The sequence below is a fragment of the Ictalurus punctatus genome, chromosome 2, assembly GCF_001660625.3.
Source record: "Ictalurus punctatus breed USDA103 chromosome 2, Coco_2.0, whole genome shotgun sequence".
In the NCBI taxonomy this organism is placed as follows: domain Eukaryota; kingdom Metazoa; phylum Chordata; class Actinopteri; order Siluriformes; family Ictaluridae; genus Ictalurus; species Ictalurus punctatus.
Window position 1 is genome coordinate 8719334 of NC_030417.2, and position 288358 is coordinate 9007691.

The 288358-nt window shown below is 38.4% G+C and overlaps 12 protein-coding genes and 1 long non-coding RNA gene across 38 annotated transcripts in view; 5 read left to right on the top strand and 8 right to left on the bottom strand.

Moving 5' to 3' along the window:
- Nucleotides 1-5942, top strand: part of ncoa1 (nuclear receptor coactivator 1) — a 49189-nt gene extending 43247 nt beyond the window's left edge. For all 3 annotated transcript variants that reach the window (XM_017454514.3, XM_017454521.3, XM_017454531.3), the window contains 2 exons: nucleotides 294-480; nucleotides 641-5942. In XM_017454514.3, coding sequence (XP_017310003.1) covers nucleotides 294-480; nucleotides 641-808 — 355 coding nt within the window. In that variant the 3' untranslated portion in view covers nucleotides 809-5942. The remainder of the gene's footprint in view (nucleotides 1-293; nucleotides 481-640) is intronic.
- A 57-nt stretch (nucleotides 5943-5999) lies between these two features.
- ptrhd1 (peptidyl-tRNA hydrolase domain containing 1) lies at nucleotides 6000-8588 on the bottom strand. Its single transcript, XM_017493828.3, has 2 exons — nucleotides 8341-8588; nucleotides 6000-6394 (listed from the first exon to the last, which is right to left on the bottom strand). The coding sequence occupies exons 1-2, from the start codon at nucleotides 8551-8553 to the stop codon at nucleotides 6224-6226; spliced, it is 384 nt and encodes a 127-aa protein (XP_017349317.1). The 5' UTR covers nucleotides 8554-8588; the 3' UTR covers nucleotides 6000-6223.
- A 3981-nt stretch (nucleotides 8589-12569) lies between these two features.
- Nucleotides 12570-17450, top strand: abracl (ABRA C-terminal like). The gene is made up of 3 exons (XM_017493838.3): nucleotides 12570-12701; nucleotides 13286-13358; nucleotides 16579-17450. The coding sequence occupies exons 2-3, from the start codon at nucleotides 13298-13300 to the stop codon at nucleotides 16761-16763; spliced, it is 246 nt and encodes an 81-aa protein (XP_017349327.1). The 5' UTR covers nucleotides 12570-12701; nucleotides 13286-13297; the 3' UTR covers nucleotides 16764-17450.
- An 11196-nt stretch (nucleotides 17451-28646) lies between these two features.
- On the top strand, nucleotides 28647-38760 carry heca (hdc homolog, cell cycle regulator). Of its 2 annotated transcripts, XM_017493812.3 has the most exons (4): nucleotides 28657-29088; nucleotides 29786-30871; nucleotides 31435-31589; nucleotides 38293-38760. In XM_017493812.3, the coding sequence occupies exons 1-4, from the start codon at nucleotides 28857-28859 to the stop codon at nucleotides 38455-38457; spliced, it is 1638 nt and encodes a 545-aa protein (XP_017349301.1). In that variant the 5' UTR covers nucleotides 28657-28856; the 3' UTR covers nucleotides 38458-38760. The 2 variants fall into 2 exon arrangements, with proteins under 2 accessions (XP_017349305.2, XP_017349301.1); XM_017493816.3 differs by lacking the exons at nucleotides 31435-31589; nucleotides 38293-38760 and having other exon boundaries at nucleotides 28647-29079; nucleotides 29786-31060.
- Nucleotides 38761-41815: 3055 nt separating this feature from the next.
- On the bottom strand, nucleotides 41816-66477 carry txlnba (taxilin beta a). Of its 2 annotated transcripts, none has more exons than XM_017493806.3 (10): nucleotides 66325-66477; nucleotides 65419-65683; nucleotides 63556-63647; nucleotides 62454-62618; nucleotides 53056-53250; nucleotides 49831-49950; nucleotides 49372-49446; nucleotides 43782-43874; nucleotides 43473-43568; nucleotides 41816-43392 (listed from the first exon to the last, which is right to left on the bottom strand). In XM_017493806.3, exons 2-10 carry the CDS (start codon nucleotides 65678-65680, stop codon nucleotides 42010-42012), a joined length of 2481 nt encoding a protein of 826 aa, XP_017349295.2. In that variant the 5' UTR covers nucleotides 65681-65683; nucleotides 66325-66477; the 3' UTR covers nucleotides 41816-42009. The 2 variants fall into 2 exon arrangements, with proteins under 2 accessions (XP_017349295.2, XP_017349287.2); XM_017493798.3 differs by lacking the exon at nucleotides 49372-49446 and adding an exon at nucleotides 49524-49598.
- Nucleotides 66478-72790: 6313 nt separating this feature from the next.
- Nucleotides 72791-94874, top strand: vta1 (vesicle (multivesicular body) trafficking 1). Its single transcript, NM_001200480.1, is given in 8 exon segments — nucleotides 72791-72953; nucleotides 82502-82596; nucleotides 86248-86375; nucleotides 87692-87767; nucleotides 90001-90112; nucleotides 92428-92622; nucleotides 93155-93232; nucleotides 94600-94874. Coding segments are annotated over 8 exon segments (921 nt in total). The 5' UTR covers nucleotides 72791-72862; the 3' UTR covers nucleotides 94746-94874.
- A 2194-nt stretch (nucleotides 94875-97068) lies between these two features.
- Nucleotides 97069-97309, bottom strand: LOC128635291 (uncharacterized). Its single transcript, XR_008398234.1, has 2 exons — nucleotides 97207-97309; nucleotides 97069-97172 (listed from the first exon to the last, which is right to left on the bottom strand). It is a non-coding gene; the product is annotated as an uncharacterized LOC128635291 (long non-coding RNA).
- Nucleotides 97310-98559: 1250 nt separating this feature from the next.
- On the top strand, nucleotides 98560-142909 carry adgrg6 (adhesion G protein-coupled receptor G6). Of its 18 annotated transcripts, XM_047159662.2 has the most exons (31): nucleotides 98560-99044; nucleotides 101746-101834; nucleotides 108338-108685; nucleotides 110640-111239; nucleotides 112296-112343; nucleotides 114281-114346; nucleotides 115169-115237; nucleotides 117295-117354; nucleotides 117461-117517; nucleotides 119059-119097; nucleotides 126384-126457; nucleotides 126602-126654; nucleotides 127916-127957; nucleotides 128743-128876; nucleotides 129186-129300; nucleotides 129455-129543; nucleotides 129660-129861; nucleotides 130710-130875; nucleotides 132869-133009; nucleotides 133180-133197; nucleotides 134913-135032; nucleotides 135293-135338; nucleotides 135446-135552; nucleotides 135815-135942; nucleotides 136341-136609; nucleotides 137840-137933; nucleotides 138049-138332; nucleotides 138707-138808; nucleotides 139423-139578; nucleotides 140304-140322; nucleotides 142100-142236. In XM_047159662.2, coding segments are annotated over exons 1-31 (3741 nt in total). In that variant the 5' UTR covers nucleotides 98560-99042; the 3' UTR covers nucleotides 142104-142236. The 18 variants fall into 18 exon arrangements, with proteins under 18 accessions (XP_047015618.1, XP_017312978.1, XP_017312970.1 ...); XM_017457489.3 differs by lacking the exon at nucleotides 140304-140322 and having other exon boundaries at nucleotides 98566-99044; nucleotides 108341-108685; nucleotides 142100-142909; XM_017457481.3 differs by lacking the exon at nucleotides 140304-140322 and having other exon boundaries at nucleotides 98568-99044; nucleotides 142100-142909.
- A 4993-nt stretch (nucleotides 142910-147902) lies between these two features.
- On the bottom strand, nucleotides 147903-160867 carry si:ch211-202p1.5 (uncharacterized protein LOC103909337 homolog). 2 transcript variants are annotated; one of them, XM_017483980.3, is made up of 5 exons: nucleotides 160624-160867; nucleotides 159949-160085; nucleotides 149287-149455; nucleotides 148328-148441; nucleotides 147903-148187 (listed from the first exon to the last, which is right to left on the bottom strand). In XM_017483980.3, the coding sequence occupies exons 2-5, from the start codon at nucleotides 159974-159976 to the stop codon at nucleotides 148100-148102; spliced, it is 399 nt and encodes a 132-aa protein (XP_017339469.1). In that variant the 5' UTR covers nucleotides 159977-160085; nucleotides 160624-160867; the 3' UTR covers nucleotides 147903-148099. The 2 variants fall into 2 exon arrangements, with proteins under 2 accessions (XP_017339469.1, XP_017339461.1); XM_017483972.3 differs by lacking the exons at nucleotides 159949-160085; nucleotides 160624-160867 and adding an exon at nucleotides 153684-155763.
- A 14924-nt stretch (nucleotides 160868-175791) lies between these two features.
- ehd3 (EH-domain containing 3) lies at nucleotides 175792-193829 on the bottom strand. Its single transcript, XM_017457748.3, has 7 exons — nucleotides 193639-193829; nucleotides 193063-193344; nucleotides 189828-190004; nucleotides 185892-185989; nucleotides 181526-181938; nucleotides 179257-179421; nucleotides 175792-177443 (listed from the first exon to the last, which is right to left on the bottom strand). Exons 2-7 carry the CDS (start codon nucleotides 193287-193289, stop codon nucleotides 176916-176918), a joined length of 1608 nt encoding a protein of 535 aa, XP_017313237.1. The 5' UTR covers nucleotides 193290-193344; nucleotides 193639-193829; the 3' UTR covers nucleotides 175792-176915.
- A 4006-nt stretch (nucleotides 193830-197835) lies between these two features.
- On the bottom strand, nucleotides 197836-205745 carry angel2 (angel homolog 2 (Drosophila)). Of its 4 annotated transcripts, none has more exons than XM_017458169.3 (9): nucleotides 205551-205745; nucleotides 204766-205178; nucleotides 204481-204689; nucleotides 203961-204030; nucleotides 201685-202106; nucleotides 200644-200752; nucleotides 200149-200191; nucleotides 199776-199942; nucleotides 197836-198639 (listed from the first exon to the last, which is right to left on the bottom strand). In XM_017458169.3, exons 2-9 carry the CDS (start codon nucleotides 205169-205171, stop codon nucleotides 198488-198490), a joined length of 1578 nt encoding a protein of 525 aa, XP_017313658.1. In that variant the 5' UTR covers nucleotides 205172-205178; nucleotides 205551-205745; the 3' UTR covers nucleotides 197836-198487. The 4 variants fall into 4 exon arrangements, with proteins under 4 accessions (XP_017313658.1, XP_017313647.1, XP_017313632.1 ...); XM_017458158.3 differs by having other exon boundaries at nucleotides 204766-205181; XM_017458143.3 differs by having other exon boundaries at nucleotides 205406-205745.
- Nucleotides 205746-210150: 4405 nt separating this feature from the next.
- galnt14 (UDP-N-acetyl-alpha-D-galactosamine:polypeptide N-acetylgalactosaminyltransferase 14 (GalNAc-T14)) lies at nucleotides 210151-238802 on the bottom strand. The gene is made up of 16 exons (XM_017485297.3): nucleotides 238291-238802; nucleotides 234430-234599; nucleotides 231121-231219; nucleotides 230248-230315; nucleotides 229232-229297; nucleotides 227058-227179; nucleotides 220762-220849; nucleotides 220486-220570; nucleotides 218695-218798; nucleotides 217487-217613; nucleotides 216189-216281; nucleotides 215534-215617; nucleotides 215249-215384; nucleotides 213179-213298; nucleotides 212190-212453; nucleotides 210151-211290 (listed from the first exon to the last, which is right to left on the bottom strand). Exons 1-15 carry the CDS (start codon nucleotides 238456-238458, stop codon nucleotides 212295-212297), a joined length of 1689 nt encoding a protein of 562 aa, XP_017340786.1. The 5' UTR covers nucleotides 238459-238802; the 3' UTR covers nucleotides 210151-211290; nucleotides 212190-212294.
- A 920-nt stretch (nucleotides 238803-239722) lies between these two features.
- Nucleotides 239723-259334, bottom strand: flvcr1 (FLVCR heme transporter 1). The gene is made up of 10 exons (XM_017454709.3): nucleotides 258453-259334; nucleotides 253545-253692; nucleotides 253053-253193; nucleotides 252604-252671; nucleotides 251889-251992; nucleotides 250043-250153; nucleotides 247015-247120; nucleotides 246594-246705; nucleotides 243976-244037; nucleotides 239723-242995 (listed from the first exon to the last, which is right to left on the bottom strand). The coding sequence occupies exons 1-10, from the start codon at nucleotides 259092-259094 to the stop codon at nucleotides 242921-242923; spliced, it is 1569 nt and encodes a 522-aa protein (XP_017310198.1). The 5' UTR covers nucleotides 259095-259334; the 3' UTR covers nucleotides 239723-242920.
- Nucleotides 259335-288358: the final 29024 nt, after the last annotated feature.

Below are 288358 nucleotides of genomic sequence, written 5' to 3' on the forward strand. Positions count from 1 at the left end.
GCTGACCAAGTCCATACACCTTATGGCTTGGTCTGCAGGATTCGTTTTAGTGGAGAATCCGATCAATAATACGAAGAAAAATCCTAACAAAAACTATAGCGTTTAAGAATTATGTGCTTGGACACCTAATTATGTGATTATGGCAAGGAATTGCAGAACAACCTGTGACATTCGTGCACACTGGATTGTTTTTTCCTCATCTATTATTCAAATAAAATGTGTGTTTTTGTTATGCAAACATGCCCAAAGATGTTTTTTGTGCCACATTTGAAGTGTTTGTTTTGGTTTGGCAGTCTGTTTAACCAAACTGGCCAGACTAGCTCGCAGAATTTTGGCCAGCAGGGTGTGTACAACAACATGAGCATCACTGTCTCCATGGCCGGGGGCTCAGGAGCTGCGGGTTCACTACCTCCGATTGGACCACCAGTTGGCATTGGCAACAGCAACCTTGGCAACGTCAGCTCTTTGTGTAATGATCAGGTGAGAAGCTCAGGTCATGTCCGTGTAGTGTTAAACCTCTACTCTGCTATAGTGACAGGAAAGGTGTTTTCACATGTAACAGATCTCTTTAGAATGCTGTATTTGTATGTGGATTTATGCCAAATTCATCTATTCTTTTTTTCTTCTTCTTTCAAACCAGGTACAGCAAGTTCAAGTGTTTGCCGATGTCCAGTGCACGGTAAACCTAGTGGGGAGTGACTCCTACCTGAACCAGCCAGGACAAGTAGGGCACCAGAAGCCCCAGGGCAGCACCAGCACTTCCCAGTCGCAGCAGAAGAGCCTCTTACAGCAGCTCCTGACTGAGTGACCCTAACACACACACACCCACACAACCACACACCTGTGTTGACGTCCCCAACAACGCCTGAGTTTCTATTCGTCACCTTCCGGTTTCTGTCTGGGGAATATCTGCTGGGCTCAGGATCTGTGGGCCCAGGCTAATGGCATTTTGCAGCCTGTTGGACCGCTGAAGCAGTGCTCATTCCTGGTCACCTACTTTTCAGTCTGCTTCCTCAATAGGGGTCAAAACAAGTGAATACAAAGATTCCAGAAATTTGCCAAGTTTCTGTAAAAGGACCTGCTGCTTTCTCGCCAGCTGACATCAATAACTGGGCCATCGTCACAGTGCTTCATGGAAACTGGGGTAGGAATATGCCATGGTTTTGCTGCAGCGATCCACGTGAGCCTCGGTGAACAGGACAACACATGGGAATGTTAAGGTTCTTGCCGCACTGGACAGCTCAGTTTCAGCTGGACCTGTGACTGAGAAGCTCTCCTCAGATGATGGGGAGAGTTTCCCAACATTTTGTTTTCTCTCTCTCTCGCACTCTCTCTCTCGCTCTCTCTCTCTGTTTCCTGATCAGTTTTATTAATTTCTTTCATCACCTGCTTTGTCAGAACAAGCATTGCCAGGTTGGGAGAAGAGAAACATCTCACATCTGCTACAAGCTTTCCTGGGAGAACTCGTTTTAAAACGGCAGACATTTTTCAAATAAATAAACGTCCTACACGTCCCCACCGCTCAGCAGCTGTGAATACGAGCCACTTAGGGTCGCATCAGCCTATCAGTGTTGTTTGCCATGTGTATTGTGCAGGTTGGTATTATTGTACAGCACAAAAGCGGACAAAGGTCAGGACAAGCTCACACGTTCTAATTTTGTTCTGAAAAAAAAAAAAAAAAACATTGTCGAATCACTCTACAACCAACATTCGAATACGTCGACATGGGTTTCAAAACTGGCTCTCTTTTTTTATTATAGCTTTGAATTTTTTTTTTAATTATTTTATTTTAAGAAGAATAATGTTTCAAATCAAGAAATTGTATGTACTAAAGTAACACAGCTGAATATTACCTGGGGAGGATTAGGTGTCTAGCTCTGGAGTTGTTCATGAAGGAAAGGGAAAGGCGAGGTCTTTCTTAAATTAAATATATATAAATATATAAATAATTATTTTCTGATTGATATTGGTATGCTTTTTGTTTTCTGGCACCCGTGTGTGTGTGTGTGTGTGTGTGTGTGTGTGTGTGTGTGTGTGTGTGTGTTTTATAGTATGTTAAAATCCCCAAATTCTATTGTATAGATGTATGCATGATGATAACGTAATGAAGCTTAAATGATCTAAACTGATTTGGATAACTCCTCATTCAGTGGAGTTGTTCACTATTTGCTTTGTGTTCATAGACAGTTTAGAAATCCCAAGTTGTTTATTTCTGGCTCTGTAAAACACAAGGATGAGGCGTTGTGTCTTTGTCTCTGTCTCTCTCATGCATACACACACACACACACACACACACACACACACACACACACACACACACACACACACACACACACACACACACACACACACACCCCTCCAGCATCCTCCTTTGACTGCTCATGTGACTACTGTTTGCCCAGTCAAACACTGTTCTTCATCAGCATTGTCCTCATCTCGTTCCTCATTCGCTTCCTCCTCTTGTCCTCCCTGATGTTTTTTAGACTCCTTATTAATTTCACTGACAGCATTCTGTGATCGCAAGCATGCAATAGTGATCAATTCAATTATCAGATGAATCAGGCAGCGATAAAAAGGGTTTATCTCACACACACACACACACACACACATATATATATATATATATATATATATATATATATATATATATATCACACACACATCAGATATGGTCCAAATTTGTCTTGCCATATACATACATAAAAAGGTATTTCTCTCTCTCACACACAAAAAAAGTGCATGACCATCTCTACCACCGCAACTTCCTGACTCCTCATCCTACACAAAATAATGTTCTATGATTTGTGTTTTTGTGTGTGCTGTGTATTTCAAAGAAAGGCTCTTATTATTATTATTATTATTATTATTATTATTATTATTATTATTATCTCAATCCCACACCAAGATGGACCGCAGAAACAGCGAGGCCTTTCCTGAGCCACTTTTTTGATATAAATGTACATACACATTACAAACGGATTAAACAGGTTTACTGTACATTTGAACATTAGTGCTTTAGATTTAAAGTCCCAAGAGGATAAAAAAAAAATTGGTTGAACGTACAGAATGAACGTGAAAAGGTGATTAGGATCAACCTGTACTCTGATAGTAGTTCCTGATTCAGACAGCTATTCCTTTCCTGTATAATGAAGTCTTTAGATCACTTACGTGCCAGTTAACCAGGTACTTTTATATTTATTTATTATTTGTTTTACCCTTTTAACAAATCCCTGTTCACACCGTTTCACCTGAGATGCCAAATCTACCACATTAGAAAGCAGTGCCTATTAACCACGGCTTACTCTTCTGTAATAAATGACTCTTGGTCAGTTCCACTCCAAGGTACAATGGTTTATCGTGTAAATAGACAAACAGACAAATGTGAATATGTATCTGTTCTATCTTGAGTCGACAATATTGTAGTGCTCCAAGTTTGTGGTAATAACTACTTTCTTCCATTTATTTTCTTGTTTTATTTGGGGATGTGTATGACTGTCTGAAAGTGTGGTTAATACTGTATATCAGATGTTTTAAAATGCAATGGAAACGTCCTGATCCCCCCCCCCCCCCCCCCATTTTCTGAGTTGTTTTATTTTTTATTTTTTTAACACATATACCTGCATCTTTCCTTTGGGTGTTCAGATCTTTTATGTGAGAATGGTTTTTTAGCGACTGCTGAATGTGACTTTACTGAGAGAGAAGCAGCATGGTCTGGCTTTTGTACGGGTTAATTTAAAAAGAAAAAAAAGCAAAAAAAAGTTTTTTAAAAAAAAGGCCATATTATTTAATTTTTCTTTCCATCAAAAACGTTTAAACAGCTCTGAGGAAGTGGAACCTTGGTTTGAGATGAACGGTGCTCAGATTTCTTTTGCCATGAGTTTCTTGTTAATGATTTTTTTTTTCCCCAAGGAATAATGACCAAAGCTTTGAGTATCAAGAAAATAATCTTATATGCAAAGGATCATGCAATTGGATAGAATTCATGTAGCATTGTTTCTCTTCACTAGATGTCACATCACATACTTTAGCAGGGTTTATTAGTAACACTACCATTCTGTTTTCTGTTTTGTTTTTCTTAGTAGAGTTATATCCATATAGAAGTTTTCCAACCCTGTCGTACTCGCACGTCACAGAAACACTTTTTTCATTTCGAGGACGATGCTTAAACACTGTTTTCAGGAATAGAAACTATGTACTACAGCTAGCTATGCACCTTAAATGAGACCCAATTCTCATTTCTGATCATGTTTCAAATTATGGGTTTTTTTTGTTTTTGTTTTTTTTGTTTGTTTGTTTGTTTTTGTTTTCAGCTCACGGAAATACCTGATCGGATTTATGGTTTAAAATGTAAAAAAAAAAAAAAAAAACCCAAAAAAATTATAATCCACACTGATGCAAGTATTCTTAAATCTCAGACTTTATTTAACTAAATTCTTTATACCAAAACAGAGGTGCCTGTTGTATATATTTTCTGCATCGAGGGACTGCTCCTCTTGTTTGTGGATTTTTTCTTGTTGTTGATGAAGATTTTCTTATATCGACCTTTGTAATAACAATTATAAGAAGACGATGACGTGTTTGCTGTACTTTACATGTTTTTTTTTTTACTCTGGGGGAAAAAACAAAAACAAAACGTTCCAGGAATTTGCAAGGAATACAATCTAGTTTTTGCACTTTATAATCCAACTTAAAGGAAAAGAGGCCATCGTTAAGAAACAAACAAAGAAAAAAAAAAACCCCCAAGTCACAGAGCTTTGACGTTAGTAACTACGAATGTCCCCTGAATGTACTGGAGTTCAGCGTCCTTTTGCTTTTTTGATGTCAAACTTGGAACTTTCTCAGGTTCTTCAGAGAGAACTTGGCAGTAGCGCTTCATCCTTACCCCATCTTCATCATGAGCGAGCGAGCAGGGTCACTTGCTACGTTTACACCTCGCAATTGCTGCACGTTTATTCAAACTATGCCAGTGTTCTTCAGGTGCTCCGCTTCTCCCTTTCCCCTCTCACATGCTTACATTTATACCTTTCACTTCTGAAGACATTCCTCAGACATCTATGCTTTTAACATCTCACCATACTGAGATGTGATCCAGACCCGTACCGTGCCAAGCTGTTATAACCCGTCGTCGCGGTCATCGTGTAAAACCTCTTTCATCCAGTGCGCATCTCCTCCGCCTTGTTTCTCTGCTCTACTGTATCACTTTGTCGGCGCTGCTGTTTGCGAGATCTTTTTGCTGCCTTATTAACGTGGAAGTTGGTTGCAGTGGCGCATAAACTCTGCTGAAACTCGGCACCCGAGAGCTCGAGGCAAGGTTCCACTTTTCAGCTGTATAAATTAATATAAATAAGTATAAATCTATATAACTATATACATTTTATTCATTTTGTCCAGTTTGTATAATACTTGTGAAATCTTTTTCCCCTCAAGAGGCATCACTGCAGCTGTGTTGGGACATTACGAATGAGCATGTGTCCGGGAGAATTCTGCATGTTAGCATGATTTTATTTTTTTTTTCCCTGGTTTTTTGTTTTAGTTTTTTCTTTCCTTCTGGAAAAAAATATATATACCTTTCTTAGAACGTTGTAGACAATCAGTCACATGCTGGGTCCAGCAGCTGCAGGTTTGTTCTGTGGGCTGCAAAACTGTCGTCATTGTTGTTTTTGTTGTTTATTTCCTCATCTACTTCAGTCTTATTTCTCTTGTCCATTTCATGGAAAATATGTGGCTGCTCAAACTGAAATAGTTCAAGTTTACACATGTATGCATGCATACACACATACATAAACACACACACACACCTCTTGTGCATATGGTCCCTTCTGTTGCTTGTCTAAGGTGATGATGCAGACCTTGAAGGAAGTGATGCTTTGACTAACAAATCTCTGTAACATCCATGAATGTGAGAATGCAACACATTGCAATAAAAGCACCATGTAAAAGTGTCTCATTCTGATCCTGTCCTGCTTCATATCATTCAGTATGTTTATTTTTCTTTAAAAAAAAAAAAAAAAAAAAAAAAACCTGTCTCCTCTAGGAACACACAGGAAACACAAGCTTGGACAGGAAGTCTAAAACGTTTTCCTCGTTCATTCATAAGTCTGGACCTGGTGTTTTTGTTATTGTGCTACACATGTCTGCAGTATGTATTCAAACCAACATACAGTGAGAATTTTTTTTTAATGTTCTGTACATCTGTAAAGAAATGAAACCATGTCCCTTCCACTCATTTAAAAAGCTTGAACTTTTTCAGAAAGTGCTGTACGGTTTCCTTCGGGTAAGGCTTCAGGGCCAAGCAGGTGGGAAAGTTCTCCGGCTGCTCCGTCCACAGCTTGTGCGCGACACCATTTTCACTGAGCGTTGTGGATAAATGGGTCAGACTCGCTTCATCGGCTGCCTAAACCACCAAACAGGGCTTGTGAATGAAATGTTACAGAATGTTGTTTACTGATGTTGATTAACATCAGCACTGCTGTGCTGTTTGCTCATTTTATTATCAGCATGCAACAATGCAGAGTAGATCTGCCTTCAGTGTCTCACGAAATTACACACTTCGTGTGTTGGTGCAGAAATATAAATAAGAAAGAAAAATAGAGGATTTTGAGAATAAAGTCATAATCCTACGACACAACCGTGCACATCTCATTTTAATCACAGTAATGTGTAAGTAGCGATTCTAAGGTCTATATAACTGAAATATACTGATAAACAGCAGCAACATTTACACTCAACATCCACTTTATTAGAAACACGGGTAAATTTATGCAGTTATGTAATCAGCGAATCACATGGCAGCAGCACAGTGCATAAAAATAATTCAAATACCGGTCAAGAGCTTCATGTTCACATCAAACATCAGAATGAAGAAAAAAGTGCATTCTCTGTGACTAGATGGTACCACATGGGCTAGTTTGAACATTTCAGAAACTGCTGATCTCCTGGGATTTTCACACACAACAGTCACTAAAAATTACACAGAATGGTGCAGGGGAAAAAATAACCTGTGAGCATCCTGAAGGGTCTCTAGGCTGAAACACCTTGCTGATGAGAGAAATATGAGGACAATGATCAGACTGGTCTGAGCCGACAGGAAGTCTATAAGAAATACATATGATCACTTTTTACAACCGTGGTGAGCAGAAAACATCTCACCATACACAAAACTGCGAACCTTGAGGTGGATGAGCTACAACAGCAGAAGGGCACATGAGGTTTCACTCCTGTCATCCAAGAAAATGAATCTGAGCTTATCATGGGCACAGACTCACTGAAGACTAAAAAGACCAAGTGGTTTTTGTTTTCTAATCTTCAGCTGTCCAGTTTGGGTGAGTCTGTGCCCATGATGACCGGCGTGGAACCTGATGTGGTCTTCTGCTGTTGTAGCTCATCCACCAACAACCATGCCACAGAGATCAGACTTTTTCTTCATTCTGATCAACATCATGTGACTTGATGTGAAAATTAACTGAAGCTTTTGACATGTATCTGTATGATTTAAAATAAATAATTATACATTGCATTGCAGCCACATGATTGGCTGATTAGATAACTGCATGAGTGTACAGGTGTTCCTAATAAAGTGGATGGTGAGTGTATATTCAGAGGGAATAAAATCACTGCTCTCCATGATGATCATCTGGCTCTGATACCTGAAGTAAGCTCCTTATCTGAATGGAGATTATTTAAAAAGGAGAGACTGTCTAATCTTACCAAACTACTTCCAGTGTTAGCTAAGGTTATACAGTAGTAAATTATTATGAAATTTGGCTAGTGTTAGCTGCTTTGGTTAATGCCATCACTTTGTTTACTCATGCTGGTTTGCTATTTATAATATCAGTATAATGAGCTAGTTCAGACATCAAAAGGTCCAAAACTGTCAAATCACCTCATCAACCACACCCTTTTATTTACCACCAAAAAACTATATAAATGTATTTATCGCTATATATATATATATATATATATATATATATATATATATATATATATATATATATATATATATATATATATATATATATATATATATATATATGAGGAGATATCAGGGTGAACTGAGCTTGTTAAAATGACGGAAGACTATGTAGTTAAGATGTAACTTTGGCCCCTTTCATTTTCACTAGCGTGGGAGTGGGCGGGGTTAAAAGCTGTACTGCAGGCAGCCACAAGGGGGCGTCAGAAACATTTTAGCTTCACTTTTATTATACCCCGTTTTGTTATTGTATTATGACATTATTTTCCCTCGAAATCTTGTATTTTTCAAACAGTAGCCCTAAAACGTCATTTACATAATAATAATAATAATAATAATAATAATAATAATAATAATAGCGGCTCACACACCTGCAGCACCACTTTGTGCATGTTGTCCAGGTCAGACAGGTATTCCTGCGTGTCCGGGTCGCTGTAGTTCAAGTGAATGGCGGCGGTAGCTGCGTGACAGGCCTGCGTGATAACCGCTCCTAAAGGCCACGACAAGGCACGTATCAAATCCGACCGAACTACAACATACTGCACCAGGCGCTTAGAGGTACTGCCGCTACTCGGAGCCGCCATTTTCGTACAGTACCGGAAATGACGCGCTGGCCGTGCAGTTTAGCTTCCGAGTTACACTTCAACATGATACAAAAATGTACAGATTTATACACAGAACCAGCAGAGTCTACAGAACATCCATCCATTAATAAAAAAAAAAAAAAAAGAGTCGTCTTTGCTTTTTTTTTATTGACAATGTTCTCCAAAACAGGTGCTGTAGTCCTGCTCTTCTGGAAGAAATGAGTGAAATTTGGCTTGGACCCTGACTATTTATTACTTCTTTGAAGTATGTTTTGTTTTTCTAATTAGATGATTAGTAGAATATTTATAGCATGTTAAAGTGCCTATATTCACCTTCCCCATGACCATTTTAATGCTACAATGTGTGGGTTTTACATTCATAATTAATTTTTACATGACCATTTCCCAATTTCTCTCTATCCCTGAGAATTAAACAGATTACTTTTTAGACTGATATACAATACGATAGATTTGTTGAGGCTGTGTTAGACTTTTAACATGCAATGCGCTTATTATTTTAAAATAAAAAAAAACATTTCAATGTTTTATCAAATGTTTGTTTATGAACTTTCACACCAGATTTATTGTGTATTCACTTTTTTAAACCATAAACAGGGTCCTCATCATTTGGTGTGATCACCCATCATGCGGCATAACCAATAAATGCAGTAATAAAATTTTAAATAGAAACATCTTAACTCTGGGGCTCAAATATTAACCAAGTACATTCAAGTTGAAACACCTTACACAGTTTTTAATCAAGTCTGTAAAGTGTAAGAACAGGGAAGCAGTACACACAAAGTACATAAATATAAGTTAATGACTTCAAAATTTTATAAATAATCCATGCATGTTTTTCTACAGATGTTGCTGTACTTCTAATACTTTGCCAAAATCTTAAGCATATTAAGGAAACATTTGTAGGGAAAAACACGGTCGCACAACATGATCATTTCTAAAACCATGGCTGATTAATGTTGATGAAAAAGTGCTAAACTGACATACGTAGTTGCATGTTTTTATATAAATATGTAATATTTCATTAAGCATGAGGAGACTACAGTTAATAAAGCATGTGAAAAAGGAGAAGTGTGTTTCAAGTTAACTGGGACAGAGTTAACATGCAATAAGTGGAGACAGGAAAAATGAAGGAATATAATGGTTACATGAATAGATGCATGAAACAGCCCACAACTCTGTTTAAATGATTTATTGATGGATTTTATGTACATATATTTTTTTTTAATTAAATATCTAAATAAGCTTGGGAATAAGGTAGAGATATGGAATGTTATTTATGCCTCCTACTGAATATGACATTTTTACTCTGTGTGTTGTGTTCACATCATTTAAGAGATTGATGTTGATGTTTATTTTTTTAAATTCTGGGTTATGTTGTTACTGCAAGAAATAAATAATAAAAATGTTACTCACTTTTTAGTGACATTTACGTAATCTGTTCATATTGAATTTTAGAAAAGATTGGATATTCATTTGCAAAAATATGTTCTAATACATAATTCTAATAATTTTGTAAATCTAATATATGGAATATTTTCTAAATTCTGTAGTTGTTGTTATTGCTGTAAAAATTAATTATAGAATGTTACTCAGGTTTAATGTCCTAAAGTATGTATTAATTTTTACAGAGTCTGCTGTATTCATACAATATTAGAATATGCTGATGCTGAAATAAATTGGGAAGTTTTTCTTGAAATACATGTTATGGAAACTTACAGTAGCTTATTTCATAAGTATACACACCCTTTTATAATGGGTCATGTGACTGTGTTCAGAATTTACCAATCACATTCAAACTAATATTCAGTAATTATCATACAGCTGTCATCAACGACGTGATTCTGATTAACCCCAAATAAAGAATATTAATTCTTCTTAGTTTTATCCAACTTTTATCTTAGTTTTATCCAACAGCCATGGTCCACAAAGAGCTTACAAAGCATATATAGGATCTCACTGTTGAAACATACTAATTAGGAGAATAGTACAGAATTCTTTATAAAACATTAGATGTAGCATGGAGTACTGTGAAGGCCATCATCAACAAGTGGAGAAAATGAGATGCCACAGTGACATCACCCGGATCCTTTGATGTGCTGCCACTGATCTTGCAGGCCAATGGGAAAGATCCTGAACTATTTGAAATTCCCCCGGAGTTGATACTGGAGGATGAAATGGAGCACCCACAGTAAGTGATGTGTACTCTGTGTCTTTGGTAAAGGATATGTATACGTATGTGTTAATATGGTAGATACAAATGAACATACAGTAGTTTAGGCTCTGATCTTACAGCCACATATTAAAACTGGTTGGTTATTCTACAGGCATAAGTGGTTCAAAGATCTGAACCTCAGATGGTGTGCACTGCCTGCAGTGGCCAATATGTTGCTGGAGATTGGTGGACTTGAGTTCACAGCATGTCCTTTCAATGGTTGGTACATGGACACTGAGATTGGTGTGAGGGACTTCTGTGATACTCAGCGCTACAACATTCTTGAGGTAAACCTAGTTCACTCAGTGTAGGATAGTCCATAAGTTTAGGTTTGGATAGTTTAAAACAAATTTCTATTTGTAATGCCTTACCTTTTACAGAAAGTTGGATGTTGTATGGGGTTGGATACACACAACCTGTCATCACTGTGGAAAAACAGGACGTCTCTCCAAAACTGGCACCAGCAACATTAAAGTGCCGCAGGAACATCTACCAAGTACTGGTCAATCCCTGCATATGACAACAATCTCTCATATTCTTCACATATCTGGGCTATGGGGTAGGGTGCCTAGAAAGAAACCCTTTCTCATAAGAAAAATTTAAACCAGGTGGCAAAATGTCTTATGGTCTGAGGAGGCCAAGGTAGAACTTTGTAGGCATAATTCTAAAAGATATGTTTGCCATGAAAACAAGACAGCTTATCAGCCAAAGAACACCACAGCCATGACGAAGCATGGTAGTGGCAGCATCATACTATAGATCTGCTTCTCTTCAGCTGGGACTAAAACAATGAGGAAATAATTTTAACAATATCAACTCTCTATAGAAGGAGAGGAGAAGTTTAAGGCACTCAACATAAATTTTGGCATTTAATTTGCAAGACAGCGTTTAAAAAATGTACAGTATGGAAATACACAGGACTGACTATCAAACAGTCATGTGGCTTCTGAGACAAAAAGGTGATTTGGCCAATATTGTTTTTCAGCGAGTCAAACATGCTCTCTTTTAGATAAAAAGTAAATAAATTACTTTTATTCAGCATAATGACCCATGAAGAAGTGAGATGTGTTACTGTGCTTGTCAAATTGATCTCACTGATGCTCTTTAGCTGAATGAACACAAATGTCAAAAGAGACATTTGCTTGTAGCCCACACAGATTGTGGCATCTAGTGGCCAAAGTCATCCACTGCACGTGGGGGAAGCTACTGACATAATCTAAAATAAATGTACAATACTTATGATTATTATTATTATTATTATTATTATTATTATTATTATTATTACTACTACTAGTACTCCTACTACTACTACTATAGCAGCTGTATGATTCACCTTTTTCCTCTTTCATTGCATCCATCTTATCACTGCATATACAGATATTAAAATTAAACAGAGACAAACAAGAATGTGAATATCTTCAAAGATTTTATATATATATATATATATATATATATATATATATATATATATATATATATATATATATATATATATAAGAATAACAACATCAGTAATAATAATAAAATGACTTACAAAAGAACTACAACAAGGGTTACCTACAAAACAGTCATACTACTTCAATAATGACATTTTAATTAATCAATTAATCCACCTTCAGAATGTTACGTTATGAGTAATTTTGCTAAATTTATTCTTATTTGTGACATGATCCTGTATATATATATATATATATATATATATATATATATATATATATATATATATATATATATATATATATATATATATATAGTGTGTGTGTGTGTGTGTGTGTGTGTGTGTGTGTGTGTGTGTGTGTGTGACGTCACCACCAGCTCCAGAATCTATGGAGCTCCATTTATGGTGTTTTTCACTTGAACACTGAGTCACAGAGCTTCAGTAGCAGTCAGTAGTCAATCAGTGATCTCCGTCTCGGTAAGTTAGAGAGGGTTTACACTTCTCCAGTAATATCAGTTCCATAGTGTGTAAGAGTGAGAGGTAGAGAGAGAATTGTATTAATACACGTTTTATTGTATGTGTATGTGTGTACGCGCGCGTGCGCAACTACAGCCGGTATTTACCTGCTTAGAGCTGCAGATAAACAGCGCGTGCTCATGTCGTTAATACAGTTGTACGAAAGATAATGTTGTTTCTTTCTAATTTTTAATTCATTAGTTTAGTTTAGTGTTGTTTTTGTATTGTATTGTATTGTATTGTATTTAAACCGGAGTTACTTCCGGGTACAGGCTAAAGCAGCCCAGTGATCATGTGCGTGTGACCCGGCACAATGACTCCTACAGTTTACAGCTTTATAGCATTTACAGCCAAATCAAACACAGCCTGTAGACTGGATTTATGTATGTATGTATGTATGTATGTATGTATGTATGTATGTATGTATGTATGTATTTAATCAAGAATGATTAAAAATATGAGTTATTCATTTTTGCAAATGATACCTTTTAAGCACAAACAGGCCTGATTTTGGTAAATCTGCTAAAATGCATTTTCTGTTTTAGTGGGAAATAAAAATGAACGTGGATCATGAAGTTACACTCCTTGTGAATGAGATTCACAGACTTGGCAGCAAAAGTAAGTATATCCTGATGATCCTTGTTTTACAATACATGGCCAAAAGTATGTGCACCCCTGACCATCACACCCATATGCGTCCTTTCTGGAGTTACATTTATTAATTCCCAGACACTTTTATCCAAAGCGACTTACAAATGAGGAAATATAAGCAAAGCGATATATCAAGTGGGGAACAATACAAGTATTGCTACCATACAAGATCTTTTAATTGAGTTTTAGAAAAGCAAAGTGCCAGAGTAGGTTGCTCTTATAATGCGTTCCACTCTTCTGAGAAGGCTTTCACTAGATTTTGGGGTGTGGCTGTGGGGATTTGTGTTCATCCAGCTGCAAGAGCATTAGTGGGGATGAGGTCAGACACTGATGTTGGGTGAGGAGGCTCCAGTTCATCCCAAAGGTGTTCAGTGGGGTTGAGGTCAGGGCTATGTGCAGGACACTTGAGTTCTTCTACCTTCTTCCAACCTTAACACACCATGTCTTCATGGAGTTCGCTTTGTGCACTTTGCGTCATGCTGGAATAGGTTTTGGCCTCTTAGTTCCAGTGAAGGGAAACTGTAATGCTACAGCGTACAGAGCATTGTGCTACCACTCCCATATCGCTCTTCTGAACACCAGCACAAACTAGTGCTCGTGGTTAGCTGAGGCTCCTTCTGGTCTTCCTTTCACTTGTTTCTAGTCAATTGGTGGAAACTCAGTCACCGTTGTTGACAATACAAGACTAAAATGACTTTAAATCATGTTAAATAATGTATGAATAAAATATTATATAAATAGAAGTAGTCCAGGCCAAACAAGTATGATTTTAATCTGGCTTTAAAAACAATTATTGAGTTAGCATTCCTAATGTTATCTGGCAGTGTAAGTAAAATATCTTCCACCAGCTGAGCTGGAAATGATCCTCAGGATTAACAGCAGGCCTGCTTCAGGATACTGTTTCACAAGATCAGTTAGTTACGCAACGGCTAAACTGTTCCCAATTTTTTTTGGCCAAAAGACCCCAAATGGACATGATGCATTTTCTGCCATCCCAAACCTTGACCACTGTACATTTTAAAAAATTTCTGCTTTACAATATATGACAATATACAATATATACTGTAACATTTGAGCATTTTATGATGTCAGTAAATTACATATCTGTAACATTAGTGACTGAAAACCAAAGCAATATTCATCAGACTCACTCACCAGTCTAGTGGGAAGTGTTGTTGTGTTATAGGAAAGTAATCTGGCCCGATACGAAGAAGAGGAATCTGTTTTTTTTACCTGACACGTGATTTTGGGTGTGCGTACAGAAGCAGAGGCAAAAGGCGTGACATTGTTCAAACACTTGCTGTGATTCCTACGTGCACGTAAGAGCCAAAATTCCCTGTTCATCAGGTTTCCAAGTTGAACTGTACAATGTTTAGTGATTTTATGCATGCCGACGTTAAACATACTCACAATCTGTTTTTCGCTTAAAATTCTCCGCTGTTGTCATGATTGTCATGAGCTGCGTCTCAAAATAAAAACCAGTAGTAGGTTTGAAGGCGACATGAGAGGCTTTTAAAACTATTCACCATGATATTTTAAATGCAGCACTCAAATCTAATAGTATCAAAACAAACATACCCACAATCTGAGGTAAGCAGTGCATCAGTAACCAGTTTAGCCAGGACTAATTATGTTCTGTGATGCTTGTGGATTCTGCCTGAAATGAAGTTTAGGTTTTTAGGAAATAAACAGTGGGAAATATGTAGCAAAAAAAAACGGAAAAGCCACACACAGATTTACTTTTAGCAATGTTTTCTACTGTATCACTTGCTCTGAAAATCTTAGTATGTGTAGTCCCTAATTAATCTGTTTCTCTTAAATATTACAACACACGCACAGACTTAGGATATACACTTGTGCTCATAAATTTACCCCTTTCAGAATCTGCACGATGATGATAATAATAATAATAATAAAAAGAGGGATAATAAAAATAGCATTTTGTTTTTTATTTAATACTGCCCTTTTGTCTACTGTTTCCCAGAAGACAAAATAATAATTTACACCGATCATCCTGTTCAAAAGTTTACACCCCCTGGCTGTTGCCTTCTTGAGGATCAGTGAACCATTGCACTTTGTGTAATAGTTGTGTACGAGTCCCTCAGTTGTCCTCAGTATGAAAAGATGGCTCTCAAACAAGGGACTCATGAACAACTATCACAAAACATAAAAACAGTCGTGGATCATCCAGATAACAACACACAGTATCAAGAATCAAGTGTATGTAAACTTTTGACCTGGTTCATTTGTGTAAATTCAGTTATCATCATGTCTTGTGGAATATGTAAACATCTGTTATTTGAAATAGCTTATTCAGGGCAGCACTAGAAAAAATAAAAATGCAATTTTATAGATCCTTCTTATTTATGTAAAATTATTAACATTTTGCAAATTCTGAAAGGGGTAGGTAAATTTATAAACTCAGCTGTATGTAGTTTCAGCAATATGTCATATTTGTTGGTAACATGTTTCTCGGATTTAAGAGCTCCAGGTAGGGCATCTTTTGTGTCTGTGTAGAAATGCAGTGATTAATTGTCCCAGTGAGGTCAGCTTTTCCATTTAACCTTGATCTCTTTCTTAAATTGCTGTCAAAACATTGTGCACAAAATACTGTATTGACCTACCTGCATTCTTACTGCTAACACTGTATTTATCACAGTAAATACATAGTGTCATAGTATGTTATGTTTACCTTTATACCATTTTACTATTATATTGTTACATCTTTTTGCACAACCTGTTATGTGGCACTTTATCCACACTACAGCTGTGTACTGGTCAGCGCTGCACTGTCCTTTACTATGCATATTGTCCCGTTTTTAATAAATTTGTACTGTCTTGTGCTGTTGCACATGCACTTTATCTATTCCTGTGTATGTTTGTGTAGTCTCATGTAGTTCTGTGTATGTCTTATGGAGCACCATGGTCCTGGAGGAATGATGTTTCCTCTCACTGTGTACTGTACCAGCTGTATATGATCACTATAAAAGCTACTTGACTTAAAAGTTGACTGGAATAAACGTAGAAAGTATAAAGTGTAGTACAGCTGAGCTTGTTATACTCAATAAGTATAAACTCATCAAAATATTTGTGTATTATAAAGCCTATTGACTGCTACTGGTGTTTCTGATAAACACAATCAGCTCAGATTTATATTATTAATAACCACTCCTCATCTATTTTACAGATGCAGATGGTAAAATCAGCGTCAAATTTGGCGTCCTGTTCAACGATGACAAGTGTGCCAACCTCTTCGAGGCGCTCGTCGGGACACTGAAAGCAGCCAAGCGAAAGAAGGTCATCACGTTTCAGGGCGAACTCTTACTGCAAGGAGTTCATGACAATGTTGATGTTATACTACTGCAGGAGTGAACTGACCTGACAAAGTGCCCTTTAGTCAAGTAAAAACATTTCCCCTCTAAGATCTTAGTCCTACAGTGAGTAAGCAAACCCACTCATGAATTTATCTTCTTTGTATACTTTTATAATTGGGGTTTTGCTGAGGGGAGTAAGTGCTTTTTGACCAAACATTCTGCTTTAAAATGACCAATGCCACTACCATATCATAGTTACAGTATGTCTCAATCTCAACCTCCTGTGGACTAACCCTTTAATTATGGGACTGCAAAACAAAATGTATTATATTATGTTTTCTTCACATGTCAATCTTGTATAGAATTTTGTTAACAAGATTAAGCTCTTGGGAGACTTGATATCAACATAAATTCTTCTTGGATGTTGTTCTGTAATGAGTAGTTGTTAAAAGACACAGCCAAGGACGTCCCAGTGCAGTACTACTGTATTACTGTGAATCAGGTTTATTTGTGCCAAATGATTAGTAGATTATTTGTCTTTTACATGATGTAGACATTTATGAGAAATTTCTTTTTCAACATAGAAAATTGAAACTTGAACCTTTATACTTTGGGAAATGCTTTACAGCAAGATTATAGCACACATTTTTATACACATTACTGTACTGTACAAGTATCTTCTCAGGCATAAATATTATTTTTGGCTGCTAGTTTAATTCATAATAAACTGCTCTGCTTGGTCAAATAGCTTGTGTTTTTGTCTTAAGAAAAACTCTCTGTGTAAAACATAACAATTACTGCTGTTCATGGGTTAGTTATCAAGATATGTGCAGCTATAAACGAACAGTTGAACCACACTGTTGCTCCATGTGACTCTGGGGTAATGGGGTATATGAAGGATGAGGAAGGTTATCTTCAGGTGTCCTTTCACATAGTAGCTGTAAGTAAGTAGTGAAGCAAAGACGATGTGACAGGTTTGAACTAATAGCTACGCATTTTGCATGTTCCTCTGCTCCATTACATTACTATAATATCCCTATAATACTGTATGTAATGTACAAATTAGAGAAATCAGTAGATGGCATGTGCAATACATAAACACTAACACTGTAAAAAGACCTACTGTTTGGTATATTGAGGAATAAATTACACATTTCACATCTGTTACCACGATTTGCCATGGTTAAAAATAAAAAATAGTGATCCACAAATATGAAACAGAAGTTTAGTTCAGGGTTAGATCAGACTATACTTAACTAGATAAATAATAAATCTTTATTAAAAATGGCCGTCTGATGGAGTGGCAAGCATTTTAACCTGACTTTAATCCCATTTAGAATCTACAGTATGGATCATCAAAAACAATTATTTTATGCCTCTGGATGTCAGTTTTTGTAAAATTATGAAGTGTTGGATGCCATTTCAGCATCAGCCCTGAGACATTCAGAATCTAACCATGTCATTGGCTCAAAGACTCAACTACCCATTAGATATTAGATATTAGACTTCAACAATCACATTTATGAAACTATTTTGTTTTGTTTTTGTTATGTCATAGGTCAAACGATATTTTGGTAAATTGGAAAATCTAAAAAAGCCATAAAATGCCTCACATTATTCTTTTGATCACTTGGGCGGCTGTGGCTCAGGTGGTAGAGCGGGTTGTCCACTAATCGTAGTGTTGGAGGTTTGATTCCTGGCCCACATGACTCCACATACCAAAGTGTCTTTGGGCAAGACACTGAACCCCAAGTTGCTCCCGATGGCAAGTTAGCGCCTTGCATGGCAGCTCTGCTACCATGAGTGTGTGTGTGAATGAGACACAGCGTAAAACGCTTTGGATAAAAGTGCTATATTAGTGTAGACCATTTACTTATTTCTACACAAACAATGTAAGTGCTGTGCAGTTTTCACTGGTATTTAACTGACCTTGATCTCTGTCAATTGTCCAGCTATATCATACTATTGTCCTTGATAGACTAGAAAATGTTGTTGGCATTAAGGGAACTGCCCTCTCCTGGCTCAGGTTTTATTTGACCGATCGCTATCAATTCAAAGATGTAAATGGCGACTTCTCCACACATACCAAGGTTAAATTTGGTGTTCCACAAGGTTCTGTTTTAGGCCCACTACTTTTTACTTTATATATTCTAACTCTGGGTCAAATTATTCTTAAATATGGATTTAGCTTCCAATGTTATGCTGATGATACACAGACGTATGTTTCAGCGAAGCCAGATGACAGACAGCTGGATAAAGTTGAGGATTGTGTAAAGGAGATTAGACGTTGGATGCTTATTAACTTCCTTGTACTTAATTCTGACAAGACAGAAGTACTTCTACTAGGACCAGAAGTAAGCTCTCTGATTACACAGTAACTCTGGATGGCCTTTCTGTTTCATCATGTGCAGCAGTAAAAGACCTTGGTGTGATTATTGACCCCAGTTGATGCTCATGTAGATAATATTACTAGGATAGCCTTCTTTCATGTCAGAAATATTGCTAAGATAAGAAATATAATGTCACTACATGAGGCAGAAAAATTAGTTCACGCTTTCGTCACTTCTAGGCTAGATTATTGTAATGCCTTACTGTTTGGATGTTCCAGTAGGAGCATAAACAAACTCCAGTTAGTCCAGAATGCAGCTGCTAGAGTCCTTACTAGAACCAGAAGATATGACCACATCACCCCAATCTTATCCACACTGCATTGGCTCCCAGTTAAATTTTTAATTGATTATAAAATACTACTACTAAACTATAAAGCACTAAACGGTATCGTGCCACAGTTCCTAAGCAAACTTTTGGTCTTCTATGATTTGCCACACCTACTTAGATCAAAAGGTGCAGGCTATTTGTTGGTACCTCGAATAGTGAAAGCTACAGCAGGGGGAAGAGCTTTCTCTTACAAACCCCCTATGGAGCAGCCTTCCAATTAGTGTTCAGGACTCAGACACAGTCTCTGTGTTTAAGTCTAGGCTGAAAATATATATGTTTACTCAAGCCTACCATGAATAGGCTTTCTTTTACGCAAAGTACACAGTCTTATCCATCATGGGATAGTAAGCATACCTAATAATCACTCCCTCTCTTTACCTCCCTCTCTCCTTGTCAAGCCACACATGATTTTATGGAGATACCAGTGATCCTGACCCTTTCTGCTCTCCGGACCTGCCTGATCCATCCGTATGCCCTACCTCTGGATGGAGCTCTCATCAACTGGAGGCTACAGCCTAGAGACTGCTTAGGATGGTACCGCTTAAAGTACCATGGTAATGGTTTTGGTCCTCAATTCCACATGGACATTCTCGCTGTGGTTGCTGGGACTACTGTTGCTACTATGGCCTTGTGACTGCAATTACCACATACAATTTTACACTCAGGTCTCCTTTGGTGAACAGTGGACTAGTTCAACAAACAGACTTTATGTTAAAACCATAATGAACTTTCTTTTACTTCCACACTAGCCGTTTTTACCCAGATGAGAATGGGTTCCCTTCTAAGTCTGGTTCCTCTCAAGGTTTCTTCCTCATATCATCTTAGGGAGTTTTTCATGTCCACCGTCACCACCGGCTCACTCAATAGGGATAAATTCACACACTTAAAATCTGTATCCTGTGTTAATATGTTTCTGTAAAGTTGCTTTGAGACATAATTTGAGACATAATTTGACATAATTTGAGTCCATTGTTAAAAGCGCTATACAAATAAAGTTTAATTGAATTTAAATGAATGGTATCATTACTGAGACTTGTTTTTCTCGGATGTACACTCAGACTTGATGAAGAGAGAGGTTAGAGGAGAATGGACCAGACTGGTTCAAGCTGACAAGGCAAGTCAAATAAGGTAAGTCAAATAACCACTCTTTACCAATGTGATGTGCAGAAAAGCATCTCAGAACCTACAAGAAGTTGAACCTTGAGGCGGATGGGCTACAACAGCAAAGACTACATCCAGTCGGCCAAGAACAGGAGTCTGAGACTAAACTGGGCACAGACCCACTGAAAGAGCACACAGGCCAGCTGCTCTCTCAGATGGCTGTCACCGTCAAGCTTCAAACTTGCTGATGAATTTCATGGCAAAGGACAAATGCTTTTCAGTTGTGCCACTCGGGAGCTCCTTAACTATTCCTATGTTCCCATCAAAGTAGCTGGTGTGTGTATAAGCAGACCAAAAATGTCAGTTCAAAACAAAAAGTCAATGTAAGATCACATACTACTCAGGACATTTGAGTTCTTCCACTCACACATTAACACACCATGTGTTCATGGAGCTCCCTTTGTGCACTTTGTGTCATGCTGGAACAGGTTTGGGCCTCTTAGTTCCAGCGAAGGGAAATTGTAATGCCACAGCGTACAAAGACATTCTATACAATTGTATTCTATACAATTGTATTCTTCCAACTTCGAGGTTTATATAATAATCAGGTGTCGAACATTCAGACTCATTTTTGGTAGCACAAGCCATTTCAAATTCAAAACATTAGATCCAGGGAAAGCAAGGGGGCACAGCTTTGATCGTTACTGTTTCAGCCCATGAGCACTGGGAGAAGGTTCACAGCAAACAGAGGAGCTGATAGAAAGAGAGAGAGAGAGGGAGAGAATCTGATTCTTGTATTTAAGAGTAGTATAAGATTATTGAGTATACTTTATACCTGACAGTATATAACTCATTAGGTATCTAGTTCAACCAACTTAACATTTTTAAAAATGCACATCTTTGGCTAACTTAGCAAGTCAACTCATTTAGTAATGATTTCTTTTAGCCAGCTACTACTGCTAACATCTGTCCTATGAACATATAGTCAGTTTTGTTAGCTAAGTAATAGGAAACCACCAGCTATTAGCAAATTATCTATTGTTACAAATAACAGTTTATAAGTTTAACTCTTTAACACTGATTCAAAGGCATGTTTAGTAAATGGAGTTGGTTGTAATGTTTTCTTTGAGACAGTTCATGAGTCTGTTACAAATGCACTAATTGTTGAAATAACAGATATGAATTCTCTGGACTGCAGTACAAAATGTGCTATCCCCCAAAGGAACCTCTGATGCCCTTGAGCAACTGTACAGCCTGTTACAGATTAAGAAGAAGGTTCCATCTTCAGCTGCTGAGGTAAAAGTAATGGCTCCACTGAACATTTTCAAGTTACAAAAGAATAAGCTTGAATACTTGAACTTTGTTTTTCCAGCCACTGTGGCAAAAATACTTGGAGTTTTAAGAAGATTACATTGCATCATGGGTGATTATGGACAGTGTTAACTGTCTTAACTACTTTAACCTTTCCTGCATTGTTTTGTGCTTTCACTTGTGAAGTATTTGTGTGTGTGTGTGTGTGTGTGTGTATATACATATATATATATATATATATATATATATATATATATATATATATATATATATATATATATATATATACACACACACACACACACTGGTGCAGTGAAGGTATGTAGTATGAAGATGACTATGGTGATTGCACTCTGGAAATTAATCTCATGGTCATTGAGACTGGCATTTATTTCTTTTGATTGTCAGACAAAATGTTCCTGTAGACTTCTTAATTCATTTTGCTGCTACCATCATGAGTTCCATCATCAATAAAGATTAGTGAGCCTGTTCCAGTAGCAGCCATGCAAGCCCAAGCCATTACACTACCCCCACCATGTTTCACAGATGAGCTTGTATGTTTTGGATCATGAGTAGATCCTTTATTTCTCCACACTTTGACCTTTCCGTAACTTTGGTAGAGGTTAATCTTGGTTCCAGAACTTTTGTGGCTCATCTCTGTATTTCTTTGCAAATTCCAATCTGGCTTTCTGATTCTTACTGCTGATGAGTGATCTTGTGGTATGGCCCCTATATTTCTGCTCTTGAAGTCTTCTTTGAATGGCAGATTGCGATACCTTCACCCCTGTCCTGTGGAGGTTGTTGGTGATCTCACTGACTGTTGTTTTTGGGATTTTCTTCACAGCTCTCACAATGCTTCTGTCATCAGTTGCTGTGGTTTTCCTTGGCCGACCCATTCGGTGTCTGTTGCTCAGTACACCAGTGGTTTCTGTTTTTTTAGGACATTGGCAAGGAAAGGCAAGGTAGTTTTCTTTCTAAAGCACATTTACAACAGCCACTGCTGACCAAAGTGATGTACAATCTAACAAAATTAGACAATAAAACACGTAAACTGACAAGAGAATAAAATACAACTAAAATACATAAACTGACAAGAAAAACACACAAATTAATAAAATTACATTTATCCAAATACCAGAGAAAAATATATGTTTTCAATGATGTTTTAACACTATAAATATCGGAAGACAACCTAATGTGTACTTGCAAATCATTCCACAGATGTGGAGCAGCAACAGGAAAGGCACGATCACCTTTTAACTTCAAATGAGACCTTGGCACGGTCAGCATCAACATATTTGAAGACCTTAAAGGCCAGGAACATTTCCGGTGGAGAGGAAGATCTGTTATATATTGTGGAGCGTGGCAATTTCACCCCTTAAACACATACAATAAAACCTTAAACTTAACACGGTATTCGACTGGCAACCAGTGAAGTGAAGCCAGAACAGGCAAAATATGTTCCATCTTTCTAGTGCCTGTAAGAAGCCTTGCAGCAGAGTTTTGTCTTAATTGAAGGCAGGATAAAGAGGACTGAGCCACACCAAGGTACAGTGAGTTACAATAATCCCACCTAGAGGAAATAAAAGCATGAATTACTGTCTCCAAGTCTTTTACTCATAAAACCACTTTCAATTTCACAATGGATCTGAGATGATAAAAGCCACTCTTCACCACTGATTTGATTTGTTTATTGAATTTAAGGTCATTATCAAAAATCACTCCCAAATTTTATACATGAGCATGAGAATTCACAGATACAGGACCCAGATGGTTATTTATCTGTGTAATAGAAGATGGTGGTCCAAAAACTACAATTTCAGCTTTAGATTCATTCAATGTTAGAAAATGAGCTGCCAGCCATTTCTTCTCACCCGTTTCCTTCTGTGCAAAGAACAGCCTGGAACTTGACAAATATCAGATGGAAGCCGAGCTAGGAATGGAGGATTAGAAGATCCACATGCTCGTCCATCATAACCTTCGCTGCAGTAATCCACAGCCAAGGTACGAATGTTAAGAAGAAACTGGCAATCATATGTAATTAAAGATGTAACTTTATGTGCTGACAGGCACATAAAAAGCACAGTAACAGACAAAAACAGCTAAATAAATGTCACAACGACGGCCTGCTGACAAACACACTGGCCAACCATGTTGGTTCCCCAACATTGCAAATTGTTGTATAGGCTATGTCCAATGTTGCAATGCCTCTGATTGATTTTCCTTCTTTTCTCAGCTTCAAAAGGGCTTCTTTTTCTCCCATAGGCAGCTCTTTGATCTTCATGTTGGTTTATCCTTTTAAATAACAAATACAGTCTTCATAGATGAAACTTAAGGCTCAGACCAAGAGCAGACATTCAGAATTATTAATTCTTTAAACAATCAGTTTAACGGGACACACCTGGGCAACAAGAAACACCTGTCAGTCATGTGTTCCAATATTTTTGATCACTTGCGAAAATGGGTGGGTTCAAACATGGTCTAAGATGTAAATATGAGGAAATGAAAGCTGAAATTCTGATTTTGAGCTCAAACCCAAATGTCTTCCTCTTGTAATGAAAACAAAAATATAATTGGCCTTGCTCAATTCAATTCAATTCAATTTTATTTGTATAGCACTTTTTACAATAGACATTGTCTCAAAGCAGCTTTACAGAAATATCAACACGGTATACACATATTAAAGGTGCGAATTTATCCCAACTGAGCAAGCCACTGAGTGGCGACGGTGGCAAGAAAAAACTCCCTAAGATGTTTTAAGAGGAAGAAACCTTGAGAGGAACCCGACTCAGAAGGGAACCCATCCTCATCTGGGTAACAACAGATAATATGAAAAAGTTCATTATTGACTTATATGAAGTCTGTATGGCCTTAGGAGCAGCCGTAGTCCCAGCAGTCTGGAATTGTAGAAGATTTGAGCACCATCCAGAGGCAGAAAGGATCTGGATCTTTAGTATCTCCATAAAATCGTGTGTGGCTCGGCAGAAGGAGAGAGGGAGAGAAAAGATTATTAGGATTGGCAATTAGTATAATAGAAAGTCTAGTCAGGGTAGGCTTGAGTAAACAAATACGTTTTAAGCCTAGACTTAAACACTGAGACTGTGTCAGAGTCCCGAACACTAATAGGAAGACTGTTCCATAACTGTGGGGCTCTATAAGAGAAAGCTCTCCCCCCTGCTGTAGCCTTCACTATTCGAGGTGCCGTCAAATAGCTTGCATCTTTTGATCTAAGTAGGCGTGTTGGATCATAGAAAACCAAAAGGTCGCTTAGATATTGTGGCGCGAGACCGTTTAGTGCTTTATAGGCTAATAAAAGTATTTTATAGTTAATGTGGGATTCCACTGGGAGCCAATGCAGTATTGATAATATCGGTGTGATATGGTCGTATCTTCTAGTTCTAGTTAGGACTCTAGCAGCTGCATTCTGGACTAACTGGAGTTTGTTTATATTCCTACTGGAACATCCAGACAGTAAGGCATTACAATAATCTAATCTAGAGGTGACGAATGCATGAACTAGTATTTCTGCATCATGTAGTGACAATATATTTCTTATATTAGAAATATTTCTGAGATGAAAGAAAGCTATCCTAGTAATATTACCTACATGAGCATCAAATGATAGGCTGGAGTCAATAATCACTCCAAGGTCTTTAACTGCTGTACATAATGAAAGAGAAAGACCATCCAGAGTAACCATGTGATCAGAAAGATTATTTCTAGCTACACGTGATCCTAATAATAGTATTTCTGTTTTATCAGAATTAAGTAAAAGGAAGTTAGTTAACATCCAACATCTAATGTCCTTTACACAATCCTCAACTTTACTAAGCTTCTGTCTGTCCTCTGACTTCGCTGAAACATACAAATGTGTATCATCAGCATAACAGTGGAAGCTAATTCCATGCTTACGAATAATTTGTCCTAGGGGTAGCATATATAAAGTAAAAAGTAGTGGGCCTAAAACAGAACCCTGTGGAACTCCAAAGGTAACCTCAATATGCTTGGAGAAATCACCATTTACATCTACGAACTGATAACGATCGGTCAGATAAGACCTGAGCCAGGAGAGGACTGTTCCCTTAATGCCAACAACATTTTCTAATCTATAAAGGAGAATAGTATGATCTATAGTATCAAAAGCTGCACTAAGGTCGAGTAACACAAGCAGCGAGACACAACCCTGATCAGAGACCAGTAGTAGGTCATTTACTACTTTAACTAACGATGTCTCTGTGCTATGATGAAGTCTAAATCCTGACTGATACATTTCATGAATGTTATTCCTATCTAAGTACGAGTATAACTGCTTTGCTACAACCTTTTCTAAAATCTTAGAGATGAAGGGGAGATTTGATATAGGTCTATAGCTGGACAGTTGAGAGGGGTCAAGGTCAGGTTTTTTAATCAAGGGTTTAATAACTGCTAATTTAAGTGATTTAGGTACATAGCCACTGCTTAGGGAAAAATTGATTATATTTAAAAGTGGTTCAATTACTCCAGGCAAATCTGTTTAAAGAAACATGTAGATACATGATCTAGTATGCAACTTGATGAATTGGCTGAAGAGATTAATGTAGCTAGTTCGGTCTCTCTAAGCGGAGCAAAACACTCTAAACATTGATCTGATATTGCTACATTGTCATGTAATGGGTTTGTTACAGTACTGTCCGGTTTTAATTTAATGGCCTGTATTTCAGGTCTAATATTTTCAACCTTATCGATAAAAAATTTCATGAAATCTTCACTGCTATGTAACGATTGAGCGTTTCTCTCTGTAGTGGTTTTATTCCTAGTTAATTTTGCTGCCGTGTTGAATAAGAATCTAGAATTGTTTTTGTTATCTCCTATTAAGGTGGAGAAATAGATTTTTCTAGCATCGCCAAGAGATCTTCTATAGTTCAGTAGGCTCTCCTTCCATACTGTTTGGAATATCACCAGTTTGGTTTGACGCCATTTACGTTCTAATTGTCGAGTTGTCTGTTTTAAGGTTCGCGTTTGATCGTTATACCAGGGTGCTAATTTTTTCTCTCTAATTATTTTTCTTTTGAGTGGAGCCACTCTATCTAGCGTGTAGCGGAGTGTTGACTCTAAGCATTCAGTCGCCTGATCGAGTTCTATGGGATCTGACGGTGATCCAAATCTAATTGATGTTTCTGCGAGGTTATTTATGAAGCTCGGTGCAGTAGCTGATGTGTAGGTACGTTTTAGATAGTTTTAGGTACGTAGCGAGGCGAGGTGGAAATATTATGATCAATATGTATTATGAACGAGATAAGATAATGGTCTGAGACAACTTCAGACTGCGGAAAAATTTAAATATTTTCTACACTTAATCCATATGTTAGTATCAGATCAAGAGTGTGACCGCCATTATGAGTAGGCCCGATTACATTCTGATTAATCCCTACTGAGTCCAAGATGGACACAACCGCTATTCTTAGAGGGTCTTCCAGGTTATCAAAATGAATATTAAAATCTCCGATGATTAATGCTTTATCTACAGACACAACCAGGTTTGAGACAAAGTCTGCAAATTCACTAAGAAATTCAGTGTATGGCCCTGGGGGTCTGTAAATAATAATTAGAGGAATTGAATTATTTTTTGTGGCTACATAACTTATACTGGTATAAAGAGTTTCAAGAGAATTAAATTTATAACTAGGTTTTTGTGTGACGCCTATATTTTGACTATGGATGAGACCAACACCTCCTCCTCTACCAGTTGAACGAGGCTGATGTACATAACTGTATCCAGGAAGACTGACTTCATTTAATGCTATGTACTCGTTTGGTTTAATCCAAGTTTCCATTAAACACATTAAATTACATTCCCGATCAGTAATGATTTTGTTAGCAATAAGAGCCTTAAACACAAGAGATCTAATGTTTAATAGTCCTAGCTTCAGATTAAAAGTGCTGGCTGTGTATACAATATGATTTAATTTTATGTTAATTAGGTAACGAAGACAGACTTTCTGAGATTTTCTCTGTATTTTTATAGCCCGGGGAACAGACACAGTCTCTATAGTATGTATTACAGGTGCTGGACTATTAATTGAGCATTGATTATAATTAACATTGTTATTGTCAGAAGATGTACTTATATTAGGCAGTCACTTGGTGTGTAGCGCCTTGGAGATGTTGTCAGACAGCAGTTCCGAGGCTGCTGGGGTGCAGGCCATCAGGACGAAACAACCTAGGACGCTCCCAGAACAAATTCCAGTTATTGACAAACACCAGATTCTGCTCATTACACCAAGAAACTAACCAATCATTTAAAGCTAGAAGGCTACTGAACTTTTCGGCTCCACGTCTGTATGTGGAAAGAGGTCCAGAGACGATGGACCCTTGCTGTTCCAATACTTTTGGAGGGGAGTGTATGAATAGCTCTACAAGTTATAAGATTGTCTGCAGATATGTTAAGATGCACTGTTGTGCGATAGATATAAATAAAAACAGAATTAAATACTCCCAAACAAGGTTATTATTATTTTTTTTACTATTATTAATTAATAGTATATTATTATTACTATTATTAATTAATAGTACATTAATACTATTATTATTATCATTATTATTGTTGTTATTATGTTTTCGAAAGGAATATTATCTATTATTAGGAGATTTGTTGAAATTAGCCTGATTAATGGAGTTAAGGGAGTACCAAATACTCCCACCCCAATCATCCCTCCCCGTCCTCCCCTCCCCCGCGCGCTACTGTGCTCGAGACGTAGGCGGTGCCTGGTGACGTCACGTTGAGGAAACGCTCACTGTTTCGGAGCAGGAATCAAAACAACACACGAACACGCCCTCTTTTTCTTCTTCTGCTTCTGCTTCATGGTGCACCTCGGCTGTCAAAATGGCAAAGACGTCGCAGATGATCAGCGCTCCCTGATTATTTACATTGATATATCTGTCTGCGTTGGTGCGCGCGACTGACAATGCCATCTGCTAGAGGAGCGCGTGCGGACGGTTCGCGTTAACGTCGTTTCCTGTCGAGAAGAGCGCACCAACCATCATGCCGAGCCAGAAGAGCAACAAGGGGAAGAGAAGTAAGCGCACTAACAGCAGCGGAGATGAACAGGAAAATGGAGCCTCCGCAGGAGCAGCAGGAGGAGCAGCGGGAGGAGCAGCAGCAGCAGCAGGAGCAGCAGCAGCAGCAGGAGGAGGAGGAGCAGGAGCAGCAGCAGCGGGAGGAGGAAGCACTGCCTTAGTAGGAGCTACAGCCGCTCCGCCAAGCGGTAAACGAGGTGCTTGCGGTTTAAAACCATAAAGACATGCAGGGTAATGCTTTAGACAGAGGAGGAGGAGGAGGCTAGACAGCAATCATTTCTCCAAGCTAAAACATCTCCACTCCCACTCCAGGGTTTCTCCACTTGCACCAACTTGTCTTGTAGACTCCTACATTACTTAGTTGTTAGGCCACAATACTCGTCCTGCAGGATAAGGAAGTGTAGGCCTCAAGGTGTACATGAATCAGGTGTTCCTTCATTTATTACAGTCCCTACTGCAGGAGGGTGATGGCTTTCCCCCCCATGTTAGAAAAGTATCACAGGCCTACTTTCCTTCTTAATCCATGCAAATGTGTGTTGCATAATATTTTCTTTAGAGTGTCTGGGTTGTGTGGGTGGGTCACCCTCGGAGTGTGCAATAACACTGATTCACTCACTACGGCTGCTCTCGGGTCCACTGATAGATGCACGTTAATGAAGGTCAGACGCAGGAGATGCCGAGCACTTCATTGTGCCACGCATAGCTTTAAACAGCTACACACTTGAATTGCAGGCATCTGGTGAATGTTAATTTGTTGATTTGAAACTTGATTACAAGACACTCCATTATGCGTAATGAACATGCATACAGGTCTAATGATTGTTATATAACATGAAGTGAAGCAATATAAACATCTCAGTTACAGGGAAACATTGCTGATGTTGTGTCTTGCAGAGGCCCCGTGTGCCACACCGCTTGTGTGCAGTTTGGGCCGTGCTGTCGACCTTGAGAAGGACGACTACCAGCGGGTGCTGTGCAACAGCGAGCACTGTCCTTATGGCAACTGGATGCACCTACAGTGCTTCTATGAGTGGGAAAGCAGCATCCTGGTACAGTTCAACTGCATTGGCCGTGCCCGTAGCTGGAACGAGAAGCAGTGTCGGCAGAACATGTGGACCAAGAAGGGCTATGACTTGGCCTTTCGCTTCTGCTCGTGTCGCTGTGGTCAGGGCCACTTAAAGAAAGACACTGACTGGTACCAGGTCAAGCGCATGCAGGACGAGCGCAAGAAGAAGGTGGTGACGGAGAAAGGTAGTGGGAAGGCCAGTGGAGGTGTCTCGGCAGGGGGTGGAGGGGAGGCCTCGGAGGATCTCAAGAAAGGCAAGTCGTCGAATAAACTGCCTCACCGTGGCTCCAACCAAGACCTTTCACGCCGCCAATCTGTGGATCGGCAGAACTCTCAAGAGAGGAGCCACGCGGTTACCAGCATTGGGGTGAACCTGGGAGTGCGCTCGCCCACTGACTCTCCTGGCCAGTCTCCACCATTAGGCTTCTCGTTCTTCACACCTCAGTCTGTCAGTGGACCACGCAGTTCACGTCACCTGGGCGAATTCCTTAAAAATGCAGTCCACATGGAGGGCAACCGGAAACACTTGCTGGTGGGACATGTGGCCGGCCGGGGAAGTCTTCAGGCGGATCATGTGGCAGGCAGTTTGTGCCTGCCCCGCCTTACTCAGGCCGATGGCCCGGTGCAATTCTTGCGGAGGCTGGACCTCTCCGAGCTGCTGGCACACATCCCTCGGCATAAGCTCAACACCTACCACGTGCGCATGGAGGATGATGCCCAGGCCGGGCAGGGTGAGGACTTAAGAAAGTTCATCCTCTCTGCGCTTAGTGCTAGCCACCGCAATGTGGTCCACTGCGCTCTGTGCCACCGCATGCTGCCCATCTTCGAGCAGTTTCCTCTGGTGGATGGGACGCTCTTTCTCAGCCCTTCACGACACGACGAGATTGAGTATGATGTGCCGTGCCACTTACAAGGCGAGTATCTCTTGTGTGTTTTATTATATAGTTATAGCTATTATTGACTGGCTGTGCATAACTAAGAAGATTAAGGCTTTGAAGCAAGCTGTACAGCTCAAAAACTATACCATACCATAAGATGCATTGAATAATCTACTCAAATTATATGCAACCCTTATGCAACTAATGAACAGCACAGGAAACTGCACAGAACCCATCTTTCCCACTGGCTAGAGCAGTGCTTTAGGTTGGGAAGTTGCAGTTGAAGGTTCTCAGCTTTGGGCATTATTAGTTTGGGCTCCCTGAATACTTAGAAGAATTGAAGTAATGAAATCAAGGTCATTTCATAATAAAATTAACAAATGAGTCAAATCATGAGAGAAAACCACATAGAGAAAAAAACAAATCCATTCAAATGTTACGCCGTGAAGCTTTTCACATTCTTCTAGATGACCTGGTGCTGTGTTTTGACTGCATAATACTGTATAATAAGGAAGACCAAGGACCGAACGAGACACAGGGTCCAGGTATCTTCACTCAGAAGGTAATGGTTATTTGCTGTACCTTTCGCATTTCTAAAGGGAGGCTGATGCACCTGTACGCCATCTGTGTGGACTGTCTGGAGGGGGTGCACAAAATAGTGTGTATAAAGTGCAAATCCCGATGGGACGGAAGCTGGCACCAGTTGGGTACTATGTATACCTACGACATTCTGGCTGCTTCACCTTGTTGTCAGGTATGTAACAAACAGTTTACATATATTACATTTCTGATAAGAAACGTGGATGTTCTAGATGTTTATAGATTTTTTGTAGCAAGTGAATTCATTTCACTGCACACTGCTTATCAGATTTTTAAAAATGGCTTTATCTTGTTAGCTAATAAACCTGGTCATGTTCTGCACAATGGATTCGTATCAATATCAATTAAGACCAAATTACTGGCTTTCTGTGATCTGACCCCTCTAAATGTCTTCTGATTTTCTATGCACATCAGGAAAATAGTATTAACCAGTATCATGTCATATTTTACATGCTCCTTGCTCCACTCCCGCTGTAGAGCAAAAAACGAACACAGAACCACCTTCATTCTGAAGTGCATTAGAGTAGAAATATGTTATTTCTGTTTTTTTCCCCCTATTAACAGAGTTTGTAGAAATTCTGTAATATCGACAATAGGATATTGTTGTTTGTGGAATCACTACTAATGGTCCTGTTGCTCTAAAAGTCTTCCTGAGCATCTATATAACATAAGAAGGGAAATAAATTGTATTAATTGCAGGATTGTCATGAACTTTATGGAAAGCAAAAGAGACATCACCCATCCATAGGCCTGTCACGATAACTACATTTTCAGAGGATATATCGTCCCAGAAATTATTGCAATAATTAATATTATTGTCTTTTTAAGATCATTTGTTTGAGTAAATTTCTGATTAATCTCATATGTGTATAGGATTTGTGTTGGTGAGTTAATTAACCCGCTAGTAAAGCGCTTCAGTTTACCGCCGTTCGTTCACTGTTCAGCTTCAGCTCACGCAGCTTAAGCGGCTCAATGTCAATCCGCCACATTATTGACTACGACTGGATTATTACAAACACTACCTGTACCTGTTGTAGAGGAAATGGGTCTGTTTTTACCGGAAGCACCAGAAATGCAAGATACATGCCAGCCATATACGCGCTTCACTTCAATTTAATTAATCTGTCTCAAATATCAAATAACCCCTGTTTTAATATAGTAGAATTTTTAACCAAGATAAATAATAATCAGTGAATTTCTTTTTGAAGGATTAGTACTGAAAGTTCTTGAAGTATTAAAGTAATAACTACAACATGGCAATAAAATGTTTTGAAACAGTGAAAAAAACTCATTCTAAATTGAGGCTGTGTGTGTGTGTGTGTGAGTGAGCGAGAGAATAATCGAGGAGAAAATATGGCAGGGATTTCAGAGGCTCCACACGTGGTAGATGGCAGATGCAGTAAAGTTAATAGGAATAATGTTACAGAGTCAGTTTGGGATTTATTTTTCCTTGACAAAATTCACTGACTGAGAGACTGTGTTAGTAAACACAGAGAGATTGCATGAGAAGGACACAGAGAGAGAGAGAGAGCGAGAGAGAGGGGTTTGTGGTGACGCGCGGGATTCCCCATATTTAACAGAATGCTGATTTCAACAAAACAGCTTGAATGACTAAAGACATTATAAACAAACAGCCCAGATGTACAGTCTTTTTTTTTTTTTTAAATACTTTTTTGTTGTTTTTAGTTTGTAGCGAGAGTGCGAGAGGAACGCAGCTTGAGTCTGTACACTCTTTAGGAGTGCTGTCCTCGTGCATGCAGTTTGCGGTTTGACCTGAACGTATGGCAATGTAGCACATGCCGATTTGTCTTCATGTGTTCGTCTGGTTTACGGATTGATCTGTTGTGGGTACTCCTTCTGATGCAGTTCGGTTGGCTTTGTATCTCTCGGGGGTCCTGCCTCCTGTTGAAAATTGAAATCATAAGTAATCTTGCATGGAAAAAAAAAACTCAGAAGACTAAAATCCATGTTACTGTTCAGTGGAATTGGTGGATTGTTTAAATGCAGAGAGGCTCAGATTAGAGAGAGATGTGAGATTTCCTCTCTGAGGTCTATCTGTGAGAGAGTCAGAGCAGAGGGACCGAGACATAGCCTCACAAGTCCTTTTGAGTGTTTGACCTGTGTGTCATATCAGGTTTAGTGGAATAGTACAGTAAGAACAGAGAGACCCCTATCAGTGGAGGCACGCTGTTAAATCAGGATTCAGCATTAGAACATTGTCATCCATTCTTTGATTTCCTTTACACACGTCTGTTTTTAGCAGTTTGACTCACACCTGTGCTTTAAATAGGTATGGGGAGTATCATTAAGAAGTTTTGTCAGTCTCAAATAGTTATACAAATGCTGAATGTTTGATTCTGATGTTCAGCTTGCTAATGGCTGTCCTGCATGAGTCCAGTCTTACCTCGGCTTGTTTTTCCTTGCACGAGGATGATCACTATGATGCCTGTCTGTACTGCCTAGGGATAGTCCAAGCTAGGAGAGCTCTTATATATGTACATTTTGCAGCAGCTCAGACTGTCAACTCTCAAAAAGGTGGTGACGTTTTATGAAAAATCCTTGGACAAGTAACCATGGAACAGGAGGACTGTGTTCCTGCCGAGTATTCGCCGAGTATTTACCGAGCTGCCACAAAAAGCAGAGTGATTTTTATACTCCCGGGAGAATTATCTGGCTGTGCTAGGCGCTTACTGATTTCAGACTGAGATAGGCTGGAATGAAGGAGCACTGGGGGCTAGGGTTGGGCGATATCTTATCGTTTGTGATATACCAGTAGAAATTCTCCCCACTATAAGAATTATTCTTCACGCGATAATAACGATAAAGCCTAGTTGATGACGTATTTCTGTGTGCAATGGTGTGCGACCCATTCGCAGCTCACATGCAGAGCAAAAACAAGTATGGTGGAAGGCGGACGTGAAGCTGTGGAGGAGTTTATCACTAAACGTGGAGCTACTGTCCCTCTACAATCTGGAACTGGTTTGGTTACAGAAAATCAGTTTTACTTTTAGATTAATGTTTGTGTTTCTCAAGACTGCATGCAGCTGTCACTTGTAGCCAAAAACAGTGATGAATGGCACTATATTTATATAGTCAATGATATCGTTATCGCAATAAATACCAAAAAAATATCGTGATATAATTTTAAGTCCATATCTCCCATCCCTATTGGGGGCGTGTCTGTAGGATGACTGACAGGAGACCTAAACACAAACAAAGCATTACAGACCTGCAGCCATTTTTCCAAACGGCATTCCTCAGCCACGTAACACACTGAGGCCATATCGTAAAGCATCATTTTTTATCATGTTTTTATATATACATGTGTGTGTGTGTGTATGTATGTATGTATGTATATGTATGTGTGTGTGTATATATATATATATATATATATATATATATATATATATATATATATATATATATATATATATATATATATATATATGAAATGACATACATTTGATGGTGTTAAGTCTCATTTTCAGAAAAATTTAAACTTTCAGTTTGTTTTACTCTCCTGTTAACAGGTTTTATTTCAAAATGGCTTTTAAAAAAAGATTACAATTATTTATAATAACACATTTACTGTATATTATTTTGCTGTAATGTCAGTCAGCACCAGTCGGGCAAGTCAGAGATCATCATTGGTTGCTCGCACATTCAGTCTAAAGTAACATCACACCAAATAATCATCATATATCCTGTGAGCTGGAGCACAGGGAAAAGTAGAGGCTGCTAGACTACATGCCTGAGAAGATTATTTCTTCATCTTACAACTGTTATAGATAATGTGTATATCTTACAGAGTGGTTATCCACTGAGATTAGACAGAGGCTAAAAACGATTGATATCTTCATAATGAAACTAATGGTTGAGTAATGTGTAATAACCAGGTCTTATGGATAGATGGCACACATACATGCACACACCCTGCAGACAGAGACTCGCATTAGTGATTTATAATTCTTTTTCTTTTAGTGTTTTAAGTTGTAATCCTCGACTGGGTTCATGTTGTATTTCCTATGAGTAAGTTGTACTTTGATTAGACAGTGTGTGACCGTTTATATAAATTTAGTTTCTCCTCTAAACACAGATTGAATAACGAAACTCTAGATAAATCTGCTAAACTATTAACTATTAGAATAATAGTTTTTATTATTATTCTTTATTATAACTTTTATTATTATTTTTACCTATTATTATTATTATTTTTTTTATTTTTTTTCTTCTTCTGTGTACCGCTTATTTTGTGTACAGCGCTTTGAGAAGCTGCTTTTAAAGGTAAAATAAAGCTTATTATTATTATTATTATTATTATTATTATTATTATTATTATTATTATAGGGCAAATAATGCACTTCGTTCACATTCATTACACGTGACTGCTAATGACGCGACAGATGCTTCATACCCTTCTGTGTACTTTTTTTTTTATTGCGCCAGAAATAAAGCCTTCTATAGATTTTTATTTATTTTTAATCTTTGAATCAAGCGCCGCTAGAACATTTGTACCAGGCGCTCCTGTGTGAGCATTTCTAACAAATAATCAATACGGCTCAGAATAGCGTCTGCTGCTAAATCATGTCTCTGTTTGATCAGCTGAACAAAGCATCACGTGTCGGCTCACTGAGATCTTCCATGTGGTTCCATCCGCCAAGAAGCTAGCATGCTAACTACTCACATGCTAGAAATATACTGGCAAAATAATCAATAGCAAAAGATTAACCAATCACTAGATAGGCTGAGCCCCGTTTGTGTTAGTGACAGATCACAACAGAGTGAAATAAAAATGTGGTTATGAAATGAAAAAAAAAAGCCATTTTGAAATGAAAAGCTATAATTATGAGGTAAAATGGCTGAAGATATATCCCAGACTATCCATGTTATACAGAGTCAGCTGACTGAAGGGGAATGTTGGATTTTGCATAGAGGTCTAACACTGAGCTCCATGATGTCTAAATTGTTTCTGTCTAATAATTTGACCTTTACAGCATCTGGAAATCAATCTGTTTTAGTTTTGGAGTTGATCTGTCTCTAGTTTATGACTGGCACATACTTCATTATTTTATGACTGTAATGAAGAGTGTTGGCATTTTGCATTACCTTTTTTTTTATTTTTTTTTTTAAATAATCTTTATAATAAGTCTTAAACCTAATCCGGAAACACCGTAGGCTGCTAAACAAAAACGACCAATCAGCATCAGTGTAGCAAACCCCGGAAGTAAACAGTTTGTTCGCTGTGTTTATCCTGGAGAATTTCTCTGCTTATTGACACACAGGCCATCTAGTTTAGACAACTTGATATGCAAAATCATTCAAAATAAGTTTACATTAACGTTTGGTATATATTTATTTTTAAGTTGTTGTAAGATGAAGGTTTGTTGTGTATACACTGCAGGTTATTAGAAGGAGGCGTGGAGCTCTTTAGGAAGGTTTTGCTCATTTGATGAAGAACAAACACATGGATATGTTTTATTCACTGATTTCTGTGTTAAAATACCAAACCAAACTTTTGTAATAAAGTTTACAGTCAATTAAAATGTCACTGTCATTATATTAATAAACTGTCAAAGTATGAAATAGTACCAGTTCATCATAACTGTATAGTGTTTTTTCTGTCTGAAAACTCCATAAAAGGCTTACAACAGTAAAATGAGAGCTAAAAAAAAAAAAGGGAGTTTCTCAGAAGTACAAGTGAGTGTTATTCTGATTCACGTGTATGCTGATGAAAATATCTACAATTTCTTAGCGTAACAGCACCTGAAGGCCAAAACCTGGAGTCTGAATTAGCTGGGAATTAAGTGAGGTGAAAAGGAAATGCTTTGATATGAAAAACAGAGGGAAAATAATTCTATTCTGTATGCGGGTGATCATGGACATCGAGCACATCACACAGAGACGTGCTGGATCTCAAGAGAGTTCGTTTTTATCATTACAGGTGATATAAACTGTCTTCTAATGAATAAAGTTAATATTATGGATTGGGGTGGAATGCACATCATTAAGACATTATAAAATCTAAATTGTGCTTCTCTAAAATAAAGTAGCATGGCAGGACAGATTTAATGCATAGAATTACTGAATTGAACTCAATATTAGGTAAATAAATATAAATTCGATTAAATCTACATTCGGATCACATGTAAATGAATCACATGTAAATGAATCATATGAAAATGAATAAATAAATTAAAGACAAATCTACATTCGGACATGGTTAGCATTGTATTTTGGGTAAATTCAGCCCATGGTGGAGTTGTTCAGGCAGAATGTTAAATAAAAAAAGGAAGAGGATGGGAACGTGACCCCTGATGCACACTAATCACCGCTTTATTATACTCTCTGTACAGGATTTTATTTTGTGATTGAAGCCTCTTCAAAAATGCTTGATTTTGCTGGGGCTTTTTTCAAAACTTACAATGCAACTTGCTGAGTTTTTTGTAATTTTATTTTGGGGCAGAAAACTACTTGAATCGAATGAAATTGTTTTGCACGGTCTCTTGCAGTCTGTTGGTAAATGAGACCTTTCAACTATACTCAGGTTTGATGCATGCGAATCGAAGAGGGCTCTGGCTGAATGCGCGTTGTGATGATGTCACGAAATTCTGCAGTAATTTTGAAAAATTGCAAGCTCTTCGAATATTTACTTGATTTTGTGTTAATTTCTGCATTGCAGAATCCTGGCGAGACTGACTAATTCTAGCTCTAAATCTGATTTGGGAAGTGAGAGAATATTTCAGTGAGTGTCCTGTTGAAATGGTTTCACCTCTCTCTGTCTCTCTGTCTCTCTCTGTCTCTGTCTCTGTCTCTCTCTCTCTCTCTGTCTCTCTCTCTCTCTCTCTGTGTTCTCGCAGGCCAGACTGAACTGTAAGCACTGTGGGAAGCCTGTGATCGATGTACGCGTGGGCATGCAGTATTTCTCCGAATACAGCAACGTGCAGCAGTGTCCACACTGTGGCAATCTGGACTATCACTTTGTCAAACCTTTCTCCTCCTTCAAAGTCCTTGAAGCCTATTGACAAAAGTTCTACTTGCATGCTAGTTTCCTTCCCTTTTTTTTGTTCCTAGGGAATTTTATTTGTCATGATTCTTTTTTTTTTTTTGTAATTAAAATTAAATAGAGAAGAGTGAAACAATGGCAGTTAATCACAGAGGATGAAGTCAGGAAGCGCTTCACTAAATGTTCATAAGACTTTCTCATCTGGCATTTACAACCACAAAAGCAAGAATAATACTGTGACGAGTGAATGTATCTGTACAGTATATGCCAAATTCACCCTTTTGTACAAAGAACAAAAATAATAAAATGCATAAAATCTGTATTTTCTAGATTTCGTTCATACTTTCGTTCATACATTTTAGGGCCACTGTTCCCTCATTTTAACACACAAACACTGCTCAAATATTATGACTTTTTTATTGATATTTCTCAAAATTGTATGAATTTTAGAGATATGTATGAATATTACAAATTTATTCTTGATATATTATGAATTTGTTCTCAAAATATTACACATTTATTCTCAATATATTACAAATTTATTCTGAAAATATTACAAATGTATTCTCAAAATATTCTCAATATTTTACAAATTTATTCTTGAAAAGTAACTGTTATTCTCAATATATTATGAATTTATTCTAAAAATATTACAACTGTATTTTCGAAATGTTACAAATTTATTGTCGAAACCTTGTATTTTAATGTTTTAAACAGTGACCCTAATACTCTGTTGCACTCCTGAGACTGAACTCTAGTCCTGATGTCTTTAAAGTGGTGTCTCTGTATTGATTCCTTTACGTCTTATTGACAGTAGCACTTATAACACTGCAGTTGTGGCTCTGCAAAGGGGATCGCTTGTTTCTGTACCAGCGCTCATGAACGGAGATGGAAGGCTGTTCTGATGTGTGTAATGAAGGAGGAGTGGTTTAATGTAACACTGTTTATTCAGGACAGGGTTTGAAGACAGAAAGGCAGCAGAGTGAGAGAGAGAGAGAGAGAGAGAGAGAGGAAGGGAGGTACAGTTACAGTGCCCTCCACTAATATTGGCACCTTTGGTATTTATGAGCAAAGAAGGCTGAAACATTGTCTTTATTGTTTAACCTTTTGATATTTTATTTAAAAACAATTCACAAAAATACTCTGCTCGCATGGATATCAAAAAATTGCAAACAAAACAGGTTTATCTAAAAATAATCTTTGTTAAATATAGATGTGCAACAATTATTGACAGCCCTATGAATTCATATAAGAAAAAATATATTTGAAGTATATTCCCACTGATATTTTACATTTTGTTTAGTACACCTGGGTGACTAGGAACAGGAAATTGTTCAAACCTGACTTTCTGTTTCACAGGGGTATAAATATGAGGTAACACATAGGCCAAATTCCCTTAATCAATCATAACAATGGATTAGACCAAGGAATATAGCTGTGATATGCGGCAAAAGGTTGTTGAGCTTCACAAATTGGGAAGTGTCTATAAGAAAATAGCACAAGCATTGAAAATCCCCATTTCCACCACCAGGGCAATAATTAAGAAGTTCCAGTCAACTGGAAATGTTATGAATCAACCTGGAATTGGACATGTCTGTATTGTCTCAACGCACTGTGAAGAAGATGTTTCGAGTGGCCAGAAAATCTCCAGATGGAGAATTGCAGAAGTTAGTTGCGTCTTGGGGTCAGAAAGTCTCAAAAACTACAATCTGAAGTCACCTACATCACCACAAGTTGTTTGGAAGAGATTCAAGAAAAATGCCTCTACTCTCATCCAAAAACAAACTCGAGCGTCTTCAGTTTGCCAGACACTACTGGAACTTCAAATGGGATCGGGTTCTATGGTCAGATGAAACCAAAATAGAGCTTTTTGGTAATAAACACCGGAGGTGGTTTTGGTGCCATATGGAAAAGTACCTCATGCCCACAGTTAAATATGATGGTGGCTCTAATGTTTTGGGTCTGTTTTTCTGCCAGAGGACCTGCACATTTTGTTAGGATATGTGGCATCATGGATTCTATCAAATATCAACAGATATTAAATGAAAACCTGACTGCCTCTGCCAGAAATCTTAAAATGGGCCGTGGTTGGATGTTCCAGCAGGACAATGATCCAAAACATACATCAAAATCAACACAAAAATGGTTTACTGACCACAAAATCAAAGTCCAGCCATGGCCATCCGAGTCCCCTGACTTGAAACCCATAGAAAACCTGTGGGGTGAACTGATGAGGAGAGTTAACCAGCGTGAACCTCAAAATGTGAAGGATCTGGAGAGATTCTGTATGGAGGAATGGTCTCAGATCCCTTGCCATGTATTCTCCAACCTCATCAGGCATTATAGGAGAAAACTCAGAGCTGTTATCTTGGCAGAGAGGTAGCACAAAGTATTGACTAAAAGCGTGCCAATAATTGTTGCACACCTATATTTAACAAAGATTTTTTTTTTTTTATAAACCTGAGTTTTGTTTACAGTTGTTTGATATCCATGAGAGCAGAGTATTTTTGTAATTTTTTTAAACAATAGATTAAACAATAAAGACAATTTTTTACAATGTTCTTTGCTCATATTTACCAAGGGTGCCAATATTAGTGGAGGACACTGTAGTTCTTGTGTGACAAAACTTTACAATTTACTTCCTAACATGACTTTAATATTATCCGCTATATCACACTCCTCTGCTTGTGGAGACGAGGTACATCACTACTGATTCACTACACTACAGTATATAATATATAATAAAAAGATGTAATTTTCCCTCTTTCACAGCCACACTACTGAAAAACTGAAAATGATTTGAGGAATCACACAGATTTTTCTCTCTTTACACATCCTCTGTCAAATGTCATGGAAATCTGTTTTCTGTAGATTATTCTTTCCTTTCTTTTGAATATTACCACTGTAATCAACATCATGTTGTGTATGTGTGTGTGTGTGTGTGTGTGTGTGTGTGTGTGTGTGTGTGTGTGTGTGTGTGTGTGTATCATGTCCATACTTAACAATGGCCTGCAAGCTCTTTAGCAAGTTGCTATGCCAACAAATCTTTCCAGATTCTTGTCATTTGTAGATGAGCTGTTGTATTTCACCAGAAAACTGAACACACACCTGTACACACACACACACACACACACACACACACACACACAAAGGCAAGTGTGGCTTTTTTGGTTCACAGAGCTTGGAATATAGTGGCTGGCTTATGCTGCATGGCTTTTTATAAGTGGTTGCCATGGTAACTGCCGCATGGCGAGGAATCATCAGGTATACCAGAGCTATAGATTGTGATGGGTTTTGAAATGGATGTTGTTCATGTCCCCAGTATGATGTTGGACAGTGTCTCTGACAAATATTGGTACTGTATGTCACACAGATAATAACACTTATCAAGATTCTTTAATAAACTTTTTTGAAAAAAAGTATATAGATACAAAGCCTCACACAGCACTGCACTCACACACACACACACACACACACACACACACACACACACACAAATACACACCACAGCAGAGAAAATGAGGAATCAGTGAAAATGACTGGAATCATACAGTCCATTACGTTCCTTCGCTCAGCTTTTCTTAGCACCTTTAGCTGCACTTTTCTTCTTAGAGGAGCCCTGTTTCTTGGGGTGGGGTTTATTAGCACTGGGAGTGGCCTCCTGGGATTTTCCATTTAGTGGTTTTGCTGCTGCTGTTGTAGTAGATGCCTTGGGTGCAGGTGATTCCGCAATGTGAGATTCTACTTTTATAGGCTCCACTTCTGCATTTAAAGTTTCTTTAGCAGACTCAGCTTTGGGGTCTTGTTCCATATGAAGTTCAGTTTTGCTAGAAGGTACTTTAGGAGCTTCAGCTTGAACTGTTAATCTTTTTACTTCTTTGGGTTTCATTTGTTTGTGGCCTACAGAATTTGGCTTGTTAGATTTTTGCATGGGTGTCTCTTGCTTGATTGGCTGTACTTTTGCAACATTTTTAGTTGGTACTTTGTTCAGCTCTGCTTTGGGTGGTTCTTCTTTGGGTGGTGCTACTTTGGGTGGTTCTGCTTTGGGTGGTTCTTCTTTGGGTGGTTCTTCTTTGGGTGGTGCTACTTTGGCGGGTTCTGCTTTTGGTGGTTCTGCTTTTGGTGGTTCTTCTTTGGGCGGTTCTACTTTGGGCGGTTCTGCTTTAGGTGGTTCTGCTTTGGGCGGTTCTTCTTTGGGTGGTTCTGCTTTGGGTGGTTCTTCTTTGGGGGGTTCTGCTTTGGGTGGTTCTTCTTTGGGGGGTTCTGCTTTTGGTGGTTCTGCTTTTGGTGGTTCTTCTTTGGGTGGTTCTACTTTGGGTGGTTCTGCTTTAGGTGGTTCTGCTTTGGGTGGTTCTGCTTTGGGTGGTTCTGCTTTAGGTGGTTCTGCTTTGGGTGGTTCTGCTTTAGGTGCTTCTTTCTCCTGTTGATTGGACTCATGCTTGGCCTCTAATTGGATTGCCTCACTTTTCACTCCCTTAGGAGTCAGTGTAGTATCTGATTTATGTACTTCTTCAATACCTTCTTCCAGACCGTGTTCCTCTGTTAAGGAATCTAACTTAACTGTTGTTGGTTTACTTGGCACAGGAACAAGAGGAACTAGTTGTTTAGACTCAGATGATTCCTCCTCACTGTCAGAGCCCTCCATTTCATCTGCAGTTGAGGCCATCAATGAGGCTGCAAACTCCTGCAGACGTTCTTGTTCCTTCCACAACTTCTCCATCTCTGCTGTAAGCGCTGGGTTGCGCACCGGCTCTGAGACTGGCAGCTGGTCGAGTTCTGGAATCTCTTCCTCACCAAGTTCCATCACAGTTGCTGAGGCTGAAATAGCTTGTATGCGGATCTCCTTTATCTTGTCGTACAAGATTTTCCTCTCCTCCTGTAGTGCTCGGCACAAAGTCTCCAACTTATCGATCTTCACAGTAAAGAGCTCAAGTTCTTTGCCCTTCTCAGATCTCTGTTGGAAGGCAATGTCACAAGATTAGCTCAGTGCAGAATTGGTGAACAAATAAAAATACACAAAATACAGCAGGTTACCTCCTCAATCATGTCAGTAAGAGCTTTGTTACAACTTTCAAAGCGTATTTTCCACACATTTGACTCCCTCTCCAGCTTCTTCATCTTCTTGGTCATCTAAGTAGATGGGTGACATGATTAACATAATAACTATGAAAAGAATTAGTGTAAAAATATTGTTCTTGATACATGGCATGGATTGCCATCAAGAGTTTAAACACACCGGCTATACTGCATTATTGTTATTGTTATGTTTATTAGTTTACAGCACATCATATTTCAAATACAGCTGTAACCATTTAAAATATGTGACTGTGTAAAGCAGCAAACCTTTTCCATCTCTTGTTTGAAAGCAGTATAAACGTCATTGCTTTTGGCCAGTGTAGCCTGAAACTCATCAAACTTGTGAGAGTACAACACGAGCTACAAGAGAAAGGGTGGAGGAGAAGAAAAACAGCAAATGTTTAGGATTGTTTGAGCTTCTCAGAGTACATCCATTATAGACACCGTTAGAAAAGAAATAATGCTGTGCTGTGAGTGTGAGTGTGTGTGTGTGTGTGTGTGTGTGTGTGTGTGTGTGTGTGTGTGTGTGTGTGTGTGTGTGTGCGTGTGCCTTCATAGTGATTCCTGAGTCATAAAAATGTGAAATGGTCTATATCCAGTAAAGCTAAGATGTCTCTGAATATGCTTGTGCTTTTTATTGTTGTGAATATGCTTTTAAATTATATATATATATATATATATATATATATATATATATATATATATATATATATATATATGTATATATATATACGTATATATACAGTATCTCACCAAAGTGAGTACACCCCTCACATTTTTGTAAATATTTGATTATATCTTTTAATGTGACAACACTGAAGAAATGACACTTTGCTACAATGTAAAGTAATGAGTGTGCAGCTTGTGTAACAGTGTAAATTTGCAGTCCCCTCAAAATACTCAACACACAGTCATTAATGTCTAAACCGCTGGCAACAAAAGTGAATATACCCCTATGTGAAAATGTCCCAATTGGGCCCAATTAGCCATTTTCCCTCCCCGGTGTCATGTGACTTGTTAGTGTTACAAGGTCTCAGGTGTGAATGGGGAGCAGGTGTGTTAAATTTGGTCTCATCCCTCTCACACTCCCTCATACTGGTCACTGGAAGTTCAACATGGCACCTCATGGCAAAGAACTCTCTGAGGATCTGAAAAAAAGAATTGTTGCTCTACATAAAGATGGCCTAGGCTATAAGAAGATTGCCAAGGCCCTGACACTGAGCTGCAGCACGGTGGCCAAGACCATACAGCGGTTTAACAGGACAGGCTCCACTCAGAACAGGCCTCGCCATGGTCGACCAAAGAAGTCGGGTTCACGTGTTCAGTGTCATATCCAGTGGTTGTGTTTGGGAAATAGACGTATGAGTGCTGCCAGCATTGCTGCAGAGGTTGAAAGGGTGAGAGGTCAGCCTGTTAGTGCTCAGACCATACGCCGCAGACTGCATCAAATTGGTCTGCATGGCTGTCGTCCCAGAAGGAAGCCTCTTCTAAAGATGATGCACAAGAAAGCCTGCAAACAGTTTGCTGAATACAAGCAGACTAAGGACATGGATTACTGGAACCATGTCCTGTGGTCTGATGAGACCAAGATAAACTTATTTGGTTCAGATGGTGTCAAGCGTTTGTGGCGACAAGTGTGTCTTGCCTCCAGTCAAGCATGGTGGTGGGAGTGTCATGGTCTGGGGCTGCATGAGTGCTGCCGGCACTGGGGAGCTACAGTTCATTGAGGGAACCATGAATGCCAACATGTACTGTGACATACTGAAGCAGAGCATGATCCCCTCCCTTCGGAGACTGGGCCGCAGGGAAGTACTCCAGAATGATAACAACCCCAAACACATCTCCAAGATGACCACTGCCTTGCTAAAGAAGCTGAGGGTGAAGGTGATGGACTAAACCCTATTGAGCATCTGTGGGGCATCCTCAAACGGAAGCTGGAGGAGCACAAGGTCTCTAACATCCACCAGCTCCGTGATGTCGTCATGGAGGAGTGGAAGAGGACTCCAGTGGCAACCTGTGAAGCTCTGGTGAACTCCATGCCCAAGAGGGTTAAGGCAGTGCTGGAAAATAATGGTGGCCACACAAAATATTGACACTTTGGGCCCAATTTGGACATTTTCACTTAGGGGTGTACTAACTTTTGTTGCCAGCGGTTTAGACATTAATGTCTGTGTGTTGAGATATTTTGAAGGGACAGTAAATTTACACTGTTACACAAGCTGTACACTCACTACTTTACATTGTAGCAAAGTGTCATTTCTTCAGTGTTGTCACATGAAAAGATATAATCAAATATTTACAAAAATGTGAGGGGTGTACTCACTGTGAGATACTGTATATATACACAGTGAGGGAAATAAGTATTGGATGCGTCAACATTTTTTTCAGTAAATATATTTCCAATGAGGCTATTCACATGAAATTTTCACCAGACAGCAGTATTAACTGAAAAAATCTGGAAATATAAAGGATTCAGAACATTAAAGTCCATAAATAAAGTTATGTGTTATGAAGTGGAATGACACAGGAGAAAAGTATTAAACACGCTAAGAAAAAGCAGTTCTCCAAGGAAAGGTAAGGCAAAGAACTAGCTGAAATTATACTTTTTGGATATATTATATGGGCCAAAATCACACCTGAATACTGTGGCCGATTAATTTCTTCATACAGGAAGCATCTTGAAACTGTCATTACAAACATAGGCTTCTCCACTAAGTATAAAATAAATTTCAGTTAGCGTGTTCAATACTTTTTTCTGTGTCATTCCGTTTTATTACACATAACTTAATTTATGGACTTTAATCTTGTGAATTCTTTATATTTCTGGATTTCTTGATTTAATACTGATGTCTGGTGAAAATTTCATGTGGATAGCCTCATTGGAAATATATTTACTGAAAAAAATGTTAATGCATCCAATACTTATTTCCCCCACTGTATATATATATATATATATATATATATATATATATATATATATATATATATATATATATATATATATAAAAGAGTAAATGTCTGATGAAATTCAGTTGAAAAGTTACTTATTACTTATGTACAAATGTTTTTTGTTTGAAAGTAGCTATGCTGTTTTGCCTGAAAACATCACTGTCTCAGTACGTTTGCTGCTCATATGCATGACTAACACCACACAGTTCGCTAATTAATTAATCAGAAGTATAACATTATGTTAATAACTGATATTTACCATCAGCTTGAATTTTTTATAGAACAGCCAATTAAGTTAGCTACCAGAATCGATGCTAGTCTAACCTGATTTTTTGCAAATAAACCAGGTTAATTTTTTCAAATTAACTGAAGTTCATGACTGAGGTAAAGGAGGCGCCTCAGTTTATATGAGTCTTCATTAACTCCAGCGTACTGAAACATTTTAGTGAGATAGAGCCGGGGTACTCATCCTCAGCTTCCACACTGCAGGCATGTGGATTATCTATCTTCACACACGCATGGATAGCTACAGTGCGAACTACAAGTGCATCTCAAAAAATTTGAATATCGTGGAAAAATCAAAAACTGGAACTTTCATATATTCTAGATTCATTACACATAAAGTGAAATACTTCAATCCTTTTTTTTTTTTAATCTTGATGATTACAGCTTAAAGCTCATGGAAATTAAAAACATCTCAAAATATTAGAATAAACAATTTATAATACAGAAATGTCGACCTGAGAAGAACTCTAATCAGCTAATTAACTCAAAACACCTGCAAAGGTTTCCTGAGCCTTTAATCTCTCAGTCTGTTTCAGTACACACAACCACAATCATGGGGAAGATGAAAGTAAATTTTGCATTTCATTTGGAAATCAAGGTTCCAGAGTCTGGAGGAAGAGTAGAGAGGCACAGAATCCAAGTTGCTTGAAGTCCAGTGTGAAGTTTCCACAGTCAGTGATGATTTGGGGTGCCATGTCATCTGCTGGTGTTGGTCCACTGTGTTTTCTCAAGTCGAGAGTCAATGCAGCGTCTACCAGGAGATTTTAGATAACTTCATGCTTCTGTCTGCTGACAAGCTTTATGGAGATGCTGATTTCCTTTTCCAGCAGGACTTGGTACCTGCCCACAGTGACAAAACTACTAGTAACTGGTTTGCTGATCATGGTATTACTGTGCTTGATTGGCCAGCCAACTCGCCTGACCTGAACCCCATAGAGAATCTATGAGAGACAGCAGGCCCGACAATACAGACAAGCAGAAGGCCGCTATCAAAGCAACCTGGACTTCCATAACACCTCAGCAGTGCCACAGGCTTATTGCCTCCATGCCACGCCACACTGATGCAGAACTTCATGCAAAAGGAGCTCTGACCCAGCATTGAGTGCGTAAATTAACATAATTTTCAGAAGGTTGACAGTTCTGTATTATAAATTCTTTATTCTAATATTTTGAGATACTGGATTTTTGATTTCCATGAGCTCTGAGCTGTAATCATCAAGATTTAAACATAAAAAGGCTTGAAATATTTCACTTTATGTGTAATGAATCTAGAATATATGAAAGTTCTGCTTTTTGAATTAAATTACAGAAAAAAATTAACTTTTCCACGATATTCTAATTTTTTGAGATGCACATATACACTGTGTAGCCTGAGAAGGTCAACGAAGGATGAATTGATGTGATGTGATTGATGTGATGTGCTGTGTTCAGTTATTGGCTTTGAGTTTTTTAACAAGTACATTGAAGATCTAAACAAAAATGTAAGGAGTAAAAGTACAAGTATTTAATTTCAGTAAAACTCAAATATAAATATAGCAAAATAATACTTATAGTATAGCAGCACATAGTGTGTGTGTGTGTGTGTGTGTGTGTGTGTGTGTGTGTGTGTGTGTGTGTGTAGGTGTGTGTGTGTATGGCTCTGGGTTTGGCTCTGCATCCACCATGCCCCTGACCAGGATAAAGTAGCTGCTGAAGATGGATGAATAAAAATATTTTATTCATTCTTTTTTGTGAAATGATAATAAAGGTAAATTAGCCACATGTTTAACGATCTAAAGTTTAAAGTAAATGAATGTTAAAAATGGTTTAATTTGTATTTTATTGGCAAATTCACCACTTGGCTTATCTATCGCTTCAGACATACCAGCAGTAATTATCTACACACCCATTAATCAGGCACTACACTACTCTACACTACGCTACACTTTTCTATGCTACACCCCACTATGCTACACTACTCTACGCTACACCATGCTACACCACACTACACTATGCCACACTACAATATGCTACACCCCACTACGCTACACTACTGTACGCTACACCATGCTACGCTACACTACGCTATGCCACGCTACACTACACTACACCATGCTACGCTACACTACGCTATGCCACGCTACACTACACTACACCATGCTACGCTACACTACTCTATGCCACACTACACCACGCTACGCTACACCATGCTATGCTACTTTATGTTACATCACACTACGCTACACTATGCTACACCACACTAAGCTACGCTACACTGCACAACGCCACACCACACTAAGCTATGCTATACTACGCTATGCTATGCTACACTATGCTACACCCCACTATGCTACACTACTCTACGCTACACTAGACTATGCTACACTACACTACACTTCACTACACTACTCTCCTCCTGTGTCATATGTATAACTTCATAGTTTCATCATGTCAAGAACATTAGCTTGTCTTTTAAAAGAGCAATTAATAGGAAGCTTCTTATTTTCCAGTTGAACCGGGTGAAAGTTATCATGTAATAATGAATTCTTATCTCTGGGCCTTGTGTATTGACTCCCCTTCACTCACATACTCCTATGTGGGTGGTTTAAAAAGTAGATCATTAAGCACTAAATTGGATATTCACCTGAGCCTGCATCACTGTGTTCTGCTCTTTCAGCTCTTTAACCTGTAGCTTCCACTCCGCAGCGTGAGACAGTAACTGCGCTTACACACAAAAACACAAGGAGAGAGAGAGAGAGAGAGAGAGAGAGAGAATGACAAAGCACTCCACTTTACCTGCTTCTTCATCTGCAACTCTTGCTCCTTCATTGTGACGCATTTCTTTGTTTTTTCAATTGCTTCTTTAAGCAACTAGCAACAAAGACAGTGAGACATTACCATGGGTCCTCCAGACTGTCTGTGTTCTCCATGCATACACCATGCTAATTACTCATTCATTCATTCATCCATTCATTCATTATTAGCATCATAAATCAGTTAGCAATCCTAGGAAGTAAAAATAAATATAATTCCTCATCACATTTCATAGTCTCAGTGCTGTTTCTACTTAAAGAGCAGAGGCAAAGAGTGTTGCATAACTCACGTATTCCTTTTCCCTCGTATGCTTCTCCTCAGCTTCTTTAAGACGCATGTTAGCTTCTTCCAGTTTGGCATCTGACAGCTGCTGCTGAAGATTCTTCTGTTGGAATATCTTCTCTAAGCTCTGTTTTGGAGACGTAGAGAAAGTATCTATCATTAGAGCACAGTGGAGTTCTTTTAGAGATACACTATACGGCTAAAAGTTTGTGCACACCTGATCATCACACCCATACAGTATGTGCTTGTTGAACATCTCATTCCAGATTTACTCCCCCTTTTACAGTTATAATAATCTCCTCCAGTCTTCTCAGAAGGCTTTCCAATAGATTTAGGGGCGTGGCTGTGGGGATTTGTGTTCATTCAGCTACAAGAGCGTTTGTGAGGTTTTAGGTCAGGTTCTGATGTTGGGATGGTGAGGAGGCACCAGTTCCAGTTCCAGTTCATCCCAAAGGTGTTCAGTGGTGTTTGAGGTTAGGGCTCTGTGCAGGACACTCAAGTTCTTCCACTTTCTTCCAACCTTACCATGCCACATCTTCATGGATCTTGCTTTGTGCACTTTGTGTCATACAGTAACAGGTTTGGGACTTCCAGTGAAGGAAAACTGTAATGCTACAGCATACAAAGACATTCTATACAATTGTGTGGTTTAAACTTTGCGGTAACAGTTTGGGGAAGAACCATATTCAGTATGGGTGTGATGGTGCACATACTTTTGGCCACATAGTGTACATGTACAACAATCCTACATCCTCACACAACACAAATATTTTGAAGCTGGATTTTAGAATGAACTGGGATTCACTGTAAGTACTACATCTACATGAACTCATGTTAAATAAATTAAAAATCATAGTTATAACTGATTAAAATAAGCAATACGCTTTATGCATATGTCTGACTTAATGCCAACTCATAAAGCAGAATTCTTTTTCAGCATAGGTGAAGGATATACATATACAGTACTGTGCAGAAGTCTCAGGCACATGCAAAGAAATGCTGTGGAGAAAAGATGCCTTCAAAAATAATCAAATGAAATGTTTCTACATTAAAAGAAATACTATAAAGAATAGTAAACAGTAATAAATGAAACAAAGTCAATATTTGTTATAATGACCTTTTGCTTTAAAAGAAAAAAAAGTAATCCCAGGTAAAATTTGTGCAGTTTTATAGGGAAATGAGCTGTAAGTGTTGTTGAGCATCTTGCAGAACCAGCCATGGTTCTTCTGGAGGCTTTGACTGGCGCACTCGCTTCTTATTTTTGCAGTGAAAATCATCAACCTTCATTGTGTTTTTTGTCTGGAAAGTGGTCTCTTACGTAATACGCTGCTTTATTTACTGACATACACATTTCTGTCACATTTCATTTTGTGCTGGAAAATTAATGTTTGGAAATCTAGAGTGTTTTTGTACTGACTCGATAACATAGAAGTCATTAAATAAAAACAAAGTTTGTACTAAAACAAATAGGGTGCCTAAAACTTTTGCACAATACTTCACATATTTTTACTACTGAATAATAAAAGTGACAGAAAACTGTACATGTATTACATGCAATAGTCCATGCCATATTACAGCTCTATATGTCTTCGCATTTATATTCCAGAAACAGGTGGGGGCAGTAAAGATTACATTATTCAGTGCTGAGTGATCTGTACTAAATGCCGTTGCACTGTTTATTTCTACCCATAATGCACAGCAGTGTGTGAGAGCTCTCAGTGTGATAGAGTAAGACTAGCCTGTCATTAAATAAGGCATAAATTGAGACCCGGTAAGGATGTGTTTCTGTAGATAGAGAGGCAGATGCACAGTCTCTCATACAGTACAGCCCTTAACTGTACATGATCTTTTATTATGAATATTTTTGTGATGATGACTGAACATCGCCTTCCTATTATTTCGATGCCACCTGAATGTAAATGTGAATTAGGTTTTCAGTTCTTCATACACAGTATAAATATATAAATATAAAGTGGGTCTGACTGGAAAAATTCAGGTTTGAAACTGCTAAAGATTAAACATATTTCTAGAGACTATCTTTCTATCTTCTTGTTGTTCAATCATAATTCAGGTCATTAGGTGTGGTTCTTCTGTTAGTCTGGAGATAATACTGATAAAACAGTGTTGCCCAGTTGTTTGTTTGAACTAATGCTATGTAAAGAGTCTTATAAAGTGTGTCTAACAGTCAGTTGCCACCTCAGATAGATTGTAAAAGCTTACAAAGCATTCACAGGATGTAATTGTGGAAAGGTATCCATCAGGAGGGGTACAAAAGAATTTAAAAAACATGGTCCAAGATGGAATCATGAAACACTGTGAAGGCCATCATCGCCACAGGGACATTACCAAGAACAGGACCTCCAAAACTGATGAAAGGACAAGAAGTAAGTTTATCAAGGAGGTTGCCAAGAGACCTACAGCAACATTAAAGGAGCTGCAGGAATATCTGACAAGTACTGATCACCCCCTGCATGTGACAACAATCTCTTGTACTCTTCACATTTCTGAGTGATGAGGTAGGGTAGCCATTTCTTATGAAAGAACAAAACAAAAACAAAAACATCCAAGCCACCTAAATCATCCCAAATCATGTGGCAAGATGTGGTATGGTCTGATGAGACCAAGGTAGAACTTCTTAGGCATAATTCTGAAAGATAAATTTGATAAGCTTATCATCCAAGGAACACCAGAACCACGGTCAAGCATGGTGGTGGCAGCATCACGCTATGGTTCTGATTCTCTTCAGCTGAGACTGAGGCTCTAGTTAAGATAGAGGGATTCATGGATAGCTCCAAATACCAATCTACTTTACCCCAAAACCTGCAGGCCTCTGTTAGACAGCTGAAGATGAAGAAACATTTCACCTTACAGCAGGGTAACAACCCAAAGCACAACTCCAAGTCAACAAAGGAACAGATTCAGAGGAAGAAGATCAGTGTTTTGGAAGGGCCCAGTCAGAGCCCAGATCTAAATACTTTTTAGTACCTGTGGAATGACTTGAAGAGGACTATGCACAGGAGATACCTGATATCCCAATCTGATAGATTTGGAGCAGGTTTGCAAGGAACAGTGGAATAATTTATCAAATGAAGAAAATATAACAAGTGTTCCTAAATATTAATTTACACACCTGACCTCTTAAAGACCAGTTTGCCTGCTGTAAAGTTAGTTTTAAGTGTAGTTTTTAAGTGTGTGCGCGTGTGTGTGTGTGTGTGTGTGTGTGTGTGTGTACCTCCTCTCTCTTCTCATACTGCTGGATGATGGAGGTGAGCTTGTTTGTCAGCTCACTGTTCTCTTGGCACAGCTTGTTGTTGCGGTTGCTGTGATGCTCAATTTGGGCCTGGATGTCCACTACTGTGTTCTGGAAATGACTGGTGATCTCCGCTCGCTTCCTCTCATCCTCCTGGCACTTCTGCAGCATGTCTTCCTATGGTGTAACACAGATAACTGCAGTGTTTAATGTCCAAAGAAAGCACTGCTCAAGCTCAAGAAAACATAGAATATTCTATACTTTAATGGAATATTTTTTGGAATATTACTACTTTCAGATAAATGTGCCTTGACAGCCCAGATTTGGTTCATTTACATTTATGAAAATTCCAGCAATTTTTGCCTGTTGTTTCTCAGTTTCTCAGTTTTAAAAAATTAAAATCTATTTTATCTTTTAAATTGCAAAGTGACAAAATAAGCTTCAGTCTTATATAAGTCATGTGTCAGAGTTTTTCAATAACAAATAGCTATTATTGTAACGATTTCCCCTTGAGTCAGTGCTGCAATAAGCTCGGAAAACCGAAGTGCACTAGCCAGGTGTGCGAGCGCTCAGCGAATGCATGATTTTTGATTTTTAATAACAGTGACTTTGTATACTATGGACACATGCATCTGTTATGATTATGTTCTGTCTCCACCCCTGTTTAGTCATTGGTTGTTTTCCGAAGGTGTTTCAGTGTTGTTTTCCGAAGGTGTTTCAATATTGTTTTCAGCTGTCCGTGTTTACCCATGATTGGTCATTTAAACCCCTCATATCTCTGTGCACTTTGCGTAGTATTGAGTTTACCTCTTTACTAAGCGGTTGTTTCTCGTTTCTCGTTTCATGTTATTGACCTTGTTTCTCGGTTCTCATTTCATGTTATTGATCTTGTTAATCATTTCTCGTTTCATGTTATTGACCGTGTTGCTCATTTTGATTCCAGCCTAGCCCTGTTTATGCCCGTTTGCCGATCGCCTGAACTTTTGAATGTTATTAGGCCACGCTTTGATTACTGTTTGGATATGTCTGCCTGCCTCTCTCTTTAATAAACGTCTTTAACTGCATGTGCAGCTGTCCTAAACCACCATTACAAGGATTACGTGACAGAATACTGCACCACAACATGGATGCAGCAGGAAGACGGAGGAGACATCACGCTAGGAAGACCAAGCAAACCGTCCCACCTGTGGATTCGATCCAGTTCCCGCAGTGGACTGTAGTAGATCTCCTGGAGCAGTATGATGGGTTGTCAGGCGATCCTGAATATTTTCTTGTGATCTATTTTTCTAGCTTAGCGGACCCCAAACCCAGTGAGAAGCATTGGATAAGGTTCACATTGTCCCGGTTTTTTGGCTCAGCCCGCCAGTGGGCACAGTGTCTAGCAGCCATGGGATCCAACGGACTGGATAAGGTAACTCAGTTTGTGAGACTATTCATGATGATGTTCGGCAGTCCAGAATCCAGGGCAGTCCTGGAGGATCTTTTGGTGGAGCCCTGCCTCAGAGATGAACCTGACGTGCTGTTCACTACCTGTTATGAGCAGGCAAACTGGGTGACCTTCTACTCAGAGCTCCAAAATGAGACTCACAAAGTGGTCTCACCTGCAGAGCTCCAGCCAGAGGTCAACATGGTGACCTCTTCCCCAGAGCTCGAACCTGAGATCCATGAGGTAGTTTCTCCTGCCGAGCTCCAGCCGGAGGTCAACATGGCAACCTTGGCTCCGGAGCTCCAACCGGAGACCCACGAGGGGGTCTCACCCACAGAGTTCCTGCCAGAGGTCAACGTGGCGACCTCTACTCCGGAGTTCCAGCTCGAGGCCTATGAGGTGGTCTCACCTGGCGAGCTATAGGCCGGAGGTCAATGTGGTGACTTCATCTCCAGAGCTTGAACCTGAGACCCATGCGGTGGTCTCACCTGCCAAGCTCCAGCCAGAGGTCAATGTAGCGACCTCGGCTCCAGAGCTCTAGCTCAGAATCCACGAGGTAGTCTCACCTGCCTAGCTCCAGCTAGAGGTCGAAGACACAACCTCTCAAGCAAAGTGCCTGTGAGAGGTCGAAGAGGCAACCTTTCAAGCCAAGTTCCTGTCAGAGGTCGAAGAGATGACCTTTCAATCCAAGTTGCTGTCAGAGGTCAAAGAAACGACCTCTCAAGCCAAGTTCCTGTTCGAGGTCGAAAGATGACCTCTCAAGCTGAGTTCCTGTCAGAGGTTGAAGAGGCGGCCTCTCAAGCCAAGTTCCTGTCCGAGGTCAAAGAGACGGCCTCCTAAGACACGTTCCTGTTCGAGGTCGAAGAGATGGCTTCCCAAGACACGTTTCTGTACGAGGTTCGACGAGGCGAACTCCCATGCCAAGTTCCAGTCTGAGATCGACGAGGCTGTAGACATGACTAACCAAGTTCTCCTCATGCTTGAAACTGACGTTACAACCAACTAGGTTTTGTTCACACCAGAGTCTGTTGACACGACCACCCAAGTTCTCATCATGCCAGAAAACTATGTCACGACCAACCAGGTTCTGCTCATGCCTGAAGCCGACATCACAACCAACCAAACTATGCTCATGCCAGAGTCGGTCGTCATGACCAACCATGTTCCGCTCACGCCTGAATCTGCTGACACAGACAACCAAGTTTTGCTCACGCCCGAGTCTGCTGACACAGACAACCAGGTCCTGGTCACGCCTGAAGCCAACCTATGAGGTGGTCTCACCTGGCGAGCTACAGCCGGAGGTCAACATGGCGATTTCATCTCCAGAACAAGCAAGTTCTGATCACACCCGAGTCTACAGACACGGACAACCAAGTTCTGCTCGTGCCCGATTATGCTGACATGGACCACCAACTTCTGCTCATGCCCAATTCTGCTGACAAGGACGGCCAAGTTCTCCTCATGCCCGAGTCTGCTGACAAGGACGACCAAGTTCTGCTCACGCCCGAGTCTGCTGACACGGACCACCAAGTTCTGCTCACGCCCGAGTCTGCAGACACGGACCACCAATTTCTGCTCACGCCTGAGTCTGCTGATGCTCAGCGAACGCATGCTTTTCGGTGTTCAATGACAGTGATTTTGTTTACTTTGGACATGTGCGTTTGTTATGATTATGTTCTGTCTCCATCCCTGTTTAGTCATTGGTTGTTTTCCGAAGGTGTTTCAATATTGTTTTCAGCTGTCTGTGTGTAGCCATGATTACGTTGGTCATTTAAACCCCTCGTGTCTCTGTGCACTTTGCGCAATATTGAGTTTACCTCTTTACTAAGCGGCTGTTTCTCGTTTCTCATTTCATGTTATTGACCTTGTTTCTCGTTTCTTGTTTTGATTCCAGCCTAGCCCTGTTTATGCCCATTTACCGATCGCCTGACCTTTTGAATGTAATTAGACCATGCTTTGATTACTGTTTGGATTTGTCTGCCTGCCTTTCTCTTTAATAAACGTCTTTAACTGCACGTGCATCCATCCTAAACCTCCATTACAAGGATTACATAACAATTATTCTCATTCTTCTACTACGATGTAATGTAAACCCAAGAAACAATGTTAAAAAAAGACAAATATGACCACTTTCATGTGAAATAAATATCAAAATATATTACTGCATGGACAATCCTAGCTGTAATGATCACATTAATCACTGGTTTAATTTAACAAAATACAACACACTCATTATTCATCAGTGCATAGAATAGAATAGCAGTTTATCCAGCATGACCTGTTATTTTATTTATTTCAAATATCGAGCTCTGATACATACTCCTTAATGCAGCCACGAGACACTAAACACAGGTCATGAAATAGTGATGTGTGTGCTGGATGTAAGTGCTTTTTTATCATGCTTTTAATTTGCTATTTTGATTTTTTGAATGAATAAAATAATAGGAATGTGTCCTGTAAAGAAATCATGGCCAGTGACCGGGCGCTTGTACTGTGTTCATATCTGCTATAGATAAGCGATGTCTCTATGCTCCATTCAGAAAAAAGTCCTGGTGGTCAGAATCGATCAAACTCCTTCCCGTGTATGTAACTCTCATGTATGTACTGAATAGTGGTTAAATATGTATAGAATTTCAGTATTAGATACTCGCTAATTCTGAGTATGGCGGAAAACAACTAAAAATAAGGAACAACGCTGGAAGGTATTTAAATTTAATGAGAATGTAATGCAATTGTTTTATTCAAATCCAGATACAAGCTGCATGAAATGACCAGGTAAAAACAGCATCTTAGTGATGTAAAAACATCCTGGCATTTCACTTAGCTCAGTGAGAGTATGTCTTCAGAATCAACACGGGAATGTTCATCCCCATTCACCCCATTCATGGGGTGTGGTGTTGCTACATCACTAAGACCCCCAACTCCACCTGGTCCATTCAGGGATCTTAGGTCTGGATTTTACTGAGCTTTTGTTTCTCATAGGATACTCTGTTTAGAATGGAGTGTTGGATGGATCATCTAGGGTGCGTCCAGAGGTTACAGTGGGATTTCAGTTAATTCACTTAGCTAGTCTAAAATCAAGGGACATTCTCAGGAATCGGTGGCTTTTGTCCCGAACTGGTGTACTTTATACTGCATAGCTGCATTTCATATGACATGTTTTAACATTAAAAAACAAACATATTTCCTCACCTCCAGGCTGATAAACAAATTATTATTTTTGCATTAACATCTGAAAAACTGTGATTTTTTCCCCCAAACCCGTTACAGTCAGATTATATCCTGTATAACTATGATTTGAATGGATCATTAGAAATTAAACAGGATAATCCTATCACTTTCCTCTACAGTATTTTTTCCACTACAGTATTTCTTGTGTACCATATGACATGGGACTGCACAATTTCTCTAGAAATATTCAAGAATGTTATTTATTTAAGATATGATAAAGAACAAATGGGAGTTTAATGGCATTTTTTAAAATTGATGTTTAAATAATGAAGTACACGGTTGAGTGCAGGCTGGAAAATGATAACAGGTTTGAAGGGAAACTGTGACATGAGCCTTATTATACATTTTTCCTTAAATTTTCTTTAATGATGGGGTCACTTTCGCTATTTTAGCGTTACCATTTGCTAATTCATGTGTTTCTAGGCCTTAGTGTTTATTTTTAGCAGAGTTTACTGATGTTGCTCTTGGTGCTGTTATGCCAGAATTCTCTTTATAGTGAACCTTGAGGAAACCCAGATAGACACAAGGAGAACATGCCCTGAAACTTAAAGGGACATGGTTCATGTTTGTTTAGTTTTCTTTTACACGTGAATTGTTTCTAAATAGTGCAATAGTGTGTTGTTTTTCAGATTTGTTTCTCTGGCGCGTCCAGGATACTGCTTTCTACTGCTGTCTAAACAATTAAGGAGGGAATTAAGTTGGATGTTCCTCATTGTTGCTCCAATCTGCTGTGCTTGTATATGCTCAGTCTGACTGTTTGGACACTGTATTATATTGTTTTTCTTGTTTGGGGCCAGCTGGTATTCCTCATCCTTTTCATAACTGATTTCTGTTCTCTCTGTTAGTAGGAGCTGAGGGGTCTGAGGTGAGGAGGCTGGTCACTGGGTGGTTGGTATCCCTCCATGTTGGTGTGGTCATGTGGCTTAATCATGTGATTCTGGACCAGGTACCTGGATAACCTACTTCTGTGTGGTAAGCCCTGCTCCCATTTTCATTTATTTTGGATTTTGAGCCTTTCATTCTTTAATATGAATCTCCTATGTCTTAATTGAATAAACCTAACAGTATGCATTAGCTTCTATTGAGTTTCTTTTACAATATCTTTCCCCCTATAGCCATGTTTACCATTTATATTATTTAAAATAAAAATCAGCAGTGTATACCAATGTACCTACGAACCTGTGACAGGTTCGTATGTCCAATGTGACATTATGACAGGTGACATTTGTTCATTGGTATATAATAAGTTAGTTTACTCTTTGAGTTTGTAGTGAGCTACGTTCACATCAGTAAAACATTTTCAGTCCTTTCTGTCATGTCAAGGCAAACCAGCAACATTTCCCAGAATGCACAAAGAACTACAAACATGGCCGATGAATACAACTCCCACCTTCTCTTAAGAACTAATCAGACACACCTGTTCCCAATTACAATGTCAATCACACCACACTAATTAAGAAAAACTCTCACCCACACAGCCATTGCGAAGTATACGTTCAGTTACATTTTGTCTCTGCCATTACCAAGCCTTGATGCCTTGTTTGTTTATTCTGATTTTGACTTTGTTCTTGTTTTCAACCTTGTCTTTTTGCCTTGCCTTGTTTGGACTGTTTGCCTGATCGCCTGACCTCTGCCTGTCTATGTTTATTGATTTCTGCCTGATCCCTTGGACTTGTTATTTTATTAAACTGCCATAACTGAACTTGCTTCCATCTCAGCCTCCATTACGTGACAGAATACGTCACCCATAACATGGAAGCAGCAGGCAAGCGAAGGAGACATCACGCTATGGTAATAAAGAACACCATACCGAGACTCAATTCTATCAAGCTTCCTCAATGGGTTGCCAGGGATCCCCCAGAGCCTTACGATGGATGTTTTGGCTGCCCTGGGAATTTTCTGTTCGACTGCCAATTACATTTTTTGAGCCTCGTGCTCCCCATGCCTGTCCAGAGGCAGTGGTTGGGGTTCAGAGCTTGGCTCATTGGCCAAGCTTGCCAGTGGGCAGAGCATGTGGCCGGTACAGAATCCAAGGGTCTTCACAATGTAACTCAATTTGTGGGACTATTGATAAAGGAGTTTGGGAGTCCAGAGTACACCCCCAACCTGGATGAGTTTTTGGAGAGGGCCAGTCTCATGAGTGAACCTGCGAGGCCATTTACCACCTACTACAAGGTGATTGCATCCTCAGAGCTCCAGCCTGAGACCCACAAGGTGGTCTCCCCTGCAGAGCCCCAGCCAGAGACCCAAGAGGTGAACTCGCCTGCCAAGCTTCAGCCGGAGGTCAATGTGACGACCTCCTTCCCAGAGCTCCTTTTGGAGGTGAACCTCAGCTCCAGAGCCCCAGTTGGAGGTCAGCATGGTGACCTCCTCCCCAGCGCTCCAGCATGAGACTCACAAGGTGGTCTCATCTCCTTAGTTCAAGCATGAGGTCAACAAGGTGAACTCAGCTCCAGAGCCCCAGTCGGAGGTCAACATGGTGACCTTCTCCACAGAGCTCCAGCAAGAGACCCACGAGGTGGTCTCATCTCCAGAGCTCCAGTCAGAGGTCAACATGGTGACCTCCTCTTCAAAGCCACAGCCAGAGGTGAACATGACAACCTCCTCTCCAGAGCTCCAGCCAGGGACCCACAAGGTGGTCTCCCCTGCAGAGCTCCAGCTTGAGACCCACAAGGTGGTCTCCCCTGCAGAGCTCCAGCTGGAGGTCAATGTGGCAACCTCATCTTCAGAGCTCCAGTCTGAGATCCATGAGGCTATCTCACCTGTAGAGTTCTTGCCAGAGGTCAACGTGGCACCCTCATCTCCAAAGCTCCAGCTTGAGACCCATGAAGTGATCTCACCTGCCCCCGAACCATAGCCGGAGGTCAATGTGATGCCCTCATCTCTAGAGCTACAGCCTGAGATCCATGAGGTGTTCTCCACTGCAGAGCCCCTGCCAGAGATCCCAAGCCATGTTCCAGCCTGAGGTCGAGGAGATGGTCTCCCAAAGCATGTTGCAGTCTGAGGTCGAGGAGACGGCCTCCCAAAGCATGTTCGAGTCTGAGGTCGAGGAGACAGCCTCCCAAGCCATGTTCCAGTCTGAGGTCGAGGAGATGGCCTCCCAAGCCATGATCCTGTCTGAGGTCAAGGAGATGGCCTCCCAAGCCACGTTCCAGTCTGAGGTCAACATCATGGCCAACATCGACATCATGGATCTGCTTGCACTTGAGTCTGCTGACACAGCTAACCAAGTTCAGCCTCCAGAGTCAATGGTTTAAGACGCTCAGCCTCCCTGCTCGAATGAGGATGCTGCTCAGCATCCCTATACAGCTGAGGACACTGCTCAGCCTCCCTGTTCAGCTGAGGATGTTTCTCTGCCTCCTGTTGCAGCCGAGGATGTTTCTCTGCTTCCTGTTGCAGCCAAGAGCTCCACTTTGCTTCCGTACTCTGCCTCAAACGTCATTACGCCAGGCTTCTCTACGGACGTCACTCCACTTTCCCATGCTGCTGAGGACATCCCACTGCCTTCGTGTTCGACAGAAGACATTGCTCCACACTCAAGAAAGGCAGACGAGACTGCCCACCAAGTCAAGCCCCTATCTAAAGCTGACGACACAACTTCCCAAGTCTAGGTCTTGCCAAATGACCTCGGCGAACCAGCCCCAGCCTCATGTCTGCTCCTCGAGGAACTTGCTACTTGTTGGACAATGCCTGCATTGGAACCTGAGGGGCTGTGTGAACATTTTGCCCAGAGGGCTAGGACCACCGGGGTAGGGAGTGTTTATTGGTGCCCCTTGAGAGGGGGGGGGGGGGGTTTCTATCATGTCATGACAAACCAGCAACTCCATTTCCCAGAATGCATCAAGAACTACAAACATGGCCCATGACTACAGCTCCCAAAGCTACACACAGTCGCATGACCTTCTCTTGAGAACTAATCAGACACACCTGTTCCCAATTACAATCTCAATCACACCACACTACTTAAGAAACTCTCTCACTCACAAAGGCATTGCGAAGTATGCATTCAATTTTGTATCTGCCATTACCAAGCCTTTTTTGTTTATTCTGGTTTTGACTTTGTTCTTGTTTTTGACTTTGTTCTTGTTTTTGATCTTTTTTTGTTTATTCTGGTTTTGACTTTGTTCTTGTTTTTGACCTCATCTTTTTGCCTTGACTCATTTGGACTGTTTGCCTGATCGCCTGACCTCTGCCTGTCTGTTTATTGATTTCTGCCTGGTCCCTTGGGCATGTTATTTTATTAAACTGCCAAATCTGCACTTGCTTCCATCTCAGGCTTCATTACGTGACACTTTCCACCTCATGTCTCACTTATTTTCTCTCTCTCTCTCTCGCTCTCTCTCACTCTCTCAGAAAACTGACATAAAAATAATGAGAATTACTGAAACTCTTATCTGTAAATATTTCTAAAAATATAGCTGATTTATACACAGAGTATTAACTCATCTAAAGTATTTATTTATATTACTGACATCAGATCAGTGATAAAAGAACAGAGCAATGACCTCATGTTTGTTTAAATCAAACAGTTTATATTCCACATCTATTTAATCCCATTATTGGACAAAGTGTTTTTTATGTTGAAACTCAATGACAAACCCGAGAAATAAACCTGTTCCCGCAGTAACACCCACTTGTCACAAGAACATATTAAAATCACTGGAAAAGTGGTGACCTTTGATTTTAGAGGACGTTTCAGCAGAGCTGGACTGGGCTTTCTCACCTTCAGGGTCATATTGTGCTTCTGCAGCTCACGACAGAGGATCTCCAGCTTGCTTCGTGCCAGGAGACCCTGGCTGTGCTCTAACTGGAGCTGGTCCCTCTGTTTAACCAGGAGGCCTTGTCTCTTCTTAAGCAGCTCGACCTGCTCGCCCCTCTGCTCCTTCACCTACACAAACACACACAGATCACTCCAGACATTTAACCTTTAACTAACACAGGTTTTACTTAATGTGCTGCTGAAATCAAAATTGTCATTCCCCTATGTTATACTTCATATTCAGTCATAACCAATAAAATACTCTGTAGAACTCTATACGTCCCACCCCAGAGGCATGTCTTGCTCTACAGTAGTAGCTTGTTAGTTGAGGAAAAATATATCTAGAGTTTATTTGTTTAGAAGAAAGAAATCTGTATGAGATCATGGGTATGTGTTTTACCAACCTGGAGATTTTCATTTCTGGAATATATTACTTCTTCAGAGAGCATGAGAATGCAAATCTGTCTTTCTACACTGTCAATGCTTCATTGTCAGTGAAAGTAAGTAAAAGTCTCATGTTTATCTGTTTGCTCCATATTCAGGTAGCTCACTAAGCTATATACTGTATTCTATTTGTTTGTCTCCTGACTTTCACTACATTGTTCTTATTCATTACATCTCTGGATATGTTTTTTGGCTTTCTGTGTGTGTTTCTCTCTGTCCCTCCCTGTCTGGGATTTCCTGGAAGAGAACCAGATGCAGTGTGAAGTTTGGTGGATCGGGAATGATGTTATCTCTTTAGAAGAGAATGTTGGTGACAGTGGCGGCACATTCGAGCCCATAGTGTCAGACCTGACACCCACTTTTGTATATTTCAGCTTAATGCTAGCTTTGTCTATTCTTTACTCTATGCTCGTTGGAATTGTGCTACCTTTTGTACTCCATTTTCAGTGAGATGTTGAACCTTTCAATACATTCAGGCTTTATAACTCGTGTGTATGAACTGTATGTGCCCTTTGTAGCTGTATGGGAAACTGTACTGGAAAGTGCCATTTTTTTGGGAATCATGCCTTTATATCTGCTGAAAGGAAGGTGTATGCTTTGCTCCTTGGAGCTGAACACTCACCAGCTCTGCATATTTCCTCAACACTGTCTCCAGCTTCTCCTCCGGTGAGATGAGATCTTTTAGGCTTTGCAGCAGGAGTGAAGCTTCTGTACCTGTACAGACACAGCAAAGTAATGAATAAATGGTGCAGGAGAATAAGGGAAATGAACACATTTTAGCGTGTACAAGTCAGAAAGAAATAGCCATGAGTTTAATAACCATGGGCCATGTAATTCTGGGTAAATGTTGGGTCCTTGATGCCTTGAAGGTCATATTGGGTGAAATATGTTATTACATCCTGTGTAGCCTCATCTACATTTTCATTCATGAGGGTTTTCTGCTGCACTACATACAATATATTGTATGTTTTAATTGTAATGAATAACTATGTATGGTGAACATGCACATGCAATAATCATTCATTCATTCATCATCAGTAAGTGCCTGGTCACATCCTTCACACCCTCGCAGCATTCACACACTCATTCACACCTCAGGCAATTTAGCAGTTGGTCCATTTACTGGCATGTTTTTGGGGAAACAGGAGAACCTGGAGGAAACCCGCACAGACACAGGAAGAACATGCACAGAAACTTACAGGGACATGGTTTGGTCATTTCTTTTCATACATGAATGTTTTTCCCTCAAGACACTGGTTTCTGTGGTAGCTCAGTGTTTAAAGGCTCTGGTTTACTGATCAGAAGGTCAGGAGTTCAAATCCGAGCACTGTCAAGCTACCACTGTTGGGCCCTTGGGCAAGGCCCTTAACCTTAATTGCTCAGTTGTATAAATGAGATAAATGTAAGTCACTCTGGATAAGCGTGTCTGCTAAATGCTGTTAATGTAAATGGTTTCATAATTATCAGCACCCTTAAAATGAATATTTTGTGCTGCCTGCTATGGAGAGAATAACAGTGAGTCTCTTCCTCTCTAACGAGCTTGGAGACTGATCGTGATCCACATCTCTATGCGGAACATTTTAAGCTCCTTCATATTTTCAGTTTTGTGCAAATAGACCATCCACATTAATTCTGAGCCCAGGTTCAAATCTGGACACCGAGATTGCTGTCGCAAAAGAGGGCTTTTGTGTTTTGATTTGGAGGTTGATTTGGAGGTATGTTTGACTCATCATCTTGTTCAAACCTCAATGTATGGACAAGTCTAAACCTCCCAAATAATGAAAAAACAAATAAACCTGTAGATGGTAAACACTAAATAGTTATCTAACACTTTCTTAACATTAACAGTAATTCCAGCTACTGCTCCCTGTCTCCTCCCTTATATTCAACAACTCCAAAATGTCAGAATACTGTATTTTGGACTAGTTTCAGGTCTTTTCATGCTGTTTTTGAGTTGTAGTTGTAGGCACTCACCAAATCTACCTTCAAATCATGTAATATCTGAAGTGTGACTTTAACCATGGCATGGATGCTGGTGCCAGATGGGCTGGTTTGAGTATTTCAGAAACTGCTGATCTCTTGGGATTTCACACACTACTCTAGAGTTTCTCTAGAGTTTACACAATATGGTACGAAAAGCAAAAAACATCCAGAGAGTGGCGGTTGTCAGGGGAGGAGAACGTCAAGACTGGTTCCAGCTAACAGGAAGCCTACAGTAGGCCAATTTTATCTAGTTTTGATGTCCTTTGTATGTGTCATGATAAGTAAAATAGATCAGATAGAAGAGCTGGCAAGTGTAAATAAATCTTAATGTAATTATGGGCAAACTATAGGATCTCTGTAAGCAAACTCTAGCCATAGTTTTTTTTTTGTTTGTTTGTTTGGTTTTTTTTTTAAATAAATTGAAGTCTTATAAACATAAAAATTCCTAAAAGAATTTTTAACTAAAGAAGATAAAGAAACAAAGATAAACCATGTTCCTTACCAAGTCCTTCAAGGAGCACACTGGCTGTCTGTTCTGTCTCTGGGCTGCTGCTCACCCCCTTGGCCATGGTCTCTTCATCCAGGTTCTCTTCATCTTTCTCCAAGTTGGAAATCTTCTCTTCCATCAAGCTACATGCAGAACCATATGTGTTGATGATGTCCTCTAGCTGCCTGCTGAAGACTTCCATTGGGTCCTCAGGTTTCTCCTCAAGACCACTGACCTGGTTGCTGATGTCAGCAGATGGCTGAGAACTGTTCTCCATTATCTGATAAACACATTACCCCCCCACCACCACCCATGGTCTGTGAAAATGGTACAATGGAACAAGATGTACGAGAAATGTACAAGAAAGCTTAAAGTTTAAAAGGACCCTGGAATTACAGCACTAAAAGGCACTTCTTGTTCATATAAACTCCATTGCATTGCATTAGGAGAAATTGAATAAGAAACTGAAACGTTGTTTATCCAGTGGCTTTATTGCCTTATTGCTGCTTATCACATTACAGAGCTTTTTTTTCCACCCATCACCCCTCAGCCACATGGCGCATAGTCCAAACACACAGCTCTATTTATGGAGCTTCTAAATAGGGAAAAAATAAGATACCCTCAGTGACTCAGGCTACTACTTTATACTAACTGGCAGTCCTAAATGGGAATTTATTGTTTAAGTAATGTATACTCAAGCAACATTAAATCCTGATCATGTTTGTTTTGCGTTTGAACTTCTCCTCTATACAGTGTGTATCATGTAATTTCAGTATACAGACAAGAGACACAATGTCACGCCTCGATGAGAAAACCATCACAGCAACAATAACCACCCTGCAATACAACATGAGCTATGTGTAGATATATAATTAGTACAATATTAAAGCTTTGCTCTGTAAAGTTTTAAAGAGTACTTACAAAATCTGTAGCTTTTCTGTTCAGAGAGGAAGAGAGGATAATGGAGCAGTTTGTCCACACTACCAGCGGAGAGAAAAAGGTGAAGAAATTCCAGAAGCACTTTGATGCCTGAGACAACAGCTGTGACAGACAAGACCCTTAAAATAACCTCTGACTGGAACATGACTCTGGCCGCTGCAGAGATCTGGCCTCCCCAGGAAAACTGGCCCGCTCTGGCTTTTCAGAAGTTCACATGAGGAGCTTGTTATTATGTCCTTCAAAGTTTTGCAAAGGACATTTTAGACCATATTTCTTAGACCATGTTTCCAAAGACGTATGGGGTTGCGATAAAGCCTAGAAGTCTCTTTTAAAAAAAACATGAGTCATTAAAGTAGAAATTGCACTAGAATGAGTATCTTCCTGAAGGCTGATTAGATTAGATTAGGTTCTTAAAATTGGCCATCTTAAAATTTTCACTTTCTTTTAAATATCACTTATCCATGTGTAGGAATACCGTCAGTAAAAAGATCCTCCAATGTTTTATATATAAACAGCAATTGCTAACCTGCATGTCTAAATATTTTAAAATATTTTTTTTTATAAAATATTCATTAAATATTTTTTTTTTTTATAAAAATATAAAAATATTTTATGTTGATGACTAAAATGATTTTTGGGCAGTTTAGGATGGCAGCTGAGGTAAAAAAAACAACAACATTAAATAAAAATAAATAAATAAATAACAAAGCTTATAATAATAACTAAGGTGTTCATATGAGTCTGGTGCAAAAATACACATTTCATTTGGAAATTTTGTTCACCTTAAATTGACTGTATATCAGCATGGACGCTGTGCAAGAAAGGGTTCATTTCTGAACAACACTGTTTCCAATCAAATAAAATAAAATAAAAATCTAAGTCTTGTCTTTAAGTGAAATGGAACACAGTGGTGCTAGATTGGGTTTCTGAGTCAGGAGAAATATAAGCAGTGAAAAATATACAGTAAGTTTTAATAGCACATGTCTTTGTCCTGCCTCAAGCTGAAATGACATTGTTCTTATTAAGCAAATAAACAAGTATTTTGTTTTCTACATACTCTCCTAATTTACATATTCTAGTAAAGACCCATCTTTATCCGTCTCTTTCTGCTCTATCACTGTAATCTGTCCACTATGTATGTAAGGGTTACAACAGGTTTGTGTGTGCTGGTGTTTTTATTCTGTAAAAGACATTTCCCACATCTGATAATGTTTTAGATCAGTTTGTCATATTCTTATTCTAAAGGTTCACTGAAATTAACTTAACTGCGGTTACAGTGGGGGAAATAAGTATTGAACGCATCAATATTTTTTTCAGTAAATATATTTCCAATGAGGCTATTCACATGAAATTTTCACCAGGCATCAGTATTAACTAATGAAATCTGGAAATATAAAGAATTCACAACATTAAAGTCCATAAATAAAGTTATGTGAAATAAAGAGGAATGACACAGGAAAAAGTATTGAACATGATAACTGAAATTTATTTAATACTTAGTGGAGAAGCCTTTGTTTGTAGTGACAGCTTACATAATTTACATAATGTACATAAAACAGAATTTACTTGCATACAAGTAGATAAAGGATAATATAATATAAAGAATTTAAAAAGATGGCAGAAAATGTACAAACTATGTGGAATAAAGTGCAGATATGTGCAAATACAAATACAGTACAAAACAACAAGAATGCAAAACTACAAAACAAACAGATATTGTGCATACAAGACAGAAATAAAATTAATATTGCACTAATTGCCCTGATGTGCATGATCAGGCTAATGATTGTCGTGTCAAGGTGAAGACGGAGTAGAGGAGGGGAGGGGGCTGAACACTCATTCTTGTGGTACAAAATGATACATCTAATATGTAGAGAAAAAGCTGTTAATATGGGCCATAATGGGTGTCTTTAAGTTGCAGATGGTTGTGGACTTGAGGCATGAGGGGAACACAGCCTGATTCAGAGAGTGATTAGAGATGTTTGTTAGAGATTACTTTTGTAACCTGTGCAGGCTTACATAGCAAAAACTGCAACTGCTGCATAATCAGAAATGACAACAGGGTTCATACAGTTCGTAATTTGGTTATCTAGAAGAAAAACGTCTGTATGTTAAAATGTATTATGAATAGAGGAGAGCATTGGAGTTACTGTATGAGCTTAGACAAAGCCAAAGGCCAATGACCCCTCCATGTAAGAGCTGGTCTAAGTTCTAGTCAGGGAACTCAGCACTCATTGTCCCAGTTAGTGCCATATACATTAGCCATAGCCCTTCTCAGTTACAATAACAAAACACCTGTTTTATAAATCTATATATCATTTTATATACTGAAAACAAGGTTGATTTATGAATAAAGATTTCTACTGTGAAAATGCAGAGCAATACAACTGACCTACTCACCCTCTTCAGAATGTAAGGTAGTCTGAAGGTTTAAGGTGGGTCTCCTGAGAATGAGTAACTTTGCTACCCTAGGTGTAGAAGTGGCTTAGAACGTTATAGTTCAGCTCTTCAGCTCCATTCTAGCCAGTGAATCTAAGTGCACTGAATGACAATCTAAGTACACTGAATGACATACATGACTACAATCTAGAGCCTAGTTTGCAGCACTGCATGAGTTTCTATCTTGTGGTGCCAGATAACATTCATGAAGACAACTGAGCAGGACCGTTATAGGACTATGTGTTTAGTGACATCTCCTGGGGATGACGTGATTATATAGACGCCAGACTTTATCTTCTTTACATACTTTTCTCTTGGCCATGCTGTTAGAAAGGGTCTTGCTAATGAAACTTCCTTTTTGTTGTGTATCTTATTATTAATATTCTTCCTTTACCCAGGTAAATGAGGTTTTCACTAACAGGGTTGCAAATACACAGTGGGCATGGCTTAAATGTATCATTCTTATTACATTCTTATTACATAAAATAAGTTAATAAATGAATAGCAGATCAATGCTCTCATCCATAAATGACACATTAAATTTGACCGTATGAAAAAATAAACGTAATACTTTATTTTTTATTATTATATTTGGCATGAAAAATGATGAGGAGAAACATTTGAGGAGTATCAAGGTTATCATATGTAAAAACATGTATTTTAAAACCAATTTTTAGTTATTTCATTTGGATCTTGTAATGGGATAATTTCAGTTTATGCATCTATTAGATTGTTTTATATTCTGTGCATGTATTCTTTGACAATTTACAGAGGACCCTGCTGGAAAACAAACAAACAAACAAAAGAAACCAATAGAAACCCTCATAAAATGTGTAATTGTTAGAATAGGAATTGTATTGTTTTTAATGGCAACTTTAATGGTCCCTGTGGGTCTCTACGGGCAATTTGTTACCTTCTACTGGTGGAATGTTATGTCTAGTTCAGTGGTTTTCAAAGTGGGGGCCGCCAGGGGGCGCCCAGGGGGCCTTAACAATTTGGTGTGAAAAAAAAATAAATACATGATTTTTCTGTCTCACTCTCAGACAACCACACGCACTCACAATCAATTCCTATTGTCATGTAATGTAAGATGTAAGAAGTAATTATAAATAAAAAAGGGGGATATATTCCGAAGTCTGTATTTTTAATGTGTTTTAAAGACATCTTGCAAAAGGGGGGCCTCGGTCAAATGTTAATGCCATTTCGGGGGGGCCTTGCCCTGGAAAATTTTGGGAACCACTGGTCTAGTGGATACCATTAAGAACCAATAATGGTAATGTAATGGTTTTAATAGTTGTGGATATTTTTTTAAATGGTATTTGTAGTGGAAACCATTAGAATTTCTGTGATGGTTTCTATTGTGGTTTTTTTCCTCCAGCAGGGGACACATGAAGGTACACTTTTAGTGAGTTATCCTTTTTAAAATTTCACACACTAGCTGTAATAGGAAGCCTGGTTATTGTCAGTATTCTACAACTCTGTAATTGTACATAAGCAGCCACTGGCATAAAATTGGTTTGACATTGGACGTTCGATATTAACAGATATGCGGAAATTAAGGGACCGTCTCTAAAGTTACATACGACATTGTTATACACGTTTCTAACTTCAATAGCATTTGAAGGGAATGACTTACAGTCACACAACCAACAACCATATATATATATATATATATATATATATATATATATATATATATATATATATATATATATATATATATACATGTGTGTGTGTGTGTATGAATATATATATATATATATATATATATATATATATATTCCCTCTTGGGCATGGAATTCACCAGAGCTTCACAGGTTGCCACTGGAGTCCTCTTCCACTCCTCCATGACGACATCACGGTGCTGGTGGATGTTAGAGACCTTGTGCTCCTCCACCTTCCATTTGAGGATGCCCCACAGATGCTCAATAGGGTTTAGTCCATCACCTTCCCCCTCAGCTTCTTTAGCAAGGCAGTGGTTATCTTGGAGGTGTGTTTGGGGTCGTTATCATGCTGGAATACTGCCCTGAGGCCCAGTCTCTGAAGGGAGGGGATCATGCTCTGCTTCAGTATGTCACAGTACATGTTGGCATTCATGGTTCCCTCAATGAACTGTAGCTCCCCAGTGCCGGCAGCACTCATGCAGCCCCAGACCATGACACTCCCACCACCATGCTTGACTGTAGGCAAGACATACTTGACTTTGTACTTCTCACCTGGTTGCCGCCACACACACTTGACACCATCTGGACCAAATAAGTTTATCTTGGTCTCATCAGACCACAGGACATGGTTCCAGTAATCCATGTCCTTAGTCTGCTTGTCTTCAGCAAACTGTTTGCAGGCTTTCTTGTGCATCATCTTTAGAAGAGGCTTCCTTCTGGAACGACAGCCATGCAGACCAATTTGATGCAGTGTGCAGCATATGGTCTGAGAACTGACAGGCTGACCCCCCACCCCTTCAACCTCTGCAGCAATGCTGGCAGCACTCATACGTCTATTTACATGGCGAGGCCTGTTCTGAGTGGAACCTGTCCTGTTAAACCGCTGTATGGTCTTGGCCACCGTGCTGCAGCTCAATGTCAGGGCCTTGGCAATCTTCTTATAGCCTAGGCCATCTTTATGTAGAGCAACAATTCTTTTTTTCAGATCCTCAGAGAGTTCTTTGCCATGAGGTGTCATGTTGAACTTCCAGTGACCAGTATGAGGGAGTGTGAGAGCGATGACGCCAAATTTAACACACCTGCTCCCCATTCACACCTGAGACCAAGTCACATGACACCGGGGAGGGAAAATGGCTAATTGGGCCCAATTTGGACATTTTCACTTAGGGGTGTAGTCACTTTTGTTGCCAGCGGTTTAGACATTAATGGCTGTGTGTTGAGGTATTTTGAGGAGACCGCAAGTTTACACTGTTATATAAGCTGTACTCTCACTACTTTACATTGTAGCAAAGTGTCATTTCATCAGTGTTGTCACGTGAAAAGATATAATCAGATATTTACAAAAATGTGAGGGGTGTACTCACTTTTGTGAGATACTGTGTATATATATATATATATATATATATATATATATATATATATATATATATATATATATATATACATACACATACATATATGAATTATTTAATTAATAGGACATCTATTTTTTTAAGAAAACCATTCAATCCAGTACAGGTCATTTTGACCCACTTTGTGCATTTGTGAAGGTTTTTTTGGTTCATGCGTTGTAGGGTTAAATATCAAAAATCTTTTGTGTATTTTGTGTATGAGCCCATTCTGTAGTGAAATTCATGTCTAATTTACATGTGATTTAATAGTTTATTTTATTAAATATCAAAAATGTAAAAGGTGTGCTTCATACCTGACACCTAGATGAACACTTTACAGTTGGCTTCATGACTGAACATCATTCCCTTCAAATGCTATTGAGCTTTAAATAATGGTATATTTTGTGTACGAGCCCATTCTGTAGTGAAATACATAGCAATATGTACATATGATTTAATAACTTATTTTGTTAAATATCAAAAATCTATGAGGTGTTCCTTATAGCTGGCACCTAGATGAACACTTTACGGTTGGTTATATGACTGTATGTCATTCCCTTCCAATGCTACTGAAGTTAGAAACGTGTATAACAATGTCGTATGTAACTTTAGAGACGGTCCCTTAATGTCCGCATATCTGCGAATATCGAACGTCCAACGTCAAACCAACTTTATTCCAGTAAGCAGCCTATGTTTTTTTGTTGCAGCGTGTCAGGCTAGCAAAAAAAAAAGTCTAAAATAACACGTATTCGTTTTTAATGTAATTTATCTGAAAGTGACTCTCAGTAAGGTTTAAGAAGTATTAGCACACAAAATCCGTCAACATTTCTAAGGAGGAGCTAGACGGTTTGGGAAGCTCTATGCTAGTCAGATGATACAGTACTGTGTATCCTCCGCGCCTATAGGGGCGCTGACGTGTTAATCAACACACTGCTCACTTCCTGAATCATCAAACCCGGAAGCGACTCCTTCTCCTGCTTGTTTTTGTCCGGGCTTGTAGAGCATTACTGGACATTTTGTATTAGTATGGCTGTCCCACCGCAATTAAAATCCATCCAGCATCATTACAGAACAGCGCTGGAACATGATAAAAGAGACCCGGTGGTAGCGTATTACTGTAAGTGCCTTGTTTACTCTTTCACACTTAACGCTGTGTAAAGCAGGGAATCGCTCCAGGAGTCGGTTCACTAACCGATTCACTTATTTACTCCGTTTGTTACTTTGTACAAGCGAGTTAATTAAACATTACAAGAGACATGGTGGTTAGATAGCTGCTAGATAGTTATCTCTACTTTATACAAACTCATGGTATTATTAATTAACTTTCTGTATTGAATCATTTCATATAAAGTTTTCCCAGCTAGTATTAATCAACATTTACTGTTTACAAGCTTGTGTAAGAATGATGGCGAAATTTTGCAACATCCTTTCCTTCTAAACCACCCGGTTTTTCCAGTAGTGTGTGTGTGTGTGTGTGTGCGCGCGCGCGCGCTGTCATTCTAGACAATCATGTGTGTCACTTTGAGGGCAGAGATTGGGTCATGTCTTCACTCCTGTGATTGGTCACTTTTTCAAAACCCCACCCCATTATGTCACCTGCCCCACCCACAAAACAATGTGCTTGTCATTGTAGAAAGCTGGAAGTTTATTATTCACTATTCATCCACTGACTAATCCATTCTCATACCCTGATGTCAAGTCGTGTCTAATTGGGGCGGTGGATAAGAGTCAACCCTAAAGCTTTCACGGCTTGAAATATAAAGACAGATGTGCAGAACCTGGAAAAGTCTACAGAATACCGTCACCTTACATTATTTAAAGGATTACTAGTTTGAATTGTTTATAATAGAGCAGTGGTTAGAGTTAGGTGACATTCATAAGGCTGCATTGTGTTTTTAGCTTGTTCAGCTTACGCAGATTCGCAAGATTCAGAAACAACAGACTTAGTTGGGGATGTCACGATACCAAAAATCTAGTAGTCAGTACAGATACCACCAAAAGTACTCGATACCAAAGTCGATACCACGGCGTGGTATAAAAATAAAATAAAAAATAAATAAATTAAAAACCCTCCTGGAGGACATCCTCCTCTGGCTGATACTGACAGAGAGGGGGAGAGGGAGGGAGAGAGAGAGAGGGAGAGGGAGAGAGAGGGAGAGGGAGAGGGAGAGGGGGGTATTTTAGTTATCAAACACTGTCTGACAATGAGTGGAGGTGCACTCCTAAATGCGTGCGCGCGCACACACACACACAGGGATGTCACGATACCAAAAATCTAGTAGTCGGTACCGATGCCAACAAAAGTATGCGATACCAAAGTCGCTACCACGGTGTGGTATAAAAATAAATAAATAAGCAGACACGCACGCGCGCACACACCCCTTATACTCTGAATGCAAGCATTAGTTTAAATTCACTGATATGGTGGCAGGCCAAAAAGATTTCTTAAAAGCATGAACATTTGAATAATTAATAATGACATTAGGCTACATGTTGCTGACAGGACACAGGCTGAATGGCAATGCATGGTGGCCCATTAGGAGGTAGTTTATAACACTGCAATGCGTTAGCGTCGTTAACAAATAACTGGCTATCGCTAACATTACATGGAGCATAACGTCAGCTGGTTTCACAGCTACAATGCCAGCTGCCTCAAACAAACATAATATAGGGTTCGTATTTAGGATTCAGCTTTGCCAAATTCCAAGTGTTTCCTCACTTTGTTTGAAATGAACGATAGCATCGGTTGCACACCGGAAACCGATACTAACTTTCCTCTCTTTTCCTCTCAACGAGTCGGGGCGGAGCTAAACTTGTTAAGCTAAGCTAATCTTCTGTAGTTTTTCCCCGTGTGCTTGTAGGTGTTCTTCTTCACAATTTGTGGACCGAGTAAAACACTTGTGTGTATTTGCTGCCCCCATCAGGTCCGGAAGAATTGCAACTCCGGTACCTCCATTAAAATCGGTTCCAACGATAGTGCAGAAAAACAAGTTCCGTCACGTTTTAAGAATGTTAATACCGAAGTATCGGTTCTCGTGACATCCCTAGTTTGCACACAATTACGTGTCAGATTATATGCAACGCATGTATACACAGAGCAGTGGAGGCTGGCGGATTGTAAAATAGTGAAGGTTTCATTTGTAGTCGGTCATGTTCATTACCGGTGCAGTTAGTTTACGAGGTCCCGCCCCTTTGAGAGATCTACCAATCGTCATAAGGAGGGTTTATGCGTCCAGAGGCGGGACAAGCGAAGTCCAATAAACTTTAAGACGACTTCTGGGCTTGTCTCAAAAACAGCAACTCAAAAACACGGCTTCTGGGTGTGTCTCAAAAACAACAACTCAAAAAAACACGGCTTCTGGGTGTGTCTCAAAAACAACAACTAAAAAACACGGCTTCTGTGCGAGTCTCAAAATGATGTCACACGATGAGCAATAATCTTTCCTCCTATAAACCACAGAAGCTTCACTGGAGTCCAATCAGCACTATATCCGGGACTTGAGAGGTGATTTTCACGCAGGCTGTGCTGTCCACTGAAAATAGTTTGAGTTTAATAAATGAACAGTGCGATAGCTGATACAGTAAGAGGTCTGATTATTTGATTCACTAAAATCTTAAATTCCACCAACACTGATGATAACATATGTTCACTTTGGTAAACATTTCATTGCTGCGTTGTAATGAGGTGAAGAAAACCCGGCTTCACGTGTCGTCTTAAAGCAATCGCCTATGACACAGAGAGCGACTACAGACTACAAACATCTGGAATTTGCAGTCAGTGACAGTCTTTTGGGAATTAAAAAAAAATCCTAACCTGTGATACGAAACATTCGCTTTGATTAACAGTAACATAATAGTTTTGGAACTATTATGGTTAAAATGGTGGAGTTAATTCACTCCACTAAACCTCAACCAAACAGTGTGAGAGTGTGTACAGTGTTGAGTGTTGCAAACCACAAACTAGATAAAGACTGAGATCCATTAAAAAAAAAGTCATCCCAATAAAACCTGGTGTAGATATTACTATGAAGGTCAATCATATGGTGCAGGAGCATCTACTCTTCACTGTTGAAGCACTTTACACAGCTTCCTTCTTATAAAAGTCGGCTAATGCTGTACTGCCACATGAGGTCAGCACTGACGAGTGAGTAATGTCACTTTAGAGCCATCTGTGGTCTGGAGAACTTTTTAAGAAATTGTTTCACGCTCCAGAATAAAGGTTTAAAAATCTTCAAAAAGCTGCGTCCTGGTGCTCAGTGAGATATGAATTACGGTGCATGTTATTACGGTTTTTAAAAAAGAAAATAAGCATAATGCAGCTTCATGCGGTGATGAATATAATACTCGTGAACAAATATCTTCTGAGCGATTCCAACTGATCTGTAACCGCAGTTTTCTGAACACGCAGTTCTGAGTCCATTTGCCTTTTACGTACTGTAGATCTTACTTCCCTTTGAAGATTAACACTACACCGTCTGGATTAATTAACCACAGAAATTTGTTCAAGATGATTTTATAGACCCGGACGTTATAGACTTCATCGTCCAAAGCAATAGTTCGCATTGTTTCCCTCCTGCTCCTCTGGATTCGGGCCAACTTCAGAGCCGAGCCGAAGCCACATAATGAGCTCCTTGTAGTTGGAAGAGCGGAGAGTAGGCTGGCATTCCTCACTGCAGATGTCAGTGAAAATACTTACACTCGTCCCCGCAATACGTCTGTCACACGCCAACCTTACGCTGGAGTACGACCAGAATATCAAATCGAAACCTTTTTCACAATATTATTATTATTATTATTATTATTATTATTATTATTATTATTATTATAGAGGTGTTTTGTGGTGTTTTGCTGAGGTGTAAGGTTTTTAAAAGTAAAACTATTTAAAAGTTCATATTCGTTCACATCCGTGCTGAAAAAAACAATAGATACCACCATAGAAATTCTAATGGTTTCCACTACAAATACCAGTACAAACCATCAGTTGTTAATCATTAAAACCATTACAAAGTTAAGTATTAACATATTAAGGATGTAGGTCCAAATAATTACCAGTAGAGACCCACAAGGACCATTACATTTTCCATTAAAACTCATACAATTCCTATAACGCATTCTGTGAGGGTTTCTATTGTTTGAATGCGAAAAATATTTTTTTAAATGTTTGTTTTTTTTAAACCACACTAGGTTTCGTGTAATTTCAAGCAGATAATTCTGGTCCAGTCTGAGCTGGAGGTAGCCTGTCATATGAATGTAAGAGATTGACGCTTAACCTGCAGCGCCCTCTAACTTCAGTCTGCTGTTTCAGTCAGTTTGTGTATTTTTTACAGCTTAACGTTTGTTTTGATCGTCTGATTTAAATCATGTCCTGTGTTTTAGCCTGAGTAGATAAGTGTTTCATTATCTGGCTCCGCCCACTGATTGTATGATTGTGTTTAATAACAAATCAGTATCAGAAAAGAGGATGCTGCTTGGTCCATCAGTACCAGCACTTCTAACCAATCCCACCTGCATAAAGTTGGACAAATCGCACCCCTTCTTGCAGTAAATTATAGCTTTCACCTACCCGTGATCTTTCATTGTCCTGTAAGCTTAATACATGGCCATCTGCAGGACAGTGAAAACTTATCTTATAAAACTTATAAAAGCTCCCTCAGCTTTGTCACTTGGTCCCACACCTCCTGTTTTCGGTCCTTGTTCATTAAAAAGTCCATGCAGGATTTTGCTGAGTTTTTTTGTGATTGTTGCTGCCAAAAATGCTTGATGTTGCTGCGGCATTTTTCAAAATTTGCAACGTAACTTAATCTCTCTTGGAAAAGTACTCAAATTGGCAAAATCGCAGTTGCACGAAGTTGTTTTGCACGCTCTGTCACAGTGGCGTTTGTTGATAAATGAAACCTTTTAGCTGTACTCATGATCGACGGGCGCTTTGCCCAACGTCACTTGACTCATCTGCAGTAATTTTTAAAAATTCCAAGCCCCTCTGAAAATTGCGGCGTTTCCTTGAATTTGTGTTAATTTCTGCGATTGCAAAATCTGGGAGGGACTGATCAGTTTCTGTTTTTAAGCTTGAACAGAACATGTTTTCAGTGTAGAATTCAAATCCAGTCAAATTGTGAGTCCCAAACTCCAGCATTAGTCATCACTGATCCCTCACACTGACCGCTATTCTGTTCCACTTAGTAATGCCAACAACGGTAATGACCAAAGATGGCAAAGTGTTGTGAACTAAACAGAATAAAACATTCTGGGATATTCTGTTATAGGAAAATAATCAAATCTGTTCTCTAACAGCACACCCCATTGTGTTTTCTTACATTTTAAACATGCAGTAGTAAAGACTGGACCTCTAGTATGCAGGTAGATATAGTACAACACTGAACACAATGTACACAACCCATGTACACAAATCACAGAGTCTGTGGTGGCCAGAAGGTTAATTACCTGAGTGATGATGTTCATGTTTTACCCTGACCTCTGGATTTGGATTTGGCCACTCGGCCATTTGGCTGCTTGATATCTGAATTAGAACACTATAAATACCTTAAAGTATTTTTCTCATTAGTTCTCATGAGATTTTCAGCTGAGCAGTCACTACTGCTGTTAGATTGTCATGTAATGCCGTTCAGCGCTTTGTTTGGATCTGGTAACATGAGAGTCCTTGAGAAATGTCGCTAATTCCATGTAAATATAATAAATTTCTAAATTTCTCCATCTTGGAAAAGTGCTTTATATGGATATTCTTTTTTTTAGAAGCACAGCACATTTTTCTGCTCACAGTAATAATATCTGGCTGTGCTGAGCACTTGCTTATTGGTTTCCATTGGGAGCAGACACGGATGGGGCGGAGTGACAGGGGGCCCAGGATTAAACACAGACGAGTAGTCTGGCCCAGAGCCTCAGTTCTCCCGAACAGAGTTTCTCAGCCACTTATTACACCTGCTCCATCAGGTATTATTTTTCAATCATGTTCAACATATTTTCCAGGTTATTTGTACAATAACTGGATTTAATATTTACTGCCCATTATACCAGTCCTCCTAAAGGGCCAGGAAATTACATTTATATTTATGGTATTTTGGCAGACGCCCTTATCCAGACCGACTTACGTTCATCTAATTTTACACAGTTGAGCAGTTGAGGGTCCAGCAGTGGCAGTTTGGTGCTGCTAAGATTTGAACTCGCAACCTTCCGATCAGAAATCCAGCAGGAGATAAAAGCATCGATTAAAGTCCCGTGAAGTGCCTTGAAGCGCACAGCGTTACTCGATGTGTTGACATAATTTCTACTGAAACAGGAAGTCAGGGCGGGACATATTGTGTGGGGACCCTCCCCCTTTTAAAATAGCCAATAGCATTTAGCTTGCCTCACAACCCAGGCTAGAGCGTTTGATTGGACAGAAAATCTGATGAGAAGCTGAAGTGCAGAATGATGTTGAAATTGTTGATCCGTATCGGTGGTGGAGAGTCTGTGCTGTACTTTACTTTACATTACTGTACTGTAATGTTGAATGCGTATATCTTCTAAATGTGAATGTTGTCATGGTTTTTGGAGCACACCAGCTTATAGATAACTTTTTAAGGTTGTTAATATTCATACTGAATGTCACAACGGTTAAATTTTGAAAGTGCGACTGGTTGGGATCGAATTAATTGTCAGAAGCACAGAGGTATAAAAAGCTTCAGAATTTTGACCTGTGTTTTTACTGGTTTATAGAAATAGTCTGTAATGTGACACACACGACACTCTGGACGTGTACACAGAGTTTAGCACAAGACCACACGAGCTATGAAAAAGCTGCGATTGTTTAATTTCCTCAGGGAACATTTCATTCCATTGTGTTTACGCTTGATGAGTGTGTGGGAGGTAAAGGGCTTTGTCTTCGTTAGTGGATGATGTCCCCGAGGAGCGGAAACGAACACTTGTTATAAATGTTCTCAGCGGTGACTTGGCGGCTTTTATCCAGCAAGTCGTCCAATTCATTTACGTTCATTATTTATGTGGACTTATTTTTAGTCAACGATTATGTAATACGAATTTTTGTAAATAATCATTTATAAGTCTATACGGGTATACTTTATTAAAATAAACATCAGTTAATACATGTTTTGTTACTTTCTTAACTTTATTTATTGATTCTTTTAGCGCTTTTTTTCCCCACTCAAAGTTCATGATTTGATAATGTTAACTAAAATAGTAAACATGAGTTAAAGCAGAGTTTCTCAAACTCACCCCAAAACACGCTTTATTATATAGGACTAATGTAACATTTGAACATGTTATGATGTCAGTAAAACACATACGTGTAACATAAGCCACTAAAGGAATATTCCTCACACTGACTCACCAGTCTAGTGGGAAGTGTCTAGTGGAAAATAATTCAAGCCAGTGATACGGCCCGATGCGAAGCAATAGGAACCTGGGTAATACGTGAGCTCATACACTCGTGGTATATCTTGTGTATATCTGGAGCTTTACATCAATATGTACATTCACTAGAGCCGAAATATCTCTGTCCATCAGGATTCCAAGTCGAACTGTACAAATTTTCAGTGATTTTATGTGCAGCAATATTAAGCACACTGACCTGCTCTAGTTCTCTAGTTAAAACTTTTCAGCTGTCGTCATGATTTTTGTCCTGAGCCACATCTCAAAATGAAAACTCTGACCTTACATTAAAATATATTTACTAATCTAGAAAATCCAGAACACTAATTATGGATTGAAGGTTGAAGGTGACATGAGAGGTTTTTAAAATTCATCCACTAATATTAGTATATTGAAAAAAGACTACAATAACACACACACTATTCATTTAAACGTGGGTTGTCTGAATGTGAGTATTATTTCAAAATATTAGCAAAAATCTGACATTTCTAATATTAATTTGTACAATAAATGAAACAAAATGGGAGATTGTGTGTTTCTCTTGTGACCCCATTTGTAAATCGCGCGACTTCTAGTTTGCGAACTCCTGAATTAAGGGAACTTTATTGTAGTATTTGTTTTATTTAGTGCCACTGAAATGTACATATGACGTGATATATTATGTTGTATATTTATGTATTAATTTGTTCAAACAATGTTTAAGTAGTTCATTTAGGATTTATAATATACATGCATCTTTAATAAAAAAACAAGAATTTTATTCACAAGTTTTAATTTATTTGGGCTTTTCTGTAATCAACACAAGGTGAAAAATATACATACAGCACACCTAATATTTAGTTGAATGTCCCTTATCAAGTTTCACCTCAAGCAGAAGCTTTTGGTAACCATCCACCAGCTTCTGGCAGAATTCTGGTTGGATATTTGACCACTCTTGGCCAAATTGGTAAAGTTCAATGACATTGGTTGGTTTCCTGCCCCTGACTTGACAGTCCACAAATTTTCGATAGGGTTGAGATCAGGACTTTGGGAAAGTTTATTGTTAGCCTGCTTTATCCATTCCAACCAGCTTTGATGTGTGTTTGGGGTCATTGTCCTGTTGGAACACCCAATTTCGTCCAAGTTTCAACTGTCTGGCTGATTGTTTGAGATTATGGTGAATAATTCTAAGGTAGTCCTCCTTCTTCATTATTCCATCCACTTTGTGCAATACACCAGTTCCACTGGCAGCAAAACAGCCCCAGAGCATAATGCTACCACCACCATGCTTAGCAGTTGGTTCAGTGTTCTTTTCACCTCCAAACATACCTCTGGTCATTGTGGCCAAACAACTCAATCTTTGTCTCATCTGACTATAAAAATTTCCTCCAGAAGGCTTTTTATTCATATGGTCAGCTGCAAAATTTAGACACTATTGAATGTGTCGATTTTGGAGCAGGGGCTTCTTTCATGGGCGGCAGCCTTTCAGTACATGGCAATGTAAAACTGGCTTGACTGTAGACAGTGACACTGATGTTCCAGCAGTTTTCAGTTCATGGCAGGCCTGTGCCTTGGTGGTTCCTGGGTTTTTCCTGACCATCCGAACCAGTTTCCTCTCACCTCAGGGTGACAGTTTGGGTCTTCTTCCAGACCTTGGCAAAGTGGCTACACTTACCAATAACTTGTACTTACGTACAATTGTTTGAACTGATGATCTTAGAATCTGTAATTGTTTAGAAATGGCTCCAAGAGACATTCCTGACTTGTGTAAATCCACCATCATCTTTTTCAGATCTGCAGTGTGCTCCTTGGACTTTCCCATAGTACTGTGTGTTGGTCAATCCAATGAGTGCTGTCAAACAATCCCTTTTTATTAGGTTTTGTTGGCACAGAGAACGGCCAGCTGTCCGATCACTAACAGGAAATTAAGAGGCCTTAGTCTTGGCAAATTAAAGGATATTTTTGGAACTTTTAGCACCACTGAATTAATAATCAAAGTGTTTATGTATATTTTTGACCCTGGTATGTGTAATTTTGGTCCTGTGTTGATTACAGAAAACCCCAAATGAATTAAAACTTGAGCCAAATTCTTGTTTTATTTTTTATTAAAGATGTATGTTGTTCAATCATTCTGCCCCAGAAAAAGAACAGTTCATAGAAATGATTGAAATCCCAATATTGCCATGGCATTCATGTCCATGATAAGTGTATGTAAACTTGCGACCGCAACTTTATTTATTTATTTATCGTGTTTCTTCCACTGTAAAATCTTGTTTATCACATGTGTTTCATGTGTTCCAGGTCGTCTTTATGCCATGCAGACAGGGATGAAACTGGACAGTAAGACTCCAGAATGCCGTAAGTTCCTGGTGAAGCTGATGGATCAGCTGGAGATGGTAAGAGTCGCCTGTGAATACAATACAGTAGAACAGCAATGAGAAGGCATTCGTGGCCAGTTTGGGAGGCTAAAGTCTAACTTGATCGGTGTCTGAGAGAGTAAAGCCTTCCATCTCACTAGAACAACACTTGATAAGATAATTGTGTGTATTAAGTAAATCAGTGTTCCATCAATATGAGACGTTTTAAATAAAATGTCTGAGATTGAAGTCTGCACATGTCTCTCAGTGTGTCTGATAATCACTTTAAATGAATACCCCCAGTAATGAAAAGAGAGGACAACATCATGGTGAATCTGAACATCTTTTACTAAATAAAGAAGAATCAGAAAAATAGGATTAATTTCATTACTGTTTGTGTGTGTGTGTTTTTATTTAGGTTGTTTTTGTATTCATCATGAATGGTAGCGTGAGAAAATGAGTGGCCGGTTCATTAATCCTTTTTTGTTTAGCAGATCATTTAGAGAAAGGTGAGTTAACAGTTAAAGGACACAGTGTAAAGCCCAGTTCGGATGGGGTTCGTTCATCAGCAGGACATCTGTAATCGATTTTCTCCTCAGTGGTGATAACTCTCACATCGGGAGAGCAATGATCTGACCAGAGCAGGAGAGAGTTTCCAGCATGAACCCGGATGTTGGCATCACAACCGTGTGATCGCTGTCAGAGATACAGCTAGTCATTTGTGTTTTTTTTTTTATTTATCTTCCATATAATAGTTGATGCTATTGTGTGTATGTGAATATAAAGTAATGTAACATTTTATACCGGTAGCTACTTTAATCAGCCTGCAGAATCTCGCTTTTCTTTATGCCTTTATTTTCTTTCTCCCAGTTAGTGTGTGTGGTCGAGGTTTCAGCACCCATGTTCCTCTTCGAAAGCATAATTTTTTTTTTCATTTTGCGATGCGGTTTAATATCTGAGGGAGGGTCACTGATACATGTGACTAAATACGGCAAGCAGCAGCAGTCAAACATCTGCATGGAAAATCTGTGTGTGTATCTAGATGAGCACTGAGTTTAGAGAAATGATAATAGATAATTCAGTCTGTAATTTTCTCAGAGGAGGACGGAGGGGAAACCGACAGTACATTTAATCCCGTTCGGATAGAGCGAAAGATCAGTTTGAGACCGTGGCATTGAGACATTAATAATATTTGATGTTAGGTCACTGTTTTGTGCTCTCTGACAGACACATATGTGCAGAAACTGGCATTTTATGTTGTCCTGGCATCTTCTAGGACTGAGCCTCATGGGGAAAAATTGTCAGACCTGATCCCTTGCCCAGGAATTCAAATACTCGTTCATTTCCTCTGTCAGAGTAACACATCTCTATGCTGAACACGCAGTGAAAGTACAGTATGTGTGAGCTGTGTTTGTTTATTTGGAGAGGTGGGATCTTTGTAGAATCTTGGATTATCTGGGCCATTTCAAGTGGTCCAATGCTGGTTGCTTTTTCATTTTTAATTCTCCGATTTTTTTGTGTGATTACTTCTGTGTATTGGCATTGTAAAAGCACTAGGTTTTTAAAAAATTATTATTTATTTTACTTAGTTTAATCAAGGGTTCAGTGTTATTCAAATCTAGGCCTCGAGGTTCAATGTCCTGCAGAGTTTAGCTCCAACCGTAATCAAACACACCTGAACATCTGATCACGCTAAGCAAGGACTTTAGGATTACTAGGAAATTACAGGCAGGTGAGTTTGGAGGTTGGAGCTAAACTCTGCAGATTTGAAGAACCCTGTGATAGATCATGCTTTACTGTTGCCAATATCAAATGTAGTAACATTTTAGACCTCAGTGACAAGCATAAGCTATTGTAGGTCAATCAGACATAAATACTGCAAAATACTGTTAATTTTTAGTATTTGTTATGCTTATATTACTGTTCATTTCTCAAAATGCATGAATAAAGTAGGCTTTTCCAAAGATTTTTACTAGCCCTCTCTCTGTAACCAGTGAAATCTAAAACTTACAATTTACTGTAGAATGCTACTATAGAGGACTTATTTCTGTGAAAATTTCAGGTTTGTATCTGGTCCCCCACCAGAGATATTCAACCTGAAAGTGAGGGGAATTAAATAATAATAATAATAAAAAATAATAATAATAAAAAAAGGACTTTCTCGTCCCCATAAAAAAGAGAAACCTGAAATGTTCTGTATGCACACTGTTCTTACGCAGGTACAGTCTTTAAAAAAATTAAGATTGAAACATGAATCCTTCCCATTTTGACCTTAAACTTGATCTTAAAAGTGGAACTGTGAGCAATTTTGAGCATTACATTTGAACTTAAGTTCTAAACCTAAGGAGCAAGAATGTGCAGAATGTTTATATATGTGCATGTACCTTGTAATGCGCTCTAGAGATCCAAGGAGCTAGGACCCTCCTGAGCTGAGATATTGAGGTTTCTGTAAACAGCTGAGGTTTCCGTAACCAAAATTTGTTGCAGCCATGACACAAAGAAGGCTGTCTTAGTTAAACCAAGTAAAATTACAAACAAACAAACAAAAAAATAATGGTTTTGCAATGCCAATACACAGAGGGAATCACTCAAAAAAAAAAAAACATTTAATGGAAAATAAAAAAATGGTCAAGCAACCAACTTTACAGTTATTGAACCACTTGAGATGGACTGACCCATCTGTAAAGATGTTATCTAGATTCCACAGCTGGTAGATGCAATGAAAATTCACATGTATGTATAAACCAACAAGGAAATGGTTATGTTTGCTGTTTCACGTTTGAAAATAATTGTAGGTATGTTTCAAATAAAAAATATTTCCAATTCTCTTGGTCACTCCTTATGGTAAAGTACCGTTTATGGACTGAAAGTCATGGCCAAGAGCCTCTGACACAAAATGTCCACATGCTTCATTCATGGTCTGGTGAAACTACTGTTCTGCTCTTGTTGTCCTTAAAAAATACAGGCCTTCTTTAGTACTGCTGGTCAGCCAATTAAAAGTGGCTCCAGTGTTCTTGTGTACTTGCGGGACTTGTAATAAGCCCCAGGGAGAGTCCTTGCATAATGACTAGATTCGGCCTGGGAACTTTTCTTTTGGACCGAGCCACTGAGGACACACATTCACCCTGTTCAACAACTGATCTACTGTTGCGCCGTTACATGCTTCCATGGGATAGTTTTCAAATAATAAAAAAAAACCTAGTTTATGGATAAGTCCGTATTAGAGAATTTAGAGCTAACGATGACTAACAAAAGATGACCTTAATAAAAGTTGACTTATTTTCACACGCATGCACGTACACACACACACACACACACACACACACACACACACAATGTGATGGCTGGTAGAACTTTCCCCTGGCTAACAAATAGATACTCAGCACACCAGCCCGCTAATCACGTGTGGGCTAGTCTCCAGAAAACTTTAATTACATTGGGATTCTGGAGAGGAACCAGAGTAGCTGATGCATCCCAGGAATCGATGAGTCATGGAAAGCCCAGGCTGCTCAGATTGTCCTGCAGCAGGGATTTAACAGTAACATACACACTTTTTTTATATTGCCTCAACACATTCCAAAGCCTGGAATGCTGTCTATTTGAAGCTGTGAGAAATGCTGCGTTCTTTTTCTTGCTTTGTAATCAGTTCAACAAATAATTTAACAAGCTGCTTTGTGCTGTTTGTTGCAGATGAAGCAAGAGCTCAGCACCAATGAATCCATCTCCCAAGAGGTTGTGGGCAACGCCCATATCGAGAACTATGCCCTAAAAATGTTCCTCTACGCCGACAACGAGGATCGATCAGGTCGCTTCCACAAGTAAGACCTTGTGGCTCTGTCTGAGCTATTTAAATCAGAAATATTTGGTCATATACTTTTGTTGGGGTTTAAAGCTTCCAGAAAGCCACCTCGAGTTATTTCAGCTGCTCTCTTCCTGCTGTATAGGCGTGTCAGTATCTCAGGCCATCGTCCAGCTGACGTTCATATTGGTTATTACTCAGCGAGTACTGTACACAGTCCTCATATTCTACCCTACAGGAAGCAATACCATCCACCTGACTTACACAGGACCTTACAAGAAAACTAGACATTTAAAATTTAATATTTAGATGCAGGAGAGGAAAATCATAATCTCTTGCCACATGTCTCATATTTTGATTGCATGTGGGGAAAATATGTGCGAGGGATTGTGGAAGGGTGCTAGGGTTATTTGCTCTGCATGCAGTAGACATTCAGCCACCAACACTGAAAAAAATTAACTAAATAACTATATTATTGTTTTTTTCCCTTCACTTTGCAAAGGTCCTTGTGTAATACAAGATGAATTAAATGAATAAGGATACCTTCTGCTATATGTTTGGTAATTATTGACCGTAGAGTCCTTACTAGGTCACTTGCGCTCAGGGTAGCCAGGGATCACAGGGTTTATGCTAGATTAGGCTAGTTGTCTTAAAGTAATAAGCAAACGTGAACTCACTTGTTGCTCAAATGGAGAAGCTCTTGAGTTAGCATACACAAGTTAGCAACGAAAAGGCAGGAGCCTTCAGCTGGTTCAAGTATGCATTCTGATAGGGGCGTGGCGACGTCTTGGGCCATTACAGGGTGTTTCAGGACATCTGTGCCTCATACTTTTGTAAGAGTTTTTTCTGACTGGAATGTGACCACGCCCACCATATCTGGGTCACACAAGTTTACTTTACTGTGGATGAGTGATGTGGCGTGCAGGTGTGGCGATCGATCACACTGCGTCTTGTAGTGAGATGCCGAAGTGGAATGCTTGAAAGAGAAGTTCAGGTTCTCTGATGATGAGAAGGAGTGTGAGGTATCTGTGCAGACCACCCTGCTTGTGTAAAGTGAGGAAGAGGTCACGGCTGTCAGCCAATGAGTGTTGGCGTATTTGAATAAGGGCTTTCTACTGTCCTATACCTCACTCATGCTGTCCAAGACGAACTGGGCTTACGGTCCTGATGGAACTGAATTGTTTGTTTGTGCCACATTGGAAATGTTCACTGTGTTACATTTGTTGACTTCCTGTTAATAGAATGCACAGGCAGTATTTGCTCGTTTTTATTTATTTATTATTTTTTGCACGTGTATAGCTACACACACACACAAATCTTCTCCTTTCTTCCCAGGAATATGATCAAGTCTTTCTACACCTCAAGCCTCCTGTTCGATGTGCTGTCTGTGTTTGGCGAGTTGTCAGAGGAGGTAAGACATTAAAATAGAGTTTTGACTCAGACTTTTCTCTGAAATCGATAGAACCATTGTGTGGCAAACCTCTGTTTCTCAGAAGCGGTTCCGGGACCTGTGGCTCAGCACTCCAGATATTCACAGTTTCACATGTTTGATTCTTGAGAATGTTGTATTGTGGCTGGAAATTGTGGCTCATTCAGGCCTCTGATTCTCTCTTTCCAACACCCATCCATAATAGTCCTTTGTGTCTTCGACTCCATGGCTACTGATGGCTGCTTTTTTTTTTTTTGTTATTTATTTTTTATTATTCTTTATTTCTTTTTTCTCCCCCAAACAGAATGGACTGGCCTGCATTTAAGAATTGACACGGAGTTTTTCCCTGAGTGTTGTTTGCACCCCCTCCAAGGGCCAGACATTTTCTTACCATCGAGTTCTGATTGGCTGCACTGTTTAAATAGTGCGCCTTGTCTGAGTAACGTTAACCTGGACAATGGAGCCTCAGATTAAGTCTTCCATTCTAGGCTGCTCACTGAGCAGGTCACAGAGTCGTACCTTACTGGATTACTTATTAGAAGGGAAGCATTTCTACAACACACTCACCTCTAATGTATGTCCGAGCAAGTCCTGAGTAGTGAAGAAAAAGACTCGTGGGCGTTTGCTGGATTTGGTGCTGAATTTGTGACACAATCTGTGTGTCACCTGTTCAGTCCATATGCAATCCATGAAAGGAAAATTTAAAAGCAAACAAAAAAAATCCCAGACTTCTTTTCTAAATGTATTGCCTTTGCATTGGGTTCAGAAAAATTGCATTTCTTCTGTTTCAGCAGAAAATCTGGACTGATCTTTTGAGAATATTGACCTATACTATACTGAATAGTAGACGTTTGTTTAGATGTTTTGACCTGGAAGAAATGACAGCCTTTTTAGAAATTTCAGTCTCCAAGCTGCTATATGAACTACATTTTCCACAACATCATGATGTTTGCTAGGTGGATACACTGCTCAGATTGAAAAATAATAACGTTGCCAGATTAAGCAATGATATTTTGGCTTCAACAAATTGACCACATTAATGGACCTGTCTGTTGCAGTTTGTATGAGTTTGTCATCCACGTGTCCTTTTCTTCACAACTTGTGGACCTTCAGAAGCATTCGTCTACACGATTTGAGCCAGACTGGTGGACATATAGGTGCACGTCATTCCATCATTGATTATGACCGTGACCTCGGTATACAACTCCAGCGGTGCTGTCTCTGACATCTTTTAGCTTTCCCCCCAGTTTTCCCAGTTTAGATCCTCACACACATCTCCTGCTGCTGGTGTCCCTTGCATATGTGTGGATGAAACAAGTTTTATTAAGAATGTGAAATGGAAAATGGAGGATTTAGGATTTTTGTGCCAGTGCTTGTATAAAAAAAAAAAAAAAGTGATTTTTTTATTTTCCTTTTTGTTCGCAGAGCTGATATATTCCGGTTTCCTCCCCCAGTCCAAAGACATGCATGGTAGGCTGATTGGCATGTCCAAAGTGTCCGTAGTGTCTGAATGAGTGTGTGTATGTGATTGTGCCCTGCGATGGATTGGCACCCTGTCCAGGGTGTACCTTGCCTTGTGCCCGATGCTCCCTGGGATAGGCTCGAGGTTTCCATGTGACCCTGAAGGAAGGATAAGCAGTATAGAAGATGGATGGATGGATGATGCAATGATTTGCCTCTCTGCTTTCACGCAGTCACTATTGTTTTTTAAAATCGGTTCATGAGCCTAGTTATTTAAAGCCAGTCCCTCCAGGATTTTCGATTGCAGAAATGAACTCACAATCAAGGAAACTCCTTGCAAAATTCGGAGGAGAATTTTTCAAAATTACAAGTTCACCAATTCGAGTAGTTTTACAAAAAAAGGGGGGGGGGCTGGCAGGCGCAGCAAAGTCAAGCACTTTTGGCTGCACCAAGCACAAAAAACTCCCTGAAATCCTGTACAACAGATCTGTAAAACAGATCCTCATGACCTGCTCTGAGTGAGATGACAGAACCTGCTTAAAATACTTATGTTGTCATAAAGAGTTATAAAATGAATCATGTCCCGCTTCCCTTTGTGTGAAGCTGTAAAGACCTCATCATCAGCCCAAAGCCCACACACTATTGGTTTTATCTCCTCCCGCAGCTCCTGTTATGGTGCCATGACACTGCTTATCTTAATCATTTATCACTATTGACACTCTCTTTCTCTCTCACTCTCTCACCACCTATCCAGAACATTGAGCACAGGAAGTATGCTAGATGGAAGGCGGCCTACATTCACAACTGCCTAAAGAGCGGTGAGACTCCTCAAGCAGGGCCTATTGGCATGGAAGGGGAAGCGTATGGTGAGTTCTGATATAATATCAGCACGTCCTTCCACAAACAAACTCAACTATGTCTCCTATTAAGAAAATACACACAGGCTCAAGCTTTTTCTTCATGGTTAGAGCACTGAGCAGAAAAGGTTAGCTCATTGTACGCTTTATCAGATTGTGAGAGGCCCAAAGGAGAGCACTTCCCAGCTCCCAGTTCAGCTCTTGCCTTCCCCTGTAAGAGTGCAGAAATGAACTGCTGAATGGGTGAAGGTTGAGATGGTCCTCCACCGAGTTCTTAATGCCCATCTTCTGTTATTTATTCCAGTGTTTTTGAAATACTCATATATATAAATCATTTGTGCTTTATGCGTTTGTGTGCATCATTATGGTATCACAAAACAGTTTAAAGGATGTGATGTAGAAGGTGAGCTGCTTTTTACTTGGTAAACACCATTTGTTCATGTGAAGACACAAAACAAATTTACATGTATGTATAGCTCAGACATATAACACTAAAATACTGCAGATAATAGACTGGCAGTCTGACCAACATACTGTAGAGCTGTGTATGTATATATTAAACACACATCCTTCAGAAGGAGGAAACATATGAAGATGTTCAAATGTGGGGATAAAATGACCTTGATTTAAAAAAAAACAAAAAAAAAACAAAGGCAGTATTGCCTGGTTGCATCAGTGTTGTAGGATTTAGCCTAAGAATGGGATGTTTTGTAATGGGATGTTATGGAGATTTTTGTGTTCACGGGTAGATGAGATGAAGCCGAGCCGGCAGGTTAGCTCGCTTTTTTTCCCCCTCTCATAACATCTGCTGGGCGGACCGTGTTTAAACTGAATTCTGCAGGTCAAAGATGAAGTCATCTTCTTATGGGTCCTCAGAGACACACACACACACACACACGTACGCGTATGTGCAGAGGCCCAGCGTGAGAGTTTCACACGTAGCTCATATCATTACTGTTTATTATTAATTATACCACAGCTCCATACCCTTCTTGTTTACAGCTAATCGAAGATGGGTGTGGTTTGTATGTGTGTATGTCTTGCTGTTGAAATGTTCTTTCTGATCATGCCCTTCAGTAAGTAGCTGAGCCTTCACACTCAATCACTGACCTCATGCTAGGTTAGTGGAAACCACATGAAGCGTTCCCAGCAGAAAGTGATGTCATAAACGCGGCATATTCCTGAGCCTCGGCATCTTACTGAGCCTCGACATCTTACAGCAGGAAGTCTGTGTTTCTTACGCCTTATGTAATGTCTCGTTCCCTGCCTCAGCTCGAAAGCTTATTTACATTTCCTGTGGTCCATCTTCATTCATTATAGCTACTGTGTTCCATATTGTGTCTCAGTATAATAATTATTCCCTCTGATATCTGGTCATTGTGGTGCAGTTAATTTTATACACAGCGATGATGAATTCTTTGTTCTGATTTGGTTAGAATTCAATGCTAGGTAATTAGGGTCCAAGACTAGAATGATGTATGGTGTATGTACTACAATATATAATACAGTAATACAGTGTGATTTGATTTTTTGCTCAGTACTGCAGTTTCCCAGAAACATCTCACTCCTCTGTCTCGCCCCATTTGTAATAATATCCACCTGTTTGCAATTTTCTCACCGTTATTTCTCTGAATTTGGCAGGCGAAGCAATGTGGGTCAGAAATACTGGGGCCAGCACACCTAAGCTCAGAGGAATTCTCACTGTCATTCAGCACTGGGTGATGCTTTTAAAACTGTATATGATAGATAATGGATCTTTTTAATAAAGAGATGCTCTGGGGCTGCAAGCAGGATGTAGTTTGGCATCCAGGTGGCGCAAAATTGAAGAAACTGGATAGAAATTAGTTTTTGCTTAACTGATGACAGTTTCTCGTAGCTGCAATATTATTACTTTTTTATGAACTCCTCTATGCACCCTGTGTATTCATCTGTGAGACGTGAAGACTGACTGGCGCCGTCCTTCACGCCTGAATTCTGTTCCAATGTGAAAAATATAGGCATTAAATCAGGGGTTGTTTTGGGGAGATGCATCTCACTACCTCGCTCACTTTGTCACTAGCAGGACTAAGCTGTCCTCAGGTGCGACCGTGTGTTCTCGTGTGCGACAGCGTGTCCTCTTCATAGTTATGTAGTCCACTTGTAGCCTCGAACAAGGTTGTTTTAAACTCACTTTAGTGCCAGAACGTGCGAAAAATTATACCGTGAGGCCAGTAGACTTGATTGATTGGCCTTTCATGAATTTGCTAGCTGGTTTTTGGCTCCTAATAGTTTTTAGGTGAGAAGTTGTACAATCCTGTGTTGATGTTTACATGCTCTCCACATAGATGATGAGTTCGGCACTGAAGCTGGTAGTCCATCCTATGCGTCTTTTGGTGCACCTCAGCCGCAACCCTCCTCCAGTGCAGATTTGGCAGACCAAGGACCAGCATCTATCCCTCCACCCAACTATAGCACTATCCAGGTTCCTCCTGGCTCTCACGCTCCAGCCAACACGCCTGCAGATCTTCCTCATCCAGCAGGTAAAGCCTGAACTTCTGCTTGGCATATTTCCTCCCTCTGAATTCTTATTGGTTCTTTGGATGGTCAGTAGGGGTCATCAATGTTTTGGTTCATTAGCAGGTCTCTGTGCTTCCTAATCAGCTTATTTGTCATGATAATGAGGCGTCATTATGATGATTACCTTAGTTGAGGTTCTGGTGTCTGTTTTATCTCAGTATAATTAATGCAACAACAAAATAATGCTAAAGCAGATTTCTCAAGTCCCACATAAATTGATTCTTTTCTGTTTGTGTGCTCAGTGCTCTGATGGTTGTCATTCCTCCCACTTCAGACTTCCATAGATTCGAACTGTAATCTGCTCGGGGTACACAGAGAAACGTCCCATTTTGGCTGCTGAAATCAGAATTGACTCCATTTCAGCTATTTGAGATTTAATGTTTTGTAATTGTTGTGCATCTGTGTGTTGCATCCTGTGTATATTCTAATCAATACACTGCGTCTAAATCTTTTGCACGATACTGTATGTGATGATTAACAGTTGTTTCTGTTCAGCCGAGCCCATGAAACCAGTTCCGGTTCCCCGGGCTGTGCCGGTCACTGACCCCTTGCCCCTCAACGTAATCCAGCAAGGTATAATAACATATTTTATAATAACAATAACTCCTTAACATATGATTTATTCTCAGTAAATGCTCAGTTCATCAGACTCAGAAGAGGCACGCACTCAGTACGTTTACATGGACAACAGTAATCTGATATTAACCTGATGAAGACGATACACAGATTAAGAAATTACCATGTAAACAGCGATTATTAATCGAAATAAGACGTGTGGAGTATTCCTGTTTTAGTCTCATTATCAAAGCAAATTACAGACATGTTCACACCTTAATCACACCATTAACATCGTGTGGGAGTTTTCACCGCATTTTGCAACAGGACACATATACACACGGCAGTGCTCAACTGTTTGACGGCAAACTAGAGAGCACGGCTGCGTCTGAAACTGCGTACTTAAGTATGCGGATTCAGACGCAGCCTGCGGATTCAGACGCAGCCTGTGGCTTCAAACAGCCGTCTGTTTGCACGTAAAGCACTTGTAGCTTTCGTAAAATTAAAAATTAAACACCCAGAACTGGATACTGTACCATAACGAAAACGAACTGTATGTCAATACATGAAATTCTGGAGGGAACGTCGGATGGTGTGGTGTGGGGATGTAATGACGTGTGCCGTTAATCGATCTATGTTTTATAACATGTAAAACAGGAACATGAAAGGAATATTCTAAAAGCGACTCATGTAAACACCTTAATCACAATATTGTCTTATTCAGAATAAGGTCAATAATTAGATTACTGCTGTCCATGTAAACATAGTCACTGACACTACTCAGGTGTGCTTCAATCACCTGATCTTGATGAGACCCAAAACCACTTGATTAATAAAATAATGTGTACAGTACCAGCTGTGTAACATCACAGCATTTTGACTGAATTAATGAATTTTTGTTTAATTGGAAAAACAAAAAAATCTTGTTTTCTTTCATGCTGTCTGATTAGCTAAAACTGTATCCTGTGGTAAGCTCACTAACAGGTTTTTAACCTAGTTAATAACTGTGCATTACTTCATATCAAGCAGCTCAGAATAAGTGAGAGCTGGTGTGAAAAGCTGGAAGAGAGGTACAGATGGAAGTAATTCAAAATATTTCTTGTGCTGCTATAAACCACTCTTGGGAGAGGTGTCTAAATCTTCAACTACCCCAAAATGATGTATCGTGCTTACAAGCGTTTAGTTATATCAACCTGAGCCTTTGGTTTGCATTGTTGCATTTGGTTCACAAAGCTTGTGTAAAAAAAAAAAAAACGAGGCCAATTACAGAACAGTTCTCTGTGTTTATTGGTGTTTGGAGTTCTGAGTTGTGTTACGAGTTAGAGCTACCATCTCACTGTATATCTGATTTATTGCTCTCATTTACGACTTTAACTTCCCCGTAGGTGATGTGCGTCTCACACCAGAGGACTTCACCCGAGCTCAGAAGTACTGCAAGTATGCAGGCAGCGCGTTACAGTATGAAGACGTCGCCACTGCTCTCCAGAATCTACAGAAAGCCGTCAAACTTCTAACCACTGGCAAAGAATGAGAGCTTTGTTTGCTTACTTTATCATTCTCTATGACTGACCTGCCCCATGTGAACTGTGCAGTTAGACTCAAGATCACTCAATAAAACATCTGTTCCACATCTGCACTATTACTGGCTGCTCATAACAAATAAAAAAAAATAAAAAACAGATAGAGATTAGGATTATAATCTATCAGGTGCATGTGAATTTACCCTTTGATGATATGCTATATGAGGTTAAAGGAATGCAGTCATTAATGACTCCTGGATTTGAATGAATAGAATGATTCCAGATTTTCTCTTTTCTTTTTAATAGTTTAATGCACTACTGTGTCTCTTTTCTGGTGCAAAGGGTTTTGCGATTAGGTGAACTGCTTACTCTAAATTGTCGTGTGTAAATGGTGCCTTGTGATGGACTGGTGTTCCCATCCAGTGCTCCGGCTCCACTACAGTCATGACCAGGATAAAGCGCTTACTGAAGATGGAAAAATAAACTAAAGGAAAAATAAACAACATACTATTCAGTTCGTCCATATTCTTCTGTCTTTGATGATTAGCGTGTGCTGAGCTACAATAGTCATATTTTATAAACTAACAGCAGATTTAGGAAGCTATAATGTGTAATCTCTTCTTATGGGTCCCATTTCATCACGTTATTTCTACTGCAATATTGTAATATTATCACTCTCTATCTCTCTCTCTCCAGTCTTGGCAGAAAAAGAAAGTACACCCCCCTTCAATTCAAGTTTTAAGTTATCAAGGCCTGAATAACAATTGTGTGGTCCTCACCAACTTCTATAAACTAACAAATAACCTCAGGTGACGACAAAATAAAAACCACAACAGATTTCAATATGCAGTTATTTTTTTTCCCTAAAACACACTGTGGGGTCCAAAAGTCTGAGACCACCTTGAAAATATGGGCTTTGAAATCAGAAATAAACAAAGTTTTAGAATTTTGAACTATTTAAAAAAGCAAATGTTCAATAATTTCAATATTTAATATTCAAGATTCTGCACTGTTTCTAGCTTCCTATTTAAATGTAAAAAAAAAAAAGTGTGATATTGACCAGGTTAAGATGTCTAATTGTGTGATGAGATGACACTCCGACAGATTTGATCTAAAACAGATCATAAGGTTTTGCACTAAACGTGTGGAGTCATTAAACCAAAAAGGGAATGTACTAAATACTAAAGCTCTGAAATTCATGTAAATATTTCAAAGATTCTACTTTTTACTCCGGTTGCTGTTAGTAATATCATTTGTAGTGAACGCTTGTATTAAATGAGAAAAGAATGTAAAATAGAAGCATTTTCATTAGTGCTCATAAGTAATCATATGATCCCAGGATATGAAACACTAATGACTTATTATTGTGACGTGATTATGAGCGCTCCAGTGCGTGTGTTAAAGGCTTGGGGGAATTCATCAGTCTGAGGGAATTAAATTGGCCTGTTAATTTAGTGCACATGAGCAGGAAACAATCATTTACTGTAGATAGTTCTGCTTGTTTTCTCGTCTGGTTTTGAGACGCTGACTTTATAATGGCCATTGTTTTTCTCTCAGATATTCTGTTTTGTAGCCTGGAGTCAGACAGAAAAGGACACTGGGCTTATCTGCTAGCCGTGTGTCCCACTTCTGAGAGCTTACACATTTGCCTGAATTTTTTCCTTCCTCGTTAGTGATGATGGCAGAAAGGAAAGCAAATGAAAATCACTGGGTTTTGCATGCATCCCAGCTTGCAGTTGGGTCAGAGAACTCCATGAGGTGATGATGTTATTAATGTGGCACCTTGTCACTAAAGGTGTGCTCTAAAGGTGCTCATTACCTCCTCATAGGTGTGTACTGGGGTTTTATAGCCATAACAATTTAACATCATATACTGGGTTTTTTTTTTTTTTGCAAGAAAATACTGAATATATTTTCCTATCTGGTGACCCACCATTTTCAATTCATCCAAACTAATAGAAATAAATGTGTACAGTGCCCTTCACTAACATTGGCACTCTTGGTAAATATGAGCAAAGAAGGCTGTGAATAATTGTCATTACTGTTTAAACTTTTGATCTTTTGTTCAAACAATTCACAAAAATATTCTGATCTCATGGATATCAAACAATTGCCAACAAAACACAGGTTTATAAGAAAGAAAGAAAAAACCCCTTTGTTAAATATAGGTGTGCAATAATTATTGACACCCCTATGAATTCATTTGAGAAAATGTCATTTTAAGAAGCTCCACTGCACCTGTGCAGACCCTGTTACAATGCAGTCCCTGTTACAGTGCAGCCCCTGTTACAGTGCAGCCCCTGTTACAATGCAGTCCCCTGTTACAGTGCAGCCCCTGTTACAATGCAGTCCCTGTTACAGTGCAGCCCCTGTTACAATGCAGTCCCCTGTTACAGTGCAGCCCCTGTTACAGTGCAGTCCCTCATACAGTGCAGACCCTGTTACAATGCAGTCCCTGTTACAGTGCAGTACCTGTTATAGTGCAGCCCCTGTTACAATGCAGTCCCCTGTTATAGTGCAGTCCCTGTTACAGTGCAGTCCCCTGTTTTAGTACAGTCCCTGTTACAGTGCAGTCCCTGTTACAATGCAGTCCCCTGTTACAGTGCAGTCCCCCGTTACAGTCCAGTCCCCTGTTACTGTGCAGTCCCTGTTAAAGTACAGTCCTGTTACGGTGCAATCCCCTGTGCCAGCATGTTGTTTCTGGTCCCGCTGTCTCACAGTAGGTGAGCATATCACACTTATTACTTTCATCACAAATGATTATGGAAAAGCAAACCATTAGTAATCCATCCAGTGAGAACAGAACCTAATCCTGAGGCAGAAGAAGAAACCAGGACAAATAACCAGTAGGGGTGTGAACAAAAACGAACATATTCAGTTTGAACAGGTAATGTCTTTTAAACGAATATGAATACACATACGAACAGGAGACAAATTAAGGAGCACATTTTGCTCTGGAACTGTTCTGATCTGTCTCGAATGTAACAACCCCCCACAAATAAATAAATCTAATAAAATATTATTAGGTGGTTGTAACTAACAGTTTCTTGATTTGGCAAAAACAGCACTGCTGTGAAACATAGTTATCTTACTCTTGCTTACTGGCTATTTGTTGATATAATTTGTGAATGAAAATGACTTGGTCTGGGATTTGAACACAGAACCTTCTGATCTGTAATTCACAGCCTCTACAGAGCTGCACTGATTCAACCTCGTCACCACTGAATTAATAAAGTTTTTAAACTTGACGTTGACACAAGTAGAATTTTTAGCATTCCCACACCGACCAAAAGCATTACATATCCCATGATGCACTGTGTTTTCTGGTGTTTTGCTGTAAACTGAAGCACTGTTCTAACGGGTTACACTACAGCCCAATAACATAATAAAACAGTATTCTGCTGCAAAATGAATACGGTATATTTATAGCATTTTTACACTATGCATGTATCTGTAAGCTTTATGTAAATGTTTTAATTATTTTTTAGTTTAAAAAACTGTAGACATTAAAAACTATTTTTAAAAGAATGCTTGAGCCTAAATAGTGTGGATTCTTCTCTCTCTCTCTCTCTCTCTCTCTCTCTCTCTCTCTCTCTCTCTCTCTCACACACACACACACACACACACACATACAGATCTCGTGTTTAATTGTGTGCTAATGTGATCTCCTGTGTTCTTGGTGTGAGGGAGGGATTGAGGAGTGAAGGAGAGTGGAAATTAAGGAGAGAGAAGGAGAGAGGGAGTGAAGGAAGAGAGGGAGTGATGGAGAGAGAGTGGGAGTGAAGGAGAGAGAGGGAGTGAAGGAAAGAGGGAGAAAGGGAGTGAAGGAGAGGGGAGAGTGAAAGAGAGAGAAGGAAAGAGGGGGAGAGAGGGGGGTGAAGAAGAGAGAGAGCGAGAGAGAGGGAGAGAGAGACACACAGACAGAGAGAGAAGGAAAGAGGGGGGGTGTGTGTGAAGAAGGGAGAGACAGGGAGTGAAGCAGAGAGGGAGAGAAAGAGAGAGAGAGAGAGAGCGAGGCGGAGCTGTGTGTAGATCTTCCTCCAGTGGATCACTAACTCAGTTCTGTGTAAACTTACATCTCCATGAGCTTTTTCTTCTTCTTCACGCGCGCTTGCTGCTCCGATGGCAATGTGATCTTTCTGTAATATTCTTTAGTAGCATATTTTGATAATTTTGGAGGTTGCGCATGGAGGGAAGCCCAGAGCTGCGGGAACACACACACTTCACCTCGGTAACGTGTTAAAGTGGAAGCTGCGTGTGAAGTCACAGGAAGAATGAGAGTCCGGAGAGACGAGCTTCAATGAAATAATGTGAGTCCACATCATACTGCTGTGTTGATCAGTCACCAGGAGAGTTTCCCTCAGTGTCTACACTGTGTTCAGTTTGATCATAAACACACACCCAGGCTTTAAACAGGAGGAATATCTGCATGGTGTTACACTGAAAAGTATCTCCGCTCTGCAGAGTTCATTATCTCCGCGAGCTGGACACAAAGTTTGGGAAGTTTTTTCTTCTCCATGTATGACCTTAAAAAGGTTGTTTAAAAAAAACGTCAACGATACGTTATTATTATTATTATTATTATTATTATTATTATTATTATTATTATTATTATTTTACATTATAGTCGTAGACTCGGGAAAAAGGCGGTTGTGTTTTTTTTTTTTCTGGGGGGGGGGGGGGGGGGGGGGGGGTTGTATGTTTACAGAGAAACTGTAGAAAACTGTAATAATAAATACTACTGATGTGTTTCTGCTGGAGCAGTTGATACATAATAATTTTAATCACAGTATTATAACCTAATAATGTGATTAATCGTGTGTATATAACAAAGATAACAAAGATGACGTTGTTGTGAGGTATGGTGGGACAGATCCCTCGGACATGATCATCATTTACAGATGTGAGGATATTAAGCGTACATTTATTGGAAATTTAATTGTATTTAATTAACTGAAAATCTGAGTCACACAGATCATTCATCATAAGAAAAATCTCTTGCATAATCCTGAAATAAATCAGAGTTTTTAACTTGTTTTTCATTATAAAGCATTTACAGTATTATTATTGTGCATTTGCAGCCACTATTAACTACACAGTCACGGAGGTCAGAATTCTGTAAAGAGACTGTAGACGTCCAGCATGAGAAGAGATCATGAGCATGTATTTGCATGTCATATGTCATTCAGAGATTAAAGCTACTGTCATTTGGTTTCAGATAGGAGGACGAGAGAGACAATTAACTGCGACGTGAAACATTCGTAGGTTTGGTAGCTTGTCTCTTCCTCCCAGGTTTCATGAAAATCACAGCACGCTGTAAAGTGTGTGTAGTTGGAAAGCTTTGCTGGTTTTTAGGCCATATTTTCCGACATTTTAGATGTGTGAATGTCAGGGCTCACGCTTTCCGAGTCACTCTTACCAGCTGATGAATCAAGTTCTTTATTCACATTGTGCTGAGCCTTGAGAGCTGACCCCATTCATGTACATTTGCATGTAATAAGAGGCTTAGTTGAAACAATGTTCACGTTTTTCATGTGCTGTATAATGTCACAAATCTTTAAAAGGCATTGAATCATGAAAGACTGCATTTTAATTGTGCTCCAGCTTTAATATATTCTGTAGAGTAAAAAAAAAAAAAAGGAATAATTTATGAAAAATTGAGATACTTGCATCATTCAGAGTTCAGTTCTGCAGGTTTAATGATTAGGCTTTAAAATGATCTCAGAGGTGGCATGTTTTACTGAGGTAAAAGTTGTTGACTTTTTGGTCATCTAATAAGGATCAACGTATAGAACAGAGCATTGTTTAAGATTTCCTGACTGTATAAATGTGTTGTGAAATGAATCATCATTGCTGCATGACATTGTGGGATTGCAATATGTAACTTTTAACAATTTAACCTTGCAGTCGTGTTATTTCTCTTCCGGCTTTGCTTTAAAGACTTTCCCATCCTGCTGCATTCCGTGTGGCTATACACACATTTTCATTATGCCAGCTCCCCGATGAAAACACTTTTTCCACTTATTTAGTACGAACACATGAGTTGTGTAAAGCGGAGGCCGGTGGATTGGGGCCCAGTACATGCGTACGCTAATGACTGGAGTGGCGTAATCCGAGCTCCATGGGGCAGCTTTCTCCCTTAGGAGCTTCTTTTTTAATTCTGTGTAACATAGTTCTGGAAACTGTTTGCTCAAGATCGCTCAAACTGGTTATTGGGGTGGTTTTAATTATTTGAATAATTGTTTCACTGATTTCACTCATCGACAGAAATGAGCTCCAATGGTGAATGCTTGTTATTGGATTAGACAAGTCCAGGTTATGAACCAGGGCTGGAATAGTAAACATATTCAGTGTCATTGTAGGATCATGCAAGCCTTTATAATGCATCGTTTTTGTAAATGCATTGAGTTTCACATGGTACATATTAGGCTACTATTAGAATTCTTTATTCTGCAAATCATTATGGCTAACGTGGAAGGATGGTTCTGGAAGAGGCTGCTTCTGCACTGCTGTGGTTGTGGTTTCTTCTCTAGAGAAAAAAAAAGTTTCCATGCCACAAAAATACGTAATTCAAAACACATATTACAGACAGGTAGAATGAATGAAGGTATTGTACTGCTTTGAGTAACGGTGTGTGTGTGTGTGTGTGTGTGTGTGTGTGTGTGTGTGTGTGTGTAAGAGAGAGAGAGAGAGAGAGAGAGAGAGAGAGAAAGAAAGGAAATAGTTTCTTATTATGCCTGAATGCTTTTTAGCTAGCATTCTCTGAAAGCTGGACAGACTCTTCTAATCGTTTCCTTATCATTTGTTTAAATGTAGTGAATGTGTCAGATGATTTACTGCTTAATAGAAACAACATGCAATTTATTGAAACTATGAAGCACTGGTTGATGAATAGTAATGCTCTATTTACAATATGCTGAAATGTGCCTGTATAATAATAATAATAATAATAATAATAATAATAATAATAATAATAATAATAATCTTCTTTATTTTTGTCCACTCTGACAGGGTTTCCTACATTAGTGGACGATGGTGGAGATGGAAGTTCTGGAACGTTCTCCAAGTCGCAGTGTTTCTGACCTGCATTGCGAGAACAGGTAAACAAATGCAGTTGCTACTGAATCACTTTAAAAGGTGATGGATATGTTATTAAGGTGTAAAACTTTATAACTGTGTTATGGATGTTTGTAATTATGATTCATTTTTATTTATGATTTCTGCTTATTTCATTGCACCCATTTTATTAACTCATCTTTCTGCTTCATTTTATGAACTCCATTCATTTCTCTTTCATTTTTCATGCTTCTTCCTTGTTTCTTTGCTTTAACACTATTTTGTGTGTACGTGTGTGAGTGTGTGTGTGTATGAGAGAGAGAGACAGTGAGAAGGCATGTATGTATGTATGTATGTATGTATGTATGTATGTTTGGCCGGGATGCTGTGTTTTAACATTTTCTTCATTTATGTTCAGTAGATTCTGTGTTGTTTTAAATTCTTATGGCCCAGAACCTGTTCATAAACTGATAAACTGTCGCATCCCTTGAAAAATGGATCACAAGTGCTTCCTGTTCCATGTTTAGTTTCCAAATACAAAACGATAATAGTCAGGGGTTTTAGAGCTGAGGTGGATTCATTAAAATGATCTAAACATGAAAACTAATTGCTCTCATAAGACTATAAAGGACAATCATAGGTGATCTTAGACTTTTCAGGTTATAGCTATCATGCTGAACACTTTGTCCATCTTTGGACCAAAAGCGCTTATAATATTGTTTAAATATTAATATATAATAATATGCTAAAAATATGGGAACCGTCTAGTCCAGTATGTCCTGTCCCAAACATAACTGCTACAACTATTAGTGTATCACATGATTCAATACAAGTTTCTCAATTTAATATGTCGGAATATCGAATAATACATTCAACAGAACTTAATCAGGTGCACACGTCCAGGTCTGAAGAAGTAGCCAAGTTTTCATCTTGAGACAAATAAGTCTGCAGGGGTTTTTAAAAAGAAAACACACTTCTCTTAAGCTGCGTTTCACAAGCCAGAATGTGATGTACTAGAAAAACAGCCATGGCTTCGGTCAGCAACAAACAGGAACAGGAAAATTCCCCCAAATCGTTAAGGTCTGGTGTTTGGGAGCGGCTCGGCTCTGGCGGTGGTGCAAAACATTATAGTGTGCTGAATCTGATAAATATGTGCACAACACATCAGCACTAAAACCACCAACCAAGCATCACACGCAAGCTGATATGCAGTAGAGGAGATGTGACTGACGTGATTCAAGAACACATCAAGGGCTCCAGAGAGCTGTATAACTCTGACAGCACAGCGGACTAACAGCAGAATCATGCTGCAATCCATCATATCTGATTCTTCCGAGGTCTGATCTTCCAGGAAAAACACAGAAGCCCAGAGCAAGCTGATATTTATATGCCAAGTCTCTGAATTTGATAAACATATTAATAAGATCAACCTGAATTTAAAGAAGAATATTGATGTATGTTGCAACTTATCTTGTCTTGTTCAGCTTTGCTGATAAAAACGATCTGTCACACCGGTCAGTAAATTTCGGCTGGAATTTCATTACAAATCTAAACTTACAAGAATGTTAAACTCGTTTTCACAACACAAAAGCTACATATCACGTTTTATCAAGTGGAAATCACTGCCAAGAGAAACGAGTGTCGGCCTGCCAGGTGATGACTCCAGCTTTAGAAATAAGTCATTACAGTGTACTAAATCATAGCTTTCTTAAGACATGACAAATGAATATACTTTGTTTTTATATGTATACTCCAATATTTACAACAAAAAAATCAAGTGTACTTCCTTATAGTGCATTAAAGTGTTATTTAAAAGGTATCACTTTTAAATGTTTATAAAAAATACAAAAAAGTATAATTTATCAAATGAAATGAGCACATATTTTCAATATTCTTTAGTCATGTAAGCGTTTGCTTTCACTAGGATTAGACAGATAGATAGATAGACAGACAGATAGATAGAGTAGATAGATAGTTAGTTAGTGTATGGGTGTGTTCCTGGAGTCCAAATCTGTCAGGGCCTTTTATATTAAATATTTGGCATCAATTCCAAAACAAAGGGGACCTGTGTGTGTGTGTGTGTGTGTGTGTGTGTGTGTGTGTGTGTGTGTGTGTGTGTGTGTGTGTGTGTGTGTGTGTGTGTGTGTGTGTGTGTGTGTGTGTTTTAGTGGTCTGGTTATGTCCTGTAGAATACATTGATGAAGAACGGCCAGGTGCTTCCTGAACACATGCGCTGAAAAGCTCATAGCCACTTTTTGAATGATGCCTGATTATTAAATACTGTAGTTATGAAAAATAAATGAAGCGCTGTGGACAGGAGGTGATGTGGAGAGCGAGAGAGAGAGAGAGAAAGAGAGAAAGAGAGAGAGAGAGAGAGAGTAAAGAGAAGAGGGTTGCTGAGAGGTGTCTGTGATTAAAGCGTTCTCATATATGATGTTGCTGAAAGAGTGCTATTTTTGTCCCGGGACATTTGGATGGGGCTTTTTAGAAAAAAGCATTTGGTTCCATTCCACTGTGTTCTGCTTTCTGAAAGGACCTTTTCTGATTCTGATCTGTCTACTCTGCTGTAATCAGACATTCTCTCGCTGACCTTCATCCGGTGCCATGCCATGACTACCTCCCTCTCTCACATTCCTACTTTTGTACCACAATCTGCCCTGCAATGAGCAACAGAATTACAGCTTCTGCACCTACAGGTCATTCAGCACTGGAAAATAGTAATAATAATAATAATAATAATAATAATAATAATAATAATGAAAACTTCATGAGGTTTTTCTGTTCCAACACCTCCAGCATACATATCCATCCATAAAATCTAGTTAAGAGCACTGAGCCATTGCTTTGTATCAGCAAAATAATTTGGTGTAAAATTTACAGTAAAGTACTGTAATAGCTTAGTGATGTATAAAATGACACGTAAACCAGTACATTTGCTCATTTGGCTGATGCAGGATACAGCTGAGCTGAAGGGTCTTGCTCAACCATGACAGCTTGGCATTGCTGGGATTTGAACACACAACCTTCTGATTTTGACTCAACACTTTAACCACTGCAGTGATTTAACTACTTCTGCTGTGTTCGCTGTTGTGGCTCAGTGGGTCATGGGTTCAAATCCAAGCACCACCAAAATGCCTTGATTGGATCCTTGAGCAAGACCCTTCTACTCAGCTGTATCCTGTATCAACATACTGGGTTATGTGTTATTTTATACTATGTATAAACCCAGGGTGCCAGTAAGTTACTGTAAAATCTATAGTAATTTTTTTTTTTACAGTGTGCATAAGAGTCATTACGGTACGAAAAAGGTGGATGGCAAATCTGCCACATTAACACGGCAGGAATAAAATCCCATTGACACAAATTCAGAAACATATCAACTGGAAAGGGGAGGGACTTATTAAACATCATGTGCTCACTGCTGATTGGATACAGTGTGCGTCAGTCTTAGAGAGACGGCAGAAAATAGAGAGCTGGAGGATGTTTACCATAACAGGAAACATGTGTTGGTTATATGCCATGTCTAATCAGCAACAAGCGTATGGTTTTCAGAAAGGAACTACACTTACCCATAATCAGTGCTGTCACGTTTCTGAATTCGCAGTTTTGTTGCAGCATTTTCTGATTTTGGTTTTTTATTGTGTTTTGGACTTATGGGCCGTGGTATAAACTCTCAGGCGTACTCAGTGTATGGATGAGTCATGTGCAGGAGGATGTTTCCTCTGGCGAAACATTAATCACGGATCCGGACCAACCACTTTTCAATTTCTTCCTTTCTGTCAGAGATTTTAAAGAAACAGCAAACTTCCTGTAATGGGCATGCTGTTCTCCAGGGCATGCTGTTATAGGAAAATTATCAACAGCGGGTTGATGTGATGTTTCCTGGTGCAAAGCGGAATTACTGTCTCCACCACAGAGTTGATTATGTCAGCGTGTGCTGAAGTATTTTATTCTTAATATAAAACACTGGTTTGATCGATTTATTAATTATTATCAGTTTACATTTAATCTTGTTGAAATATGTTTGTCACGTCATTTTAAAGTCACATTTTTTTTCTCTCTTGAAGTTGATAAGATAAAAAATAAAAAAGGTCCAGAGTACTCTGCCATGGTGAAAAACTTACTGACTGTTACACAGCACCTGACACTCATTCAGTCATCTTCAGTAACTGCTTTATTATCATTGTAGCGGATCAAAGAAAGGTTCAGGATGGGAATACACCCAGGACCTAGGAGCGATTTAGCGTAGCCTGTCCACTTGAAACCCACATGAACACATGGAAATCATACACAGAAACTCCACACAGACAGTAAGCTGAGGTCAGCATCGAACCGAGATCGAACCCGGAGCTCAGAGGCTGCTACCTTCTGCACCACCATGCTACCCAAAGCTTGCAATTATTTTCATTTTTTGCATTACGCTGATAACTGCATGACATGCTTTGTCAGCATGGGACAAGTGTCACATTGTGCTGCCAAGCCAAGCAGACAAGAACAGACTGCTTCTGTTAGATCATCTCCTCCTTACAGAAAGCGTCACTGTATAAACAATTAGACCTTTCTCTTTGTTACATGCGATTGTGTGAAGCAATCCCCATCCAAGTCCCTGTGAATTAGCTGTTACTATAGAAACAATAACAGAAATCTAATTTGTTTGTAAATCTATTTTTTAGGCATAAAATAAACATAATTTATATAAAAACATGTGAATATACAGTACTTGTGTGCTTAAGGTTAGGTGTAGCCTAATCTCTACCTGAACTAAATCCAGAGCTTTATCACTGGCGGATTTGCATCAGGGTCTTCTCAGGCTAGTGCTACAGAAATGTTTTAGTTCAATATGAACACTTGTGCTCAGATCTGCCCTTAATCTGGGTCATTTCATTATGAGATTTGATCTTTGCTGAGTCTGATCTATGTTGTACGATATATCAGAATTCACAGAGCATACTTTCCTACTTACTGCTCTTTGGTTTTAGTGTTTTAATCTGTATTAAGACTTTTCTTGAATTCCAATCAGCTGTTCTTAATAATGACAACAATGTGTAGAATGACTTTAGTTTCTACTGTCTAATTTTTAAAGACCCCATCCACACATACATGGATATTTTTGAAAACATAGTTTTTATTCCTTCTTTTTACAAACAACCAAAAAAATCTTAAAATATCTCTGTCCGAATGAAAATGTGAAAATGTTTTGAAAATACAAACAATTTGGTGGCGCTAGTATCCTATGTCATAACTATGTAACTTCCTAATATCCGAAACTTTCTAATTCTGCAAAGCACAACCAGTGGTAGAAAATCACAACCCACCATTATCAGGTTATTATATATTAAGGATTAACATCTTTTAGTTATTAGCTAATTTGTTTGGACACTTGAATTGAATCCAAATTGTCAATAACTCAAATACAAGTAAGATAAATAATATTATCAGCACTTATGACACCCATAGTTCCTGGACAGGTGCGTAACGCAAGATTTAACAACGTGCTCTCAGACTAATGATAATGAAGGTAAGAGAGAAGGCAGGAGTCACTCGAAAAGAGTTGCAGGACGATCTGAAAGCCGCAGTTACACAAACAACTGCACCACAATCATAAAAAAGAAGCACAGAGATGCACCTCTAAAATCATTTCGATAAATCAGAACTCTTCTGGGAAATACACTCTGCTCAGATGAAACAAAAATAGAACACATTGGCAATAATTCTGATCACCATGTTTGGAGAAAGAAGGTTTATGCATATAATCCCAAGAACACCAGGAACATCATATCACAGAACATCACAGTGAAGCACGGTGGTGGGAGCATCGTGATATGAGGGCTGCTTCTCTGCAAATGGCATTACACATTATCGATGGAAATGTCAATGGATTGAAAGCAGGACATATTAGAGGAGAATTTAATCTCATCCTCCAAGAATCTGTGGGGAAGATAAAATAACCCAGAAAGGCCTTGTGTGGCTGACCATGAGTCCATCAGAGGGATCCCACCAACTATAAACACCACATTTGTTAAAAAAAATAAAATAATTTATATATGTATGTATATATATATATATATATATATATATATATATATATATATATATATATATATGTGTTTATACTGTTTATACTGTTTATACCAAAACAGTGTTTCATATAAGAGTGCAGTTAAGAGATGAACATCACCTTGTTTCTTGCTTATAATGCCATTTCTCCAACACTTTAATTTCATTCTCAGGACAAAAGACCTGCAATGTATAATCTTTGTAATAAGAAAAAGATTTACTTTTATTTAGAGTACTGAACTAAGCAGAAACATCATCGTGCAGGAAAATATTCATATATAAATGTGTAAAATCGGTCAAAACAACATCCTTCTGCCTTTAAAATAATCAGCTGTCCCTCCTGTCTGCTCTCTGCTGGTCCCTTTCTGTCCAAGGCCACTGCTTATTCCTCCATCTGTCAGTCTGTATTCATCTCCCTCTGTCCGCTCTTTGTCCCTCATCTCCTATTAACTGAGTCTGAATGATATATGCGGCCGTTATTTTGGTCCAGAAGTGCTGAGCTGCCAGGGCGAGTGTGATGAAATGCTCACAGCATCCAGTGGAATCTTTACGTCGCCGTGCTACCCAAACGACTACCCTTCTAGACAGGCATGTACATGGACACTGCAGGCTCCTGCCGGCTTTGTCCTGCAACTCACTTTCCTTGACTTCGAGCTCGAGGAGGCACAAGGCTGCATCTATGACAGCGTCATTGTCAACACTGGCACGAGCAGCGTTAAGTTTTGTGGCCTGACAGCCAACGGACTCACACTCAACTCCAGCACCAATGTCATGGAGGTGTCCTTTCATTCTGATTTTAGTGTCCAGAAGAAAGGCTTCAATATCAGTTACAGGCAAGGTATGCTTCAAGTGCCTTGTTTTTCCTTTTGTTTAGGTTTGCACTAGGGCTGTGACAAATGATTTTTTTTAATGAATGCATAATAATCTGTTAAATATTTATGACTGATTGATGTGGATTTGGATAATAGACTAAATGTTCCCTGTTCTAATTAAAATAACTCATTAAAATCTAAATGAAATAATAATAAATTATTCAGTTAATTAAAGCTTACAGGCAGTAAGATTACGCTTCAATCTAGTTACCTGAACATTACAGATTAGCTCGCACACACACACACGTTGCTCTATTAAACTATTAACTTATGTATGTTTATGTTGAAAATGAAATCAGTTGCTTTGTTTGTCAGTCCCCTCAGGACCTCAGAAATACATGCAAAATTAAGGAAACTCCACAGTATTCTGAGGAACTTGCAATTTTTCTAAATTACAGCAGATTTTAAGCAGAGCCCAGATGCGTCATGTGACGTCATCACAACATTTAGCCAAAGCTCTCTTTGATTCACGTGCGTTGACCATGAGTACAGATAAAAGGTCTCATTTACCAACAAACGTCACTGCTAAAGACCGTGCAGAACAATTTCCTGCGATTGCGATTTTGCCAATTCGAGTAGTTTTCCACAAAAAAAGGACAAAAAACTTTTCAAAAAAAGCTGCAGCAAAATCAAGCATTTTTGGCTGCAACAATCCCAAAAGAACTGCACAAACTCCTGTACAGTTACTTGCATTGACATTTGGTAGATGCCCTTATCCACAGTGACTTACATTTATCTGATTTATACAGCTGAGCAATTGAGGGTTAAGGGCCTTGCCCAAGGGCCCAACAGTGGAACCTTGGCAGTGCTGGGGCTTGAACTCCTGACCTTCTGATCAGTAACCCAGATCCTTTAACCACTGAGCCACCACTGTCCCATTGCAACAGTTCTTGTGTTTATTGAAAAAGAGAATAAAATTTTTTAAAAATAAAATAACACAAATTCTTGATAGTTGTGATTACTGCACTTACTGAAAACCAGTCCTGTGCACAGCGTTAAAGAATATAACTCACATTATAACTGCTTTTTGTTGGTTAAGTAAACAATGAATTATCATAATAATTGTCAATTATATCAATTAGTTGTTGCAGCCCTAGTTTGTCCATTATTATTATTATTATTATTATTATTATTATTATTATTATTATTATTATTATTATTATTATTATTATCATTATTATTGTTGTTGTTGTTGTTGTTGTGTTTCTTTTATTATGATGATGATTATTATTCATTTTAATCATAGTACTTGCTATTGCTGATCATTTCCATCAATGCTGTCAGGCACATACATTTCTACAGCTACTTTTAGACGTTTTGTTTTGATTTGCCTTATCGACACTTTATGCGAGCATATCACAAACACAGTATCATGACACACCACTGGTATCCTTCTCATCAAACCTCACCCCAGCCCATCACCTTGCTTTTCATGCAAAGCTTATTTTATTTATTTATCCCCCCGCTTTATATCATTAAAGCGCTGTGTTTCTGCCATGTTTATTCTTTTGTCCTGTAATATATCCTCATTCAAAGTAATTGTCTTTAGTTCTTAGGGCTGCGTCTCGTTTACAACTGAGCGGAACTACTGTATAAAATGTCTGTCATCGAGGATATACGTACAGTACATACTGAGTGTTTTATCATCACACTGAAGCATGGATTATAACACAGTCTTGATTAAAGTATGGTGATTGAGCAATTAAGTATAGTGTAGATAAATGGCTGGTCCATGTTGTTTATTAAAGGGATAAAAGGGTAAATAAACATCTAAATGTTTACAATGAAATAATACTGAGCGAGAAAATGAAACACTGTTTGGGGTTTATTAAAAATCAACTTAGTGTTTTATACAGATTGTGTTTTTAAGGCATTATATTAATTTTAATGACAAAAATCAACTCTCCACTGCTTCTCCAGTTGCAGTAGCTCTGAGAAACCAGAAGGTCACATTGCCTCAGAACCAGAAGGACGTGGTGCAGGTGTCCAGCTCAGTGTCCATCCCGGCGCTGAGTCAGTTCACAGCATGCTTTGAGATTGCCGGTCAATCGTCGACAGGATCAGGGATCATCTTCTCTTACACAGGAAAAGACCCCTACTTGACCTTCGGCCACAACGGCAACAGTGTGGACCTGATCATCGGCAATGTCACGTGTCCAGTCAGCGATTTGGTGACATTAGCTGACATTACGTCCATTATGCAGCTGTTCTGCATCACGTGGTCCAACACGAACGGTGTCATAGCTGTGTACTTCAAAGGCAACTACAAATTTAAAACCTGCTCTAACTCCATTGGCATGAGAACGGAAATCGGAGGCTCCTTTGAACTAGGCAGGGGAAAAAAGCAGGGCCAAAACTTCAATTGCCTCATCTACAACTTCCGTCTGTGGAGTTCAGCCATGACCTTCTCTGAGCTTTCTTCCCTGACCTGCGATGCTGTGGGAAACGTGGTGGACTGGAACAACAGCTTCTGGGACATCCCGGCCTCGTACGCTCAAACGGACTCCAGTCTCAGCTGCAGTGAGTAAACCTGTGTGTTCGTGTGAAACCAGATCACACATTGTTTACTGTAAGCACCTGGTTTTATTTATCAAGCTGTCTGTCTGCTGTTAGCACTAACATTTCTTTGTGTTCTTTTGGTATAATTAACATTTTGAACCTTTTGTAGTAGCCCACCTGAATCCAGGTTTCTGTCTTTTAATAGTTTTTAAGTTTTTAAGTTTTTAAGGTTTTAATAGTTATATTAAAGCATTAGATGTTCAGGTGTAGTGAAGGTAAGTACAGTACAAATCATTATTAATAGCTCAATTAGAAAACTTAGGGTTGAGAACTACATATCACTAATCTTACTGATGGCATAATAAGAATGATTTATAATTTATTTGTGTTTCAAGTCTGTTATGTTTTACTGGGCTCATTTCACATTTCTTCTGAATAGTGAACACGGTAAATAGGAAAGTTTTTTACTACCTTTCAATCAAACGCCTGTCACACCTTTTTTTGTAATTCGTATTTTGATTGAGGGGAAAAAAGGATGACAGAGTAAATAATCCACCTCGTTCGCATTCATTACACCTGGGACTGAGTTTGTAGCACGACAGGTGACGTTTTACAGCCACGTCACTAAAGCAGTCTGAAAACTATTAGCCCAAAAAAGTGTCACGGGGTCTTAAATCAAATGCAGTCATAGCTTAACTGCCACTTACTGGGGCAGATAAGTCTGCCCTGCCCACCTGAACATTCACTTTGTTGTTAGTGTTAGATGTGTGGCAGGGTGGGGAAGGGTTAGCATTAATCCTCTACAGTTAATCTGATAACGTTGACGCATTTCAACACCTCAGCACCAAGGTCAGAGTTTGAAGTTTGTCTTCGTCCACATGAGGAAAGAAAGGCAGAACGATCTGACGCCTCGGTGACATTTCATTTGATAGCATGCAGTGCATGCAAATCAGCAATATCAGCATCAGCAGTAACAACAAGCCAAAAAGTCATGTTTCAGTCTTGCCTTATGCTGTCACTTTATCACTTTATGCTGTACAGAAGTAACACTGTTAATCTATAACCTTCTTTTTGCAGTCTGTTACCCACAGTGTGCACATTTAACAACAACACTTTCATCCATTGGTGAGTGTGCTACTAACACTTTTGCTTTCCTGCCATGTACACAGCTTAACCAGTAACAGTAATATCCAACATCTCACTGCTAGTTAAGCATAATACTGTGTGTGTATGTGTGTGTACAGTATATGTGTTTATGGACATTTCATTCAACGTGGAACAGAAGTTCCTCCTATCGATACTTATCTTCGCAAAGCCTCCATCTTTTCTTCTTTCTAATCACCAAGAGGAAAATATCTTCAGTCAGTTCTGAGAAGTCCTCTATTGTACCATTTTAGCTTTTTTAGTCAATTTATTCTCTAAAGAAGGATATCCCTGACAGTATCAGATAGCTGTCTCAGTGGGTTTCATCCATACATGTAGAGGTTCGTAAAACGTGTGCCTGACTATTTTACTATTATGGTATGGAGCACAAGGCGCACGGTGGCTACAGTTCACAGCACGTTCACCTCACACCTCCAGGGTTGGGGGTTCGATTCCCGCCACAGCCCTGTGTGTGCGGAGCTTGCATACTCTCCCCGTGCTGTGAAGCTTTTCTCAGGATACTCCAGTTTCCTCCCCCATTCCAAAGACATACATGGTAGGCTGATTGACAAGTCCAAAGTGTCCACAGTGTATGAATGGGTGTGTGAATGTGTATGTGATTGTGCCCTGTGATGGGTATACCAGTTCAGGGTGTACCCTACCCAGTGCCCCATGCTCCCTGGGATAGACTCCAGGTTCCCCGCAACCCTGTAGTCTAAGCGGTATAGAAAATGGATGGATGGATGGCATGGTGTGTTTAGTTCCTGTTGAAGGGTTTCCAGTTGGCTCAGTACGTTCGTTTTAAAAGCCTTTCTCAGAAGCACATGCCCTCAAACTCTTTCTGATCCGTGTGGTTGTGAAAACTGCTTAAAACATTACAAGTAGAAAAAAAAACAGGACTCAGGAGATGTGGGATATTCCATGTGCAGGAGGTTTATCAGCTCACAAACATCAAAATGAGCAGAGTAAAACCAGAGAATAGTCAAATAGCATACACAGAAAAACATGATCTTAATGTAATCTGTAGATAGGTAAAGAGACAGGAATAAAATGAAGAGGATAAAGTGAATGATGACGATAAACCCTTTGATGATAAAGAGTTTGTGGAGAACAAAGCAGTACTGAGTGCTGAATAATAGACAGTTGTGTTGGTGAGAGAAGGGGTATTCCTGGGTGTGACTTTAAACCAGTAGTGAGTCAGTGGCATGAGGGATTATATTACACACTGACAACAGACAACATGCTTTCTCCTTGTGTGTGTGGGTGTGGGTGTGTAAGAACGTAAAAGTGTGTACAGGAAATCTGTGCTGTATGTCGGGTTGAGAAGAGTCAAATAATCTGGAAAGATGTGGATAAATGACAGCAGGGTTGTAGTCATAAATAGATTAACTTATATTGTCTAGTATTTGATGACAAATCATCTTTACAACAGCAATGTTTCTCAAAAGTACTGTACATGATTCCTATAACATTCCCAATGTTAAGCTGCGTTTACATCCTTGTAGAACTTACAACTTACAACTCAAGTAATTACAACTTGTAAACTAGGAATTTTCAGAGAGCTCCGACTACCACCTGACCGCCGCATCGTCATGAGGAAACACTGCCATGCGGCTTCAGCAGTAAAATGTAGTTATCTTGTAATATTTAATGTATAATAATTTGTATAACTGACTATTATTAATGTCTTAATAATGCAGGATTAATCTGAAAATAAACGAAAGACATACGATGCAGTTTAATGTAATTTTGCAGTTGTCAACACCATCATCTCACACGGATTCATTGAGTTCTAAGTATAAGTACGTGAACAACACAGGATAATATTCTTTCGTAAAGCAGACTTCCAGTATGACTTTAACTGTGTATTTTGTGTAAAATGTTTAATAATCTAGCTAATGTTTTCATTCTATCCCCAGGTACCGCCGTGCCAGCTACCACTTCCCAAACCACCAGCTGTTTGTCCTCGGGAGTGGGCTGCCCAGGTATGGGAAATCCTGATTTTTTTTTCTAAGAATAAAACCCAGCTATTTTTTCATCCAGAGGTTTAAATTTAAACCAGTATAATAACAGTAACACTCTTCTGTTTGATGATAATACACCTTTATTATCTGTTCATGAGGGCCTGATGCTAATGTGAAATTTTTTCTTTGTCAGTTTCTGATTGGTGTCATTTTGTCAAATTAAAACATAAGATGACTATTTATAAAATCTCAGCACTTCTCCCACAGATGTTTCCATTTTAATGTGAGCCAGTAAACTATCCTCATTAAAGAGGCAGTCAGAAGTAAGCAGATATCCTGTTTCCAGCACAGGTCATAAAATATTACAGTTTAGTTTTAATACATGTTTTTTAAGGCTATCACTCCTTCGTGTGTGTTTTGTTTTAACATATGGTTTCCATAGTGGAGTGCCTCATACTTGCATATTTATGCATATTTCTCCCAATTGCTCCCAGTTCGCCTGCTCCATATAAGACTGAATGTTGACTGAATGTTTTGTAGTCTTTCCGGAAGGTATAGTTTGCTTTGTCACTTGATAGCTCATTTACTGAGACTTAACAGTAAGAAACGGAAATAAGTAACGGTTCTTCACATTCCTCTCCACTAGATGTCTTTATATTGGTGAAAACCTCAAAATTATAGTTTACTGGTTCCTGAATCACCCTCGTTTTATTGTATAGCACTGTCATTTTTTTTTTTGGTCAGACTGAGACTGTTTAGTTGCTCAATGCCTCCAGCGATTGCATATTCATTGTCACCTTAACCTCCTGTTAAAGTGTAACCTTTCTTCGTTCCTGCCACCAGCATCTCTAACTACTACCACCTCATCCATTGTCAACACTAACACGATTCCTACTAATGCAAGAACCAACGGTAAGCAAATGTCTGTGCCTCACTTCATGAAGCTTGCTTTTTAACTGAGAAAGAGTGTGTACATGTGCAAGGACACGGGAAGTGAGGATGCTGAGGGTGCTGCGACAATTGCTAAAATAATAATAATGATAATAATAATAATAATAATAATAATAATATAGAGAGTGCACATCACATGTATGCTGTTAAAGAGTCCAACACCCCCAGTGTAAAACACCTTCCCACGTCTCTGTGCATCATTTTACCACCTGATGTAACCGATGTAGGAGCTTCACTTAATGCTGGAATTATACATTCATTCGTTTTTGTATAATGGATAAACAGTTGTGCCCAAAAGTTTGCATACCCCTTGCAGAATCTGCTAAATCTTAATACAGTTAACAAAATAAGACGGATCATAAAATTCCCATGTTGTTTTTTATTTATATACTGTAGGGGTGTGTGTGGCAGTTTTGCACAGTGACATTTTCATTAAGACACATCATTATTAGATTTCATGTTAGAGGTAGATATAACCAGATTCTTGACAGAACAGTGTGTTTTCTGTTTATTTGTGTGGGTGTGGGTATTTTCTCATGCATATATGAAAAAAATTGAGTATAATACATATTTTGTTTTGATAAACATTTGATCGATTCTGTTCATTATACATTGTTCACTGTTTTCATACTGCTGTGCTCATGGAGGTTCATTGGGTGTGCCCTGAATGCCAGTGTTAAATGTTATTTGTTTTTTGCACCATTCTGCCTAAACTCTTGGAATGGTTGTGTGCCCAAAAACCCAAGATGACATTTTATTTATTTATTTATTTGTTTGTTTGTTTGTTTGTTTATTTATTTATTTATTTGGGAGAAGCAAAACTTTAATGCTATTAGGGTGGTTTTCACACTGGGCACGTTTGCAGTGATTTGAGTCTGGGCTGCGATTGTTCCCGCAACGTTGGTCTGATTTCAGACTCACTTGATTCTATAGAAACCCCGGTGCATTTGGGTTCATCTTACGTCATCACAGATGTGCATGGAGAACACAACGTGACTCACCATATTTAAAAAATATTTTTTTAAAAAAATATTATTTGGTGCTATTATGCACAGCAGTGGACCTTTTCTGTGTCCCACAGTGTCCCTCTGCCACTCATGGTGCACGTGTGTTTTAGAAACTAATAATGTCATCATCGGCTAAAACACATACACAGGATACTTCACTTCCTGAACAAGTGTGGACCCAAGTACGAGTTGCGTTCACTTTCACGGGAATCACTTCTCAGTTCCAGTTGAACTGAACTCAGACCACGTCCTACAGGTAGTCTCGGGTTCTGTACCACGGTGCGCTTCCTGGTCCACATGACAGCTTTCACATGCAAACTGTGCGCTGTTTCAGATTAAACTGCCAGTGTGAAAGCCCCCTAAAAGTCCATCACTTGTCCAATATAATGCTCAGTTTTATGCTGGAAGACTAATCTGCCTGATTAATACCATACATAATGTATGACTTGTTGGAATGTAGGATACAATGGGCACCTTTCATCAAATTGATCAGAAATGAATATAGGAATAACAAATATATGGAAAGAAAGACAGCCATTGTTGTCACATATACAAGTATGAGTATTAGTGCAATTAATTTTTTTCATTGTGGCTTATGTCCTAGCTTTTTAGGTAATATACTCAATATAGTTTTATGTTAACAATCAATTGTAAGTAGGTAAGTAATGCATTTACAAAACACTGGTTTAAAAATTATTGGCACCCCTACAATAACCAACACTGACTGACTTCATGCGCAGCCACAATGACATTGTCTAAGTATATAGACACTTATGTAGGTAACTTAGGTCAAAGTGAAGCGTTAATCTCGAAATTAAGGAATTATATTATTCCACCGTGTACTATAACGTCACATTATTAAGCGGTAGTGTCAAAAATCACTTTTTTCACAGGGTTATTGTGGTACCTACATGTTACATTAAAGGTACTCCAAGTACTGATGCGGATGCATGTGCATGATTGTCCTGATGTGGATGCATGGCCTCATTAATTTTCCATTCTCTTTGTCAGATCTTCCTATAACCACTTCATACACGACCACTCCTAGCATTTCTTTAACTACAACCTCTGGTAAGCAGGAGCATTTTCACAGCGCTGTACTTTTTCTGCTGAAACAGAAACATACTTTGACTAGCATGTGTGTTCTAACCACTTAATGCCTCTGTGCCATTACTAGTTATAACTACTTCATCTGCTACAGCTTTTTCTCCAACAACCACCAGCATACCTACTGGTAAGGTTCAGTACTGTCAGATTTACTGCTGCGATCAGTAGGCAAAGATTTATTATACGTGATATATATTAATCAAATTCTCCTTCTGTGAGCTGAAAATATACAAGTTACTAGCACATAAAATGGGTCTGTTTTTATGATTACAGTAGAAGTTTAAACACAGATATTTTTCACTTGTGCTATATTTATGACCAGAACAGCTGAATACTAGCACCACCATGCTGCTATTCACTGGTGAGCAGCTAAACCTATACAGTGGCATAGACCTGACCTTTAAATAAAGCACTAACATTGCAATATAAAAAAACACACATGGCTGGAATAGAGGTGCTGTTTGGCAAGTCACCATAATAAGCATGAACCTATACAGTGGATATAAAATGTTTACACACCCCTGTTCAAATTGCAGGTTTTTGTGATGAAACCAATATAAATCATGTCAGATCTTTTCCCAACAACATTCAAGTGACAAACAAATAGAAACAGTGTAGGAGGGGAATTTTTTTTTTTTACAATAACCTTAAAATAATACCTTGTTAAATCAAATTTTCCCTTGTTGTACAGCAGTCAGTGTTTTTGGATGTACACTCTTTTTTTGGCAATTTTATTCTCACTCTTCCTTGCAAACCTGCTCCAGATCTATCAGATAGCAAGCGGATCTCCTGTGCACAGCCGTCTTCTAGTCATTCCACATGTTTTTGCTAGGATTTAGGGTTGGGCACTGACTGGGTTGTTGTTGTGCTAGAAGAAGTTTTTGTTCATCTTCAGCTGTCTAACAGATGCCTGCAGGTTTTGTACCAAAATACTGTAGATTGGTATTTGGAGCTATCCATGATTCCTTCTATCCTGACAAGAGCCCCAGTCCTAGCTGAAGAGAAGCAGAATCATAGCACAATACTGCCACCACCATGCTTCACCATGACTATGGTGTTCTTTGGGTGATGAGCTGTCTCATCAGACCATAACACATTTTGCCACATTGAAATCAAGAAGATGTCAAGAACATTGTACAGAAACAGCTGATCTTTATTTGGAGTTAATCACTTTAATTAATTTTGAACATTGTCAGCTGAAGTAGGTAGAGGCAGATGCAACTGCAGACTCAAGTTTAATGTTTAATTGAAATCAAAAACAAAACCCAAAATGGCAACTATGAACTTGTGGCAAGGTACAGAGAGACAGGTGGAACCAGTCATGTAATATGGTGCAGTGGCTGATGGGAATCAAGTCCTTTCCGGCATATCCATGACAAATGGATACGTTTGAATGTGGTTGAATATTTATGCAGTTTTTTTGCCTTTTTCTTTTCCCCCTAAAACATTTTTATTTGTTTTCCATATGTTTATGGTTGCTATATCACATTAAAGCTGGAAAAAGATTTTGGAAGGGTGTGTAGACTTTTTTCAATATCCAGTCTATGCCTTGCATTACTTTTCACATCTGTGTTGTCTTAATGGTGTATGTGTTGATTCACCCTCAGCTTTATTTGTTAACCTGTTCTGTCCTCATCAGCAATTACTCAAAACATGCTTTATCCACAGCTGCTGCTACTAACCCACTATCCATCCATGCAAGCAATGGTAAGCCAAATGTATTCATGGAATTCTTGATTTATCATGGAAGTCTTGATTATGCTTATATTCACAGTGGGATGTATGCAAAGCTATATATATTATGCCGAGCTGCCAAGCTTGACTAGTGAATGAAGCAAAGGCTGATGTCTTAGGGGTTTTCTTTTTCTTCCCCAGATGTTGTTCTTATATGTACACTGTTGTACCAGTACTTTAAGCATTAGTTGTTGTGTATTGTATAGCCTTCACTCTATGAACCTGTTAAGTACTTTAAAACTATAAAGTAATATTCTGTCCACTGATAGCACAGTGCTAACTGATTATTTATTCATCATTAAGTCCTTGTCAGTTTATATCGTAGGTTTTTCTACAGCCATTATCACTTAGTATCAGTGATAACAGTCCATTAGATTTTCTTTCTTTTCTAGACACTTGTTTTGACCTTGGTTACAGGGTGTTATGCGATAGAATATAAACAATCTCACAGGCTTACTTCAGACTTACTTTGTTTTTCTCTAACCTAATTTTTGGACAGTGACACTTTTTGGTTGTTTTTTGTTAGGTTATGAACTTATGAACTAGCGATAATGCCTGAAGCTACAGTACCTCCACCATGCTTATAGCTACACCTAGTAATAAGATGATAGCAAATTATTTCTTTAGTGGTTACGTGCATAAGATAAGTTAAATAATTTCTTATTAGCAAGCAGACATAAACATATTGGTTACTGTAACCCAATAGTAGCTTCTTCCCCACATTCATGAAAGTAATAACCTGCTTCATTGGATGGGCCTGCTTACTGTGGGCAGAAAAAAAGCAGATACCTGTGCAGAAGGCATCTGCTTTTGCATTGAGCACTTCATTCCAAGGCCTTTGGGCAACAGTTAAAGATGTGTTCCAGGGTCCAAGCCCAGCATGACCTGCAGCTACAGGTCTCACCATTCTTCTGTGCCACAACCTTGCTTCTGCTTGATCAACTGCTTCCTGTGCCCTTCACTTCTTCACAGTCTGCAGTTCAATGCTGGCCATGGAGACTTTGCTGTTAGGCTTTGTGGCAGCCCTAGCCATCTTCAGAAGAAGTGGCTGGAGCTTTCAGTCTATCTCCACCTTGGCTGTGGATTCTATCCACATCCTCATCAAAATCCCCAAATCTGAGTATCAGCAATAAAAGCTTAAGCACTGTCTAATCCATACTGTCAGTTACACCATAGATATACAGTTACACCAAATCTCTTTTGTTCAGGTGCTTCGATATTTCCACAGTCCATAAATGTTAACATAAATTGACAGGCAGTTAAAAAAAAAGTTATCAGCTTGGCTTATAACTTAATGATGTAAGCATTAATGATGTAACATAGCTAGCTATCTTATGAGCATGTTTATTTGACCAAGTTATTTGTTTTTGTGGTTTAGAATCCCTACACTGAACTAATTGAATAGTTGTAATCTGTATTAATAGTTACTTGATGCCAAATCTCTGTGTTGGATCTTTCTTGGTTCAATGTGGCAATAACTTTCAGATCTGCTGACAGCATATCCAATTATGTCTTGCACAAACTCTGTAAAAAATGCTGTGATTTCTAGATAATCTATAATTTGGAGTGTAGAAAATATTTTGAAAGCTCTTCATCTGAGCCATTTTGTGTACTCCTAACTCACCTGGACAAATCTTGACTTATGTGCATTCTTTTGGGCATGATGAATTTGAGTTGTTTAATTATTATTGTATTCCCTGTGGTTTGTAAAATACTTTAGAGTATTCATGGTTGATGTGCAGGAGGGATTTATGTGCAGTGCATATGAAAGTTAAAGCACTTGGAGATACCACAGACAAACACAGTTGTTTTACACCATCTGAGGATGGCACTGAGGCAGAATGAGTCATTCTGGTGGGGAGGTACTCAAAAATTCAGCCCTGTTGGCTAGCTATGTATGATTAATTGAAAAAAGATTGGAGTCAGTCAGTTACTACTGAGGCTCCAAACTTACAGTGATATACTTGGCTGTATGGATGTCATAACATAACTGTAATTATTATTTTTTAAATTATTATTATTATAAATCCCAGGTCTAGGATGAACATACATGTCATTAATTTAACATAATAATTGCTTTATTTCACAAGAAGTTACAAAAATTGTCACTGTCCTAATACTTAAATTTTTTTTTTATTAATTTGAATAATTGCTATTTTCTTTCATGTTTTTTTTTATTGTCATTGATTTGTTTATTAACCATGTTCTTGTTTTTAATTAATTCATCTCTTCATCACAAGTGTCATTAGTTCCTACTAAAAATTCCATTCCCCATTACCCTTTCCTAAATAACCCTTACATGGTTGGTATGTTCTTTACTTGCTGAAATCTGCTGAATTTGCCTAGCACTAATAGTTCCACATTTCTACTTGTACTCATAACTTCTTCAATATACTAAGAATCCTGCCATTCTTGATGCATTTATGTATGTATCTACAGATCTCATTACAAGTCACAAAACTCACAAAATGTTTAATGTCACTGTTGTATATGGTCATAATAACATTTGTCAGAAAGATCAATAACAACCTGCTTTCTTCATTCCCAATGACATTGGCTGGCACAGAGAAAGGGACAGCTGTGTTTTTTTGGTCATTGCTGCGGCTACCTCCACGCTCAGCAGCTATATCCTCTGCTCCTCCCCCTTCTCAGCCTCCAGTCGCTCCTGCTGGTCGGAGTTCCAAAACCTCTCTTGGCTTTATCTCCACCCCTCTCATTTGGCCTGTAAGAAAGAAACCAGAGACAGCAGTAACACAGGCTCCTAAATACCCCGCTATACATATGACTAAAGCATCTCCCTTGCCGACGAAAAGTATGACATACATGTCCCCTGAGCCGAGAATTCATGAAACACTAACCAATGCCAAGAAAACAAACTTTACAACTAGAAGGCCAACCTATACCCATGTACTGTGGCCACATAACCAGACTAAAAACGTTGAGTCTTTCCAGGTGGTATCAGTCAGTAATCGTAAGGCTAAGTCATTGACTCCACAGTGGGACCTGAGTGAGAGCAACGAGAACAGCTCTGAAGAGCTCGATTTTCCATCAGGATTTGCCTCAGAGTCATTTCTATATGATATTGATTTAGATGAGAATATTTTCAGTTTATTTGAATTTGATGCTACCTACTCTCTAGATGAAGGCCTGGCCACTACCAGCCCAAACATATCATTGTTAGAAATGGCAAATGTTCTTACTTCTACAGACAATACCCCCTTTGAGCAGGTTGAAACACAGAACAGCATGATGCTTATCAAAGCTCCAGGAGGGTCAGATGTTCAAATGAGCCAATCTGGACAAGCAACAGAGCCTCTCTCCCACTCAAGACCAGCAATATCCCCAACCTACTCAGGGCTAATGAGCACTGTGCGCTGGGAACTCCCAGAGGTTACAGGTACTCAGTGCATCTTTACAAATGTTAAGAGGTATCTACAAGGGTGTACCAAGGTGTCTCCTCTGCTACAACCCACAGTCATTTCACATGTTCAGACTGGAACTTTAGAGGAAACTTATGGAAGGACAGTGATGTCAGAAACACAGTATAAATTTACAGAAACCACTCCTAGCATAGCTGCCTCTCTGAAGTATTCACCTGATTATATCCCTTATCAAACAGGATTGTTTACAGAACCTTTGACAGTAGGTCAGTACCCTTCCAAAAGTAGCTATCCCCTAAGAGCAGAGGCACATCCTACTTTACATATCAGCTCTATTCCTGCCATGGAGGTTCAGCATGAATACACCATCAGGCCTAGTCCATTGTCACTTACTGCTATTTCCTCAGCTCCAACATTTGGCACTTCTGAAAGCTTCCTTGCTTCCGGTTCAATAGACAGTGGTGACCTGGCTCTGCCCAAATCAGAGAATCTATTTATCCCACCCCAAAACCCACACAATAACAACTTTGACTCTTTGAGTACCCCTAGCCTTGTTGCTTCCTACCTGGTCACTGAGGGTACAGTTGCTGCATCATTGGTGGTTGGCCAGTCTAAATTACACTCACTTCAGGGGCTGGAGCCATCGCATGTAAACAGACCACTAGAGACTCTATACAGGAGCTTAAACAGACAAAAAGACAATAATCCATCAATGGCCGATCTGTGGGGTCTGTCATATGCCTTTCATTTTTCTGTCAGTGGCAGTTCTGAGTTATCACATGCTACAACACCCTTAATGACAGACAAATGGGGCAGCTCTCCTTCATCAACCATTAATTCAAGCTTTGAAATGAGAACACAAAGGGACAATGGATTGGCCATGTTCAGCTCAATCTCTGACCACAATTTTGACTCTAGTTTCATGTTATCTCTTGATATACTGGATGCCTTGAAGGCCACAGAAGGGGACAGTGTCACTGAGCTTGGGGACTACACAGGAACTGAGGCAGCCCTGTCTGACTTTAGGATTTTTACAGTCTCATTACTATCACCATCCCTTTCACAATCTGTCCCTCTGGACTTCCAGAAAGGACCATCTGTATCTCAGAATGTGAAGGGGAGTTCAAGTTATATTGATGACTCTCAAGATTATTCAGTGATGCTGCAGCTTGCAGACGAATCTATATTCCCTTTTCAGTTTCAGGATTTTGATGAATCTGCCACTGTTGATGAGACACACATTTTTCCTGACAGATCAGCCAACAGCAACACGTGCACAAGGACCCATAGTGAAAATTACATTAGCACTAGTAGACCACGCATGCAGATTTATAAAACCATAAGCACTACTGCCAGCATTGACACTGATTACCATCCAATTAATCCAACAAGCACTTACTCTCAAGATAGAACAGTTGTATCCATACATTTATATAGCCGTACAGCCATTACAGAGCACACTGGAACCAATACACTGACTATCTCACAATCTAAGCTGTTGAGCAACGGCAGCTCACTGATCTCCAGCTCAATCTCCCCAATGACATCAATCTTGACTGTGGATGTACCACATTTACCAAATGCAGAACGTGACCATATGTCAGGTATTTCTCAAGTAACCACTGGATTTCATCATGCTTCCACCTTTCCCAGCAGACAGTCATGGCCTTCAACATTAGAAGCAAGTGTACATAGCCTTGGTCTAGACATTCATCCAGTAGATACTAGCATTGCAAGAAGCCACACTGAAGACCTTCAGGATACTAAACATGTTCAATTCTCAGCAACAGAGCAGCTTTTTTGGCCTGCGAATGAATCAGCAAAGCCCTCCAGCAACAGCAACAATGTCCTCATTGTTCAACCCATCACCACAGATAGAGAAATACATCCATCTCCCCCGGCTGCTTACGACCCGCCCTTTGTCTCCACAAATGGCACGCTTCCTCTGGCCTCCCCTCCAAAAGGAATCGTTGCAGACTTTTACTCTGTACCCACTGATGCCACCCATGGAACCACTACAGACTCCCCTGAATTTATCCCATGCCCATGTAAAACGTTTTACAGTTCTTGTCATTGTGGACTTTCAACCGGGAACAGTATGTTTTCCAATAATGACATAGACCTTAGAAAGCGATGTAGCACCTTCCTAATCATATCTTTGCTTCTGAACACAGAATGTTGGTTTAAAGGGAAGAAATAATCAGCCTGTCCTTTTGTCTAGATTTTAGAAGGATCTTGATTGTGTTTTAGTGGGGGGTAGAAAGATATTAACAATAGCTTTCACAAAAAACTAAATGATTTCTGTATGTTCTTCACGCTACAGTAGGTTCTTCTTGTGATTTTTGTTTAAGGTTTTATTTTTTTCATTATTCAACTTTCTTAGGAGACCATATACTGTATATATAATTTCTAAATCTGAAAATTGCTTTCACATGTTTAAAAAAAATAATTGCTTGGACAAACAAGTGAAAATACTGTGTGACAACGTGTTGCTAAATATATTGCCTTATGGTGAATGCATTTTTCTTTCTGAAGTCTCCTAAGAAGGTTTTGGCATGGAGTAGAGATGCACTGAGCGTTAGTCTTACACTAACAATATAAAACATGACCGCCATCTTGTGATGGCTGTGGGGCATAGCAGTAGACCGCTTAAATCAGAGCACTTTCTGAGGTGTATAAAAGCATTTGTTTGTACAAAATGCTTGTGTTTCTTTTGAATTTTAAAGGGCCCATATTGTAAATGTTTCCGTTTTATAAGGTTTGCATGGTTGAATGTGCCAAAAAAAAAAGTGTTACAAAACCATTTTACAATCTCTTTTTTGAAATACGCAGCAGCTTGTTTTGAGTGTGCGTTTGGAATTGATTGGTTAAATTTTTCACGAGTGTAATTACACACCATGCCCTGGCCTGCAACATGTGTACAACTGTATGGAAAAAAATTAGGAGATAAATAAAGACGTGTGCTAAACAAATGCACCATAATATGGTTGCGTAAACAAACAAGCTGTAATGGTACACCAACAAGGCCCCCAAACTCACAGATCATATATATTCTTGAATGTTGGTAACTTTAAATCTATCCCAATACTACAAAAGTGGGATGTTTATTCATTTCCAGTATCAAGAGCTACGGTACAAATTGAGGAAAATGCAGATACTACGCATACTGATGTGAAGCAGTATTCAGCCACAGTACCTCAATCATACTGTTTACTGTTCAGTGTTTACATTGTGTAGTCACTAACTAAATCTATCTCCAGTCCCTCCAGTAAGCAGCAATTTTGTGAACGTAAAATCAAGTACACTTAGCAATATTTTGAGGAGCTTGCAATTTTTCAAAATTACTGCAGATTTGGGCCAAGACGCATCATGTGACGTTATCACAATGCACATTCTGCCAAAGCACTCTTCGATTCACGTGCACTGAACATGAGTGGAGCTAAAAAAGTCTCATTTATCAGCAAACATCACTGAGAAAGACCATGCAAAACAATTTCCTGCAATTGAAACTATAATGAATTAGACTATTTTGCTGTTGGGTCTAATGTGATTGGCATGGATTAAGGAAAACAATTTTCTATGATATGGGCCTTTTAAATGATTAAGACTATGCAATTTTGGACAACTGGATTATACAATTAAAAAACAAGTGAATAGGATTAAATTATTTAATTTTTAAAAAAATTTGTTTTATAGGAGTGTGCATCAAAATTTAGAACTAATAGTGAAATAAGGTGTATTTTATTCATTGTTGTCTCTTTATTTCCCTACTGCTGTGCTACACACAACTAGTGCACTATTAAAAGATTTTATCACTACTAACTAATGTCAGCTTAATTTTTTTATTAAACTGATCTTTATTCCTATTTTAATTTTCAGAGTTTACCTACTACAGGATTTCTTTATTAGTATCAGATGACCTACCCATCACAGATGACTTCATAACACAATGGGTATGATTCTATATCTACTGTATATCTCTATAGTGATTAGCCAGGACATTTGGGTTTGGATTCCAATACCGTCTGGTGATAATACATGTTTACTTATATGCATGAGTATATATTTTGTGCTTGTTTGTTTGTACCTTCCTACAGTTGAACCAAACATTCCAGGACTGGAACCACACTATTTATGTATCTAATGTCAGGTGAGACAGATGTGCTAACCTTCTGATGTCACTGGATATCAACAGATATTTACATTGATGCTGTTGTTGTTATCATTGTTCTTACAGGTGCATCTAAAAAAGTAGAATATCATGGAAAAGTCTTTTTTTCTGTAATTTAATTCAAAAAGTGGAACTTTCATATATCCTAGATTCATTACACATAACGTGAAATATTTCAAGCCTTTTTTTTTCTCTTTTTTTAAAAAAAAATCTTGATGATTATGGCTTACAACTCAGGGACATCAAAAATCCAGTATCTCAAAATATTAAATTAAAAATTTATAATACAGAAATGTCGACCTCAAAAGTAGGCCAATTTATGCACTCAATACTTGGTCAGGGCTCCTTTTGCACAAATTACTGCATCAGTGTGGGGTGGCATGGAGGCAGTCAGCCTGTGGCACTACTGAGGTGTGGCACCACTGTGACACTACACAACCTGAGCCCAGGTTCAGCTCCTCTGTATTGTTGGGTCTGGTGTCTCTCATAGATTCTCTATGGGGTTCAGGTCAGGCGAGTTGGCTGGCCAATCAAGCACAGTAATACCATGGTCAGCAAACCAGTTACTAGAAGTTTTGTCACTGTGGGCAGGTTCCAAGTCCTGCTGGAAAAGGCAATCAGCATCTCCATAAAGTTTGTCAGCAGATGGAAGCATGAAGTGCTCTAAAATCTCCTGGTAGACGCTGCATTGACTCTTGACTTGAGAAAACACAGTGGACCAACACCAGCAGATGACATGGCACCCCAAATCATCACTGACTGTGGAAACTTCACACTGGACTTCAAGCAACTTGGATTCTGTGCCTCTCCACTCTTCCTCCAGACTCTGGAACCTTGATTTCCAAATGAAATGCAATATTTACTTTCATCTTCCCCATGATTGTGGTTGTGTACTGAAACAGACTGAGAGATTAAAGGCTCAGGAAACCTTTGCAGGTGTTTTGAGTTAATTAGCTGAGCTAATTTTTGAGTTAATTAGAGCTCTTCTCAGGTCGACATTTCTGTATTATAAATTCTTTATTCTAATATTTTGAGATACTGGATTTTTGATTTCCATGAGCTGTAAGCCGTAATCATCAAGATTAAAAAAAAAGGCTTGAAATATTTCACTTTATGTGTAATGAATCCAAAATATATGAATGTTCCATTTTTTTAAATTCAATCACGGAAAAAAATAACTTTTCCACAATATTTGAATATTTTGAGATGCATCTGTATATGAATTTCCCTTTTTTCCCAGCATTTTACCTGGCACTGACTCCTCCATTACTACAAGCAGGAGGTAAAGCATTATACATTTAGTTATATCTTATATACCCCTTGCAGTATTTACCCCCTTTTTTTTTTAAATACAAGGGATCAAAAAATTGCATTTTGTTTTTATTTTGTCTTGCCCTGAAGAAACAATTTCACATAACAGATGTTTACACATAGTCCACAAGACACGATAATAACTGAATTTACACAAATGACCAGATTCAAAAGTTTACATACGCTTAATTCTTAATACTGTGTGTTGTTACCTTGATGATCAACAACTGTCCATTGTTTGTCCTGAGCAGTTAAAATGCCCACTGTTCTTCAGAAAAAACCTCCAGGTCCTTCACATTCTTTGCTTTTCCAGCATCTTCTGCATATTTGAGCCCTTTCCAACAGCGGCTATATAATGTTGAGATCCATCTTTTCACACTGAAGACAACGGAGGGACTTGTACACAACTGTTACAAAAAGTGCAAACATTCACTGACGCTCATGAAGGCAACATGACACATTAAGAGCCTGATCATCACTGATCATCATGTTCAAAAGTTTACACCCCCCTGGCTCTTAATGAGTCGTGTTGCCTTCTTGAGAATCAGTGAATGTCTTGTGGACTATATGTAAATATTTGTTATGAGAAATAGCTTATTCAGGACAGTACTAAATAAAACCAAAATGCAATTTTTATGATCTCTCTCTTTTTTAAAAAAATTATTAATTTTTGTATGTAAATTTATGACCTTAACTTTATACGGTACCCTACTTATGTAGTGTGGGATTTAATCTCTGGTGGTGGTGTTTTTCCAGATACACTTATAAGGCCGTTCTGGTGTACAAAAACACTACAGGCAAACTTCTAACAGATGCTGACATCAAGAACAGGCTGAAGAGTGTTTCTACAGCCAGCTTTACATTAGATAATATCGCCGTAAACGCAGTCGGTATGAATCTTAATCAAATTCCAGTAACATTTACGTCTCTTTTAAGTCTCCTAAAATAGATTTTTAAAGTTTAAGATGTTATTTTGATCTTCAGCTAAAACACCTAATTTTTCCAGGATTCATTTATAGAATTTATAAATGTGTTAATTGATCAAATGAATTGAATTGAAATTAAGAGTTAAATTGTAAAGTGTATTTGCAATAAAACTATCATACTTAAAATTAATTATTAGTAATTAGTAGTATTACTAGTTTGTATACAGTGATGTTGTGCAGCCATATAATTGACGTATCTGATTGCTTCTCCAGAAAACTGTCTGGCGGAGGAGACTCCACTGCATTATAAATGGCCAGAGAGCAGACCATCAGTCACTCTTTTCATCCCCTGCTTCCCTTACAAAGAACAGAATGCATCTAGAACATGGTGTGTAGACAATAGACTCTACAGTATAACCGAACAGTACTGCACTGATTATGGATGTTCAGTAATGTTAGGGTTTGCAAAGTAAAAAATCTTCTAGATCCTCATTCTTGCCCTGAACATGTGTGTGAACACATTTTTTTTCTCTCTCTTTCAGCATGATCAGCCCAGAAAATTATTCATCATTTTGGGACCAGCCAGACCTCATGAACTGCAAAGACATAGAAGACATTGAAGTTTCACAAGGTGACATTTTGGAGGGTTTTTTATCGTTGGAAGTTTCTTATTTGTTTCTTGTTGATGATCAGAATAATCAAAGTTCAAGATGAATGTATTAAGTCACATATACCTGTTTGAAATAGAAAATGCTGCAGAGGTAGCTGTTCAACTTGCCGACATCACAAACAATGAGCTTTCCACTGTGGAGCTGTCAAAGGTTGTTACCGTGGTGACGAAGCTGGTGAATGTGGCCCGAATTAATGTCAGTTTGGCTTCCACTGTGGTCACCATCATTTCCAACGTGATGATCAGCTCCGAGTCCGTACAGCTGGCTGCCTCAGAAATGTAGGTTTTTCTGGCTGTTAAAGAATGACAATGGAGTGTGTTCAACAACTTTGTAACAACATTTTGAAACCTTCTAATGCAAATCACGTTTCAAACACCGGGGTTTTCAGTATCATCTAAACCACTTCCTGTAAACACAAGCACTTTCTGTCAAACCTGAAAAACAGTTGGGGGATAGAAAATGCAGACTCTATGTTTTTTCTTTGCTGTCAAATGTAATATGATGTAAAATAAACTTCATGGATAGTCCTAGTAGTAATTTTTACATTAATCACTGCGCATTTGGTTTAATTTTACAATATGGTTTCCACACTCATTACTTGGTATCCTATAAAATAGAACTTGATCCAGCACATGTAAAGAAATATGACCATGGTTTGAAGGATAAGCTGACCACGCACTTAACCTAACTTTATCCATAAAAAAAATCGGTTCTTCAGAACGTGTCACATTAATATGTTATCTCCTCTAATCTGTTTGTAGACATTACAGAGAGAGTACTGATTAATAGTATTACATACATGCATTTAATAATGGCCTCAACTTTCACAGTTCCATAGTTCAGAGTGTATTTATGATTCAGCATGACATACTGTACTTACATCAAACTGTCAGATAGTGGCGCTGGACTTCACTTTCACGCAAGAAAAATCGGCTTAAATCTAAGGTCAGAATATTGCATAAATGAAACACGCCACTGGTTTCATTAAACTCTGCCTGATGCATGCAAGCGTCTAAGGAGTACTGTCGTAGTTGCATCTGAAGTCTGAATATCGATGTGTGGAATTTCTGTATAAAATTTGATGCACAGTGCTCTGAAATTATGTCATTTCTTCCCTTTCTTTCAGGGCACTGAAAACCATGGATATGCTTGTGCAGAAGATTGAGTTTGATGGTCCTTCCCTGACCATCACATCCAAGAACCTGGCAGTGGGAATCTCAGCTATCAACAGCAGCAGTTTTAGTGGAGCCAATTTCAGTGCCTCTATGGCTCAAAATTCCTCGGACCCTCAGGTACACTTGTTTATACCGTGTGTTAAGCTTAGAGTCAGGTTTTCTTTTTAGCCATAAGTGCTTACTACAAACACGTATGCTGTATGTGTGCACATATTTGTGTGCCCATGTTTCTCCACGCCTTATGCAGGTGGGCTTGAACGTTACTTACTTATACATTATGGTGCTTCTTTGAACAAACTTGATTTCCAACAGTTACTCCATGGTGAGGAGAACTAGCATGCTGTGCTTTGTTAAATGACCAGAGTTAGAGACAGTGTTTAAAAAGCTGAAGTCTTTATCTTCCTCCACTGGCTTCCTGTAGCCGTCCGTATCAAGACTATCCTGAAGACTTACGTTCCCTCACGCAATCTGCGATCGGTTAACGACCAATGCTTTGTAGTGCCTACTCAGCGTGGCTCAAGGTCCCTTTCCAGAACCTTCACACTAACAGTCCATCAGTGGTGGAATGAACTTCCAACCTCAATCCGGACCGCAGAATCTCTCACCATCTTCAAAAAACAGCTAAAGACCCACCTCTTCTGTGAACACTTAACTAACCCCTAAAATGCCAATCCCACACACCTCTTGTACCTCTACTCTGCACACTTTGCTTCTCTAGAACTCAAATATAAATACTGTATGGTGGCACTACTTGTATTGTTCTCTGCTTGATATATCGCTTTGCTTGTATTTCCTCATTTGTAACTTGCTTTGGATAAAAGCATCTGCTGTTTGGAATGCTAACTAGCTATTGTTGATCCTACAGTGATAAACACAAGAAAATGGACAAAAATATGTGAGATGATTTTACAGATACACACATATGGGTCAAAAACACTATGTGGCCAAAAGTATGTGCACCCCTGACCATCACACCCATACTGAATGTGATTCTTCCCCAAGGTTTCTGCTGTGGCAAAATTTAACAAACACGTCATGTAAAAACCATAATGAATTTTATTTTAATTTCACACTATCCGTTGTTAGCAAGATGAGGATGGGTTCCCTTCTGAGTCTGGTTCCTCTCAAGGTTTCTTTCTCATATCATCTTAGGGAGTTTTTCCTTGCCACCGTCACCACCGGCTTGCTCAATGGGGATAAATTCACACACTTAAAATCTGTATCTTGTGTTTATATGTTTTTGTAAAGCTGCTTTGAAACAATGGCCTAGTGGTTAGCACGTTCGCCTCACACCTCCAGGGTCCAGGGGTTTGATGACCATGTACGCGTGGAGTTTGCATGTTCCCTGTGCTGTGGGGGTTTCCTCCCCCAGTCCAAAGACATGCATGGTAGGCTGATTGGTGTGGTTGTAGTGTATGAATGAGTGTGTGTATGTGTTTGTGTGCCCTGCGCTGGATTGGCACCCTGTCCAGGGTGTACCCGGCCTTGTGCCCAATGCTCCCTGGGATAGGCTCCAGGTTCCCCGTGACCCTGAAAAGGATTAAGCGGTATAGAAGATGAATGAATGGATGGATGGATGAATTGAATTCCTGCAAGGCCAGGGCAAGAAATATGAGCGTGTCACCCCAATTTTAGCATTGCTCCATTGGCTCCCGGTCCATTTTAGGATTCAGTTTAAGATTCTGTTGTTTGTTTTTAAAACTCTTAATGATCAAGCTCCATCTTATCTCAAAGATCTTCTTCCACAACATTCATCTAACAGAATTCTAACATCTTTTGCATGTCCCTCGATCCCGGTTAAAAACAAAGGGGGGATAGAGCTTTTTTTTTTTCAGTTGCACCACTTTTAAAAGAGGCTTAAAACATATCTCTTCTCCCAGGTGTTTTAATCTAATTTTTACTATTGTCTATTGTCTGTCTTTATTTTGTTTTATTCTGTTTTCTATTTTACTTTTCTTTACTCTGTTCAGCACTTTGGTAAGCTTTGCTGTGTTAAATGTGCTTTATAAATAAAATTTACTTACTTACTTACTAATTGAATTGAGTAACAAATAAAATAATCTTATAATAAAACATATATATTTTTTGCAATCCTACTCTCTCTTTTCAGATTGATTTTGAGTCAGAGGTCCATAACTCCTTAGCTAGTGTCTTACTACCGGCCACTTTGCTTCATAACCTGAGTGAGGCTGATGTTGAGATCATTTCCAGAATTCACTTCATGTTCTTCAGCAAAACAGGGCTTTTCCAGGTGAGTGCTAAACCCAAACAGTTTTACACTCTGTTCATTTATATTCTAATTTGGTTTGTTTTTCATTGGTAGCATGTAAAATTAAGCTATTCTGCACAATATTGAATACAAACTGTTCCTCATAAGGAATTTTAATTTCTGTAAGTTCTGGTGTGTATTTATATCTACAGCATTTTGGATCATTAATGGTAAGGTAATAGATTCCTGGTGATTGTGCATACTAACATAACATATTGTATAACATGCATTGATGGAGAATATTAGACATAGTTGAAATTGATGTTTGTTGAGCTTACATTTATATTAATAAACCCCTGAGTGAGTGACGTCACTGTGACATCAGCCACGCTTCCTGGTTGCAGAAACATACTGGAAATTTTAAGAGTAATCAAGAATTTGTTGGGTATTCATAAACATATTTGTTTTTACTAGAGGGCGACCGACAGTGGATTTTACCGATACGATAACTAAGTTGGGCAGTACCTACCTCCCGATAACCGATTAATCAACTGATACTTTTTCAAATTTATACTAAATAAAAACTTTATTACAAAAGGGCGCACGGTGACTTAGTGGTTAGCATATTTGCCTCACACCTCCAGGGTTGGGGGCCCGATTCCCACCGGGGCCATGTGTGTACGGAGTTTGCATGTTCTCCCCGTGCTGCAGGGGTTTCCTCCGGGTAATCCGGTATCAGCCCCCAGTCCAAAGACATGCATGTAGGCTGATTGGCATGTCCAAAGTGTATGAATGGGTGTGTGTATGTGTCTGTGCCCTGCAATGGATTGGCCCCCTGTCCAGGGTGTACCCTGCCTTGTGCCTGATGCTCCATGGGATAGGCTCCAGGTTTCCCCATGACCCTGAAGTGAAGGATAAGCGGTATAGAAGATGGATGGATAGATGGATGGATTTATTACAAAAATAAACAATATTGCCTGTAACATTAAAAATGTACTGTACTTTTTAAAAAAATTAAATTAATCTATAAATATGAATATATATTAACTATTAATGCATTTGAAAGTAAATTAAAGATATACATCCAAACTGAACCAAAAACAATTAAAATAACATAACAAAATTTGTCAGTGATAGTTTTTCATACGGCCTCTAGAGGCCGCTCTCGTGCTGTGTAATGACAGCAGGCCCTTCTCAGGCGTGTGGATTTTTGCAGATAATCGATAGTTCCAGTAATCTGTTATCGGTGCCGATTGATCGGTTTCGTCCTCTAGTTTTTATTGCATACCGTCAAATTGGACACCTTTCCAAGCCAAAAGAAGACTGTTGTTTTTATAGAAATGAGGAGGGCTAATTAGTTCGAGCAGCTAAGAACTAGGACAATAGTTATAGACACTATGTCAACCTGATTCCTAAATAAAATACTCAGGTATTATTCCAACCAGGTTGCGTGTAAATCTAGTTTTGTTTACAAACACCAAAGGAGTCTATACAGTTCTAATCTATTCTACTGACTGTATATTTTGTAATATATAACAAAAGTGTGTGTAAGTGTGTGTAAAACGTTACTTATACAAAAACACTGTTTTAAGTCTGACCTTAAAATCATAATCAGGGATCTCTGACCAAAAAGCTAATTATCTGAATTGTTTATTATAGTGAAGCATGAGAATTATTCCAAGCTAAAATCCATAGACACATAATGACATGATACACTGATGACACGTTCTGATCTGTCTGCCAAAATAAAAATACAATTAAAAAAAAGTTTTAAATGCTGTTAACAAACAGATGCTTAGGTAGGAAATACAAACAGCTTTTACAGTACATATCCCTGATTGTAGCTTTCATTTCCTGATTTGTCACTAATCTGATGTCCAGATGTCGCTAATCCATGAAGCAAATATGAACATTACAGTATATATTGTTTAATCGCCTCCTGTAGGACCAGCAGAACAATGGCCTGGCCTTGAACAGTTATGTGGTGGCCAGCAGTGTGGGAAACATTTCCATCAGTAATCTTAAAGACCCCGTGCAAATAGAGATTGCTCATCTGCAGCATCAGGTATTCCGACCACAGTGGGAGAGGACGAGCATTTCCCTTTACGTGGGATTAATTATATTACAAAAACATATGGATACAGATACTGCTGTCCTTCTGTTGCTTTACTCTTATTCTAATCAATTATCATAAGTATTATCTAAAGAATAATGAGCTAAGTGATAGTGAATAATCATGAACAAATGGAATTCTGAATTTAATTTATTCACATAATTGCATTGAAACAGTCAGTAATGAGCTTGAAACGTTCTTGTTTTTTTTAGTGGAATCCAAATCGATTGTGTGTGTTTTGGGATTTCAGCATCGAGAGTAAGTTTGCTGAATTTGTTTTACTGATCTCACATGTGTCATTTCTGTTCTCTGTGGGTGGTAGCACACATGCGTTACTAATTAGGGGATGTATTATTCTTGTGTAGATGGCAGTGGAGGATGGAACAGTGAGGGATGTCAGGTCAGCCCAGAATCCAACAGCAACAAAACAGTCTGCCTGTGTAACCACTTAACACATTTTGGCGTTCTGATGGTGAGATATGCCTTCTCTTATTCTGTATTTTAATCGGTAATAATAATAATAATAATAATAATGAGACAGGCAGATATGATCAAGAACATTTCACTGTTAGGATATCTGATAAAAATCTACAGCTGGAAATCAGTCAAAATGTGGCAATACCTACCTAAAATTTGCTATTTAAAAAATGTTCCCCCAAAGTTCCATGGATCGAGAACTTAGAGAACCATTAGAGAACTCAGTTTTGGTATTGGTCTTCTGTTTGCTTCTGTAGGACCTGAGTGGAGCTGCAGCACATATCGATGCAAGGAACACCAAGATTCTCACGTTTATCACCTACATTGGTTGTGGCATTTCAGCGATCTTTTCAGCTGTAACAATCCTAACTTATGTCGCCTTTGAGTGAGTTACTTTTTCAGAAATCTCTTTAAAACTCTTTAAACTTGTACATATGTCCATGTTTTAACCTTGTGCTGTTGTTACTGACTGTGTCTTTTGCTCAAATTAATCCACAAATGATCTGTGGGACTAAAGAAAAACAACAAAAAAAAACATTTCTATTAGGTTTACCAGTTCTTCAATGGACAGCTGAGATTTTCTTTTCTCATGTGCCAGTCTACTCTACTTCTTTAGACCATGAGCCATGCCTGTGGATAATTTCTGAAGACATTTTAAATAAGAAGAGCTCACGCTTGTAGTTCTTTTGGCTTTCACGAATAAGTGTTTCATGATTTCCATGAGGTTATGTGTGAGAATTATATCACACTGGCACTCACACCACACTGATGCTCAAATTGTAGGAAATTGCGGCGAGATTACCCGTCCAAGATCCTGATGAACCTGAGTACCTCGCTACTTTTCCTCAACATGACGTTCCTCCTGGACAGCTGGTTGGCTTCCTATGATATGCAGGGTCTGTGTATGGCTGTGGCTGCCTTCCTGCACTTTTTCCTGCTTACCTCATTCACCTGGATGGGCCTTGAGTCCATCCACATGTATATTGCCCTAGTCAAGGTCTTCAACACCTACATCCGGAGGTACATCCTCAAGTTCTGCATTGTCGGATGGGGTAAGTCAAAGTGTGATGCTAGTACTGTTTTTTCTTCAATGCATTAATAATATTTATGCACCAACAGATCCAGTAGCTAGTTTGATTGTTGGGTTTAAAAATGTTAAAGTATTTTTTTGCTAAATGTGTGGCAGCCTGGGAAAACCCTTCACATGTTTAAATGTTGACATTTACTATTATATATATACTGTACATATTTCTGGAAACTGCAAAACTATATTTATCTGTCTATCTATCTATCTATCTATCTCTCTCTCTCTCTCTCTCTCTCTATATATATATATATATATATATATATATATATATATATATATATATATATATATATAACTGAAATAATTTCCCTTTTCACATGTACTGTACCTCAACCATAAATAAAGTTAGAGCCATTTAAAATTCGATCCAGTCCATGTCACTAAAAGAAGCCCCACCTACCTCTGCATTTGCAGCCTAATCTTCTTATAGAAAAACAACATTACTGCCAGTCTATCAATGAGATTGATTAGATTAGGTGGCTAGATTTCTTGTTATTAATATCTTTCTATAAGGTCATTACAGAGTGTGTAAGTGCTCTTCTCTGTTTTGATGATGACGTGATGGAGCAGATGCATTGCATACATTTGGACAGTCGGTATCTGATCACAAACCAAAAGGATTAGGTTCCTATCCGCTCTGCTGTGGTGTGTAACTGTACAAAACTTGATTAAATCATAGGAAAAGCTCACACTTAGAAAGCTAGAATGGTTTTAGACTTCTTTATTCAGACCGACTGTATTTACTGGTGCGTTTGTTAAACCCACTCTTTATCCAACATGATCTTTGTAGCCAAGGAAAGGTTAGAAAATAGCCTAATTGTTCACTTTGTTTTTGGGAAATATATTTATGTTTTCTCAAAATATATCAAACTCAGTTTGGTTGAAAACCAGATTTCTTTCGTCATTTTTGACCTGCAGAGACAATGTGATGGAGTTTTTGCTTTTTAAAATATACTTTGAAAAATATACAAACGTCACCAATATTGCACAAAATTCGTAATCTCAAAGTAGTCCCAAATATATAAATATAGTGTATGTATGTACATATAGCAGCACACAGCTCATGAACAAATACATCAGAAGCTGCCCAACCACAATATTTACTACTGTGTGATTAATATATTATGGTAAATGGTATAGTATACTTCCATTTTGTATGCACTACTGTATCTATCATATTTGCTGTTTTTTTCAGGGCTTCCAGCTGTAATTGTAGCCCTTGTGGTGGCTGTTGATAAAAATTCCTATGGAAAGGAGTTTTATGGACAAGGAGAAAATGGCGAAGGATTGTAAGTTTGACCCAGAAATGTATACACTTCATCAGCATACACTTTTTGATGATGTAAAGGTGGTTAAACCAGCTAGCATCAGTGAAATGATTCTCATCTCATCATGTCTCTTTAGCTGCTGGATTCAGAGCAAGGTTGTGTTCTACGTGACATGCGTGGCCTACTTTTGCATCATCTTCGTATTGAACGTGGCCATGTTTATTGTGGTGATGATGCAGATCTGTGGCAGGAACGGAAAGCGCAACAACCGCACGCTTCAGGAGGAGGTGCTGCGTAACCTTCGCAGTGTCATCAGTCTCACCTTCCTGCTCGGCATGACCTGGGGCTTTGCCTTCTTCGCGTGGGGCCCTGTCAATGTGGCCTTCATGTACCTTTTCTCCATTTTCAACTCTCTGCAAGGTGGGTCAAATATGGAATGACTCTATTTTTGTGGCCATGGCACAAAAGCCAGTGTAAATCTTTGGAATCTTCATGAACATCAAGGCTTGTTGTAATGTAAGATGAAGAGCCAAGGGTGTGCTGTAAGAGCACCCGGCTGACACAGACACTTCAATAGGCAATATTCACACTGTGTTGTGTATGTTTTTAATTAATGGTGAAAGAAACTGCTTTAAATCCATCATTCCTGATAAATCTAGATGGTTTAGAGCATAATGGATGGTCCTACTGACAAACAAATGTTTCTTTGTGAATGTATATCCTGTTTAGATGTTTACCAGCTTACCCATAAATAAATAAATATATTTTTTGGTCAAATCTTATGTGTCCAACAGGGTTATTCATCTTTATATTCCATTGTGCTCTGAAAGAAAATGTGCAGAAGCAATGGAGAAGATATTTATGCTGTGGAAAGTTACGCTTGGCAGACAATTCAGGTACAAATTATTTCATTTGCAGTGACTGAATTATAGCATTGCCTCAAGGCAAATTATATTTCAACATAGTCACATTTGATAATTGGGAAAATGTCAGTACAACATTGTTTAAGATCCCCCAAGGCCCCCAAAGATAAAAAAATTAGGCGATGTCAGTTAATCATGGGAGGAAATGTTGCATGAAGGTTCTCAAACTGATAGGTTTACAGTTTCAACTGATACGGCACATTTCTCGAAATCTCGAAGTCAGTGCTCTCAGTACAATTAACATAGCCATGAAAACACACTCCTTATTGTAAAGAACATTGTAATTCCACTGCAAAATGAATCACTGCTTTCTATGGAAGCTCGTTTCTGCTACGGAGAAAAAAAATATTGAAAAAAATTATTATTAACAGCTCAGATGCGTATGCTAATGGTTTTGAGAGGGAAAAAAAAACACACATTATACTAAAGAACGGCCAAGAGAAACTGTTAGTGTGTTTTAACCTGATATACTAAGAATCCAAATGAGCTTGAAGGCATTTGGTTCAAGTCTGTCATGTACATTAATGGTACAAGGTGGAATAAATTCATTAACCCATCAGCTGCTAACGTTTGGCTAATTGTTGCAGATTGGAGCAAGACTGCCACAAACAACACCAAGAAGGTGAGCTCCGATAATATAGGGAAGTCACTGTCCTCCAGCTCATTCGGGTCCACCACAGTCAACTGGACATCCAAGGCTAGGGTCACATTAAACCCTTTTGCAAAGCGACACAGCAGTTCAGGTGAGCTTGGGTATTGTTGTGTAAAAAAAAATCACATAGCTGTAAAATTTCTGAAAGCATCTAATCCCATGTTCTCTTTCTGGGATATTTCTTATCCATTCACTAATTTGGCCACAGCTACACAAACGTTCTCCTTTTACACTTTACACAGTTGGTTAATGTTACGTTTGTAAACCAACCCTCAGGATTAAATCTGGTGTTTGTTCACTCTGCTTTATGCGAGTGCACTACAAGAACTACACCATACACCGTAAACAATTGACATTAAATTTGACAGTATTTTCCTGGTAACCCTGCTTCCAGTATATTTCTGTAAAATTTACAGTCAATTTCTTTACAGTGTATGAAAACTCTCAAATAAGAATTGAATTCTAGTACGCAGACTATCTTATAACTGCATGTTTTTGTTTGTTTGTTTTTTGCTATTTGCCATGTTATTAGCATGCCCAGAATTAGTAGTTTTGTCTTATTTAAATTTTCTTTATGTTTTTAACATAAAAAATATCCACCACTTATGCAACTGAGCATCTCCCCTAAGGAAAAACAGCACAAGATAATCTGAGTTCGTGCTTTGTGTGATTCGTAGCTCCTTCCTGCTGAATTAAATCAACAGTCGTGACTTTCGACCGAATAAACGACTCTCCTTCTGACATGCTGCTTAAATCACAAACTGCTGAGATTTAGCCTTTGTTTTGCCTAATGCCACAGTTGTTTGTTGGTTCTAGACTACGGCGTGACATTCAGGTGTGTAAAGCTGTTCACGTAAGATATACATTATTCAGTATAAATTTACAATAAGGTTCCTTTAACTCCTTTAACATCAACACGAACAAGCCATCTACATTAATAAGTAACATTAACAGAGTAACTAGCACTTGTATTAACTGATGTTTAAAAAACAAACTAAAACAAATATCTCGTTATATGATAAACGATTGTTCATCCAATCAGTGAGTAAAATGAATGATGTTCTCAAGTTATCAACATTTAATAACATGCTGTAAATGAACTGTTGGTCATTTGTGTGGACTTATTTTCATGGATTAACTAAACTTTTGTCAATATAGGTGTTTTTGTGTTAACATGTAAACAAACGAATTAATATCTGTTGACTTTTGTTACTTTGTTAACATTATTTGAATTGTTAATGCTGAAGTTCTTGTTTTTTTTTTTTTGTTTTTTTTTAAATGTTCTTGTTTTTTTTAACTAATGCAGTAAATGTTAATTAAGAAATATAATGTAATGCATTACCCATTGTTATAAACAAAACATTATCCTCTAATCTGAAATCAGCCATCACCATATTCGGCTACAGTTTTATTAATATAATTTAGAATAGCTGATGTCAGATAATATCTATCTATCCATCCATCCATCCATCCACCTACCATAACATTAAAGCCACTGAAAGGTGAAGTGAATGATCTCGTTAAAGTGGCACCTCTCAGGGGGTAGGATATATTACGCAGCAAGTGAACAGTCAGTTTTAAAAGATAATGTTTTGGAAACAGGAAAAATGGGTAAGCGTAAAGATCTGAGAGACTTTTGTGATGGCTAGTCGACTGGGACAGAGCATCTCCAAAGCGACAGGTCTTGTGGGGTGTTCCCGGTATGCAGTGGTTAGTACCTACAAAAAGTGGTCCAAGGAAGGACAACTAGTGAACCGATGACAGGGTCAAGGGCTCCCAAGGCTTATTGATATGTGTGGGGAGCGAAGGCTTGCCCGTCTGATCCGATCCCACAGAAGAGTTTCTGTAGCACAAATTGCTGAAAAAGTTTATGAAGTATTGGCTATGAGAGAAAGGTGTCAGAACACACAGTGCCTCACCGCTTGCTGTGTATGGGGCTGTGTAGCTGCACAAGGGTCACTACATTTACATCATGTGGACAGCTGGGTGCGTGTGCATCGCTTATCTAGGGAAGAGATGGCACCAGGATGCATTATGAGAAGAAGGCAAGCCAGCGGAGGAAGCGTGATGCTCTGGGCTGTGTTCTGATGGGAAACCTTTGGACAGGTTGTTTCTGGGTTTTTTCCTTTCTGGTGAACTAGTTTGAGGGTGGGCTGACAGGGGTCATCAAAAAAAGAATATAATTGTTGGGAGAATCTTCATCTTGATAGTGGACATTCCTCCTATTAAGGATATAGTTCCTCCTATTAGGATTAGGATATGTGGATTCCTAGATATTTCTTGATATTTCTAAATATAATAGATGATACAGGGTAGGCACCATGCCTCAGCATCCCATTGAAGCTAAAACAATGGTAGAATTTCCAGAGGGAACCTACGTAGACCTGGGGATAACATACAACTCATGCGTAGGATCAAACCGAGGATCCTGGAGATGTGAGGCAGCAACACTACCTTCTGTACAACCATGCAAATTATAGTAGATTGAAAAAATAAATATTTAGCACTTGGTGCCAATTGTTTCATATGCTGTTTCATACTTGGTCCATTCTTTGCAAATGCTTAAACTTCCCAGTTTTGACCCAAAACACTGCTTTTGTCTTGGCTTTCAGGTAAACCGTATTCAAACCAGGCCAACCAGAAGTGCAGCACTTCTGATTCAGATGCCTCCACTTCTTCCATTCTGCCTGTTCACCAAGTTCTGGACAAGGTGAAAGGCTACTGTTCTGTGCGCTCTGACAACTTCTACAAAAACATCATCTTGTCCGACAGCTTTAGCCACAGCACTAAATTTTAGATGGAGAGAGAAAGGACACTGGGCAATGACTTATGTCAGATCAGCAGAATGCTAGGCACGTGTGTATACTGTATCATATTGAGTTAACCAACCAGAAATGGCGTAGAGAAATCCTTTAAAAAGGTCAAGAAGGAGTGTGTTTTACATACTGTGATGTTCAAACTGACTTTTTTGTGTTTTGTAAATATCCATGGTATATTTAACTGTGTTTTTTTTCTTTGAACATTGATTTTAATATTGCATTTGAGTCCGCTTTTTGTACATACATAGCAATGTTCATTTATTTATACTTCTGCTTCATTGGAAATAAAAATGTGTGACTATTTTTTGTCTCCAAAGATCTGTAACATGAGGGATGCACAGTTACCGATTTGTTTGTGCCTGAAAGGAACAAGTTGATTGAAAGCATATTCTATACGCTAATTCTGTTCTATTTGACAGTTTTCTTTCATTAACATAAGACGCCAAGTAACTTTCCCACTGTATTACTACCACCTATATCTTGTATATTTTGCCAGTGTTTGTAAATGTTTAAGGGTTTTTTTTTGTATCTTTTTATTTATACTTCTGCTTCATTGGAAATAAAAATGCAGGACGATCTTGTCCCCAAAGATTTATAATATGACGGATGAGTAGTTATTGATTTGTTTGTACCTGAAATGTTCTGTTTCATTATTTCACTCTTTCATTAGCAAATTAAGCCAAGTAAACCTTTCCACTGTATATCGTATATTTTGCTACTGTTTATGATTTTTCCCTGGTCTGCTCCACTACAGATTATTGCTTTACAGTGTTGTGACACCACATAACCAGTCCTATTTCAGAGCTCTTCTTTCTACAGAACAGGTTTTCAGGTTTGACACTAATGATTTTTTAGATTCATCTCTTTTTTTTTAATGGTATTTATTCTAGAGCATGTATTCAAATTGTGGAATGCGGGTGAGTTGGAAAATACCAAAAAAAAAAGAGGTCTGCCGTTTAACGGCATCATGAAAAAATATACCTAAAGAAGAGTCTTTGTTTATTCCTTAATTAGCTAGTTGTGCAGGTGTTTTGATCTCTCTCTCTCTCTCTCTCTCTCTCTCTCTCTCTCTCTCTCTCTCTCTCTCTCACACTCTCTCTCTCACTCTCTCACACATGGCACTCTAACCTTATGTAATGGTAAATAATTCATTACCATGATTTAAAAAAAAAAGTCATTAATGTGAAATAAAATGTATAACTATATCAAATGTGGAAGTGGTGCTGATGGGGAAAAAAGTTTGAATATGTCTAATCTAAAGGGTGTCATCAGATTTAAGGCGTTCCTTTACAAACTTTAATGTGGAATGAGTTTTGTTCCGTGGCTTGTATTGCTGCTTTTTGAGGATGTAGAGGACATAGTTTTACTGTATAATATATTAAAAAGAGTTCAATTCAGCTATAATCTGTTCTGCATATTTGAAACATCAGAGCAACTTTCTTTTTTCATGTATCAAGTATCTGACATACTGTAAGTTGTCACTAGTAGGGGTGTAACGACACAGCACACCGTAGTGCTCGATATGAAGCTCTGAAATCTGTGTATTAAACAATACATTCAACAGGCTGCATAATAACATTGGCTATTCCTCATAAAATACCACGTACTGTATATGAGGTGTGATAAACATTTGAACTTAATCAAGCCCACACTTCCTCCTCTGAAAAAGTAGTTTCCTCTTTATCTCATTAAAAAAATAAACACACTTCTCCTAAGCCTGCCTGAGCCATCTTGATGCCCTACCTCTTGATGGAGCTCTTATAGGTTATAAAGTGTAATGACTGTGTGTAACTACAAAGTTTACTAATGTTTGGATATGTTCATCAGGTATAATTTGGAATGTATACCCAATGTATACCCAACAGTTACAAATTACTTGTGGGAAGCATTAAATAAATTCATAGTACACTTGTTGATCAAGTTATACGTGTGTAATGAGTTTGAAGAATTCTGTGTCTTACTAAACAGTAGGCCTAATTGTTTTCTGTGTCAATCCGTACCTCTGCACAGCAAGCATAATCTAAAATTATAAAACACTTCTAACAGGTGGGATTCTGAGTGTGTACATTAAGTGCTTTGTGTTTGTCTAAAGCAGCTTCACTCTATGGCAGTAAATTAAGAACTTTGTGTTTGTCTAAAGCAGCTTCACTTTCTGGCAACAAAGAAGCAATTAGACACATTCCAGAAACTGGGTTCTAAACAAAGCTTGCAAATCAGTGTGAAAAGAAGAGATAAGAATTCTAGGAGGAAAGTACCAGATGGGGCTATAGGGTGAATTATGTGACATGGTAGAAAAACCCAGGTCTGGTAAAACTTTTGGAGGAAATACAACTGACTATGCATGCGCCACAAATATAAGGTATCATATGGATGCGAATAATTAGTTAATGCAATGGAGATTGGTCTGTTTCAAGAAAGAAAAGGTGAAAACCCAACTTAGGGATAATTTTACTGCTTCAGAGAGGTATATAAAGACATGTTTGTGTATGTATAATTCAGACCGTCTCCAGACTGTCTCACTTTATTGTTTCAATAAAGTTAATTTACTTTATCTACTAACCCTCTGTCTCTGAAGTTTTTTGACTTAGGCGGGAAGGATTGATTTTTCTCGACAGAACTTTCATCAACTGGAGGCTAGATTCTGCCACTGAGGATGACCCCAAGCAGTGCAGCCTGGAGATTGCTGAGGATGGTGCCGCTTGAAGTACCGTGGAAATGGTTTTGGGCCTCAATTCCACATGGATATTCTTGCTTTGGTTGCTGCTATGGCCTTAGGACTGCAATTATCACATACAATTTTGCACTCAAGTCTCCTTTAGTGAACAGTGGACTAGTTAAAAAAACAGACTTCATATAAAAACCATAATGAACTTTCCTTTCCTTTCACACTATCTGTTGTTAGCCAGATGAGGACAGGTTACCTTCTGAGTCTGGTTCCTCTCAAGATTTCTTCCTCATATCATCGTAGGGAGTTTTTCCTTGCACTGTCGCCACCAGCTTGCTCAATAGGGATAAATTCACACACTTAAAATCTGTATCCTATGTTAATATGTTTCTGTAAAGCTGCTTTGAGACAAAGTCCATTGTTAAAAGCGCTATACAAATAAAATTGAATTGAATTGAATTGAATTGAATATGGCAACAACATGCGATAATGGAACTGTGTTATGTGCATTCATGAATTGAAACAGTCCTTCATTGCAAAACAAACAAACAAAAAAAAACAACTACAACTAGGCTTCTCTAATAGTATATTTTCATTTTGTCACATTCAAAGTAAGAAAAACTGTCATAACTTCAGACATTTTGCGATTACACCTTATTTTCTAAATGTTGTGTTTCAAGAGAAAGAATTAAGAATTAAGAATTGAAAGAATTAAATAGATACCTGACCCAGAATGTGCTTGGATCTAATTTTTGTATGTATTTTGAGTGAGTAAATCCATCCACATACTTTTAATAATATATCTTTAAGAAGATATAACTTTTACATGCTTACTAGGTGGCAAAAAACTCATAGTCTGGAAAATGCAGTAACAGGAATTTAATCTCATACATTTTGTTATTTTATTTGACTATATGACACTTTCCACCATTGTACAATGTTTACATACGGCAACAATTTACCAAATTGATCTTATTCAAGTAATAAAAATATATTTTTTTAATGTAAATGTAATAATTTAGGCTGGGGGATATGCATGGGTTATTTATTTATAGCAACCATGACCCATTCTCACATAAGCATTGAACTCCAAGTATTAACTAACATCTTTAAATACGGTAAAAGAAATGCACAAGTACTTGTTCAGTTTTTACAATACCATTCTCATAACCTGTAATTCAGGGTTGCTGTATAGTAGCATGGAGAGACAGTAGGGAGTGTTTGTTCTTTCTTCCTGTCAGTAAATGAGACCTCCACAAATTCCTTCCAGAGGTCTCCTGTAAATGCTTTCCTGTGAGGTAAACCAGCATTCCTGGAGAAAACCAAAATAAACGGCCTACTATACAAAAGCTCTGGTTTACCGACATAAAGCTCACTATGATGCAATTCTCAAGATGAGACCAGAAATCAACAGTTAGGTTTATGTAAATGTGTGTGTGTGTGTGTGTGTGTGTGTGTGTGTGTGTGTGTGTGTGTGTGTGTGTGTGTGTGTGTGTGTGTGTGTGTGTGTGTGTGTGTGTGTGTGTGTTGTGTGAATTTAAATAGCAACAGGGGAATAACTAAATATACAGTAGCTATTTAGAAAATGACTAGTCCTTAGCGCTGTGGGAACATTTCATCACCAGTAACCTCTGCCATAATTAGACTCTTGTTTGCTTTACTTGAATATGGAATCACATTCTCTTTCAAGCTTCAGATATAACAGATTTTATTTATAGCATTCTTTAACAAACAAAATAAATAAATCTTACATTAAAGTTAAAGACAGAGTATTGACTTCTGCAATTCCAGAGACATACTTTATCTACATATTATATGTATGAAATAATATAATTTTCAACGTTTTCCTTACCACCATCAAGTCTGTCTTGCTCATTAGGGATTAAAATCTAAATCTGAATTTCTGTGAAACTGCTTTATGAGAATGTCTATTGTTAATATAACTATGAGAAATAAAATAACTTACACAATCATGCATTAACAACACGAGATTGCTGAAATACATCTAGATGAACAGGAAGGTCATAGTGCATATAAAATATGTTAATTTGCAGTGATTTACATGTGATGGGACTTTGGGGGGGAGACACACACACAGACACACACAGAGACAGACACAGACACACACACATACACACACATACAAGGCCAGTTTATATGTTCATAACAGAAAGAACATAAAGTGCACTAGCCAACCAGCTTCCTTCATATAGAAATATTATATGTCACACAATTACAGGTCTACTCGCTGTTAACTGAATAATCTCACTGTATTCTTGAAATAAATCTTATCTTCATTACAACGTGTAGCATTATTGCATTATGGCCTACAGTACCATGCAGACTTGTGTAGAGGGCATGATTACATTTAAATTTTGGAATAGAATTGCAGTTTTTTGGGTTCAGGCAAATCCATCACATTCATCCTTGCTCGTGCATTCAACCAGGCTCAGTACTATGCACTGATGCAAGGCCACTGAATCCTAGCAAATGGTAGTTGCGTTTGTTGGTTTAGTCAGGGTTATGTGATGCATTCCATGTAACATTGTCATAAGCTTTATATGAGCATTTTATATTGTGCTTTCTTGCATTCATTTAGCAAATATAACATCTGTACTGTCAGATATACTGTCCTGTCACTATTAATATGCATGTTGAAACATGCAATATGATCACAAACACTTTGAAAATCCAAAGAACCTCTTCACTTCTACACACTGTGGCAATTTTAACAGACAGAGCACTCACTGGAACAGTAATATAACCGATGTGTTGTTTAGAAATATAGCTCAAGGGGAAGTGTGCTCACATTCATACGCCAGCATATTGGATGCAGTCTGGTGTTAAAGGGGTGTAAGAGGTGCTCAGAATTTATATATATATATATATATATATATATATATATATATATATATATATATATATATATATATATATATATATATATATATATCCTAAGATATTTTTCCTTACCTTTAAAAACAGTTTTCGATTTTATTTCAAAATATAAGTCATATTTACTCGCCTACAACCCCATAATAACAGGTGAACCCATCTGGTTGTGCAGTAGTGTTTGATCTGTAAAGAGTGCAAACACATATAGTCTTCTTTGCATTCCTCACACTTACTCAGGAAGTGTTTCTCCTCTGTTTCACTTTAGCTTTATATAGTTTTTGGAATATTCTTGGAGAGGACCTTAGGGTTGTATTTTCATCTCTGCAGAATAAATAAGATTTACATGTGATTCTTTATCTAGTAATATTAAGTAATAACTATAAAACATGTTAAAATATTAAAATATTTGTTTATATTTCAAAGGAAATATTATGTCAGATTTTGATCCATGTACTGATTACCTGTGGGAGCAGAACTGCATGCACTCTGTGTCTCTCTTGTTTGCACAAAAGCATCGTTCCAAATGTCTTCTTAAGCGCATTTGGAGGAATCCGAGACCATATGGAATCACTTGACTGAAAAGAATATGTGAAAAAATATATATAGAAACTCAGCAAAAAAAAAGAAACCTCCTCTCACATTCAACTGCTTTTATTTCCAGCAAATTACTTAACGTGTGTAAATATTTCTATTAGCATAAAAACAAAAACTGAACAAGTTTCACAGACATTTTACGAACAGAAATGGAATAATGAGTCCCTGAACAAAGCAGGGATGGGGGGGCATGAACAAAGCATGAACAAAGCATGAACAGTTTACAGGCGTAAACTGTTCATGTCTAAAGGATTGTTCCACAGGTGCATGTGCAATAATTGTTTATGGTTCATTGAATAAGCATGAAAAACATCGGTTCAAGATCTGCAAGTGCTAATTTGGAGTTTACAAAATAATCTTTAAAATACAGTCTCCTGAAAAATATTAGATACATTTACCTATATTCAAGATCATTTCACTTTCTAAGATTTTTTTTTGTCTTGTGTTAGAGTAAACAAACACCATTAATCACATCGGACATCAGTTTTGGGAATTTCAGCCAAACCATTATGCAAATGATCAAGATTGAATCTTTATGCGTGGTCATATCAACAGTAGTCAATACAATTTCGTGTCAGACCTAAAATATGTAAAAATTTAAATATAAAAAATCAAGCTTTTTCAGTCCGTAATAATCAGATATTAGCAGGTTGAAACTGAATGTTTTTTCATTTAAAATTCCTAAACTGCGTTTTTTTTCTCCCCAAGCAAAGGTAGGTTCTAGTGTCCAAGAAAATATCTTAATGTGACTGGTTAGTTATATCAGTTATTACACTGTGCGGTTGTGTCTAGGTTTACTCAGTGTTAATCAGTGTTAGTCATGTACCTGGGTGTGTTGACCCAAACAATTCCAATGTGGCAGAAGTACACACACTCCCTGTCCTTCAGGTTTTCACAGGAGCAGCGTTTCTCACGATCATGAGCCTTGTGGCTGAGCTGTGGGGATAAGCCTCGTTGTGTGTGAGACTCAGGGACTTGCAGGGATGCTGTGAAGGCTGTGGAATAGGAAGAGTTGAAAGACTCTTGGGTCAACAAATATCTGCTCAGAACCTTTCATGAACGTATACATTTGTTTTGTCTTTTCCTGATGAGGTTTGTTTGGCTGGACCACATTTTTGTGGACACAAAAATCTGATCTATTCAAATTAGACCTGAGCCACTTTCACAGGGTGATAGATCAGATACATGTCTGATTAGTGGCCATGTGACAGGAATCATCCAGTGTAGGCAGTATAGCGCAACAGCAATAAGGGACAGCAACAGCAGTCACTGTATTCAGTGGGAGGATGGGGAAATTCATGATTTAATTAAATTTAGGGAAATGAATCGATTGCTATGGCATCATGTTTGAAACAAAAGTGCAGCCAAAAACAAACAATACCAAAGAAATACTCTTCTATATAAATATTCAGTGAATTCTTTTACGCCAGGTCCAAAGTCCGACCCCAGGACCGAATGCGGCCCTCAAACAGATGGTAATTCGAATAGACAATCGGTGACCGGCTGGCCAACACGTTCCAGGTTTTCTCTTTCGCCTGACGGTGGCATCCGTTAACAAGGTTGGCTAAATTCCAAAAGGCTTCCCCCCCCCTTCAGATTACACATGCAAATTAATTTACTGAATGACTTTTTAGTGATGGCTACAGACAAAATGCACAAAGTTAACAGTGAGAAGGAACAATGTGAAAAGAGCTGGAAACACAATGTACATTGTCCTTAACCATTACATGATGAGCATACCTATTAATCTGTGCCCCCCCCATCTCTCTCTCTCTCTCTCTCTCTCTCTCTCTCTCTCTCTCTCTCTCTCTCTCTCTCTCTCTCTCTCTCTCTCTCTCTCTCTCTCTCTCTCTCTCTCTCTCTCTAGCTACACATGCTACTCCTGAGATAGCAGTGATCCATCCTGATGCCCTACTCCTGGTTGGAGTTCTCATCACTTGGAAATCACTCACTGCTACCGAGGATGTCCTCCAAGATGGACAGCCTGAAGATCAGTGTATAAGTTCAACAAGACTTCAAAGGCTGTATTCCTTCCATTTTTTTGTTTATTCTTGCATCACTGCTTGCTTGCTGTATTCCATCCATCCAAAGTCCAATTTCAATCCTTGTGTGTGTTACTTTTTACCATCCAGCACATTAAAAAGAAATGAAAAAGATATGATCAATCTAAAAAATTATTTAAACAATAAATCAGAATAAAACACCTAATGTAGCCCAAATTAACATTTTTCCCAGGTTCCCAATTTTTGTCTAACACCATCAGCAGAACAGCAGACATATAGAAAAAAAAGCACCGGTGTGAAAATATACTATAATCACTAGCTAACTGATGATTGGCTTGTAACTCATTATGTGCATTATATACTACTGTGCATTTTGCCTTTACTACTTATATCTGATTGCATTACAGACAAACACAAGCTGTTTAATGGCTTGATGTAACGTGTGGTGATGAGAAGCAGGATGCAAGTGTGTGAAATCAATGTGCAATTTATTAAGTCAATCCAATAATCATCACCATAATCCAGGCACTGGTCAGAGAACAGGCAGAAAATATTAAACTAGGATAATCCTTAATCTTTAAACTGGAAACACAAGCGAGGATCCAAATCAGGCAACACCAGACATACTTTTTTTTTTAAGACACAAGGCTCGGGTTTAATGAGAAGGATGCATGATAAGACTTCACAAGAGGCAATAAATAGACGATCTAATCAGGAACTACACACAAAGCATGTGAACAATAGGGAGATAAACCAATGTGCAAGTGCAGCTATTGGCACTTACAGCTGTGGCATGTGCTGAGAAGGGGAATTTTGTGCCAGTTGGAAAATTAGTCTCTTTGCAAAAAATGCAATCTGCAACATCTATTTTTAACCAAATCACTAAATATCACAGGAAAATCAAACCCACAATGCCCCAGGGCTTTATCTGAACCCGAACTGATTTAGGGGTTTCTATTCAATGGGAGAGAATACTTATGCAGTTACAACTTTTTAACATTTTTTTACATTTAAAAATCCTCATCCCAACACTTCAAAATGATGAGTTACTTCATGTAGCTTCTTTACATATAATCCCCATTAAGTTCCAGGTTATACCACTACAAGAGGATGAATACAAATGCAAGGCATATGTACAAGATGTAACTACATATTCTTCTTTTTCTTCTCTTTGATATTCAGAACTCAACCTGGAGCCTGAAACGGTGAATAAATATAATTTTTTTCATGGTTCATGTGTCCTAGCTTTGTCACATGCCTACTCGATCATCATGTTATTTTTGAATAACTAATAAGTCTACAGTGAAGAAGGCTGCTGTTTTTGAAAAACAGCACCAACTCATAGAGGCTTGGCAAGAGGTGTGGCCCAGATAAACCCAGGTAACAGCCACTGATGGTGGTGTAGAGATATATGATTTCTGTGGAGACTTTAGTTCCTAACTTGCTGCTATTATAGGCGTCACACACTTCAGTAGCTTCAACGAGATCATCAAGGTCTCTCAGACATTCACAATCCACCAAGTTTAGTCTTATTGCCTGAGTTTGGATCTGGTTCCAGACTCATATGCATTACTGCACTTACTACAGGCTGTCAGTCAATCTGTGTGTTACCATGGCAACACGCAACGCTCTCTCCAGCTCTGGCTTCTTTGGGATCTGTTTTAGTTGATGGAGCAAAAATATTTTAACATATTGTGTGTGAAATGTCAGTTACTTAATATTAATTTCTTGTTTATAGAACTAGTGTATAAAAGCAACATCACACACATTGCTGTGCTGAATATCAGCATGGTTGTGATTGCCTGCCATTACCTGTCATTACATCTCATTACCTGCCGCTGAATCATAGCTGTGCCAATATTCAGTAAAACAGCAGTAGAACATCTTGCTCATTTGATATTACATTTTAAATATAATTTTTAAATCTAAATCTGCCCAGGAACATAAACATCTACTCTTTCCTGATGACACTCTGATCAGAGCACAGTGTTCAAGGTTGCAGAGGTTGTGCACTGCTTAAAAATCAACTGTACAATTTTATTTTGCCAAGCAACAGTTTCTTGTAGCACATCTTTCATGCTGTTACTAAAAAACTATCCTGATCATGGTGGAGGGAGTATCAAATTAAAAACCAGGTCTTTAGATATGTTACCTCCTTTGTTATTTTATATGTTACCTACCTGCTTTTTTGACAAAGGGTAAGGGTTAGAAAAGAAGAAATGTCACATTCACAGCAAAATTACATTTACAGCCATAACATTGAAACCACCTGCCTAATATTGTGTAGGTCCCCCTTCTGCTGCCAAAACAGCTCTGAGCTGTCAAGGCATGGACTCCAAAAGACCTCTGAAGGTGTGCTGTGGTATCTGGCACTAAGATATTAGTAGGAGATCCTTTAAGTCTTGTAAGTTGCGAGATGGGGCCTTCATAGATTGGACTTGTTTGTCCAGCACATCCCACAGTAAGCTGTGATGCACTGTGTGTTCTGACACCATTCTGTCATAGCCAGCGTTAACTTTTTTTAGCAGTTTGTGCTACAGTAGCTCTTCTGTGGGATCAGACCAGACAGGCTAGCCTTCACTCTCACAAGTATCAATGAGCCTTGGGAGCCCATGACCCTGTCGCCGGTTCACCGATTGTCCTTCCTTGGACCACTTTTGATAGGTTCTAACCACTGCATACCGGGAACACCCCACAAGACCTGCTATTTTGGAGATGCTCTGACCCAGTCATCTAGCCATCACAATTGGGCCCTTGTGAAAGTCACTCAGATCCTTACACTTTTAAAAAATTTTCCTGCTTCCAACACATCAACGTTGGGAACTGACTGTTCACTTGCTGCACAATATATTCCACCCCCTGACAGGTGCCAGTATAATGAGATAATCAATATTACTCACTTCACCTGTCAGTGGGTTTTAATGTTAATGTCGATGTATATTTAATATTTAATATTTTTCATAGACTCAGTTCACAGTAGCAATTCTACAAATCAGCGATTCGAGAAGTTTTAAGTTGAATAAAACCATTAAAATGCATATAGTTTTATCTTTGCCTTTTTAATATTGAAATTCTGTATAACCTATTTTAATTGTTGCTTCTGATATTCCAGTAATCTAGCAATGTACATTTTGCATGTACTGACATGTAAATGAATCATACAATTTCACAACATTTGAACAACAACCATGAAAAAAAAATGCATAGGGAAGTTGTTTACCTTTTTGCTCCATTACCAGAATGGTACTGAGGAAGAAGATGGAGGAAAAATCCATACAGACTGTATTTAAAAAATCCCACAAAGCTGAAAACCTAATAGCTTCAGATGTTCATCCAGAGGATCGGGTATGCTGGATGTTTGTGATGGTAGAACAAGCTCTTGAGTCTCCCTTTCCATCTGTACTCTAAACACCTCCAGATGACTACGCACACCTCCCCGTTTCTTCTCGCTGTCTATCACATGATTCCCTCGCTACAGGAGTTTGTTGATGTGGTTTGGTACACACATACGTGTATTCAAGAAGAATTATAGTAATTAGTGTGTCATTTCATACAAGAGCGAGAGTTATAGATCTGTAGCTATTCCTGGAGAATAAAAATGAGCAAAACTATTTTTTGAAGTCTTTTCAAAAACTATTTAAAGGACGCTGTCTGGGACCATTTCCCAAACCAAGGGAAGACCATTGCGGTAAACCTCGCTCTTAATTAAAAACATTAAAAAGCCAATTGAAACACCTCAATTAAAGCATCTGCATGCCAGACTTTTTTAATTGCTAGGGGTTCCTCAGATTAGTTAAAATTTTGCTTCAATTAAAATGGAATGTGGCCAGAAGGGAATTTCTCCCAGATGACCATTTTCGATGTGGTTCCCCCATCTTTGAGCGTACACATAACTAGTGGTTGTAATTTAGCTTAAAATGTACTGCATTCAGGCAAATATATTAAGAATTGCATGAAAATAAGAAGCAAAAGGAGTGGTCATCAGTGGGGCCTGTCATAAATAAGAATGAGACAGGCATGACGTATTTTGTGATGCCCATGCACGTTTTTCCCTTATCAGATACATTAGATTTTTTTGAATTCTCATTAGTCTAGATAAGGCTAAGATTTACCTTCAGGGAAGATAATTAAAGACCTGGCTGCACATAAAACAACATATTTGGTTACAGAGCCTTTAGCTATGGCAATTAGGTTTGTGAGGTAAGGCTCAAGTGGAAGAGGAAGGGGAAAAAAACTTCAGAGGGACTCCAGCCCCACCTCCTGTGTCTGTTTTTGTCTGCGGGAAAGGTTTAATGAACAGTTTTTGGTAAAATTGCTCACTTGTTTTCCGGCTCCTGAGCTGAGAGTAGAAACCATAGGAACACTTTGTTGCATGTAAAAATAAACAAACAAACAAACAAATAAATAAATAAATAAATAAATAAATACATGTGGTCTTCAGGGCAAAATGAACGCATGCTATTTTTGTACTGTGTTTACATTTTTTAGTGCTTGCAGACAGTATGCAGCTAATCATAAGTAGTAAATTCATAAAGGTACAATAATAATATAAGCCATTGCAAAAATAATATAAGGATATAATATTTACTTTATATCTGTCATAAAATTAAATTGAACAGTTCCGTCAAACAAGTCAATTTAAAGGCACACAGAGAAGGTATTTAGTACTTAATATATATAATAGTATACTATTGTAAATACTAAATTCCTATCTAGTACAATCTATTGCTGCAAATCTGAGTGCAGTCAAAAATGTCAAAACTCATTGATCATATATATAACCTAGATTACATGATCATGTCAGATCATTAAAGCTCACTAAATGATTATACCAGATCACTAAAATGACCAGCAGATCATTAAAGATCACTAAAATGGTAATGCCAGATCACTAAAATGGTCATACCAGATCACTAAATGGTCATACCAGATCCCTAAAATGACCATCAGATCACTAAATATCACTTAAATGGCTTCATGCCAGATCACTAATGATCACTAAAATGGTCATGCCAGATCACTAAAGATCACTAAAATGGTAGTGCGAGACCACTAAAATGGTAATGTCAGCTCATAAAGATCACTAATATAGTCACGTCAGATCACTAAATGTCATCAAAATGGTCATGCCAGACCACTAAAGATCACTAAATGTCATCAAAATGGTCATGCCAGACCACTAAAGATCACTAAAATGGTCATGTCAGCTCATCAAAGATCAATAAAGATCGCCAAAATAGTCATGGCAGATCACTAAAGATCAGTAAAATGGCCATGTCAGATCATGCCATGACCACACTTCCAGGGAATATTTATATATATATATATATATATATATATATATATATATATATATATATATATATATATATATATATATATATATATATATATAACTAAATTAATAATTTAGTGTAAGTGTCTGGGCATTTTGGCATCATTCCTAAACACTGCAAAATTGATATCTTAGCAGTTGAAAATATCTCGAATATGAGTAAAGGTATCTAATATCTAATATAATATTCATATATTTGCTTTACTGTAATCTAACTCACTCAACTGGTGACAAACAAAATTACTTTGTTAGAACAGATCTGAAAGATTCATATTGATGCATTCCAATTGTTTTGACACTTCTGTACATTCCTTTACATTTGTTGCGTTATTGTTGGCCAAAAAAACCCAACAGAACATTGTTTCCTGCTCTCTTAAGGTAGTGTAAAATTGGTGACTATTTAAGCAAAGAAATATTCAACATGAATTACTGAGAAGTGTTTGGTGGCGGTAGCCGGATGGGCTGCAATACATTACACCTGGATGAATGAGTAATGTTCCCTGTGTTCCCCAGGAAGTTACTGAAGCTGAATGAAAGAATTTAACAAAACATGAATACATCATTAATTTGAAGAAGTTTATAAGCCACAATAAAGATTTTAAGGATTGCAGTTTACATTCCCAAAGTAAATAATTGTAACATTGTTCAATTGTGTAAAACTGTGTGTAAATTACATATGCATACTGACAGCATAAATTATGTATTCAAAGCAATAACTCAAAATTCTATTTTAAAAATAATTCAACACAAATGTTAGTAACATGTGTGTTGGACATTCTCACTGTGGTTGCTGGGACTACGATTGCTATTATGGCCCTGGGACTGCAATTACCACATGCAGTTTTGCATTTGGGTCTCCTTTGAACAGTGGACTAGTTCAACAAATAAACTTCATATAAAAACCATAATGAACTTTCCTTTGCTTTGACACTATCCATTGTTACCCTTTCTAAATTTTGCCTATTACCTGAAGACACTTAACATAGAAACAGATACTCACATATTCAATTGGAGAAAGAAAAATAAGACACCAGCCGTGAGTGAGAAGAAGCAAGGGTCCAGGTTTATTCGTACCGTTCCACCACACGAGATCCCCACAGTTTGAGACGTCCCAAAATGCGATCTAAAAAAAAAACAGAGCTGAAGCTCTTCTATTTATACAGTTTTCTTAGGGTCAGGATGACCCAGACATCAATATGTTTTAGAAAGAGCCTTCCCACAATACCATTATGTTTTAGAAAGAGCCTTCCCCGAACACCATTAGGTTTTCGAAAGGGCCTTCCCATAATACCAAGGGTACAAGACTCAACATTTCAGAGAGATCTTGGTCTCACGGGGTCCGCTGTTCCCATCGACGGTTATCTTGCGGCCCTAGCCATTCCCATCGACGGTTATCTCGCAGCCCTAGCCATTCCCATCGACGGTTATCTCACAGGTGCAACTTGGCTCAACTACCCTTATAAATGGCCTGTCTTGGTTCTCCCTTAAAAATTAAGGCCTTCGTCTGAGTTACTCCTGACTTTTTCTCGTGAGAAAAGAATCCTCCACACCTTCAAGTGCATTATGAGTAAGTTTCTTTCACATTTTTCTGTACTTCTGTTTTATAATGCTTTTTCTTTTCATATTTGCTCTACATTTCTGTTTTATATCTGGTTATACTGCTTGCAAGTATTTTACCCCCTTTTCTGTACTCCATACTTCACAATATCATTATAATATCCTTATAATCTTTATATTATCCTTATAATATCCTAATACTCCTTTTATTATTCTTATAATGTTCTGTTTTCCTTCTGTATGTGTGTGCGTGGCGGCATAGGCCTCAGTGTGTGTGTGTCTCTTAGTTGACCGTCTACCTACGCTCTGAGGCCTGCCGCACTAATCAAATACATGCATGGTTTGCGCCTTTCTTATCTGTGTGTGTTGTGTCTTAGGTGAACGTCAGCCCAGTGAATTTTCAATAAAATTACATACTACTCATACTAGGTCTCCCTCGTGTTTATTTCATGTATATTTTATATACAACATGAGGATAGGTTCCCTTCTGAGTCTGGTTCCTCTCAAGGTTTTTTCCTCTTAACATCTTAGGGAGTTTTTCCTTGCCACCATCGCCACCGGCTTGCTCAATTGGGATTAATCCACACACTAAAATCAGTATCCTGTGTTTATATATTTCTGTAAAGCTGCTTTGAGACAATGACCGTTGTAAAAAGTGCTATACAAATGAAAATTAATTTGAATTGAATTGAATTAACACATACTGCATTTCCCTAACTTATGTAAAGGGCAGGTTAAAAAAAAGTCAACATTTTGATGAATTAGCGTGTGAATTAGTTTCATGTTCTCATGATAAAAGTAGCTTTTATTACTTATATATATAGTTTTATTTATACATTGATGAACTTGATAGGACGCTAAACTTTAATGATTGGATATTGAGCTCATGTGATTGATATAGCATAGTCATTAGCTGGATTTAAAAAAATTCTTTAAAAACTTCTGAGATTTGTAATGAGTTATTTTTGAAGAACAAAAATAAGTAATATAAATAGTAAGTAAATAGTACGTTTTTAACAATAGTACATTTTTAAATTACTTCATTAATAATACAATTTATTTATTTATTTATTTTTGCAATGTAGTCCATCTCATACACTAACTCAGCCTCTTTCTCCACCAGAGAACTGACATTTGACCAGGTTACCCAACCAGGTTACAGGGTTCTACCTGGAGCTCACCTGCAGACACCATCTCCAGGGACAAAAATCATGCCAAACACTTCCTTTATAGCTTTGCAGGACTGAGTGGCAGATGTTCCAGTTATGAGGTGCCACCTAGTCGAGTAACCTTTTCTTCTTTTTTTAAAAAAAATAAAATAATACAGTATTATACAGTATAAATACAATATACAGTATAAAGTGCAGATACGTGACAGTATAAGAAGAGAGCAAAAAATACAATAAATACACAGCACATTAAATCCACAGAGCAGTGCACCTTAACTGGACAGGACAATAGCATAGTGATGTGTAAAACCTAGTGCAAACAATTATCTGTAAACTATGGTGGGTGTTGGGAGGGATTGACTAGTCCAGCAATGTGTTGAGTTCTCTCAGTGCCTCAGAGAAAAAGCTTTTGTGGAGCCTGGTGGTGATAGCAGGAATGCACAAGCACCTTTTTCTGTTCTCCTTTGAAGACCTAAAAACCGCATACTCCTGCACCAACTAAAGACTCTACTTTTTTTTTTAAGGAAGCTCTTTTCCAGGATCCTTTCATATTAAAACTACTGGTTTCTCGTGATAGAGTTTTAATATTCAACAACTCCTAGCGAAAAGTCTTCAGCGGGGGTCCAGGCTGTATGTTGTTGATGACCAATCCATAACATTTTGCTTTGCCTGGCCATGGTGGGACAAACAGTAGCGCTATAGTGATATGGCCAGAGCAAGGCTTAATGCTGAATAATCTCAATGTGCAAATGTTATAGTTTTAAAAATATTTCAGTCGATACTCATTTAAATATTTGGATTAAAACGAACTCATGTTTGTAGGTTTTAAGTAATATTGCATTATTGAATCATATTTCTCTTTGATTTTGTATACATTTTCTATTTATATTGCTTATATACAACAGTTTACAAAGTGAAGAAATTGAGAAATGCACTCTATGTGCACAAAGAACATAAAGGAGTGTGAAATGTTCTGCATGGTCCATGAGTGGTCTAACTTCTCCAAGCTGACATAGTTAAACTTTATTGAGAATTTTTTATTTTCAAAATGCCAATTATTTGGAAGTTGCCTGTGGTTTCAATCGCTTAGTTTAAGTAAATAAAAATAAAATAAAATAAACTAGGTGTCTATGATGCATTATATAAAAATAAAAATGAAGCTTATATCCCCAAACCTCCCCCAAATCCCCCAAGTCACTACTTATCCACTGTCACTGTATGGAACAGCTGGTTTGAAAGTGTCTGTTTAATACTGTCTTTTGTGTAAGAAGTACTTAAAACAATGACACCAAAATCATCTCAGTCAGCATCCCCATGCCAGAGTCTTCAGACAGTGTAATAAGTAATAATCAGCTTTGATTTTCCTGTACATGTGCATCCAATCTGTGTCCTTGTATCTAAGACAGAGGATGTGGTCAGCTTACCAGAGAAGGCCTCTGTGTGAGACCGCATAGTGTGGTCTCAGAACATTTTAAAGTGTCATTGAAGAGGAATCACTGGCTGATAGAGACGCAGCATGCTCAAGCAGTCCACCAACTTTATGGCTTCAGATACTGAAGGCCTGGAAATGTTAAAAAACAAAAAACAAACAAAACATGCAGGATAAAGCATAGATATAGACATATAAACATGAATCTAAGACTAAATAAAGAATAAGAGATTAGAATAAAATGTACAAATGCAGCAGTGCCCTATGATGACTAAAACAGAAAAATATACAGAATTGGCAGCTGTTGCTTGTATTACTCACCATAAGTAATCGTATAATTTAATAGAATTTATAAAATGTTGAATATATAAAACATAAAGAAAAGAAACCAACCCAAAACCATTTTAAGACAAATGAGACTATGTTTTCAATTAAGAAGAAATGCCGGTGTATAATTAAAGCTCCAGGGCCCATCGTGTTGTTAAATGCAAAACTATGCTATGTACACAGCTACTATGTTTACATAGGTACTCATGCGTTATATATTTGAAAAGCTAAGATTTGATTGAAACAAACCATTTCAAGATACAATCACAACAGCAGCTACAATCAACGTCTCTGTCAGACCACCGACATACAAACAAACAATTATGAAACAGAGGAAACTTACCTATGGAGCCTCATAGTAGTCCACTGATCCATAACATACCGACAACAATAGTCTCGTTACACTAGCAAAGGTCCAGATGATCCAATCAAATAAAAACATTTAGTCCAAAACACATTACATCAGTAAATACCCACGGACTGTTGCTGTGTCATTTAAAAGTACCAGCAGATGTGCTAATCTTTCATGTATTATCCATTATAAATTCAGTTCACTTGTGAATATTCCTTATCGATTGACTTCAAAATGGCCGCTGCATTCTGATCTTTCAATTGACACCTCATTTGAACCAATAGGATCTTCCTTGTCCTGTCCATAGCCTTCAATAGCCAATGAGAGTCCGTGCTGAAGTCAATGAGAGTCCAACCCCCTTTCCTTCATGAAAATCTCAAGCTTATTGCAACCGATTGTGTGGATGACTGGTGCATCGTATAGCCAATGAAAGTCTCAAAAATATGATATGCTGCTTTAGAGGTGAGTCTCAACATTTCAATTTAAAATTCAAAACAAGTGGCTTTTTAAAAAGTGGTTCGTTTTCCTGTATGTAAAAGCACACAAAAGGTGAAAAGTGTAGTTTTGACTGACTTATGGAAGGTGAATTATGGTGAAACTGATGAGGAAAACATAATAAAATATATTATAAAAACTTTACATGATATATATATATATATATATATATATATATATATATATATATATATATATATATATATATATAAAAACTGTATACTCAGACATAAATTAGCTTTAGTTTACATTATGAATATACATTTTGTAGATATGTGATGTGATAACTCTTAGTGTCACCTTTCATTAGTGTCCAAAATTATGATAAAATCAAGAGTAGTAGCCTTCTTATCTTAGGTATGTGTCCATGGTTACCAAGGGTCCTCTGGAGTCTCCAAAAGGTGATTGGATGGAAATACCCTTAGAAAAACTTGTGTAGAATCTATTTATTATTATTATTATTATTATCAAATTCGAACTTGGACTTGGTAAGGCTTCATGCTGTGGTCCAACTGTGCTTTTGCATCTGTATGCAATAAATAAATAAATAAATAAATAAATAAATAAATAAATCAGGCAAAAACCAAAACAACAACAACAACAAAAGCCTTCTATTTCAGCGTGTTTAAACTTCTATCTCTCAATACCAGTAGCACTTACAGTGATTCTGACTTCTGGGTAAAAAACTTCAGAGTTTCACCTTTCAAAAGAAACCTGCATGCATGCACTCCAAATGGTTTAAGAAAAGCTTTAATTTTGGGTATGCCTTGGATAAGCATTTTAGGCTAATTTTGCAGGAGTGTTAAGAGGATAAAAGGAGGACGAGCTGGTCAGCGAGAGAAGTGTCAGCTCGATGGTTTCCGATACTGGGATGTCACTGACAGCAGATGTTGCACTCAACTAAGTGACAAATGGATGGTTTGGATGGTGGTTTTCACAGTGGAATATACTAACTTAAAAGATATGTTCAGAAATGTTATGCTCGAGTCAGAGTGAGCAATACTATATGCATGTATACTCCAGGGCTAGGTGAAATGTGGAGAAGCAGGATATAAAAAGCTGGAGCTCCTCAACTGTGCAGTTAGCAATGCCAAAGATGGCATCGATGTACTGAAGATATTGTGATGGTTCATGTCCTGTAAATTGTTCAAAGAACTTTTGCTCAACAACGACGAGGTTTGCACAGAAGCATCCCATTTTAACACCTCGTTCCTGTGAGTAAAACTTGTAATTAAAGCTGAAGCAGTTAAGTGTCAGCATAAGCTCTGACAGTCTGAAGAGCTTTTCAGTGTGCGGGTCCATTTTCATTATTGACACTTACTGTGTACAGGCTTTTGATGTCCATAGAAAAAGTAAAGGATTGTCGTGCATGAACTGTTCTTTTGAAGGATTGGCATTGATGAAATTATCTGGTGCTTGAAATTCTCCTGTTCACAGAGTCCAGGATGATTTGATGAAATTATAATTTAAGAAGTCAACAGCAGTTATTGAAACCCTAAATCTAGCCCTTTTGGCACCAACAACCATGGCCGATTGGATAATTTCCTGAATGAACAGGTGTTCCAAATAATGGGGTGGGTTTTGGCTTTGGATAATCAGGAGTCAGCAAAAAAGATTGCGATAAACTAATATTTACCCATAATTATGTCTTTTAAATGTACTACATACATTTTGGCCATTGTTTTCCATATTTTCATTCTTCTGCTAGCTATTTCATGCAATAGGAAGGGAGGATCTCAGTGTAAAAAAAAAAAAAAATCATGCTCTAATTGTTAAAGTTTTCCTGGACATAATATTTATTAGAATTAAAATTAATGTAGGCCTATATATAATAATACATTGAACACTGCTTTAAAAAAAATAAATAAATAAATAATGCTTTCAGATTCCTGATATCCACATGACAGTATACACACCTCCTCCAGTTTCTTCTCTTCCTGTACTGGCTAGACTGCATTTTACTGCCACATAGTGGTCATAAAAGGATTTCACCTTATATGATTTGGAAATAAATTTCAAGTCATCAAACCATTAAAAAATGAATGGAATATGGAGATTTCTTCAGAGTGCACACTTCTTATTTCTTGCAGGAAAACCACACAACAAATAGATCTAGCAGAATAATTACTTCAATTAATTAAGTGTATACCCCATCATGGTTGAATTCTTGTAACTGATTGGTCAAGAGATGTGTGTTCTTAGACAGTAGTTACAGCTGTAACATGAAGAACGGGTTTATGGGATCACGATTAAATTAATGCATTCGTTATTGTTTGTATAGTAACAGATAATTCTCTGGGACTTGAACAGCAGACGCTCCACATCATCCATCTATCCATCCATTTTCTATTCCGCTTATCCTACTGGGCCGTGGGGAACCTGGAGCCTATCCAAGGGAGCATGGGGCACAAGGCGGGGTACACCCTGCTCAGGGTGCCAATCCATGCACATTCATACAATTTGAACATGCCAGTCAGCCTACCATGCATGTCTTTGGACAGGGTCAGGAAACCGGAGTAAAACCAGTTTACCCGGAGGAAACCCCCGCAGCACAGGGAGAACATGCAAACCCTGCACAAACGTGGCAGGAATCGAACCCCCAACACTGGAGTCAACCCACCATGTGGAGTAGTGTGTCAGTGCTGTTTTCCAGACATGGTGCTTTGTAAAGTCTTTCGGACAGAGGAGTTTATGCTTTCTGGTGTCTCTGTAAAATGACAAGCTACATATATATATATATATATATATATATATATATATATATATATATATATATATATATATATATATATATATATTTCATATATATATATATATGAAATGTGCAGCATGTCATTCACAAATAAATTAAATACTTCAGTCATGACCTTAGCTTGTAGTATTACTGTTATTTGGTGAGAAGGTTTATGTATCATGCAGTCAGGAGGAGAAATGGACCGAAAGGCCTGCAGCCTTCATTTGGCATAAGTTGGAAAAAATAATATTGAAACGGCCAATAGTGCACTGCTGCTCAATATTTTCACACTATCCAGAATTCACAGCAGATCTGTAGTGTAGTGACTGCCATTCTAGCGCATGCAAACACATCTCACAGTTCTTAACACCAATGAACAGCAGCCTTTTTCCCATCTGCAGGGCCGTTACTGTAAACTGCCAGATACCTCCACTCAAATTTCTACCATGGCTTGAGTCTTTATTGATCATGTTACAACATTACAACACAGTGAAATTCCTTTCTTCACAAGTTGGAGTCAGAGTGCCTGTCATGATACAGTGCCCCTGGAGCAGAGAGGGTTAAGGGCCTTGCTCAAGGGCCCAACAGTGGCAGCTTGGCAGTGCTGAGGCTTGAACCCCTGATCTTCCAATCAGTAACCCAGAGCCTTAACCGCCAAGCCACCACTGCCCAATGTAGGCTGTGTGCTGCACTTGATGTAAGTCACACCCCTGTCTAAAATTGATTCAGATGTTGTGTGTTGTGCTACAGTGTAATAACAACAAATAAATTTCAGTGGAATGAAGAAGTATACAGTACAAAATAAAATCTCAACTGTTTTCCTGAGATGTACAGTTAAATTGGTAGGTGTGATGCATTTCAGGTGGATGTCAGAAATCAGTAGGAATGGTATAGGCACAATCAACCACTAAATAATCTTTCCTTATTAATAACATTGCCTTGACCAATCTTTATGACAGGTCCACTGTAATACTGAGGAAAAAAGTACAATTTAGTACAAGTACAAGTAGACCAGGATTTATCATATACAGATGCATCTGAAAAAATTTAATATTGTGTATTTTATATCTGTAATTAAATTTATTTCTGTAATTTAATTTAAAAACTGAAACTTTCATATATTCTGGATTCATTACACATAAAGTGAAATATTTCAAGCCATTTTTTTTGTTGTTGTTTTAATCTTGATGATTACAGCTTACAGCTCATGGAAATCAAAAATCCAGTATCTCAAAATATTAGAATGAAAAATTTATAATACAGAAATGTCGACCATTTGAAAAGTATGTTAACTTATGCACTCAATGCTTGGTCAGGACTCCGTTTGCACAAATTACTCCATCAGTGTGGCGTGGCATGGAGGCAATCAGCCTCTGGCACTGCTGATGTGTTCTGGAAGCCCAGGTTGCTTCGATAGCAGCCTTCAGCTCATCTGTATTGTTGGGTCTGTTGTTTTTGATAGAGTCTCTATAGGGTTCAGGTCAGGCGAGTCGGCTGACCAATCAAGCACAGTAATACCATGGTCAGCAAACCAGTTACTAGTAGTTTTGTCACTGTGGGCAGGTTCCAAGTCCTGCTGGAAAAGGCAATCAGCATCTCCATAAAGCTTGTTAGCAGATAGAAGCATGAAGTTCTCTAAATGGTCTGCATTTATATAGCGCTTGTATCCAAAGCATCTAAAATCTCCTGGTAGATGACTGTATTGACTCTCGACTTGAGAAAACACAGTGGACCAACACCAGCAGATGACATGGCCCCCCCAAATCATCACTGACTGTGGAAACTTCACTCTGGAATTCAAGCAACTTGGATTCTGTGCCTCTCCACTCTTCCTCCAGACTCTGGGACTTTGATTTCCAAATTAAATTACTTTCATCTTCCCCATGATTTTGGTTGTGTGTACTAAACCAGACTGAGAGACTAAAGGCTCAGGAAACCTTTGCAGTTAATTAGCTGATCAGAGTTCTTCTCAGGTTGTCATTTCTGTATTATAAATTCTTTATTCTAATATTTTGAGATACTGAATTTTTTTTTATTTCCCTGAGCTGTAAGCTGTAATCAAGATTAAAACAAAGGCTTGAAATATTTCACTTCATGTGTAATGAATCTAGAATATATGAAAGTTCCACTTTTTGAATGAAATTACAGAAAAAAAATTAACTTTGACACAATGTAATGTTTTTAGATGCACCTGTATATGATAAATCCTGATATACTTTACTTCTGCAGTAAACTTCAGCAGCTACTCATCTCCATATCTCTGTGATTATAGTGTAGGTCTCGAGTAGGCGAGTATCTTTTTAACAGAAACAGGAAAAATGCGTCATTCTGATTGGTCCAGAGGGAAAATCCGAGCTTAAAACTCATGAGCTAGAGTTTAATATCTTAGTATCTTGTTCAGTTGTTTTTATTTTATTGTTTATTAAACTATTTTCCCTCATCCAATATAATAAATATTAATTCTGTTCATTCCCTTATGTATAATAATATGATGGTGTGGGGAAGGGCCCTCAAATGTTCAGAAATGGCCCTACATTTGTTATTTATTTTAAAATCGATAAGCTAGTGATATCGCCCATGATACTGAAGCTCTAAGTCATGTGTCAAATGGTGTTGACTTTATTGTTACAATTACAAAAACAAGCATTGGAGTCCACAGATCTGTTAGCTGGAACCCCAAACCCTGCTGCATGAGCCACAAGGAGCTTCCTTTCACACATCATTCCACGTGGTGATGAAACAGGTCGAGTAATGAGCATTTTGAGATATATTTGCGCCATTGCTTCAGAAATCTTCGTTTTTTTTTCATGTGTTCATCACTATTATAAACATAATTCAGGGATACACCACAAAGGATATCCGTCCCGTCCGATCAGGCTGTTCTGTTCTCACACACTCCTTTTACTGCCACCTAGTGGCCATGTAAGGCACATTTTAACAAATAAATAAATATGTCTATGATATATATATAATAATAAATATATATATAAAATAATAAAATGAGCATATGCGTCAATACATTTCAGTATTTTTTTTTAAACATAATAATGAACTCATTATTATACATCATATATATTTAAAGGCATTATGAAATAAAACCTGTTTATTAAAAATATAAATAAACTGAAATGTGAAAATGAATATGATGAAACATTTAATTACTTCATTTTTACTACATTTTGAATGCACTAAATAATTTTGACTAATTTCTTTACATTTTCAAATAAAATTAAAAACCAACGTTACAGTATATTATGCACAATACAGAACCTAATGCACAATATAATGTGTAATACGGTGTGTTCTTCAGATTTAGCAGTCTTGTACCAACCCTCACTTCTTGCATGAAAATAACACAATTTTTCACCAAAAAGATCCATTTTAAAGGCCGAATATGCTCATAAACCCCGTTAACTGTCACACACTGATTGCGATCCATTATGACATGAGTTCCCAAGCTTTTGGGCAAACAAACCTAATTTTTGTTTCAGTTCTGGTTTAGTAATATAGGACTAGTGTGACTTACACAATTTATTAGCCTATATAAGTAACTCTCACATTTGCTGCATAGTTTATGCATGGGACAATTAGTGAAGGTCCACATTGTCTAAGCCTTCTTGTCATTAAGAATAAGATATACCCCAATACATATTACGGAAATCCTAAGCTGATGAGTGTCTACATGTTAAGGGAAAATGTATTCTAAAGAAGCATGGCTTGAGCCTTTTGTCGACAAGACATGTTTGGCCATTTCTGTTTGAAATTGGACTTGAAATAAGCTTCTCCAAATTCTGCTTTTGTAATATTTTCATGCGGTACCAGCATGACACAGGACTGAAAAAAATAAACATCAACAACAGTCTCTAAAATGACATGAACACAATACACTCAGTAAAAATCCCTGCATACATATCTGTACAGTAGTAGGCCTGAGTGATGATAATCTATATTTCTACATCATTCCTCTGCTTCAGACATACAAGTTGAGAACGTTAAAGATTTAATGTGTCCCCTGAATGAAATCTTGCATCCTTGCTGTAATTTATAATCTTCTTGTGGATTGTTATTAAAATGAAAAATATACATGTTTTTGAAAACACCTAGTCTCCATTAGTGTTATTCCACTAGGGGGCAAAATAGAGCAAGCTGTGATGCTGTAACAGTGTCACTTTCTAAATGAACTAATTGAGAAGTTTCACAGCAGCCCCGGGGGGAGGGGGGTATTTTGCATCTATGTTGAAGAAGTATGTATTGGCTATATAGGTGCAAATAAATGAACACACCAAAGAGAATTTGTCGTGTTACTGGACCATTCAACTGATTTTTTTTTTGGCCCACTTGACGTTGGACTAAGAGGAATGTGGCATGTTGAGCACGTTGAGGTTTTGAACTCAAACTGAAAGGTTCTGCATAAAAGAAGATCCCCATTCTCAGACCTGGATCAGTGCGTGCACTAACATTCCATCAGTGATAAATCTTCCCAAGTAAACATTCAGGCATTCCTGAACTGGAGCAGCCTTGTGCTATCATATCAGCCACAAAATGCTGTTCATACACCTCTCTCCAAGGTCAAAGGTTAATCTGTCAAACCTCCTCTCATTTATGTGCAATTATAAAGTGCTGTTTTTCATTCAGTAGGAATTCTTCATAGAAATCTGGAAAATATCATCTGAAGTTGATGCTCTGGTTGGACAAGAAAAACTGCTGTTTAAACCTGACATGAAGAAGGCAGGTGTTTTAAAAGGAGATGGTGCATATGTTGATGCATGGCACGTCTTGTTCCCGTGAAACTAGAAGAGAGACAGGACATACACACAGGTGATAGATTAAAGACCACACCAGCATGTGGTTGAAGATGAACTATTCTTGCTGATAGTTGGATTCTCATTAACGTGAACAACAGCTGCTCTTTTGTTTTTCTTTTAAAAAAACTCACTAATGCACAAAAGTTATTCAATATGCATTTTTAAACATAATTTACATTTCCAGTCCTATTTACTAGGGTCTCATACATCTTAATATCCAGTTAGACATCGTTGTTCCAGTTAGAGCTTTTCTACTTGTGATCTTTTCATATCTATATTCCACAGTGCATGGGAGCATGTTATTTGCTTAATTGTATCATGCAGTACACCTCTCAGGAAACACCTTGGTTTCTCCACTCACTTATACGGTATAAGTTTTAATTTGTCACCCATCTACATGAGGAGATAAACATTATTTGAAGCACTGATATGGAAAGTTTTGAACAAGCATCTCAATGAATCCTTTTCAAATGAACATTATGTTTTTTATATTTGCCATATAGCTCTATTTCTCTTTTTATCCTCAGATCCAGAGTTGTCTCCAGAAGAAGCACAATATATGTAGATCTGTTTCACCCTCCTAAACACCAGGACATTGGGAAAACACCTGGATAGCAGATTGTGTGTGTGCAGTGCATACAAAGACCTTCCTTGTCACATAGAGACGTATGGCACATTTTCCATCTTTCCATATACATTTTCCATTTGTACGTTTACCTATGTCTTCCTCTCACCTGTGTACATGTACACTACATAGAGCTATGTGCTTAGAGGCTTATGACTATAGTAAGAGGTAAAGGTAAACTCTGATTCCTTATTATATCAGTTAATGTACTTTTTTAAAGTTCAGTTTTTGAGTTTGTTACGTTCCAGAAGGAACAGAAAAGCTCACTGGACACACAATCAGAATTTTCTATAAAGCTTGGACAAAGTGCTTGTGCGAGTCAAACTGGGGTCCTTTAAATGCCCTTTCATTATAATGCTCACATGATTTTCTTGTAGTAATGACAGAGAATGATCATTTATACCAAGAATGCTGAAAAACATGCACTATGAATGTACAAGTTAATGTTATTATTATTATTATTATTATTATTATTATTATTATTTTTAGATATGCAGCTCTGTGCACAGTGTGTGGTCTTCATTGGCTATATGGAGCAGCAGCTCTACTTTATACTGTATATACCCATATTTCTTATGTTGGAAAAAAATAAAAAGTGCTTTTCCTATTAGTATCATGTTTAAGAATTCGTCCTTTTTTTAAGCTTCATGTGCAGGTTGCCAGATTCAAGGTATAATACCTGCATATACTAGATATTATATATTCTGCAGCCTTAAAGTTCTGCTGAAACAAACTGGCATAGTGAACATCAACAAAAATAATTTTACTAGTGTAAAATAAAAGTTTTTATTAGTAATTATTATTTTATTTAAAATGGTACACTTTCTACAGAACAAACAGACATAACATATTGTGCAGTACAAAAGTAAATGAACATGGCATTTTACACTCATAATTGGAGTTCATTCAGTTTCATTCCTCTGCCCCAGAGACACCAGGATCTCAGGATCATAGGGCAATAGACCTCTAAATAACTGCAGGTTGTGAAACTGGAATTCTGTGTATGTTCTGTTAACTAGTAGCCCCATGTAATCTTTCCTATGAGGGTAGCAGCCTGACCCCGACTCTCATTAAACCTTCTCACATTTTGTTCTGATATTCCAGTGTAGAGAAGGGGAGCAAGGGTATGCCTGCAAACTGTTCATTCCTCTCAGCCTCTTTACATTACTCTCTTACTGTGACACGGACGCACTGGAGTCTCTCTACTCTTAGCCAATTTACTTCTATTCAACATACAACATCCCAGTAATTATCCTGGCTAGATCATTAATCCACTGGCAATAAACAGGTAATATTCAGATCAAAATCATATCATTATCAACCCCATATAACTGTCTCATTCTGCCCATTCATTTTTTATATTTACTGACAGGCTTTTGAGGTTCTAGTGAAGATGGGTGTGTGCATGTGAAATTTCTGGGGGAAATATATATATATAATGTTGAAAAAGATGGGGGAAAAAATGTAAAAATACCAAAAATACCATGTTCTATTAACATGTGAATTTTGAGGTTAGCTGAGATTTGACCTTCCATTCACTTCCCATACAACTTTCTACACAGGGCTATAATGACAAAGTAATATATTTGGAACTTACAAGATAACAGCTGTTCTGTACTTTCATTTCCTCATCTATCCATCACTATGTGGAAAGTTCCTAAGGAACTGATGAGATATTCCTGTAAACGGATTGTCCTTCACCTCCAGGAATATGGTGTTTTGAAATTTTCATATTGTGTCCTGTCTTCTTTATATTTCTGGAAAGTTCACACACACCCATCCTCACTGGAGATACACAACAGGCTAACAAAAAATAAACAGGACAAAATAAGGCAGTAATAGAGTTTTGATCTGAAATTAATTATATATTTGCTTTTTATTTCTAGTTTCCAAGTTTAGTATGTATTTGCAAGGATTCTGTTCCCCCTTCCTGAAAAAATGTGTATATACATAGTATTACACCATTTTACACTTCATCCTAAAAGTGTAATATAAACATGTGTATGTTATATCAGTGTGAGTTATGTAGAAACCTTTAGTTAGGGGTGTGTACAGTTTATCTCTGTAACAAGCTCCATTTGCACTGTTGTTGTTCTTTTATTTCACCTTTGATTTTAGATTAAAAAAAAAAAAAAACAGCAGTAGCATGATCATAAATTTCATGCCAAATATATACTGTATATACAGTGGGGGAAATAAGTATTGGATGCGTCAACATTTTTTTTCAGTAAATATATTTCCAATGAGGCTATTCACATGAAATTTTCACCAGACATCAGCATCAAGTCAAGAAATCCAGAAATATAAAGAAGTCACAACATTAAAGTCCATAAATAAAGTTATATGTAATAAAGTGGAATGACATGGGGAAAAAGTATTGAACACGCTAAGAAAAAGCAGTTTTCCAAGGCAAGATAAGGCAAGGAAGCAGCTGAAATCCGTAAGTAATTAAACCACCTATCTGTGCAAATTAATATCAGCTGGGTTAGTAAATTGATGGTCTATAAAAAGGCTTTTCGTTACCAAGGTGTCACACAAGAAACATCTCATGATGGGTTAAAGCAAAGAGCTCTCCCAAAACCATCGAAACCTTACTGTTGCAAAACATATTGATGGAAGCGAATACTGATGTATTTAAAAAGTTCTGAATGTTCCAGTAAGCACCACTGGGGCCGCAAGCACAAGCAACGTCACTCCATCATCAACCGGCCACACACAGGAGCTCCTCAAAGATTTCTGACCAGGAAGTCAGAAGAATAGTCAGAAGAGTAGCCCAAGAGCCAAGGACCACTCAGAAAGAGCTCCAGAAACACTTGGAGGCAACAGGTACCATCGTCACAGAGAAAACAATAGGCAATGCACTCCACTGCTCACGCTCAACCTGAAATACTCCATTACTAAAGAAAAGTCATGCCAAAGCTTGTTTAAAGTTTGCTACAACTCATTTGGACAAGCCTATGAAATACTAGGAGAGTGTAGTCTGGTCAGGTGAAATTGAACTTTTTGGCGGTCTCCCTGTGCTGCGGGGGTTTCCTCCGGGTACTCCGGTTTCCTCCACGAGTCCAAAGACATGCATGGTAGGCTGATTGGCATGTTTAAAGTGTCCGTAGTGTATGAATGTGTGTGTGAGTGTGTGTGATTGTGCCCTGCGATGGATTGGCACCCTGTCCAGGGTATACCCCGCCTTGTGCCCAATGCTCCCTGGGATAGGCTCCAGGTTCCCCGTGACCCTGAAAAGGAGAAAGCGGTAGAAGATGGATGGATAGATGTTTAGAAGAATGAGCCAATTACAGGAATCGTCTTGATTTTGTCATTACAAACAAAGGCTACTCCACTAAGCATTAAATAAATTTCAGTTAGCGTGTTCAATAATTTTTTCCTATGTCATTCCTCTTGATTACACGTAACTTTATTTATGGACTTTAATGTTGTGAATTCTTTATATTTCCAGATTTCTTGAGTTAATACTGATGTCTGGTAAATGTTTCATGTGAATAGCCTCATTGGAAATTTATTTACTGAAAAAAATGTTGACGCATCCAATACTTATTTCCCTCACTGTATATTTTTCCTTTACAAATATAGAACCTTGTTAACATTTTAGTCATACATCCCTAGGAATAAAAAAATTGTTCAGGAAGTAACAATCAACAAACTACAAACTTTAACCTGGAGGGACGCTTTTCCTGTGCAATATGGGGGAAAGGTTTCGTGTGATAGCGATCAGCTCCTTCCTTTGGTGGCCCAGTGAGGGAGGAAGAATCAAGGACAGGGCATTTGTCCTGAGACAGACTGATTTTTTTCTGACTGGCTCTCGCTCTGCAATCCCTGTACTCATGAAAACAATGTGAGGTTGTTCTTTTTTTAAATTCTTATTCTCTTTCTGACTTGTGGAAAGATGAGACTGAGACATGAGACTGAATCCTAGAACAGCTGTATTGTTAAATACACACTACTGTATGTGAGGAATAAAATGTGTTTTATACCACAAATATGCACAGCAATATGCCAACAGTTACACGTTTTAATAATAATAAAAAAAAAGCTGTCTATTCATTCATTCATTGAGATTTACATTAAGAGTTGTGTAACATTCTATCAAGTGTAGCAGGTATATATTGTTGTTCACTCAGGAAATTTTCTCTCTTATTCTCTCTCTGTTGAAGTTAATATGACAAAAAATAAACTTTACTGTGGAACCACAGTGGGTAAGGTCCTCTCACCTGAAGGCGTTCTCTGTGCCTGTTAAATATCAGCTTTATATTTGGCTAAATACTCTAAAAATGTGTTTATTTTTAAGTTTTAATCAACAACTTCTGAGAATTTATCAGCATTATAGTATAAACGATTGAGCCCAATATTGTGATATTATGAGCATGTATGGATCTATGGACACTGAATATCATTCAGTTCTGGGCTTTTCATCAATTGCCTATAATTCTCTACAAATTTCATTTCATTTCTAGAGAAATCAAATAATGACACCTGTTTACAAGGCAAAATCACAGTCAATGACTGTTGTGAACAGCATGTCACAAAAAAACACCGTATTGCTGATACTGTTGTACCAGTAAAAGGCTGTGAAAGGGCTGAACCGCTACACTTATCACATCCTGATGTCTAGTACATAAGACAGATGTGAGTACACTGTCAGCTTGCGTGAGCAGAGGAACATATTGTGTTACAAACAGGAAATTTCCATGTCATGAAATTTGATAATGCAAAACAAGACAATAAAAAAGGGAAGGGGCAAAGAGGGCTGTCAGTATTTTTTATAACTGTAAATGAATCTATATTATGATGTTTTATTTTTTCATTTTCGTTCTGCTTTTCCGTCAGTTAAGTTTCAATGTAACCCCAAGAATGTGGACTCAACTCATGGTGTACACATACCCTGCAGTACTGGCCGCTTGTTTGGATGCTGGGCAGAACCATAAACCCATAAACCTGCTGTCAAAAGACTGGTTAGCCCATTGAGGAAAGGAAGTGACTGCACAAACGTGATTGAACGTAAATCAAGAAGGGCCATTTGATGTGTGCTATGGCTACTGTTTGGGCAGCACTATGAGGAGAGGAGTCACTTATGGATATTTTTAAAGCAATCACAGAAGCTCAACATCAGGGGGTCTGAAACGTAAGGCCTTGGCCTTTCAACAACCTTCAATATGGTCAATCACAACACTCTGCTGTCAATCCTCATGAGTCTTAGAATTTGTGACACATAGTAGTGGTTTGCTTGAAGTGATGGTCATATCAGGTGACATGGAGGGGATCCCTCAGCAGACTCCCACTGGTGTCCCACAAGGCTTAGTGCAGGGTCCTCTTCTGTTCTCCCTGCTCTCTCAATGAGGTCATATCACTGCTCAGTTGATGACACTCAACTTATCCTCTCCTTTTATCCCTCTGACACTCTTGCTTCATTGAATTGAATTGTGTTGCTCAGATCTCAAATCTTGTCATGGATGTTAGGTTACAAGCTGAAACTAAATTCCAACAAGTCTGAGCTACTGTATATCCCTGGAGATGCATCAAGAACTCCCTAGACATATCATCTGATGCTGCACAAGCTTTGAGGTAGTGTCCTGGACAACCAACTATCCTTCTTGCCTAACCTAACTCATTCAGATTTCTCCTTTACATCAGGTGGATCTGGCATTTCATGTCCACAGAGGCTCACTCGGGTGCTTGTTCAGTTTCAGTTCAGTTCACTTCCAGTTGTACTGCAACTCGCTCCTGGCTGATCTCCTTGTGTTCGCTATCCAACCATTGCAAATGATCCCAAATGCAGACGCAAGACTTGTTTTCAAGTTCTTCGACAATACCATTACCCATTGTTGCATTCCCTCCACTGGCTTCCTGTCACTGCGATTTTCAAACATTGTAGATGTACAACACTGATGCTTAAGGCTCTCATCACACCTCAGCTTGCACCACATTGTCTGTGAGACTCTAGCCCAGCTCACCTAGACCCACCATTACTGAAGGTCCATGGAAGACATGCATCAAGACCCTCCAGTTGTTCCAGCACCAAGGTGGTGGAATGAAGCCGCCAGTCACTGTTGTTCTTCAAACACTACATAAACTCTACATAAACTCTACTGTTCCACATTAACACTACATAAACTCTCCTCCAATTGGTTTTAGCTCAATGTTAAGCTTAGTTCTTGTTACTGAAGTAGAATGACAATGTTTCTAATAGAGACTAGAAAGCACTTCTGTAAGTTGCTCTGTACAGTATAAGAACTTCTGCTGAATGCTGTAAACATTAATCTACATATAAAATGGAAGATTACATATGTAACTGTGGTTCTACAAATGAGTGGAGAACAGCCATGAGGCAGGCACCATTTACTGTCTCACACTAACACAGTAATGATTTTGGTATTGGTACTTGGCAAGGAAATACGCAAACCTTAATAGTCTACAAGTTCTGAAGGAAACTGCCCTGGTAGTCCTTCATCAATTTGACAGTCAGAAAATATCACAACACAACGTTGATGTGCATTGGTACACAGCAGTTTATTAACTCGGATGACTAAAGGTTGTTGAGCACACCAATAAATCAAACATGGGAACCAGACACGGGATGCACTTTATTATTTTGACCATCGTGACCCGAAATTATAGGCCTGTGGTAGCAATAGCGATCATTTTCAAGCATCATGTTTACCTTTATTTAGAAACATTTCTGCCTTGTCTGAGCATACAGGCAGAGGCTCCATATGAGCATGTGCTGCATATAGGTATGTTTCACTGTTAAATCACAGTAAACACTATACACAGCTTTCAAGGATACACAGAAAAATGTTTGTGAACTGTTGCAGTATGATTGAATTATCAACAAGGAACAAGTACAGACAAAAACATAAATATTTATATTGATGCATAACCAGCTTTAAAAAAAGTGTTAAATAAGTTAGATGTAAATGTTAGTGCTGACTTACATTTTTAAATCTGTATTTTTAAAAACAGGAATCAAGTAAGTATTTTAAATACATCTAAAATTAACATTAAAGAGGGATTAACATGTACAGTACACTATATTAATTGACAAGATTGCTATCACTACCCATCCATCCATACACTAAATACAGAGTCAAATAGTCAACGTTCTCACACAACACATACAGTATATCATTAACAGTCTCTTGGTCAGGCTAGAAAGGGCTTGCATTCATCATGATGCCCCCTTCACAAGACGTACAACGTACATATACTTAGGAAAAAAAGAGTGTGTTTCTTATATTTGTGGTTATATTTAGGATAACTACTGTGACAAGGGTAATTAAGACTAAGGATGATATTACTTTTTTTTGTTAAGACACGAGTGCTCTGAGACAGAAATTAAAAGTGAAATAAAATGTATACGGTTTAAGCATGTTTAAAATATGGATGTGTGGGTCAATCCAGAAATGTTGTACTGAGCCTAACTTTTGTCATTTCTTAAACACAAACACACACAGGTGAAAATAGTCATCAGACAAACTTCAATCCAGACCTCTAGGGAAAATTCAGGGCAGTCAGATACTAGCAATTTATTTACGTAATCATGTTCATTGTTAATGTTCCATACAGTTTCCAAAGTCCTAATAGTCACTTTTCCTAAATATGACCTGCTGTGGTATTACTCTGGTATTTTTCTCTTGGAAGGAGGTACCAGATGGGACGGAAGCTCGCTGGGAAGCTCATGCCCTTCCAGTTTGACCTTGATGAGGTGGTTGGCCAAAGCAAACTCCTCATCATCCAGCATGCCGTCCTTGTCAATGTCAGCCAGCTTCCATATTTTGCCCAGCACGGTGTTAGGCAGCTTTGACTTGACCATCTCTTTCTTGGCATTCGCACCAGTCACCTTGCCATTGACAGGCGAGAGTGTGTAAAAGATCTCGTCGTATGTAGGCTTGTCACGCGCAACCACCCACTCAAGCTCATCAATACCCTCGCCAGCACCTTCGCCATATCCGTGGCCAAATGGTCCGTTCATGGTGCCCTCGAAGGCACCGCCCTTTACCACCTGGCCAGGCTGCTGTGTTTCCTCTTGGCGCACCAGTACCATCAGTTGGGCGATGTCATGTGCCAGCATGTCATCCACTGTGTCCAGCAGCTTTGGCTTTAATGGCTGAAACTTGTTCAGGTCATGGGCTTGCAGCTGTTCCTGTTCACAGAGAAACTTTACGTTTGTACATAGCTCATGAACTGTTGTACAAATCAATACAGGGACCATGTAAGAGGATGTTACACCACTGGGATGGAAGTGAAATATTTTCTACCATTGTACGACATCTAAAAAAAAAATCTGAATATTGTGGAAAAGTTCATTTTTTCCTGCAATTTAATTCAAAAAGTGGAACTTTCATATATTCTAGATTCATTACACAAAATGAAACATTTCAAAATATTAGAATAAAGAATTTATAATACAGAAATGTCGACCTTCTGAAAAGTATGTTAATTTATGCCCTCAATGCTTGGTCGGGGCTCCTTTTGCACTAATTACTGCATCAGTGTGGTGTGGCATGGAGGCAATCAGCCTGTGGCACTGCTGAGGTGTTCTGGAAGCCCAGGTTGCTTTGATAGCAGCCTTCAGCTCGTCTGTATTGTTGGGTCTGCTGTCTCTCATAGATTCTCTATGGGGTTCAGGTCAGGCGAGTTAGTTGGCCAATCAAGCACAGTAAGACCATGGTCAGCAAAAAAGGTTACTAATAGTTTTGGCACTGTGGGCAGGTGCCAAGTCCTGCTGAAAAAGGAAATCAGCATCTCCATAAAGCTTGAAATGCTCTAAAATCTCCTGGTAGATGCTGCATTGGCACTTGACTTCAGAAAATACAGTGGACCAACACCATCAGATGACATGGCTCCCCAAATAATCACTGACTGTGGAAACTTCACTCTGGACTTCAAGCAACTTGGATTCTGTTTCCTCTCCATTTTTCCTCTAGACTCTGGGACCTTGATTTCCAAATGAAATGCAAAATTTACTTTCATCTTCCCCACAATTGTGGTTGTGTGTACTGAACCAGACAGAGATTAAAGGCTCAGGAAACTTTTGCAGGTGTTTTGATTGAATTAGCTGAACCAGGTCAACATTTTTTAATTATAAATTCTTAATTCTAATATTTTAAGACACTGGATTTTTGATTTCCATGAGCTGTAAGCTGTAATCATCAAGATTAAAGCAAAAAAAAAAAAAAAAAAAAAAAAAAGGTGAGACATTTCACTTTATGTGTAATGAAGCTAAAATATATGAAAGTTAAACTTTTTTTTTTTTTTTTTTTTTTTTTAAATTACAAGAAAAAAAATTAACTTTTTCATGATATTTTCATTTTCTGAGATGCACCTGTATATGTGCACATGGTTTAGGGATCACACTGCCTCGGGGGTCAGTGCATACAGTTCCAAAATAAACAGTTAAACAGGGTTTTTTCAGGATGCCACAGTATCCAAGTGAACAGATAACAGACACAATCTGTATTCAATTAATCCCAGCAGGCACAAATCACCAAGTGTTTGGGGTAAGTGCACTCTTAAATTTGCTCAGGCTTCATGTTATTCATGCAGCTTGTTTTCTGCATGCAGGAAGGTATGACCAGAACACTTCTGACATCATCTACTATATGACGTATGAAGTATGTTTTCCCCCGTGAAAAGTGAAAAGGGAGAAAACTGCATTCATTGAAAAAACAAATACAATGACTACTTAAAATAAACAAATATTTATTGATTTGCATTTAGTTTCATGGAATTTTGACTGTTTGCCAGAATTCAGGTGCTTCCCAGGTTTAAAACACAGTTACAGGTCCTAAAACTATACTAATAAATTCACACTAAGCGTTCTATATATTTATAGTGCATGTGGTAACTAGGATTATCGCTACATTAACTACATAGCATGTTCTAGTCCTTGCTCCGAAATACTCTTACACAAATTTACAAGTAACACTTCAGAGCAAAACAGCCTCAAAGCTTACCTGCATTTTTTTAAGATTGGGGAAGTCTCCAGGAGAAATCTGATGCTCCTTCTCAATCCGACTGTAGATCTCTCCCAGGCTGTTGATCAGTTCCTTCTTTTTGTTCTCTTTCCCAAATACAGTGGGCATTTCTTTCTTCAAAGAACTGATGATGTAGGCATGGACCTGTGAAAATCAAAAGTTTCCACCATAAAGGCATCTGAGTAATTACATTGGATAAGTCAATTTAGTCAGATATAATTAGAACTATGCTGTTATGAAATAAGCAATATTGCTTGATAATTGGTTTTCTATGAAATATTATATTTTAGCCACCACAAGACCCAATGTGTCCACTACAATGTGGTTAAGAGGAAAGCCACCAACCAGTTTGTGGTTGACCACAAACATTCAACATTCATACACCCTCCACAGGTTACAGTATGAACACTGAGGAGACACTGGCCACAAACCAAAAGATACATGACCTCATATTTTGATGACAGCAGGGGAAGTACGCTTCTAGTTTGTTGCATCCAAAACTGAAGGTTAACATCAAGGTTCACTTTCAAGATAATTAGGAGTTATGTCTCTCAGCGATAGATTTAAAACCAGTATAGATCTTTTACAAGCACCAATGAGCTAATGGAAGCTTTCCTGCATAAAGGAAGAAGCGCTCAAGTTGACAGGTTACCCGGACTCGGATGATATTTTTCACTGAGGAACTCGTTATAGTTCATCATTTTCAATAAATTCACAGAAGAGCAGGAAGCTCTTAGTAAGGTCTCGTCCCCTTGTCCTCTTGGAAATCCTTTTCAAAACCAGACACATGTTTGACTAAGAAAAAAGGCACAGTGCTGAAAATCAACAACTTGAGGACTTTAAGAGTGCACATACAGCCAAATCAATACCAATTCAAGATATAAACACTTAACATCCACCTACTGCTGCCGAGCCACTCATCAGTACCCTGAAACTGGTCATCCTAGGTGAATGCACAATCATAAGTCTTTAGCTGTTTAAAAGATATAACAATAATGCAATAAAGAATTAAACACCACTGTATATTAGCTTTAAGCACATGATGGTGAAACATCAACAGACACAACAGAGATGCACTTGTACTGTATTATGGAGGACAAATCAATGGTTCTCTGTTCACCTTTCACCACATCAATAATGCAGAGCGTACAGGAGGGATCGGATGACAGGAAGCCTTCAGCTAGCTGTGATAGAGAGATTAGTCATGCACAATAACCAAGCTATAATAAATAAAACCGAGTGCCACAGAGAACATACTACATACACACACAGATTAACTACCAAGCTACTGCACAAGCAGGGTTCATTTAAATATAGATGTGAGAATGGATTACGGCAGTAGACTAGATTCACTAATAGATGCTGAGGTTGTGCTGTACCATTTAGTTGTACCTTGTCAGCATTTAAAAAATTTTTTGTTCACCTTCACCAACATCAAGACTCTGCTTTGATTTTTCCCTAAATCAAAAACCAAAGACAAAACTGATCTAACAGACTAGGGATGCACTGAAATGAAAATTCTTTACCTGCACATGCTTCTGTACTCTACTCCCTTAAATCTCGCGACGTGACAGAATACCCCGCGAGGTGTACAGGGACACGAGCAGTATATATCCCGAATATAATCAGCGCTAAGCGCTGGCAGCTGAAAACAATAAAGCCACACCCCCAAACAACAACCAATGACAAAACAGGGAGAAGACAGAACAGAAACAAAACAAACGCACGTGTCCACAGTAAACAATGTCACGGTTGTCAACATCCGAAGAGCATGCACTCGCTGAGCACTCGTGCACGTAGCTCGTGCATGCGAGCCCCCTCATCTCTCCGAGTGCCGAGATCGTGACATTCGCACGTCTCACTCTGGTTGCTAGGTTATTTGGTCGCGTCATTAAACACGTCATTGTTCAGTCAAATTTATTTGGCCTTTTCACTTATTCACTTAATCATTATGGTTGCCGAACATTCGGTGCATCCCTACAACAAACCATCCCATAGTGAGGTCACTTACACAGAGACAGAGCCAGCTTTCAGTGATAAGATACAGATTTTTTTCCATGACAGTGATTTTTTTTTTTATTACCTCATAGTTATAACTCAGGCTTGAGACACAACTATTGTTAGGTTGCCAAAACCTTGTCTAGGGAGGATTTTCATTGTGCAACATGGGGGAAATTACATGAAACAGAATTGCATATATTATTCAAACTTGTCCAAAAAAAGGTCAAGTACCTTTCCTGAGTGTTACCTTGGCAAGTCTGGCCCTCTTGATGAGATCGTTGAGTTTACGCAGAGCAGCATTGCGTGGCAGCGACTGGATGTCCTTGAACAGGTCCTGCTCCTCAGCCTCAAACAATTTGCGATTGTCAGGGATGAGCAGTGGGTGTGACCAGAAGGAGCCAATGTAGACACGGATCACCTCGGGCGTGTTCACAATCTTTCCCAACGACCACATCAGGGCACCATAGACGCGCATTAACTGCTGAGTCTCGATCTGGTCTGCTTTGTTAAGTACCACACGGATCTTGTCCTCGTGGTTCTTCAGGGCTTTTATCACATCCGAGAACTCATCTGAGATGTCAAGCTTGTGAGCATCGAATAGAAGGATGATGCGGTCCACACGCTCAGCAAACCACTCCAGCACAGCCGCAAAGTCGTAGCCTGGAAGAGGGAGAAGCAGAGCGTGAAGTCAATGGACTAAGGTGTCCATAACAAAGAGCCTTCATTTTTCAACATGAACTTGGTCTAGGGAGTCAGCTGAAAAGCAGGAAGAGTTATGGACTCATTAGACCCTGTACAGGTCTCCGAGTATCCATGAAAGCTGCTGGAGCACTTAGAACAGGGTGGTTAAAAAGCATTCAGGCTCAGGGATTTTATGATGTAATGTCTTCAGGATGCAATACCTTCCAGAGCTCTAGCTGTAGTCTTTGTCCCACCATTCTATACTACTATACAATAACAAAAGTGTTTTTTTTTACCCTGAACAAAGCACCTAGAACAATGTCTGAAAATCTTCAAGAGCAAAAACGTCTGCGGTGTAGAAATATATATAAACGGGATACATTTATAAATTAAAATTTTATATCTGGAATTTATATAATTTCTGTAAAGCTGCTTTGTGACAATGTTTATTGTTAAAAGTGCTATACAAATAAAATGAATTGAAAATTTTTAAAATATATCAGAGCATCCATACTCCTAATGTTTTATATGTATTCAGCTGAAATCTAGCTGCATGACTCAGCACCAGTGTGTCTCCTATTAAACCCTGGCCACAGAAATTTTCACACACCCACCACACATCTCCCCCTCCCCCTCCCTCCCTCCCCCTCCCACACACCCCATCAGCAACACAACAATGCAAATTCAAGAAAAAGGAAAAAGACAGAAAAGAATCAGTGTTTCCTAATGGCCGTTTTGTGCAATCGTTAGTGTGTTAATATTTCAAATCAGGGGCATGGAATATGGAAGGCACAGCCATATTTTTTTTTCCACAGGAAAATCCCATGCCTGCTGGAATCAAAAGAAAAACTTTTGATTTAGCTCTCGAACAAGGAAAGAACTTCATAATTGCAGCACTGTGTGCGCGACACTTCCTAATGTGTAAGTGCAATCTTACTCAACACCAGTGACTGTATATATGGGTAGCTGACATAACAGGTTTAAAAATGAAGTCAAAATGTCTCTAGTGGCTGGCTGCAGTACAATTTTTAACCCTGCCCATTCCAATGTCAGTGAATGGGACAGGAACCAAAATTTCATGTTTACAATTTCAGTTCACCCTGATATCTCCCCTAACATTTCTCTTATGATAAATGCATTTTATACAAGTTATTTGACAATAAATTAAAGGGCGTGATTAATAAGGCGATTGACACTTTTGGACACGACAGTTGAATCTCATGAAGGTGCACACACTCTCCAAAACACACCAAGAGCTCTGGAATGTTCTATAGCAAAGCTATGTTGTGTTCTGCTGTAAACTGTTCTAACAGACCCTCAACAGGGAATTCTTTACAGTTTTCCTGGTATGTTATGGTGTCTAAGCTAGCTCATTATACCAATATTATAATTTGCAAACCAACATGAGTGAACAAAGTGACAGAGTAAAGCTGCATTGTGAGAAGGTAGATTGTTAAAAACACACTATAACTAAAATTTAAACTGAATAAAAAAGCGCACTTCCCCTTGTTGCCATGTCGTCCACTCATATACAGTCACTTGCCAATATTCACCCTCTACCTGGGTCTCTCCTTACTCTACAATAGCTATTAACCTGAGAGGGAGGAAACTGACTTCTGCTAATTGTTCTAGTTCATAATTAAGATCTCACCATCTCCATCCAAGCCTATAACTAAAACTAAACAAATTATGTGATTAGGCAAGACAATAACAGAAGTAAAACTGGGAAAGAAGCTTGGCATTGAGGCAGACAGAGATTTATGCGTTAATTTCAGGCTTTGGAATTTTGCTGCCTGTCAGGAATGACAAGGCAGTGCCTCGGTTTTTGTGGAGTAACAAGCTGAGGCTGTTAACACTCGCTTATGAGAATTTGTCACCATCTACAATACCTCCGTATGGACATTTACGCAGGCAGCTATAACCACACACATCTTCTGTTGCCTCTGTTGACAGTGGAAGAGACATAGAAAAATCAGACAGGAATCAAATCAGGTCAAAACAGAAAAGGATGTATGGAGTTCAACGAGCACCTGTGAACATGACCATAAAATGACAAATGAGAGAGAGAGAGAGAGAGAGAGAGAGAGAGAGAGAGAGAGAGAGAGAGAGAGAGAGAGAGAGAGAGAGAGAGAGAGGGGAACTCCTGTCAGCTTGGCTCGCTCGTCTCTTGGTCATGTGCTGTTGAGAACAATGTTATTACAAGAAACTATATGATGAATCATTCGGAACAATGCAGTTAATGAAGAATGAATGGCACTTGAAATTAGAGCTGCAACAACTAATCGATAAAATCAATAATAATCGATTATGGAAAACATGGTCAACGAATCTCATTATCTATAAGTTGGTCTGCACGTGGCACATTTACTCATTAGGTTATTTCTGTTCCGAAAACACGCTTCGGAGAATAAATAATAAAGTTGTGTCCCAAATGACGTACTATACACTTACACTATACACTGTGTACGCTACCGTTTAGCGCAGTGATTCCGCAGACCCCTGGTGGTCAGTGGTGTAATTGCAGGGGGTCAGTAGGAAAGTTTTTAAAATGTTTAAATAATTTTTTTTTTTTGTTAACTGTATCAAAATATATTCAAATGAGATGTCTTAAACTTAATCAATTTGGTTATTTGCACACATTCACAAATATCACGTTAGCTGAGCTGACAATCGTTCATTGATGGATTTGTTTTTAATTTATTTACAAATGAAATGCTAATTTGCAAAAACCTATGAGTGGTAGACAAAGTTCAAGTGTCGCATTGATGGATAAAATAAACAAAAGATAATTCAGAGTGTCAAATTAAACGTCACACCAACAATCAAATGTAATTGAACCTGGTATTTGAAGCAATCCCTGGGGTTGCTCCAATGACAGGTTCTACCAATCAACCAGACATTGCTAGGACTGTAGAATTCAGTGCTTTTTTTTTGCATCTATAAAAAGTTATACATAAAAATTTATATATACAAAAACTTATATATAAACAAGTTTTTATGTATAACTTTTTATAGATGCAAAAAAAAAAAAGCATAGAATTAAACTAACGTACTAAATTAATAACATATATTCTGATGCGCGTGTGTGTGTATTGGGTTCATTTCAGTCTTATATAATTGGACAAACAGTTGTGTAAAGTTTTAGTCTTAAGATTATATTTGTAACACTCAGTTTGTGGATTTTATTTTAAAGAAATGAAAAAAATGGTACTGGAAGTTTGCCCCACTGCAGCCCTACTTGAAATCAGAATGTCTTGCTTGCAGGCCACTGGGTGAGAGCAGGATAGACACTGAAGGGAATAAGTCTTCCTTTTCCTTCTCATGCAGAGATATTTCACAAGGAGTAGTGGCATGAATGGAAGAGCTCAGTTTGATTAGTTGCTGCTAAATAAAACCCTCACACTGAGCTGTGAATGAGAAGGACGAGAAGGTCATGACTCCATGCATGGGAAGAAAGAATGAAGAAGAATGACTAACTGCCCATTTTATTTATTTAAAAAAAAAAAAAAAAGTCTACAATGTTTGCAGCTCTTGTGTGTGTGAAGCAAAATTATAATCACCAACAACAGGTTTCAAATCACTTACTCAGACGCTTACATATCTTTGGTTGAATAATAGTACTGCTGGTATGGTGTGGTAGCTTTTCATGCAAAATTGAAATAGTTTTCCTATTCTGAAGCAGCAAAAGAAGTCTGCTTTTACTATCAAATCCTCATGCCTCAATCTAAACCCACATGTTTGCTCCAAGCAGCTTCTCTTACCCATTTGACTATATTTTATTTTACGCTTAGCACAGAAAGAGACAGAGCGGTACGAATCAAACTAACAGCTTTGCCAAGAGTTAGATAAAATAATCATAAACCAACTGTTAGATTGCACTAATGATACAGAGGTACTCATTTAACATGTGTGTGTGTGTGTGTGTGTGTTACCTCTGCTAATTCTTTGCTTTTCTCCAGACAGAATTCCTGGAGTGTCAATCACACTGATGCTCTCCAGAACAGGGTTGGGTAGCTGGGCACACACAAACCTACACACACACACACACACACACACACACAATAAGAAGACATGAAGTAATAACCATATTAACCATATTTCACTTTCTCCTGACTCGGTGGTAGATGAGTGAGTAAAGAACCCTGAAATGGCAGATGAACAGCTAGTTTTCAGTAACATCTCAGGGTGAATCTAATATAGTTTTTGCATTTAAAAACCGGCCTCAAATTATTCAAACCACAACGCCACTGCACTCCCCACCAGATACACATTTTTTAAAACTGTTACTATACAGTGTTACCACCAGAGTTAATGTAATCTAATTACTTTTTCTAATAACACAGTAAACACATTACATTTTAAATTTATGTAATTTGATTACAGTTACATGTCAATAAAATGACATTACTTGCGTTACAAATTTATTGTTAAGAAAACAATATTAAGTAAAATGTATTTTTAAAATAAATCACGCCCTGAACATTTTTTCTTTAGCCCTGAATAACTGTATATCTTCAGTAAACGGAGGTGAGACCAATCAGACACGGTTTACAGGCAAATATGTGGAAATACTTGTGTCTTATTGGCTGACAGCTCTCAATTCTGCCAAACGCAAGCTCACACAGTCAGTGTGAGGAAAAATGGATATACACTGATTTTTAAATTTTTATTATTTATTTATTTATTTATTTATTTATTTACAGTAAAGGGGTTGAAACTGAAACAGTAACATCCTCTGACGCTGAGCAGGAAAACAAGGTGTGTAAATGTCTATCCGAGTTCCAGTTTATGTTAACATGATATGAGCAGAACATCAGGAAAGATAATGTACTTTGCATGGCACTGTAGCAGCTAAATCCATGCAATGTGTCGTTCATGACCGATTTGTTCATTTTGAACAAATCTTTAATATGACTCTTGAACAACGAGTTGTCTCAGCGAGTGTTTCCTTCATTTTTGACTGCGCATGCGCTGCAACATCCCCATAGGTTCTGTACAGGAAACGGAAATGCTTAGCTCACCTCTCGAGTCTTCGGGTTCGAGTCATTCATTCATCACATCACAGCTCCTCTGCATTTAGCCTATGGGGTGGTCACGAGATGAACGAACGACTCGAACCTGAAGACTCGAGAGCTAAACTAATAATTTCTGTTTCCGGGGAACAGACAGAATAGAACGACTCTGATCGGGAGGTGAGGTGAACTAACAGACTGCACAGCCTGAAGACCACCTTAGCAATTAATTAATAATTTCTGTTTCTCATAATTCAGCCTTGGCTGCATTAGCATATAATTTATTTTTTATTCCAAATGTGATCAGCATTTGCATAAGTACTAGATGTGTTGGGGAATTTAACATGTAACATTTTAATTAAATTCTGCTGAAAGGAACAAAATGACTTGCAAAAAAGATTTGTTCATTTTGCTGAACGAGATTCAAAGATCAGAGTCAGTAAAATGATACGAACTTCCCATCACTAATACAATGATAACTTAGCTGTGCCTCCCCTTGACTAGCGACACCAAACTAGCCTAGTTAGAAAAGTTTCATATTTTATCGGTCTGGTTGTCCTACAAACACCCGAGGCAAGTGTCATGATAAATCCGACTTTTTCTGATCATGTCATACATTGACACGCACTAAAATTACTGAAAGAACTAATATATATATATATATATATATATATATATATATATATATATATATATATATATATATATATATATATATATATATATTATGATATGCTTTTCATGGCACTTTTTCAAGATTATCCAGAAAATCAGCTTTGAAATAACACAGTACACATGTACTGTATTTTGTTAAACACATACATAACAGCTGCCCAACAAACCAAGAGCAGTGTGCTTTACTCTATAATAACACCTGCACATAATCCAGCAAGTCCTTACGCTGCTGTGTCTTCATGTAACTCAACAAGCATACATCATAGCAGCATGACTGCTGCTATTTTCAGAGTCAGAAACGGTGCACATGTCTATAAATATATCTGAAAACCAGTGAGACTGCATAAATTACTCAACCATTTCATATTATAAAACACAGCAGCTTAGTGTGAATTTGCATGCAGTGTTTTCAAATAATTTTTGATCATATTTTGTCCAGTAAATTGATTGTACCTTTCCTTTGAATGCAAAAATGTCAAAACTTTAATTTCATCATGTTTTTTTTTTGACAACACACCATGAGCCAACCTCATACTGCCAAAGTGTTCTGCTGGACTCTTTTTTGTTTGTTTGTTTTGTTTTCTTTCTTTCTGCACAAGAAGCTAAATATCATGCAAGATTCACTACCCCGTGAAAAAAGCAGGAGCACAACTCGCTGAGCGACAGCACCTGCAAAAATAATCAGCAGTTAAACACATCTTCAGGGATGTTCTGACAAACACAGAGCATTATTTTGTCTCACAAAGTGTCACAACATCACCACTGAGACACAATAAACTACGCTAAACACTTTTCATCTGGAAGATGATCTCAGTACATAAAGTTTTTTACTCTTGTGTAGTGTATAAACAAGATCTTCTTAATTGCTGGATAAAGCAGTAGAATGTGAGAGAGAACATGTCACGTGACAGATTTTACAGATGCCCTGGAAGACCACCAAGAATGGAACTTCAACCAGAGGAGAAATGTGGAGTTTGGATAGCAGGGTAACACCTGACTGACTGACTCAGAGTCAGGTGTCTACCTACTGGATGAGATCATCCAGAACTGAAGAAACAAACAAAGGACTACTGAATGAACTGTAACTTTAGCTCACTTGATGGTCACTTTGGATAAAGTCATTTGTCAAATGAATAAATGTTATTGTAAATAGAACTACGTTACCTGTCAGAGCCCCCCCCCCCCCCCGAAAAAAAGCATCATATAAACGGTCATAAGATAGTAAGTCACTTAACAGGGGTTAAACTATATGGCATATAGTATTGATTGATATGAGACTGTTGGAACAATATATTTAACAGTCTGTGTAATAAAGTGGGTTATTCATCATAAAATACAAGAGGGGTAATGAACATTTAAATGCAATTGAACCCATGTTGAAAAAGTTGCTTCTTCTTTATCTCGAAACAGACATTATTCTAGAGTACTAGCGTATTAGTTTGAGGAAAACAGCTACCTTTATGTTTATCAGCAAACAGGAACTGGAAGATTCCTCCAAAGCCCTGAAGTTGTGGTGTTCAGGTACACAGCAGTTCTGGTATATTAAAGCACTTCGGTTTCCCAATAAGTTAAGACACTGACGGCCAACAAGTTGTGGACTGAACCGTTACAGTGTGCCAGTACACTAGTGTGAACACCACAAACGCACTGGGCTCGGGAAGCCTTTCCTCGCTGATCAAATCTGGGTTAAAGAAATCACCATGGCGACTGGGAAGTTCATATTCAGTAGTGGAGAACGCAGGATTCAAAAAACACATCTGAGGCTACAGAGAGCTATGTAACCCGGTTTTAGTTATTGTACTTTGCTAACATTGAGTGTTTACATCAACTGAAAATGGAAACCTAAGATAAATATTCACGGTCCTTTTTACTGTACCGAAAATGCATCGTATCAAGACGTCACCACATCACAATCAATCGATTTGAATTTTGTGGATCATTACACACCTAGCAACTCATTATCAAGGCCTGTTTTATTTAAAATGCATGAAATGAAGGCCACAAAACAATCACACCTTAGCAAGTGAAAATATTTTAAATATAGTCAAATGTATCTAATATTTCATATAAGATTAATATACCGATTTCTAGAATTTTTCTTTTTACATGATTTTAATATAACAAAGTTTTGGGGTAAATTATGAAATATAAATGTTAAACCTTTATATTCTTCATACTGACCTGTTGAGGAACGCATTGCCAAAAGCATTGAGCTTACGAAAAGGCTTCTTTGGATCCACGACCAGAGCGTTTCCCGGTATGAGGCCTTCAATGTCCCCGTGCATCACAGCTATAAATGAGTCTGTGGTGGGCTCTGGACCAATCCGCATGCCTGGGAAGTCCTGCTCTAGCAGGTATCTATGGTGAGACACACAAAAATGTAACAGCTTACGTAATGTTTATATGATTTACATACATTACCTGTTACTGTGGTGCTACATCTATAAAAGGGACATTAACCCAGTGCATAAGCCAGGTACAGAACATTTAGCATGTGCTGAACGTTAGCGAACACTGCTGGCTAAGGATTGTTTATACTTTTGGGTCTTTGCATCAGGTTTATGGGCAAGTGTTTTTATGGACTCGTATATCATGCTCTGACTGGTTGAGGAGGGAGGGTGTGTCCAGCTGAATACCTGGACACATTATCATGAGGAGATGTAACCCTGATTCCACAGGTTTTATTAAGAGTTTTAAATTAATATTGCCTGTAATAACTCACACAGTGCCAAGGCAGATTTGTGACAAGCAAAAATCATCCAAAAAGCACTGCTCCCTCTCTTTTTGAGCAGTTTAGAGCCCAAAAATAAAGCAGTATGGATCGCCAGCTTCTTCTCCCTTCATTCTGCAGTAAAAGCTGAGATTTGCAATTTCTGCCCCCTTGTGGTTAAGTTCACATGCGATGCAAGTATTCAGGTGGACTCCGATGTGACTGCCCATGCATATCGTATGCACAAATACGCTCATGCAGAAATATAAACCAGGCCCAGGTTAACAAGCTAACTAGTTAACATGTTTAAAATGCTACTGATAAACCAATTAAAACAAATATTTTGACAAGACTGGCTACTTAAAATACATGACAATGCAGATCAAGACTCAGATACTGAAATCCCACTTGAGCCTACCGTTAGCAATGGAAGTCAATTTACTGAGCAGCTAACTGGTTGTCTAGCTCATTGGTTTTCAAAGTGGGGGCCGCCAGGGGGCGCCTCAACAATTTGGTGTGAAAAACAAATACATGATTTGTTCTATATATGCATTACTATAACATGTGATTTTAAGATGTATAACATTTACTATACCTATCTTTTTAATTGCTAAACAGACAAAACATCAACGTAAAAAAGGGGGATATATTCAGTAGTCTTTATTTTTAATGTGTTTTAAATACATCTTGCAAAACGGGGGCCTCAGTCAAATGTTAATGCCATTTGGGGGGCCTCGCCCTTGAAAAGGTTGGGAACCCCTGGTCTAGCCATATGGAAAACCTACAGATTGTCAGTTACTGACAAATGTCAGTAAATGAAGTTGATACTCGCAGTCAAATTCCCTGATTTCAGGGAACTCTTTAGAATCTTAGGGTTGTATTTCAACATAATGGCCCCATACTCAATAATGCCAAGTGACATCCTGGGTGGAGACTCCGGCCGAGTTTGAAATCACTCTAAGGAACATTTCTGTCCAAGCTAGATAAGAAATATGACTTTTAAAAGCTAGACATCATGCTGCTCAAATCTATTTCTATTTTAAGTAGCACTCAGCAAGAAAATATGCTTGGTTCAAGGCTAATCGATAACCGCACATGGATATCTAACCAGATGAAGTTACGGAATAATATCCAGAGGGTGTTCTGTTGGCTTTGGGGACTACCATGTGGCCTGGACTGTGTCACTTTAGTTTACTAGCACACATTCTGGATGTTATTAGAGATGTGTAACCGCAGGAACCAGAGTCATGGGGAACTTTTCCTGTAGCCTGGCAATACTTTCCACGTTTGGCTTTTCTGCTAAAGACCATGGATGATATGTGGTGTCAGGACACATTCCATTTAACTGTAACATGGGGAAATCGCTCTTGTTCTCCTCTACACATTCCATATGAGCTACTCGCGTCACTCTCTCAGCCTGTTCTTTTAGCTGAGAGCCGATGAGCTGTTAGTATGGATTTCTTTTCTTTCGAAAAAAAAAAAAAGCTTTAAGTAATGCTGTTACTCTTTTCCTTTTTCCAATGTCTGATCTGTTAGTTGGTGTGAACGATGACGCATGAGTTTGCTGTGGAACACAAGGAGGCGCCATATGCAATGCTGGTGGTGGATGAACAGTACATACTCAGGATCATTAGAGGAGGTGATTAGTTACTGGGATGTACTGTAGCTGAATCTTGAAGAAGAAGAATAACTGGTCAAAATATTGCAAACTTAGTCCAGTTTAGGGAAGAACATGGCATTAAAAGAGTCAGCTCTTTACTGCTGGTCATCATCATACACATACAAGCACTACTGGTTTCTGAAAATTTTGTCTTCAAATAAGGCATCTTAACTTATAATCTTGAAGATGTGAAACGTGTTCAAGATTACATCGCAGTCCCGAGCATCTTCCTACGCATTACAATCCCCAGTGATGAATTTAAAAATCACATCATGCTGAATCAGTATCTGTGCTCCTTTGATCTGGATATACAAAAGAACACTTAAAAAAAAAAAAAAGGTTCACGCTGGGGATTTTTTTACGTTTTCAAAATGGTTCATTTATACTCATTTGATCAAGGAAGTAAGTGCAATCGAATTCAAATGCTCTTAAATACGACAATTTATTTATTTTACTGTCAATGAAATAAGTGTCACCAGTAGTACTCTAGCAGTAGTAAATCACATTTTCATATAAAAAAAAATTCTCCAAAATATTAACATTTTTTACACATTCAGAATGCAAACATGATTTAAGTTAAGTACTGAGCGCATTAAGGAGTATTTCAGAACGGCTCTTTTTTTTTTTTTTTTTGGCTTGTGTGATTTGTAAAAGAGACGACTAATCTCGGCAACGTGCTAAATCTCATTTGTATGCCAGGCACGTTCTACAATTTAGAAGGGAAGAAAGCGTTATTATTTCTTGCTCATTTCTCTTCATTATTACCAAATTATTTCTGCTATCTTTAGGGGGGAAAAAACTCCCCAAATACTTATTATACCCAGATGTGTTGTACAGCTTCATACAGCCCTCTTTTTTAAAAGCTATACAAGAGTCATTGTGTGCTGTGGCCTGGCATTTGGCAGCATGTCTATAGCGTCAGGTGGGACAGAGCATCAATGTAATAATAATAATAATAATAATAATAATTCCATTATATATTTCCAACCCCATGCATTTTGCACAGAAATACTGACATTATGAGTCAGCAGTCTGTCCAGACATACCGTATGAAGCTGGTTTTGCCAGTGGAATACTGTCCCACCAGCAGCACCATGGGCTTGTTGTCGAAGTCTGCATCCTCCAGAGCTGGTGAGTGGAACTCATGGAATTTGTAGTACTCTTCTAAAGGCAGCAGTTTGGTTTTGTACAGCTTCTTGAGTCCCTCACTGACAGTGTGAAACACCTCAGGATCCCTTTTTCTCCTGTCGTCTGTTCCCAGCCAGCTGAACATGGTGCGCTCGCTCTCTCTCTCTCGCTCTCTCTCTCTCTGTCCTTCAGATGAAAACCTATTTGAGAGTCAAAGCCATTAAACTGACATTTTTTTCCATTGCGCATTTGCAGACCAAGCTCGATACAAACACACACACACACACACACACACACACACACACACACACACGCACGCGATACCTTGTGCCAAAACAAACAACAACAACAAAAAAAACCCAACTCAGGCTGGCAGACAGAAAAACAGATACATTCATGTGTAATGGACATAAGGAAAGGTTACACAGCTACACTGTAATATCAGCCCCGACATGCACTGCGTACTGAACACGACTCTGTTTACAGAACAATACCTAGGTTCAGGATGGACCCAAGAGGTTAGAAAGCCATCAGGCAAAAAGAATAAACGGTACAGCAGGACCAAATGAGAGTGTGGAGAAATGAGCGGCGTTCCTCGGTTCCCCTGAGCTGCAGATTTAAACCCCACTGAAGGTATAAACTGCAAAACAGCAACATGAGAGAAAACGCCTCACTCCGCTGGCACAGCCCAGTTCATCCCCTCAGCAAGGGAACTGACCAATCAGAGGGCTGCTCCTGAATGCGCCTGAGAGCCAATCCGAGAACAGGAGGCGGGTTTCCCTAAATAAGGGGTGTGTGTGTGCGTGTTGTACATTTACATCTACAGCATTTAGCAGACTCCATGAGTAAAAATGTTAAAATCAATCACAAAATATAACAGACAGCACATTGTGAGGTTTAATTTCAAAAGTATGTGCACCCCTGACCATCACACCTATAATGGATGTGGTTCTTCTCCAAACTGTCACCACAAAGTCTGAAGAACACAAAGTATAGAACATCTCTGTACAATGTAATGTTACAGTTTCCCTTCACTGGAACAAAGAGGCTCAAACCTGTTCCAGCATAACACAAAGTGCACCATGCAGACGTGTCGTGTTAAGGTTGGAAGAAGGTAGAAGAACTTGAGTGTCCTGCACAGAGCCTGGACCTCAACCCCACTGAACATCTTTGGGATGAACTGGAACTGGAACTGGAGCATCCTCACCATCCCAACATCAGCACCTGATCTCAACCTCACTAATGCTCTTGTAGCTGAATGAACACAAATCCACACAGCCACGCCCCAAAATCTAGTGGAAAGCCTTCCTAGAAGAGTGGAGTGCATTACACCAGGAATAAATCTGGAATGAGATGTTCAACTATGACATATGGGTGTGACAGTCAGGTGTGCACATACTTTTGTCCATACAGTGTAATGTATTTTACTTAACATACCACATAACTAAAATATCCAGCTGTTACATAAAGAAAATTCACACACAGTAAGTAAGTACTGTCAGTTAGGTCCATAAATATTTGGACACTGACAGCATTATTCTTATTTTACCCATCGATCACAGTATACAGGAGCTGAAATTAAAAAAACAAGCTCAAAGTGTAAACTTTCATCTTTTAATTCAAGGGTATTTATATCCAAATTGGGTGAGTGGTGTAGGAATTACAGCACTTTTTGCATCTGTGACACTGTGGGTTTGTTCTGATGGTTTGCTTCACTGGCAGTGACTTCATATTGAGAGTTAACAGCAACAGATTCCAAATGTAAATGCCAATACATCCCAGCACACCAATAACACCATTCCTACCATCAAGCATGGTGGTGGTAGCATCATACACTAGGGCTTCTTTTCAGCAGAAGGAACTGGAAATCTTGTTGCCATATTGAACATTGATGGAAATAGAAGCAAGTAGAAGTAGAACCAAATAGAAACAAGTTGTTGAGAAGAACCTGTTCCAGTCAGCCAGATGTCTGCATTTAAGATGAAAATATATGGTCCAAAAAAACAAAGCTATAAAGGAATTGAATTTAAAAATAAATAAATAAATAAATTTTTAAAAGAAACTTTGTGTTTTGGATTGGTGAGTCAAAGACCAGACTTAAATCCAACTGAAAATCTGTGGTATGACAGTTCACCAAAGCCCAAAGCTCACAGAGACACATCCGAGACTCAAAACTCAAATCTGTAACTGCTGCAGAAGGAAAATTCACACATACGTATCAATTAATCAATCAATCAATCAATCAATCAAAATACTGAGACGTTTGAAATATGCTAAAATGTCATACAGCGCCACAGACAGACCAACCAGCAACATATTACAAGAAATCTGACTGATAGTCAGCTAAATGTTCTAGTATTGTGACTTTGAATGAACTGTTTTAATAAACGAACATCTGAAATGTGGACTGGAATTAAAGTGCGTATTTAATTTGATGCTGCCATCTTGTGGTGTAATGTAATATAGCACCTGTACATATTAGAAAATAACACAAATCCTGTTGACTTTTGAACTGTATATGTTACTGAGCTGTGGAGAAAAGAACCCATTAAAACTGACATGATTGCATTAGCACGACATTGAGCAGGTACCAAACATTTGTATGAATAGAATCAAAAGGTACTTTTTTGGCACCCTGCTATAACTGGCTTTTATTACAAAGCCAGTTCATTTCTCCAATTCCATAGTCCATTAACAAGGCTGCACGTTGTAATTTTATTGGCGTTATTTTATTTTTATTTTTTACATGACTGATACATGTTGATGGACTGCATGTTGGTGCAAATACGTTAAAATGGGAATGACATGTTAGTGTCATCTGTGGAACAGGTCTTTTTTTATTTTTTATAAAGATTTGTATAAATTGAGAATCCATAGGTACTTTAAAACAACAACAACAAAACAGTGGCACTTCAACAGTACTTACAATTCTGGCTTTTGTCACAGGCCATGAAGTGTATTAAGCTTATTAACGTTATGCAAAAGAAGACCTCTGTGTCTGACGGTTGTAGCTAATGAGATTGAACAGAAATTGTGTGAAACAAATAAGTGGAGTATCTGCAATATGCATGTGCGAATCTGGCAACCCTGCTTCGTGGGAAAGGATTATGTTCATTACAGATAGGAGGCACACTATTCAGGGATTTGGTTGATCAGTGGTTTATTCAAGAATCCTGATTTACTGAGCTCCAAAAGAAAAATACGCTTTTATTTACTAAGCTGCCATAAATACACAGATCACACACTGAGCACAGAGTTGCAGAATTCTGCTGTATATCCAAACAGTAGCAATTAATAACAAAAAGAAAATGACTTGTACATTCATTGAATGTGTGATTTGTTGTCCATCGCATTAAAAGAAAATCCTGGTGCATTACTTGATCAGATAATTAAAGGATGCCATCTTGACTCTTAGAAGCACTGCAAATGTTCCTAAATTTACAGTAGAGAACGTCTCTGATCTTTATGTAATCTAACAAGCCCCAAATCTGGGGTTTTAGTCAGATTACAGATTGAGATTGTATAAAGAAGTGTATGCTGGATTATGATCATTTCATTTGATGTATTAGTGATGAACAACTTATGACATCAGAAATTGCGTTGGGTTTTGCATTTTGTCACTGAGCTGCTGGTTGATCCAAATACATCAGAACCTGCTGAACATGTGTTTAAAGATTATTTTGAAATAAAATTCTAGTCGGAAGATTTTATAAACTGCAGTTAAATCACTGTAGCACAACAGTGGTACACACGATCACTAATTGATGTTTAAAAAAAAATCCCCCTGGGGCAGGGCATATATTTGTCAATATTATTTACTATTTCTAGGCATGATTATCATATTTGTTATCACATATCGTCTCACTATATACACTGTAATCAAATACATTAATCAAGGGAAATATTATTTACATGTTCATAAATGAAAGCAAACTTGAAGAAAAAAGAAAGAAAATTGCACACTTTTTATATATTATTATTAAATTTAAACGTAAAGACATTTAAAGGTGCATTTCCTCCTCATAATGTAATTATATTAACTGTAGTATGTTGTAATAAAACAATGTTTTGTTTTGAATTCTTCTTTGTTCCCTGGTAGTTAATACTATATTAATTATGAAAAATGTAATTATTTAAAATTATTTAATCAAACCACAAAAACAGATGTAATTATTCTTACTTCTTACATACACATAACATCTCAGTGGTTTCTGTCACAGGACAAATGTGTGGCTAGAGATTAAGCTAGATGTGATAGAACACGATCACCCATCAGCATCACATTCAGCTTGACATCAGTGCTGGTGTTTACAGAGGTCATATGGAACACAGTTCAAATAACCAGCACTGATGGATCACAGATCTTATCAGGATGTAATGAACACAACTGTAAGGGATGGAGTAAAACTGGGCAAGGGATTTAATTTAATTTAATTAAAGGTGGAGTCTTGATTCACATGTGATCCAAATGTTTATTATAAAATATCTGACTTGAAATGCACCAAATGAAAAAGATGAAACTTATGTTTCATAAATTTATAATTTAATGTACATTAGGACTCCAAATAATATACTCGACTTCAATATATATTTGAATGCTATAATGGATTAGAAAATAGTAAAATAATACAAATTATAGACACATTGCCTATTATTCCATAATGTAGAAAATATCAAATATTGATTGATAATGTGTTATCATCAATTTTATTACCATTGTGAGGTTCTGGGGCATATCTGGCAGAAAAACATTAGTCTGCAAAGAAGCATGAAAACTGAGACTACATACAGTTTAAGCTGATTATGTATAACTTTAAAGCACTTTATTTACATCGAATGTGGTGAGGTCCCTTTCACACGATTCGTGTTCTGCGGAGTTTCATTAAATAAATGTGTAAAATAAAGTCTTGAGTATTTACCCTTATAGACAATTCGAAGATCCAGGATGGTATTCAGCAGTGCTCCAAAAACAAAACATAAGAAACGAGCTTGGACTTCATGCTTAATAAATTAAAAGTAAAACTTCAATAAAATCAGATGAGTACATGGCAGTCTTAAAAATCCCAATTAAGAACAAATCTATACATCATGCAATGCAGGTGAGGGTAAAGGAATCCAGTTTTGCTGGTGTAGAACCCGTTTTGTAAACTCATCGCAGTTTGCACATCATCATGGATGATGCACATAAAACGATCAACTTCACTTAGAAACCGCAGGAATAACAACGTTCCAGAGATCTAATCATCATCAAGCCTAAAACAACTGAACAATCACTTTTAGGTTAATGTGTAAATCCTGAAACTCAATATACAAATTCGACACAACATCAGACAGACGAGCAGCTCAGGAGTGCAGACGGAACCGGGCAACGAGAGGGAGGTGGTCAGATGAGTGGCACTGATTGGGCAGGCCTTTCACTTCTCTCAGCTCGGCTTCACTGACCAGGGTCAACCTGGAGAGCAGCTGTAGGCCTCGCTGTGGTGCAGCGCTGCATTCTGGGAACAAAATACAGTTCTGTGGTTAACTGGCATCCAGACAAGCACTGCATTAAAGCGTGCAGCACAATCGCTAAAGTTACAGCTTTCTACACACTGCTTCTGTATTTAATGTGCTTTTAGCTAGCGGATACATTAACTTACAACTATGGAAGAAATGCATTAACAAAATGTAATGTAATCCATTAGATCTTGCTCATAAAACTGCAGCGATTATATGTAATAATAATTTTATTAGTCATGGACATTTAAATTCAAGTTTATATTTGGCAATTGTTGAAAATAAACTATGTACTAAAATTACTAAAATATGTGAACATATTTATATAAAAACATGCAATTGAGTCAGTTTAGCACTTTTTCTTCAACATACATCTGCCCTGGGGGCTTAACAACGATCATGTGGTGTGACCGACGATTTTACCTCTAAATAAAATATTTTCTTTAATATGCTCTGAATTTTGAAAACGTATTACAAGTACAGTAACATCTGTAGAAAAACATGCATGCAAATGTTCATTTCTTTATGTTTGCAACAGATATTAAAAAAAACCTTTGGTTTCACTTTAGCGAATTATGCAAGAGCTATAAATGCAAAACAATTTACAAATGCAACATCTATAATTTATAATTATATTTATTAAAGCATTTAGAATAATTTCCAAATCTCCTTTGTTTTTTTTGTTTTTTTAAAGAACTGCACTAATGGTCAGACAGTTGCACCACATGATATATTTGGACATTTTTAATAAATAAAAATGACTAACAGATAAAAGACTGAAAAAAAAGTGGGTACATTTTAATGCAGAAGATTAAAAAATTAGTTGGACAGAAACTGTCTGCATCAGCATTTATACCAGTTATGCCTCGTCTCATGTCTGATTAAATAAAATCCTGTATGTAAAAACGTAAACACGCTCAGCAGTGTGAAGTGACGACATCCAAACAAGAGCAGAGCAGTAACGTGGTTGGGCTGAAACTAATGTATATATTTATGAAATGTCATTTTGCAGCACCTTAAAAAAAAAAAAACTCATGCACTTTACAAAAAAACAAGAAAATGCCTTTAATAAGAGACTACATGTGTATGTGGCCTGAGCAAAGATAAACCTATTAAACACACACACAAATCTCACCTGCCCAGCCTGACTCTTCCCTCTGCGCTGGTGAATAGAAGATGTAATCGACAGTAATGGCCGTGCGTGAGTGGTAGGTGGTGATTTCACGATGACCGCTCTCTTTTAGGTAGTGAGAGTACACCGAGGTCAGCTTAAAACCATGTTCAATGCTAGGTTTGTTCAAGCTGGTAAAAGGTAAAGAGAGGAAATCATTCCCAAGACCCATTATCATTGTGTAAAGCAGTAATGTGCTAACAGGACTCACACGATTAATCCATTTCAGATAAACAAAGCCATGAAGCACTGCAGTATCAGACTGGCTTTCACAATTCTTTAACAACCAAACTGTTCTTTAAATGCAGGAAATAAGGTTTAATTAAACAGAACTTACCCTTTTTTTGAACCACTTTGCTGTGATTCCTTTACATCAGGTTCTGTTGTGGAGACCAAACAATGAGTCCAGTTTAGTATATCGGAGATATTTTGGCTTGACGTTCTAAACCACCAAATTTTCAGAATCTCTGTAGGTATGCTGGATAAATCATGCACTATTTAATAAGCCACACTGGGATAAACTGTACATAAATGACTGACGTTAGGTGTAAGATACATGTCGTGATATCACAATAAACTGGGGCACATCGTATTTCACTAACAAGCTGTCAAAATGCATTATTGTGCTACACTACTCAGTGAGAGAACAGCAAAGATCACTCCTTGTACACACCGTAAAAAAAAAACAGTACATGTCTTTTTATGGTTTTGTCCCACTGGGTTTACGTAAGTAAGTGAGTAAGTAAGTAATACACCAGTAAATTCATATGAGAATAATAAATGACACTGCCTCAGCAACAAGCCTTTAGTAATAAAGCGTGATGGGTCACACCGTTAGTTTGGCCTTCATACTGGCACAGCGGGGAGATGCCGAGGCTGGGGGGCCAAAGGGGTGATGTGAGGAGTCTCTGCCCTCGAGGGCTTTCTTCCTGTCCTGATACCTGCAACAGGAAGAGGAAATGTGAGTGAGAGGAAGTCAGGTGTTAGGAGACAGAAGTATTTACGCAAGATGTTTTACGGTTTACGCAAGATGAGCAAAAAAGTTTGTAAAAGGATTAAATGGAAAATATGTCATCTTTTATAAGCTTTTTATCAACAAGGGAACAAAAAAGGCACTCATCAAACACACTCTAAGGTCCCTTTATTACATCCAAAAACATGTTCCAAACTGAGCAAAAATGCTTCTGTGAGTTTATGTCACATCATCTTGGTCCTTCCACTTGCACCATATGGGTTCAACAGGACTCCCTTTACGCTCACTCTACAGTAACTTTGTTTCCTTTACACTCCTTTTGCAATAACTTTATGCTCCATTTACAGTCACTTTATACTGTTTAAGGTCAATCCATAATGAACTTTTTCACAATATCTGTTGTTACCCAGATGAGGATGGGTTCCCTTCTGAGTTTGGTTCCTCTCAAGGTTTCTTCCTCTTAAACATCTTAGGGAGTTTTTCCTTGCCACCGTCACCACTCAGTGGCTTGCTCAGTTGGGATAAATTCGCACCTTTAATATCTGTATACCATGTTGATATTTCTGTAAAGCTGCTTTGAGACAATGTCTATTGTAAAAAGCACTATACAAATAAAATTGAATTGAATTTATGCTCCCTTTACAGTCATTTTATGTTCTTTACACTCATTTTTTTCCCGTTACACTCCCTTTATAGTCAGTTTACGCTCCCTTTACAGTTTACATTCCATTTATGTTCCCTTTACAGTCACTTTACGTTCCCTTTAAACTCTCTTTACGTTCTTATAGATTCATCATCACTCATTTAAGAAGACTCATTAGAAGCAAAGTGTTTAACACCTTTATAACGATAGGGTAGAGTGAACACAGTGTATAGTGTACACCTGATGGTGCCTCTCACCTTCCCGATGGGCATGCCTGCGTACTCAAGCTTGCTGTCTGTAATAAAGGCGTAGAGGGGACTCGTGGGCACTGAGTTAAAGTCCCCACACAGCAGTATCGGGCAGGTCGTACCGTCGTCCTGCTGTGCTACGCGACTGATCTCAGCTAGCAGTAATGACAGCTGTGCTAGCTTGATGTCACCACGCCGTGGGTTGTACAGCAGGTGAGTGGTGACCACGCAGACGTTGCATTCGGAGCCTGACGCCCCCAAGGGCTTCAGCACCACAATCAGTCCCACATTATCCCGGTCTAGGATCGGGATTCCTTGGCGGAAAAACTCCACAGGGTGAGAGGAGAAGAGTGTGAAGCGAGATTTCTTAAAACCTACCATACAGCCATCAAGCTTGTGGCCAGTCCGGCGTTTGTACTCACAGTGGTAGCCTGCAAGGAGGGAAAGGATGCGAGTTCAAGGATTAAACTAGGATTATACACACACATACACACAGGGTGGGGGAAATAAGCATCAGACACGTCAACATTGCTTTCAGTAAATATATTTCCTATGAGGCTATTCCCATGACATTTTCACCAGTATTAACTCAAGAAATCCAGAGATATAAGGAATTCACAACATTAAAGTCCATAAATAAAGTCATGTGTAATAAAGTGGAATGACACATAGGAAAACATCTTGTACATGCTAAGAAAAGGCAGTTCTCCAAGGCAAGGAACCTGTGCAAATTGATATCAGCTGGGTTAGTAAACTGATGCTCTATAAAAAGGCTTTTCGTTACCAAGGTGTCACACAACGAAAATCAACATACCCATGATGGGTAAAAGCAAAGAGCTCTCGCAAGACCTTCGCAACCTTATTGTTGCAAAACATATTGATGGAATAGGATACAGACATATTAAAAAACTTCTGAATCTTCCAGTAAGCACCAGTGGGGCCATTATCCTCAAGTGGAAGCAACATCACTCCGTCATCAAGCGGCCACGCACAGGAGCTCCTCGTGAGTTTTCTGACCAGGGAATCTGAAGAATAGTCAGAAGAGTAGCCCAAGAGCCAAGGACCATTCGGAAAGAGCTCCAGAAACACTTGGGAGGCAGCAGGTGCCATTGTCACAGAGAAAACAATAAGCAATACACTTCACTGCTCACGCTCACACCGCAAGACGCCATTACTAAAGAAAAGGCATGTCGAAGCTCGTTTAAAGTTTGCTACAACTCATTTGGACAAGCCTATGAAATACTGGCAGAGTGTATTCTGGTCAGACAAGAGCAAAATGTAACTTCTTGGCTGTCATACTACCCACCATGTTTGGAGAAGAATTGGCACTGCACATCACCCTTAAAACACTATACCAACAGTGAAGTTTGGAGGTGGAAGCATCATGGTGTGGGGCTGTTTTTCATCACATGGTACTGGCTGACTTCATATCATTGATAGAATGATTAATGGAGCCCTTTACTGGAAGATTCTTGAGAAGAATCTGCTGCCATCCACCAAGGTGGGGCAAGGTAGGGCGGCTGTGACTTAGGTGGTAGAGTGGGTTGTCCATTAATCGTAGGGTTGGTGGTTCAATTCCCGGCCCACGCATCCTTGGGAAAGACACTGAAAGCCAGGTTGCTCCGGATGGCAAGTTAGTGCCTTGCGTGGCAGCTCGGCTACCATTGGTGTGTGTGTATGTGAATGGGTGAATTGAGACACAATGTAAAGCTTTGGATAAAAGCACTATATAAGTGCAGACCAAGGTGTTAGAATGGCCCAGTCAATCACCTGACTAGAATCCAATTGGACAAGATTTAAAGACAATATGTTTAGAAGAATGGGCCAAAATCACACCTGAATACTGCAGCCAATTAATTTCTTCATACAGGAATCGTCTTGAAGCTGTCATTACAAACAAAGGCTTCTCCACTAAGTATTAAATAAATTTCAGTTAGCGTGTTCAATACTTTTTTTTCCTGTGTCATTCCTCTTTATTACACATAACTTCATTTATGTACTTTAATGTTTGGGTTTCTTTATATGTGTGGCTTTCTTGAGTTAATACCACAGTCTGGTGAAAATTTCATGTGAACAGCCTAATTGGAAATATATTTACTGAAAAAAATGTTGATGTGTTCATAAAATTAGAATCAGCTGTTCAGGTTTGCGTGCCAATGATTAGAACCTACTTAGGGAGTGCAGGTGGAACCTGTCTTATTTATCATTTATCATATTCAAGTTCAACATTAAACACCCGAGCAGCATTAATTAACCCAGTTAAATCCATGTTAAATATATGTTACCTAGTTGTTCTAGACTGGGTTTGATCTGCTTGCGATAATGATCCTCTTGCACCTCCTGAAGACACATTATCTATGGAGACAAATGTATTTTAAACACTTAACCACACAAAGCCTACTGAACATGTATTACACACACAAAAACACAAGGCCTAAAGTCACAATAAAGGACTCAGTCATCCATTATGCAAACTATAATGTGCACGGTGTAGTTAATTAACCTGTAGATATTCAACAACAACAAAGTGTTGGAATGACCAAGATAGATTGGTACACTATCTGCACCACTGGGTTTAACAGGATCCCTTTAGGCTCCCTTTACACTGTGTTGACATTCCGTTTACAATACCTTTATGTTCCCTTTATGGCCCCTTATGTTCCCTTTACGCTGCCTTTATGTTCCCTTTAAGTTCCTTTTACACCCACTTTAAATTTCCTTTATGTTGCATTTACATTCCCTTTACATCATGATTAAAGGGCATGAGAAAGTGGAGCTCATTGTGGTGGTACACAAGTCCCTCACATCTGCGGCGTGTTGCTCCAGCTCATTGATGAGGTTGGTGAATCGATGGCGCCACTCTAACACATGAGGGTTACAGTGTTTGTAAAGGTAAGCATTGCTGAGAAGTAGTTCTTGAGAGAGAATATTGTAGGACATCACTGAGAACTCGAAGGTTCCAAAACTTGTGCTTGCACAGCTCTCAGTAAGCTCTTCCCACTGCCTCTTTAACTCTGTAAGAGAATCAATTAATATTAATATTAATAATTAATACAAGGCACTAATGTACATGTTCTGCTGCATCATCACCTGTTTTAATCCTTGTACTATCCAGGCTTGGGGAAGGTTTCCCAGAAGGAAGCGGTGCATCTGTGATGTTGCGCAGCCATGCAGGACTGGGTTCTCGTCTCTCTCCTGAAGCTGAGCGTTTAGGGCTGGGCTGTGCACCTTCACCCGAGTGCTCACACTCCGAGCTCTTTCTCCTTTTAACAGGAGGCTCTGTGTCAGGGTGCTTCATCAGGACAGGAGACAGATGGAGGTGTCTTGGGTGATCACTCCTGTGCAACTCAGTCCAGGTGAAGGGAAAGGGGGGTCTTTGGGAAGTGAAGGGGTTTCTGGTGATGATGAATGGAAATGTACTTCTCCAGTACCACTGTTTCCAAGCAGCAGCAACACCTGGAGCAGAGCCCACTGTACTCAAGGGTCGGACAAACATGGGTTTACTGCTAAGACACAAGAGATCGACCTCACTTAGTCATTTAACTAAAAACACTTTTAAAAGGAATGTATAGGTACATCACGCCACAGTGTGCTGTGAGGTGAAGTCAGTCTTCGGGAAAATGTAGCGTTCACACAATGAAACACATATGTAGCTTGGCAACATCACAACTTAGCGACTTTGCTTTGCTTGCTGAATAACTCTAGTTACAATAAAGGCAGCGAACGTTACCTAAGACTCGGCCACAAACAGTACAAGGACAGGACCTGACTAACTAGTTGAAAGTAGGCAGAAGTAACACAGACCGCAGAGAGGACAGAGCAGCTCAGAGGCGCTGGTTACCAACAAGCGCTGTTAGCTAGCTAGCATGTCTTACTTCGGGGTTGTAGTTGGACTGGCATATTTTACACTCGGGCGTCGATACAAAAAAAGTCCTCAGAATAAGTTAACGATATATCCTACTAATAAGCGTGATTCACCCAAGTTTAACGAGTAACGGAGACATCAGCTAATCGGAACAAAACATTAGCGAGTCCCTTGAAAATGACGTCACTACGGAGGCCCGAGTACGCACATAACTGTTCCCTGAGAAGAGAACGAGACGTTGCGAGGGCGCTTCCTCGGTCGGAATTCACCTCGGTCAGAAATTTAGATAACATCCAGGAAATATTTAACACCTTATATATACAGTGGTGCTTGAAAGTTTGTGAACCCTTTAGAACTTTCGACATATCTGCATGAATATGACCTCAAACATCATCAGATTTTCACACAAGTCCTAAAAGTAAATAAAGAGAACCCTGTTAAACAGATGAGACAAAAGTTATTACACTTGGTCATTTATTTATTGGGGAAAATGAGCCAATAATATATATCTGTGAGTGTCATGAGCATCAGTCTGGAGGAATTTAATCCCATTCCTCAGTACAGAACAGCATCAACTCTGGGATGTTGGTGAGTTTCCTCACATGAACTGCGTAGGTTTGCATATGGACGGTAGGGACATGTCCCTACAAATGTCACCAGCCTTGCACTGTGGAAAGTAATGTCAACTGATGTTAGTTAACTAGCAAGCTAACCCTGGTTTCTGTCATCTGCAGGCTGGAACATAAAATAGGTGCATATACGAAATTATGTTGAGATGAATTTTAGTCTAGAAATCCCATGAAAATGTCATCATTTAATGAATGAGTTTGTATCCAGGAAACACAGCAGCAGGCTGAAGTAGAGCAGGATGAAACAGCTGCATCTTCAGGGTTTCAGGTGAGGTCCTAATTATGAATTATATTTTGGAATTGTAGGGAGGCATCACCATTAAAGTCAGTCTTTAGGATGTTCAGCAAATATACAGTATAACCTTTGAAAGCCAACATATTGGTCATGAGTTTGTTTTGAAAAAAATCTTACATCAATACTGCTTGATGAATAAGATCCTATTCACTCAATATTAACATTTCCCTGAAAAATAAATGGGATCCAAAGTTTTACTATATGTTTATGTATCTTCACCAATGCATAATTTTATTACACATAGGAAACTCAGAAATCAAGTAGGCCTAAAGATACCGTAGAGCAGGTTGAGGGAGAAGCAGCTGGACCTTCAGGGCTTCAGGTGAGGTCCTAAAATGATACTGTGATTAAACATAGGCCTATATGAAGAATTAATTTGCAAAAACAGATATCTCCATTCTTATGAATATTTAAAAATCATGTTTTTTTATTGCGCATTCCAGGTAATATCAATCAAACTGCAATTGGGTTGTTTTAATTAAGTGAAAATAAATGTACAACCCAATTGCAGCTTGATTTGTATTACATGGAATGCACATTTAAAAAAAAATGATTTATGAAAATGAATTAAAATGGTGGATATCTGTTTTTGCAAATGAACTCTTCATATGCTATTATGGATTAATTGTAAATGACCAATTTACATGTATTGTAAGTACCATAGTCTACCTATTTTAATGTTAACTTGGTTGCAAGTTATTATAAAACAGGATGCAAAAGAATATTTTGCAAATGTTAATACAGACCAGGTTAAGCTTAGTTTTCTCTTTAAGAGACAGTCAGTGTGAGTGAGGATGATCCTGATGTCAGGGTAGCAATGTCATAGAGATGGGGAGTCAGCCACACCAGCCTGATCCAAAAATTCATCGAAGTACAGCAACTTGAAACATGATTTTGCGATTTCAGGCGAACTGGTACAGTCAGTATTCATGACTTCACTACAGTCCAACACTGAAAAAGGTTCTTTGTTTTGAGTGTGTCAAAGCATACACCATAAAAAAGACCACTTTGGAAAAATGAATGACCCTGCCTTCTGCACAAAGGGTTTCAATAATTGGAAGAATGCCACAGATAGTTTTAGTCGCTGTTTGGATTGTTTAAATAGACACCAAGGACTATCATGAAAAATGTTGACGTCTTTTTTCCGTTAGCATGTTCACCTCACACCTCCAGGGTCGGTGGTTCAATTCCCACCATGGTCCTGTGTGTGCAGAGTTTCCTCTGGGTTTCCCCAGTACTCTGGTTTCCTCCCCAATCCAAAGACATGCATGGTAGGCAAGTCCAAATTGTCCATAGTGTATGAATGGGTGTGTGTATGTGATTGTGCCCGATGGTCCCTGGGATAGGCTCCAGGTTTCCCTGTTACCCTGAAGTAATGATAAGAGGTATAGAAGATGGATGGACTTTCTTTTAGTCTTTGATCTGTTGCTTTGTATAATTTGTATTTAAATGTAAATGAGTAAATACAGATCTTTATGTAAATATAAATGTTATATTTTAATAAACCAGTTGGTTGTCAACATTAAACAGTCCTTTTTTTCCCAGGGTGGGTGTCTCTACCAATATTTATACCAAACCTACGCCCTTGCATCAGGTCCTTCCACAACATTTCTACTGGATTATGCACATTGCGTAGAAAGATTGGAAGAGGGGCGCAAATTGTTTACAAGAAATAAAAAACACAGCCAGGGCATCATTTGTGTGCTCTGTGTATTTTATTGCTTTTCAAATAGAATATGCATAAATGAAAAATCCCTCGTTCCCTCTCCCTCTGTATTTTCTTTTTGCTTGGGAGAGGTGGAGTTTAGCCTGCCTTTAATCTAGCTGTCAGTGCAGACCAGTGTAGCCAACTTAGCAACTTTTCAGACCCCTTTAGTGACTTTTTATTTATTTATTCATTTTAAAGTGGATTAACAACAAATTTAGTGACTTTTTGGACAAACCTTAGCGACTTTCCAAATGTCGCCACTACTGTGCTGCAAGCGTGAGGTCTTTCTTTCCCACTGCACTCACATCTCTGCGTCTGCTCTGTTCAGTGAGTGGCTGAGAGCCGGAGCAGCACATCCCATTGATGCCCTACCTCTGGCTGGAGCTCCCATCAACTGGAGGCTACATTCTGCCACTGAGGATGAACCCAAGCAGTGCAGCCTGGAGATTGCTCAGGATGGTGCCGCTTGAAGTACCATGGAAATGGTTTGGACCTCAATTCCACGTGGACATTCTCACTGTGGTTGCTGGGACTACGGTTGCTGCTATGGCCTTAGTGAACAGTGGATCCATTAAACAAAACAAACTTCATATAAAAACCATAATGAACTTTCCTTTACTTTCACACTATCTGTTGTTACCCAGATGAGAATGGGTTAACTTCTGAGTCTGGCTCTTCTCAAGGTTTCCTCCTCATATCATCTTAGGGAGTTTTTCCTTGCCACCGTCGCCACCGGCTTGCTCATTAGGGATAAATTCACACACTTAAAATCTGTATCCTGTGTTTATATGTTTCTGTAACGCTGCTTTGAGACATTGTCCATTGTTAAAAGCGCTATACAAATAAAATTGAATTGAATTGAATATATAGAATAGATAATCATTATACCTGGTCTCCTCCAATATGTTGGGGGGCATGGCACATGATAGGGGAGGCTTGGGAGGGCTTTAGTTACAAGAGGTTGATTTAGTGTACCCTAGTGCCAATCACTTAGCAGCTACTGCCAGTAGGTGGTGCAGTGTGTTTGTACCATTCCTTCGGTGTTTAAGTCACCTTGCTCTTGTCGCAACTTGCCTTCTCAATGTGTTAACAATACCAGTCATCTACTGCGTTTCAGTGCTATATCTCCCTGCTAAACACTGCTTGATTAGTGTTGCATGTAGGAATTCTGTACCCATTTATTGGCATTATTATGTCATTAAAGGCGAAGAGTAACTGTGCAGCATGTTAGGGAAACAACCTACTAACCACAAACTATTCATTTCAGGTCATTTTAATTGAGGTACATGCGGTTGCATTTAAGTGCAGAGTTTTATCAGACTGTAGCACTAATAAGACCACTAGTGCTCAGTGCTACCTCTTCTGCATCTGCCACTGGAACCAGTATGCATACCTTTTTTCTCAGGTCGCAGCTTCAATACACTTCTGAGCGAGCACAAGGGGTATTTAAAACACTTCATACATTCTTGGATAGTCCAGTCACTTGGGCAACTGTACTACAAGGTTAGGGTTGACATTGCTTTACCTTGATTGCTGGAGGACCACAGAGTAAAGCCTCCATTGCAATTGTGAAGCTTCTAACCATTTCTGTTATGTTTCTGCATGTAGAGAGAATTGACCTTAAAACAGATGTATTCCTTCACCTCTAGTGGACGAAGCTCACCGTGATGGAGCAGGAGCCTCATTCTTGTCAGAATACTTCTACATTCCTGGTCAGCACTGTGGTTAGTCCTCTGTTTAGAGCTAGGGCAAGTTATAATGCTGTTTGCTGGATATGGAGGTGAATAAAACTTTATCAACAATATCTTCTCTCTCACCAAAAGCAGAATTAAATATACTTTTGGATTTCAAGTGCATGTGTTTGTTAGCCTACATAGTCCAAAGTAATCAACAATATGTAAACAGTATATTCCGCAAGTATATGGTAGCCCTGTTATTAAGAATCATAGACAATTTATTAAATGATGATTATACAGTACAAGGAACAAGCAGATTTACCACATGATGCTTTGGGATGACCAAGGTAAATGCCACAGTGCCATGAAAAAGTATTTGTCCCCTCCCTGAATTCCTTTAGCACTAAATGCTTCTGATAACTGGTCGTTCATGTAACCGTGGAGGAATTTTGGCTATACTTTGAATTGCTTCAATTCAGCCACATTATAAAGCTTTTCATCACAAACTGCCTCCTTAAGGTCCTGCTACAGCATCTCAGTAGGGTTGAAGTCAGGATTTTAACCAGGCCAACCCAAAACCTTCATGTTATTGCTTTTGAAACATTCAGTGGTGAACCTGCTCTTGTGCTTCAGATCGTTGTCTTGCTGCTTAACCTTACTGCGCTTGAGCTTCATATAACAGACTCATGCCTGGACAGTTTCCTTCTGGATTGTCTGGTAGAGAGCAGAATTCATGATTCCATCAATTATGCCAAGTTGCCCTGAAGCAGCAAAGCATCCCCGCAACATGACACTACTACCACCATGTTTCATATGTTCTTATTGTGGAATGCTCAGTTAGCTTCATGGCAGATGTAGCAAGACACATGTCTTCCAAATATTTCCACTTTTGACTCATCAGTCCACAGAACATTATCCCAAAAGGCTCGGGGGTCATCAAGGTGATTTTAGGTAAATGTGGGATGAGCCTTTATGTTCCTTTTGGTTAGCAGTGGTTTGTGCTTGGCTTTGTGCTGGTTGTTGACGTCATATTGATGTTTAGATCCAACAGGTCTGGCAGTAATCAAATCAAATGATCAAATCAAATTAAACTTGGTTAGTTGGTTGATTGTGTCACAAAGGGGGCAATTACTTTTTCACCACATAAAGCCAGCTAGTGTTGGATAACCTTTTTTCTTCAATAAATGAAACAGTTATTTAAGTACATTCTATTTTGTGTTTTCTTTGTTTGAAAATCTAAAATAATAAGTGAGACAAATATGAAAAGTAGAAGAAATCAAGGAGAGGACAAATACTTTTTCACAGTTGTGTGTGTGTGTGCGTGTGTGTGTGTGTGTGTGTGTGTGTGTCTGTGTGTGTGTGTGTTTCTGTACTTCTTAGTTATTTTAAAGCTCAGGGTTGCCCAGCTGCTCATTTCTGTTCTTCTTGACATTTCAGGGATCCTAAAAGAAAACAACAAATGATTACCAGAAGTAACTTCCTGTACACATACATTTGAAAAATTTCAAAAACATAATTTGCTTTGTTATTATGGATTATTGTGTAGACTAATCGACACAAATAAATTAAATCCATTTAAAATGAAATATATAATATGATAAAGTGTATAGATAGATAGATAGGTAGATAAATAGATCAGAACAGCCTCGATTGCTTATGGGATGGATTTCATAAGGTGATGGAAACAATTCTTTGAGATTCTGGTCCATGTTGACATTATTGAATCACATAATTGCTGTAGATTTGTCAGCTGCATATTCCTGCTCTGAATCAACCAGTTAAAACGACTTGTGCTCTGTGACCCTGTGGATCATAGCCATTTTGAGATGGGGATATTATGGCCATAAAATAATGGACGTGGTCAGAAGCAGTAAGTTTATGGCATTCAATTTATGGTCAATTTGTAGTAAGGGGCACAGTTTGTATTGTGTGCCAAGAAACAATTCATCACACCATAACACAACCACCAGCCTGAAGTGTTAACACAAGGCAGGTTGGGTCCATAAATTCATGCTATAGGTGTCAAATTTTCACTTAGGGGTGTAGTCACTTTTGTTGCCAGTGGTTTAGACATTAATGGCTGTGTGTTCAGTTATTTTGAGGGAACAGCAAATTTACACTGTTACAAAAGCTGTACACGCACTACTTTATATTGTAAGTGTCATTTCTTCAGTGTTGTCACATGAAAAGATGTAATCAAATATTTACAAAATTGTGAGGGGTGTACACACTTTTGTGAGATACTGTATGTTCCTAATAAAGTAGGCATCATTATCATTATGCATACTATCATAATATAGTAGGAATAATTATTGTGTTTGGACAGACAGTCCTCCATTACCTCTTCAGCTTCAGACAATGGTAGTGACTGCAATTGGTGTTGTCTTCCCTACAGTTCCCTTCACACACGAGCCTCTCTCACTTTTTGGCCTGGAAAAGCTCAGGATCAAGAAAAAGGCATTTCCCATCTCTGTGTTTGCACTGAGAGCTCACATGGGCTGATCACCAAAATCCCACTGCCGTAGACAGCATCCAAAGCCATCTCACTGTCCAGACAGAAGTGTGATACTTGGTGCTCCAGGTGGGTGCCTGTTTTCTGCCAGCGCTTGGAGATGGAAAATGAAACACAGACGAGAGAAAAACAAACTTACTAATCTGTTTTAGATAATAATTAATGCAGCTAATTAATGCTATGCTACACATAAATCCCTAAACAGAAGGTAGTTTTCCATGTCAGGACCAGCCAATAGTCCCCAAAAGGTTTAAAACTGTCAGATATTCCAATTCTTGAGGGGACATTTGGTCCCTACTATGATAAAAAAAAAAAAAAAAAGTCCACACACAAATAAACAGATAATGTAATTGAATGATAAATCTACATTGAACCACACTGCCCCGGGAATGTTTCTAATTCATATAGTAAACTAAAACAGAACCAACCATGACAACCATTTTCTGATGAAACCACCAAATGTGCATCACATCAACTTAAGCATTAGGTAATTAACACTTAATTACGTAATTAATTTAGATGCTAGATCCTGTTCAGTGACTAAATTCTCTGCCAATAACTCCACCAATTAAGGTATCACCGAACAAAAGCAGAATAGTGCAGATCAGTGTAAATCACTCTGATAATCATCTCTATTGCCACAATTATGTATCAGTCATTTTCTTACAATCATTTGTAAGTCGCTTTGGATAAAATCGTCTGCTAAATGAATAAATGTAAATGTACTCATTATTATTGAAATTTCTGTGTTTCACAGATCCAGATGTAGACACATAAATAAACCTAACTGCCTTTCCTGAAGACACTGTTGGTGGTACCTGTTTGCTGTCGCTGATGTTGCAGGGCACGAGTAGGATCTGTGAGGCAGGCAATGTGGTAGAGACGGACAGGCAGACATGCTGCTGGCGAATCTGCTGTCCATGTGTGTAGATCCACTCCTGAAAGGATGCATTTGTTTCTTTTATGTATTTTTGATTATAATTAGTTTACACTCCAAAGGAAATCTGTAGTGCCAGTTATTATCTACTTCCATGTGCATGAGCAGGAATATCTTCCTAGGCAGAAAGAGGCTTAAGTAAATGCCGGTTATCATAATCAGAACAGAATGTGAAGGTGGAAAGCAGCAGAATGCCTGGAATATGTGGTCATATTGGTATCATACAAGTTCGGGAAATGTCATTTATAAAATATCATTTAATGTGGCTGGATGTGGCTGGAGGGCACAGAAAACACTTTCTGAATCCTCAATGACCACCAAACGTTGAATATTTAAAATCGATGAAGAGGCTCCTGCCAAGCTTGTTGGGCTCTCTTACTTACCTGATTCAAGTTCACCATCACCTATAGTCCAGAATCCAATAATGAAGATCAATATGCTTTGTCTTGAATTCATGAAGGACCCCCTCTAACTTGACACAAATCACTATTCTCCCACAAGCATCATTGCACCATTCACTGGGACCACACTTCCAGAATATCATTTAACAAAACATCTGTCCTTCAGACCATGCAGGACCTTTCGAAGGATGTGTCCACACATCACCTAGCTCAGGTCACCTGAGCAGCCAATGAACAGTCTTGTTAGATTCTGGTGACCTCGAAATACATAAAAATATTGCACAGTTTTGGATTGTATCCTGTCAGGCCTGTGCACAATGCATGACATCCTGTTCTCTACCTCCTGGTTTACTAGAACCATTACTTATACCTCACCATCCCTGGTCACATAATTGTCTTTGATTTCACTGTGAATATGTCTGAATCCCAAGGTCTAAGAACTACCCTGGTCATTATTGATTGTTTTTCCCAACTCTGCACAGCCATGGAGACAGTGGAATTTATCTTCAGGGAGGTTATCATGTACAGTAACATGCCCAAGGATATTGTCTCAGATAGGGAGGTGCAATTGTATGAAAAGCCTTCTGTCAACATCAAGTGTTTCATCTGGATAGCATCCAAACTGCACTGAATATACTCTACCAAGAGACTGCCCTGCAAAGCGTATGCACTTAACCTCCACAAGTGGGTCGAAGAGCAGTGGCCATAGGATCCTTGGTGGTATGTCCTGCTGGTGCATTCAAGCCTTGAACATTCCTGGAAGACCTGTTTTGTCTGCCTCCTTCAGCCACCACTCCAGCTCTTTGCAGGTGTTCTTGACTTATAGGGTATCTCTGTGGCTGTTGTTCAAGGTTTTCCCCAAACTCTTCACTAGCTGCTCCAAAATGGTAGGTATTTGTGAGCCTGAAATTGAGAAACAGATCTTGTTCAAGACCCTTATCTTCTTTGAAACCAATGTCCTGGATTTCACAGGCTTAAAAGACATCCTGGCCCATCCCACCCGCCTCTCCAGACAGTTCAAAAATTCCCCTGGATGCAGGAACTGACTTGGACAGCGATTACTGTACGGTCATCTATAAAGGTTCGGATTGGTAGTTGACAAATCCCTGACTTTGAATTTGGGCCTCTGGTTTACATGACTTCACCAGCGTGTTCATCTACAATGCAAATCAGATCACTGGGATGGTGCAGCCTGTGATAATTTCCACCTCCAGCCTGTACCACTCAGATGTTATTGACCCTATTGAGACATTTGGTGAAGTCACTGTAGTAATCCAGGATCCATCACTTTGGCTGGGACATGGTATCTCTCCAGTGGCTCCTCAATCAGCAATGTGGGGCATCAATCCACAAGCATGATTACTTAATATTACATAATATTACTGCAACTGCTACCTTCACTGGGTGGAATATACACAAAAAAAACCCTCTCCCACTCTGCCACTGGTCTCAGCCCATACCAGCGTGCTTCGCAATATATAATAGGAAGACCCACCATTGCTGGGTAGCAATTACTCCATTACCTTTAACTCTCAGTGTCTCTGTCATACCTGGTTGGCAGTTTTGGTGCTGATGCATGGGGCAAGCTTGACCACTGGAACATCCCGCCCCTCAGTTTGCTGTGCTTCAAGACAGTTCTGCCTTTGCTGGATCACTCCAGATTTCGAATGTGAATTATCTGGAACTCTGGAACAAAACATAGCATGCTACTTATTTTCCCACTTGTTTGTGTAATTAATAGTTCTGTATACGCAGATTCAATCATCAGTCCCATAAGAACATACAATACCAATTGGAAAGAGGGCCAATTAGACATAACACACAATAACACTCACTTGAGCTCTGGATAGACATTGTCCAAATACCACTGGAAGGATTTACAGTTCAGACTCTTTCTTAGCTGTTGTCTACCACGAACGCTGCCAGGAGATACAAAAACAAGAGATGAAACCTTTTTACATAGTATAGTGACTCCCTATCATAACACACAGAGATCCCCTTTCCCACACATGGTGTTCACACAGTCATAGTCGTCAAGCATGTCAGAGAGGAAATCAAATTCTTTTGCTGTCATGTGCAGCAGATTCCTGATGTCATTCCTAAAAGACTGACATGACATGATTGCTGGTAGTGCATAGTATAAAAATAGTTGCCTTTTTTGCAATATACCTCGGGTTCTCTGATCGCACAACAGGCGATCCCCACTGCCTCACAGCCCCAACCAATCCTTCCTCCATATAATTCTCTTATTTCTTTTTTTTTTCTTGTTTCCATACAAAACAGTTATAAAGTAACATGATAGACACCTCTTGCGCTTACTATCAGGAGAAAGTGGAATTTAACAATCAGGTATGTTTTGTAGGGGATCTCTCCAGGTAAAAGATGGTGTAGTGTGTTAGACTCATCTATGAACACTTGTGTAGTTTACACACTGCTACGTCCGCCAAACAACTTCTCAAAGTTGTGTATTGTGCACTTGGCTTAACTCACTCTCCATAGGACTTGCCCCTGGCTGCCGGTCGAGCAAAGTAATAGAAGATTTTAAACTCATCCATCCACACCTCAGCAGTACGTCTTGTGTTCCTGAAACCAACAACACCACAATTGTAAATGATTTTAGCATAAGGATATTGAGTAGCAATCCTGGTGACCCTATTCACCAATCGTTTGTGCTTACCTGCTGTAAAACTGGCATGAAAGCGGATAAGTAGATTGAGTCATGTTGATGAAACTGCATCATGTAAAAGCATCGCAAATACAAACTGCCAACACCTCATATTTAAACACAACAAGTAAAAATGAAATAGCTAACGAGAATCAAGTAATGTCTTTTATAATCGATACATGAAAAACAGTGAACAAGACAGAATGTTAGGTGTGCTGGCATTTTGTTAAGCGAAAAACATTTCTGAACAACAAAAATATGGGACTGAGCAATAACTTTCACTTCTAGGCAATTCATTTATGATCTGTCTAGAGATCAGGCCAGAAATAACGATGAGTCAAGTGGGAGATATCATGACTCCATATTAAAGTACCAAACAATTTAAACACTAATCACACTAAAATTAAGCAGTATGGAATAAAAATACATGCATACACAATATCCATAGACGTTCTGTTACAACAGTTAGAGTAACCTGTTTAAAGAATGTCTTTAAGACTCTGTCCAGTACCTTGTTTTACATGTAGACTCAATGAAGGAGGCAAGTCAGAGGATCAGAAAAAATAAATATGTAACTTTTACAACTTCAAAAGCAAACCTTTGCCAATTGTCATGTATATCAGAGAAGGAACTCTGAACTACAGTTCCCAGCAGCCACTGCACCTCACTGCATCACAGTCACATGATCACCTGCATCTGAATCAGGTCATGTTAACTAGCACCTATGTGTATATAGCCACAGTTTGCACGACACGCCTTGTCTTATGTTTGTCTTTCTTTGCCATTGTCTCTGTTGCTGTGTTTATGGTCTCTGTTTCACTGTTATTCTTTGACTTAGTGTTTTGCTGCCTATTCATAGTTCTTGTTATGTGTGTTTTTTTTTTGGTATTAATTAAAATCTATCTGCACTTGCATTCATCTCTGCCTTGAAATCGTGACACCAATGATTAGGCCTACATTTTAATCATAAATGATTCATTGCAATGTTTACACACATAACAGCACATGCATTAAAATGAGTATTTAAATAATTTGATAAACCTCTCTACTGTGGGGTTATACATGATGCTGTGGGCTAGTTGACGATTATGTAAGTATGAACATATTGCTGAAGGGATCTTACTTAATATAAGTATTGGCATTGCCATCTGGAAAGATGTATGGGTGTTTCTTGCGGAAAACATGGCCGACTCTGCTGCATGGGACAATCTCCAGACTTCCCCCACACATCCACGCCCTGAACGAGATCTCTGTGGGGAGGTGAAAATACCAGGAATGCATTAGTATGGAATTTTAATCAGCATTTAGAGCTAAACAAAATACTGCTAAAGCAGAATATGCATTGTGCTGCTTTCTGTCAACATGATAACTGTATTGCAGAAGAAAAAAAAACCCATGAAGAACAAAATCAGTTCTGGTAGAACATCAGTTGTTCATCAGTTGTTACTGCAACCGAAGGCACACTGACCCAAACTTAAATAAAAATCTCTGAATAGCTGTTGTCACGATCTCGCCAGCAGATGGTGCTGTGGCGATGACGTGCACAGCCTGCTGGAGAACGCGTGCACGTGCTTGAAGTGCGCATGGACGCTAAGACTTTCTTTACAATGGATATGTGCACTTGTTTTGGTTTCTGTTCTGTCCCTGCCCGTTCAGCTATTGGTGGAGGTGCGAAGGTGTGTTCTGAAATGTTGCCAGCTGTCAGCAGTTAAGTTAATTGTGACTGGTTATTTAAACCCCTCACGTTGCTATACACGTCGGGCGGTATTAGCATAGAGTAATGATGGATTAAAGGAAAGACGGAATGTATAATGGTGCCAGGCAGTAATGTGTCCATGCTCTGTCTTGTTTCCTGTTCCTAGTTTCATGCTCTAGTTAAAAGAGTGTTCCTGCCATAGTTAGAAGAGTGTTCCTGCCATTGTTAGAAGAGTGTTCCTGCCATAGTTAGAAGAGTATTCATGCCATAGTTAGTGTTCCTGCCATAGAGTGTTCCTGCCATAATTAAATGAGTGTTTATGCCATAGTTAAATGTGTTTATGCCATAGTTAAATGTGTGTTTATGCCATAGTTAAATGCATGTTCATGCCTTAGTTAAACGAGTGTTTCCTGCCTTAAGTGTAAATAAAGACTTTACTCCTGCGCTTACTTCTTGTTGAGTCCTGTTTCGTAACAGCTGAAGTTATTTAAAGACCTGTTATGCAAATACATTAGAGTAAATCAAACAAACTGGTTTATCACACTGAAATAGTTACAGAGAATGAGGATATATTATAAGTAACTTGTCTTTGCAGCATTCATGGACTCACAGGATACCAGCACACACTCGCTCACCAAAGTTCTCTCCCCCCCAGATATCCATGGCTGTGTCATATTTCCCCAGATGATTGAACCAGGATTTGCTGGTTACAAAGAGCCCTCCAGGAAGAACGGGTGTCCTGGGGATTTCAGGATATTGAGAAATTATTAATAACTCTGCTGGAAAAATGATTATTTCACAGTTGAGGTCTACATTTAAACTGTTTCCATTAAATGCCCAGAGGTCTGTTTAGTAGATATTCTGATGTAAAATCAATAGCATGTACTGTATATAGCAATTGGTATAATTTCATATACCCCCCCCCCCCCCCATCTAGATGGATGGATAGATGGATGGATTTATTAGAAAAATAAACAGTACTGCCTGTAACATTAAAAATGTACTGTACTTTTTTTAAAAAATTAATTAATCTATAAATATGAATATATATTAACTATTAATGCATTTGAAGGAAAATTAAGGGAAGTTTACGGGAATATTTGTGTAAATGAATAGGAAGGAAGCTCAGCTAAAAAGGTGTAGCCAATTAATTATTGTATACAATAGTTAAATGTTCAATCTGGCCTTACTCAACAGCCTAAATACTAACAATACATATTGTTTGTGTTCAGAGATCATGCAGTGGTGTATTGGACTACAGTATCACTACAAGCCAATAAAAATTATTAATTAAATTATAAACTCAGAAATCTTTAAATTGTATTCCAAATGTGTTTGAAATATTTCAATGTCAGACAGGCAATGCCCATTACTTCACTCTAATCTAGTCTCTTCTATATCAGGCCAGCAATTCCACAGGCCTTTGTGAAGTAAAGAGATGGTGAATGAGACAAACTGCATGCAAAAAAACCCCCAACCACTGCTTTTTGCACCAGCTAAACGTACAGTGGTGCTTGAAAGTTTATGAACCTTTTACAATTTTCTATATTTCTGTATAAATATAATCTAAAACATCAGATTTTCACACAAGTCCTCAAAGTAGATAAAAAGAACCCAATTAAACAACTGAAATAAAAGCGTTATACTTTATTTCATTTATTTATTGAGGAAAATGAACCAATGTTATATATTATTTTCTGTGAGTGTATATATAGAAAATTCAAAAGGGTTCACAAACTTTCAAGCACCACTGTACGTTTGATCCTAAGCCAGTCCTGAACCATACAGTTAGTCGTTAGTCACATCACCAGTCAATTAGAAGCACAATTCCACATAAACAGGAAATATTACATACATGATTGAGATTATGTTGATATTTGCTTGATCTATTCAGTTTTTTGAGCCTTCGGGCCACAAATTTATCGCCATTTCAATGAAGAAACAACTCGAGAAAAAATGCACAATGCCTGCTAACATAATCCTAATATGCATTTGAATCTATGAATGCATAAATTACATTAATGGTAAATGTTGATAATATTCTGTTGTGTATACATATACACATATTCTGTTGTGCCTTATTAATATCGCAATTTGATTATATTTTGTACTACACTAGGAAAGAGCTATCCACATTGACTGATATAAAAACAGCTGATGTGTAGTTTTATAATCTCTCTCGTGTATGTGTTCCAGTACAGAAACTGTATTTTTGTGAGATGTCCATTGATTAAATACCATCACTATGTACTTGATGAAAACAAAATAGTAAATAGTAGTTCAACATTCAAACTAGGCTATGACTGAACTAATGTTCAGTTGGTGCACAGGCTGGAAGGCTTTATCTCCCTCAGGCTGCCAATCACTGGCTGTATGTTCTAGCTCAGATATGGGAATAGCCCCTCTTAATGCTCCTTTTCACCTACTTAATAGGTTCTGTGGGGTTGATTCTCTTGGCTCTCTTCTCAGCAGATAGCTGTTCCCACTTGAAATGGAGACTCCAGTCAAAGCCTGAGACGGAGGATAAGAAAATGAGCCAGTCACATATAAGCAGTGGTTCTTATATTCACCGTGTACTCATTTTAAGCAACTGAGATTAAATATTCCTTATGCTGTGCCTTTTTCCATATAATAAATAATGCAATCCTTGTGACCAGTAGATCGGTGGATGTGGACAGAGCGGTTTCAGTTTTGATTCTTACCACCCTGTAGGTTTGATGAAGCAGCAATGTAGGCAAATGAGTCCATGTTGATGATGTCTATCACTGGGCTGGCAATACAACTTGGGTCCTGAAATTAGCCAAGCCTGTCATAAAGCAGCTTTTCTTAACATATTTAATGTATTTCCTTTTACTCAGCACAATACATTCAGCAAGCTTCTGGCACAGAACATCAACCTCGAGCTTGTGCAGTGAGATGGGAAATTACTAACATGTGAAACCTGCGTGAAGTTGGCCCCCCACCCAACGCAAAACGTCAGCAAAACAGTCTCGATTGTTTGTGGTCCGTTTGTGCTGGTTTGTTCCATAAAAATTTTCGCTTGTGCTGCTTCGGTTTTGGAAATATTAAAAGAATATTTATAGGTCCTTCTGAGGTCATTCTGCCCCCCAACATGCTCCAAATTCACCCCAAATAGGCTCAATCGTTTGTGCTCCATTTGTGGTGGTTTGTGCCGTTAAAAGTTTCGTTTGTGCTGCTTCCGTTTTTAAAATAATAGACATTGAATTATGGTGCGATGACGTCACCAGCCCCCGACATGCTCCAAATTCAGATTGCTGGGACTAAGGCTGCTTCTAAGGTCAAACAGACTTCATATAAAACCATAATTAACTTTTTCACACCATCTGTTGTTACCCAGAAGAGGATGGATTCTCTTCTGAGTCTGGTTCCTCTCAAGGTTTCTTAGGGAACATCTTAGGGAGATTTTCCTTGCCGCAGTCGCCACCGGCTTGCTCAATTGGGATAAATTCACACATTTAAAATATGTATACCGTGTTTATATGATTCTGTAAAGCTGCTTTGAGTCAATGTCCATTGTAAAAAATGCTGTACAAATGAAATTGAATTGAATTGAATTGAACTATCTGTCTTCAAACCAAGACTAGAGTGCAAACACCATCAAGCCCGACTTCAAGAGAGACAGAAACGACTTCTCCAAGCAGGAGTAGGAAAACAAGGGTGTGTGGCCTACAACAAAAATACTTGAACTTGTGAAAGTAAATGTAAACATTGCAATCAGTGTTTTGTGTATAACACAGCATGTGGGCATATTTTGTTTTTTTTCTGACATTCCTGTCACTCTACTTCTAAGGTCATCATTGTTTTCGTTATCCAATGTATTTCTGTTTGCTCTATGTGCCATTTGTGTGTCTATATTGGTGGTGGGATGGGTTTCTTTTGTCTCCTCTCCCCTTATCTAGGCCCCGCCTACTTCATCCGCCACGTTCTGGCTTGTTGGCTTGCTAGTGGATGATCACGTCTTGTCCACGCCTGCTCCAGCTTTGTGCGACAGGATTGATTGCCTGCACGTTTCCGGAAGTGTACTTAAGCCTCGTCAGTCTCCATCCCAGGACAGATCATTGCCATTGCTTTGTATATAGAGAGAAGTGCTTTTCACCTGTATATGACTGTTTCGCCTGTCTATGACCTTATGCCCGATTTGACTTTGTTTATGCTCTTCCCCGTTACGATTCATGTGATACTTTGTGTTTATATGTATATATTATTTTGTTAATTAACACACTAATAGTCACCTCTGTAAATAGTGCACGGTTAAGAGTGGTTTGTAGGAAGTCGGCGCCATTTGTGTTGATTCTTCATTTCTCCTGGCTTTGGGTTAGCTAGGGAGTGCGGGAAGACGTTGTATTTTTGTTTTCTTTTCTTGTAGTTTAGTTAGTTTTCTTTTGGTAAAGTTAGAGGGTATTTTTGTTTATTTTGGCCTGGCCGGCTTCTGAAGAGTGAAACCACTATATATATAAAAGGTGCTCTGTCTGGAGAATAAAACAAAGTAAATGCAGTCTTGGTCTCGCCAACCCTTTTCTTTTTTTATTTTATTAAAAATGTTGCGGCCCGACCTAGACTGGGTCAAAACAATCATACACCTCCCAGATACATGGAGACCTCCTGCAGTAGGCCACATAATGTCCAAGAGCATCCTGGGTTAAGCCTTCTCTGAAAGCAATGACTGCCATTAAAGTAAGTCTCTCTCTTTGGAGCATCAGACTGGAGGGAAATTTACAGAAAGAAAATTCTGTGGAGGTGGTTCACAGGTCAGTGTCAATCCACAGAAGTTCTCCCAGACTGTAACTGTGAGAAACTTTAGCTGCATAGAGCACTTTTCCTGAGGTAAAGTCTGCCTTGAATGCAGAGGGACACTGACAGACTTCCTATTGGCCTGAGGCAGAGGGACTCCAGAAGGTTAGGGCCTTCTTCCACCACGGTCTGAAGATGAGCCATGCTAGAAGCCTGCAGTACAGCAACAGAAGTACAAACAAAGGGAATTTCCCTTGTGACTTCTGTGCTGAGACTGCAATACTATGAGGGGCACTGTTGTGTGAAGGAAACACATGCACGTTGTGTCATTGACTTTTCAATGATTGTGGAGATGTGGCACTGTGCCTCGATTTGGAGAGCACCAGACTTCAATTGGACAGCTTTGAATATTCCACTCAGAAGCTCTGCCTTCTGTATGTAGACCTGTGTTTTTCAGACCCTTTGTGGTGATTGTTTTCACTAGCTGGAGGAGGTTTTGTTGGACTCCTCACCGCAAACAATATTTCCAAAAGTGACACTATAGCAGAAAGCACAACATAAGAATGGACAAAAAGCATCAAATGCACATGTGTTCAGCACAGAGATTCTTGATTTCCTGAGTTTAACAGGCTGTTGATTATTTCCATTTTTCAACAGTTCCACTTTCAGTCTTTTCCCCTCACGGATGGATCAGCGTGGGCAAGGAGAGAGGTATGACGTCTTCTTCCTCTTTTTGCGTGGAACCGGTAGGTTTCTCCAGTTTTCAATAGCATCTTCATCTGTTGGATGGATATTTGTGACAGTGTCAGACTTCCCAGAACAGGAAGCATCCATTTCTGGTTTTCCATCTACACTGCAAGTTGTGCTGTGTAAATTCGCATATTGCCCTCAATGAAAGACAGATGTCGAGCAATGAATTGATCCACCGATTTGAAGCCCCGATTTGATGTTTTTGAACTCTGCTCAACATTGGCTGAACTTGTGGTGATGGTGCTTCTGAAATGAGGGATCATTACCCCTGTCCAGAGTGTTAAGTAACTTGCAAGCCAGATTATATTGGGAATAATCTCAGGGAGGAAGTGCATATTATCATGTTCACCGTTAGCCACGGCAAGTGACCTGCTCTTCTCACATATGTCTGTCCCCCACTGCCGTAGGTCTGTCTGCGTTTGGTCACATGGATCCACTTTTTCCAGGTTCTCACCCTCTACATCTGGAATGATTACACACTCTTCTGCAATTCGGGCTTTCAGATATTTCTTACACCTTTCTGATATAAGGAGGGCTCCAGAGCTGTCATTGCCCTCTGCTTCTCTGAGAGCCACAACAGTAATACTGCATAGTAGCTCTCTTGCATTGTCCATGGATGACTTGAGAAGCTGTGCCATTGACCTCACAAAGAAATCTTTAATGCGATGTGTTTTTTTCTTCAAGCAGTCACACTGGCAGATCATCTTGATGTAGTGTGCAACATCAACCCGAACAAAACAAGGTGGCACTTTTGCTGACTCTTTAAGACAGCACAGCACTCATTGATGTAGGTCTTCATATCAGGATGAGGAGTAAAAGCCTTGACCAGAGCTCCAAGCAAAACCAGAGAAAAGTCTCTCATAATCTCTTTTGGAATTGGTGCACCTGCACGTATCCATTCTGTCAGCCAATGTGTTATCGCATTAACATTGTGTCTCTCTGACAGCTTTTGCACCACTGGGACACTTGAACTCTCATCCCCTGCCAGAACACCCTGATATAAGAAGATATGGCCAGACATGCCATTTGGTCTCTGTAGTTTCCTCAATACTCAGCCAGTTGCACCAAAGCTCACAGTTGGGTAAGTAGACTTCTTTGATAATAACTTGTACATAAACATTTGTGTTTGACTCCAGTAGTGACAGAAAAACTTGTCCAGTCCAATGTCTTTAATGCTACCAGTGTGAGGTGCACTGTATTTTAACAGCCAGTGTGCAGGGAGTCATCAGTGTTTTTAATTATACATTTGAGCACCATTGGGCTGTTCATTTCAGGCTCTCTGTCACATTTTATGTGAACGTGGCCACGACATTCCTTACAGTTGCCTCTGATTTCTTTGAATTTCTCTGTGGCCCATGGATAGACTTTGGCTCTTTTAAAGACTAATGTGCAGGGGCTTTTTACTTCTTGCCATATGTGATTATTTATCACATGCGTCCACAATGCCAGGCTTCAAAATGGTCTATTCCCTTTTTTGTGTTTTAGAGAACCCCGCATTGTGCCCGATGCTCCCTGGGATAGGCTCCAGGTTTCCTTGTGACCCTGAAGGAGTATAAGTGGTATAGAAGATGGATGGATGGATGGATGGATGTGTTTTAGAGAACTTGTTTTTGTATAGTTTTTTTGTATAGTGTATAGTTTTTAACTGTTTCAGGCATAAATTCAATCCATTTCTGAAATGGAACTTCAGCATAAAAAGTACAGCAATCTTTTGGTCTGGGGGAAAGGGACCCTGGATCAAAATCAGTGTCATCACTACTGCCACTTGTTTCATGATCACTTTCATAAATAAACCCTAAAGCACACCAAATGTTGTGTCTGTTCAATTTAACGAAAGTATATAGAGCCTTTGCAGTGATCTTGTTTTCTAGCCGCTCACTAAGCTCTGTCCAGATGCTCTGATTAGGAGTAGCTGTGTTGCCATTTTGGACTATGGCCTCTTTTGATGAACAGAGAACTGTGAAAATGGAATACCTGATGACTGCTGGTTTCTTGAATAACCATCTGGAATAGCCAAAACATAATTACCCACTGAAATAATCCTGAAAATTGTCATATTCAGTATAAACTTGTTTTCATGTATTACTGTATTTGCCAGAATACAAGGAAAATATAACATAGTAATAAAATATAAGGATATAATATCTTATATTAGGACCAATATGGTAATGTTGGCCCCTAGATGCACAACGTATTCAAAAAACTAACATGGGTCACATGTGCAGCTGTAATTAGCATTTCATAGCTACATTAGCCATATTAGTATTAGCAATGAGTTTTCTGTTGAATGAACATTGACAATCTTAACTCTCTTGAATGTTGTACCATTATGATTGAAGTTAACTAATAATATTGTAACTAACAGTGTTAATACATTGTACTTACACTGGCCAGAATTTTGATTTAGTAACAATATATCGACTTTTCCTATACTAACTTAACACTAATTTCCACAAGAGCATCTTGACCTGAAGTGTCACTTGCACCTAGTGTCGCAAATGATACTCCTTTTAAATAAATGAAAAGTTCAATCATGAGAGACCAGTGAATAAAGTAAAGATAATTGTTGATTGACCAAATGATGAGAGGATTAGTCCTGACAAAGTCTTTGGCAATTCGACTCTAAAAGAGTGCTCACACCGACCAGCACAAACATACAAGACTATTTGGAGTGAATTTGGAGCGTTTCGATGTCTCATATTTTAAAAATGGAAGCAGCACAAATGGAGCACAAACTATTGAGACTATTTTGGGGCCTTTTTGCATTGGGGGTGCGGGTGAGGGGTTACTTCACGCAGGTGCAGGAGAACTATATTTTTTTCTTAATGTTTTCTAAATATTGTAATAAAAGTTTCTTAAATTTCATCCTAGTTCGCTGGTTCCTGATGTCCTGATATGTTAGCTCTCACTAATCTACTAAAGAGGCATTTGTTGAAATGCACCAAATTCACTAAGTGGTGTGACATACCTAAAACATGAGCTAGCAAATCCATAAACTTAAAAGGGAACAATAGCATTGAACTCCACTACTGTATTATTTATTCCACTTGTATTCCAAGCAATTTAATTTTCTCCCCCCCATTTCCTGACAGATTGTGTCGATTGGGCCTACTCTGTTAGGGTTCTTACTCAATCGTATCTACCCTCCTATATGTTCTCTTCATATTGTGTTTGTTTTTCAAGCCATCCTGCTATTTTTAATCAGGCATCTAGCAACTCAGCCTATTCCCTATGATATTGTGGTCATTTGTATGTGTTTGTTCTGGTCAGGGACATGGTGGATCTAGAACCTGTCCTGGAATCACTAGGCATGAAGCTGGAATACACCTTGTATAGGATGTTAGTCCATTTATAATATATAATATTTATTTCAAAAGAAAATCATTTATAATGTCAGTTGTGTAAACATCGACTTGCCATATTGCAAATTTGGCACATATGGTACCTAGTGGTTCAATGGGTTTGTGTTGGACAAGAAAGTCAGAGAATTCAGCACCTCTTTGATCCTCTGAAGCAGTGGAGGCAGCCAGTCTTTGTTGACCTCACAGTGGCTATCGAGGAAGGTGAGGACTTCTGCTTCAGCAGCATCTGCCCCTCGAACCCTGGACCTGATCAACCCTGAGTAACAAATAGGTGCTAAGTTACAGTACAGCCTGTGATTCATCATCCTCCAAATCACCGATGCAGTGGATAGGATTTTTCAAATTGTAGATACCATGTACATTACAGACATCATACCAGTAAAGCACCAAGCCATCTCGTCACACCCTCTCTCTGATCTAACCCTCTCACGGAAACCTCACATCTGGTTACAATGCTTAGAAATCTCACCTCAAACAGAAGGCTCTCAGCTCTCACTGGTGGGAAACCAACAGCCTTTGTCCTGCACTCGGGCTGCGGAGATTCCCTGCATTGTCTTCCATTTCCCTCACAGCTTACTTTTGGTTTTAATGGTAGGTGAAACAGTTGCTGTCTAACTTCTGCCAGGTATTAAAAGAATTGCAGATCCATGACAGATCACTCAAACATGAAAACACACTTCTCCTAATGCAGTTCTTCTTCTTTTCTTTTCTTTTCTTTAAAAAAAATAAATAAAATTTTTTTACTAAAGATATCCTATTTGCAAAATAGTGTGGCCCAGTAGTTTTTTAATCCACAGCCTGTACTGTACTATCTCTGCACTGACACTTTAGAGGTTTTTTTCTCCCTGATCCTAACAAACCTATGGTCTGAACAGGAAAACAACACAAAAAAATGTTCACTGCATGAGTGTTATGGGACCAGGAATGAGAAACACTAGTGCAGCGCTGTTCTATGCTTTACCTCACACATCACCGTCCAGGCACAGCATCTATTAAGACAGCTGTAACATCCTAAACAATGAACAGCTCAGCAAGGAAACCCACGCTAATGGAATTTCACTAAACAAAGAGTGCCATTTAAACCACTGGGCAGTGACCCCGCCTCGTAGCTATGGATAAAGGAAGCAGTCACTGATGTAACAACATAATTATTTCCCAAAGCCCCTGTGTGTTTTAGTCAGGCACAAGACAAAATTCTTTGCTTGCAAATTCATATATCAAGAGTCCTGATCACTGTTTGCACTATAATGTGTCACATGAAGCTGCTTATATCAAAATGTTGTGTTGTTGTTGTTTTTTTAGAGGTAATATGAGGTCTAGGTAATGTGAAATATGTGTGACAGTGGAACAAACCAAAAATCTTGATTGGAACAAATAATATATAACGCAACAACTAATAATTTGGATCTATACAAGGAAGTGTTAATACTGTTACACTATTCAGCTATTCTGGGAACTGATTACATTGACACTCTAACTACTAACTACTCACACTACATGTATTTACACATACACACAGTGCCAAGACAACACAAGTGTGACCAAAGAAAAAAAACATCAACGTGGAATGCAGAAGAACAGCAGAAAAATTCAAGCAAAGACATTTGAGTGATGTTATGCATGTGAATAATGATTATTTTTATAATGACAGTCTATTGTTTGTTCTGGGAAACAGAGCACAGGACAGCAAGTATTGTGAAACGTGATAGTTAGCAGAAAAAAATTCCAACAGTGCTTGTTTAAGCAGCTTACTAGAATAAGCCAATGGCTAAAGATACTCCTATATACATGTGTCATGGGGAGGATGTGAAAACTTGTTCCGAATGCTTTCCAAAACTGCTAGCATCCTCTTCTCTTTGACTCCAATGAGTTAATACTTACTAGCACCAGTAGATTGCCTTTGACTCCAGTGAGTTAATACTTACTAGCACCAGTAGATTGCTACAGAAATTGAAAGATCTGGGCCTTTTTATAAACACAGAGGCTGCCCTGGTCTTTTTCTGTACAGTGCACTGGTGTTATCAGTACAGTCTGTTGTTCAGGTAGACCACCAGGTACTTCACATGCTCCTTAATGGTTACTGGCTTGACAGGCCCTCTAATATGTGGAAAATCCACCAAATGTTTGGATCTGTTTTAGGATCAGCCTATGAAGTGATGTGACATATGTGACAAATGCCAGGCCTTAAGGGTGTTTGGATGTGATGTCTTTGGCTGTACTATAGCAGACATCTGCTCACGCTAACTTGCTAACCAGTACGCACATAATTACAGAGAACATGTATACGAAGAAATTAAAACAAGCCTACCTTCTCTTCGTTTATTGCGAAGACACTTGACTTTAGGTAACTTGGTGAGAAAAAGACAGTCATTTGCTGAAAGAACAAAGAATATGCATTGATAAGTCCTATCAAATCCCATCATCTTTTCTCCTCCAAGTTATAATACTAGCGCTTATTATTTATTTATTTATTTATTTATTTATTTATTTATTTATTAAGGACCATGCCTTGTTTCCCAAATAGTGCTACTCAAGATAAGCCAATACAACAGTAAACGAAGCAGAAGATTCTACGTTTACATGGACAGCAATAATCTTATTATTGAACTTATTCTGAATAATAAAATATTGTGATTAAGGTGCTTACATGAGTTGCTTTTAGAATATTCCTTTCATGTTCCTGTTTTACATGTTATAGATCATAGATCGATTAACAGCACACGTCATTGCTTCACACACCACGGCGTCCGACATTCCCTCCAGAATTTCATGTATCGACATACGATTCATTTTCGTTATGGTACCGTATACAGTTTTGGGTGTTTCAATTTTAATTTTCCAAAAGCTTCAAGTGCAATTAAGTATTTGTCATGTTGTATGTGCAAATAGACGACTGTTTGAAGCCATCGGCTGCGTCTGAAACCACATACTTACCTACTATGTATTATATAGAAATACACATATTTTGCCTACTATGCATTAGGTAACTACGCAGTTTCAGATACAGCTGTGCTCTCTTGTTTGCCGTAAAATGGTTGAGCACTGCCATGTGTATATGTGTCCTGTCGCAAAATGCTTCCACATGACGTTAATAGTGTGATTAAGGTGTTTACATGTCTGTAATGCACATTGATCATGTGACTAAAATAGGAATACTCCACATGTCTTAATTCAATTTGTTTTTATTTCGAATATGACTTTATACAGATTAATGTCATCAATAATCACTGTTTACATGGTAGATTCTTAATGAGAGTATCGTCTTAATCGGGTTAATATTGGATTATTGTTGTTCTTGTAAACATACTGACTGTCATGACTTACGATCCACACTGAAGTCGTCCACCAGGATGATCTCATGAATCAGATGCACAGGCGTCCGATTCAGCACACTGGCAGAGAGAAGATGAAAGACACATCATTCTGAGTTAGATGAGCTTTTTTTTATCTGACAGGTGGAAAATCACATTCATTCAAAAATAAATAAATAAATAATAGAATAAGTTTGAGAAGTATTAGGTATAAGGCACCAAAGTAAGATACTAGAATGGATAAAGTCCTGGAAGGTGCTTTTAATGTGGCAAAAACCTGACACATTATCATCTGACGCATAAATGTCCTTATCCATCTGTATATATTTGAATATGACGGACCCTGACAGAAATCACTGGAGAAAAAAGGAGGGAAACATTTACTGAGGTGAAACTGAGACTCTAATTTGAATGGCTGAGGTCACACCTGCCCGCACTTATATACACCATTCCATTCTCATTCCAAAACTAAGGGGATTAATATTAATCTGTTCCCCATTAGATGTTATTATAAGCTCCATAATTAGATGTTGAGGAGGCCTGGGGTGCAGTCGGTGTTCCAGTTCATCACAAAAGTGTTCAGTGGGGTTGAGGTCAGGGCTCTTTGCAGGACACACAAGTTCTTCCACCTGCTTCCAACCGTAACCCATGTTGACTTCACATATATGGTGTGGTATTTAAGAACGTAGGGAAGTATTATTACTACTTTTAGCAAACCTGAACCCTTTATAACTTATTTTTATGGAGAGTAACCATCTTCACAAAACACCAACGAATCTGTTTATAAGCTGAAGAATGTCGGTGCTAACAGCATGTCCTGACTACTTTTATTTATTTTTGAACATGGTACTGTTTAATAGAACTAAGTGTAAAGGGGTTGTCTCACCTCCTCAGTGTACGCAGTAGAGTGGAGCGGGCTTCGTTGTGCAGTGTGATCACTATACTGGTGGATGGCAGCTCAGTGTCATAGTGCAGCATTGTACACCTGATGAGAGGACAGGGCACAGAAATCATGACACAGCATTCCCCGCAGCAAAGTTACACAATGACCAAGTGTCATTATTACAGAGAACGTTCCAAGCCCAATTTAAAAAAAAAAACAAAAAACCATAATACACCACATATATATGTAGAATGCTGTTTTTATTCAAATTTATGAAATAAATACACCAAAAATCTCTGACGGCTCTTCTCTGAGCTTGTTGTGATTCCATCTGCCTTAAAGCAAGCATAACTTCATTAGTGACGGAGCAGGTAAGGCACATAATCACAGTCAAGGACAAAGTAGAATAAAAAAACAGTAATATCAACACAGTAGAAAGGCTTGTTAACAACAGAGACAACTGAGCATGCTGCATGCTTCTCGCTCAGAGCGAGGGAAAATCCTGAGGGGAATCAACAACACACCCCCCCCCCCCCCCCCACCCACCCACTTTTCTCAAAGTGCCAGAAAACTCTCCCTCCCCCGGTGGTACTGGCCCTTTGGGCAAAATGTTCACGCAGCCACTCAGGTCCAGAGGCAGGCATTGTCCAACAAGTAGCTGGTTCCTTGAGGAGCCGAGGAGCAGACATGAGGCTAGGGCAGGTTCACCAGGGTCGTTAGGCAAGAACCAGGCTTGGGAAGCTGTGTCTTCAGTTTCAGACAGGAGCTTGACTTGGTGGGCCAGCCTATTGGCCTCAGGCAAGAGTCGAGCTAGTTGAGCCGTCCAGTCGGCGTCAGGTGGAAACAGAGCTTAGTCGTTGGTCTCAGGCATGAGCATAACTTGGTTGGCTCTGTCAGCAGCCTCAGGTGTACTGAGGAGCTCGTCATGTTTTAGGTAAATTCATTAAAAACATTATTTACAGCTGTTTGTTTTACCTTTGATTTCGTTAGTATTTAAACCCCTTGTGTATCTTTGTTAGATGTAAAGTATTGTGTGTTATGTGTTTTCTGCCAGACCCGTACCAAGCCTATTATCTTCGTGTTTCTCGTTTCATGGTTTTGGTCCTGTTTTGTCTTCAAGTTTCTGATTCTCGCTTTGGCTAGTTGATTTTGTTTGCCGTACGCCTGACCATTTGCCCCTTTTGACTATGTTTGTGCTACACAATTTGGATTATCTGTCTGCCTCTCTTTAATAAAAAACTGCACTTGCATATGTCTGATATTTCATTACATGACAACATGTCCAACAACAACTAGTTCATTTTAAAACTTACTCCATTAATATGTCTTTTTCCTCTAAAAAGAATAAAAATGCAGAAAGAAGAAGAATATTATGTAATAAGTAATATATTAATATTTATATAATATTTTGCATTGAATAATTCTCTGTAAAAAAAACATAATTTGATCTTCTACAAACTAGTACAGGGCCTGACTGCTTGTGTAAATGTGAGATTTTTCTACGTTTTAATAAATTTACCAAAATTCTTCAAAACCTGGTTATGCTTTTTCATTATGAGATTAATGTGAAAAATGAAACCATTTTTGATTGTGATTGTGTGCCATAATATACAGTATACTCAGCCAACAGCTTAACATTACTGTATTTAACAGAAAGCTATAGTATAGTTTTCAAGGTATTTGGCAAACAGAGCAGGATTATTCATATGTGTCAACATTTTTTTGAGAGAATGTCTAAGGCAGCTGTGAAAGAAGCAGCAAGAAATCATTAGATACGTCTGTATTTATGAGGCTATGAACAATGGCAGTGTTTTAACATCTGGACATCCTCTAGTGGGCGACTAGGCATTGGTGGGATTATAGTTCTGTGAACCTATTCGCAGAGTAACTACTTGGTTGACAATGGTTCTGAGTGACAGGGAACCCATGGAATACAATACAATGCAGTGGTGCCTTCATACAATAATTTTTCATTATAGCAAAAAACAAAAATAAGTATTGCTTGAAGTTGTGCCTTTTTAAATTTTTTAATCAAGTCCAGACTACTGCAGCACAGACCTCCTAGAGTGGTACGCCTCTCAGGATCACCCATCAGGTACGTCACAGCTTGAAGCCGGTCAGTAGGCCGTGGTAATATCCTGTCATCCAGTGGGATAATCTCTGCTTAGAGAGGGAGCACCCCATGTCTTTGCACTGAGACAGAAGAATAACTGGTCTGATGAACAAATATTTGCTGTGTGGTTCAAATAGTGCAATAAGGCACGTACCGAACACAATAGGGAATGTTCTGCAAACTGACTTTCACAGAACACCGTGAGGTCAGTCACCTGGTTCACAAATTTTTTAGAAACATAACCTTAGACCTCAACCCTGTGTCACCAGCGCATGCATGCAGTTCTGCTTTCCTGTTAAGGAACTCCAATCCAAGGGGTTCAAAATCCCATGCCTGATTCCTGGGAGAGCATGGTGATTGGTTGCATCTAACTTCTTTCAGAAATGCTGCTATGCTGAAATACCCACCACATTACCATAATATTATTGTACACTTACCACAGACAGGGACCTGCCATCCCATGGCAAAATGGGCTAACAGGGTTCTAGCATTCAGGATAATATCCCAGACTGCTACTGTATAGTCATTATTCAACCCATGGGGGCAGTCATCAAATTTATGTGTGCAGACATCCTGGCTGAGAATCCCACACTGTTGTGTCTGTGACAATGAATCTGGATTTCCAGTGCTTCTAAGCCACTAGCGAGAGCAGCAGTTGGAATCAGAGTCTCTTTGGCCCTTTCAAGGGTCTTGAGTAGAACCAGCATTGCTGAATGCTGTGTAGAGTAAGTCGCTCTCAGCAAGAGACAACAGGCGATGTGAAAAATCAGAGCACTGAGTGCAACAATCAGGGCCATACATAGCATTAGAACAATTTCTAGCTAATTTGTAGAGAGCATAGGAGGGATGATAACAAGTTTAGTAAGCCAACAAGAGAACCCAATCTTGCTAGTAGCCACTGAGAGAATATAAGAATGTTCTTGCCACACCCTGAAGGAGTTGATGGGAGATGATGGGAGTCTATCACAAGCTTTGGAGCATGGGATTTTTCCCATGGGATCTCCAAGATACACAAAAGGTCTGACATGGACCAAGTCAAGTAGAGTCAAAGGAACTGAAGTGACTGTGCATAGCATACTTATTCTAAGTACTACTGTATGTCATGGTCATTGCATGACTTTGTGGGAAGTCGCAGCATAGTGGGCACACGTACTAGGGGATATTCAGGTGTGAAGTAGAACCTTACGCACACAGCCTACCTGTAATGTCGGGTGTCTTTAAGTGCTCTGTTGCTGGGGATCCTCTCACTCTCTCTTTGATTGAAAGCATACTGACTGTAAGGATCTTGGCCTGGCTTCCACCTGTCAGCATTGAGGTAGTTCTTCTCTTCGAACTCATCCAAGAGATCATCCCATTCTGTATTTGATATCTGGAACAAAAGCAATCATGCACCGTTGTAGATCAGTCTGCTGTTAGGAGTTCTGTAGATAATCGAGCAGCTGTATTACCGGCCCTGAGCTGGTCTTGAAAATAGCTGAGAACAGCATCATGGATTTTTCCGCTTTATAAATACTCTTTATTTAAAATGAATCATGACCTCTTTCCTTCCCCCCCCCGCCCCCCCCCCCTTTAAAATTTTTTTTTTTTTATACCTTTTCAGGAAAAAAAAAAGACAGTCATATGCATAAATGTATTTTCCTTCTAATGGAATAGCATTGCAGGTTAGATCAGCCACACCACAAACACGTCAGTCATCCAGCCCATCATTCAAAGCTAACATTATTATTACATAGTCAACCATTTGCATTAATGTTAGCTAGAAGTCTATGCCAAGTTGTGTTGTTTGGGCCAGGTAAGAAAGTAAACAGATAGTCAAAGCATTGGCAAGAGGTATTAGTCTCATTTGATTAAATGCAGCATCTGTGCTGATTGAACTGGCTTAACTTTTCAGAATAATGTCGTTATGCTAATTAGGCTATATGTGGATGTTGGGGAAAAACCCTGTAAACTGACAATTATATGTAGCATTGAATGATGACAGAGACAGGGCAGGACAGGAAGATATTTAATGGTACAGAAGGGCATTGTAGATGTTCTGTAGTGTGAAGCAACCTTGCACGTTTTTTCAGTGCTGGTGAGGATGTCATAACCTGCTGCTTTGAAAAAGCGACATCATCATCTTAACAACCGGTAATAAAGGTGGGTAATTGTAGGTGTCCTTTTCCAAAGCATAACGAGGGCCAGGCTTTCAGTTCAGGCTGCAGAAAATCAGCTAAAAGCCTGTGGAGTCTACAGAAGGAGCACTAAATCTGACATTTTCATTTACACAATTCAGATAACAGAATACAATATACAGTAGGATATCGAAGTATTAAAATGTTGGATCTAGGAGTGGAAAGGTACTGTATGAATAATTCATGGTATGTTAATCATATAGCCCAGATTTCAGGAGAACACAGCTATCTGGATGACATTAAATAATTCTGTAGTGGCAATGAAGGCCACTTAGTGAAATGATGTGTCCAGATGAATTACTGAAATAAATTCTAAAAGGCATTGTTTCATCCGCTTAATGTAGTTCTTTCCCCTCCAATGTAAAAAGAAGTGATTCATATGTTATATAATTTTATAATAAGGTACTAGGACAGAAAAACGTAACGTTTTAAAATATTAAATATTAATAAATATTACAATGAACATTCTGTTGTGTTTGCTAAATTATGTTGTTTTTAGAATATACAGTCAGGGCCATAAATATCTGGATGTTGACATTGTTATTTTCATTGTCTACCACAGTATACTGGAGCAGAAATTACATATGAGCTCAAAGGGCAGACTTTCAGCTTTATTTTGAGGATATTTACATCCAAATCAGATGAACAGTGTAGAAAGTACAACACTTTATATATCTGGTCCCTCCCTTATTAAGGGATCAAAAGTATTTGGACAATGGTCTGCTCAGCTGTTCCATGGCCAAATTCTCTTATTCTCTCATTATTTCACTGACAAGTAAGCAGATAGAAGGTCTAGAGTGGATTTGGCATTTGCATTAGGAATCTGTTGCTGTTAACTCTCGATATGAAGTCCAAAGAGCTGATGGGTTTGTTTTGAGAGTTCAGGCTAATGATGGCAGTGGCAGTGGCCAGTAAAGCAAGCCATCATTAGACTGAACAATCAAAACAAACCTATCGAAAGATAGCACAAACATGTGTGGTAAAATGTGTGGTAAAATCAACTAACTTGTACAATCATGAACAAAAGAACACACTGGTGAGTTTAGGAACACCAACAGGCCTGGAAGATCACAGAAAACAAGTGTGGTGGATGACAGAAGAATTCCTTCCCAGCTGGCCAGATGAAGAACATACTCCAGGAGGTAGGCGTACCGTATCTCTGCCAAAGTCATCAATTAAAAGACGCCTTCACCAGAGTAAATTACAGAGGGTTTACCAGAAGATGTACGCCATTGGTAAGCCTCAAACCCAAGAAGACCAGATTAGAGTTTTTGATAAAAAAAAACATCTTTAAAAGCCTCCAGGAACAGCATCCTAATCCTCATCCTGAGAGATGAGACAAAAATCTATGTGTAGCAGAATGATGGTAAGAGAAGTTTTTGGAGAAAGGAAGGAACTGCTCGTGATATGAAGCACACCAGCTATTTTATGGTGTGGGCGAGTACGGCTGCCAGGGGAGCCAGTTCTGTTGTATTTATTGATGATGTGACCGCTGAGAAAATCAGGAGGATGAATTCTGAAGTGTACAGGGAGATATTATCTGCTCACATTCAGATAAATGCTTCAAAACTTATTGCTTCATAGTGCAGATGGACAAATGACCTGAAGCGTTCTTCAAGAGCAATCCAAGAATTTTTTCTAAAGCAAAGAAGAAGAATGTTTAGTAACTGCCAAGTCAATCACCTGACCTGAATCCCACTGAGCTGCTTTTCACTTAGTGAAGACAAATCGCCCCAAGAACAAGCAGGAAGTGAAGACAGCAGCAGTAAAGACCTGGCAGATTATCACCAGAGAAGATACCCAGAGTCTGGTGATGTCTATAGACACTTTGCAACCAAGTATTAAAAATGACGATTAAATTTATGATTGTTGGCTTGTCCAATTACTTTTGGTCAACATATAGAAAGTGCAATCATTCTGACACTGTTCAGCCAATCTGGATGTAAATCCACTTAAATTAAAGCTTAAAGTCTGCACTTTGAACTCATTATTTCAACTCCAACATACTGTGATCGACAGCTAAGATAACAAAAATGTTGTCTAAATATATATAGATAGGGTGTGTTGTAAATGAGAGCTGCTGAGCCATAGTTACAATCACCCGACTTCTGCAGTTCTTACTGGCAACTGGAAGGTAACACTGTTTCGGTAAGTTCAGTTCAGTCCAATGGTTCTTATTCACTGCTGTAAAGCGCACAACCAGCATTTACATAATAAACCTGAATTCAATTTTTTGACACAATAACATCCTCATGTCACATGTCCAATCATATTTCTTTTTTTTCTTTTTTTTGGTTTTTATTGTTTTGTTTTTGTTTGTTAAATGAGATTTCGTGTTCAACTCAGCAGCCTCTTTTTTTGTTGTTGTTGTTGTGAAGAATAAATAATGAAACAACAGCGCTGCAGTGACAGGTCAGTATTCTGCTCTCTCAAATTAATTCCCCTGAAAATGTTTCATAATTTTTTGTTTTTAACCTGTGAACAATAGAGATTATGTCATGGAGAAAAATAAGTCGATAGCAGGTTCATGACATTCTCCTGGTTATATAATTATCATTATACATATTCATTAAAAAAAATCATAGCACTTTATCAATAAAATAAAATTAATTAAATGCAGTTAAATTCGGGGATTTTTTTGTTTGTTATTAAAATCAGTGTATGTTTGTCCCACTGAAGTGCAGTGTGAGAGGATTTATACTGTACTACATCATCAGTGTAAAACACATCAGGTAAATATGAGTTCCAGCCTCCTGACACAGTCAATGTCCCATCTGGACACAAGCACTGACCTGCAGAGTGTGTGTGTGTGTGTGTGTGTGTGTGTGTGTGTGTGGTCGCCTCCATCCGATCAGGCCACTTTTTTTCCCTGACTGTCTCACTCACCTCTTTTTCTTTCTCTCTCTGTCTCTGTGTCTCAGGGATCCTCCGACTGTTCAGGAGGATCACATACAGCAGAGCCGCTATCCAGAACAGAACAGCCGCAGCTAAAGCCAGCTTTCGGGAGAGCTTCTTCATTTTTTGTCCTCTGTTCGAGCTGCAGCATCCCTTCATCCTAAAGGAGGCTGACGCTGCGCTCTGGAAAGAGAACCGCTCTGCTGTGTGGAACGCCAAAAGGTTCACAAACAATCACTGTGTGTAGAGACGGATTTATACACCACCCTACCTCCCTCACACACACACACACACACACGCACGCGCAAGCACACGCACGCATACACACCATTCCACACTACCCTGGGGCCAGATTATCCAATAAGCATTATGGGCACGGCCCGTGCGCACTTGGGGCCCAAGTGAAGAGAAGAAAACTTTTTTTTTCATTTCTTTTCTTTTCTTTTCTTTCTTTCTTTCTTTCTTTCTTTCTTTCTTTCTTTCTTTCTTTCTTTCTTTCTTTCTTCCTTCCTTCCTTCCTTCCTTTCTTTTTTTTACATGAACATCTACATTGGTGTAGGCCGTAGGAAGTGTGGCGCCTGAAAGTAGCCTTTAACGCGTTGGACCCGAGTTGGAATCTGGCTTTTGGAAAATATTTGAAAAGTGGAAATAAAGTGCCTTTACACTGTTTAATAATAAAGTGTTTATCGGTTAGGGGTAGGTGTAGGGAGGCATTATTGTCCCAATAAGGTGGCATCCATTTAATAATATTAATAAATAGTCATTTAGACTCTATGTTATTACTGCATCATGTAATGTACAACAGTACTGCTGTGCAAATAGTATCTGCCACTATTTATAAGTATAAATAGCATCTAACAACTATTTGTACTTATTGCAAAGAACTGCTACACCTACAAGACACTGTGCCCAGGGGCCTCTGAATTCTTTATCCAGGCCTGATTCCACCACCCACCTCTCTTCCACCCCATCCATCCATCCATCCATCTTCTATACCGCTTATCCTTCTTCAGGGTCCCTTCCACCCCAACAACCCAAATTTGTTCCAATTTTTATTATTATTTTTTAAAAACATCTGGTACCTTTGAACTACTAAAGTACAATTAAAATTGTATTTTATATCTGCCAATGAAAGAGCATTGTAGATATTTATTTATTTATCTAAAAATTCTGTAGGAGAGGTTTAAGTTAATCGGCTCTTCTTGTGTACAAAAATACCTGCTTCTCCTGGAGGAAATTTTATTCACCAAGTAATAAAAAGTAATGTAAATACTACCACAACCGTCTTTTTAGCTTATTTGTTAACCATGTACAAAATAACTTAATTAAATAAAAATAAATGAATAAATACTGTAAGGGAATTTACAGTTAAAGGCCCAAGGACCAGATATCATGAATGAAGAACAGGAGTCAAGAGATGCAATCAATTGAAGAAAGTTTTTTACTGAAGAACAGTTTTCAGTTTCATCAGCAGAAGTCAGCTTCAACACTCAGCAAGATCATAGGTCACTCTGCATACATACTCATTACAGCTACAGTTATACTTTCACACAATCACTAAGCTAGTCATTACAACAGGTTGAATGATTCTGATTGGTTAAGGCATAAATAAACAGGAAGTTTCCACATATGGGCTGTGAGTCAGAAGAATTTCCACGATTATCTGGACGTCCAGTTGTCTCATCAGATGGTCAGTTTACCTCCGAACGTGTGTATGTATATGTGTATAATCCACCCTTCCGTACCGCATACTGAAAGCAATAGCTTTAGTAACAATAGTAGACATGGGGAATACTGATAGTTTTTTCTTGCAAAATCTTTACTTAAAAAATCAATGCATTTATGTTCTTTTTATTTATTAATGTATTTTTAGATAATATTGTTTTGAATAGTTACAAAACTGGCAACAGTGTTTTGGTGCAGTTGTAGAACGGCCTAATTATGTCCAATGCTCCATTTTTTAAATGCCCAGAAAAAGATTTTTTCATCAACATTTTATTATTATTATTATTATTATAAGAATATTATTATTATGCATGTGTGTGTCTGGCTTATTATTTCAGGCATCAGATATTTATCATACATATTAAATGTTTTATACACATTGTAGCATTTTAGAAATGTTTGAAGGATTTTTACATGGCACCCTTGCTCTTATCAGATGGCACCCCGGTTGGGAAACACTGGTCTAAAGTACTGCAGCAAAATGAGAGATATCTACTGTATATACATTCATTAGCCACATGCTACATAACAGATGCTACCATGGAACAAATACCCACAGATGACCTTTTAGAATATATTTCACAGCAGAATCACAGAGAATACTAAAGTCTCTCATTAAATCATGATTGTTCATAAAATATTAAAACATGTGCCATAGGATCGTGTGCAGTTTATGTTTTCTATTGGCTCAGAAGTAACCGCAAAGGCACGGTGTAAAAAAATAGGAATTGAGCATCATGACATTAAAAGGAATGTCATAATTGTGTAATTTGCTAGCTAATCCGACAACATGCACACTAATGGCTTTGCACATTACATTATCAGGTAAAACTACTCGATGTGCGAGGGCTGTTTCTCAGCGTTACAACTAACATGTGCTTACGTGGTCCCTTCAGCTACCATGACTACCCCATAATCATCTTTAACTGGAAATAAACTCCTTCATAGTGACCTTGGCTGATGTTTTATGCTATATGAAGGGTTGGTAAATCCTGTGCTCTGCTTTACAGATGCATGGTTGAGAAGTGCTGAATGCGGCACTGATTTGTGCTTTAATTGCTCAGTCAATCTTGGGCATTTATCTTGCTGATTTACAACCACAATTCCAAAAAAGTTGGGAGACAGTGTAAAATGTAAATAAGAACAGAATGCAATGATTTACATATCTTATAAACCCATATGTTATTCACAATAGAACATAGAAAAATGTACCATTTTAAGAAAAAATAAGGTCATTTTGAATTTGATTGCTGCAACACGTCTTTAAAAAACATGGGCGGGGTAATTGGCAACAAGTCAGAAACATGATTGGGTATAAAAAGAGTATCTTCAAGTATCTTAAAAATTGTACATTTCCTCAGTTTAAACATTTGATATGTTTTTGATGTTCTATTGCGAATAACATGGGTTTATGAAATATGCAGATCATTACAATCGGTTTTTATTTACATAGCATCCCAACTTTTTTGGAATTGGGGTTATAACGCAACGCATGGACAAAAATAAAACTAATCACAAGACATTAAAAAGCATTAGGTAGGGATGGGGAAAAGAAACCTAAATGTTATCAAAATAAACCAATCAGGAATAAGGCTTGGCTACTATAATACTTAACTATCGAGTGCCATTAACAACATCACTAAAAATTCATTCTTTTTTTTTGCTTTTGTTTTTCTACTTCAGACTGTGTGCGCACATCGGGACCTCACAGAACAAACCAGATAAAAAAATGTTACTTAGGGTTTTTATTTAAATGTGAAGTTTACAAAAAAAAAACATGGCAGTTTGTGCAGAGATTGCCAGGTTTAAACAAAATTCCCATCCAAATAAACAAACACCTCAAAACCTACCGACTTGAAACTAGAACAAAATGTTCAGACATGGGAAAAGCTAGGCATATTTTTATTCATTTCCTCACTCTTTTTGTGGGAAAAGTTAAGAGCAGTGAACATTTTGGATTTTTTATATAGTGTATTTAACACTACCAGTCAAAAGTTTAGACACATTAATTCTTTATTTTTATTTATTTAAAAATATATATTTATTATTAATCATTATTCCACAATTTATAAATAATAATAACAAAGTCATGAAAACTCTGGAGTAACACAAAAGGAACTATGGGAATCATGTTGTGATAAAAAACTGAAATAAATCAAAAATAATTTTGTATTTTAGCATCTTCAAAGTGGACACCCTTTTTGCCTAGATTTTCCAGAAATGTATTCTTGAGATTTTCTCTTGGCACAATAATATTTTTGCTTACAAGACCGATTTCAACACCGATTTTTATTCATACACCTTCAGATGAAAAGATTTTTAAGATCAGGAGAAACATTTCAGTCTTTCAGTCTCCAAAGTGTCTCCAAACTTTTGACTGGTAGTGTGTGTGATTCTTAAAGAAACCCAGAAGCACTTGGAGTGTGTCTGGCTTTATAAAAGAATCTGATCACATGTCCAACGACCGTTTCTGATCTTTCTGGAATGTAAAGAACCCAAATAATAAATAAGTTTGTTGATATGGAAAGGACATTGTTGCTTTCGACATAGTTAGCTTTCTTACTTAGACAGAAAGCTTTCCAGAAGTTTCCACAGGACTAAAGTTATATAATTTAAAAATAAATAAATAAAAATAAAGTTGTTATAATTTGTGAATAAAAAATGCCTCCCCTGACTGTTTTCCAGGTCAAATAAATAAATAAATCCCTTCTGGTTTAAATCCGAATATGAAAACAGATACGAATATTTTGAGCACTAAACAAATACAGATAATGGCATTAAAGCTTACTCAGCAATTTCAACAACTCCATGAGTAATTACAGTATAGAAAATTCAAGTAAGCCAGGCTGAGTTTGCGATGATGGTGGTGTGGAGGTGGAGCACAGTCTCTGTGGGCTTACAGTGTGGTCTCGCGTGATAAATCCAGCTTTACACCATTGGCCGCCTTCTCCACAGGACACTCAGTAGGAAGCTTAAAAGAGCACAAGTATTTGTTTAGCATTACTTTTTGGAAAAATGTCACACAACGCGGTTTAAGGCAGAGGAATTTAATCTGTGGGGAAGGGATTACAAAATGGGTGAGAGTTGAGATGGAAAATATAAAAAGTGAATATTTAAATGTCTCTTATTAGACCGGACACCCTTTTACGCATTTTGTGCAAGTACACCACATTTTAACACCTAAGAACGGACTATTGTTCCCCTCAAACACAGCAGAAAGCCACTCTCTGAAAGCCCAGCCCCCTTTCCATCCATTTCACAATAGTGATGTCACCATGCACAGAGCGTGAAAGATGCACTGATGCAGCACCCGCACGTTCTCTCGAAGGGTAAATGGAGAAGGAAATCTCAGTTCACTGAAAATGGCTTGAGCAGCAAATCAATATTTGTTCGTTGATAATTTATTACCAGCTACTGTGGCTATTTTCATGGTGAGTAGCAGGTTAAAATGTAAGGAAAATTGACAAAAGATTTAACGTTTATTTTCGATTAAAAAAAAAAAAAAAAAGAACCTAAAACTAAATCTGGCCTCACTTCATTAAAAATCTTTTCATATGCATCCATCGAATGAAGAACAAGAAAAACAACAACAACAAAAAATCCTATAGGAGTTGAAACCATCAAAGTCTATTAAAATTTGCCTCAAAGATACTGGACTTTGGCATAAGGCGCATAAAGGAGGATGTTCCAGAAGATTAATAAATGTGGGACTAGCCATTAGTCTTTTTCTAGGATTTCTAGCATGTCTGCTGTATTATAAGAGTCATTTTATAAATGCAACATGAAATAGTAATTACGTTTAAGGCTCTCCTGAAAGCTGATAAACTATGGTCAATCTTCTGTGCAAGAGATATGCATATTTCCAAAAGAAGATAAGGAGAAAAGACAAGAAGAAAAATGAAAACAAAAATCAAGCCAAACTTAAAAGTCAGTAAATAAGCTGATACATACCGCCTGACATTTGCTGTTGCCTGTATTGATGTCATTTCTTTTCAGCTCTGATTTTATCAACGCTGAAAGCAAAGATGATAAAAATAAGTTTCACACCTTGTATTTATTCCAATGTTTGTGTATACAGTGTATCCAGAAAGTATTCACAGCGCTTCACTTTTTCCACATTTCGTTATGTTAGTCTTATTCCAAAAAGGATTAAATTCATTATTTTCCTCAAAATTCTACAAACAATACCCCATAATGACAACGTGAAAGAAGTTCGTTTGAAATCTTTGCAAATTTATTAAAAATAAAAAACTAAAAAGCACATGTACATAAGTATTCACAGCCTTTTGCCATGACCTCAAAATTGAGCTCAGGTGCATCCTGTTTCCACTGAATCTCTCACCATCTTAAAAAAAAACAGCTAAAAACCCACCCTCTTCCATGAACACCTAACCAACCCATAAAAAAAATTACAAAAAAAAAAAAAAGTACTCTGGCACTTACACCTCTACTCTGTGCACTTTGCTTCTTCTGGAACTCAATTAACAGATCTTGTATGGTAGCAATACTTGTATTGTTCTCTGCTTGATATATCGCTTTGATTGCATTTTCTCATTTGTAAGTCGCTTTGGATAAAAGCATCTGCTAAATGAATAAATGCAAACGAAAGATGATTTGGAAAGGCACACACCTGTCTATATAAGGTCCCACAGTTCACAATGCATGTCAGAGCACAAACCAAGCCATGAAGTCCACGGAATTGTCTGTAGACCTCCGAGACAGGATTGTATCGAGGCACAGATCTGGGGAAGGGTACAAAAACATTTCTGCAGCATTGAAGGTCCCAGTGAGCAGAGTGGCCTCAATCATCCGTAATTGGAATAAGTTTGGGACCACCAGGACTCTTCCTAGAGTTGGCCGCCCGGCCAAACTGAGAGATCGGGGAGAAGGGCCTTAGTCAGGGAGGTGACCAAAAACCCGATGGTCACTCTGACAGAGCTCCAGCGTGTCTCTGTGAAGAGAGGAGAACCTTCCAGAACAACCATCTCTGCAGCACTCCACCAATCAGGCCTGTATGGTAGAGTGGCCAGACAGAAGCCACTCCTCAGTAAAAGGCACATGACAGCCCGCCTGGAGTTTGTCAAAAGGCACCTGAAGGACTCTCAGACCATGATGAAACAAAATTCTCTGGTCTGATGAAACAAAGATTGAACTCCTTGGCCTGAACAGCAAGTGTCATGTCTGAAGGAAACCAGGCACCAGTCATCACCTGGCAAATACCATCCCTACAGTGAAGCATGGTGGTGGAAGCATCATGCTGTGGGGATGTTTTTCAGCAGCAGGAACTGGGAGACTAGTCAGGATCGAGGGAAAGATGAATGCAGCAATGTACAGAGACATCCTTCATGAAAACCTGCTCCAGAGCGTTCTGGACCTCAGACTGGGGAGAAGGTTCATCTTCCAACAGGACAATGACCCTAAGAACACAGCCAAGATAACAAAGGAGTAGGTACAGGACAACTCTGTGAATGTCCTTGAGTGGCCCAGCCAGAGCCCAGACTTGAACCCGATTGAACATCTCTGGAAAGATCTGAAAATGGCTGTGCACTGACGTTCCCCATCCAACCTGATGGAGCTTGAGAGGTCCTGCAAAGAAGAATGGGAGAAACTGCCCAAAAATAGGTGTGCCAAGCTTGTAGCATCATACCCAAAAAGACTTGAGGCTGTAAGTTGTGCTAAAGGTGCTTCAACAAAGTATTGAGCAAAGGCTGTGAATACTTATGTACATGTGCTTTTTTTGTTTTTTTTATTTTTAATACATTTGTAAAGATTTCAAACAAACTTCTTTCATGTTGTCATTATGGGGTATTGTTTGTAGAATTTTGAGGAAAATAATGAATTGAATCCATTTTGGAATAAGGCTTTAACATAACAAAATGTGGAAAAAGTGAAGCGCTGTGAAAACTTTCCGGATGCACTGTATATACACACACAGTGGTGCGTGAAAATTTGGGAACCTTTTAGAATTTTCAATATTTCTGCATAAATATGTCCTAAAACATCAGGATTTTCAGCTGGCCCAGATGCAGCAAAACAGGCCCAAACCATGATACTACCACCACCATGTTTCACAGATGGGATAAATCTGGAATGCAGGGTTTTCCTTTCGCCAAACATAACGCTGCTCATTTAAAGCAAAAAAAAGTTCTATTTTGGTCTCATCCATCCACAAAACATTTTTCCTACTAGCCTTCTGGATTGTCCACGTGATCGTTAGCAAACTGCAGAAGGGCAGCAATGGTCTTTTTCGAGAGCTGACAACACCCGACTTTAATCTCACCATCAAATTAAACTGCTAATCCTAGTTCTTCACATACTTTTCCCCATTCACAGATGTAAAATTGGATCATTTAACCTCAATCAACTAATGACCAAGTATAATATTTTTGTCTCATGCATTTAACTGGGTTCTCGTTGTCTACTTTTAGGAAAATCAGATGATGTTTTAGTCATATTTATGCAGATATATAGAAAATTCTAAAATGGGTTCACAAACTTTCAAGCACCACAACTCATCATTTGCAGTAACCTAAATAAATACATCATCAGACAAACCCAGGAAGTGTAACCTGTTAAAATGATGCCGATGAATATCCAGGCACACAGGAAGATGTTTCCGACCAGCGGGTTGTAGTCTGTGGTGAGCTTCCCTTGAATAAATGTGAAAATGATCCCAAACAACTGCATTTGATAAAGACACACACCCACACACACACACACCCACACACACACACACGTTAATTCAGGACAGCTCCATCTACAGAGGCAGCAGGAGGAGAAGACCAACATGTTTCCTTCATTTCACTATCACTTTAATCAAATGAAGGCAAATGAAAGCTGTGGAAGAGACACATGGCCATGACTCATGTGGATGTGTAGGAAAATTTGCTCAGCATCATGGCTATTGCGTGACAGTGAAGGGAAGGTGTGTGGGGAAATGAAGTAGACTGGTTTATTCAAATAAGACTATTAAAAGGGCGATCATTTTACCTGAGCGAATGCATTAAGAAGACCGGATGAAGTGCCTTCGGACTCCGGGTAGGTGATTTCAACAGCAAATTCGAAACCAATGGGCAGGTATCCGGTCATAAAAAACCTATTCAACACAATGGAAGATATGTGGCTCAACAAATCGCTAACATTTCATGTGATAAACACAGTAAAAGGTTTAATATCTTAAAATGATTCGATGCAAGGTCGGGCATAAAAATTCAACGGACATCTCGTGAGCAATAAGCATCAAAGTTGTCAGACACAGGGCTTTTATTTTTCAGTCTTTGGTCAGCTTCCATCTACCAGCCAGCTCTCTGTTCTTCTTCCAAACACTTTTTTTTTTTTTTAAACCGCTGCTCATACAGCGTCACAGGGCAGTGTAACACATTCAGAGGACAGCACTATCCTCCCACTTGCTCATACACTAGCTCCCACACAGAGAGCACAGGCAGTTTTGCACTCTCGACTCCCGGTAACTCGCAACGTCTCAACAACAGGGTGGACACTATTCTGTTGTGCCACTCAAGAGGCCGCTGTCACACACAGGTTTTAATCGCAAAGAGTATTTGCTGTTCTTCAGGCTTTAAATTGTACAATACACATGTAATTTCAGTGAAATTAAGAATTTGCAAGGACCTGCAGATACTTCAGCTCAATCGTGCATTTTCTAGTCAAGGATTGGTATTTAAACAGTACTTATTTTAATTTACATTATCAGATATCATTTAAATTATCATTAAAGTGATCAGTTACTGTTAGCAACTTATAGTACTCCAATTAGATTCCACTCAAAAGTGTCAATGATTTTAGTTTAATACATGAATTTCTATTTTGAGTGAAACGCTAAATCATACATTTTATAAATCATGATAATAAAATGTTGCTGTTATATAAAATAATAATCAGCGATGTAGTGGAGTGATGCGGCCTAACACAAAGCCTGAGGTGTTTACTGGACTGCTTACTATTATAAATTTTCATTAATTAAAGAACAATTCTTTGTACTTTTTATCAGTTTATAGTAACGTTTAATGTTCTGGAACATCCGTGAAAAGTCGGTTCATGTTTTCACTTATGTTCCAGCAGCTGCATATACGTGCTTTGAATGAGACAAAAACAAACAATAAAAAAAAATGGCGTCAAACCAAATTGGTAGTATTTCAAACAGCATGGAAGGAGAGCCTCCTTCCAACTATAGAAAATCTCTGAGTGCTGCTAGATCAGTCTCTCTCTCTCTCTACCATAATTGCAGATAACAAAAATAGTCCTAAATTTTTATTCAATACTGTAGCAAAATTAACTAGGAATAAAACCACCAAAGAAACATGCATACAATCATTATATAAAAGCAATGAATTCATGAATTTTTCATTGGCAAAATTGAAAATATTAGCCAAAAAATCAGACTATTAACTTAAAGCCAGACAGTATAATAACTAACCCTGTAGATAAGAATATGGCAATATAACATTAGTGACTAGAATGTTTTATTCCCCTTAGAGACACTGAACTAATGTCACTAATTTCTTCATCAAAAATAATCATTTCTATCTTTAGCATTAGCTATGATCCTAAATCATTTAAACTAGCAGTAATCAAGCCCCTGATTAAAAAAACTGACCTTAACCCGTCAGTTGTCCAGCTATAGGCCAATCTCAGACCTCCCCTTTATCTCCAAGATCTTAGAAAAGGTTGTAGCAAAGCAGCTATGCTCGTGCCTACGTAGGAATAACATTCATAAAATTTATCACTCAGGATTTAGGCCTCATCATAGCACAGAGACAGTGCTGGTTTAAGTAGTAAACGACCTACTACTGGCCTCTGATCAGGGTTGTGTCTCCTTGGTTGTGTTGCTTGACTTTAGTGCAGTTTTTGATACTACAGATCATACTATTCTCCTTGATAGACTAGAAAATGTTGTTGGCATTAAAGGAACGGTCCTCTCCTGGCTCAGGTCTTATTTGACTGATTGCTATCAGTTCACAGATATGACTTCTCTATGCATACTGAGGTAAAGTTTGGTGTTCCACAAGGTTCTGTTTTAGGCCCACTGCTTTTTACTTTATATATGTTACCTCTAGGTCAAATTATTTGTGAACATGGAATTAGCTTCCACTGTTATGCTGATGACACACAGATGTATGTTTCAGCAAAGCCAGATGACAGACTAAGATAAGAAATATAATGTACCTACATTATGTGGAAAAAATTAGTTCATGCTTTCATCACCTCCAGGTTGGATTATTGTAATGCCTTACTGTCTGGATGTTCCAGTAGGAGCATAAACAAACTCCAGTTAGTCCAGAATGCAGTTGCAAGAGTCATTACTAAAACCAGAAGATATGACCACATCACCCCGATCTTATCCACACTGCAATGGCTCCTAGTAAAATTTCACATTGACTATAAAATTCTACTAAAGACCTATAAAGCACTGAATGGTCTCACACCACAGTACCCAAGTGAGCTTTTGGTCTTTTATGATCAGCCACACCTACTTTGATCAAAAGATGCAGGCTATTTGTTGGTACCTCGAATTGTGAAGGCTACAGCATGGGGGAGAGCTTTCTCTTACAAAGCACCACAGTTATGGAACAGCCTTCCAATTAGTGTTCAGGACTCAGTTACAGTCTCATTGTTTAAGTCCAGGCTGAAAACATACAGGTGCATCTTTAAAAATTGTAATATCGTGGAGAAGTTCATTTTTTTTCTGTAAATTAATTCAAAAAGTGGAACTTTCATATCTTCTAGGTTCATTTCACATAGTATGAAATATTTCAAGCCTTTTTTGTTTTAATCTTGAGGATTACAGTTTACAGCTCATGGAAATCAAAAATCCATTATCTCAAAATATTAGAATAAAGAATTTATAATACAGAAATGTCGACCTGAGAGGAGCTCTAATCAGCTAATTAACTCAAAACACCTGCAAAGGTTTCCTCAGCCTTTAATCTCTCAGTCTGGTTCACACAACCATGATGATGACACTTGTGTTAACACTTATTCAAGCATCTTCCCAACATACCCAAGTGCTCCTGCAGTGAAGAAGACCACGAGGAGATGGCCCAGGTCCAGCGTGAACGTGAACACCAGCATGCCGAGGAAGGAGAGAATGTACACGATCAGCGTCGTCATTCTGTGTGAGCAGAGAAACGTTACAGGTTTATTATCATTTGATAATATAGATTTAGGGTGTTTTCACAACTAGTTTGCTTGAGACTTCCAAACACTCTGAGAGGGGTTCAGCGTGTATATGTGAACAAACCAAATGATCTCAGACCCCCCTAAAAGAACCCAAAAGCGAACCATACTCAGGCCACCTCCGGAGGTGGTCTGTTTACGGTTCGTTTGTGGTTTGATTTCTTCAGGATATGTGAAAGCAATGAGGACCCGGTCTGCTTTGCGTTTTGTTTAGACATGTGTACCTGGAGGCTTGCCATACCTGCAGCCATGTTCCGTCACTACCGAAAACAACACAATTTTTCACAATGTCAGGTCGCGGGATCCTGTGGTCTCAGGAGAAGAGCTGTGCACTTATTGAAATTTGGAAAGAGGATTGCATTAAACACCAACTATCCTCGACACCTAAGAACATAAGTGTTTCTTTTGTTTTCTCAAAAAATGAAGGAAAGAGGTTATAACAGAACAGCGCTACTTTATAGTTTTATATAGTAACATTAGTTTATGTAATGTTTTATATATATATATATATATATATATATATATATATATATATATATATATATATATATATATATATATATATATATATATATATACACACACACACACTATTAATAAATGATACCCAAAATAATAACCAATGGTAATTAATAGAAACTTATTGTAAAGTGTTATTATTATTCTTTTCCGAGCTACAAAAGAAAGCACAGAAAGCTGAGGTTGGCGTTCTTATGAAGCTGTGGTGTGAACAAGAAAGAGTCTGAGATCACTTTGTTGCTGAAGAGGACCAAAAAAAGAAACGGATTCTCTTTTGAGTCCACAATATTGTGAACACCAAAAGGACTGAGGTGACTTTCCTTTTCTGGTTCCCTTTAAGTGAACTAGGTTTGGTTCTTTTTAAATGAACTATATGTGAAAACACCCTTAAATAAACATTTCATGGTCTACTTATAAATATTACTGCTTTGTAGCAGAGATGCTGGAACACTGTTTTATTGATCGTGTGCCACTTTTTTTTAATCTGTCCCTGAGTACAATGTGTGATTTAATCCCGTTAGTAGCTGTAAAACGGAGCCTACTGTTCATGATAGTTAGTTAATCTTCACACTGTCATAAACAGATTTAGCTGATCTCTTTACGCAACCTTCCTCCCATGATTAATGCGACCTACTTTTTTTTTTTAGTGTGTTGTTTTAACCAAAGTAACTCATGAGTAACTACACTCAGCAACTGAATAAACATTCCAGCTAAAGATATGAACAGTGATCAAAGTGGTGTTGTACAGACATCATCTCAATTAGCAAACGTTCTAAAGGTCATCAAGATGCCACTTGGCCACATTGTGCTAATACTGGGTGAAAGTGCATGTGCTATCTGGGATTCTGATAAAATTGATTATCAAATAAGAACAGAATGTAATTGACATATAGTAACCCTAACCGCTAAGAAACATTTTTGTTTTCTTTCCCCGAACCTGCGATTTTTCCATCTTATCGCCACATTCTATTCTACAACAACTACAATTAAGTAATGTTAAGTTTTCCTAATATTTCACCAAGTTCAATTGAAATATACTTAGTGAACCATTAAACTACGATTACAAGCAGCAGTATGAAAGGCAGTGAGGGTTAATCCTCTTAACTGCGCTGTAAGAAATCTGCTTATCTTTTATCCAAGAGTTCACCTACTTGTAGGTTTTGGTACGATCCAGCCACAGCCCGCAAAGGATGGATCCTACCATTCCAGCCACGACCAGGGTGAGGCCGATTCTGCCTGCGTTCAGCTCCTCTCCCTGCAAGAAATCTGGTTAACGTGACATGTAGAACATAAGCGCCAGCTAGTTTTGCCAAAACCTGACTTTCTAATCTGGACAAGGCTCAATGTTTTTACTCAGAGCAGTCAGGGTATCAATACAACATGAATGATGTATTCATTTTAACATCCTTTGAGTATTTGTTTTGGTCAACTTAGGACAAAATGTCTGCTTGATGTTCTAAATGCCAAGTAGCACACGGTACTAATAAATTATTAATTTTATTAATAATTTATTAATAATAAAGGTTATCAGATTAAAGGTTGGTAACACAACTTGAGAGTTTCAGAGAGTTTTCTGTATAATTCAAATGAACGCAAACATTGAACCGAAACAATAATGATTATATACGTTTTACTTTTTAAAATAAATCTGAGAACCGTAGATTTCAAGAAATCGTGTGTTGCGTACAATAGACAACACAGATGGGGATTTTTCATTCATTTTATTAATAGTTTTCCCCAAACTATATGATCATGATGGCTTGCATATTGTATTGAGACATCGTGCTCACAATCACCTAGTGACAGAGTCATAAATATGACAACATTTGAGCAATATAGAAGAAGGGAAAAAAATGTTAAACCCACCTTATAATGAGTGATGATCATTTGGTTGAGGAGAGTGGACACTGAATAGAACGAGCCTGTCATGATGCCTGAAAAACATCCACCGGTTCCATTCAGCAAACTGATTAATAATTTAAAAACACTTTCATATGATACAGAAATCACCAGCGATAATGAAATAAAGCCACAGCCAGCCGCACCAGTCGACTCTAATATGCACGTATGAGTGGGACCTTGTAACGTAATAACGATTATATATATCACAAAATCAGATTTGGCTTTTCAATGCCCAATTCATGAAGTCACACTGAATAAGTGAGCGAATTACACTGATGAATGCTGCTTTCATGACAGGCTGTGGTTTGTCTTTAGCATTCTCTTTGGTGGCAGACACTTGCTTACGTAAAAAAAATATAAGACATTGAGTGTTCTGCAGAACACTCATGCTGCGAGTGAATGACTGAACCCACCGTAACTCAGCAGGAGCAGGATGAACGGCTTGCTCTTGAACAGATTAATGATGGACTGCTTATAGGAATAATCTTCCGCTAGGCCTGTCGGCAAGACTGCCTGCGCTTGACTTGGGGGTAAAATGGGTCTGTCTCGAATGACTGAGAGAGAGAGAGAGAGAGAGAGAGAGAGAAAGATCTAATAAGTTTTATCAAGCGCATAAAACATATAGTACTGAAAAAAAATAAGGAAATAAACTAAACAAGGAATGCGGATATCTCACCAGAACTGAAGTGAATAATCTGAATAATCTCTACACGAGATCATTACTTTATAACCATTCTTCATACCCTTACTGTCTGCTACATTTTAACATAAAAACTACAGGCTTTGGTGCATTACATCACTCTCAAATACTGTGTCTCTTCATGTCTATGTTGACTATCTGATTTCTTTCTTCACTCTGGTATGGCAGTTTGACATATTGGCCTGAATGGATTAAAAACACTTACCAATGACTGTCAAAATGAAGAGCAAGGTGGAGATGGCAGCTGTCCCATAGAACATTATGCTTATATTGTAGCCCATCTGTTCTTTACCTTCCTCTGGTGTGTTAGGGACCAGGACAGGAGGGAGCAGAAACCCTATGGCTACACCCAGCTGTGAGAGAGTGTATGTGTATATGTGTGTGTGTGTGTGTGTGTGTGTGTGTGTGTGTGTGTGTGTGTGTGTGTGTGTGTGTGTGTGTGTGTGTGTGTGTGTGAGAGAGAGAGAGAGAGAGAGAGAGAGAGAGAGAGAGAGAGAGAGAGAGAGAGAGAGAGAGAGAGAGAGAGAGAGAGAGGTATGAACATGCGATTCATTGATTGGCACATCACATTACACTTTAAAAAATATTTCACTTTATCAGGATTGCACCTCAGGAGGTTTCTATTTTGCACTTTATACACAAAATCACCATGCTAAGCAATGCTGTAGGCTATACTTGATTACAATATTAAACAAATAAATAAACAAAACAAACAAACAAACAATAAACCAAACATACCTCCGTATACATTCTCCAACATCTAGAACATGGACTAAAATGCACCACAAAATCATTTTTGCGATATATTTATTTTTACGCCCAGTGTTCTTGCATTGTAAATAATGAGAACATTAAGTTCTCAACAACTGGAAACTGGACAGTTGAAGATTATAAATCATTGCCTGGCAATCTGACCTCTTCATCAACATGGAGTTTCTACCCCCAATCCTGTAGTTCACTGGATGTATTTTTGTTTTCTGCCTGCGTTCTAATAACGTACAACAGATTGTGCAACGCTGATCGGATCTCGCTATACAGCTGTCCTGATATACTGCAAGTTAATTTTTTATTTTTATTTTTTTTATGTGTACCTAATAAATACAACTGAACTTGATATCGTGACTAACAATATGGGCACTATGCTCTCTAACACTCTAGATAATGTTACCTCTATCAAATTTTAAAAAAGGTTAGAGAGAAACATCCTGCACCATAGTGCAATAGTCATATTCATGCTCTCAAGAGAGCAACTCGTAATCTTGGACGCAAATGGAAAAAGACTCATCAAGAAGGTTTTCGAATTGTGTGGAAGTACAGTATGTCTAGCCACAAACAGGCTCTAAAAGCTGCTAGGGCAGAGTATCTACATAAACTCATAGAAAGTAACCAAAACCATCCTAGGTTATTATTCAATACAATATCTAGATTAGCAAATAATAAGACTTCGCCCAAACTGAATATTCCAACAAAGTTTAGTAGTAATGACTTCATGGATTTCTTCACTAAGAAAATTGAAAAGCATGACATATAATTGGAAATGTACAACCAACAGCAGCAACACAGGTTTTAGCCCCCAATATCGTCTCCCAAGTACAACTGCAGTCTGGACAGGAAGAGTTTACCAAACTTATCAACATATCAAAATCAACCACATGTATTCTAGACCCCATACCCACTAATTTAATGAAAGAGTTGCTTCCTGTAGAAAGAGAACCTCTTCTCAATATTATTAACTCCTCGTTATCTCTATATCACATCCCGAGAACATTCAAGCTGCTGGTTATTAAGGCTCTCATTAAGAAACCACAACTAAATCCCAGAAACTAGAAAATTACAGACCAATCTCAAATCTTCCACTTATGTCTAAAATACTAGAAAAGGTTGTGTCTGCTCAATTATGCTCCTTTTTGCAGAATAAAGGTTTCTATGAAGAATTTCAATCAGGTTTCGTGCCCAGGGACTGCACTTGTCAAAATTACAATTGAATTACTCCTAGCATCTGACCATGGTTGCATTTCACTGCTTGTTCTACTTGATCTTTGTGCTGCGGTCGACACCATAGATCACGACATACTCTTAGATAGATTACAAAACTACACTGGTATTCAGGGACAGGCATTAAAATGGTTTAGATCCTACCTGTCTGACCACTAACAATTTGTTTGTTTAAATGATGAACTTTCTAACGTAATGACAGTAAAGTATGGTGTGCCGCAAGGATCGGTGTTAGGCCCCCTGCTGTTTTCTGTATTCATGCTGACCCTTGGAAATACTATTATAAAACAGGATTAATTTCCACTGTTATGCTGATGTTTCTACAAGACCAGATGAAATTTCTAAGTTTTCCACGTTGACAGAATGTGTTAAAGACATTAAAGACTGGATGACCGGTAATTTTCTTTTACTAAAGTCTGATTAAACAGAGATATTGCTAATTGGACCAAAAATATGTACACAAAAGCTCTTAGAATATAATCTATATTAAGAAGGATGTACAGTTACTTCATCCACTACAGTTAAAGACCTGGTACCGCATATTAGACAGCAACCTGTCATAGGAAAAATCATATTTCTCAGCCTTCTTCCACCTTAACACCTTTGCCTGGTGATGTATTCATTTTAACATCCTTTGAGTATTTGTTTTGGTCAACTTAGGACAAAATGTCTGTTTGATGTTCTGAATGCCAAGTAGCACACAGTACTAATAAATTATTAATTTTTATTTTCTTTTAAAGTTTAAATAAATCATTGATCCATTACTCATGACTATATGAGAACGACTCATAAGAATACTTTAAAACAAATGGCTTTTATAAATCAAACTTCTTTCAGAGGAGACTGCAAACATACTTCCACGCATTTAGCTATCGAGATGCAAAAGGAAATCGCATCATTTACTCTCTGTAACAAAGCAGCGGGACTAAAGGTTATCAAGTTAAAGGTTGGTAACACAACTTGAGAGTTTCAGAGAGTTTTCTGTATAATTCAAATGAATGCAAACATTGAACCGAAACAATAATGATTGTATATGTTTTACTTTTTAAAATAAATCTGAGAAACGTAGATCTCAAGAAATCGTGTGTTTGCGTACAATAGACAGCATGGATGTGGATTTTTCATTCATATTATTAATAGTTTTCCCCAAAACTATATGATCATGATGGGTTGCATATTGTATTGCCATAACTCTGACACATAAACCTGTTATTAAGAGAATATGATTAAGACCTTGCTGTGTGAGGAAAAGCTAAGAAGGCGCCCTCATATCTTTTTTGGTCTTATCTTTCATTGTACCTGAAGATGTTGTATTTAAGCCATGTGTTTTTACAGACATGGCTTCTTCCATCTTAGAAATATTGCCAAGCTACGTAACATCTTATCCGTTTCTGATGCAGAAAAACTAGTTCATGCATTCATGACCTCAAGAGTAGATTATTGTAATGCACTGCTAGGTGGTGGACCTGCATCCTCAATAAATAAGCTACAGTTAGTCCAAAATGCAGCTGCTAGAATTCTTACCAAATCACAAAAATATGAACACATTACCCCGATTTTATCATCTCTACATTGGTTACCTGTACAATAAGTTCTGTATCAATTATAAAATACTACTACTCACCTATAAAGCCCTAAACAGACAAGCTCCTTTATATTTAACCAATCTTCTATCATGTTACAATCCTTCACACTTTAAGGTCACAAAACCATGGACTTTTTATAATACAGAGGATACCAAAGAAGGTAGAGCTTTTTCACATTTAGCTCCTAAACTCTGGAATAGCCTTCTTGAAAATGTTCAGGGTTCAGACACACTCTCTTAGTTTAAATCAATATTAAAAACACATTTCTTTAACCTGGCATTCACATAACGCCTCTCATAACCTTGTTATGCAGCCATCTCTGATGAAACGATAACAACTGCACATAGTTACAGTATCTCTGCCTGAAATTCAATGAACAGCTGCCACACTTCTCCATTTGTTTCCTGTTCCTACTTTGGGATGCCCATCCCAAGGTAATCAGTGAATGTGCCAGCTCCACCTCAGAACCTGTCTCTACGAAGAGACAAATGCCTGCGAAGACTTTGGCTGATACCAACGCTCTACACGTGTTGCTCCTGCGGTAGCAGTAGGCCTGAACTGTTCTGCTCTCAGGCCGGCCTGGTGCCCTGCTTCTGGATTTCTTGTCGCCTGGAGGCCAGTCACTGTTCCTGAGGATGGCCCCATAATGGACAGCCTAGGGACACTTGGAAGCTGTGGAGATGGCACTGGACTGCAACTGATGCGGGCAGTTTTGGTGCGGTGTCTTTTTGTGCCCGGGTCTCCATCAGTGGACAGCGCATGAGTTCAGCAGAATAGACTTCATGTTGAGACTGTGTGGTGAATCTCCTGATTACACAGCTGCATGTTTGTTTTATCATGTAGCACACAGTTATAGAAGGGATTTTTTTTTACAAAAATTTTTTTTTTTACACTATCCATTGTTAACCAAATGAGGATGAATTTCCTCATTTGTATTTATTTGATATTTTTTATTATAATATATCAAATTTATATATTTCTGTAAAGCTGCTGTGACAATGTCAATTGTGAAAAGCACTATACAAATAAAACTGAATTGGATTTTTAAAAAAAACAACAACAAAAACTACAGACACCATCACAGAAATTCTAATGGTTTCCACTATAAATAACATTACAAACCATCAGCAGTAAAACATTAAAACCATTACCAAATGTCAAAAGGTGTTCTATTGGTCCTTAGTTTGTATCCACTAGAAATAACATACCACCAATAGAAGGCAACAGATTACCAGCAGAGACCCATGGGACTATTACAGCTTCCATTAAAACCAATACAATTTACATAATAACCATTAAAACCATTACAGATTCTATGATGGTTTCTATTGTTTTTTAAAGCAGGATTTGCTGAAGGGGAACTTGTTGGAACTTTAAGGGAGTGTAAACATTTGAGAATGACAGAAAGGTGGGTTCCTGAAGAAAGTGCACTGTACATCACGCTCATATGAATAATCATGTGGAGGGACAAAATCACATGACCAGGTTTAAGAATAAAATAAAAGCAGAAGGAAAAAAAAAAACCCACACACCTGGTTTCCCAGCACGGCTGTAGCACAGGCAGTGGACACCTCTCTCGGGCCGAACCACACTGAGGCGATTCTGGACGGCAGCCCGAGAATGAACACCTGAGCCACAGAGCACACGACCTGCGCTGCCATGGTGACCCAGAACAGCCCGGGCCCGGCGCTCGCGCACTTCATCCACGCGCCTGCGCAGTTGAGTCCGGACCCGATTAGCGCCGTTACACGCAGCCCCTTGCGGTCCAGCAACCAGGTAGCGGGGAAGATGAGCGGTATGTACGCCACCATGTACACCACCGACAGCCAGTCTATCATCACGTTCGTCACGCCGTAGAAGTGTATAAATATGTTGCTGATGATGCTGTACTGGATCCACTGAAACGCATTGAGCAGAGAGTACAGGCTGAAGATGGCGAGCACTGCAAAACGCCTGCGGTATAGCCGGGTCTGGAGAGGTTTCTGCTCCTCTCCGGGAAGCATTGCGTGGCTCTCCGCGGGTGAAAGCTCCCTCTCCGGCTCCTTCACTTCCCCCACGGCCACTTTCGCTGCGCACTCCGTTACAGTGTCGTACTGATCCGCGCTCCTGTCTCCGTCTGCGGCAGGTGTGTCACCATGCCTCACTGGTTCCTGAAACATCTCACCCGCCACCATAATGATGTTTTCACCACTGCTTTCTTTACCATCCAGGACTTCAGTTCATCCGGCAGCGTCTGTGTAAAAGGCTGGGTTCTATCGAGTTAAACCTGAGCACTAATAAAGCCATGAGCCCGCTTTATTCCTCAGTCTGACTCTGAAACCGGCTTTGAAACAACGCGGAGTTACTGCATGTGAGGATAGGAGGTGGCGTGGTGTATTTCCCGATCACCCTATTCATGCTTCACGCCCACAATTGGCCGTTTCAATTTGACTTATTTTTTCATCGGTTTACTGCGATGACGTCGTAGATGGGGCGGGATCCTAAAATGGCGTTTGTACAGCCACAAAATGGCGGACAAAGGGCTGTAAATAGGGGTGAACATTTTTGTCGCTGTTGCAGTTAGCTAGCTTTATTCGTTTGATGAAGATGATGAGTATTACGATGATGAATATTATAATTAAAAAGACATACAGCCAGGGGATTCACTTACAATAGGCATCAGATAAGCACAACCTTACACAAATCTGATGAAAAATACAATAAAAACCTAATACAATAGAAAACAATAGAATTTGTTATGATTTAAACAGGAATTGTATTGGTTTTAATGGAAGCTGTAATGGTCCCATGAGTCTCTGCTGGTAATTTGTTGCCTCCTATTGGTGGAATGTTATGTCTAGAGGATAGCTATAAGGGACCTATAATAAAACCTAATATGTTAATGGTTAGCTGATGGTCTGTGATGGTATTTGTAGTGGAAACCATTAGAATTTTTGCAGTGGTTTCTATTTTTTTTTTCATCAGGGAAATAACAAACGAATAACAAGTTGTTGAATGTTTTGACAGCTTTTGTATCAAAATTGTTTACAGATACTGCTTGGTTTCATTTATGAATAAAAAGACCTGCATTAGACAACAAGAAAATTAAAAGAGTGCTCATTCCCCAACGACTGTAAAGACACTTCTTTACTAGTCATGCTCAGAAAGATAGTAACCTTCACCTACAAAGATGATGTTGCTTGCAATAGCATAAGGGCTGCAACATGTAGATCCAAAATAAGTAAAAGACCATTTCTGGAGATGATTCACAAAAAGAACAGCCAATCTCTTCATCCTTTACAAATTGTTCGAGAAACAATTTGGAGAGATAAACCATTACATATAGTAATAATTTTATATATATATATATATATATATATATATATATATATATATATATATATATATATATATATATATAATGTGTGTATGTGGGTGTGGGTGGGTGTGTTTGTATGCATGTGTGTGTGATAGATAGATAGATAGATACATAGATAGATAGATAGATAGAGAAGTATAAGGCAACTACTATTATAGTAATGTCACTGTGGCCACTCACTTTGCACCAAGCAACAAATCAGATCTTAGTGTGCTCTTATCTTCACTTTGATAACCTGGACACATCACCATTTCAAGTCTGGAAGCCAAAGGTTAATCCTATTTAACCCGAACTATAGGTAGTATGGCCATTTGATTTAGTATTTGCACACTATATGGGTCATGTGCACTGGTGGATTATTCTAATTTCACATTTTAGTCCAACTTTGTTGTTTCTGAAGTATCTTAAATGTAATAACTATGTTGTATCCTCCCTCTCCTTTTATTAGGGTGAATTCATATACATTGGGACTGTTTTTAAATTTCAAACTTGTCAAAGGTTTCTTGCCCAACACAGTAAATTTGTGTGAAATATTAAGATGAAAGAAAATCATAATCTTAAAAAACATGGCCTATCCTTTTGTTATGACAAAAAAAATTGGGCTTTTGGTTAAATTTGGACTTTACTTTTCTCTTCAGTGACATTTTAAAGTGTTATTTATTTGTAGCATGCTTATCCCTGGCATTAGTAAATAAAATTTCAATAACATGACTTCAAATTAATCATAAACAGCAGGACCTAGCAGAAGAAATGGTAGAAATTTTCATTTAGCAGAACATTGCCTGCACTGAGAGAACTTGTTTGTAACAGCCTGTGCTGTTCAGAAGATGGGAAGATGTGTGTGTATGTAGGAATGTGAGTGAAATTAGAAAAAGTAGCCACTGACCTCATGGCAACAGTGCAGGTGGAATGTGTTTATCACTATGGGGTAATTTGCTTAATTTGCCTTTTTAACCAAAGATTTTTTTTTGTCTGTAATAACCAGTCACATGAGACTAGAAAAGATCTTTGATTTTTTCTACATGCTGATGGAGATGATCCCCTGGCCGTGAGTATTGCAATAAAGAAATTATTTGATGGAGAAAAAAGTCTGCTTCTCTGTCTTAAAGTGAATTCCCACCACATTACCATTAATTTCTTACATCAATAACAATAAAAAAAAATGTGTTTTAGGAAAATCTTCAATATTTTCCGGATTCATGCCAAATCTTTTCTAAAATTCAATGTGAATAGATTGAGTAGAAAAAACAACAACAACAACAAAAAACACCACTAAAAGGTACGCAAAATTTTATAATGTATTTCCTGCAGTAGCAGCATAAATAAACAGCATTAATCTCTAAATTGATACGAACACAGTACACAAAGTGAAAAAATATCTCTGATCAATGTTCTTTCCCATATTGCCCTGCTTCTTAGTATGTTTTATAAAAACATTTAATGCACATAAAATCCAATAAGGGCTGTGGGCTGTTTTATGCATCCATTATATAATAACAACAATTCATATCATAAGATCTATATCACTTATTATAATCTCATCACTTACAGTATTTTAAGACCATCTCAGTTAACCTGAAACATGTTGATGGATTAGTTAAACTACTGAACTAGGCTGAAAATGATTAAATTATAACATATGTCCTTGATCCTTGACTACTGTCCTTGACCACTGAACTAGGCTGAAAATGATTCAGTTATAACATATGTCCTTGATTTAAACTTTATGCTTATTTTGTTACAGCAGTCTGTGTTATGTAGCATATCATAAACAGGTGTAATATATTAGTCAAGATAATTAGTCAAATTATGTCAACTTCCTGTTTGATGCTGGCCACAACCCCTACATGAATTAAGTCATGTTATTTTTATCAAGAAGTTCCACTTCCATTGCTTTAGGAACAGAAGTTTTGATCTTCACTCATCAGGGCAGAAAATAAACACTGCTAACCAGCTGAACCCTTGGCCTTTTTGCAATTCAAATGAATTGATTTGTGTGAGTGTTGCTAGGGACGCTGAGTCTCAGGTTACCATTGTCAAGGCAACTGGAAGTCCTCAAGCACGCGGTCACTATACAGGTTTTGCATTGGGTTTGCACTGACTGTGAAATGGTGAAGGTGAAACAGGAGCAGCTACACGAGCTGAACATGCACAGAGAAACGTGGTGTTGTGTAGAAGCAGACAGCAGGATCTGGGATCGTCCTGAAAGGAAACATTTTGCCTATCACCTCCGGAACACTTGTGACTTCAGCGCCATGCAGGCCGGGAAACCAGAAGACAGATCTTCCTGGATGAAGAGCCAAACGAGTTATCGCGAGAAGAGGCATTTTGACGAGAGCTGTAAGCGGAAACGCCTGATTTTAACCTGATGTTTAAATTCCCAGTTAAAACATGTAAACACCAATGTTTAATATAGGTTTTATTTTAAATAATAACGAATACATATTGTGATTAATTAATACAGACTTTATTTATGCACAAAACAGTTCACAAAGTGGCTTTTTGTGAAAGAAAATATTTTGTTATTCTTTTTGACTTAACTTACATCCCCCAGGGGTTTTACAGAACAAACATATCACTAAATTTTAAACAATTAATTTGAAGAAATGAACATAATTGTAGAGGAACATAAGGGATAAAGGGATCTAAAGGACTACCGCTGTATCTGTGTGCTCCCTTTTCCGACCTAACAAAATATTTTTTGTTTCACTTTCTTACAGATAAAGTTCATTTAATCTGAACAACTGCAATCAAAGTCATCTCTTCCAAAACTCATGACAGTGTTGCAATAAAAGCATGTACCTTCCAAATGAGTGTTTGGATAAATACTTTGTTTTACCTTCTTCTTTCATTTTAATTGTTTTGTGTCCTTGGAAGTGATGTTGAACATCTGTACAATCTTACACACTGAAAAACAAACAAACAAATAATTCATGGATAAACATATTTAAATTAATTGCAGAATTAATTAAGTAAACAGGTCAATAATGGCAGGTGTATGTTAAACTCATTAAATTGAAATACTTGCATTTATGAACTTATTTGATAGTAGTAACGTGAACATTACGTAAATCAATATGTACATGCAACATATTTTACTTAAATGAAAATTATGCCATTACTTTAAAGATGTTGATCTATGAATCGGCAGCAGTGCATGCTGTCACTGAAAAAAATAATAAAAATCACACATCATAAGAATCCTTCAGTCATGCTGTAGACTGAAGAAAAATGCTGTAAGAAAAATTTCTGTAAACCAGAAAATGCTGTACATTTTCTGGTTTTGTTACTTATTTATTTTAAATGATCTGTTCATTTATTTTTTTGTGTAAGAGCTCGCGGACGCTCGTTTTCCGCTTTCGGTGCTGTTACCGCAAAGTGTGTCAAATGTATGAGCGGTTAGATTAAGCGTGCTCTCCAGGAAGAGTTTAACGCAGTTTAATCTCAGTAAAGAGGCTATGCACGTGACGTCACGATAGCCGGAACTCGCCGCGGTCACGTCCACTGAGCGGAAGCGTTAGTGTACAGCGTGAATTCCGCGAAAACACAGAACAAAACGCATCTAAAATGGGAAATTGTGTGACAGAGTGTGCTAACATATTCGACAAGAATTCAGAGCTATCTTTTTACAGAGTGAAAAAAAACATTCAGTCCTTTTTTTTTTTTTTTTTTACCAAGTTGAGCAGTTTAAGTGCAAGTCTTTTTGGCGTGTGGTATTCATGTACAATGATGAATAATTTGCTACATATTCCTTTTTAAATGCTGTCTACAATGACGACAACAAATGTTACTAGCAAAAGGTTTATCCAAGCAGATATATTAGCATTTAAATATTTTTTTTCATAAATTATCAAATAAAATAAGAACGTTATTAAATTTTACCTGCAACTTTGTGAACTTTAGCCTGAAACACAGGCCGTCCTCCTTTATGAGTTCCCCCCATCCCGCCACTCTACAACGTAGTTGGTTTAGTTGTCTCCTCCATCCAAAAACTTATTAGAGTCAAAATTCCGTATCTGGGAAGTAGGCACAATTCTCCATTTCCCAACATCTGGGCCTTCACACCACTGTACCAGCACAAACGCCATCAGAACAAGCGATGATGAACGTGAGCGAGCGCTACCTACCTTAACTGATCTGTTGATTATGGCAGCTGAATTTTTGAATCGTCAGGAAAGTTGATTGGTTAATATGAATGGGGTGGAGTCAGAAATGGTTAATATGAATGGGGTGGAGTCAGAACATACAGAATGTCATTCCAGTGGATCATTTGCTACAATTTTATTCATTGTTAGTATTTATAGGCCTATACGGTTGTTCTTAACTGCTTGTTGTATTTTATTTTTACCTTGCGATATTGTACTGTATTGACGACTTCCATGTGTGGTTTTATATATCACCTTTTTGTCCACATTAATTGATATGGTCCTTGTCCCATTAAAAAAATGTATACTGTATCTGCTCAGGTTGGTATGTCTAGATAACATTTTTGGTTTGGCATTTTGGTTTGGTAACCTCTTGCCCTGTAGCTCTACTTTGCCTAAGTTATTTTCTGTTAAATGATTGACTGCTGTATGGAATTCATTATTATGAACCATTAAAGTTGTCTTTCATGTAATAAATGATCTGTTAATGCTGTGGTATAATTTTGCTGTCAAATTTAATGCACAAAGTATACTGTGGCACAGGAAACACAGCGATTTAAGTATAGCTCTCCCCCGTGTGTGTGTGTTTGTGTGTGTTTGTGATTGTTGAGGCCAAAAAAGCTTGAATTCGCTGCAGCTTTTTCAAAATTTGTGATAAAGTGTGCAGAGCTTTTTCTGCCTTTTTTGTGGAAAACTACTTGAATTGGCGAAATTGTCTTTCACAGTGATGTTTGTTGGTAAATGAAACCTTTTAGCTGTACTGAATTAATGTTGTGATGTCACGTGACACATCTTGTAAATATATGTGGAAAGTCTGTGGTAATTTTTTAAAATTGTAAGCTCCTCTGAATATTGTGGCGTTTTCTTGATTTTGTGTTCATTTCTATGATTGTGAAATACTGGAGGTAATGAATTGTCTAAATACATCTAATATAAATTGCCTTGGAACCAGCTTTATTGTATTTACATGTTGTATTTACGTGTATGGCTAAGACATCATTTTGACATATGGGGGCACACATACCATCACCATATGATGTTGGTAAATGAAAAGATTGGTGAAAGATTGGTTATATATGTTGGTAAAAGATTGGTTATATATGTTTTGATCATATATGATTTATACATGTAACATATATGAAAACCTTTCTCTGATATATGGACATATATGTTCATATATTAGATTTCTGAATGGGGTCATAAGTTGAGGCCAGCAGACTTAGTAATGTGATGTGCCAATGACAAAGTTCTGGCAGTTTTTGTGTCTAATGCTTGATGAGATTGGAGAACACAAAGTAAGGAATCTGAGATGATTCCTCAATGCAGAATCTCTCCAGATCCTGCAGAGTCATACATGTTGAATTAATGGTGAAACAGCTACACAAAAGCCTGAACACTGATTTACGTTTCTGTCCTAATGAAGACGCCATGGTGTCTTGTGCTTACTTTGTGGCTATGGTGTCCTTGGCAGCACAGCAGGAATTTGTTGTTTATCACACAAGGGATGTTTTATTGAACAGACATGGTAAGCAGATCTGTTTAAAAGAGGCCATCTCTTGGCTTTGCTTCATGAACAAAAATTATTAATGGGGTTGTCCATGTTGATTGCAGGCTCACTGGTGGCTGACATGGCCTATGTGGAACAAGCAGACTCAGCTGAGGCTACTGCAGATTATGCGGGGTTATGGGGTCAAGGTTATGCGCTGCGGTTGCTCGGTTCTTCCACATGTTCCTCTTTTCCACAAGGCTGCCTCCTTGAGCATTCTCAAAGGAGGATACAGCTCAGTGAACGGTGTGTCACCAGCCCTCATGGTCAGTGGCTAGGGTAAAACCAATGGCAGGGGTTGATTGATGCAGCAAGCTTTGAGGGAGGCTTTGAGAAGGTCTTTGGAACAACAATAATATCCAGTGAAACCTACGAACCTTTTCACATTTTGTTTTAGGGACTAGAAACCAAGTAATGGCCTGTACCTTTGCACTGAGGGGCTTAATCCTACTACGGGCAGAAGTTTTTGGAAGGTAACACACTACATCGTAGTCATTTATCTAGATTTAAAACTAAAGAAATATCAAATAGCCGGCTGTGCTAATAATTGCAGGTGATGGTGTCAGAATAAATAAATAAATCCCAGCGGGAGCATGGGAGCCTGCCCTCAGTGCACTCTCCTGGGCCAGTACTTAGTAGCAGCTACCAATACAAGTGTAAGTTTAAATCTGTTTTAATGTATATACACATATATAACCAAAAATATATATGTACACTATTTTTACATAGTTGGTACATTGTTAGATGTTATTCTATGTTATTCTATTATTCTATTCTAAGCATACTATTTCACATTTTGGACATAATATTGGTAACTCTGTGATGGAATGAACTAGGGTGAAAATTGGGGAGAGGAAAGGACTACAATATCAAAGGCAAATTTCAAAGGCGTTAAATGTTTGAAAAGGGTGTGAAGGATATTTTCCTAAAGGGTCTGAGGCGATGGGAAAGAGTGTTTGTAGAGAACTGGTATTCTACCGCACCTACAGTAACATCACATCTTTACATCTGGAGGCATGTAAGACTGGCCTCAACTCTCAGGAAAAGAAATACCAAATATTTTCAACAAAGGAGTGATGTATATTTCTTTTCCTTTATCCTTGCACAGTGAAGAGCTTGTTCAGAATGTTGACGTAAACAATGTGATAGTTCTTTTCCACAATCTTAAAGAATCTGTACTAACTGTATTCTATAATTAAATTGAATATAAAACCAGCTTTACTTAATAGAGACAAGATAGAATTAGGGTTGCATGAAACGACTTATTCTAATTTTGAGGTTAGTGTTTTACCATAAAAAGAGGCCACTTAAACGCTTTTTTAAACAATGTTGTTAGAAATCAAGGGCATTGTTTGTTTTAAAAAACTATAAAAAAAAATTTTATCTTAAATTCCATGGATTTGATTTTACATTAAAAAGTAGCATACATACATGTTTGGATTTATAAAATCTGAAACTGATGTGAAAATGTAATAATATTTCCACAAACTGAACAGTATGTATACTATTGTTTTTGTGCTCATGCTTCAGTACTCCAGTGCACATTCAGTTTTCTTGGTGGAGGACTTTAGTGATGCTGGTGCTACATAACCAAGAGTAAATGAAGGCATGTATGGAATTCCCAACAAAAATAGCTGTGGTTTGTTTGATGAAGTTGCAGGATTTCAGCAGCTGTGTTTTGTTAAGCATCAGTAGTTATATCATACACTTTCTGTCAAACTGTCAATCAAAGTGTTGTGTGTGATAATTTATGACCCTCTGTGCTTCCCTGACTGGCAGGTCTGTAGGGGTGGTGAGGGGGGTAACCCTATGGAGTTTATCAGATGGTCAATCTGGCTCCTTTGTGTCTGGGGGTGTTGTGGAGAGGTGTGTGTTGGGGGGGAATAGTCCCCCTCCCGACAAAAGGTGTTTATGTTAATGAGTTTGGTTTTTGGTGGGGTGAAATACGTCTGAAAAGAAATAATGTTTTTAATATGGGGCTGTGTTTGTGTTACTTTGTGGCGTTATTTCGTTTGTGTAAACACATTGTTAGAAAAGCATGATGTTTGAATGTGTACATATATGAGTAGAATATTTGTTTTGCGAAATAAATGAAAACAATTGTTGATTATGTTTTTTAGGGATCCCGTTTTACCTTTGAATAAAAAGTTTAGGAGTTAAAGCGTCTTTTTTTAAAAAAAGAATCTGTTTAAAAAAGAATCTGTTTAAAATAATCGTTTGTATTACATGCATTCTAAACACAAACCTTCAGGATGTAAAAAAAAATGATCAAAAGAGATGTTTAAAAAGAATCCGTATTACCAGGTTTCCCAAAAAACACATAAAAACTTTAGGAGGTAAAAATGGTTAAAAGAGCTGTTTAAAAAGAATAGCGCGTATTACACGACTTCTAAACAAAGATCCTTACGAGGTAAAAATGTTAAAGTGCTGGCTAAAAGAATCTCCGTAATGTTTAAACTAGGAGAGAAGTATTTTCCAGAGATGTCTTCCAGTCGCTGTGTTAAGCAGTAATGAAGTTAAACTGAGACACCTCACTCTCGCTAAACCCCGCCCACACATACGTGTTTTCAGACACGCCTCTCTCTCTGTCTCTCTAAACACACCCATTCACATGTTTTCAACGTAGCCAGTACGTTATGTCAAAATGTCAATCACGGCGGTAGAACTAGAGGGCTAATTTATGGCCTCGTCCATGACAGGCCTGCGTTTCTCTAGGAGTGCTTAATTTATGGCTCTTTGTTTCTTCCTGACCAAAGAGTTTTTTATGACTAGGGGGGTCGTGGTGTGATCCTACAGATTGTTTATGATAATGAGTGTCTGCGGGGGTGTTAATTGCTTTACGACACACCCTACAATAGGTATGCTTTATGTTTAAAAGTACGGCCAGTTACGCAGAAGTCTCTTAAGATCGCGGCCGTGTATCAGAGCGCTGTGTAATTTTAGGCGAATCGTCGATTCTCGTTTTAACTCACCTTTAAAGCTTTATATATTATTTTTGAGAATACTTCAAAGAGGAGATGGCTGTCTGTCGCAACAGTAAGTGTTTTATTATTATTATTATTGTTATTATTATTATTATTATTATTATTATTATTATTATTTGCTGTTTGTTATGGTTCCTCCGCTGTGCAGCCGCTAGCTCAGTTAGCTAAAACGCCACTTATTTTGTGATGCAAATGTAAAGAATATCATCAAACTCGCTCTTGCCTTTTACAAGAACGCTGTAATTACTTGAGGAGACGAAAATAACAGAAAATAAATCGCGGTTTAAACCATTTCACCGGTGTTAAAGCGTTTAACTTCCTGAACAAAGCTCATAAACATACAAGCTTTTCAAAATCCCCTCCGAAATGTCCTCCGCGGTTCAATCCCAAAATCACACATCTAGTGCACTATGTAGGGTGCGAAAACCGTTACTGCAGATTTCGTGCAGCGCATGAATATCGGGAAGAAAGATTGATTTGGGATCGACCCTCGATAAGGTGTCGTGTTGTATAGTGTAAAGTAGTAGTGGGTCAGCCCCCTGGCGGAACGGAGCATGCGCACTCGCTGAGTAACACAGAGGGGAGAATACTGTCACCGTACAAGCTAACTGTACTGTATATAATAAATCGGATAAAATATTTAATTAATTGTTAAGTAAATATTTTAACCAATCTCATTTCTTACACATTTTCATCACTGCCTTTTTTGCTCTTAAATGAGTAACAGGGTTGAGTTTTTAAGCACAGTACTTGAGCAAATACACACGTTAACTAGCTTCCATGCTAATGAGAGGACGTTCTAATAATAATTTTTTTTAAATGTTGTATTTTGTACTTTCAAAGTAACCTCGTCAGTCACTATTACACTAACAATCATAAATATAGAAAAAACCAAAAAACACGAGTAAACAACTTTACTTTTCTTCTTCACATGATCATCAGAAAATTCAGACGACACAACCTCCTGTCATGACGTATGGAACGTTCCAGATATTTCAGAGGTATATTTGAGCATCGCGCTATACGTGATGTAGATGTGGATTGAATGTTTTATCTGAAACATGCACGGAGGTTGCTGTTAAGGAAACTTCACCCGAGTTACTTGTCCAGTGATTGGTCCGTTTACCTGATGTGTGCACCCGTTCTCTAATCTCTTAGATGAGATCGGTCCGAAACCACGACGTTTGATTAGTGACCACCGTGTTCAGACCTGGCCCCGCCCACAAATCATGAGAACTACCGTTAACTTATACTTTTAGCTAAAAAAGTGTGCCGGTCACCTCGATGATGCTGTGTCGCCTCGGCCAATCAGTCACCGGCTCCCTGCACCACCAAATTACCACCATATTCATGATCCTGCTGTCAACTGAAACATCACGTCAGAGGAAATAAAAAAACAACCTTACATGCAGTAAATATAAAGTAATGTTAATTACAGTTGTTGAGTTACAGTTATTTTATGTCTTAATAATGAGTAATGAGAATTATTAGCCAATCAGATGTGGCCACGTCCTTATACCGGAACTAGTTAACTGTGTTGCTGTTTTTTCCATCAGCATTGGGCAAGAGCATAACTCCCTTGTTGTAAGCTTGTGCTTAATAAGTAAGTAAAGTTCCTGTTGTGTGTTTCTCTTCACGCCTCCACGGACACTTATAAGCCAAGGCGAAAGCAAAACAAGTGTGTCAGAAGCTGAGCGAGAAAGAACTTCATAGTCAGATTGTGAGTCACTGGGATGACCTCCGTGTAGTGACTTTATGATTCGATTGACCTTATAATCACTGCAAAACGGTGAAGCAGTATTAAAGACCGACGTGCCACATTTTTTTTTTTTTTTTGCGCTATCTGTAATTCCACGGTGAAGAAAGAAGCACTGGGTCTCCCTTCTCCCAGTGGAGGGGCGGCATGTGCAGTCTGTCATGTTTCACAGCCATTACTACACAGTCCTGCGATTCTGTCTTAATTTATTTATTCATTTTCATATGATTCATTTACATGTGATTCATATTCATTTGATTCATTTACTGATTTGCTTCTCTTTAAATCCAGTTTTAGACTGTGATATTACAAAGGTCTTTCCAGATTATTACTTGCCACACTGTATGAGATAACCCCAGTAAAACTGCCTGAATTTTATAATATAATTTGTTCACCAAGTTAGATTTAAATCCTCTAAAAGCAGATTCGCAATTGAATAACATTACTCTGTTCCAGTTCACAGCCTTCAAAGCACTGGCATGTTTTGTTTACTCTCACAATCCCCCAAACACACACACACACACACACCCAAAGTCTCCATAAAACAAATGAGACAGCAGTGTATCCTACAATAACCAAAAGTTGTCCACAATGGGAAAACAACTCGGAGAGTAAGCTGGACTAACCAACAAAATTACATTAATACAGAAGTAGATTTAAGAGGAGTAAGTCCACAAAATCTAGGCGAAGTAATACAACGACAATATCTTCAATGAAAATCCAAATGCAGAAGCACTGGAAGGCCGAGTGCAAAAAATAAAAATAAAAGAAGAGCGAAAAAGCTCTCTCGCACGGCGTAAAATGTCAACACAGTCACTGTGATAGTGGAATCTGCACACAATAGCTCGTGGTTGTTCACCAGGCTTGGGCTTCGGCTGAAGGGTCCAGTGGGACCGGTCCAAAACCGGCTCCTTCTCCAGACCAAATGCCTCTTTTAACAAGGCCGCTACAGCAGCAGTTGTACATGTGTCAGCGCCCTCTGGAACTCCCACTATCCGAATGTTATTGCGCCGTGACCTCGACTCCAAATCCTCACATTTATTCTCTAATTGAGTCACGGTCACTGTGAGAGACTCGATAGTAGTCTTCATGTGAACTATGGCATCGGTGCAACCAGAGAGAGCGTGCTCCATTTCCCCAACAGTACCTTTCAGTGTTGATATGGTAGCCTTGGTAGCAACTTTATCACTAGCCAGCCGTGTTTTCACGGCCTGCAGGTCAAGCTAGATAGTAGACAGCGCACCTCCGAGATTCTCCTGGAGCTCCTTTTTTAAAATATCGACAATGTCCTTCCTCAGTAAAGCCAGCAGCTTGAGCCTGAGTGCAGTGAAGTCAGAGTCAATGCTCGGCGGTGTGGATTCAGGAGGAGAAGGGGACTCGCTCGCGGCGCGCACACTAGACCTCAGTCATGTCTGAATGCTACCACGGGTTTTCATGTTCTTTCCAGACATTTTAACGTGCCAAAAAGTTAAAAGTAAGCAGAAACAAGGAAACGGAAAACAAGGAAACAGAGTAGAATAAGACAAAATCTATTGTATGACTGAAAAGCGCAAATTAATTACAATTTTAATCGAAATCAGCTGGAGCCTCTAATTAAATATATTAAACTAAAATAAAAAGGAAATTCCAGAGAAGTTTCAAGCTCGATGTAATACAGCTTAGATATGAGTGAGCAAGAAGGTGAACTTGGAGTATGAGCTGCTCCAGACCTCCACACTGGCTACAGGCTGTGCTGTCACAAAAAAATAAACAACTCCAACATGACATTTCACCTCTACTCCAAAGAATGGAAGCAACAGAGGCTAGTTTGCTTGCTCTCACACGGTAGCCCCTTGCCAGCACGGTAACACGTGGTTCCCATCCACATGAAGACACTATCACACTTTCAGCTGTCCCTGATAGAACCCACATGACAGACGGTGATGCTGCAGGGCCTTCAGATGCTGAACAGCTTTTTGCAGCTGAACTCGTGGTCATTGATAGACGCGTACAGAGCCCTGCTAGTCCAACTTCCTCCACACCTGGCCCGGATGTGAGACCCATAAGCCGTGTGCAGGGACCCTCTTTCAACTTGGGTTCAAACGTGCACGCACCTTCAACTACTTCAGCATCCACCAACCACCTCACAGCCCCTCGTGGTAGAGCTCCAGATGGACATAAAGTTAAACTTAACACATATGATGGTAAAGATGCCTGGGACTCCTTCATCATTCCTTTTGAGCGAAATGCTGTCATTTACAGATGGGGCACAGTGGAGAGAGTGGATAAACTCCATGAATGTCTACTGGGAGCTGCTGTCTCTCTGCTGCATCTCCCAGACGTTGAGCAGCAAGCAGAATATGGTCACGGCGTACATGATGAGCAAAAAGATCGCCTTCTCGTTCGGACGTGAGACAAAACATTCCATGACGTGAGGGCACAGTTTACTCGAGCACACGTAACAAGCCAGGATGGTGAAAAGCATGTACTGACCAATCCGGAAGCATATTTCTAAAGTTGACCAAACGACCAGCTGGACGACGGAAACCCTCATCAGTCCGTCTTGCTGGATTCGCTGCCAGCCGTCGTGTCGCGCTTTCATACCACTTTCCGTCGCACCCTAAGGTGTGCTGTCACTCTGGCTTTCCTCCAACCGTGCTTTCTTGTTGACGGCGTAGCCAAGGTACACCAGAGAGGGCGTGGCCACCAGAACGATCTGGAATACCTAGAAGCGGATGGGCGGTGAGAACGATCCGGAACACCACGTGGACCGTGAGCCACATTTTCCCCAGAAATGTCGTGTGGTTGTGAATTTCCTCTAAGAGGCGGGTTAAGAAGCTCCAGCTCATGGTGACTCAGACCCGGAGTGACTCGGCCACACTGCACAAAGAGAAAGAAACAAAAACAGACAGAAAGAACACAAACTGTCACATGGGTGATGTTTACTGTTTACATGGTTTAACTGATATAAAACTAGCAGTGACACACAAATCCTCTTAAATATTATCAAAAATAAACGCCACTGAAACTGAAGTCTTTTCATCATCAGATTTTCACACAGGTTCTAATCGTAGATAAAGAGAACCCAATTAAACATAAATATTACATTTGGTCATTTATTTATTGAGGAAAATGATCCAATGTGACATATCTGCCAGCGGCAAAAGTAGGTGAACGTCAAGGATTGAAGCTGAAATTCTATGTAGGAAATTCTAAAGGGTTCACAAACTTTCGAGCAGCACTGTATATGGTTACATGATCATGCTATACCAGTTTAGAAGAATTGGGCAGTAGCTGTGGGACAACACCAGCCAGTCTGTGTGTCTATCTCTCTCGATCTGTGTGTCTATCTCTCTCTCTGTCTGTGTGTCTATCTCTGTCTGTGTGTCTATCTCTGTCTGTGTGTCTATCTCTCTCGGTCTGTGTGTCTATCTCTCTCTGTCTGTATGTCTGTCTCTCTCGGTCTGTGTGTCTATCTCGCTGCGTGTCTCTCTTCTCACACAGGACATTGTCTGTATTTCTGTCTGTCTCTCACTGTCTGTTCAGATGAATGTATGTAGAACAGAACAGTGATTTTAGTAACAAGAATTTTGTAAGACAACAACAGCAACAACATGAAGGAATCAAAAGTGAATATAGAAGTTGACCAAAGGATCGTGTTAAAGTGAATAAATTAGTTTAGTCTGGGGGAATGAGTGAGGAAGGTCTCATGTTGAGTGAGGGGATGAGTAAGGAGTGGCTCGTGTTTAGGGGGGATGAGTGAGGAGTGTTTACATGCTCGAGGATGCTTTATGATAAACTTTATTAGGATGTTCTGCCAAAACAGCAGGACATTTATAGGCTGAACTATATAGAAACACACGCATTGTTGTAGGTAGCTCTTTGACCCAAAGCGCTGAACACCGCTACAGTTTAGATCCAAAACTCTCAAATAAAATAAAATCACTCTACAATGCGAGTCGCTGCAAACCTAACATCTAATATATAAACCCTTTACACGTCATCAGCCTCACCTCTCAATCAGGAGATTGGGCGTTACCTGTGATCATACTGTATCCGGGAACAGGAAAAATGGAGCAGCTTCCTTCTAACCCATCTTCCCAGTTGTATGTAAAATCTTGTACAGAGTACTCCGAGATATAATTCCACAGCCTATGATGAAAATATGGAAACATATGCCATGCAAAAAGTCATGACAATGAACTCATTAGTCTTATCTGGACTTCTGATACTTTTCTGGTTTAACAGATCATGGCCCTATATGGTCACATTCTGTGTTTTGTTGTTCATAGATGAAGGAGTGTATGCCCCGGATTATATGGAATCCTTGGTGCCAGGGTTTGTGGCACATTATCTCCAATCATGGGAAACCTTTCATATCACAAATTTGCTCAGATTTTTAAAATAAATTAATTTAGTTATTGATCTATTTTTGCAATGCAGATTTAATGGATATATTTTGTGAAATCAATCACAGGCAGAACATATTTTTAACACGAATCCACGAAAAGAGTGTTCAAGTTCATTTGAAAAATCATCGTCATTGCAAATGCAGTAAATTACAAGAACATTGAGTCACCATCCACTGTTCCACACTGTTTCATCTACTTGGTTTTCATATGGTTCGTATCCATCATTGCAAATATTATAAATTTCATTTCAAATATTCCAGTCTGTCTTGCCTCTGTGCACAATATCATACCTTCTGTATCTGCATGTGAGTGTTTATTTTAAATGGAGGCACAATGCCTAGGGAATCAGTCATCAATTTCTTCTGAAGTCATCTGTGGAAGACATAGCCTTAACATGAGCTTCATTTCTTAATTGAATGTGAATTTAATCATAGATATAATCAAAATAGGTGATGTGTTTTTATTTTCCTTAGTCTGGGACTGCCTGCTCTTTGAAGATTTGACATGTTTGACTTGCTTTTCAACTAGGGTGCCGGTGGAGCCCATGGTGAAAATCCATGTTTAAACAATCCTACATTCATACGTTATGTTAGATGCCAGACTCTCCTAGGTTGAAGGTACTTCATAAAAAATCATAATGAAATGAATTTTTAAAAAAATCTGAATATGAAAATGATTCAAGACAGATCCAAATAAACAATAAAGTTCCAATGAACAGTAAAGCTACACGTTCTCTTCCTCTAACTTGTTCAGTACTCGTAATACAGATTAAATACATGTGAGCAGATAATGTAAACTATGGATCTGGTCCAATGTTATTTTGGAACAAAGAGCAAGCTGAATTTTCTCAACATGAATGTTGTGTGTAGTTTATCAGATTGTCTAGATGTACATCACACATCTGATGAACAAAGATTTCCTCTCCTATGCTGTAATGATGGCTGGAAACTAGGACTTAATGTCATATACTGTAGAAAGGTCATATAGAACATAGAGAAATCTCATTTAGCGCTTTGGGAATTAAGTCACCTTTCACTTTGCTTTTTATTCTGATCACAACCAGACAGTTATATTGTTTCTGAGTTTAGTCTTTGTTTAGACTTTGTTGATGCTGAAGAAGCAAAAGTCTAAGGATCCCTTAACCTTCAGCTTAATGATTTGCAATTTCTGCACACAATGCTTGAAACGAAACATGTATAACGAAGTTAAAAAGGTAGAAAGGGGGTCTATGAATTAGTTAATGGGCTATTCATCGCTAATAAAGTAGTGCTTAAACAGATACATTGCAGACAAATATAGATATAGACAGTTTTATTTTGTACATGCATATGAACTTAATCTTCACCTATCATCATTCCCTGTTAACCAAATCTGTCACCACCTAATAAAACAGTTTAAGACACTAACCAAAGTAAGTATACAAACTAAAGCTATGATAAAAGAACAAAAACAACGAACCTTGCTTAAAAAAATTCCAAAATCCTCTGACCAAGTATACGGCTGTGCCATCTGTCTGTTAAATAAATGCCAGTCCTTTATGCTGAAAAAGAAGGATCAAAATATTCTGCCAGTAGTTTGGCACTGTGACTCAAGAAGTTGTCTTTCATCTGACATCTGAAAGCTAACTACTGTCCCAACTGCCGCTAACTACTGTCCCAACTGCCGTACAATACTGATAATGCTCTTACACTTAAGAGGGCTGATTGGAAGACCATGTTAAATAATATTATTATGTTTCTTCCTTATAATGTCTTATATTTGATAAAATATATTCGTATACATCTCATATTACTTTTTGCCTTTTCTTATATGTTGACATGGTAGAAGACGTATCAATGGGCAAAGCTGGTGCGTAAGTGATCCTGCACAAGGATATGCCTTTGTAACTGTAAGTGACTAGTCAACTTAATCCTCCACATGGTATTCATAAGGTGCCACAGGTTTCTGCTACTCTATGGATCACACTGAAGTTTGAACAAAATGGTTTGACTTAATACCCGCAGCAGTAGTATACAAGTCATTTCTTCCTAATTTGTTTATTAACTTTTATTGCATGCCTAAATGGAATAAAAGTTGTTTGCCAGATTCAGATGCTCCTAAACAAATTGTTATAAAGTATGAGTTGGTAACTTATCAACAAAGGCTGTAATATCGTTTCTAATATGAGGCCTTTAAAATGGAAATATATTTTCACGGATATATTACAGAGAATTTTTTTACCCTAGTTTACACTAAATGTCTAATATTCTGTTCTGTTGGAAATATGCCTCAACTGTTAAAATATTTTGAAACCTTTACAAATAACTCTCCTGTTTCTATAACTTTGGCTTATAGTGTATATGACTGCTCACTGTCATAAAACCCATACAAGGAAAGAAACTAATCATTTTGACTACAGATCAGGAGTGGGTAAAGACATACTGGTGATCTGATCTATATTATATGTACGTACTTTAGATAATGCCTCTCTGAGGGCCATGTTGGAATGTTCCCAAGTCAAAGTACTGTAGAACTCCTCAGCATTAGATCACCTCATCATACTCTTTCCATACCATCGTGCTCTTTGCCTGACAAAGCAATTCACATTCTATATCAAAACATATTTGACAGTTGGGGTCTAATTCTAAAATCACCAGATACCAAATGTACAACAGTTTTGTCTTTCTGCCATCACAAAATAAAAATGTTTAAACCTTAACCAATGTAGTCACGGGGGGTATGTACATTTTTCACACTACATTAATGGTGGGGATCCTTATAGACTGTGGAACAGAAATGTACTCAGTATGTCTCCATCGATTTATTTCACATTGCCGTACAACCATTTTTTATTTTTTTTACCATTATGGACGAAACACCCATTTCCTTTAAAACATCATCTTTACATGTTTTTCTACCTCCTAAAAAAACCCTCGGTCTTAAGACACGATCTTTGGAGTTGTTGACGCCCTGCTCAGGGTCTTTACAATATCTTCATGAATAAATTGCCAAAATAACATCTTGGGTTTTTTTTTTCTTGGAGCAGAAGTCAGGTCCTCTCTCATTCCAACAGATCCTCTTGTTGGTGAATACACAGCATTCCTCTAGGGGTATTAGGATTTCTCGGAGCAGCCATTGTAACAGATAGTTGCAGAGATTCTTCTGTGTTTTAACTACAACTTCTTAACCATTATTTACGCACTGAGACGCACGACTCTCTCCTTAATTCGTTAACATATACACATTTGTAAGCATTCTGGTCAGCAAAACCCCCAGAAATCACATGTCTCTCTCACACACAGACAGACAACTGCCAGGAAAGATCACACATTCAGATCAAACAGTGTGACAGAGGGCCTAAATGTACATGACTTGACTGTCAGCCAGTGGGGACATGGGATGTCAAAGCATAGACAAAATCATATGTATTTAACGGCAGTTCTGCGTAAGTATCCTCGTTGGCGGACCATTTTCCAAAATCTTGTTTATAGTTGAAACAAAACGCACGATTCTTTTAAACAGCACTTTTAAACGTTTTACCTCCTAAAGGTTTATGTTTAGAATATATGTAAAAACATTTTTTACATTTCTTTGGCCACATCGATGGTTTATCTGTTTCAGGGGTTTTATTTCAGTAAATGTTTATTCAAAGTCACACCGTTCTCCCAAACACGTAATCAACAGTTTTTTGATATATTTCACAAGCAAACATTCTGCTCATATATATTCACATTCAACCATCATGCTTTTCTAACAATGTGTTTACACAAACAAAATAACCCACACAGTAACAAAAACACACGCCCATATTAAACATTGATATTCTTTTCAGACATATTTCCCTAAATCATCCTTAAGCTTCAAAATAAAACAATACCACAAAAGTAAGTTCAGAAACAAACATTCTCTTATACCACAAAAAGGTATACATTTGTGTGTGATTAATTCAGGGAGAAACACGTTTCACAACAGTGTCATTAACATAAACACATTTGTTGGGGGAGATCCCCCACAGTACACAAAACACACACCCCCAGGAATGGAAGGACACAACCCAGACATACAGGTGCCAAAAAGACCCACTGATACAGTGGATAGGGTTACCCCCACCACCCCCACCACCCCTGGCCATAAATTAGGTGTACCTACAGAACTGTCGGTCAGGAAAAACACAAACCATAAATTAGCCCTCTAGTTCTACCGCCGTGATTGACATTTTGACAGAACGTACTGGCTACGATGAAAACACATATATGGGTGTGTTTAGAGAGAGAGGGAGAGAGAGGGAGAGAGAGAGGCGTGTCTGAAAACACGTATGTGTGGGCGGGGTTTAGCGAGAGTGAGGTGTTTCAGTTTAACTTCATTACTGCTTAACCCAGCGACTGGAAGACAACTCTGGAAAAAACTTATCTCCTAGTTTAAACATCTTTTAACCAGCACTTTAACATTTTTACCTCGTAAGGATCTTTGTTTAGAAGTCGTGTAATATGCGCTATTCTTTTTAAACAGCTCTTTTAACCATTTTTACCTCCTAAAGTTTTTATGTGTTTTTTTGGAAACCTAGTAATACGGATTCTTTTTAAACAGCTCTTTTGATCATTTTTACATCCTAAAGGTTTGTGTTTAGAATGTATGTAATACAAACGATTATTTTAAACAGATTCTTTTTTTTAAAAAAAAAAAGACGCTTTAACTCCTAAACTTTTTATTCAAAGGTAAAACGGGATCCCTATAAAACATAATCAACAATTGTTTTCATTTATTTCACAAAAACAAATACTATACTCATATATGTACACATTCAAACATCATGCTTTTCTAACAGTGTGTTTACACAAACGAAATAACGCCACAAAGTAACACAAACACATCCCCATATTAAAAACATTATTTCTTTTCAGACGTATTTCACCCCACCAAAAACCAAACTCATTAACATAAACACCTTTTGTTGGGAGGGGGACTACTCCCCCCAACACACACCTCTCCACAACACCCCCAGACACAAAGGAGCCAGATTGATCATCTGATAAACTCCATAGGGTTACCCCCCTCACCACCCCTACAGACCTGCCAGTCAGGGAAGCACAGAGGGTCATAAATTATCACACACAACACTTTGATTGACAGTTTGACAGAAAGTGTATGATATAACTACTAGCATCTTCATACCATCATGAAGGAGGATTTCACTTTTGCTCCTTTGTAGCGACATACTTTAACAGCAATGGACATAACCTTAATGACATGAATGATAGCATTTAGAAGCATTTAGAAGTCCAACACACATCTTTCTATACAAGATCTTAAACTGTTCATCTCCTGCCTCCTCAGTTGCTTACTTTCTTCAAACCAAGAAACAAAAAATTATTCGTTTATTTATATTCCATATACTGTAGGTATATGTGATTTGGTTTCCTCCAACTTCTCCAAAATTATACCACTACTCTAAATTGCCTTGTATGCGTGAAAGTGTGAGTGTGTATGAGAGTGGTGCACTGCCCAGTGTTATATAGATACAGAATCAACATGACCCTGACCAGGATAAATGACTCTATTTAAAGAAATATTTACGTTTAACTCCAAATCTGGTAAGCCTTAACAGAGAAACAGCTTCAAATCACCAGAATTGTTGGCAGTGTTTACAGTAAAGAAACATGAAACATATTTTTGCTTTGGATTTGTTAACACTTCCGTGTTGCCCCCATTATGAGTGGTGATGTTACAGTAATGGGGTGTTAAATTTCAATAATCATGTTTAGCCACAGGAATGTTTGTATGTATTGTGTTTGTGTTTGAAACATGCCATGAGTAACACATCCTGACTAAATATTTACATCCAGTCTCTATCTTTTAATAGAGCTTTCAGACTCTTTCTATTATTAATGGTCATTTCCATAAGGAAGTTTTAAGGTTTCCTTCATCAATCCATTTTCTATACCGCTTATCCTGGGTCGCAGGGAACCTGGAGCCTATCCCAGGGAACAAGACGGGGTACACCCTGGACGAGGTGGTAAGGCTCCCTCACTTTTCTAAAAGCTTTCATGTATTCATAATTCAGGATTTAATCATAAATATTTAATAGTACACTTGCTGGTCACTTTATTAGACACATGTCTGCATTGTAGGTAAACAGTTAGGAATCTATGGGTTTTTGTTCATGTACAATTTGTGTTAATTAGCTTCCTTCATCAGGGTCAGTTTATGACCACAGAATGATGTTAGCTCAAACCAGCAATCCTATTACACCTGATACACTCACACTAGCGCTACACACACTAGCATTTCATTGTTTGAATCATAGCCGAGTTAATTCAATTCAATTCAATTTTATTTGTATAGCGCTTTTTACAATAGACATTGTCTCAAAGCAGCTTTACAGAAATATCAACACGGTATACAGATATTAAAGGTTCGAATTTATTCCAACTGAGCAAGCCACTGAGTGGCGACAGTAGCAAGGAAAAACTCCCTAAGATGTTTTAAGAGGAAGAAACCTTGAGAGGAACCAGAATCCTCATCTGGGTAACAACAGAGATTGTGAAAAAGTTCATTATTGACTTATATGGAGTCTGTATGGCCTTAGAAGCAGCCGTAGTCCCAGCAGTCTGGAATTGGCGTAGATGAGAGGTCCATCCAGAGGCAGGACCTCCGAAACGGATCAGGCACGAACGGAGATCAGAAAGGATCAGGATCTCTAGTATCTCCATAAAATCGTGTGTGGCTCGGCAGAAGGAGAGAGGGAGAGAAAAGATTATTAGGACTGGGAATTAGCATAATAGAAAGTCTAGTCAGGGTAGGCTTGAGAAAACAAATACGTTTTAAGCCTAGACTTAAACACTGAGAGTGTGTCTGAGTTCCGAACACTAATTGGAAGACTGTTCCATAACACTGGGAAGCTCTTCCCCCTGCTGTAGCCTTCACTATTCGAGGTACCGTCAAATAGCCTGCATCTTTTGATCTAAGTAGCCGTGGTGGATCATAGAAAACCAAAAGGTCGCTTAGATACTGTGGTGCGAGACCGTTTAGTGCTTTATAGGTTAACAAAAGTATTTTATAATCAATGCGAGATTTCACTGGGTTAAATCTGGCGATCAGTGGTCCTGTGTTGAAGCTGTTCTCTTTATGGAGAAGGTGGAGGGAGCTGACAAACTAAGCATTAAGAGATTGGCTACAATGAGGAATTTTATTCCTATAGAGGATGTGTTTTGGAGACAAAGGAATCTCAGATTATGTCCTTCAGTCCTTTGTCAGCCTTTTCAGCCTTTTATTTCTCTTAACTCTTAGTTCTGTGCTATGAGCGAGAAAGTGTGATTTATATCATTGTGTAAACAGGGAATATTAGGGACAGGAAGGCTCCCAGCTGATTCCATCAAAAATGTAGTCTCAGCCAATGGACTAAAACATACACTGTTTCAGCAGTGACATGAAAATGCGGGACATGTTTTTTTTTCATGATTTACAAAGAAAATATCAAATAAATATTTTTTGAACGTCACTTTTTTAAAAAGTCAAAAAGATATTTTTTTAAAACAACAATGGATTAGAATGCTAAAGTTAAAGTTTCAATATCATTTTCATAAGTTGAAATTTAGGGGTTAGGGTTCAGGACAGCCACCTCTCAATTGAAAATACCCAATAAATTATGATTTTATATATATTAAGCTTACTGACATTTTAAATATTATTGTGGGTTTCAATAGATAATAGAAGGATCTTAGTAAACATCTAAGATTTGAATATTATATGCTTTTTAAATGTTTTTGGTTGTGGGACAACAGTTTGCACCAATTCTGTAGAATGGCCCATATAATTTGCCCCATGTACCAGGGTCAGTCTTTGGCTCTCAGAAACCTTGTGATTATTTTGGATCAGTTGCTCAAGTCGACAAAAGTGATGAATGTAATGAAATTACATTTCATTGCATGCCCCATAGTGCGAAAATGATCCTAAAAACCCCTCTATTTACCATCCGAGTGCAAAGATGGTGTCAAAATGAAAAACTAAATGAAATAATACCATTTGCATTTTCCACATAAGCATGCAACATTGGTGTGAAAAATAAAAATAAATTCAAAACACAATTTTGTCATTTTATTTTTTTCCTCATATTAGTATTTCATGGCCATAAAATGTAATGCTAACAGAAATAGAAAATCCGAACTACCCTTTGGTGGGCTTATCATTTGGCTGGTGAGTATATCTGAAAAAGAAGAAAAGAAAAGAACAGCGTTATGTTTTAACAATAATAAAACAAATGTTCTGAAAGTGATACCTTTGTTCCTTTTGGGTCCATTTCTAAAAAGAACGACACTGCTAACTGCAATGTTGGTGACTACTTTCCACATAGGATACTTGCTGTAAGCTATATGGGGACATGATTATTAAAGGTTTAGAAAACAATAACAGCTATTTTCATCATTGTCATAACATAACAATACAACAACAAGCCGCCCTGCAGTCTTTCAATCCAGACTGAGGGCCAACTCCTCAAAAAAGTCATTGTTCTTACTGCTTGCAACTTTTTAGAGAATTCAATAGATTCAATATACATTTTTATTTCAAGTTTGAATCTAAAAAAAAAAAATGGTTTGCTTTTAGAAAATGTACATTTATGAATGTGATATTTAGCTAACAGAAAAATAAGGTTTATAAAATAAGCATCATCTTTCACATTTATGAAAACCAAAATTTTTTAACAACAAACATTTTTATATGTAAATTGGGATTCACATAACACTTGATAAAATCAGGAATGTCACACCAAAATGTCACTGTGTGAGAACAATTCCAAAATAAATATAAAGAGGTTTCAGGTTTCTCTAAACAAAAAGAACAGTTGGTGTTAATATCATTCATAAGTATTTTGAGAGAGCACTTATCTGGATCAAATCTATTAATCAATTTAAAGATAATTACTTTCCCTTTGTTAGTTAGTAAGTATTTGTGAGGGGTAAGTCCAAACATTCTTCCAGGGAATATCACTTACGCAACCATTCCAGTAAAACATTACATAAGGCACAGAATGTTCTGGGAGTCTCCCGCATATTGATAACGTCTTCCTGATGCCCGGACATTGATTTATTGTTGAGAGTGAGTGAGAGACCAGAGAATTTCTAATAGTAGGAGCAGAGAGCAAGTGACAAGACGAAGAGAGATAGTAATAGAGATAACTGTTATATGATAACTGACTTATCTCTCAGAGCATTCACTGTTAAGGCACTAAGCCTCCTGGCTGATCACAGCCAAATCACTATGTATCTCAAAAGAACAAATGCTAACATTAACACACAACCCAGTAAGCTGTACCACATCAGAAAACCATACAGATGGATGGAAAAGAGCACAGAGGAGTACCACAAATCAACAGGCAGCCAAACAATACAAATGCACCTAAATAACTTTCTGTATACCGTCTATGCTCACCCTAGAGAAGGGGTCAATCTGGCTGTGAAAGACATAAATTATCTGTTTGAAAAAACAGCAAAACTATCAAGTCTAAAGACGTAAAATAGACAAAACCACATATCCAACAGTAACAAAAAATGGTTTTACCTATATTGCCAAAATATTAGAAAAAAACTCAGTCTAATATAAAACACAGAGATCCAAATAACACAGGGATTCGGCTTCATTACTATGAAACACTAAAACAATACAAGCACACACTTAGAACCAAAAAACACACCTGAAAGCAATTAACAATAACTGAGAAATCAATCCATAAAACCCAATTCTGGGACAATTGGAACAACCTGAAAAAAAATCATCATGAACAATTAGCAATCCAAATTGAAATGGTGAAACATGGGGAAACAATTTCCAAACTCTGTTTGAAAATTTTGTTAACTTTATAAATTGTAAACAAAAGCAAATAAATAAATTCCTGGAAGAACTAGAAATAATAATCAAAGACAATCAAAACCCATTAGACTTATCCATTACCGTAAAGGAACTCATAGAGCCAATTAAAACCATAAAACCCAAAAAAGCATCTGGACCTGATAGAATATTAAATTAAATGATAAAACATACAAGTTCTAAATTCCAGTTGGCGATCCTAAAACAATTCTATATTGTTCTGAGTGTAGGACACCTCCCTGATGTTTGGAATCAAGGGCTGATAACACCAGTCTTTAAAAATGGGGACGAATTTGACCACAATAACTACAGGAGAATTTGTGTGAGCAGCAACCTGGGAAAGTTATTTTGTAGTATAATAAATTCTAGACTTTGGGAATTCCTGACAACACAAATGTCCTGAGTAGAAGTCAAACTGGATACTTACCAAATTATAGCACATCTGACCACATCTACACGTTACATACTCTAACTGAAAAATACGTTGTCCAAAGCAAAGTAAATTTTTTTACCAGTTTTATCGACTTTATAAAAGCGTTTGATTCTATCTCTCACCAAGGATTATTTTATAAACTTCAGGTGCTTAAACTTAGAAACGAAAGTTCACCTGCTTCCTTAAAAACCTGAGTAATCTCAACTTGAAGATAACCTTTGTTTCAACTCAAAAAGTTACGTTTTACAAGTTTTACTAGTCAAGACAATGGATTACTTTAAGTTTAATTTTTGAAAACTTATAAAGTTGAGTTTAATATCCAAAACTTGTAATGGCAGTTGGAGTTAAAGAGAAGAAATAAGTTCACATAACTTAATAGGGCTATTATGTTTTACAGTGTGGCATATGGGGAAAAACATATGACCTTATTAAATCAATGTACACTGAAAGTAAATGCGGAATAAAAAATAACGACCAAGGAACAAAATATGTGAGACAGGGCTGTTGTAAAATGCAGTGCTATTTGGCCCTAAAGGGACACCATGGCAAGATAGTCTGCCATGGTGTCTCTTTAGGGCCAAAGAGCACTGTAGAGTACAGAGACACAGAGACACATAATAATAGTACACAGAGACAGATAAAAAACAGAAACACTTTGACCAGGTACAGACTCAGTGGACATGCCCTAGCAATAGAAACAAGCAGACACAGGAAAACATGGCTCCCACAGGAAGAAAGGTCATGCCTACACTGCAACCAAAACACAACTGAGACGAGAGCTGCACTTCCTAACAGAATGCACAAAATACATACACATCTGAGAAAAATTCTTCCTACAAATGAAACACACACACCAAACATTTAACAATCTGTCAAACTCAAGTAGAAAAGCTCAATTATGTCTCAGCCTGCCACAATATTAGGGACAGTGATTGATCTCCCCCAGCCTTGTTTCCTGTAATTATTATGATTGCTCTTCTTTATTATTAGTTTTCTTACCTTTTTAGTAAATTCCCCTTTATCCTGTAATTTTACACAGTGAATCCCTATCATTTATTCTGTATATGGTGAATTAATTTTGTCCTTAATTTGTACATTATTTACACTATTTTTATTTTAAATTTAATCTATTAGCATTTTATTCATTTTCATTTCATTTTGTCTTTTGTTTTATTTCTCTTGTTTTTACACTACCCATCCATTGTACTTGCATTGTACTTGGGTAATACAAATTTACAATTGTTTGTCATGCCAATGAAGCAGTTTTTCACATGAAAACTGAAAAACTGACAGAAAGCGTATTCTGATTGGTCTCTCTTTCTGCAAATTAGACATATCAGTTTTCTCTGTGGGAGGGCTTTACAATCCACCTCTCTCTCTCTCTCTCTCTCTCTCTCTCTTCAGGTCATCCATCAGTTCAGTGTACCACTGTAGTTCAGTAACACTAGTCAAGTTTCCATCCACTTTTTGCACATTTCTGTTATCAGCAAAGTGAAAGTGCGTAAAAATGTTTGTGATATTTGCTTTCTCCCGCCTGTTTCCATCTATCTGGCCTTTTACTGATAAAATGATGGGTGTGATGAGGTCATCCTTTGAAAAAAATCTAATTGTCACATAAGTTTTGGTGTATCGCAAAAGAAATCTGCCCTTGAGCCGTTTCCATACATATTTTGTGTATATCGCAAATTGTGTACCTTTTGCATCCTGCATGTCCTCAAATCTTTGTAAAATGGTGAGAGTATTGAGACAATTTTAATTTCACAAATAATTGCAGGTGTACAGAACATCAGTGGACGAGGTCAGAATGGAGCAGCTGCTCATCTGATAGGGCTCCAAGTATGTTGAAGTCCATGGGCATAGCCAGGGTGACTCATCAGGAGAATTGGGAGAATTCCTGGTGGGCCGCTCATAAATTGGGCTCATAAAATAAGCATGTTACATTATTGCGTGACTAATAACTAAAGTAATGAATTACACTACATTTAAAGCAGCGCAGTTGTTTGTGCATTAAAAAGTGACATTTTCTCATGTCTAGAGGTCGACATATAATCGGTTTTACCTATATTTTCCCCGATATTTAAGCATTTTTCAATGATCGGATATCTGTTTTGTAATATCGGATCCACCGATAAATGGCGCCATCTTGTGGTCATTTTCAGAATTGCATGCAGGACGGTCATTGCAGAACTGTATCTGAAACAACGGTGTGAACAGGTAAAGTATACTTGCTTTACATTAATTAATAAACTTTATTTAACATAACATCCATTAATGTACAAATTAGATGTGTTAAATAAATACGTAGATATTTACTACGGATACGTAGTTTAAGCAGCTTGGCACTAAAAAATAGAGAAAAACTCACAGAGTCACTTAATCTCCCTGAAATGAGTTTTTGCAGGGTGGGAAGTCTGTGGCCCCTATATGTTTATTAAGCTATATTGAGATTTGTCTATGTTTATTTGGCTGTAATGAGAACTTATTTTGGGCGGCCCTGTGTGTGTAGAGTTTGCATGTTTTCCCCATGCTGCAGGGGTTTCCTCTGCACTCCAGTTTCTTCCCCCAGTCCATGGTAGGCTGATTGGCATGTGTATGAATGGGTGTGTGAATGTGTATGTGATTGTGCCCTGCAATGGATTGGCACCCTGCCCAGGGTGTACCCCACCCCGAAGCTCCCTGGGATACACTCCAGGTTCCCTGCGACCCTGAAAGATAAGCGGTATAGAAAATGGATAGATGGATGGAGAACTTATTTCAAACTAAATTGATATACTGTGTCCTATCTGTTGTTTATGCATATATCATAAACAATTTAACAATATATTATTATTATTATTATTATTATTATTATTATTATTATTCCATCCATCCATCTTCTATACCGCTTATCCTTTTCAGGGTCACAGGGAACCTGGAGCCTATTTCAGGGAGCATCGGGCACAAGGCGGGGTACACCCTGGACAGGGTGCCAATCCATCGCAGGGC

Bases quoted from the DNA above. Each gene is read 5' to 3' on its own strand.
- ptrhd1 (XM_017493828.3), bottom strand. From the start codon at position 8,553: ATGGCGGCTCCGAGTAGCGGCAGTACCTCTAAGCGCCTGGTGCAGTAT. The intron at 6,395-8,340 runs GTGTGTGAGCCG...TTGGTGGTTTAG, and splicing joins TGCACAAAGTGGTGCTGCAG to GCAGCCGATGAAGCGAGTCT.
- abracl (XM_017493838.3), top strand. From the start codon at position 13,298: ATGAACGTGGATCATGAAGTTACACTCCTTGTGAATGAGATTCACAGA. The intron at 13,359-16,578 runs GTAAGTATATCC...TCTATTTTACAG, and splicing joins TCACAGACTTGGCAGCAAAA to ATGCAGATGGTAAAATCAGC.
- heca (XM_017493812.3), top strand. From the start codon at position 28,857: ATGCCGAGCCAGAAGAGCAACAAGGGGAAGAGAAGTAAGCGCACTAAC. The intron at 29,089-29,785 runs GTGCTTGCGGTT...TGTGTCTTGCAG, and splicing joins TCCGCCAAGCGGTAAACGAG to AGGCCCCGTGTGCCACACCG. The intron at 30,872-31,434 runs GCGAGTATCTCT...GCATTTCTAAAG, and splicing joins TGTGCCGTGCCACTTACAAG to GGAGGCTGATGCACCTGTAC.
- txlnba (XM_017493806.3), bottom strand. From the start codon at position 65,680: ATGGAGAACAGTTCTCAGCCATCTGCTGACATCAGCAACCAGGTCAGT. The intron at 63,648-65,418 runs GTAAGGAACATG...GTGTCTGTACAG, and splicing joins TGTGCTCCTTGAAGGACTTG to GTACAGAAGCTTCACTCCTG. The intron at 53,251-62,453 runs GTGAGAAAGCCC...GTTACACCATAG, and splicing joins AGCACAATATGACCCTGAAG to GAAGACATGCTGCAGAAGTG.
- adgrg6 (XM_017457481.3), top strand. The intron at 129,301-129,454 runs GTGTGTAGACAA...TCTCTCTTTCAG, and splicing joins CAGAATGCATCTAGAACATG to CATGATCAGCCCAGAAAATT. The intron at 138,809-139,422 runs GTACAAATTATT...TAATTGTTGCAG, and splicing joins ACGCTTGGCAGACAATTCAG to ATTGGAGCAAGACTGCCACA.
- si:ch211-202p1.5 (XM_017483972.3), bottom strand. From the start codon at position 153,738: ATGGATTTTTCCTCCATCTTCTTCCTCAGTACCATTCTGGTAATGGAG. The intron at 148,442-149,286 runs GTACATGACTAA...TATTCTTTTCAG, and splicing joins GTTTGGGTCAACACACCCAG to TCAAGTGATTCCATATGGTC. The intron at 148,188-148,327 runs GTAATCAGTACA...TTTATTCTGCAG, and splicing joins ATGCAGTTCTGCTCCCACAG to AGATGAAAATACAACCCTAA.
- ehd3 (XM_017457748.3), bottom strand. From the start codon at position 193,289: ATGTTCAGCTGGCTGGGAACAGACGACAGGAGAAAAAGGGATCCTGAG. The intron at 185,990-189,827 runs GTCAGTATGAAG...GTGTGTGTGTAG, and splicing joins GGCAATGCGTTCCTCAACAG to GTTTGTGTGTGCCCAGCTAC. The intron at 177,444-179,256 runs GTAAGCTTTGAG...CTCTGTGAACAG, and splicing joins CCAATCTTAAAAAAATGCAG to GAACAGCTGCAAGCCCATGA.
- angel2 (XM_017458169.3), bottom strand. From the start codon at position 205,171: ATGTTTGTCCGACCCTTGAGTACAGTGGGCTCTGCTCCAGGTGTTGCT. The intron at 204,031-204,480 runs GTGAGGGACTTG...TTGTCTCCATAG, and splicing joins TGGAGCAACACGCCGCAGAT to ATAATGTGTCTTCAGGAGGT. The intron at 199,943-200,148 runs GTAAGTTCTGTT...ACCTTTTACCAG, and splicing joins CAAAGTGGTTCAAAAAAAGG to CTTGAACAAACCTAGCATTG.
- galnt14 (XM_017485297.3), bottom strand. From the start codon at position 238,458: ATGAAGGGATGCTGCAGCTCGAACAGAGGACAAAAAATGAAGAAGCTC. The intron at 218,799-220,485 runs GTAGGTGAAAAG...TGAAATCCCCAG, and splicing joins AACCCCACAGAACCTATTAA to GACACCCGTTCTTCCTGGAG. The intron at 215,618-216,188 runs GTGAGTTAAGCC...ATCTCCTGGCAG, and splicing joins AGGGGCAAGTCCTATGGAGA to CGTTCGTGGTAGACAACAGC.
- flvcr1 (XM_017454709.3), bottom strand. From the start codon at position 259,094: ATGGTGGCGGGTGAGATGTTTCAGGAACCAGTGAGGCATGGTGACACA. The intron at 253,194-253,544 runs GTAAGTGTTTTT...TCTCTCTCTCAG, and splicing joins CTTCATTTTGACAGTCATTG to TCATTCGAGACAGACCCATT. The intron at 242,996-243,975 runs GTATGTATCAGC...TGCTCTTTTAAG, and splicing joins GCAACAGCAAATGTCAGGCG to CTTCCTACTGAGTGTCCTGT.